Below are 288,358 nucleotides of genomic sequence, written 5' to 3'. Positions count from 1 at the left end.
TGAAACTTTATGGCAAAGTTATGTGAGCATTCTAGCTCAGTCTAAAAGGGGATGTTAATGGATAGAATACATCTACACTTGGAAAATAAACTAGGCATTTTAGTGATTATGATGTGGTTTCATACAGAGAACCTGTGTTAAATCTATTCTTTTTTGTTTAGTCCTAATTGTATAGATTTTCGCATTTTGAGTATTAGAAAAATATGTCGTACAGGTCTGAAATCTGACACACTAAAATTCGTATATGTTACTAATTACTGTAATAAAGAACAGGGTAGGAAGACAAATCAAAAAGCAAAATGTTTTTTAGTACCACTAACATTGCCTACATTCTTTTTAAATTCTTAGTTCTACACTTTCTGTGTTTTGCACCAATTTTATGAAATTGTAATTATAGTTATTCCTCTAAAAATAGGAAAGATAGGAAAAAGCTAAATTAAGGACACATTTTGGTAATACATTTTTTTTTTGGGAGTGTTAAAAAATTTCAGAAACGATTTAATTCTGTAAAAATGGATAAATATAATTCCATTTGCAAATTATTCATATTAAAAATCGAATTTAGTCTTTTTTTGTTTTAGGTACAGTTGGCTGCCCAAACACTTAGTGCTAGTGTAGCTGACGCACTTGAATTTTTTCGTAAGGATTTACAGTTGGATGAATTTAGGGATGTCATGCCCACAGTTTTATTTTTAAGAAAAATTAATTACTTATTCGATATACATACTAAACTCTAGAAATCCCTTTGGGCGGGGCATGAATACTCCAATGAGAGTTGAAAATGAACATTATTGGAAGACTAAGATTTTAGAGATTATCGAATACCTTAAACAACTTAAAACCATAGGAGTATTTATCTACCAGACAAAAAAGAGAGTTCCTATTTTAGGACTTATTATATCAATAAAGTCATTGTTGTATATAAAGTCATTGTTGTAACATATAAGTTCAGCCAAGACCACTTACAACTATTTTTTAATGGTATTTAGTAAGAAATATTTTTTAGGCATTTATGAATTTCCTTTTTTTGTGGCTTTTAGATTAAGAAATGGACCTAATAACAACCCTAGTTGTTTAGAGTTTCATCATATATATAGAAGAATGCCCATGCATATTAACATAAAACATGATACTGGAAACTGTTTGATACTAGATAATACAAACATCTTACCTGTATCGTCAGAGAATACAAAGGAGATCAGTGAAGTGTTTGTTGAGAGAAACAGAGATGAAAGAGTCTACAATATAATTAATGAGTTATTAATACAATACAATAAGTTATTAATGTTGTTGCATACGTATCAGGATTTGTTGTTGTTAAAAAAAATAATCACTTGCTTAAATTGTATTAATGCTCTGGTTTCATGTGAAGATGAGCAAAACACCTATTTTAACTTTATTTCCAGGAAAACTAGAGGTGGACTTTCTTACGCTTTTAATAGTGTTTTATATATTTGCAGAAGGATTGAAAGAAAGATTCAAAATGTGATGAAAATTACTGGAAGGCTTTTACCAAAGGATATTTTAATTTTATTAATAAAGAAATCGCCAAACTTTTTATTAAATATAAATTTATTTCCAACTTTGGCAGACCATGTATTTGATCATGCAGTATACGAAAATTGTCATGAAAAAAAAATTATTAATTCTATTATTAAAACTTGTAGTTCTATAAGAATTAACAGTATTGCGAATCATATCAATGAAACAATTTCGGGAGATAAAATCAGAAAGAGATTGTCAAAATTCTATGAATTTTAATTATGAATAAAAGAGACAAAAGATATATTACACAAATACTAAATATTAACAGTATTTATTTGTGTAAACTACTTTGTAATAGAAGAATTTTTTAGGTATATTTTTGTCCAGGCAGAAAAAGGTTTTAACTTATTATTTCCTTATCAGCGGCTAAGCTTTTATTTTTACCAAAATACACTTCTTAAAAACGTGTATTAATTTTAAAAAGCCTTAATTTTATATCTTTAACATATGACTTTGCAAGACAGTTGAGTGTTTACTCTAAAGAGTATAATATTCATTAGGTCGCGAAACTAGTTGCCATGTAGATAAAATTGCCAAATAGAAATTTTGAAACATCTACATTATTTTTATACCTCTCCCCTATCCCTTCTAGTTATTTAAAACATTTACCTATAGAGCTTCTCTGTCACGATCTCCTAAATTACTAATTTTTCCTTTTAAAATTTCATTCAAATAGTAAAACTTATTTTATATTGTAATATATTTTGTTTTGATATTGAAACAAGAAAGTGCATTCTTTTTAGTTACATCATTTTATATCTTATTCATCACCTGATCATCTTCATTGCATTGTTATAAACCATATTCTAAATTAAAGCATGTGCCAAAGATTAGAATTGTTGAAATGGATATAAGAAAAACCAAATAATGGGTTTTCAATAAGCTGTGTTTTCTACTAAGTTTATTAATTAAACAAGCAAACATTTAAATGAAAACTACCATTTCCATGGTATTAGGATAAGTAAGATTAAAGAGAACAATAAAAAACATTTTAAAGTGCATGCATGTAGTCCATTGGAACATATATGTATGTAGTTACATTTGTTAACATATTATATCAAATTATTGTTTTGCTCTCTTGTGTACCCAGACATGTGTTCATGTGTTTGGCGCCCCCATTTCAACATAATATAAGGCTGTAGATGACATTAAGTTGTTGAGCTGTAGCCCTAGTTGACGGGAAGGATTAATATTCATGCACCATCTCTATTTGATATATTTTTAATTCTTAGCTTTATAAAAATTTTATAATCGACTTGACCCATAGATTAATAAAATAAATAAATATTTTTCAGATGAATGAATGACAAAATATGAACATTACATTACAATTTTTTTTGTAATAAGTACATAGTAAAATAATATAGGTATATGCTAACTACTTGGAAAATAATGAATATTTAAAAAAAATTAATACTCCCTTTAAGGATATATTTGACCACAATAATAAGTAAATTCATTCATCCTAGACTTTACTAATTTAACGGAATTACTTTACTTAAAACAACTCATTTAAGGTGACGAATACTTTCCATCACAATTTAAAGAATTTCTTAAACAAATAAAAGAACTATCTTAAATTCTTTCGCAACTTTTTATTTTGTTTGTGTAAACATAACCTCGCAAAAACTTTAATTGTTTTGTTTTTCTACAATTGGCACCACTAAAATTTATCAGGGTGACCAACATCAAAAAGACACAATCACACATAGTGGCGGCCACCTAGTAGTGGTCATTTACTTTCCATTATATTGGCAGTCCAGGTATATTTATAAGTTGGTGAGCATAATATATATAAAACATATCAATGAAGGCCACAAAAGGAATAAACTTTTTGTAGAGTATGGTGGGGAGCAGACCCACATACAATGCAAACAGCTTATGCTGGACTTGTCAGATCACACATCGACTTTGGAGGATTCCTGTTAAATCCACTGACGAAGAACAACAAGGAAAAGCTTAACAAGATACAATATCAAGCGCTAAGGGTAATACTTGTCACAATGAAATCAACCCCCCACAAATATCCTACTCTCAGAAGCTGAACAGTCAATAGAATACAGAAGTAGATGGCTAGTTACAAAAATTATTAACAAGATCATAACAATAAAATCACCAACGTGGCAACGATAACTACCCTCTTCTTACCATTCTTAAAGAAATTAAAAGCTACCAAATACGCTATTTCATGGACTATATCATACAAACAATGCCTATCAAAACTCTAAACCTATATATAAAAAAGGAGACACAGATGCAAAGCAAAATTTTCAAAAAAGCAAAGATCAATTAGAACTAAAGTACACTTACATATGAGGAGTGTCTTTTCAAAAGGGGATATTCATATTTTTGGGTTTTGTTTTACTAAGTCTTGAATCTGTTTATCTGTGCTAAAATTCATATTTTGACCATCATAAACCGAAACAAAACGTGATATATCCTTAGTATTGAAAAAATTGTATTCTTTTCAAAAGGGGATTTACTATTTTGATTTTTCTCAAAAGGTGATATCTACTATTTACATAAATTAATATTTACATTTAATTTTTTACATGTTTGGTTTAAATTTTATTATACTTTGAACTAATTATGTAAAAAAGAACAGATTATATTTAATAAGGGGCTTATAGGTCCTACGTTCTAGGCAGTGCGGTCTTGCATTCCAACTGTCATTTACGTATCTATAATGTTGCAGTCAGAGGCACGATACTGTGCTCTTAGCCACTCTGTAAATTAATAATAAAGTGAGAATGTGAGGTTATAGTTAGTGTGATAATGTTTTCATTGTTTTTTGGTTAGTTTGCTTATAAAATCAATAATATTGAAGACAAAATATTGACAGAAAATGGAAGATAAAACGGTAGAGGCTTTAAATAGTGGTGGTAGAAAGCAGAGGACTATAAAGAAACTTCGAAAAAGGAAATTGAAGGTGTATAAAATAGTTCGCGTTTTGATTTGTTTTTTGTCTGTTTTGTTTACAGTACTAGTGATATATTTTTTTGTAGATATGTTGATAAAGATCCTCTGTGTACGGATTTCAAGAAAACTTGTTTACATCGTTCTGGTAAAACTAAATTTAAGTGTGCTACTATTCCTTTGTCATTAGTGATGAAAAATAAAAAAAAGGTGTACGAACGGGAAATGAAGGTAGAGCCAGATATATTTTCATCCCGATTAATAACCTTCGTTTATTTTTAAATATAATGACGGCACAAGAAAGTCATTATGGCCGACAAAAGTCAAAAAGGATTTACTTGTCATCACAATTAAATGCAAAGAAATTATGGCAACTTTATAATAGTTCTGTGACGGATGATTTGAAATTTAAAAAAAGAATGTTTTATAACATTTTTATAGGAGAATTTAATATCGGATTTGCATCTCCAGCTACGGATGCTTGCAATGTCTGCGTGTTGTGGCGTAATAAAATTAAAAATGAGAAAGATAAGGCAAAAAAGCAACAGTTAATAACAGAACAGAGGATACCTAAACTCCGTGCAAATGCATTTTACGACTATCTGAGAAAAAAAGAGGACAACAGTCATTCTGTATGTTTTGACCTACAACAGGTTCAATGTTTGCCTAGAACCGCCATACAAGATGCCTTTTATGCCAGACAGCTCAGTTTATACAATTTTTGTCTTGTACCTTTAGATTCAAAAGATCCTGTTTTTTACTCATGGGATGAGTCACAATCAGCAAGAGGTTCTACCGAAGTGAAATCTGCTGTGTATGACTATTTAAAGAAATTAACACTAGAAGCTGATGTATTTCACCTAAGACTATTTTGCGATGGTGGCGAAGGGCAAAACAAGAATAGCCAAATAAACATGTAAAAATACACATGCTCCTGTTCTACCTTTTGAATGACTGCCCAAGACAGCTTTAGGACATTTTTCCAGTACGAGGCCACAGTTTTCTACCAGCAGACCGGGTTTTCGGTCGACTGGAGAAAGAAATTAGAAAGCATGTTGTAATAACCACCAAATAGGAATATAATGACATTTTTAAAAAATTTGGCACACTAAGATTATTGGGGCACGATTGTATTCTAAAAGATGTAAAAAGCTTGGCGGAATATTATAAAAAAGTGGATGGTATCCAGAAATTTAAACGAATGATTTTGACTAAAAAAAAGGTTCGAGGTCATTACACCGTTGATTTAAAATGCTATGAGAACTATAGATTTGAGAATACATTGGAAAAATCTGTAACAATTCTTAAAAAGGGAAAGACACCCTTTGTCATGAAATAATTTGAATTTGGGGTTACGTTCATTAAGCGAGAACAAAAAAAAGGACATAAAAAAGCTTGCTGAACAAACAGTTTGGTGATGAGTGGTTTAATTTGGAAGAACTACAGTGGTATAAAAAATTAATAATTGATGCTCCAAATAGTGCTTCCGAGGTACAATCAAACCCCGAAATGGAAAATATGTGCGATTGTCTTACAGATAATATAGGTGAAATAAAAGTAACAATTTTTCGACTTCTGATCACTAATATTTTGTTGCTTTGACCTAGAATTTGTGTTTTGTTTATTTTTGATAGCGTCTAAATATTTGTAATAAAAAATATTAAAGATCTGCTTTATTTTTTATTATCCTGATAAAATGTAGTTAAAACAAAAACTCATACTTCTTACTAATAATAAACAAAATAAAAGGGGATATTTACAATTAGTTCAAGACAAAAGGAGATTAATTGAAATGGATTTTTCAAAAGAGGATATTCTACATGTTTGGAAATTTCTAACATTAAAATTAAAAGGCATGACTTTTTTCTGAACATTGTGTTTTAATAGTAGGTTATGTACTTTCTAAACAGTAAAATCACTTATCCGCAAATATTTTCGTATTTGTTCTAACAGTTTTTTTGATTTCCTGAAAAAAAAGATAAGATGTAGATATCCCCATTTGAAAAGACACTCCTCATATATACAGATGGATCAAGAAAAGTCATTGCAATACAGGAGGCAATAGAATTTGCAGCCAAAAAAGAAAATAAATTATGCCATCATATGTTCAGACTCGAGAAGTGCAATGAGTAGAATTAATAAAACTGGAATAAACACAGATAACCAAGCAATAATATTAAAAACCAAAGAAAGATTTACCCAACTCAGCAGTACTATGCTTATCATAAAAATTGCATGGATACCAGGACATGCTAACATAGATCAAAGCAAAAAAGCAAACCAACTCGCTCATATTGGTAGAATCCTTAATAACCAGGGAATGTAAATTTAGAAAATAGACATATTCTACCAATATTGAACAAGGCTTAGAACAGGACAGTGTCTCTAAACACCTAAATAGAATTGGAATAAAGGAGTCACCTAACTACGAATGTGGACTAACTGCGAAAATACAGGGTGTCTCATGACGAATAGACGCGATCGATATTTCGGAAACTAATTTTTCAAAAATTTTGAAAATTTGGCAACATGGCACAGTCAATGGGGGCTACACAACTAAAATATTTTGACAGTTGTGACGTTTCCGGTTATACCGGAAGTAAGTGTCAACTTCGTTATTTTAAATAGAACACCATGTATATTTTTACATTTTTAGCGCCCACATGAAAAAATCATTAAAAGTCTATTTTTTTAAATGAAAACCCATTTTTATATTTTTTTCATAAAGATAATTAAAAATAAGGTCAACTTTATATAAGGTTATCTAGTCCAAAAATTGATAGTTTCCGAAATATTGGCAGTTTAAATTTGACCTAATATTAAAAGCCGCATAGTAACACGGCTCAAGGATTGTTGATTAGCCGGCCATGACGGTTGTCATAGTAACCGCTAGAAGCAACAGTAAGACAATTGATTATAACGGAAATGTCATTGCTTGTCATTTCATAATTTTTTAAAAACTAATATGCCGGGGCGATTAAATTATACAAACGAAGATTATTTAAATTTATTTATTATCTATGGAGAATGTAACAAAGTTTTATCGAGAACATGCCAGATATTTGCAGATAGATTCCCAGAAAAAAGAAACCATCATGTTGCGCTGTTAGGCGAATAGAAAATTTTATAAATTTTGGTAGAGTAAGAAGTTATATAAGCAAATGTTCAAAATTTCCTCCTTGAACTTCTAAGCATTTTTCACATCTGCGAATTAGCTCGTCATGGGTTGCCGCTCTAATTGACTCTGCAGATACACTTTCAAATGTTTGTCTAACCCTTTCCATACAATCCTGCTGTGTTGTTAATGGATTGAAATAAACAATATTCTTTATTTATTTATTTATTTATAATACGGGAAAACCCCATTAACTGTAAATTTTACAAAGCAATAATATTTACATAAACAACTGTCATAATCTAAACCTACTTAAAAAATTAATACCAAAGTAAAAAACACCTATACTACATATACTAGAAACAACCTTAATAATTTATATGCAAGAATGTAAATACAAAATTTTATGCACAATTATGAAGTAAGTGACCTCTTTAGATGCATTAAGGAACTTATGTTAAACACATCAATATTCGAATTGTTTAACAAATTCATATACCTATCCATAGGATTATTAATTCCATAGGATGTTCTGTGGAATGGAATGTTAAAGGTTACATTATGGCGCAACCCGTGATGAGGAACATTAAATCGTATGCGACCCAACAGATCAGGGCAATCAATAAGCCTATTAACGATCTTATATATAAAACTAGCACCAGAAATATTACGGCGTTGCGACAGTGTCGGAATAGATAATTGACTTTCAATATAAGAATAGTCATGGTTCTCAATAACAGTTAAATTTCTATGAGCACAATATCTCAGGAATTTATGTTGAACTCTTTCTAAAGCATCAATATGAATCTGTTGGTATGGAGACCAAACTACAGAGCAGTACTCCAATATAGTTCTTACTAGGGAGCAATAAACCCTTCTTGTTGAAGAGACTGAGAAATATGAACAGTTTCTCATAACAAACCCTAGCAATTTTGATGCTTTTACAGAAATTGAATTAATATGATCAATAAATGTGAGTTTCTCATCAAAAATAACTCCCAAATCCCTAATAGATGCAACATAATTCAGTGGCTCATTATTAATGAAGTAATTGGATTGAAACCGGTTGATCCTGCGAGTGAAACTAATAACACAACATTTCTTAACATTTAAATGAAGATTGTTTTGTTCACACCAATTATTTAAGCGATCCATATCTGCTTGTAGTAATTCTTGATCCACAATACTACCAACCACCCTCCAAAATTTTAAGTCGTCTGCAAACATCAAACACTGACCATACAGGAAACAGTTAACTATATTATTAATAAATAAATTAAATAATAAGGGTGATGTATGCCCTCCCTGAGGGAGACCTGATGTTACGCTGATAGGATCAGAAAGATGTCCACCTACCCTGACCCTTTGAATACGGCCAGTTAAAGAATTTTTAATCCAACTCACAAAATCAACATGAAACCCTACGGAGATCAGTTTTGACAGAAGAATTTGATGATCAATACGATCAAACGCCTTACTAAAATCGGTGTATATAGAATCAATTTGTTTATGATCCTCTAATTTACTCATAAGATCAGATTGGTAACAGATCAAGTTAGTGGTAGTAGACTTATTCTTGCAAAACCCATGCTGTGAATCTGATATTAAGCCTTTGCATAACCAAGAAAGTTGATTAGCTATAAGGCTATCAAAAAGTTTAGGTATTGAAGATTGAATGCAAATACTTCTATAATTATCTATGACATCCCGACGGCCAGCTTTAAACAATGGCACAATAAAACTTTCCCACCAGGCAATTGGAAATGTGGATGTTTGTAAGGAAGCATTAAATAACAAAGATAAAGGAATGGCAAGAGTACATACACATTTCCTCAAGAGAAAATTCGGAATCCCATCTGGGCCTGCAGTAATCTTGTTAGGGAGTGAGCTAATACCTTCAAATATATCATATGTTAAGATCTTAGTAATGTTTAAATTCAAACCATTAGCGGGACCATTTTGCAGCTGATTATTATCAATACCAGGAGAATAAACAGTTTGGAAAAATTCTTTAAACATGTTTGCAATATCCAAACCACTGGACGCTTGCTTGTCACCATAAAAGAGGGTATTGGGAAGGGTATAATTGGACCTCTTATCATTGATATATTTCCAAAATGATTTAGGGTCATTCTGTAAGCCGGAATCTATCCCTTCAATATATTGTCGGAAGCACAAATCAGACATACATTTGCATTCAGACCTAAGGCAAGAAAATTTTATATAGTTTTCGTCTGTATTATCTCTCATATATAATGAATGAGCACTCCTTTTGTTCCTAGTAAACTTTCTAAGTTCAGGGGAGAACCACTTAGGAAATGAGGAAGTTCTATATTTCTTTAAAGGAATAAAATATGCAATCCCATAGAAAGATATTCATAAAAAACGCTGATTGATAAGTTAAGATCACTGTGAGATAAACACTGGTTCCAATTAATTGAGGATAGAAAGATATTAGGCATTAGAAAAAACCAGATCTAAAAATACATTTCTATCATTAGGAATCAAGTTACATTGATAAAATTTTAAATAACCAAATCTTTGTGCAACATCTAAAGCTGGGTCACCTCTTGGGCATTGAACCAGGAGACCATGCTTGTCATTCCCCATGCAGCCCTTGGTAGGTTGTAATCTCCAAACGGATATACATTTAGGTTGGCATATTGAGTAGTAACACACTCCATGGTTTGACAATGCCAGATATAAGTATACCGAGGTGATTGTGGAGGTATATAAACACCACCAATAATGAACTTAGTCCCATTACACCGGCATAGAATCAGAATTTGCTCAATACGGTCCTCTTGAATAGAAATGCACTGTGATTGTATACTATCACTGACAAATATCAGAATACCACCTCCACTCAACTTACTGCTAGTTCGATAGCTTCTGTCACATCTGAAGACCCTGAAACCCTTGCACGTCAGTTCAGCATCTACAATACTGTCATTCAAATTGCTCTCCACCAATATAATTATATCATAAGACCAGGACATAATACTACTGAGTAATGGTTGAATCTTCGTACGAAGACCTCCAACATTTTGGTAAAACACAGTTAATGGGGTTGAAGCAAGTTTTTTTGTTTGGACTCTACAACCACTGGAACACCTCTACGATACTGAATAATCAGGTTTTCCTCACCAGCAGATTTTCTATCTAATAAAGACTTCTTAGATTCCTTATATGCATCCTGTTTATTGTTCCCCAAATAAAATAATCTAGGGCAGTTAAATCCGGAGAACGAGGAGGCCACAAAATAGGTCCGTTATTGGCAATCCACTTGTCATTAAATGATGCGTCTAAGAATCTCATTACAGACACAGAATTAAAAATTTTAACGTAATATGCATTCAATTTATAAGTGACTTGCCATTTAAGTTTTCTTTGTAAAAGTGCAATTTAATGTTCTGTTCATTTCTGATAGCACAAAAAATATTAAACTGCCAGACTTCTTGATAATTTTGTGATCTCACAGCATGAGGATTTGAATCACTCTAAACATAGGAATTATGTCTGTTAAACCATTTTTTGAAAATTTTGCCTCATCAGTTCAAATTATGTCATCCAAAAACTGAGGATTTTCCTGTACCATTGTTAAGATAAATTCACAAAACTGGATTCTTTTGGGCAAATCTGTTTTTCTAAGATGCTGAACCAAAGATATTAAATAAGGGTGGAAGTTATGTTTCAACAAAATCCTATGTATTGTGTCTTTGGAGAATCTAGTTTGTGAAGCTACTTGTCTGAAGGACGTCATAGGATACACTGCAAAATATCCCAAAATTGCAATTTCAATATTTTCATTGTTAACAAGTGGTTTCTTTTTTTGCGCTTTCGCCTTAACAGTGCCAAAATTTTTAAAATTTTCTATTATTCGCCTAACAGTGCAACATGATGGTTTATATTTTTCTGGGAATCTATCTGCAAATATTTGGCATGTTCTCGATAAAATTTTGTTAAATTCTCCATAGATCATAAACAAATTTAAATAATCTTCGTGTGTATAATTTAATGGCCCCGGCATATTAGTTTTTAAAAAATTATGAAATGACAAGCAATGACATTTCTGTTATAATCCATTAGCTTACTGTCACTTCTAGCGGTTACTATGACAACCGTCATGGCCAGCTAATCAACAATCCTTGAGCCGTGTTACTATGCGGCTTTTAATATTAGGCCAAATTTAAACTGCCAATATTTCGGAAACTATCCATTTTTGGACTAGATAACCTTATAAAAAGTTAACCTTATTTTTAATTATCTTTATGAAAATATAATAATAATAGGGGGTTTCCATTTAAAAAAATTGACTTTTAATGATTTTTTCATTTTAATTTTTAATGCTAGTTTTTGACCCCCCTGTATCTTTTTTTTAGCCAAATATTAAAATAGTCTTTTAAAGTGGTCCTTCATTAAAACAAAACCAAAACTAACCAATAAATAAAGGCTACTAAAAGGGAGTAATTGGTAATTATGTAAGGGCTTATAAACATAATTTTTTACATGAAATTAAAAATATGTCAAAAACGGTTAAACTTAGTTATAGGACATTATACACAAAATATGCCTAGAATTTCATGTGGAATTCAAAAATGTAAAAATATAGAGGGTGTTCCATTTAAAGTAACAAAGTTGACACCTACTTCTGGTATAACCGGAAACATTACAACTGTCAAAATATTTTAGTTCTATGGCCCCCATCGACTGTGCTATGTTGCCAAATTTTCAAAATTTTTGAAAGATTAGTTTTTGAGATATCGATCGCGTCTATTCGTCGTGAGACACCCTGTATAAGTTAAGGACCTCAACCATATATTTTTCTAATGCCCCATAAATCAATTGCAAGATATAAACATATATCAACTAATTATATAGCATTATTACACTGGTGGTGTAATATAACAAAATAATTATATCATAATTAAAAAACAAATGTGAAAATTAGAGAAGGAAAAAAAAATTGCTAAAGGATGTTTGATAAAACCAAAATAAATTTTATATTTAATTTTTAGATAGGATTTAGGACTCAAATTAAGATGAATTATATTAGGCTTATTAGTGCTATACAAATTAATGATCTTATTTATTTATGTTAACCAACATATATTATGTATCACAAATTATCACTTATACTTAAAGCACAAATAATTTTATAATACACCTACACTATCGGACAAAAGTAGAGAAACTTTTTAAATTTGCGTTTTATTTGAATACTTCAAAACTAATGCAGTTCTACACATAATGAAAATCAACAATAATTGTTAAGACTTAATTTGTATAAAGTAAAATAAATTGTAGAAGAAAATCCTAAGATTTAATTTAATTAAACAAAATATTTATGAGACAAAAGTAGAGAAACTAAATTTTATTCCAAAAGTACAAGTTATTTCTTGTTTCTATCTTAGAAAAATTAATAGTAAGTAGAGTATCCCTTATTGGCAATCACCTCGCGGCATCGATTTGGCATGGATTCCAACAGTTTCATAATGGTTTCCTCTCCAATAGAATTCCAGGAATCTTGTAAAACTTTTATAAGATCATTTTTATTACTGATCTGATGTTGCCTTACACGCCGGTCTAGTTCCTCGGGTTAAGATCGGGACTTTGCGCAGGAAAGTCCATAACCCTAATATTTTCCGATAAAAACCAATCTTTGACAACCTTTGATTTATGTTTGGGGTCGTTATCTTGTAGGAATATCCAAGTCAAAGGTAAATTATCCTCAGCAAAGGGTAGCATTACATTTTCTAGGATGTCTAAATACACAAATCGATCCATGATACCCTCAATGATGTGTAATGGTCCTGTACCGAACCCAGAGAAGCAACCCCATACCATGCAGGAGCCACCACCATGCTTTACCGTAGGCTGTGTATATCTTGGATCGAATCTTTTGCCTTGTGGTCGATGTACCCATGAGATTCCATCGGACCCAAACAAATTGAACTTACTTTCATCAGTAAAAAGAACTTTTTTCCAGTCGTTGGTTGTCCAATGCAAATATTTTTGTGCAAAGTTGAGTCGGGCCTTCTGATTCTTCTTGCTAATAAACGGCTTTTTAGCGGCTCTTCTACTAAATAATCCTCCTTCCCTCAGTCGTCTTTGTATGGTCTTAGAACTAACATTAACACCAGGTAATTCACTTAAAATTTTATGCTGATTTGTGAGGATCAGACTGGGCAATTCTTTTTATCATCATTTCCATGTGTTTGGTTGTTTTTCTTGGGCGGCCACTTTTTTTAATGCTTTTTGTTGAATTTCGTGTGTTTTAAAATTAGAAATTGTCTTGCTAACAACGGACTTATGCAAATTAAGTGTTTTACTAATGTCCACTTGTCGTATACCACTCTTGTGTGCATCAACTATTTTTCTACGAAGGTCTTCAGACAAATATCTTCCGCGAGGCATGTTGATTAAAAAAACTATGCAAAACTATCAACAGAACTCACGTAAAGCGAACTAAATACTAAATTTGGACGATTGATATTTAGGTTTCTCTACTTATGTCCATCCGAAAATATTTGAATTCTTTTATTGTAAATAAACAACTGATAAGAGGCATGTAAAATGCGGTAAAAAAACGCAGTTGTTGAGAACTACATTATTTGTAGTAAATATTTAATTTAAATACATGGTTTCCGTAAATCAAAGAATTTTTAGAAGTTTCTCTACTTTTGTCCGATAGTGTATATCGAAACCGCTACTAATCCACTTATATTCTTACTCCTCTCTCCAATGACTAGACTTCTTTGTCCCTCTTAAAATGTATATGTATGTTGGAGATAACACAGAAATGAAGGAGACAAAACAAGGGACCAGTATTCCAGAATGTGTCAAACAAGAGAGCAATATTGCACATCTTGCAATTAGATATTGAAAAGTCAGTCAGTAATCGGGTCTGGAAAGGAAACTGTGATTTTGAAACTCAATCAAGACCAGAAATCTCAGATTTCATATTAAGGAATGTTGTCGATTTTATTGAGTTATAAGTGTTAGTTATTCAAAATCATTATTAAATGCTCCACAAAAAAAAATCTAATTCTCTCTGAAGACAAGTGGCATCCAACACAGTCCTAATCTCTATAAAAAATGTTACATCAACTGCAAATATCAATCAAACTGAATAAAATAGCAAAGGCCACAAAGAGAACCACCTACTCTAACTATAATGTTATACCTATATAAAATGAAAGAAAAAGATCCATGATACAGAACACATCAAGTAAGTATCACAATAGGTATTACATGATGGACCTGGTTAATAAAATTCCCTTTTCCACACAGTCCAATTCATAAATTGTCCATGACAAGTCATTTGCAAAACGACTCATTACTCTCTGAAGCTTCCAAAATGGATATAGTTCATCTAATTGCTGCTTTCCGTAATTCAAATTCCAGAGTTCTGAACAAAATAAGTTGGCAAAGAAAGACATACAGATCTTCTAGTTAATCAAAATTGTATTTTTGGTATAGGGTTATACTTGGTATATTCAGAGCCAGATACAATTAACTATTCCCTTGTTTAACCCTTGAGAAGTTATTTATTTAAACTTACATATAATATAACATAAAATAGAACAAGAAATTAATACAGTAAATAATAGTAAGTATATAGTAATAGTAGTATAGTAAAAGTATTAATATAGTAAACAAGTAAATAATATACTCTCAAAAATTACATAAAATGGTAAATTTTCAAATTGAGAACCAGACAGGGAAATAAATTTTTTTAAGGGGAAGTAACCGCTGCCTTACAAGATTTCTTAAGCAGTTGTCATATTGTAACTTACATTTCTCAAATACCTACATGGCTCCCATACATACATCTTGCAGGAGTCTCTTGCACCATTGTATGCTGCCTTTGTAATTATTGAAGAGAGTTATGTTCTCAACTATGGGGGCCATGCACGCCATTTCCTATCTTGCCGTCTTACAATTTTCACATGTGCATACACGATAAACTGGAGGTGTAAGAGGGTCTTTTGGATCCACCAATACTTGTTTTCAGCTCATTGCCCACTAGGTAAAAGAATTAAGAAAGTAAGAAAGAGGATAAAAGTAAGGAATAAGTATTATCAGTCTTGCCGCCTTATCACATTTTACATTTTTTGACAGCTGACAATGACAAATGTCAATAAAAACAGTGTCAAAAGGAAGAAAAACTAATGCATTATTCAGACGGTAAAAATATTAGTATATAAAAAAAATTATATAAAAAAATATTAATTTATAAATGTTAGTATCGAATTCAGTATTTGTATATGTCGCAGCCAGATTATAAAATTCCTCGTTTCATGATATTAAGTCTTATCTATTATTTTAATTGTTCTTTATATTTACGTCAAACCTACCTACATATATTTAACATTTGTCTCACATTTTTTTTATATTAGTTTTTAGTAAATTAAGTGCAAAGTAAATTTTATTTAAAAACTTGACACACTTGACCACAGAATGGGAAAAACATCATGTTTGTTGTTGGGATTAAAACTTTTATTAAACTTTGTTGGTAATTTTGTAGAAAATAGCTTTTTATATATTTTTTTAAATTTATTAATTTTCGTTTCAATAACAAATTTTAATTTTAATTTTAAGTAATTAATAATTTTTTTTATAAAATTTAATTTGTAAGAAATGTCAGTACGCCTCCACCCTTAAGTACATCACTTAAAAACGTAGTTGGCAGCATCACCCTTGTCTTAACACAGCCGCAGCGGAGATTCCAGCGTCGTTAAAAACCTAACTCAAAGATGAATAGTTTCTGGATTTGCCGCTTCGGCAGCACCGAGTAAACGAAACTGAACGGCAATAGTCGACTGGGTATATTTTAAAACAGAGGATTGCGTATCTTCCCAAATATTCAATCAACGATAGCGTTTTTAGCTGATAGCAGTTTACTTATGTAGACATTGACGCGTTTGGCACGCTACCTTTGCCATCTGCAATTTTCAAAAATCTTTGTGAGAAAATGCAAAATGAAACCTATACGAAATTCTACGCATATCAATTTGTTGAAAATATGCTACGAACCTATGATGGCAAGCTGATCTGAGCTATAAAAAAAAAGTTTTTAACTATCGGTTATCGAGCGCTAGAAGATACATTGAATGTTGCTTTGGAATCTTAGCTAGTAAGTGGAGAATATTTTAAACAGTGGCGGCTCGTGAGTTTTTGGAAAGGGGAGGCTAAAGGATAAGTGCAGATAGAAAGCCCGCCGAAGGCGAAAAATTTTGCATGCCACGCCCACTTTTTACCCAATTCTCGTTAAAAGTTAGTCTTAAAAATCGTTTTACAAGTCGTGTTCGATTTTACTTTTAATATTGCCTATTTTAGGTATCCTAATGTAATAATAATTATATATACATAATTAATATTGTTAAATATTTAATTATTAGGTACTTTTTATATATTATTTTTGAAATATTTTTTTAAAAAACAAGAAATATAATAAACTCTTCTCAGTCAACAATTCATACTTTTTTTGGGTCATACAAAATTAGCAGATTTCAAAAAAATAGTTATATTTAATATTGGACCTAAAAGTATATTTTATTGTCCAGCAAGAACCAGCGCGGAGGTGAGAGTTAAGTCTTGCCAGGATATGGTTTATGAAATAAATAAAAATAAGGTATACATTATATGGGACTAGAAAAATAGGATAATAAATAAAACGAAGAATTCTATCATCAACTGAAACCATATAATAGTTTTATCCACAAAAATAAAACAAAACGTATGTACGTTATAAACGTATTATATAACAAAAGCGTAAAAATATTTTCCTTGTTAAAAACTTTGGTTAAGTAGCTTATAATGTAAATAGTATAAATAAGCTTTAAAATAATATATTATATACATACATACATACATACATATTTATGTACAAAAAATATTTCATAAATAAAAAACTCTGTTCTAGCCAAAACCATGTTATAGTTTTATATTCTGAATAGAACAAAAGAAAAACATATTTTCTTTGGAAAAAACTTTGGTTATTATTGCTTTATATCACAAACAAATACTTAGTAGGAATAGGTTTTAAAACTCTAAAATAAAAATATAATATACATGTTTATGTCCAAGCGAATAAGATAATACTTTATTATGTACAATGTACATAAATATATTTATACATTATAGTCATTATACATCATTAATTTTTTTGTTGTTTTTTTTTTAAATTTTTCTGTGGACTCTACTCTGGTTTGAAAATTAAGGGAATTCTTCGGTTTTTCATATTAGCAAAGAAGCAACTGACAAAAAATGACAAATTCTATAACTTCGTCATAAAATTTGTCATTTTTTGTCATTTCTTTTATATAGTCTTTTTCGATTGAAACAAGAGATATATTACTTAGTCGCATTTGGGTCATGGAATTACGGCTATAACTTTTAATTCTTTTGAGTGCTGAAAAATTTCTTTCTACAGATGCCGATGTTATGGGTATAGTCACAGCAATGTTAATAAATTTATACAGCTCTAAATTTTCAAACATAAAACTTAATAATACAGATGGAGACTTACAACTCTGAAACATCTGAGGGTCACTGTAGGTTACAATTAATTAATTTTTTAATTGAATGGGATCAAAAAACGGATACTGGTTTACTAAATTATCCAGTAATTTTTGGGGAAAATCTTTGGAGTAGGATGGAAATTTTTCGAACATTAATAGATCAAAGTAATTTAATTTACTTAGATCGCTGAATCTAACCTTAATTTGTTCAGTTATTGTGTCCATTATTTCAATATAGATTTGTCTATAATTTTGTCGCAAATCGGGTAAGTCAAAATTAGATTTTCGTTTTTTTACTGGCGGCTCAACATTTACATCAAGTTTTTCAAAAATGCTATTAAAATACTGCTCATCATTTTTAAACTTTTGCAAAATTTCAGTCAAATTATTTAATCGATTTTTTGAAAAATTAATGTCTGAAGATTTATTTTGAAGAATTGAGAAAACCACGTCAGTTTGCTCAAAAACTAGTTTAAATGTTTCAAGTAAAAAAGAAAATTTATGGTCTGTTAAAATATACTTGAAACCCTTTGCCTCCCTGATACTTCGGTCGTCATTTTTAAAATCCTCACTGTTTAGAATAAAATCAAAAACATCTATTAATTTTTCCTTATGTGTATGCACTGAAAACACAGATCTTGATGTAGAATTCCACCGTGTAGCAGCAAAAGTAGGCATTCGGCTGCCGCAAATTTCATTTAGGATGTGACTTCTCTTGGTGCACATGGAGAAAAAGGCAGAAAATCCTGACAAGTTGGAGAAAAAAATACTACAGTCTTTAATATTATTGCATGCCTTGCTTAAAACTAAGTTTAGTGCATGGGCATGGCAATGCGTAAAAAGTGCATAGGGCGCTATCGATTTAATTTTAGCTTGCAAGCCATTTAAATGTCCCGTCATGACTGCCGCCCCATCATATGTTTGCACAATTAGCTTACGCCTGAAATCAAATTTGTCGCATTTATTAACCAGGAGATTAAATAAATCGTCTGCAGTCCACCCAGATGAAACATCATGAAACCTTATAAACCCTTCTACTACCTCTCCGTCTCTGACATACCTAAAAACAATCGAAAGTTGGGAATTACAAGTAATATCCGTAGTCTCGTCTATTTCCCATGCAAAAAAAGGGACTGCTTGAATTTCTTGGAAAATATGCTCATCGACGACATGTGACAAGCTTTCAATGATTTCATTTTGAATCGTTTTTGATGTGCCCGAAAAAACATTACGTTTTAAAAATTCGTCAAATTTTGAATCGTATTTATCCCACAACGTCAAAAGTTCTTTATAGTGACTCTTCGGTCTCATCATGTCTGCGAAAAGCTAGTTCTTGTGAAGCGAAATAAAGAGTAATGTCAACAAGCCGCTTTAAATTTGACCGGTTTTCACGTACTTTATTGTTAAAAGAAATAATGGCTTCTTTTGAGCATTATCTAAAGCAGAAGCAATATTTTGTTTTGTAATTTACAAGACGAAGAAATGTGCTCCTTTGATTTTAAATGTCTTTCAATGGACCGAGGCAAATTTTTTAAATCAGAATATCCAGTTTTTGACCACGTAGAATATTCAGTTTGGACAGAAAATAACAGACAAGCCCAGCAAAAAAGCTTTTCTCTTTTAACCGATCCGGTCAACTAATCATATTTGCTGTACCAAGTCAAATTAAACCCGCGATTTTGTCGATTGTCTGCAGATCGCAATGAAATTAAATGGGGCTGAGGCCTGCCCAAAGTCTTAATAACATAATATTTGGCATCAAAGCTTAATGAACTAAAATTGTTTAATAGCAGCCAGTCTATTAAATCTTCAGCTTGTTTGATTTCATTTAATTTGTCCATCTTTCAGCAAACAAACATATCATCATATCATTTCTATGATATGATGATAAATAAAAGACGCCATTAAATAAAAATATCTTACCTTGCATCACTCAAATACACATAATAATAAATTATTAAACACGATAAATACCTTAAATCAAGTACCAAACACTAACATAGAGGGAAATCCGGCCGCACAATTAAATCGATGAATCGACAAAATCAAAACTAATCAATAAAACCGTTAGCCAAAACCACCTACCTTGTCAAAATTCGCGGGCAAAAGACACGACAATCACCGAAATCAAAACGACTGAAAACTGCTGAAAATTCAAAACAAAACAAAAATCAGGTTAATCAGATGATCGGAGACTAGCCTCCCTTGGCGCCTTATTTCGCGCGATAAAAACGGCGTTTGTCGGCACCAAATCGAGTGCACGGCATGTTAGATTTTGACCGCTGGAGGAGGCTTGCCTCCCTTGCTACGTATGGCTCTTCTTATTTCGTAATGTTTCGCGTTCTCGCACACATTCAATCAATCAATCAATCAATCAATGCTTTATTATCATAAAATTTATAATTTTGTCGACAAAGCTATTATTTAAATAAATCATACAAACAAAATATATACAAAGAAAAAACAAAAAATACAAATATATAAAAATAAAAAATACAACAAAACATACAAAAAACTTAACAATTTTATAAATTTTTTAAGGTCACATTGCCTTAAAATCTATAAAATATATATACATTCACTTGCATACAAAGTCGGCAAAAAAAGCAGGCACCTGTTTACAAAAACATTATTAGCAATAGCGTATAGCTCTCTTTTGTAGCTTAAATATGCGCTCAAATTGAGTCGCACCACACGTACCTCAAAACGGAAGGGCATATCGGAGGTGCGACTCAAACAGGGCATAATAAACTGTTATAGCCGTTGCCAAACTTAATTCCCTGGATACTGATCTCAGAGCAAAACATGCAGAACTTAATTTTTTGGATAAGGATCGATGTGGATATCCCATTTTTAAGAGTTGTCTACCATCAGTCCCAAGAACTTTACGGAATCAAGGACCTCCATTCTGTTGTTATTAATTACAAAAGGTTGCAACGCACCGCTAAATGTATAAACTCTCAAAAACTAATACTTTAGTTTTTGAGACGTTAAGGCACAAGAGATTTGAATCGCACCACGATTTAATGGTGACTAGGTCACGATGGTTCTACGAAGAGCCACCATATTTAAGTTGCTCCAAGAAAAACTAGTATAGTCCGCAAAGAGACAAATTTTACCATTTATGTCCAGATTAGCAATATCATTTATAAATAGAAGAAACAAAATAGGGCCTAGAACTAAGCCCTGAGGTACCCCGCATTCTATTGGCTTGCACGAAGACGTCATCGAACCAACCCTAACAAACTGATTCCTGTTGTTCAGGTATGACTTGAACCACTCGAGAGGTGTTCCTCTAATTCCAGAGTGCTGCAATTTATTAATTAGGATATTATGGTTTACACAGTCGAAAGCTTTAGAGAAATCACAGAAAATTGTTGCTATAGAGAGATGGCTGTTTAGGCTGGAGTATGTATTATTAAAGAGGGACAACATAGCGTCATTGGTGCACTTGTTACTCAAGAATCCGAACTGATGCGGGGTTATAATTTTATATTTAAACAAAAAGGATAAAAGTCGTTTCTTTACCAGTCTTTCAATAATCTTCGATAATGTTGGGAGAAGTGCAATTGGGCGGTAGTTCGAACATTGATCCTTCTCGCCCCCTTTATGTAAAGGAATAATAATTGCCGTGTTAAGGCAGCTTAGAAAGATTCCAATTTGAAGAGACATATTAATCAAGTTGGTAAGATGGTTTAAAGTGACATCCGGGAGATTTTGAGCGTTAGACCATCAGCCCCAGATGAAGATTTGTTTTTAATGTCTTTTATTGTGCTACGTAGTTCTTCTAATGCTATGGGTGTAAGAAAGAAATTATGTAAATTCTCATTAGCGAGATATGAGAGAGGATCGTGGGAAGGAGTTACGGTATTCATGAGATTTTTGGCTACATTTGTAAAGTAGTTATTAAGGTTATCCGGTGAAGTAAGGATTGTGATAGATGGAGAAGCCTTATCCCTTAATTCATTAACAATAGACCAAGTCTCCTTACCAACATTTCCAGAATTAGAAATCCTTTTATTGTAATAGAGGCCCTTGGCTGCCTTTATTGTTTTATGGTAAATTTGTTTGTGCAACCTTACGTAATCGTGGAAGAGCACACTGTCTGGGAATTTTTTTAAGTGTGATAAGGAGCGTATATTTTTAGAAGACAAGCGTAAGCCTTTAATAGACCATGTTTTTTTTTGTTTAATTTTGATGGGTCTAAGAGGAAATGAGTTGGATGCCAAATCAGACAGTGACTTTATACGAGAAAACTCAGTGTTAACATCATCAGATAGGAAGTCCGTTCTTAGACATAGATTTTTGAAATTTAGGAAATTTTTTTCCCCGAAGATACGGCACATTTTGCGCGGGATTCTTTTATTTTTGTGATTTAGAGAAAATTTAGTTAACACTGCTTCATGATTGGCGAAACCTCAGTTAAAGACAGTTGAATCAATGAGTTCCGGATCAAAGGTTGATACGACGTTGATACGAGCTAGTTTTGGTTATTCTGGTTGAGGAGTTAATATGCATAACCATCCCAAATGAATCAAATATGGACTGAAGGGATTCCTTAGCAGTATACACACTGGAAAAGTCAATATTAAGATCGCCACACAAAATTAATTTGCTTATTAAGGGCAGAGATTTCAGCGAGCTTAATAATTTTTGGCAGAAAATTTGCACGTCCGCGTCAGGTGTTTTGTAAATACAAACTATATAAAGGTCAAAGGTATTATGATAGACGATGGAAAATTCGAATACTTTTTCAGATAATAAATTATCAAATTTTGTGACCGCGGAAAAATCGTTGTTAGTGGACATTATCGTAGTACCTTCATGAGATAAATTACTTCTATTATATCTAGCTAAAGTGGTATAGTTTTTAATTAATATAGGCTCATCAGTCTTTAACCAATGTTCTGTTATGGCAACAATATGTGGAAAGTTTAGCTCTTCCAATAAAAGATGTAATTCGTCTGTTTTATGTCTTAAGGACTAAATGTTAATAAGGAATATATTAAGTTTGCTAACGTCCATTTTCTGAGTCCATTTAGGAGTCTTTCTGAAGAGAAGAAGGATCCAAAGGCGGAGAGGTCTGCTTCAATTTCAGCCGAACCAATACCATAGGCATTATGCAACCGACAGTATAATTTTCTCATGGAGTCTATGTCAGTGGGAAGTCCTTCTGCGGCAAGCATTAGTTTAATGCTAGTTTTCGGGTGCCCTTCAAAGCATGTACTCGCCGGCAGGTCGTGGAGGTATACCAGGTAGAGCCTAAGTGATTTTAAAATTGAAGGGTCCCTCAGCCTGGCCAATAGCTAACGGCTATTCTCAGGATCAGAATTTTGGGACAGCCTCACTATTGGCGGAGTCAACGGATCCATGAAATGTCGGATCCATGATCGTTTTTTTTTTCAATTATTATTTTAGAGGGTTTCCGTGCAAAGGACTTACTCGCAACGATTGCTTCCTTGTCTGAAGTAATTCTTAAAGATCTTTCTGGCGTAGCAGTCGCTTCTGATGGTGGCTGAATCTTGGATGTTGGTGAATCTGGATGGGTTGAAGCATTCAATTTGTAGCCATCTACAATTGTACCTGCTGGTCACATAGTTGGGTCATTTAAAGTTTTTAGGTGCTCCTTTTTTTGCACGTCAACTTTGAAGTCTGAGTCTGGACAGTCCTTGTTCTTCAGCATAGGAAAGCATCTAACAAAGTCCGTGGTTTTAAGTTTCTCCTTGACGTAGTGTGCAAGTTGATTTACTACGTATTTCCAGTCCTCTTTTACAAAAGATTTAGAAGGTGGAGGAGTGGTTTTGTTTATGGGAGTCTTCACATCTATAGGGTTTTCCAAATGCTTGGTCTGCGTTGAACTAGATTTTTTTGGTTTCAGGAGGCTACTTCCACTACACGTGTTTCCCTTAGAAGTTAAATTGTCGATGGAAAGTGCCATTTAGTCAACACTTTTTCGAAGATCACCCATTTCCTTTGCGAGCTCTTCCCTTGATGAGTCATGTATCTGGACCTTAACAGAATCTCCATGATTATCCAGGAGAATAGACGAGAGATTAAAAATGCCTTGCTTCATTTCCCTGATGGAATGGAATAAGGTTTCTTTTCCGTTTTCAGGAGTTCTCGTATAGAGGCTACAAACTTCATCTATTTTATCGTATAAGGTCTTCCATTTCGAGTCATGGTAGCTCAGAATGTCGTAGATCTCAGATAATACAGGGAACAGTTCGTTGTTCTTTTTTAGGCACGTTCCCAATGCTTCAACAATTTCAAGGGGGATCTAACTTTTTTGTAGATGAGAGACTTTGTCGTGCAAGTATTTGAGTGTCGGAGAGTCACAGACATTGCAAAAATATCTTACATTGTGGCACTTCTGCTGATAAAGCGCTTTTGTCATTGTCTTGTCCGGCGACACTCTCCGCTGCAACGAAGTTTATATTTATCCTTAACGGGTACGGTTTTTTGACACGAATCACACTTGAACTCAGCCATTTTTTATTAGGGTGAAAAAAAAATAAACGTAGTCGCTCTCCTTACTATTATATAGTATCTAAACAAGATTAATCCGAAGGTGCGACCCGCCTGACTCACCAATTAAAATAAAAATGCAGGGCTGACACCCAATTTACGAGCCCCAGGAAGACACAATGATATTTGTCTTCCGAAATTTGGAGCATCTAAAGGCGCGTTTAGACGGTTCAATTTGGGTGATCATTTCGGATGAATCATCCAAAGTGATTTTGACAACAATGAAGAAGAATTATTCAGTTCACTAAAAAATGGCGCTAAATGAAGTTGCACGTACAGGCATTGTGATAATCAGTGAATATCTTTTAAGTAAATTAAGAAAAATAAAACGTAGAAAAATAAGAAGATGGTGGATACGGCCATGGATAAATCGACGAAATATAATAGGTGCGTCAACTTGTTTATTACAAGAATGGATTGCCGAAGATCAACCAATGTTTAATAATCATTTAAGAATATCTGCAGCTCAATTTGAACGGCTGCTACCTGAAAAAGTGGCGCCACTAATTCAAAAAGAAAATACAAATATGAGAGAAAGCCTTTGCCCCAGGCTAAAACTGCACATTGTACTTAGATATCTTGCAGCAGGCGATTGCTTTGCAACACTAGAAGCATTATACCGTGTACCAAAATGTTCTATCTCTCAGTTTTTACCAGAAGTATTGGACGCTATTTACAAAGTTCTTAAAGTATATTTAAAGGTAAGTAGTAGTTAGCTATAATATGGTTATTTTACACTAAAATAATAAGGCACATACTTTTAATATAATCTCTGAATATAATAAATATTTATTTACTGGTAATCAATAGTAGACAAGGCTTGTGACAATATATCCTGGGATGTTCTGGGTTTGTTTCGTTTTGGACAGCACTTTCTACAAATTTCGGCAGGTTAGGCGACTGTAACTGGCTCAGGAGAAGTTCTTCTCGACAAAACCCATAATTTAATGCAGAATTCATTGACACTGAACTATGGGAGCAAGGCAAGATTTTACCTGGAAATTGGCGGCAGGTTACACATGATGGTCTTAGAGATATTAAACTCACGATAAGTAACAACTCTAAGAGATCTGCTACAGACTTGCGTGATGATTACGCAAAACAGTTTTGTTCCACAGAAAATGATTTAAACATTTCTTTACGATTTACGTTGCTAATATAATTATTTAAGAATGAATGGTAGAGATTTTATTGGAAATCTTCGATAATCACACCTCTTATTTTGGAAATATTGAGTAGATAAAATATCATACTTACTTTAGTTGCCGTGCTATTCCTTGGTACACATACTGCATTTAAAAGAGAATCTGCTAGTTTATACCAAAAAAGTTTTGGTACGTAAATATCATCTGACCCAACTCCACTCTTTGTAGACTGATTTACTTTAGCCAGCTCGGATGAATATCTTCTACGGATTGTTTTTATTTTTAATTTAACATCTTCAACTGTGACCTCTTTGATATTTAACTCGTCGACGATGTCCTTTCAAGCTCTTTCTTGGGCAGTTTTACTTTTATACTCTTCTATTTTCGTATTCCACAAGAACTGTCGGTCTTTAAGTAAGTTCAAAATTAATGGAATATGATCTTCCTTCCACTTAAAAACCATGTTTAATAATTTTACGTTGTAGAACGCTGATAAAAATGCTATAAACAACTATCCGCAGTAAATAACATGCTAGATTTTCAACCATTCACTAATCGCTGTACGCCGCGTCGCGCCGCCGGGAATGTTTACATGGTTTACTTTTGATGATTTATCCGCGATGAATCACCGAAAGTGAAACAAAGTAGAGCGGGTTCAATTTTATTTCATCTTTATCTTGGATGATCACTTTCGATGAATACTAGTTTAGACGATTCACTTCTATTTCACTTTGGATGATTCACCCAAAATTAACCGTCTAAACGCACCTTAATCAAAACACATACGCATCAAGAAAGTGACAGAAGTCCGGCCGCATATTCAGTTGTACCAAAAAGTTGGTTTTAGTTTCAAATTACTTTTTAATATAAACATATATCACATACATAGTATATATTTGTTGGTCTCTTATAATTCTAACAACATATCTTAATTTGTTTAATTTTTCTTAAGGAAACCGATACAAGTACATATTAAATAAGGATAATTCATCCTCTATTGAATCTGTGTTAATAAAATGAGGATATTATTAACCTAATAAGAATGCCTTTAGATGTATGATGAGAAAATAGCACAAAAATGTTGACAACCTTTTCTAATTTGTTTAAAATTAGGGTAAGTACTAACATAATACTTTAAACCTTTTTAGATTAATTCTAATTTATATAATGTCTATTATAATAAATTATTGTATATTAGGTATATCATTTTAAGTAATTTTTTATTCAGGAAAATTACATTATAAATGTATTAAAGAAAAACATTGTTTTATTTTCATTTGTCCAATTGGTGATTGTCGTACACTATTGTTAGTACACTGTCGTAGATTATTGCAGTAAATTAGATATGTAATATAAAGCTGAAAAGTATTATTTTTGTTCAGATCAATATCTGATGCTAACACCTAATCAAAAAGGCCCTTTTCTAAATGAGTAACCTTTTTGAGTAGGCGTTTGCTTTAGATATTAAGATTAAATGATAACATTGTCAGATTAAATAAAATTTCATTTCTCGCCGGCGTTTTGGCCACGCCTTTCACCATTTTGATTGGTCCAATTGGCACGTCAAAGTGTCAAGTTAGTTACAACAGTTGCCGTTGCCAAGCGAGAGGACGCTAGCTGATTTGTCAGAAGAATTTCTATCAGTTTGTATGCAACCACCACTTCTCTATATATTTGTGTTCTATGAATCTGCATTTGGCATTTGGTGCCGATGTGTGCTATAGTAATTTAATAATTAGTATTTTTATTTTTGGGTGTATAAGAAAAGGTTTTTTAGTGGATATTTTAGTGGTTATTTATGAACGACTGTTCGATATTGGCAATTGTATTTTAGTTGTGTTTTTATTTGTCTTTAATTGATTTTAAAATAATGGATATTATGGATTTATAAGTTATGGTTATACCTATGTTGTGTTTTTTTGAAAGTAGTATTTATTTTTATCTATCTATCTCTTTATGCTAGTAGTAAATATTTTTTTCTTTTTTTATATCACTACATAATTTTTCTCTTTCAGTTAATATTTCATGTGCTTTCATTCTCTATCTCACTAAACTGAATAATATTGAGTACACATTTTTTTCTAATTAACGATTTTTATTGATTGTCTACCCGAAAAAACAGTTCACGCTTCGCCACTGCTAATAAGGGATTTAATATTACATTATAAAAAATAAATTACAATAAAATAAATAAATCAAACATTGTGGGAGGCTTAAGTTTAGATTTTCAGCTGGCATTTGATAGACTAAATCATAGCTACATTTGGCAAATTATATATAAAATTGGATTTAACCCTGGAGTGCTACACTTATTTTTACAGCGTAATAGGCTACAATGGGGTACAGTTGTACCCCAAATAAAAAAGGGCCTAAAGGAAAATATCTATGCATATATGTAAGTAAAACAACGTTAAAAAAGCATTCAAAACATTTATTTATTTTTACAAAAATTAGTTTTATTTTTTATTCTGCACAAGTGAGGCATATTTTCTTTCGGTGCTGTAAACAAATAAATTTTTTGCATACGTTGCAACTAACCCTAGATTTTCGATCGTCGCTTCTTAAACAAAATGCACATCGACCTACAGTAGGCCCTGGTTTTGTTGGTGCTTCCACTACATCTTTTTTTAGTACATTGCAAATAGTTTAGCGGAGTTCGCGCCTCAAAGTTGGAGTTTCCAAACGACGTTCCATTTGAAGTTTTATTAGATCAAGTGTTTTTTCAAGAAAGCTCTTCTCTTGGTTACAATTTCTTTTTCAGGAGCACTAGAACCTCTTAAAAGGATCATCGAGTTATACCCCACAGTATTTAACAAATTATAAAATAGACATAAGGCCCAACGACGAGTCTTTCTGTTAGTTGAATATGTGTGACACAATTGGTCCAAGGTATCTACGCCCCCCTTGGTTGAATTATAAAATTTAATTATTTCCAGAATATCAGTTGAAAGTTGCTCATCTGCTTTTTCGTGCATTGTGGATAGCATTAAAACAATTTTTTTTTAATTCTTCGGGGGACAAAAAGATAAAAGTGTTAATTCGTCACTATAGCAAAACATTGCTGTATTTATTTCCCTACCTTTAAGGTCCAAAAATAATCCTGGAATTTCTTTTTTGTTCTTCCTTAATGTACCAACAATAGTAAGCTTTTTATCTAAAAGCATTTTTGCTGTATCTATAGAGATGAACCAATTGTCCATAGTCAAATTTCTATTCGTTCCTTGAAAGGAAGAGGTAAGTTTGTCGCATTAATACTGGGCAACAGGAACATCCCGTGGTGTGGAGTCCTTACCTACGTAAACTTCAGCATCAAGTACAAAAGCTGTTTTAGTATCACAGCACATCATAAGCTTAATACCATATTTGTCTGGTTTCGAAGGAATGGACATCGTCCTCGAAATCCAATCAATTGTTCGTCGATCGTGGTATATTCGGATGGTACATATAAATTCTTTTAGGATCTTTCAAAGACCTCCCGAAATGCTGCAAGTTTGTCAGTTTCTCTTCTTTGAGTTCGAGTATCTTTATCGTCAAATCGCAGGCAATTTACCAAGAATCTAAAACGTGCTTCTGGCATTGTGGCTCAAAATATTCGTATACCACTATCTTTATCAAAAAGTTCGTTGGTATTTACACCATTCATTTTCATAACTCCTGCATAATAAAATAAACTAAAGATGGCTTGAATATCAATATTGTCGGTGTTTTTGGTAAATGAAGCAGCCGTCGAGACAGCCGTGTTAGGATCTTCGGCCTGATTATTGAGTTTCTTTTTCCCATAATTTAATCTTTCAAGTTCTATTTCTTTGTTAGTATATTCTGTAATTTGAATTAAATTTTCCATGGTAAAACATAACTTCCAAGCTTCTAGCCCTGACTGTAGATTCCTTGACTTGTTTTTGTTTCCAGGTAAATGTAGAACAAGATTTCTTTTTGGTGTACGGCGAACTGATTTTCCTTTCACTCCTGACCACTTATACTGATTTTTTCCTTGTAGTTTAGTAGGAACCCGTAACATTTTAACTTTGGTTTTATACGTGCGTTTTAACTGAGCCAACGGTATATCGTCATCGGATTCATCTTCAAAATCGTAGCAAACTGAAGTGGATGGAATGGCCTCGACATTTTCGGAGGTCTCGTTTTCCTCTGGATCGGCTCTAAAGTCAGGAATAATTAGGTCTTCCTCGTCGCTATCACTCGGAGAGTCGTCTAACTCAGAATCATAGAGGATACGATGTATTTCGTCGATATCATTCGGATTTGTCAAATCGAAACACTTTTGTTGAGAAGCCATTTTGTGTCTTCTAAAAAGAAAATAGATATAACTAATTAAAATATATATTTTACAATTTTATTTTATAAATTTCAGTAACTTATCAAAAGTATATATACTTACATGCAAACGCAAAAAACTATAATAATCTGCTTCACTGGGGTACACCTGTACCCCTGCTACTAAATATCTCAAGAATAAAAAAAGCACTGCGCGACACTAATACCACACATGAACTGACTGCTCATAGAAAGAAACTACTTAAAAGGCCACACCTGCAACGCTACCTATTTTTAATAGGTCGTACTTTGAAACTTCACTGGGCTACAACTGTACCCCAAATAGCATTCCAGGGTTAATAAAAATTTTATATATACAATAAAAATCTATCTTATATAACTTCAGATTCAAAAATGTTACTTAATGGCTACATCTCAGATTCTTTTGAGTGTTCTGTACAAAAAGAGAGGGCAGCCTTAGAATAGGCCATAGAAAATGTTCAAATAATATTTAAACAAAATAAGTTCATTCATTTAAAAGATGTATATATGTATAAATAATGTCAAAACAAAATGTAAAACCAGAAATTGAAACAAAAAATCCACACATACACTGAAGAAAATCATATGGTCACTAATATATAACAAAAATATAGCAACTAAATGGCATAGCTATGTCTATCTGGCAATAATAATGCATTTCCAGTATTATTAATAGAGAAATTATAAAGACATGGTATGTCAAGCAGAGGAAATTGTCGCAACTGTTATATACTTGCAATCTTATGGCATAAAATCAGATATTGTATAAAGTATAATTGAGTGATGAGACTTGAGTCGAGTGATAATCTAATGTATGATGGTCCGGAATTGGGTCAGCAATATACTATTAATTAAATTTTGAAAAAAATGCCAGAATATGTTATTATACAGTGTGGCCCAAATTGGGTGTACATGTATGGGTATCTTGGAAACTATAAGAGATAGAAAATTGGTTAAATGGGGAAAGTTGTAGGGCATTTAGTTACCAATTAAGTGCCGCTTTCAGAACGATTTTATCTTTTTCCGATTTTGAAATATTTGGAAAAAATCAAAAGGTTGCATTTTTGAAAAAAGGCTGTATTTTTTTTATTTCAACTTATTTTTAAAATCTGTAAAAACATTATTAGGACAACTTTTTAAGGACAACGCATACCTGAATTCAGTTTTTGTTTTCGACGTTTCGGTTCTGAGATTTCATCCTCAATTTTTTTTTCTTATGGCGGCCATTTTGTTTTGTGGCTAAATTAAAAAGATCTTTTTTTTCCGTTTAAAATGATGTATAACACTTTATAAAAATATTTCATTCTTATGTCAAAAAGTTCATTTTTCGCGGAGTTAGCCATGACTACGGAGGCGATTTGTCATTTATTATTGCTTAATGATTTAGCGTCATTTACTGACAGTTTTGCAAAATATTATTTATTTGATTTAACTTTTTATCTTGTTTAGTAGTTCTTATCTTGTTAATGTTTTGTTCTTGTTCTTGTTAGTGTTAAATAGTTTTTTCGTATCTAGTTGTTTTCGTTTGTCTTTAGTGAGTTTTGTTTAAATTTTTAATTTCCGAAAATAGCCATGTGATATACCAGTGAAGAAAAATTTGACATATTCGCATGACATTACTATTCGCTAGGCTTGTCATGAACCTTAGAACTCATGGAAGTTTTGAAATACCGACGCCAAAAAATTATCAAAAGGACAATGAAGCTCGCGATGAAAACATTTTAGATCATTTTAATGCCAACCCGAAAACATCGACCCGAAAAGCTGCAACTGATATGAATATACCAAGGACTACCATTCAAAGAGTCCTTAACAAAAATAAATATCATCCATATAAGCCTACTATTGTTCAAGGTTTAAGGGATACAGACTACCCAAGACGATTAGAATTTTCAAACTGGTTTATAAGGCAATGTCAAGAAATACCTAATTTCAGCAGGAAAATTATTTGGACCGACGAAACGTTTTTTAGCAACTGCGGAGTATTTAACAGGCATAATCGTCACTTTTGGGCTACTGAGAATCCTCATGAAGTAGCTGAACGTATACTACAAGTAAGATTTGGATTTAATGTATGGTGTGGTATGTACGGTAAGTTAATTACCCACTCCACAAAATAATTTTCAAGTAAAATGCTATAATTGTTTTTAGATAATCACCTTATTGGGCCCTTTATTTATAACCAAACACTGACGGGTCATAATATTTAAATCTTTTGGAAGAGCAGATATTACCTGCCGTGAGAGCTATAATACCTGAAGAACAAATATGGAGTGATGTGTGGTTTCAACAGGACGGGTGTCCCGCACATAATACTCGGGACGTTCAAAACTTGTTAACGCAAGTATTTAATAATAAACTTATCGCGAACCGCGGTGCTGTAAATTGGCCAGCTAGGTCTCCAGATATTACACCCCTGGATTTTTATCTTTGGGGATATGTTAAAAATGAAGTTTACGAATTTGAACCTCCTGCGACACTCGAACAACTAGAGGATAGGGTTCGGAATGTCTTAAATAATATAAATAGAAACACCCTGCGCAAGGTAACTAGAAGTGTTTTAAAGAAATGTGAAAAATGTTTTAACAAAAATGGCCGTCATTTTGAATAGTTTAATGTAATATTATTGTTACAAGTAGTTAATTGTTTTAGTTAGAAATTACGTAAAAGTATAAGTTAGTAAGTTAATAAAAATTGTGTGTATGACAAAATGCCAATAAAAGTCATGGCCAACTCAGCGAAAAATAAACTATCTAATTTTTTGACTTAAACACAAAATATTTTCATAAAGTGTTATACATCATTTTAAAGGGAAGAAAAAGATCTTTTTAATTCAGCAAAAAAACAAAATGGCCGCCATAAGAAAAAAAGAAGTTGAGGATGGAAACTCAGAACCGAAACGTCGAAAACAAAAACTGAATTCAGGTATGCGTTGTCCTTAAAAAGTTGTCCTAATAATGTTTTTACAGATTTTAAAAATACGTTGAAATAAAAAAAATACAGCCCTTTTTCCATAATGCAACTTTTTGATTTTTTCCAAATATTTCAAAATCGGAAAAAGATAAAATCGTTCTGAAAGCGGCACTTAATTGGTAACTAAATGGCCTACAACTTTCCCTATTTAACCAATTTTCTATCTCTTATAGTTTCCAAGATACCCATACATGTACACCCAATTTGGGCCACACTGTATATTTAGCTTTTAGTGTATTATTGTTTAATATAATTCATAATTGCATATGTAATAATAATTGTGTAAAAATGTAAGAAAATATATTTATTTTAGTTACATATATTTTTAAAAATGTAAAAAAAAACTTTTAAAATTATAATATCTAACTATAGTTTTTGCCTATTGTATGTTAAAATTATCAAAAAAAAGTGAATTTTTGTTGTTTTTTGTTTTATTTCACTGGTTAATCCAATATTTTTATTATTTTATTTTTTTTGTTAGTTTTTTCAAATGTTTTTTATGTTATTTGATTAAATCTTTATATGTCCTACATTGCTTTAACTTAAGTTTACTCTTTATTATTTTATATCCAACTTAAAAGTAAAAGAATAATACATGTGCTTTGTGTATTGACTAACTTAGAAATTAAGATCGATTAAGAATTAAGAGATAAGGCTTTGTATACCACATTATTTCGTTAGTTACAAATAAAGCTACTTTTTGACTTTGAATTTTTTATGACTAGATTTATTTTCAATATTTACATGTTTAAAATATGGAGAAAACCATTTAGGAAAGTTAGACCTTTTAATGATATACTAACAATAAATTGATTAAAGACAATATCTAGAGTTTCATAAAATATTTGTACAGCAGAATCAATATCTAATCTACAAAATAAGTTGTACCAGTCAATAATACCCCCCAAACAATCATTTATTATTATATAGTTGAGAAACTTTTCTGAAGTTAAAATTCTTCTTATGTTAAGTTAATTTTAATAGTACATAAAAGATCAAATATGTAAACTACATGATTGTTATATAAAGGCATTAGATGGTCTACAGCTAACTATATACCATTATCATTTGGCTGTAATGTTTAAAAAAAAAATATATATAAAAAAATATTTACAGACTACCATTGCATTTGAGTTCTTAGGACAATCCACACAAATTCTTAGTTCATTGTTATACCATATCGCCTTAGGTAATATTATATGAGTTCTACCATTTACAACAGAATGTGCATGTAAAAACATTGAGTATATTTTGCTATAAATCGATCTATAATAAATTACTGCATTTTTACCTGGGCTGCAGCTTGTCACTATGTGGTAAAGTTAAATAAATAAATAAATAAATATGCCTTTATATTATGGAAATAAAAAATTACAATAACAATTATAAATGCGACGAGATCTAGCCTATGGCTACTCTATCTAACCGCACACTTAAAAATAGTACTTCAATATAATATATAAGTTCAAACTATTTAGTTAAGTTAGTCGAGACTCAGAAATATATACTAAAAAAAAATTATATACAGGGAAAACAAATAAAGATTTTTGTTCAATTAGTTTACAGTATAACATTCAAATGACCAGGTCTGGATAATCTTTTGAATTATTATATCCTGAATATGTAATAGTATAGTGTACAGGTAAATATCTTATAATGTATAGTAGTTAAAATATGTAGTTGGGTAAATATCCAGTGGCTCTATTGTGTACTTACTACACTAAAATTATAATTTGTAAAATATTATTGTAAAGTAATGAAAACTGAAGGACTCGGCAGTCAATTATTAAATAAATTATTACAGAAAAAAAATTATGTTTGAAAAGAAAAGTATTATGTAAAAATTATTGACTATAAATTGGATCGTATTTTTATAATGTTATAAATTGATACATTGACAAAAAGGAGATCTACTTTAGACATATTATACTTGTTTTACAAAGTATTGAATTGTCAATTATCAGTCAGCTCGAGAGAGGGTAATGTGCTCCACAAAGAATTTGATAATACCAATTATGTCAATGACAATGGATGTATTATAGATGTAAATAATTTTTTTTCTTTATTTCCCAGCATTAATTTTTTTTCATTTAATCTATCAATATGTATATTAATTTAACTAATTTTATGTCCTTATATATTAAACTGTTTGTGGGACATAATAATAATATAACATAATTAAAAAACAAAATATAAATGTTAGAAAAGGAAAAAAAAGGAATTGCTACAGGATATTTGATAAAACCAAAACTAAATTTTACATTTAATTTTTTAGATAATATTTAGGACCCAAATTAGGATGAATTATATTAGTGTTATCAGTACCATACAATATTGATATTATTTATTCATGATAAATAACAGATAATATATATCACAAATTATCACTTATACTTAAAGCACAAATATTTGTATAATGTATATCTAAACTGCTCCTAATCCACCCATATTCATGCTCTCTCTAACGACTAGACTTCTTTGCCACACTTAAAATTTATAATTTTAAATCTTTCTTGAAATTTGATTTTTTATCTCAATCTGCTGGATGTAGAGGAGACAACATAGAAATAAAGGAGACAAAACAAGGGGCCAGTATTCCAGAATGTATCGAATAAGACAGCAATGCTGCCATTCTTAGTTAAAACGTGCAAACTACAAAATTCTCTTTTTTTGGCTAATTATATTTTATTAACCTATCAAATGGTATCTATCTCGTTGGCTAATTACATTTTTAATATACATCCTGACAGCAGATATTCCTCGCGCCATAAAACAATTATTTGCCAACAAAGAGAACGTGAACGTACTTCAAATTTGTTAGTTAAAGGTGTTCAAGTTTTATAACATTTATTTTTTTTGGTGAAAAAGTGATTCAGGCGGAAGTGCTATCTCAAGAGATATTAAATATTTTCAGGATTTGTTGAGCCTCTGAATTTTAGCTTTTTTAGGCAGCATCCAATTTATAGCATATAATTTGCATGACTAAAATAATTTTTCAAATAGGTATATTATTATATGTATTGATTTTCATGAAAATGTTGTTGATAAACGGTAAGGAAGAGGACGGCAACACGGGGACGGTCGGTTGAGGGAGGCGAAAAATGTTTTGGGAGGGACGGCCGAATGATCGCAGATAGCGGCGCGGGACCGACGGGACGGTCTAAAATCGTGTAAGGGTGTAACTGGAGTCCTTTTAGTGCCTTAAAATAAATAACCGGAACTAGTAGCGGAAGTAGTCAAGGCAGTAATTTGGAAAATGAAGAGTTATTGCCAGTACAAACACCAATTCAACATGGTAGTAACCCAAATTTTATTATAAATGATTTACCTGTGATTGATAGAAAACACATAATAATATGTCAAAATAGTGGAAGTGAAATAGAAAATAATGCCTATGAAAATGAAATTAAATCAGTTTTGTTAGACATTGTAGATAAGGTAACAGAGAACTTAAGAAACTAAAAATAATATGTTTACAAAGAAGGGTAGCATTCGAAAACGAAGGGTTTATGAAACATCTCTTATTGAAAGGAAAAAACGTAAAATGCAGGAAAAAAGTAAATCTCATGGCCTTAAGCCGCCATGTGGTAATAGACGTAAGCTAAAATGTTAAAAAAATTGTATTTAGAACAGCAACAACAAATTAACAGTTAATTCTGGCATCTAACTAACATAAAACAAAGGTCATTTTTGTTAAGCTGGATAAAAAAATATGATAAGCAAAGGAAAACAACTAAGGGCTACTCGAGGAGGGAAAACTCTGTTTCTGTTTGCTACTCTGGGATTTGAATATTCTTACTATAGCATCAATAGCACCAAAAAAAGACATGCGTGGTAACCATCCCAATGCATCCAAGATTCATAGAACGGTTTTCGTAAAACATATCAAGTCTTCTAATCTAGTTATATCTCACTACAGGCGGAAACATGCTTTCAATAGATTATTCCTTTCTAGCGACATTTCTGCAACACTTATGTACAAACATTTTATTAAAAAATATCCAAGTATTAAAGTTTTTTATGAGTTATATAGAAAGGAAGTGGCTTATATGAATATTTCGTTTGGGAAACTGGGAAATGAAAGTGTTTCGATTATGAAAAGTTTGATTTAAACTCAAGCGTTTCTGAACATACCAAAGAAGTTCTCGTACCAGACTGTGAGGAGTGTGACCTATGGAAATATCGTGAAATAAAATACTATGCTTCTAGAGAAGAATATAAAAGGGATGGCAAAGAGAAAATCACCGAGAAGTTAGTAGTATCAGCTGATTTACAAAAGGTAAAATTGTATTAAATAAAAGTTTAAGGGCAAAACAACAAAATGAGGGTTTCTTTAATTTTTTAGGTCATTATGCTGCCGCGAGCCGGTATGTTCAAGGAAGTAATTTTCTAGAGTGATTGCATTTCACCAGTCATTTATGCCAATAGGAGCATATTCAAAAAGTGATAAGCCAGTGGCAATAATATGACACGAAGGGGTTGTGGGTCGAAATAAGGAAGTTTTAATTAATTAATTTATTTATTTACGAAATACATTTACAAAAGTGTTACATAGCATACTTTCTATAAGTCAATGAAAGGTGTAGATGAGTTAATTAATTAAAAACCCTTTGAAATAATATTCTTTAACTGCCCCTTAAAAGATGTAGTTCTAGAGTTAAAAAAAGCTTATCTGTCTTGACAGGCTATTAGCACTTCGAGCCATTGGTGTAACGGGCTCATTAATACCATAATTGGTATGGTGGAATGGGACTGAAAATATTTCTGATTGCCTATTCAATCTGAAAGGCATTTAAGTTTAAAAAGAGATAATAACTCGGGACAATCTATAGTAGCATTTAAAACCTTATGCATAACACTTAAGTCAAATGTTTTATGCATAATTTCAACTTTTTTGAATTTTTTTTTATATAACAGAGACATGCGTAATATTACAATTTGACTTGATAACTGTGCAGCTCAAAACAAAAATTGGGCCATATTTTGTTTTTTGTTTCATTTTCTACCGAGACTGAACTGAAGAATTTGGAAATAAAATACTTTCAATTTGGTCAAACTTTTATATCCACGGACTCGTTCCATCACCAGGTAGAACAATCATTGAAAAGGCATGGTAAGGTATTGATTTTAATTATAGTTTAATTTAGGTATTCGATTCCCAAACGAAAATGTGTTGTACTACAAAAATGCCTTTTCGGAAGAATTTAAGCACTTGAACTTTTTAGGTGCTAAATATTATAAGGATGGGTTACCAAAACCTTTTTGCCGAACAAAATGTAGAGGTATAAAACTAGAAAGAAAACAAAATTTGATTTCTCAGCTACGTCCTATTACTCTGGCGAACCGAATGATATTCTGGGAGGAGTTAGCCATTTCCCAAAATAATGATACTGACAATAAAGAAAACTTAGATTTCCAGTAAGAGTAAAGCACTTTTTGAGTAACTGATTTCCATTCATAATGATTTACTTTCATACTGTTTTTAATGTTCAAATGTTTATTAGTTAGTAATTTAGTTATAATGTTAATTTGAAATGTAACTCCTGAGTCTTTAATAAAAATCGGTCCAAAAATATATATATTTTTTATTATAATTACTTTACTGAGTTAAAGAGTCCTATCTATCTTTTTTTTCTAAAATTTCACCAAATTTTGAATCTAGTCCTTTTCTATTAAAGTTTACCCACAAATGTAAAAAACAAATTTCTAAGGATACATTAAAAAGAATCAGGTAATTGTTTTAAAATATGAGGACTGCATATTAATCTCAATTTTCTCAGCTTTATCGATTTGCGAGTTAGGATGTTTTAACTAAAGATGGCATAATATTGCACATCTTGCAAGTTGATATTGAAAATCAGTGATCAGGTCAATCTTATTATTGTGACTGGATTGGAAAATGTTCAGAACAAAAAACCAATTCCTCGGAATTCAGCGAAAAATATATCGGATCTCAATGGTGATTCAGCATTCTGGCTTCGCATGACCGGCGGCGGCTCGATAAGGTATTTCTTATCGGATGATTTCTTATACGGCCTTCCTGGCAAGGGCGACGTTCTCGACGCCTTCTTCACCTGAACACAAATCTGTAATGTGAAAAAAATATCGCTCAAGTTGCAATATTTAATTTTTCAAGTTCAATTAACTCATTCAGTATGCATTAAATCCCGAAAAGACCTCGGCCATTCCCTGACTCTATCACTAACCGAATAGAGACCAAAATCAAATTTTATTGAAAACATGTGAAGACCTCAGCCTTTACCTGGCTCTATCACTATCGGAGTAGAGACCAAAAACAAATTTTTATTTTAAACATGGCTCTATCACTACCGGAGTAGAGACCAAAAACAAATTTTTATTTAAAACATGTAAAGACCCCAGCCTTTACCTGGCTCTATCACTACCGGAGTAGAGACCAAGAATAAATTTTTATTTAAAGCATGTAAAGACCTCAGCCTTCACCTGGCTCTATCACTACCGGAGTAGAGACCAAAAACAAAACTTTTTTTTTCTCTTTCTTTTCTTCTTGACAGTGACAGTGACGAAGTTTACTCACCATCATTTACCTCTGAGTCACAATCTGACTCTAAAAACTCCAATACACGTCGAAGATTATGAAAACCCGCCTCTGGAGTTGCACTAGAGATCAAAATGTCGTCAAGATAAACTAATGCAATTGAATCCTTTGGATTCCCAAGAGCAAGATTAACTGCTCTTTGAAATACGGCCGGTGCATTGGCAAGACCGAACGGCATCCTCAAGTATTTAAAGTGACCATCCGGGGTAATGAATGCGGTCTTGTGTATGGATTCTTCGTCAATCAGTATCTGGTGGAATCCAGAAGCCATATCCAAAGACGTAACAGTAACATCCCTTTCCCAATCTGTCCAATTGATCATCGATGAGTGGTAAGTTCACGAAAATCTACGCACATTCGAAAGGAACCATCTTTTTTCTTACAAGCAGCACAGGACTGGCAAATGGCGATTCACTTGGCCTTATTATGTTATTGCTGATCAACTCTTCTGTTATTTCTCGAACGACTTCCCTTTTATTAACAGCCAGGCGATAGGGAGAATGGTTGACAATAATGTCTTTTTTTAGTCGTATTTTTAATGTTATATTATTGACAGCTTCTACTTTATTTCCAGTTGTAATCATACCAGCAAAATTTCGAAGAATTACTTGCAGATCATTGCGGAACTCGACAGGAACGTCGACTTCAGATATCGCCGAACCAAATCCCTCAGAAATTCTATTAATACCTGGTAACTCGCGACGTATGATACGGGACCCTGTATAATCTGTTCAGGTCATAAGGCTTTGATTTTCGAAGATATTGCGTCCAATTAAAATATCGTGATCAAGAAAATTATCAGCAATAAAAACATAACTTACTGGAAAATAAATATCAGAAATATTTGTATGGCCTGTGAATTTTTTTGTAGCTTCAATGGTGACATTTGTGAGACCTTTCAAAATTATGTTACATGGAATAACTTTACTTTCAAATAAATGTAAAAATTTATCAGAAATCAGCGATAAATCAGCTCCAGTATCCACTAAAGCCTAAAACTAATGACCGTCAATAAAAACTTGCGTTAAACCTGAAGGTTTCTGTACAGTTGTACAAAGATTAATACTGCGCCGTTTTTCAATTGCTTATTTGGTAAAACAATTTGACACATTGTGGCCATTTTTGGCGCAAAAACTACAGGTTTCAGAATTTTGAGATGTACTCGGCACTTCATGTTGACTGGCAGAGAAACTTCGGTTGTCAGATGATGGTTTTGAATTTTTGACACAACAATTTGCCTTCACATGGCCCATTTTGCCACATTGATAACATCTTTTTGGAACTTTAACAGATGTTTGTTTGTCAGGAAAAAGGTATTTTCTCTTAAGGGAAAAAGTGTCACATCCAGCATTTTTTTCTTGCTCTTCGTTGCTACGAGGAGGTTTTACAAAAGAAGAAAAAAATACTAATAGCTCAGAAATAGTACGACAGTTAGCATTCATAGCAGCATTGCGTATTTCTAGTTCAGATATTCCGTGAACGATTAATTCTACCAAGTCATTCTCACACCATTTTGCACGCACACTTTTTAACATTGCTGACTTTTCATGCACATAAGACTCATAGGTGTTTACAAAAGCGCTTGAAAACTTAACTGCATCTTCCAGCATGCGACCAAGGTTCCTTTTTGGTGAAACGGCTTCAATAAAATCGATACAAAAAGTCGCCCAGTCTCTGTTATCAGGGTCCCAACGTTCAAACCATCCTTTTGCTTCATTTAGTAAAAATCGACCAATTCTTGATAGTATTTGAACATCGGACAATTACCCATTTACTAGATTCATTATTTTCTGGCCTAAAATAGGGCAAATCTACCTGTTCACCAGATCGCTGTGACGTAATAGCTTTAACTAATTCGGCCAGAAGCGTTTGAGTCGCATTTCCTCCGTAGACGCCATTTCCGCACACTAACTTGCGAAAAGTAAAAGAAAAAGAACAACCCCAGTCTGTTTGTTTACATAACAGACCGTATGACTTTTGTCCAATGTCTAATCGCAATACAATAAAATTCACGAGTTCATTGTGAGGGTTAGGCACAATCGCACTTCTGATGTTAGAAATTAAACGATAAAAACTTTTAATTCATACTTTATAATCCGTCTCACGTAAATGAAACCAAATACAATTATTTTATATTATAAACACGAGCGGCTTCTATATCCGAGCACGGAGAAGCTCAGAATCAAGATAAGGTATTTCTTATCGGATGATTTCTTATAATATATACTAAAAGAGTTTGTCCTGACTGACTTACTTATCATCGCAGAGCCCAAACTACAATAGCTAGAAACGTGAAATTTTACCAACAAGTTCCTTTTATAATGTAGGCACCGGATAAGAATGGATTTTTCGAAATTCTATCGATAAGGGGTAAAAAATGGAAAAATTGTTACCCGTGATCTAGAGAACTAAGGGGGCGTGGCTTCGGAGTTTGAACGGAGACTACCCGCACCAACGAGTCGCAGGCATCAACTTAAGAAAAAAAAATTAACTGCAACAATGTTTTTTTATAATGTAGGTCCCGGATACAAACGAACATTTTGAAATTCCACTGATAAGGAGTGTTAACGATATGATAAATATCGCATAGCGACATAAAACTGATTAATAAATGGGATTGAAAAAGTGCCTTTGTATTATTTATATTTTGGTAGACATAACAACAAGGCGGGTCCATGCGAGACTGATACCCGAGAGGTGAGGTGACTGGACTCAGTCTTACCGCTCGCTCTGCATCTATTTTTAAGAATATTTGTGTCTTCGTTTTATAATAATTATATTATATAATTCGCGCCCCTTGACCTCAAGAAAAACGGCGTGGCAATTGTGGGTTGCATGTACTATCAATGAGGCGAGGCTTCGGATTTTATTTTTGTGTATTGTGGGTTGCATTTTTTTTTTTTTTTTTTTTTTTTTTTGTTGTGTGTTACAATAAATAAATAAGACATAGTGTTACAATAAATAAATAAGACAATGCAAGTCCGACAAGATGTTTTCATTATTGGATGCCTTCTTCGACTTTTCTTTTATTTTCACGCAAGCAACGCCGTGGGCATTCAGCTAGTATAATATAAAGGAGGATTGTTTGGCGCGGAGAATTTATTGATCAAGCAACTTACCGCAAAATTTACTCACACTGCGCTCAGTATTTTTTATTTTATGTTCGCTTGTCTTGTTGTTCGTAGTGGTTGTAAAATCTTGTATTTCGTGCGTCAAGATACTATTTGTCATAAAATTGCCCAAATCAAATTAGTGTTAAAGAAGAATGGAGCGCTGGCTTAAAGGTGTTGCAAAAAAAGTGGTTCGCTTGAATGATGCGTCAAATTCAAATCAAGATGATATGACGGCGTCAAGTCCTAGTTTTATGGTTTTAAGTTCAAGTAGTAAAACATCTAATGACATACTGAAGGTGAAAAAATGAAAGTATGACGAATCATACATTAATCTCGAATTTGTTGATTCCAACGGCTCACCTCTAAGTATGTTGTGCAGGAAACTCGTTCCTAATAGTTCGATGGTACCTGCTAAGATGCGCCGACATTTAAAAACTGTACATCCATAAATTTTTTCTACGTAAAAAAGAACAATTATTAAGAAGCCAAAAAACTATGATGTATGCGACTCAGACTGTGAATGAAATGGCCACGGATGCATCGTATTTGGTTAGTTACCGCATTGCCCAAGCAGGAGAAGCGCGCACTATCGCTGAAAAGCTAATAAAACCATGTGTGGTAGACATAACAAAATGTATCCTCGACGAAAAATCTGTAAAGGATCTTTCTACAATGCCGCTTTCGAACTATACAGTTACGCGCCGAATTAGGAATATTGCAGCAAACATATGCTGATGTTGCTGAACTGGCCATCTTGCTAGTACTTGTGCGATATCCATATAAACTTTCACTCGAAGAAGACTTGCTTATGTGCTCATTGCTGCCTACTAACACAACCGGAGAAGAAATTTTTAACATGATTTATATTTGTACCGATGGAGCCAAGGCAATGATAGGTAGACAAATCACTCGTTGTTAAGAAAATACTACCAAATCTAAAATTGGTTCCTGATGAGTCAGTAAAAATAATTAATTTTGTCAAGTCACGTCTACTACAATCCCAATTGTTCTCAATATTATGTAAAGATTATGGTAGCGATCATAAAACACTATTGCTCCATACTGAAGTGAGATGGTTGTCTCGGGGTAAAACTTTGACAAGGCTTTTTGAACTAAGAACAGAATTAGAAGCTTTTCTTACAGATGTTTCTTTTAATTTAAAAGACCGTTTGTCCGATAAAAGCTGGACTTTTAGACTAGCATTTTTAGCAGACATGTTTGGAAAACTTAACTAATTAAACCTGTCACTACAAGGAAAACAGACAACAGTTTTCAATGCTAACAACAAAATAACTGTCTTTAAAAGAAAATTAGATTTTTGGATTACTTAAAAGCTTTTCATTGCTAAGTGAGTTCCCTAGTCACCATAGTCTTAGTGATACAGAAATATTTCAAAATGAAATATTTGTTGAATTGGTGCAATATCTCAATGATCTGCAAGGGACTTCTGAATCTTACTCTTCTGAAGAACAGAATACAAAACTAAAAATAGACTCATGGATTCAAAACCCTTTTTCATCTAAATTGCAGAAGCCTGAAAATATATCAAATAAGATCTATGAATCATTTCTAGAAATGACATCGGATACAAGCATGGAATCATTGTTCAAAACAATTTCACTAAATGATTTTTGGTGCAGGGTTCGTGATGAATATCGACAACTTGCCACAGAACCTTTGAATGTTCTTCTGCCGTTCCCAATAACGTATTTGTGTGAAACGGAATTTTCAGCATATATAGCTACAAAAACAAAATACCGCAATAGACTGGATGCCGAACCAGACATGAGAATTCAACTTTCTTTTATCAAGCCTGACATTACCCAGTTGACGAGGAATAAAAAACAATTACACGCCCCGCATTAAATGAACTTAGTGTTATCATTTGCTTACTATTTCACTAATTACTGTATCTATCTTTTTTTGTATGATTATTAATAAACAATTCACATATAACTGCTTTTGCTTTTAGTTTAGAGTTTAGGGTTCCTTTAAAAATTTAGTTTTGTAAAAGGGTTCCGTCACGAAAAAAGTTTGAGTAACACTGTTCTAGTGAATGAAAAGTTTATTTTTGATATATGGTTTACATATACTTGGTATATTTGGAACCAGATACAGTTATTTCCTGGTTTAACTCTTGAGAAGTTATTTATTTAATCTAACACATAGAATATAACATAGAATAGGACAAGAAAAAAGTAAATATACTCTAAAAAATTATATAAAATATATTTTAAATTTTCAAATTGAGAACCGGGCAGGGATATACATTTTTTTGAGGGGTAAGTAACCGCTGCCTCAACGGATTTCTTCAGCAGGCGCCAAACTTTAAGTCAGAAATATTTTAACTTATATTTTTCAAATACATGGCTCCCTTCTTGCAGGGGCCCCTTTTACCATTGCTGCCTTTGTTATTCAGGAAGAGAGTTATATTCTTATCTACCAGCATTATCCACGCGACTTTCTATCTTGCCGTCTTACAATTTTCACATGTGCATATGTTACGCCGGATTTGTGTAATACGTGAAGTCGGCACATATATGTTTGCCGAATACGTGAAATTGGCAACCAACAAAACTAAACGCAAGTATTACAAATCTAAGGTTATGTTTGCTGATCAATAATATTGATAATTAGTTTTTTTTGGTCAACTTAATAATATAGTGTTTTCTTTAATGCTAAAAGTTTTAAAACGGATGAAACATAATAAAATAAAATGTAATAAAAACGTTACAAAAAATAAGCACTAACGAAGCAGTGAATAAAAATCGACAGTTCTATTATATTAAAAGTTCCTTTAAATTAGCGAACTTAGCTGGAGTAACAAAGGTTTGTAGAATTAAAGACAATAAAATAATGACTACCAAAAGGAATGCGCGGAATGTAATTTGAGATTTACATACAGCTTTTAACACTTTTTTAACAGCGAACAGTAACAATTGTCAATAAAAATAATGTCAAAAGCAAGAAAACAAACTAATGCTTCATTCACATGTTAAAAATATTAAGACTTTTTTTCAGCGTTGAATTGGTAAGAATTGCGGTTACTCTTTTGGTTGACAACTTTGACAGGTAAGTGTGACGTATTGCTCCCCCACCATTTAAAAGTTCTGATTAAAAAAACAGTCGCTGAAATCAATTGGTTATTAGGAATTAAAGAGTTTATGTTTTTCTTTTCTCTTTGATTAAAAAATGAAGTCGATTTTTTTGATTTTTCAGAGCCTAAGCCAATCTTTTCTTTCGAATAAAAATGCTTTTATTGGATCTAAAATAAATTATGTATAATGGTCATGTAAATTTGCATGGGTAAAGCCATAAACACCTTATTGCCGGAATTAATTTTACAGTTTCTCTCCTTTAACTTTTTTTTACCAAGTAAAAATTCGTCGTCCTATTAGGCTAGACAGTTTATAAAACGAGATACTCGGCCAGATTATCAAACGCATAATTCAGAAAAACAACTTAAGGAGGCCATATCGAGCTGTCTGCTAGATGGGACGAGCATATCCTGAATTAATTTTGTGCTGTACTATTCGTTTTCCCGTTCCTCCTTAAAGTATCAAAAACACCACGAAAATAATGGAATCAAATGCCTCAGACTCCTTCTTTGATCTGACCTTAGACCGATGCACGACAGCAACACCAGTTATTCTAATTCTTTCAGAATGACTTGCCGTTTAATGTCTACAGCCGAAACTTATCGTAAGTATTAAAAATTACTGAAACTGCAAAGCAGTGTCCTAACTCCGTGCCCTTCTTTAACAAAACAGGATAATAATTTACATTAATTCCCAACTTTTTAATAATTCTCGACTAACAGCCTCATCATGCATTGCAGATTCGAACATTATTTTTTCACCGTCCGCGATCTTGCTATCAACGCAGCTCTCCAGAACGATCTCGCTTCGGTCTGGAATCAAAGTTTCCTGCAGAAGTAGGATTCGACCACCCTGTAATACCTTTCATGATGCGAACCAACTTCCTCAACGTCTTTAATTTTAAATTTAAAATACGACGTTCTGTCTTTAGAGAGCCATCATCAACTTTGTTTTTCCTTGTCGGCGCTATATTGGCCATTTGCAGTTTTAAATAGCCCTTTCAATTACCTTTTCAATGGTATCTTGTACTTCGAAGGAGGATTTAGGTATTATACCTATATTATATATTATTATTATTATTATTGTTATTATTATTATTATTATTATTATTATTATTATTATTATTATTATTATTATTATTATTATTATTATTATTATTATTATTATTATATCTATATTATATACCTAGCTTTCTTTCGTTCACGGAGCTATTACCAAAATTACGTGTTGGAAATGCAAGTGTGATACACTGTCGAAAAGGTAAATAAAACGCCCGTTTAAAATTTTAAAATTCCAATACGGCGCCCATGAGAAAAACCAACCATTATAACCAGTGTGTATAGGGTGACCCCTTTAAACATGCTGAGATACACCCCTAAAATCTTAAATAGATAAAAATATACATGGTTAAATAATACATCATCTTGAAGCTCTTGAAAGATGCTTTCCAATGATACTATAGAAAGCCACATTTTAGAAAATTTTTCTCTCTTTATCAAGGAAACCATATTTTTTATTATTATTTAATTAAATCTTTAAAAGGAATCAAATATTTATTATATGTAATATATAATATACAGTAAAAGCTCTTTATTCCCGCGAATAAAACCGTGAATATGGAATGGTAAAGTCCAGTTCAACGATACATTAGAATGGTCACCCGTCAAAACACCAGCATTCCACCTGCCAAACAATGTCATCCACCTTCTATTTACATTGTTTGAGACATTAATTGGTAATTTATATGGGATTATAGAGGATACGTTCCTAGGTTGCAAAATAACAAACAAGTACATACATATATATATATATATATATATATATACTGTATATACTGTATATATATATATATATATATATATATATATATATATATACAGTGTGTCCCACTTAAGGGTTAGCCACCCCTCTAAAATTTTTGTTTCTTGACCAATTTTCAAAAACTTTTTTTTGTTGGATAGATGATCAAAAATGGCACTTATGAGCCAAGTTCGACATTTAGAGAAAACAGGTCATGGCCTACTGTATTCAAGTTTGAAGTGCGAAAAATCAAGAAGTAGTATTAGCGATATTTATTTTTGAAAAATGGTACTGGATTATTGTTCAGGACCACTACAAAATATAAGTGCACCAAATTTGGTTATGATAGTATACAGGGTGTTGAAATAAATTGGAGTCAAATTTTTAAAAGGCGCAATAACATTCTTAATCAAATACGAATATTTTTTAAATTTTTGGCTAATTAGCATGCGTCTTGAGAACATAAAGGTTGGAAATATCCTTCAATAAACAACAATCGATCATATTATTATACTATTTTGGGCTTCACAATAATACAACTTAATTTATACATTTTTTAGTATTATTTCATTGTTAAGTTGCAATTCATACTTCACTAGTTACTTAATAATGTAATGTAGGCTAAGCAGCAAAAACTGAAAATAATTACCTTAAAGAATTACCTAACACCAAAGATAATAATACTACTAGTATTTTATCTTTGCTAACACTCACATTTAAAAATTAATGCCACAAAACTAAATATTAGTTCCTTCAATATGTCCTCCATTAATTCTTATACATTTTTCTATGCGTCTTCTGTTGTTTACTACCACCCTTCTTAACTGTACCATGCTTATTTCATTACACTCTTGCCTAATGCGCTCACAAAGATCATGTAGAGTTTGCGGTCTTGATTTGTACACTTTGTTTTGAAGGGTTCCCCAAAGAAAAAAATCTAAGGGAGAAAGGTCGGGGGAACGTGCTGGCCACTGAATTAATGGACTGTTTCGTCCTATCCATCGATTCGGATAATTCTGATTTAGCCAATTCCGCACTACCACTGCATTTTGGATAGGCGCACCGTCAAATTGTATGTGTAAGTTTCTTGTTTCGGCTAACGGCAAATCATAGATTACGTCACTAAAATCACCTTCCATGAATCGAAGAAAATTAAGTCCATTTAGATTTTCATTAAAGAAAAACGGCCCGATTATACGTTCGTTCAAGATACCGCACCATACGTTAATTTTCTGCGAATACTGCCTTTTAGATTGTATCACCCAATGGGAATTTACGTTACTCCACATTCTAATATTTTGAGATGACACAATGCCGTTTGTAGTAAATGTTGCCTCAGCGGTGTATAAGATATTTTTCAAAAATGTAGGGTTAGCCAAATACTCGCCTTGTAACCACAAACAATATTCTATCCTGCGTTCTTCATCCCCGTGTTCCAAAGTGTGAAGGAATATAGGCTTGAAAGGCTTCTTATTATTTTTCTTTAAACACCTCCATATGCAATTTTTGGAAATATTTAAGTTGGCACTAGCAACTCTAATGCTAGATTGCGGATTAGCGTTAAAGTATTCAAGAATTTTTTGGTTATTATTATTTGCTCGAGTACGATGTAAATGAGGACGTACTCCGCCTACTGAACCAGGCTGATCAAACCCGTAGTTTATTCTGGCTATTGTTGAATGGTGGATGTTTTTACCAGGATGTCTCCTGTTAAATTTCGCCGCAGCTTCGCGAAATGTTCTAACTCCATCGCCAACTAGCCGCACTACTTCAACTCTTTCGTTTAAATTATGATCACCCATAATTGTTCGACAAGTCAAAATGAACTAAATACATGAAAACTTTGACAAACTGTCAGGAACATTTTCTTTCATAGCATACTTGGGTAAAATTCCCACAAAATAATTTTTAACCAGACGCAATCATATCTTTGGAATTTAACAAACAAACTCATAAAAAAACAAACAAATTGAGCCCAAAATAGTATGATAATATGATCGATTGTTGTTTATTGAAGGATATTTCCAGCCTTTGTGTTCTCAAGACGCATGCCAATTAGCCAAAAATTTAAAAAATATTCGTATTTGATTAAGAATGTTATTGCGCCTTTTAAAAATTTGACTCCAATTTATGTCAACACCCTGTATACTATCATAACCAAATTTGGTGCACTTATGTTTTAAGTGGTCCTGAACAATAATCCAGTACCATTTTTCAAAAATAAATATCGCTAATACTACTTCTCGATTTTTCGCACTTCAAACTTGAATACAGTAGGCCATGACCTGCTTTCTCTAAATGTTAAACTTGGCTCATAAGTGCCATTTTTGACCATCTATCCAACATATATATATATATACAGTGTGTCCCACTTAAGGGTTAGCCACCTCTCTAAAATTTTTGTTTCTTGACCAATTTTCAAAAACTTTTTTTTGTAAATAAATAAATATATAAATGAATTTAATTGAAGTTTTTGATCATATTAATTAATTATTATCTTCAGGCTTCGGCAATGGCTTAAAGAAATTTGTAATTTTTTCTTGCTTGGCATTTTTTTAAAGCTCTTTTAACTCACACTGATATTCAGCAGTGGCATTAGCAATTTGCCTCTTAAAAATCTACCATAGATGGATCAATTTTGATAAAAAATCAAAGTTCATTTGCTATTCTTAAACTTTCGCTAAGCTTTTTTGAATTAAATGTCACGTTTCCAGTGCTTGTTGAAGCCTCTTCTTCAATAGGCTGCCAATTTAACATTTCCTCAAAGTCCGTTTCTGTCAAATCTTCATCTTGCGATTCAAGCAACGTCTGAATGTCACTTGATTCTATCTGTTCGAACCCATCTCGTCCTATTTCATTCGCAATTTCGGCAGTCAAATGTTTGTATGTTTGCAGTCAAAGTTTGAATTTGCGCAGATTCTTCGTCATTTCCTGTAATCACAGCGGCCTGTGTCAAAGAAAGCAATACGGCGGCGATATCATTTAAAAATATACTTTGAGTATAGTTGTAATAAAATCAATTTTACTTTTTTATTAGTCCATTTGACGATGCGTTTATTCGACATACGACGTACTGATTCGATCTGCGAATAAAGAAGTTTTTAGCCGCGAATATAGATATCATGGGGATCTATATTTCTATTTTCTCATATCAATCACGAAAAAATAGTTTTCATTGCATTTTATAACTTAAATTACACAACTATTTAAAATGTCCAAAGCAGTAATTTTGGCATTACTTCAGTTCTTTAAATAAATGAATTTAAAAATAAAGGAATTTAATTAGTTGAAATAGCATAGAAAGCTTTGACTTCTTGACTAAGAGACTGCGTTTCGACGCGTTCTTGAAGTATTTTTCAATTGACATAATGCATGACATCTTGTCAAGTTCAATTATTATTTATCATTCAAATAAATTTGTCACAGTTTTTTGAAAGAATTTTTGTATTTACCGATATTTGAAATGTTTACGGACTGTATTTCTGAAAAAAAAGAAAAAGTTCAATGCATTTATGGCATCTTGTTTCAAAATTAAAAAAAAATATAATTATAAACCAAAAAGGAGCAAATGCGGTATCATTATTCTCAGAATGTATTAGTTCCTATTAAAATACGTATACTATATGTATTTATATAGATTCACTTCCTTTTAATCCGAATGTAACAAAAAATAACAGAATATGTCAAAAGATGCTTGTTGTGACCAGCACAACTTTAGTAACAAGGACAATAATAGAAAAATGCTTAAAAACAATTATAGTGACGCCATCTAACTTTGGACTTAAATAATGTAACTGTGACGTATTAATAACGCGCGTCGCCGTCCGTCATCCCCCCCCCCCAAATCAATCAATGAATAGGCAGTATGAAGCACAGTAAACAGCTTCTCAGAGAAGCTGTTTACTGTGGTATGAAGTCGTCGATCGACCAAGTAAAAGGTAGGTCGCGTTCGCCCTTCGCACGGTCGGTCTCCGTCTTGAACTTTGCTTCCGATTTTGGCGAGCAATAGCCGGTCGGTATCTTTTATGTGCTATTTATAGCTCGCGGCGGTACTTCCCCGGTATGTTTCAACTAAGCCTTTAGATGTTTAGTTAAGTTTTTAGTAGTGATTTGTACAACGTATAGTTTTGTAGACTATATTTTGGACCATTTTATGAATTAATCGGGTTTAATAAAGTTGCGTTAAACCAAAAGGTGCTTGATTTATTTCCCAAAGTAAGGCAAACCCTTGGGCAAACCAGTGATTGGAAATATAATAAAAATCCCTCAAGAAATTAGGAGGGTCTCTGCTCCGTGCAGTAGAGCGCTAAAATTAATGTGGAATGTAACCGCCACAATGCTCTTATGACTATTCTATCGATTTACCAGTTTCATTTGTTTATCTTAAAGAGTAAAAAAATTATGTATTGCAAATGATTGCCATTATCAGAGGATCGTTAAAAGGTTGGTCTTGTTCATCCTTAACAACCAATGTATTACTTGCCTCCACCGATTATATTATTTATTATTTTATATACTTTTTTCATATCATTCTTGTTACTATTTATTTTGTTTTTGTAAAATGTATACTTTGTTATAATTATTCATTTATTTAAATGATTTTTATAGGCTTTGTAAGTGTTTTGAAATTCATGATCGTAATGTTTTTGTAGGTTCTTCAGCGCAGTCTATCCATGTGTTTAATTGAGGCAATCACTCCTGTTTTTATCCATTCCTTTACACTCTTTATAGTGTTTTTAAACAATTCTATTCTTTCAGCCTTCATAATTTTATGAAGTTTCTTAACAAAAATAATTGTTGCGTCTTCAGAGTCCTGAATTTGAGTTACCTCCAGTCATAGTTTACAAAGTTTATTGTTAATAATTCAAGGCTATTAATTTGTCTTTTTGTATATTTATCTTGTTTATTTGTTTAAAGAGAATTTTGAGTGTTGTGCTGCGATATATTGACCATAATTGGATAGTAATCTGTGACACAAGTATGTAATATGTAGGATTTTGTTTTGTTGTTGTGCTAGTGTTGATAAAAAAAAATGGTCTAAGGAGTTTAGTTGTAAATTATTTATTATTATTAATATAGGGCAAAAAACCATAACTTGACATGAGAGAGAGATATTTATTTACTGTACTGCTTTTTACGTCCTTCAAGGTCAAAGTTTATATCCCTTGTAATTATTTCTTTATTATTTTGCAATTTGTCATCAAAAAACGCATGTAAATCCTCAACTAATAAATTAATATTTGAGTTTGGAGATCTATCCAGTATATTTATCCCCTAGTTTTGTTTTAATATTGTAACGAAGTTACAAGATTTTGTCTTTATTTTATAGTAATAAGGGTTAGCTCAAGAGATTTTATAAGAAATGATGAAATGAATGATTTTATAAGAAAACTTAGATAATTTTGCTCCGATAAGATTTAACCTCTAATTTTATGATTTACATCACAAAAAGCTACATTTTAAGCTTTACCTGTGAGTCACGAGGGGCTTGAAATCGTAAATCTACATAAAGAAACCAACTTAAAGAGGTTTCTAGCCGGATATTACTATGCAAAGATTTGATTTCTTATAGGTTATACCTAGTTCTCTGTTGACTATGTTGTAATCCCTGGCCTTCATTGTTTTCAGCCTTGGTTGTTCTTAGAACAGTAAACAACCACAAATGCCTATAACTGAGAGGTTTTTTATCACTGTTTCCAGTTATTTTCATTAATTTTCCTTTTATGCTGTTGCATTGTTTACATTTTCTATTATGCAAGTTTCAAGGTTTACCTACCTTGGGAAGCTCTGTTAAATGAAGGGTCATGCCTTTTGTGGCAAAATATAATATAAATTATGATTCGGTTTTCCGCGGTTTTCCTGAAAAGCCGGTTTTCTTGTACACAAATGATCATTTTTTGTTTCGCTGTTTTCACCTAAAAATACCCGGATTTGAGAGCCGAAACTAAGTTTGTTTACCATATAAGTTGGCTTCCAAATTCCTGCGATGGGTATAAAAAGGTTCCAGGTCCACCAAGGTGACACATTCGGCGCAGTAAGGTCGTTCGATACCTTTCGAGCGAAGTACCAGTAACTTTTCCGTATTTGAATACCGTTAAATTTTCAATATTTTTATTAAAACTTTGTTTCGACGTTGACAGTGTGAATTGGGTTAGGTAAGAGCCACCTGTTAACAGTTGACCGGCCGCTTCCAAGCTCGCGTATTGATTCTAAATAAAATTTTCAGTCGTGAGTATCTTGCGGATCGCCTAGTTTTTAACGATTTGTCGACGACACACTTGGGTATATCGTATACACTAGACGATATAGCTTCTTCCTTTTTTAATACGTGCATAATGTGACAGCATCCTTTTTTAAACGTATTTGTTTTATTTATTGTTTACCAATAGTCATACCAGGTTTTTATTATTATATCTAATAGATTTAATTCGACCCTATTTTTCACAACCTTCTGTTAATAATAGGCAGAGGAAGTAGAGTTACCATTGAATGGTTTTAGTATGTCAAGATGTGGTGCCTGAACACTATCTTTCTTCGTGTTTTGTAGGGCAGGTAGTAAACGGGTAATTAAAATAATGTTTCATTAATTCCGTTCGCGAAAAGTTATATTCTTGTTTGGAACCAGAGAAACACTCACTGCATTTTGTATTTAATTGATAACTTTTATTGTTGATTTTTTATTTTCTGCTCTGTCCGCGGACGTATCATTCCGCTTAATTTTTTTATTGCTAGAAAGTACTGCTCAAACACTATCTTTCTTCGTGTTTTGTAAGGCAGGCAGTAGCCGCATTTATTAATTGGCTTTCTCAAAGTGGTGAGGGACAAGTAATAACCGAGTCCGTGATATCATAATTACTATCCGTATATCAACAGAGTAGAGGTAAATGTAGACCGATTGATTGAGATTGCTTCGCTGTTTTTGACAGATGATCAGTTTTTTCTTACGGAACACCCTGTATATGACTTCATAGTTAAAAAGAGTCAAATTTTCTGATTTCAAATATATATAGTTTAACTATGTTTTATTAAACCGTTTCGGAAATATCGGGCTCCAAACTTTAAAAAATTATATATTGAAGATCTTGGTAGGTGCTGCATTGTTATTGTTTGACATTTATTAAAAAACAAATCATTCAGATGACATTGTCATTTCTTGTTTGTTGACCCATAAATGTTAAAAAATGCCGTACAGTGATGAAGAAAAATGTGACATCGTCCGTATATTTTATAAAAATAATAATAACGCAAATGCCGCCAAAGAGGAATATCGTCGAACATTTCCTTTACGTGCTATTCCGGCAAAAAATACGTTTAAAAATATAGAACGAGCATTTTGCAGGAAAACTCTACGAAGAAAACGTCGGACAGTTCTTGTCGATCCAGAAGAAGAATTATATTTCGAAGGTAGGTAAGTTTTTACTAATTTTTGAATACATTTAGATCTACGCTATCATGTTCGGGCCTTTGTCTCCCTCAAATTGCCCATCAAAAATGTTGAATTTCTTTTTTAGAACACCCAAATCATTCCATAGAAGATGCCAGAATTTGCTTTGATCGGTCGGCCAAAAAAATTTATTCAACTTTAAAAAAGTATAAATATTTTGCTTATCGAATATTACCTGTCCAAACTTTAAGTGTAGAGCAAAGAAATAAACGGGTGGAATTTTGTCAAGAGATGCTAGTGCTAAAAGAAGAAGATAATAACTTTTTTAAAAAAATTTTGTGGACCGACGAGTGCACCTTTACAACCGCGGGCATTTACAATCGAAAAAATGTTCGCTTTTGGTCAAGAACAAACCCTCGAATAACAAGGGAAATTAAGTTTCAAGGGCGGCAATCTCTACATGTATGGTGTGGAATTTTAAATGACCAGGTCATAGGACCTATTTTTTATAACGGCAACTTGACGGGAGAGAGATACCTAGAGATACTTACTTATCAAATTGGAGCTAAACTTGAAGATCTACCCATAAGACAATACGAGCAAATAGTTTGGCATCAAGATGGTGTCCCACCGCATAATGTGTTACCTGTTTTGAGATTTTTAAATGAAAGATATAACCTGTGGATTGGACGAACTGGGCTAATTCGTTGGCCACCAAACAGTCCAGGCCTGACACCTCTTGATTCATTTCTGTGGGGTTACCTGCAAAATAAAGTTTACGAACAAAGAACTGAAAATGTCGAGGAGCTCCGCAGAAAAATTATTACCGCGATAGATGATATCAATCAAAATCATAGACAATTTATAAGGAATACACAAAATTGAGCAGGATTATATAAACTGTATTGATAATGGTGGTGGTCATATAGAGCAGTTATAGTTATAATTACGTCTAAATTAAAGTTTAACAATTGTTAAAATAATGTATCCTTGTCAACAAAAAGATGCTAAATATCACCTTAGTAATAATAAATCTTCTGTTTTTATTGTTTCTACTCAATTTATTTATCTTAAAAAAAACGCCAAACAATAACAATGCAGCGCTTACCAAGATCTTCAATATATTATTTTTTTAAAGTTTGGAGCCCGATATTTCCTAAACAGTTTAATAAAACATAGTTAAACTATATATATTTGAAATCAGAAAATTCGGCTCTTTTTAACTATGAAGTCATATACAGAGTGTTCCATAAATAAAAAACTAATCATATGTCAAAATTTGACGTTTCTAAACGAAAAAAAAAATTTCGACATCGGATTCAAAAATTTAAAGTAAAACCCCAAAAGTTTTGTATTAAATTTTTCGCATTACTCCTGTAGGGGGGGGTCAATATATGGGGAAAGACCCTGTACAAAACATCGTAACCCCGTCCCTTAAATCATACTATTTTGCGTCATTAATAGAGTGTTGAATTTTCCGGTACATTTTCCCAAATAACTGCCTGTGCTTAATCATAGAAATTGGTAATGGAGAATGTTAGATTTTAAGGACACTTTTGTTCATTTAGTTTTATGCAACCAAACCTGTTACTTACTTACTAGTATTTGTAATAATAAAGATTAAGAGTAATAAGATTTTGCTACAACCGGACAGTCTCTACCTGGTTTCTCCACTGTTTAAAGGCTTACCCGAGAGGCTAGAGGGGAGTCTAAGCTCCTTTAATTACTTAGAGTGGCGCCCGAGGCATTTTGTCAACTTTTCTCCTATAACTGTACAAGGAAATAGTGAGGGAGGTTGGCAGGTACCTTGGGACGTCGAAGGTTGGAGGGTGGACAGTGTGTATAACTTATAAGTTGAGCACGTCGTAATCTGTATGGCAAAAGTCCTGGGTTGGGTTGGGTTGGGTTGGGTTGGGTGGATCTATCTATGTTGTTACCTGTGTTAATGTAATCTTATCTTCATTTGCGCACACGGTCGCGGTTGCTAAGAAGCTGAAAGAAAATTATGTGCTTTAGTCAAAGCTATAAGTATTTCTAAGGGGACGTTTGAAATTATTTATTGAATTTTACCGTGGCCTGATGTGGTTATTGTTTTTCTGTTTTCATTTATTGTCTTAATATTACAAGGTTTTATAAATTTATCGAATAATTTTTGCCTTTGGTATTTTTTTATATAAATTTTCTGATTAGGCATAAACATTTCAGGTTTATCGCGGTTTTCGTTAATTTTATTAATTAACTTTATGCTCAATAAGATTTTTATTCAGATTTCAATATAAAAATCTAGCTTTTTCCTTATGGGAATTTACTTAGTCAGATAAAATAATTTAATCTAATTTTATGTCAAATGGATCACTCGGTGAAATGTTTCCGCTGATTATATCTATAGGCTTCAGTTAGAACAAAAATAAATTGAATTTTATGCAATTTAAACAGTTCTGTAAATATCGTATTTTTAAATTCTGTACCATTATCTACTATTATTGGCTTTGATACGCCGTGATGAAAAAAGAATAAAAGTAATTTGTGAACGATTTCTGTAGCAATTAAAGATGAAAGAGGATACGCTTGACCGTATTTTGAAAGAGCTACATTTTTAGTTTGGATTGTCTCTTTCGTATGAATTTCTATTCTCGATCGAGCATTCACATTCGTGATAAGTTTACCTTTTTTATAAATTATATTATAATCGAATTCATCTAGCTTAATACGCCAACGCATTAATTTAGAATTAGGACTTTTGAAAGAGAACAACCACTGAAGGGGTTTGTGTTTATTATTTTTTTTCCAAATATCTAGGGGCAGAAGTACATGGTTGCCCATACGATAGCTAACAACTCTTTTTCTGTTGTAGAGTAGTTTCTCTCAGAATCATTACGCGTTCTCGACTCATATGAGATGGGTAGGTCATGACCAATAGTGCCTTGCAATAGTGTTTCTCCAAGGGCTACGTTGCTTGCGTGTCCGTGGTGAGCTTAAAAGTTTTACTGAAATCTGGGTATTGTAAAATCGGTTCATTGCTTGGCAAATTTTTGCAAAGTTTAAACCATTGTAAAAATTCATCGTTGTGTTCAATTTTTGCACTTGGTTAAGGAATTCCGATTTAATTTTTAGATATAATTTGATTAACATTAAATGATTTTTAAAAATATTTTGATGTATTGTATTTAAAAAAAATGGTCATTACTCACTCAATTACGGTTATCTATTATTCAAATTTATTTTAAAATTAATATTTAGGTTATTGTATTGTATCTTTGCGAAATCCTTTATAAACTTCCTGTAATACTCTAAAAGTCCTAAGAATCCTTTAATATCCTTCGTTGTTTTAGGAATTGGGATTTTCTTATGGCTTTTATTTTATCCGGATTTGGTTTGACACCGTCTGCTGTTACGATATGTCCAAGGTAAACAACTTCTTTGCGTAAAAATTCGTACTAATCCAATTGCATTTTGAAGTTAGATTCCCTAAGTCATTCGAATACACTTTTAAGTAATTCTAAATGTTCTTGTAATGATGTAGAAAACACAATAATGTCATCCAAATATACAAGACATTTTTCATTCTGTATTCCTTTAAGGATATTATCTATGACTTGCTGAAATGTCGCCGGTGCGTTTTTTAACCCAAAGGGCATGCGCATGAATTCATGATGCCCTTGTTCTGTGATTTGTAAATTTAGTATTAAAAGTTGTTTTTTTGATGTCATCTTCATGCATGTGGATCTGATGAAATCCGCTTTCCAGGTCTAGGGTGGGAAAATACTGGCATTTGCCTAGTTTGTCCAAAAGATCGGTAATGTTGGTCAACGGATATTTATCATCCAGGGTTTTGGCATTTAGTCCTCGGAAATCTATGACAACTCGCCACTTTTGAGTGCTCGATGCATCTTGCTTCTTGGGGACAACCCAAATTGGGGAGCTCCATGGTGAGCTACTGGGGCGAATAATTTTTTGTCCTAGCATTTTATCAATTTGCTTTGCTACTTTGACTTTGTGAATCTGAGGATAACGATATCTTTTGGTATATACGGTAATTTCGTCTGATGTTCGAATTCGGTGCTTAATTTTGCTAGTAAAAGTTAAGGAATCATTTTCATTGTAAAAAATGTCACTGTATTCTTTTATGGAATTTAATATTTTATATTTTTCTTCTTCATTAAGATGATTCGTTTGGAATTTAGAAAAATCTAACCAAAGTTAGATTTTTCTAAATTCCAAACGAATTCAAAATTCAAAAATTTTGCAAACGAATACTTTCATCATTTACTTCGATCATTTCGAAAGTATTTTTATGAAATTTTTCAACTTTAATCTCATGAAAAAAATCTAAAGTTACGGGATCTATATGGTTATTTAATATTGTTGTTAAAGCAAGTCCGTTTCTAGCAACTGATAAGCATTCTGGAATTTTACAGTTATGAAACTTTTGATGTGGAACTATATTCTCACCATTTTTAACAGACGTTTTAACTTTTATAACTTGCTCGACTCGCGGTGTAATTGTTATGCAATTTAAGTCGTATTTGGTTTCTTGAAATTTAAGTTTTATGTTAGAGTAAGGCGTTACTAAGTAACCTTTATCTAAACCGAGTTTTGCTTGCAATGTTTTAAGATTATCAAGCCTTATTAAACCATTAAAAATTCTATGAAATTTAAAAAGATAAAATTTTAAATGTTTAGACTTAGGTAAATTAACAATTTTTGAAGCAGGAATTAATGAACTGAATTGATGTGCTGATTTTTGGAAAACAGTTGAAACTATAAAAGGATCATGAAAAATTTTATCGGAATAAAATCTTTCTGAAATATTGTTGAATCTGAGTTTATTAATATTTTTATATTACCTTCAGGGAAAACAATATATGATAACTCGCTCAAATTTAATGTTTTAAACGAAATTATTTGGGATTATCACGTATTGGGGTTCTCTTGGGAAAATTGTTGAAATTTTTTTCATTGGGTTCATGAACTTCAAAACTTTCATGACTTTGAGTCTCAGATGACTCATTACTTTCATAGATTGGGGAAATATTGTTCCCATCATTATATTCACAAGCTTTATTTTGGTAATATTTTAATCATGTAACCTGCTTACGGGATCATTAATATTATTTGTATTAGTTGATTCCGTACTATATAACTGCTCGATTTTAAATTTTGAGGGGTTGTACTTAGAAGTACCTGAATTATTTGCAAAAGGTTTAAGTTGTGTAGATTCTACTCCTGACATACGTTTGTCTGAGGTTTAGGTCGACCAAAAACTTGTGAGTTAGTGAAAAATTGCTGGGGTTGGCTATTAGGGTTTGGTCTAATATTTACTGGTTGTGAAGGAAATGGTGTTCTATATGATTAAGAAGTCTATATTGTGTTATATAAGTTTGATTAGGGTTAAACGGTTTAATTATATTTTGCTGAGGTTTTGGTACATTAAATGCATTAGCCAAATAAAATTTGGAATATTATCTTATAAATAGTGAACATTATGTTTTTAAGTTATGAACTGCAATGCTTGCATAAGGCTAGTAGGTCTCATGCACCTAAAGAGTATGTAAAATAAAAAAATATTTTGAAAATAATTAGCATTATTTCTATTTATAAAAGCATCAATTACTGATTGACAAGTAACTAAATAACGATTAAGATCATTTAGGTTATCATCAAAAACAGGAATAAAAATTAAAGAATTCCGGTTTAAATTGAACCATAATTAAATGAATTAAATTACTACAATCTAAATTATTACGATTAAATATTTCCGTAGAGGCAACAAAGTCAACTGAGGGTTCAGTTATAATATTTAAAATCGATAAATCGTTAATTATATCTTTAATATCTGACATCAAATAATATATTCAATTAATGGTAAAAACTATCAATAGCACTTACATTACTAGAAGTTCAATCTTGGTCATGTCGATATATAAGGGTGAGGTTCTGGTTGAGCAATGTAGTCCCTTCCAAAATCCAAATCCTTGCGAAGATAGACAATCTTGGTTCTATCCCCCGATGTTAAGCCAGATAGATGTATTTTACAGTTCTTTTTTCCTTTCTTTATTCTGCAGTTTTTACTGTGAGGAAGTGTGTTTTTTTATTTGTGTTTGTGGATTTTTTTGATATTATACCTAAAGACCTTAAAATGCTTCGACCCTGGCAAAATAGGCAGAAAAATTTGGCAAATGACGAGGAAAGTGTTTGTGCGGGCTTATGGAGACTGTGGGTGCACAAGAAAAACAATAACATTTGTTATGAAAATAATAAGAGTGATCTGGACAGTGGTTTAGACTCAGGTAGTTCTAATAGTTAATTTTTTAGTCTTGAAGAGCAGAGGAAGAAGCGAGGGAAGTAGAAGCTACAGGGGAACATCAAGCAGTTTTGGGAAATGCTTGATTTTCCCTTTGGCAGGATATTGTCAAATTGCTAAGGGAAGTTGTGTATTTTAAATACAAAATATGTCCATACCATAGAGTTGGTTAAGGACACCCTATTCGCAAGGGACAAACATTTCTCAGTCTCAACCTTGCAAAGATAACTGATGGAAATTGGATTTAAGTTTAGGATGTTTAACAAAAGGGCTGCTGTAATGGAAAGTACTCGAATTGTCAGGTGGCGTATAGAATATTTGGAGAAAATGAAAAAAATTCGGGAGGAAGAAAGGTGCATATATTATTTAGACGAAACATGGTCTGATACACATGACACGGCAAAAAAAGACTGGACTGATAGTTCTAACAAATGTGTCCTAAAAGATGTTCCACCAAACAGGGGATCTCGGATGATCATTATTCATTGTGGTTTAAGTGGAGGTTGGGTGAAAGATGATATAAAAAATATGAAGATCTGTGGCTAAACTAGTTATTATTTTTTATGGTAAGTTAATTTTAATAATGAAACACGTTTAGAATTTTGTTTTTTACAGCTTACTGCCCCTGTTGTCCTTCAGCGATACAATAAAGACTGCTTCTTTCTCCATTCTCTGGAAAAAAGTCTCTTTTTTGCCGTAGTAAGAAAACCATTTTATATTAATTAAACAAGTTTAAAATTTTGTATTTTATAGCTTACTATCCCTGTTTATCCTTCAGCGACACAATTATTATGGCGGACCACTTTTTTGCGATCGACGCAGAATTACTTATCGATATCGCAAATTAATATGAGGTAGGGGTTTAAATACTGCACTGTTTTAAGTTAACAACTTATTATTGAATGAGTGGGCTGTATGAGGTTATAATATTCAAAGGATTAAAATTAAAATTAGCCCGTTCGGTAGCACAAATTAAAGACAAGCTCAAAAACTAATCTCAACCCCGAGTAAAAAAATATAAAATACATATTATTGCTTATGCACCACAACAAACAAACCATCGGTAAATCCCCGTCGTAACCGTTTTTAGCTCCACCAGCGGGCACACAGGCGACACTCGTCCGACGATTGGCCGGTTGACGCGAGAAATAGATCATCCACCGCGTATGACCATATATGGTTATACCGGGTGGTGCGTCGCCGAGCGGAACATAGGAAATTCCATCTAAATTTTAAGGAGGTCAATTATTGGCTTCCCTGTACAGTTTATAGAAAAAATGTAGGATAACTTTCTGAAGAGACCAATCTGGCAAACCCTCGTGCAAAGTTTCAAAAAATTTTAATAAGCGAATCTTGAATTATTCAATTAAATGTAATTGCAAAATTACCAAATTCTCGGTTAACGTAAAACCAGACACCAGCAAACAATTTGTTATAAGGCTTTGTCAAATCTGACGTACAGCCGAATACAAGAAATATTTTTTTTTTCATTTTATCAATCTCGTAACCATATATTCAAAGTAAGACACGTTAACATTACTTTTTTATCTAAACTTTTATTTAATATAACGATGAAGTTAAACAGTGCATCCCAAAAGTTATGTCTAAATTCATTTAAAATTCAGGTGTGTTTGAAAAAAAAAATCGCTCGGACCCGTCGATTTTTATTTCAAGTTGCGCATTTTTGTACGTGAAGTTTGTATATACAGGGTTGCTCAAAAATAAATTACGACTATCAACTTAATTTTTTCAAATAAAAGCACCTTTTTTATTTCATTATTGAATTTCGCGTGGAATTCTACGTATGTTTCATGCATCATGTCCTATACCTAAAGTCAATAGTTATTGAAAAAAAGATGACCAAACATTATTATTGAAGTTCACCTTACGAGTCACCTTATCTCTGAGAATTTTTATACAGAGCAAAATTCCATTCATTCGTGTTTTTTTATTGTTGGCTGGTGAACAGATATTGTCAAGTGTGAAGTGTATAAGCAAAGTTGCGGTTTTCACAATGGTAAAGTTAACGGAACGAGAAAAAATAGATATTCTGTGCATGGTTAGATTTGGTGATAGAACACATACTCAAAGAGAAGCTGCTCAATTATTCAATGAAATGCATCCTGATCGTCCTCCGATATGTAAAAAGGTGGTGAGTAGACTAGAGGCTAAATTTAGAGAATTCGGTCATGTTAGAGATCTGCCGAAATCTGGTCGTCCTGCTCGAGATGAAAATGAACAACTTGACGTTTTGCTTTCTTTGGAAGAAAATCCATGCACTTCTCTGTCGCAGATTGAGGCAAATTTACACATGGCAAACTCTATAGTTCACCGAATAGTTAAAAAGCATAAATATCACCCCTACAAAGTTATTCCTGTGCAAGAGTTATTTGATGATGATTTCGATAGGCGAAATGAGTTTTGTGAATGCTTACAAAACACGTGCAATCTAAATAATAATTTAGTAACAAATATTATTTTTTCCGATGAAGCCATTCTATTTGAATGGTAGCGTGAACAGACAAAATTGTCGATATTGGGCAACAGAAAATCCGCATTGGATGATGGAGGTAAACACCCAGTACCCTCAAAAACTAAATGTGTATTTTTGTGGTGTGGAATAGTGCGCGGAAGAGTAATAGGTCCCTTTTTCTTTGAACAGACTTTAACGGGATAAGTGTATCTCGATTTTCTCTAATTTGCATTAGTTCCAGCATTACTAGCTTTATTTCCAAATCCATTGGACCCAGATATCCTGAGGAAGAACTAATTTTCCAGCAAGATGGTGCTCCTCCGCACTATGCCTACATTTTTGGATGAAACCTTTCCCAATCGGTGGATTGGAAGGAGAGGACCCATCGAATGGCCTGCTAGGTCGCCTGACATAACACCAATGGACTTTTTTTTTGTGGGGATACCTCAAGTCGAAGGTATTTGTTAATACGCCAAATAATCTAGACGACTTAAAAGAGAGAATTCGCAGAGAAGTGCGCGCCATAACTCCGGAAATGATTGAAAATGTGCAACGAGACTTTATTGATCGTCTTGGAGAATGGCAATCATTTTGAATACTTAACTTAATTTTTGTTCTTTTTTTATTTGTTACACGAATCGCCTTTTTTCGATAACTGTTGACTTTAGGTATAGGACATGATGCATGAAACATACGTATAATTCCAATTTATTTTTGAGCAACCCTATATATACAAACTTCACGTACAAAAATGCGCAACTTGAAATAAAAATCGACGGGTCCGAGCGTTTTTTTTCGAACACACCCCTGAATTTTAAATGAATTTAGACATAACTGTTGGGATGCACTGTATAGATATTTATATCTATTTTTTCGTCGATTGAATAATTCATACTTGTTTTTAAATATCGACTGTCACTGATTTATTGACACTTTTCCTCACGTCAGTGACAATATTCATTTTACTGGTTCCCGTTTGGTTTTACTTGAACCGAAAATTTGCTAATTTTGCAATTACATTTAATTGAATAATTCAAGATTCGCTTGTTAAAATTTTTTGAAACTTTGCACAAGGGTTTGCCAGGTCCCTTCAAAAAGTTATCTTACATTTTTTCTATAAAATGTACAGGGAAGCCAATAATTGACACCCTTAAAATTTACACGGGTTTATTATCTGGTAGGTGGTTCTAGGTATTATCTGGAAAAAAGTTCCTATTTTGCCATAGTAAGAAAACCCTATTTTTATTAATTCAACAAGTTTAAAGTTTTGTTTTTTTCAGCTTACTGCCCCTGTTTGTCCTTCAGCGACACAATAAAGTCTGCCGCTCCCTCCATTCTCTGGGAAAAAACCCTTTTTTGCTATGGTAAGAAAAACACTGTTTTATTAGGAAAACAAGTTTAACATGTTGTTTTTTGTCTTGTCCAAAACTTGTCCATGATTTGTCTTGAAGAGACACTATAAAACCAGTTTAATTTTTTTACAGTTACTGCCACAATTGTTCTGTCCCAGAGAGGCAAGATTACTTCTTTCATAATTCACTGGAAGAAAAAAGGCTATTTTACATCTGAGGTGTAATTATTTTAAAAAAATTAAATTTAAAAATTATTTCTGCTACTCATGTACACTTTTTAAATCTCTTTTAGTACCCATATGCTCCAGTGAGAGATGAAGTTGGAATCCATAGCAGTAACAGAGAAACTGTTTCCTTCGTTAATGGGAGAAACTGCTTAAGAAAAAAGGCAAAAAAACCGAGTTTGAAAAATTGTATTAACTCTTTAGGCCAGATTTAAATGAGTGTTTAAATTTATAAAAGTACTAGCTAAATGCCCGCGGCGTTACTCGCGTAAAAATAAAAGAAAAGTCGAAGAAGGCCTCCAATAATAGTAAATGCAACCCACAATACACAAAAATAAAATCCGAAGCCACGGCTCAATAATTGTACATGCAACTCACAATACACAAAAATAAAATCCGAAGCCTCGCCTCATTGATAGTACATGCAACCCACAATTGCCACGCCGTTTTTCTTGAGTTCAAGGGGCCGGGCGCGATTAATGTAATATAATTATTATAAAAGCAAGACACAAATAATCTTAAAAATGATTCGTTAGATGCAGAGCGAGCGGTAAGACTCACCTAAGAGTCGAGTCACCTCTCAGGTATTAGTCTCGCATGGACCCGCCTTGTTGTTATGTCTACCAAAATATAAATAATACAGAGGCACTTTTTCAATCGTATTTATTAATCAGTTTTATGCGGCTATGCGATATTTATCATATCGCTAACACCCCTTATCTTGTGGAATTTCAAAAAGTTCGTTCGTATCCGGGGCCTACATTATAAAAAAACATTGTTGCAGTAAATTTTTTTTTTCTTAAGTTGATGCCTGCGACTCGTTGGTGCGGGCAGTCTCCGTTCAAACTCCGAAGCCACGCCCCCTTAGTTCTCGAGGTCACGGGTAACAATTTTCCCATTTTTTACCCCTTATTGGTGGAATTTCGAAAAATCCGTTCTTATCCGGTGCCTACATTATAAAAGGAACCCGTTGGCAAAATTCACGTTTTTAGCTATTGTAGTTTAGGCTCTGCGAAGATGAGTCAGTCAGTCAGGACAAACTCTTTTATATATATAGATTTAGTATCCTCACTGTAATTTTAGGATCATTATATTTAAAATATAGTGTTTTGTATAAGATTTTTAGTTTCTAGTATAAGCATTTATTTATGTTAATTTTCATCTAATCTCTTAAAATAGATATGCATAATAGGTTATGCACAATAACTAAATATGAGGCAAACAAATTAATAAATATTTCATTCATGATGCAAAGTGTGTTTTTTTTTTAAGTAAAACTTGTGTCTTTTACACGCATAAGATAGAGACAGCTAGATGGTTTTTAATGTAAAATGTATTTTTTATTTAAAAAAATATACTTCCACTTTTCTGACCACATAATTACTTTTTATCAAAAGATGTTGGTACTAAATATAGAGATGAATTTTTCATAAGTAACTTAATATAATAATAAAAATATAAATAAAAAAAAACAACAATAAAGGACTTAGAATGTCGTAGCCAAATTCCTCGTTAATAATAACCACCAAATAAAAATAAATCTCAATACCCACATAAAGGAAATATATAAAATTTGAAGACAACACAAAACATTTTACCCTTTTGTGTCCAAAAGTAAATCTTTAATGCCTTAATCTACAGAATAAATGGGTCTGAGTAATTTGTACCACCTATTCTCTCATCATTTATTATAAAGACCCCACTGATGGCGCTAAGATTTTACGTGCTTAAATCGGATTTATTATTAATTACATAAAAAAGTTTCATCCGAATCCTTTGGGAGTTTTGGAAGTTCTAGTCATTTATATTTTTTAACATCTAAGAATTCCATAATTTTTTACCAAAAAACACTCGTTTGTAGAGATCGGCTAAGATATTTATTATCTATTATCGAAAAAAGTTTTATCCAAATCCTTTGGGAATTTTGGGAGTTTTTTTCATTTTTTTAACATTTGACTTTTTAGTTAAATTTCACAACGAAACCTTAGTTTGTAGTGGTTTGAGGCCACTTAATTCGATTTAAAAAATTTTAAAAATTCTTTGGGAATTTCAGGACATTCGGGCATTATTTTGATTACATAACATAATTAAGGAGCGCGGACCATTGGTCGCTGGAAACCGACATATGCTGCATTCTCGATTTTGGTTGCTGGATACGATCGGACGCTAGCTTAACACACATTCATTCTTATCCCCTTTAACATATCTTTCAAGCTACCTATATATTTTTGTTCTGTGCTTTCAAGGAGATTGGATATATGTTCCTGTAGCTCCTTGATATCTTGGAGTGGACCATCTATAGATCTATGGATCTATAGATTATCTATGGATAACTTACCTACTATCATAAAATATTTGCGCAATTACTCGATTAGCAAATTGCGAGGCGCCAGTTATACACCCTTCACCCTATATATATATTATATATTGATAACTATGCACTTTATTTTAGCTTTGTAATCACTTTTGCTTCGCCTTATATTTTAATTATTGTTTTATTCGAGTCAGTCAGAGTTAGTAAGAGTTAAGATAAACTTCGCTTAAGCTTTTGTATTTTTATATTTTTATATACGTAAACTTACATGTTGGCTGTATGCCTAATAAATTGTTTTTTAAAAACAGAAAATCGAATACCCGGTTTTTAATTGGCGCAGTCGGTAGGATTGCCAAGGATCAGTATAATCGCTATATTGATTTTTCGTTTCGTCGATTTATTGGCAATCGAATCGGTCGAGAGTGTTTCGAATGGACATCGATATACTCGCTTTAGACCAAAGTTAAGTGCGAGCGGTTTGACTGAGGACATCGCGACCTGTGTTTGAACTATTTCGCATAAATCGGAGATTGGTACCACATAGACCAGTTTCGCGAGGAGTTGGACCTTGGAATTGGAGAACATACCCACCCTAGAGTCTTTCCCTTCATAGTATGGCAGTAACAGTCATCGCATTCATGTAAGTCAATTTTTGTTTAGTGCAACTTTTGTTTTTGCTAATGTCTATTAATGAATTAAGCAACGCACTTGAGAATTTATCGATTGAACCTTTAACTAGCTCTGATTCCGCTTCTTCAAATCACGAAGTGTTAAATATTAATTTAGGTATTAGTAAAGAAGAAAGTACTCTAAATATTGATATAGATTTATTCAAAGAAAACTTTTCAAATATAAGTGAAATTCAAAAATTGATTTTTAAAGATTTAGAATACAAAGATTCAACTAAATCTTGTTTAGAAAAAAATGGCACAATTTAAGCCTGAATATTTAAATTGCGTTGTTGCAATTTGCAAATCTATTATAGATACTTTTTATGACGCTAATAATGCCGCTAATTTTCAAAATATTTATATTTTAAATAGTTTATTAGGTAAGCTTTCAGGAAATGCTAGACTTACGAGAACCTCTAGGCAACACAATACGTTGTATGCGGCCTGTCGATTTGGCCGAAGCGATTCAACTTGTTTTACAAGAAAGTAACACGAAATACTTTCAAAATAACCATAATAATTTTTCACAAATACAACATAAACAAAAATTTCAAAACCCACAGAAATTTAACCCTCAACATCACAGAGATGTAAACCCTAACAGACATCACTATCAAAATAATAATTCTAATAATAAACCTTTTCCTACTGGCCCTGTAGATATAAGGCCAAACCCATTTTACAAACAACCACGTTTACCCTCAAACTCTGAAGTTTTTGGTAAGCAACAAAATGTATTTAAACCCAATCCAAATAGGCATTTACCTAAGCCTACACCTATGTCAATTTGTACTAACAATACAAATCGCCCTTTTACTTCGAATAATTTTGGAAACAATAGCTACCAAAACTATCAACAAAATAGACCCAAACCTATATCAGAAGAAGTGTATAACACACAACTTGACCCCACAGATAATGGGGATGTAACCCATTCATACAATAATGAAGAGTATTATGAAACTCAGTACGAAACTGAACCCCAAAATGAACACTACCAAACTTATGACGAATCAAAAGACTATGACCCAAATTTTCAGGATGCCGATTCCGACAATTCCGAAACTTAGCCCCACCAGTTTTGTCATTTAATACTAACAGCGTAAGTGAATTACCATATATCACTTTCCCTGAACATAATATAAAAATACTTATTGATTCTGGATCGACCAAATCTTTTATAGATCCACAACTTGCTTTTCATTTTTACCCTGATTGTATCATAGATGACCCATTCATTGTGGGCACTGTTTTCCAAAAATCAGCTCATAAATTTAGTGCCCTTTTACCGGCATCAACAATTTTTAATTTACCGCAACAAGAAGGCTTGAAATTTTATTTATTTAAATTTCACAACACTTTTAACGGACTTTTAGGTCTAGACAATCTAAAATCTTTAGAAGCTAATCTAGATTTTAAACAAGGATATCTAGTCACCCTTTACTCAAAAATTAAACTTAAGTACCACCAAACGAAACAACAACTTAACTGTATAACAGTTAAACCTCGTTCTGAGCAAGTAATAAAAATAAAAACCACTTAAACCATTAAAAATGGCGAAATTATCATTCCGCATCAAAAATTTCATAATTGTGAAATTCCAGAATATCTTACTATTGCAAAAAATGGTTTAGCAATGACCACCATCTTAAACAATACTTGCAACCATGTAACACTCGACTTTTCTCAACCAATCGATGTAGAGAAATTTTACAGAAAATTTATTGAAACCATAGACCTTAACAACTTTGACGAGACTCCTAAAACAAAGTTAGACCTCACTAAACTTAGAATCGATCATCTGAATTCAGAAGAACGGAATTCAATTTTAACCCTATGTAAAGAATTCTCAGATATATTTTATCAAGAGAATACGCCCTTGACTTTCACCAGTAAAATCAAGCATAACATCAGAACAACAGATGAGATCCCCGTTTACACAAAAACGTACAGGTACCCATTTATTCATAAAAAAGAAGTTCAATCCCAAATAAAAAAGATGTTAAATCAAAAAATAATTAGACCCTCAAATTCTCCTTGGTCTGCACCCATTTGGGTAGTACCGAAAAAACTAGACGCTTCAAACACACAAAAATGGCGTGTAGTTGTCGATTTTAGGAAACTAAACGAGAAAACTATTGACGATAAATATCCCTTGCCCAATATATCCGATTTATTAGATAAATTAGGCAAATGTCAATACTTCACGACATTAGACTTAGCCTCAGGTTTTCACCAGATTGAGATGAGTAAAGACGATATTCCTAAAACTGCTTTCAGTACCGAAAACGGTCATTTTGAGTTTACCCGTATGCCCTTTGGACTGAAAAATGCCCCGGCAACCTTTCAAAGAGTCATGGATTCCATATTACGAGGAATTCAAAATGAAAAATGTCTGGTATATCTCGATGATATCATTATTTTCTTGACTTCACTCCAAGAACACATCCAAAGCCTAAAATCGGTTTTCAAAAGACTCAGAGATTCCAATTTTAAAATCCAAATGGACAAAAGTGAATTTTTAAGACGTGAAGTCGCTTATCTAGGACATCTCGTGACCCCCGAAGGTGTTAAACCAAACCCTGATAAAATCATAGCCATAAAAAAATTCCCTATACCGAAAACTACGAAACAAATAAAAGGTTTCTTAGGACTTTTAGGTTATTATAGGCGATTTATTAATAATTTTGCCAAATTAACCAAACCCCTAACGAAATGTTTGAAAAAAGGCGCGAAGATTGAACATAATGAGGAATTCAAAACATGCTTCGAGACCTGCAAAAATCTTCTAATCAAAGAGCCCATTTTACAATACCCTGACTTTTCTAAGCCGTTTAATTTAACCACAGATGCGAGTAACGTCGCTCTTGGTGCTGTTCTTTCTCAAGGACCCATTGGTCAAGATTTACCCATAGCGTACGCCTCACGAACCCCTTAACGATTCTGAGCAAAACTACTCCACTATTGAAAAAGAATGTCTTTGCCTCGTATGGGCAACTAAATATTTTAGACCTTATCTCTTCGGTCGTAAATTTAATATCATTACAGATCACAAACCATTACAGTGGTTATTCTCGTTAAAAGATCCTTCTTCAAAGCTTTTACGCTGGCGGATCAAACTAGAGGAATTCGATTATACCATCATTTATAAAAAAGGCAAACTCAATACGAATGCAGACGCCCTATCAAGAATCGAAATCCACACGAAAGAAACCCCTGGACTAACGAACTTGAAAAACTATATGGAAGAATTTAATAAACATTTAGGTCAAGAACAGTCTGGTTCTTCCAGCCAAAACAATGAAAATAATACCGTAAACCTTGACCTAGATCAAGCATCCATTATCGCACAACCAGACGACGAATTACCCATATTCCCAGACAACGCGACGATTCACACGAACGGTGACCAAGATCCTATAGTCGGAATCCCCATTATTGAATCAGCAGTTAATTACAAAGCTAACCAAATATTTATCAAAGTGTTTTGCATTCACCTGCCAAACCAATAATCAAAATACTGTTCAATAAAAAACGAAGAATATTAGTTCAAATTTCAAATAATAACTTCGAAGAAGATATTCTCAGTTTTATGAAAGAACTAATTGTCCCTGATAAGCAATATCATCTCTATTTTATTGACCCAGATATGTATGAACCCTTTTCTGAAGTAATACGAAAACACTTTAGATGGCCCTCGATCAAATTTAAACGTTGTTTAACAAAACTAGTCGACGTCACAGATAAAAATGACATCAAAGAAATAATAAAGAACTACCACGAAAGATACGATTGTCACCAAACTACTTACATTACATAAAGTAAAAGTACATTTTTGTTTGCCACATCATCCTCAATCAAATGGCACTATTGAACGTCTACATTCAACACTATCGGAACCCTGATTAGTCAAAAGATGATTTATGCAATATTCGCATATAATCACACCATCTATTCTGTCACAAAATTTAAGCCTATTGAAGTAATCAAAGGTCACATTACAACAAACGATGTTTTTGACATAAAATTAGACCAAATACTTTTAAGTGAGTATGTAAACAATCACAAAGAGCGAAGTAAACTACTTTACTCCCAAATAAACAACAAATTAATAAGTCAAAAAGAAAATCTTGCCGAAAAAATTAATGTAAATAAAGACAATCCCGAGATTTTCCAAGAAAACCAACTTATTTATCCTAAAAAACACATACGGCAAAAAATCGCAAACAAATTTGACCCACCTACTAAAATAATTAGTACCAATTATGAAAAGAAAACAGCTACAACCAATAACTAAGAGAAAATACATTTGTCAAACATCAAAAGTCCTTTATACACTATTACACTATTATGGCTTATACACTATTATGACATTAACCCAATTATAACGGAAGTACACAAACTCCATATTAAGGTGAATAACATTTCAACAACCATTAACCTTAATGTCGACCACCAAAAAGAAGTCGCTGACTATTTAAAAATCTTAACTATAACACAGGACAGAGTCGAAACAAAAATAAAAGAAATTGTTCCACACCCACGCAGATTGAAGCGCGGATTAATTAATGACATAGGCTCAATCTTTAAAAGTATTACAGGTAATTTAGACGCCTCAGATGGGGAACGTTATGAAAGACTAATTAAACAATTACAAGACAATCAAAATGCTTTATCAGCCAATATTTTAAAAGAAAACTCGATTTCCCTTAGCTTACTTAAGAAGTTTAATTCAACTATTCAAAAAATAAATCACAATGAACATTTACTAGAAGAAAAATTACATCTAGTAGAGCTGGCTGTACAAACAACGAACTTTCTACAAAGTTTAAATTATATAAAACATACGCTTAATCAAATAATTAATTTATATGAGATTATTGACTCAATTTTGCAGGACATAGAAAATGCATTGACAATTTCGAAATTAAAAATATTGCATCCTAGTATAATCAAAACTGAAGATTTGTATTCTGAATTAAAATCAATTCAAAAGATTGTAGGTGCAAAGCCCATGCCGTTAGAAGTTACTTTAGAAAATACTTGGTTATATGAACAAATCACAGCGTTAGAAAGTTTTATTTTAAATAATAAAATAACATTTTTATTACGCATTCCAATAACATATCAGAAAGAATTTAATTATTTTCACCTTTATTCAATACCAATAAGAAAGCAGAGCTTGTTCAAGGTTATAATACCAAAAAGTAAATATCTATTGAAAAATGAATTGCACTACCGGGCTTCTGAATGCCACGAGATATATGGAAAGCTCTACTTCTGCGACAAAATGGACCTACAAGAGACCACAACAAGTAGTCCCTGTGCTGTCCAGCTGTTGGAAGGCCAAGGCCAACCATCCACTTGCAACCAAGTTAAGGTTAAAATCTCAAAGCCTATCTACAACCAAGTGGACTCCTCCGCTAAGTACGCAGTCATTCTTCCTGACGAAATAATACTTCATTTGGAATACCAACCTCAAGAGGAATTCGTAAAACTTCAAGGTTCATTTCTCTTCAATCTACCAATCAATTGCCAGGTAACACATAACCAGGAAGTTGTTATCACCAATCGACAATCAACAGGAACCAATGATCAGCCGATCTTGTTTCCGGATTTAAAGTCAAACCACGTTGTCCTGCCCACGCTAAACTTAACTGCGCATATCGACGATCTCAAACTAGATGGACTAGACAAAACCAATATTATACGAAATGGTCCGCTACCCCAGCGTATGGACTACCCTTATATACGGAAGTTTAGTAGTTGCCATTAGCTACTACGTATACCAGAAAGTATTGAAGCCAAGATGTTTCCCTGCCGAGACCACTACCCCTGGAAGAAGCCAACCCGATGATGACCTACCAATTCAACTACCCCGCCAAACCGTGGAGTTGAATCTTTGAGGGGAGGAGTTATACACCCTTCACCCTATATATATATATTATATATTGATAACCATACACTTTATTTTAGCTTTGTAATCACTTTTGCTTCGCCTTATATTTTAATTATTGTTTTATTCGAGTCAGTCAGAGTTAGTAAGAGTTAAGATAAACTTCGCTTAAGCTTTTGTATTTTTATATTTTTATATACGTAAACTTACATGTTGGCTGTATGCCTAATAAATTGTTTTTTAAAAACAGAAAATCGAATACCCGGTTTTTAATTCGCCCAATCGTGAATTTTATTCATGTTCACAGGTTGTATTCACCGTGAGTAAAAAATCGCTTATCGGTCTTACCTGTAAATTGAATTCACAACTTAGCTCAACCCTAGGGAAAATCCAATATCTCGTTTGACAGTTTTGACTTTGACATTTTCATTAAAAAAAAGTATATTTGATTTGTTTAGATCCATTCAACATCTCGTAGGAAAACACAAAATTATTAGTGAAAAATGGCACAAAACCAAAGGGACCCAGAAAAATTTGATATTAAAGTGGTCCATGATAAATTTGAAGCATCACTACAAGAGGACGACGATGTGGATTTGGAACTTTACTTGGAGAGCTTTGAGGAACTGAACAAGTAGGTTTTTTAATAAACAGTAATGGAATAGATATTTAGTATAAAGTTTAAAACAAAGGAATAGAAAAATAATTTGCCACAAATTATCCTTTTTTTTGTAGAAAATTTAATGAAAAAAAAAAGACTCCCTGGTGTACAAATTGTAAAAACTAAAAAGAGTATTTTATCTAATTTAGCTAGTTGGTCTTTCCTTCAAATCCATAACTTGTACAATGAGCTTGCTCATGGAAGAGAGCTCTTTGGGATGTGACTCTAACTGGTATTTTAGCTGAAATTTGATCCAAAAGATTAAGTATCTTATATGGTACTATTTAATTATTAGAACCAAAAAATAAGATTGTGACATTGTTTCTTTTATTTTTCTGAGTTTGGAAACTAATTAGCTGACATTTAACATCATAACTGTCTTGTCAGAAAACTATTTTTGTGAGGCAAAAAGTTACTGCCATTGTTTCAAAAAGCACCTTTAACAATTTAAGTGCAAAATAGAATAGTGGTGGAGGCCAATTACATCACTTATGTTATCCGAATGTCTTCTAATAAAGTGCAGCATTCTAAAATCTTTACACCTTTATATTTTTTAACATTATGGTATAAAAAGTTGTACTCTTGAATAAAATTATTTAATTCTAGTTGCGTTAAGAAACAGTTTTCACCATAATGGTTCTTTACAAGAATATTAAATAAGGATATAATATAAGTGTTTCTAAAGGAGCTCAATTTTTCAACACAGATTTAGATTAGACTAGCTTCATTAAAATACAAGAAAGATAAAAGTGGCTAGAGTGTGATCCCAGAAGTCCTTGAATTGTTTTTGTTGTTTTTATTAATTCATTGTGCTCCTATTATCAATCTATTATCTATATCCATTATCAAAAGCCTTTTATAAATATGTATAAATGTCATCAATGCTTTTAAATAAAAGCATTTTTTAATTTTTTTGCTTAAAAAATCTTGACATTTTACAAGATTAGTTGTTGACTCTTCTTTATAAAATCCATATTGTAGCAGCTGAATAGCTGCTGTGCTGCACTAATATTGGCATTTATTTTTGCTGCTGGATATGATCATTCTTGATATGTGAGATATTATTTATAGATCTAAATGACATTATTTAGCTTTTTGAATATTTTTTAAAATTTCTATTGTTTGCATTTGTATTTCTGTATTTGATTAAAAATTTTCAAATTTGTTAAGGCACCCAGTTGTCTAGAATTGCATAGAGAGATGCATAGAAAATATTCCAAGAGATATTTAAATCAGATAAATCATAGACTAATTCTTGTGAAGCAGCTCTTAATATGAACAATTAGAGTTTACCCTTTTATCATTGTGTAGGGACTGTTTTTTGTTTTAAGGCAAGAAATGAACCCCTTATCGTTTCCACTTTTTGGCTGAGAGACTAAAAGCATCTTTATCTTGTCTTTGTTGAAGCTGGGCTTTGTAGTGCTACTATCTTATTGTTCCCATATACAAATGCTTTATATTAAATCTATTAATGACCATTATTAGACAATTACGGCACGAAAATTATTTAATAACTGGCGGTCAATTTTTTAAAAACTGTAGACTCATTTCTGCTACTAGTGCTTGCTTCCAAATTTGGCAATATATTTGCCCTGCATTGTGCAAAGTCAGCAAGGTTACAAACCCGCAAAACAATGTATGTATTTTTGTAGACATTATATTGAAAATAAAACTATTTAATTATTATTAAAAAACATCTCTGATTTCTTAGATTAGATTTTTCAAAAAAAAAAAAAAAACATTTAAGTTTAAATAATCTTGAATTAATATTCAACAGCTATATAGCAGGTTTTTGTTCACTGCAATACTTTTCCTTTCCTGTGAGAGTTTTCTTGTAACAGACATGTTGATAACAAGTGTGGGGGGTTTGGCTTCCTATTGCTTATAAGATCAATAAATAATGCTTGTGTTGCTTAAAAATAAATTAATGCCATGAGTTAAAAAAACTTACTGGTTCTTCTTTGCATGATGAACTTAGTTTATCAAAGAATAAAAAATCATTAGAGGATTCAGATTTTTTAACTAAGAAGGTGTTGGTGTTGTGTGATGATAATGGTAAGCATAAAATATTGAGTTTATCTTAGCATCAAACCTGCTGCTTCATTGAAGGAAATCATCAATAGTATATTTAAAGAAACTACAATATATACAGGCTATACAAGTAAAGATGTTGTTATTTTATGTTAAATGTAAGAAACTTTAACACTACAATTTTACGAAAAATTTAATCTGTCGGTAAATATACTAATTTAATGTGTTAAGTTTCAGCTGAAAAAAGCTAATTATTTTATATCAAATTTTGTACATGGGAGTCTAGATGCATCTGTCAGAATTATTGGTAATGTTTATGTTAAAGGGAGGCTTAGACTGAGTAATTGGTCTATTCACAAACTATTATTTAGATATGTGATAACACCATGTTTTAAGTCTCATTTTAACAACCTTAGGCATGAGTCAATTCTAACTAATAAATGTAATATAGATAGTAATTCAAGGCAAAAATTCTCCAGTAATAAATCTAATGAAGTTTTGAATGTAACTGATTCAAATTTTACAAATAATAAGCCAGTAAATTGCTAAAATGATTGTATATTACTGAGGTTATAGAATCCTTCATTAGGGGACGTTTCTAATAGCAATAAGCTTAATCATAATATAAGTAGTGCCTCGATTCTCTTATCAAATATTCAATGTTTGAGGAATAAATGTGATCTTTGTATTTATTTTTGGGTAGTTTAGGATTGCCATATTTAGTTTTAATTACTGAACATTGGTTTAAGCCTGGTGAATGCTTTCTCTATCCCTAGGGCTAGTATCTGTTAGTTGTAGGAAAAACTTTATTCACGGTGGCAGCCTTATTTAATTAAAAAGTGATACTGCCTTCGGTGGTGTATTTATGCCATGGTGTATGAAGGCAAGTTTGAGGGAATAGAAGACTTTTGAAATATCAATATGTTTTGGAAGCACCTTAACCTATGTATATATTTTAGGTGTCTATCATTCTCATTTATCAGGTTTTGTCTCAAATATTTCTTATTCTTCTAAGAGTGTTTTGGTGGGAGATTTTAATATTAATTTTATAATACTAATCTGATTGAAAATTGCATTAATACTAATACTACTTGTTATGCATATTGATACACTTAAATTGACTATTTCTGTACAAATTTTGACAACATAACACATTCAGTTTTAAATGCAGGTATCTGACCATAAGGCTGTGAGTTGCAACATCATTTATAGCAAAGTTTGTAAACAATCCTCCCGGCGTAGTAGGCGTAGAGTGTTCAATGCTCCTAGCTTACATAGATTTCATTCTTCATGTTGCTGATGCAGATTGGAAAAACCACAATTGTACCTTGGACTACTTTTGCAATGTAATACAATACATTTTGTTGTAGTATGGCTTCTAATCTTACCAAAAATTTAACAGCTGTGACGGAACCTATATCATATTTTTGAAATGTTTTATACACAGGGTCGTTTTCCTATTTTGAAACGGCCAGAGATGAAATTGAGAACGTAATTTCTCACATTAAATATAAGAGGTCTAGTGGACTAGACGAAATATCGACGGAGGTTCTTCTGCACCTACCTAACAGAGCTTTGGATCCTCTTTCCGATTCCATTAATGAATCATGGTCGAGAGGTTTGTTTTCTCCTTACGGGATACTGCTCGGCAGCGGTGTTCTGTGATCTATCCAAGGCATTTGATTGTGTGGATCATGGACTACTGCTATTGAAGCTTGAGACATATGGCTTCCGGAGTTTATCTTATGCTTGGCTCAAATCAAACTTCCTAAGGTTAAAATGACCTCTAGGCCGTTTTTAGGCTGTATCCATCTCGGGAAAAAAATCATTTTTGACAGCCATTAGGTGCGGGTTCCATAGGGCTCTGTTTTGGGAACGCTATTATTCCTCCTCTATATAAAGTTCACCTCAACATCAATGGGAATTATACTCTTTTTGCAGATGACCTCAAACTTATGAAGGATCTTGCAATGCCAATCGCCTCTCTCTAAACTTTAGTATAACACATGTTGTCAGCTTAAAAGGTGTGATGTCAAATATTTACCTTTAAACTGTCGTCAGCATGTTTTGCGGTAAGAGCAATTAGAGAGGAATTGGGTCCTAAACTGGCAAGAACAGTTTATTTTTATCTTTTTTAGTCATATCTCAGATATGGCATTTCATTTTGGGGAGTAGCCAGTCAGAGTCTTTTAAATATGATTTTCATTCTGCAGAAAAAAGCAATTAGATTTCTTATGAACATCAACCAAAGAGAAAGCTGAAGACCACATCTTGTGACTCCAAGAATTCCCTTAACATTTCTCGTTATTTTGGAAACATTGTCATTGTCACACTTTTAGATTTAGTGGACTGAATTATTATTTTTCAGATGATATGGTTCTCCTTTTTTTTCAACTGTGCAAGATCAGTAAGGTTACAAGCCCACAAAACAATGTGCGTATTTTCGCCAAAAATATATTTTAAATAAAATGATTAATTATTAAAGAACCATCCTATAATTTCCCAATTTAAACTCAAAATAATTTTAAAAAATAAAATAATATTACATATTAAATAATCTTGGATTGATATGCAACAAAGATGTTTTATAATTTTCAAGAAGCGCGTTGAGCTTTAGGATTCTATCAGAACTTTAATCTGCCTTTGCCATTGCCTAAAACAAAGCTTGTTAGGAGGTTTGCCAACTGGCCTCAGAAACATTACAAATCTTGAGACCTTTCGCCAATTACTAAAAAGGGAACTTTTAAATAAAGCATACTATTGCATTGAGGAAGTCGATTGGGATGACTTTGTTATTGTTGATAGATAGTGATTATAGTTCAAATCTTGTGTACAAGCATCCTAAAAACTAAAAAATTCCAAATTCACTTTAAATTTCAAACAAACATAACTTCTAAAACACTTTACCAAAAAATTTACACACATTACCAAAATTAATCATAACAAAACAGATTGAGAAAAAAAAGCATCTTTTTGATAAATTTCATTAAAAAATAAGTAAAGCTGTCAATAAAACAGAATTTAGAAGAAGTAAATTACATTATTTAACAGGAAACAAAACTAAAACACTAAAATGATGTCAGAGCACAGGTTAAAGGTATCATTAAAAAAATCGTCAAGGCTATAATATAATAATACTGTATAATAAAAGTGATTTTAATTCCTTTTTGAATCTCTTAACTTCTAAAATTTGTCTGATACATAGAGGAACATGGTTGTAAATTTTTTTGCTGAGGTATATAAGTGAGTTCTTCGTGAGGGAGGATGTAGGGATTGGTAAGGGAAAATCGTTAACCTGGCGAGTCATATGACCAGTGTTAGAGGGAGGTTTAGGACATTTATGAATAAGAGTAGCTGTTTCTAAGATAAAAAGAGAAAAAAGAGTTAGGATTTTTTGAGATATAAAGAGAGGTTTACAAGAATCTCTTAACCCAGCGGAACATAGGTATCTAACTGCCTTTTTTTGAATCACAAAAATTATGTTTAATAATCCCTTGTTGCTTAAACCCCAAAAAGGCAAGCCATAACGAAGGTGGGACTCAATAAGAGAAAAGTACACTGAACGTGCAACTACCCCTCCCAGCTCATGCCCCGCCATTCTTACTGCAAAGCATCCAGAGGATAATTTTGATGCAAGATTTAGGATATGATCTTCGAAGCGAAGGCGACCATCAATGGTAATACCAAGGAACTTACAGCTTTCTTTGTTTTGCAAGGGGGAGTTTTCACTAAACATAAGGCCCTGAACGTCACATTTAAATCCCATAATAAAGGTTTTGCCCACATTAAATACAAGCCTGTTTGCAGCACACCACTCCGATAAAATCTTAAGATCCTTAAAAACCTGGGCTCTAACATTATCAGAATCTCTATGATTCCATAAAATGGTGGTATCATCAGCAAACTGAACCACTTTGCCCTGCAGTTTTAATGAACCCAAATCATTTACATAGAGCAAAAATAATAGTGGTCCTAACACTGAACCCTGAGGTACTCCAGTTTTAAGGGATCTGGAATCGGATAAACATCCAGATACTGTAACTCTTTGGGTACGATTAGACAGATAGGATTCCAGCCATTGCAATGCCACACCTCTAAAGCCATAATTATTGAGCTTAGACAGCAGTATTCCATGATCTACACAATCAAATGCCTTGGATAAATCGCAAAACACTGCCGCCGCGGACTCTCCAGAATTTAAGGACACATAGACACTCTCCAAAAAGCCGAAAACAGCGTCATGAGTCCCTTTTCCCGTTTGAAATCCAAACTGATTTGCAGATAAAATGCAATTATGTTGCAAAAAAGATAAAATTCTGATTTTTGCAAGTTTTTCAACTATCTTGGAGAGGGTAGATAATATAGAAATTGGACGAAAATTACAAGGCTCACTCACATCTCCACCCTTATAAAGAGGGATAACCACTGCCTCCTTCAAACATGCTGGAAAGATGCCATTATGAAAGGAATTGTTTATGGCAGAAGCTAAGGCATTCAATGCTGAGTCAGGCAAAAGGAGTAGTAATTTTGATGATATTCCATCAGCTCCAGCTGATTTATGGTTTTTTAAGCTTTTAATTGCATCTCTAACATCAGTAAGGCTAACAGGATAAAAGAAAAAAGAATTTTGAACTGACACTTGTTGAATATAATGCAAAGGATCAATATTAGTATTCACATCCTTGAGCAATAAATGAGGAATATTACAGTAATAATCATTTAAACTATTTGGTCTTACTTCTGGTTCTGAAACTTTCTTGTGAGAATGCCTGAAGTCATTTATAATTGACCAACATTCTCTCTGCCTATTTGAGGATATATTCAAGCGGTCACTATAATATTTAACCTTAGCTGCTTTTATCGTCTTTCTATATAGACTGCGATATTTCTGATGATAAAGAATAATGTTTGCATTAGTTGTAAACTTGCACAGCTTAGCCAAAAAACGGAGGTTTTTAGCTGAAGTTCTGAGGCCTGCTGTGACCCATGGTTTTCTATTTTTCATTTTAAGCCTCTTTTTAGGAAAACACTGATTGATCTTGCCACATAGCACATGAAATAACAAAGTAAACGGGTCAGGAGCCATTTCAACTGCATTCCAATTAACCAAAGCTGCAGTAGAAGAAAAAGCATTAAAATTTGCTCTGCTGAAAATTCTTCCTATATAATGAGATGAAGGAAATACAGTGTTGCATGGAATCCTAGTGAGAATGGCTTCATGGTCAGAAATACCAGATGAGAGTACTCTACATGACACATCATTTAAATTTGTACACAAATAATCAATAGTAGTTGCAGATGAGGATGTTATACGTGTGGGTGAAAGAACATGCATCTTCAAGTCATAAGATTCCAATATACTTAAAAGGGATGTATGATATGATGGCAAGCTTACATCAGTGAAGTTAATATTAAAGTCACCAGCCAATATAACTATGGAGTGTAGAGACAATTGGGATAATAGAGAATCAAGTTTGTTCAGGAACATACCAATATCTCCTGTGGGTGGTCTATAAACACAAAGAACATATAAATTAAATCGCTTACAAAAACAAAGGGAGAATTCAAAAACCTTCTCCAACAGAAAGCTATCATACTTATTAATTTTACAGAAAAAAGCTTCAATTGTTTGTTTAACTAAAATAGCTGTTCCTCCATGTATGGAGTGTTGCCGACAAAAAATTGATATAGGAATATAATCAGATATTAACAAACATTCGTTAGGCTTTAACCAGTGCTCAGTTAGTAATACAATATCAGGAAAATCACATGAATCAAGTAAAAGATGAAGCTCGTCCATTTTATTTCTTAGAGACTGTATATTTAAAATAAAACTACTGAAACTTTTCGCATGCTTATTTTTAATGTTATTTATAGAATGTGAGTGAGCTTCATCTTCTGTGTATTTATCTATAAAAAAGAATCCCTATCACAGTCAGTATCTAGAAGTCCAGATTGTTTACTTGGTTTTATTGTGGACACATTTTTTGATGAAATGCTACTTTTGAAATGTTTTAAAATGTGGGTATACAGTAATGATGCCAAATCTGATCCAAAGTTGCTGGCATAATTAGACTCTAAAATTCTATTTAGATTAATATTATTTGCGTGAAATATTCTATAGAGAGCCTTATTGCTATTATAAATTACATTATGGTTTGGATACATGTAAGGGCTTGTCATCACTAAACTATTGCTGTGTAAATGTATAATTTTTTTTTTTTTAAATATCGAATGATGAGCAAATACCATTTTTTTAATTTTATTTTAATGTTATTTTAATGTTAAAATCAACATATCATTTTCTGTAAATTCCTTAACCATAGATGATGCTAGATTTTTATTGACTTATTCCTTAACCATAGATATAGATATTGGTATTATATTATGATCTGCCTGTGTAGAAGAATACAAAATATTGGTCAGTTTCGTACAAATACCAGAACTTTCTTCCCAGTGATTTGCATGTATTGTGTCTATTAAACACTCTCAACCTTTGTCCAAACAATAAAATCAGGTTTGATTTGTTGCCGAATTATACCTTGAGACATAAATTGAAAGCGACTTTCTTTCTGGGCAACTGTTAAATGCTGAACTATGCAAAAAGACCTAAATTTCCAAAATTTTAAATTTCTGGAAAGTTCTGCAAAACTGGAAGAAACACCTAACTAAAACAAAATTATGTCAGGTTGGAAGAAAAGAGTTCGGAAAACAATGCCAATTTGAAAAAGGAATTAAAAGAAGAAATTCTGGCAAAATCTTGTTCACTGGAAAAGCGGATTCTTTTATTGGTGGAGGGTTTTTTATTGCGGGAAGTTCAAAACAGAATCGCGTCAACACTATCGATGAGCAGTAGTAGACCTTCAGCAGTGGACAACAAAAAGGAAGTTCGTGGCAATAGGGAACTTGTTGGGCTGAGGCGCCTCAAACCGCCTCAATTTGATACTATTCATGGTGGAATATTTATCAACGTCAGTTTAAAGCGGCAGCACAAGCAAACGATTGGTCACCCAGGGAGAGGAGATGTTGCTGCCATCATGTAAAGAATGTCCCCTGAACAGCAAGAAGTCTACCACCACCTGGTTAAACATTTGGAGATGGGCTATGGCGAGTCACATGGGAACACTACAATATTATATTATGTATATTCTATTATATTATTATATTATTATACTATATTCTTTAACAATCAGTTCTAATTTTTTTTATTTTTTCACTATAAGTCTAGATGAGAACATATAAGTGCACGTCCACATCTTGTGCACGCCTGCTTTCTTATTTAAATTTTAAAATCTTAATGAAATGCCATAGAGGAAAAATATAAATGCGTTATAAATGTCATTTTGGTATAATTTTCTTGCCTTGTTTTAACTTCTTATGTTGTTTTCAAAATATACACTACTACCTTAAAATTTATATACTTAGCTGTTTGAGTTTTTGATAAGTAATTTTGGAATTAAGATTGGAAACATGTTGGTTGTTAAAATATGTTTTAAAAACAGATATAGCTTAATTATTTTCATTTTTATTATTGGTATTTTTTAAATTAATTCATATTGGCCTTAGTTTTTCCTATATTACGTTTGAAAAATGTATGTATCAAATATGTATTTAAAAGGGAGGATTGAAAATGAAAACTATATTTTAATCTATATTCAACATATTGAAATCTGTACTAAGATAATTCTACTATAGTGGGTGGCACATTAGTTCTTAGGACATTTTTATATATATTTCTCTATATTTCTTACTTTTAAAGATATTAATTATTTTCTTTTGTTTTTTTTTTAAACATAGAGGTAAAAAGATTTTAGAGCGCATTGACAATTTAATTGTAAATATCTCGAATAGGGTTAATCTTAGCAACATTTTTGAAGTATACCTTTTTAGACAAAACTGTTTTCGCAATGCATATTTTAAATATAAAATAAAATTAAATTATGCCAAAGCTAAAAAGATACGGAATTAAAAAAATTAAAATGTTGATCTATGACATAATTTAAAAAAAATATTAAGTCAATTTAAATCTCACAAGATAGTTTGTAGTAGTAGTAAGTTGTAGTAGATTCTCACAAGTAGCACGGAAATTTTAATGACAAAAGGATAGGTTTTTTAGGATAATCATTAACTCATTTAACCTATATTTAGTGTAATTCAAATCTTCAGATCGTTTTTTATTATAGTTTTAATCAAAAAGTATGCATTTAGTTTCAGACTTATGTTATACTTATTTACTATATTTTATGTTATATTGATTTACTTATATTCTTTTTGAGAAATGATTTTTTAATAAAATCTAGATGATTTTCCCATGGGACTTTTTTAACACTTGTAAGAATGTAAAAATTGTAAATAATTTATAATTGGAAAATTAATGCATTTTCCCCTTAAACTGAAATTAACACAAAACAACAAAATTGAACTTGTCTTGCTTATAAAGTAAAAAGTTCTAGTGTTCCCCTAATGATAATACTATATTTACTTTATTATAGTAATACTATAATTCATTATTTTAAATTGGAAAAGCAGGACAGATAATTCTTGATATAAAAACATTTTAAGCTTATTATTAGATTATTATTATTTTTAAAATAGAAGCATTTTCTTCAGAAACATTCTGTAATCAAATTATTGCAGCTTTAATATCTCGATTGAATATTTGGGAAAATGCGCAACCTTAGCGGCAAAAATGTCGCTTTAAGTACATTCAAGTTTCTTTAATTTCCCAGGGTGTAAATCAAATATTCCTTTTTAGTAAATTCAGAACTGTGGAAATATGGATATTTTTTGATAGGGAAAACACCGCCAAAAAATAAATGGATATGCGAAAATAATTTTTAAGAACATACAAAAGAAAACTACTAGGAAGAAATGTGGTACCGTTTATTGGAAAGTTTTATATGTAATATTTATATATTTTTTTTACTATATAGAGGTTCCTTTAATATAGAATTTTGAAATAAAAAATATAAGTAATAAATATTGAATTCTATTTAATCTATTTTTTCAATTGTTCTTTTAGATATTTTAGCCTGTACAGAGCAGTGGCATTTATTTAATTAATTTAAAAAAAGAGTTTTAAAAATCGTAATATAAAGTTAGGTATTATTTTTTAGGTAGCATGTTCCTGAGATAATTTGATTAAAAAAAAAATAGGTTTACAAAGACAAGTTTAAAACTAATTAATTATTAGATCAATCCTCGAAGGTAACTTTATAAAGAATGTATTATACTTCAAAGGAATTAATGTATTTAAGGAAATATTTGATATATTGTTTAAAATAATTAAAATTTAAGTTATCAAATTATACTTAATTCTTTTAAAATTTGATCTTAATTATCTCAGCTGAGGTGAATTATTTGAAAATAATGAAAAAAGAAATTATGTTCACTGCCTTAACCGACTTATTTCAGCCCTCATTTCAGTCCTTGTTTTACTTGAATATTTGACAAACTCCTTTGATTGTGAATATATTTTAATTAACCATATTAATTAAGATCCCCTAGACTAGAGAATTTATTACCTGTAATAAGAAATAGGTGTAGATACAATTAGGGGCGTCTCTAAGCACTTGTGATTGGGGGGGGCAGTTAAGTTAAAAAACCCAACTAAATTAAAAAAACATTTTTTTTTATGCAGATACTTTATTTCTATTGGGAAATTTGTAATACTCGAATAAAAATTATACATATGTGATGTATAATAAATAATTATTTAATGATAATCGAGGTATTATAACTAAAAGTTAATTAAAAAGTAGGTACCCCACAAGTAAATAAAACTAAAATTATCTATTTCTGATTTAATTATTTTAATTTTTCTGTTTTTTAATTTGCTCCATTGCACAGCAAGATCTTTAATATTAATTAGGTCACAAATGTCTTTCTCACTAGACAAACTCATTAAGTAGTCAAGACGCTCGTTACCCATAGTTAAACGACCAATACTTTTAATGTGTTTTAAGAGACTAAATTTTCGTTCTTTAGTGGCCACTGAATATCCAGCTGTTAAAATTAGTTGACATAAACGGTATGCAACTTTCAAAGCAGGTTTATATTTTTCAGCTATTTCCATTACTTTTTGCATAGTATCTACCTCGTTTTTAATGCATAGGCAGCATAGGTCCAAGCAACACTTCCAACTCGATTTCAGCGATAATGGAACTAGCTTCAACACAGTGTTCAAGGGCGGTATTGGTACGATGGGCTTGACAAGGAATATACGGTATATTGTAGCCAATTAAATCAGATAGTTTCTGCTGAGTGCCTTTAAATTTACCTGACATCGAAGACGCAAAATCATAGGATTGAAAAGATAATTTTGATACATCTATACTACAACTTGTCAAGCACTTGAAAATATCGTTTGCCGTACCTTCACCACTTTTATCTTCTGCTTCTAGAATCGACAGCAAACGCTCTTGAGGGCTACCATTATTGTCAACGTACCTTATGACTATAGATAATATATCTTTATTAGATGAGTCCGGAGTGTGATCTGCCATAACAGTAAAAAATGGGGCATTATCAACTTCCTGTACAATTTGTTTTTGAATTTCCTTTCCTAACAGCCGCAATTTTGACTCATCTAACCACTTTTTAAGTAGTGGATTATGGCGAGATATAAGTTTAATGATTTGTACAAAGTTTCCACTTTTATTATCATGTCCGCGGAAAGCTATCCCTTGCTTTGCCATAGTCCTGCAAGTATCCAGCATAATTTCGATGACCTTTGAATTCTGGTTGAGTATGCGTTGTTCCTTGATAATGAGATTCCTTTTTTTACAATCAAGCAAAATATTAACATGCTGATATGTTTTTAAAAAAGTACAATAATCCAATAAAGCCGACTTGTGAGCTATCGAATTAAAATGCTGCTGAAGATTGCCGGCTTTATTTACTCCAGCACTTTTAATTTTTCTCCAGTTTCGAACGCCACCTTTTACCCATGAAGATTCTGACTTATCCCGTCCAGGACCATTGGGGAAAAGGGAACAAATAAAGCAATAAGCCGAATCGTTTGCAATACTATACTCAAGATATTCAAAATCACTATACCAATGTGGATTAAATCTGTTGTGGCCATCACTAGGGAAAAAATGTAAATGCGGTTGGTGTGGTCCTAGTTGAATAAGGTAATTTCTTTCTTCCGTAAATTTTACTAGTCCAGGATCATGCTCTAAACGTACATTTTCTTTTATTTTATCGTCAATTTTTAGGCTAGAATTTGATTCTTTAAAATTTTGGAAATATGTTTAGCAGTGATTTCTTAAGTTTTTGGTGCCCTCCAGTATTTGATCAGCCGCTTCAATCATTTCTATGACGGAAAAGTATTCTTCAACAATTTCCTTATTTTTGGTTTTATCTAAAATTTTTGCTGCTTCGTTAAGATTTTCTGCCAAGAAGCCAATGAAAGTTTGACAGTTGAAATATCATCTTCTTCAAGTGTGACTTTGGTTTCTGGCATATCGTCTTGAACCTCTACAAAAAATTATATATGTAAATTTACAGGATGTTGTATGGATGTTGGAGTTAAAGTTATGGACTTGGCATTTGATTAGCAGCATTCGTCAATAGTTGTCGAATTAGGTTCTTTAACTGAACAACCTATAAATTATTAAATAAGCCAACATTTTTAATTTTAAAATTCCTTTAGTCAAGAAGATAATTAAATATAAAAACAATACATCAATACAATACTTTTTTACCTTTTTTGAGCGATTTCAAACCAACATCTTTGTCCGAGTCCTTCTCTCTTAAGCAAGTTTTTGTTTTTTTTTGCTGCAATCACAAAAGGATTGTCCAGCGCTCCGACATTTTTAATTTGCACTGTATCCCCATTATGCATTTTTTGTTCATGGGTCTTTTTATAGTCCCTGTTAAAAGTTGCTCCACATCTCACACATTTCACCTGTACCCGACCGGGGCGTATTTTTTTGTCCATTGTTCAATTAATATTTAAAGCTAATTTCAATAAAAACAAAGTGTAGGTATAACAAAAAGGCGAAATACAAATACAGAAATTAAACAAATACAAATAGCCAAAAATTGTCTTTAAAACACTGTAAGAAACTAAGCCGTTTTCCTGCTTTGTTTCATTAATATGTAATTCAAGGTTTAGAACGGGGGATTCCCCGAGTAATCATCATAACAATGTCAGTTGCTTTTACAGGTCGTTAATGAAACTGCTACCCTGTATTGCTGGTTGCCTAGCATATTTGTTTAAATGTATCTAATGGTAAGGTAACATGAAACTTCGTAATAGTACCTACTATGAAATTAATGAATAAGTAAGTAGATGCAATTATACATTTTATTGTGTTTACTTAATCCGGTGGAAATTAAAAAATATTCGAATATGTTATTTAAAAAATATACGTTTTTTACCAGAGGTAAACCAACTCGGCCAATTATTGGGGGGGGGGGGGCGCTGCCCCCCCTCGCCCCCCCCTCTAAAGGCGCCCCTGGATACAATGCAAAGTCAAGTGTTCAGCAGCTTACAGGGTCGAGCAACAGCGTCGGTCTTAAAAAAAGGGTTAACAATTTCTAACCTCTTAAAAATTCTTTGTGCCATCCAAGTGCCATTCTTTTTATTTCATTTTGGGGACCACCTTAGGCTACTTAGTATATGCGCTAAATATGACTTTTTTGTCATGCGCAGTTTGACTTTCGACGAATTCTTTTTTTACAAAAGAAATTAAAAAGTCACTACCTTATTTAATTTCATCTTGACATCAAAAATGTTAATTTAGTGCAAATATTAGGTTGAATTCGGACTCTAAAAGGATAGAGGATTCCTTTGACTTAAACGGTTTCTTTCTGTCATATACAGGGTGTTCCTAGATAGCATTCAAATTTTATTAATTTCAAAGCTTTATTTCTCAATTTTTCCAAATAGATATAACCACCCTGTATGATTTTTATGCCTTTAATGAAGAACTAATAAATGAACATTTATTATGTAAACTAAACATATTAGTTATCTTTAGTCATTTTAAAAATATTCACGATAATTATCTGTAGATATAAAATTCTTAAATAAGAACAAGGAAATTTACATTGTAAGCAAAATAGATGTTTGAAAAGTATTTTTTGTTGCCAAGCAAAATATTTCAACTGTTATTTTTCATAAATTTTTGACATTTTTGATGACAATACCATTTTTGTGTGTTTATTATCAACTAAGTATTCAGTTTTACGTAAGTTTTGTTCAAAAGATTTCTATCTTCTTTGTTAGGTGAATATGAAAAGAATTGCCTTTTAGCCTCTCGAATGTATGACATCAGAATGCGCCCTTATTCTGATGTCAAGATTAAATTAAACGATGTAGTTTTTAATTTTTTTTTAAATTATTGCAGTCAAACTGCGCATGATAAAGTTTTCAGACTTAGCGCATATACTAGGTAACCTAAGGTTTAAATCGCCACACTGTTTTGAAGCACCCTGTATATTTTAACATATTTTCCAGGCTTAATGTCTATCAACGGTACTATAACTTTTTAGAGTAAATAATTTTTTGCAAAAAGTAGCCCGTTTGTCTTGTGATTTTTTATATACGAGTTAGAACTATACTTAAAACTAGAAAAAGTTAATAACAAAAACGGATGTCCAAAATAAAGAGGAGCAGTATGGGGATCTTGAAAATGGTAGGAGATAAGAGTTGGTTTAATTAGAAGAAACTTGCGCAATATAATGATTGCGCAGCAACATAATTGCAAAACGAAAATGAATAAATGCAATCTAGAAACTTGAAAAACACCAAATATTTTCTAAATTTTAGGAAAAAAAACTGAAATTTCGCAAAATAGTTTTTAAAATTTTCTGGCGTTATTTGAAAAATCTATAATAAAATAATGTATTAAATTACATATATTTAATTACATATATAATAAAATAATGTATTTAATTAATAATGTAATAACTAATTCGCAAAATAGTTTTTAAAATTTTCTGGCGTTATTTGAAAAATGTATAATAAAATATAATAAAGTCCATTATTGTGATCACTTTTTCTCCTTTACAAGATGACACCTTTAAATTTAAAATCCGACTTTCCGTCTTTAGAGAGCCATCACCAACTTTGTTTTTCCTTGTCAGCGCCATATTGGCCATTTGCAGTTTTGAATAGCTCTTTTAATTACCTTTTTGACCAGGTATCTTGTATGTCCAAGGAGCAACACATCTCTTTCGTTCATAAAACTCCTAAATACATTTTGGAACTGTAAGTCTTGAAAAAGAAAAGCTATGTAAAATTGAAAAACTTCAATATGGCTCCATTAAGAAAAAAAAATTGATGATGGTCCTCTAAAAACAAAATATGGTATCTTAATTTTGCAGACGCCATTTTGTCGAAAAGAAAAAGTGGCCATTATAATCTGTCAAATCTGTTAAATCATTATAACTATCAAACGAACTTACCTTAAGTGAAGTTTGATCGTAATTATATAAAGCGTCCAGTCCGACTGTATTCTTATAATTTACCACGAAGTCTCTGCCTACCTGTCGTGCATAATACTTTCAGGCAAAAACAAAAAATTAATAATACCTGTGATATCCGCCGCGCGTCTTAACTCATTCTTTTAGAAACCCAATATGAGTTAGGTCCCTCACAGAATATAAAGTGTTCATCCCTGCTTCAATTGCAGGGTTTATTTTGGGAGGCATAAGCAGTTTGCAATTTTTCGAGATTTCGTTTTTTTTTTACAAAACTCATCAGCCTCTTCTTTAGTCAAGCCAAGCTTCAACGGCTGAATGCAATTTAAAACTAGGTTTTTTCGTGCTAGTTTGTAAAAAATTATTGAAATCAAACTGGGCATGACAAAATAGCCATATTTAGCGCATATACTAAGTAGCCTAAGGTGGTCCCCAAAATAAAACAAATAAGAATAAGAATGGCTCTCAAGCAAGACATGCGCTATCACGTCCCAAAAAATTTTTAAGAGGTTAGAAATTGTTAACTCTTTTTTTTTAGGCTTTATCGAAGACCGACGCTGTTGCTGGACCCTGTATATTAAAATGTGTCCCACATATTTTTTGTATATTAGTTTTTAGTGCAACAGGCTTTTTATTTAAGAACTTTGACATTCTTGAACATAGATTCTAAATCATCTTAGGCTTATGGAGTTGTTTAAAATAGTAATATGAGAAAATGTATAAAGATTTAGTTAACTCCATAATAAAAATGGCCCAATTGGGTTAAAAAGATTAGTCTAAAGATTATTAAATAAAACTGTTATTGCAGTACTGATTTTCGTCGCTGAAAAAGAAGTTTTGGGCTTTTACAAAAAAATGGTCAAAGATAAATAAAAATAAGTCCTTTGTTTGATTCGAAAACATCAAAACTTGTACTAAATTTTAAACAAGGCAATACCTAATTTCAATTAAATCGGTCCAATGGCGGTTATACAACTAAATTTGGGAGTATATAGATATATTTTTATTTTTATTTAAGATGAATCGTCTAATTGCCACCACTAAAAAGTTGTTAAAAAAAGGAAGATTTTTGAATCGGACCATCTTGGAAAAAGTTTCGTTATTATTTGCTCTATATGATTCATACAAATTTCGGCTGTATGGCATTTAAAAGGCAAAAAATTAAGCTTTTTTTCTAATATAATTTTTTTTTAATTAGGAACTATTTAGAGTTTAAGTTTAAACGAAATTTTGCAGAACTCGAATAATAATTTTTTTTCTGAAAAAAAACTCCACATATGTTGCTTTTCTCATAAAATGAACTGTTTTTATTAAAGCACTTTTTTATTTAGCCCACCATTTATCCTCTGGAGCAATTTGATTTTTTTTTAACTTATGCAATGACTCTCTCTGTAGCAATCTGCTCAAAAAAGTATCCAGAAATTGACCCCCCTATAGGCTTTTAAGCGTGAAGATTTTCAGCCGTATGAAAGCTTTAAAATTAAGTTAAACTTTCAAATATCACCGTTTCGCCACCAATACAGCCAAAGATATGAATATTCATTTTTCAAAAATGAAGAAATTTAGTAGCGCGTATAATATCGTTGTCGACTATAACAAGTTTAATTGTTTCGCTTCTATGCTTCTGGTCTGTGAAACCTCCGTGCTTTAAATAAATTCTTAGGAAATACTACAAATTATAGTAGGTAGTTAGAGTTAAAGTGAAAGGGTTAAAGTTTAATGCGAAGGAAAATGAAGATGAGTTCTTGGGATATCATACTTCAAAGAACCGATGTATTATATAGTCGCTCAAAGTATGTTAAGTAGCCAGAATAACTGGTTAAGTACCCAAAAATTCAATATTTTATTCAACACTCTTATCAAATATGTCGTCTATATGCATACAATATAAAAAGAAAAAAATATATATTACATGCATTGCAAATAAAAATTTGTTTATACAAGTGAGTTTATAAAAGAGAAGACACAGAAAAAAAATTCAAACACAAATTTGTCAACAGTTGCCTACCTAAATCTTAATTGCAAAAGGGAGGACGAGGATTGTAAAAACGCCTTTTAATTATGGAAATTTATGTATTATATGAAATTTATATATTATACAGTACATTCACGTTCAAAGGAACAAATTCATTTAAAATTTATGTGTTTTTTCTTTTATTTTTCGGACACGTCGCTTAGCATTGTAAATCTTCTGTACTGGGTACCTCAAGTAGAAACTATGGCATCAAAAAAAAATTTTTTTGGAACACCCTGTATATTATGACTTTTCTTCTATTTTATTCTATGATATATTCTGTATAGCATGCCATATGCCTAAACTCAGAGTTTTATCAAATTTAACGTAATAGACTAATCAAACATATGACATTAAAAAATTAAAAATTTATACAATATTTATTGCAACTGATGTTTAATTTATTGTCCAATTATTTCAATGCATTTTTGACGTTAGTATATCACTTGACCAATTACACATTTTCAATCACTTGCGAATCGATTGGTCTAATTTCTTGTCGAATTTTTTTCTTTAAATCATCAACATTATTTGGTCTATTTAAATAAACTTTGGGCTTCGAATCGCCCCATGAGAAAATATCTAATGGAGTTATATCTGGTAACCTTTGTGACCACTCAATATTGTTGAAACCATATCTCGTTAATAGCCGTAGATAATAACTCGTAGATATGTCAGCCTCTTGTGGATCAGGGAATAATAGAACAAAAGCACGGATAAGTTTAAACTGTAGAAAGTCCAAGTGGCGCCTTTGTTGTGTACACAAAAAAATGTAAGTAGTTTATTTTTTCAGGTTCTCCTTTATTAAGTACTCGTATATTTTTGAACAAAAAAATCTTCTAACGTAAAACAAAATAAATTAAAAACTAACTTGGTTGCGAAACTTTCACCTTGAGATGTGCAGGGTTGAGGTTCTTGCAGACAATGTTCGTTGCTAATAGACATTATCAGATTGTTCAATAGCTAGTCCTGAGTAAAAATGCTCTGCCTCTCGCATGCCCAATGCGATTTTGGCAAACTCAATCCCATCTTTTATAGTAACATGGGGCGACATCTTAAAGCTCATGTTTACCTTTTTTTTCAAACACATAGATGCTTACAGTACTTTTCATTTTTACCAGCGCAGCAGGCTATATCTTCTAAGACTGTATACAAAACCTGATCATTTTGGGTAGATTTAACTCTATATTCATTGTCAGATATCTGGTAAGACCCTTTAATAACAGAAGATTTTTCTAAAAATTTTGAGTCCTGAAGGGCTTTACTCCTACGCGAATTTGCAAATTCTAGTAAACACAATTTGTGGTAATTTTTAAATTTACCGCATATAAATTCTACTAAGGCGCAACTATTAAAAACTTTTGATCTCTGCAAAACGACATCTTTAAACACACGTATTGATGCTTCCATATAATTGTTGGTATTATTGCCTCTTGTTAATACATTTTTATTTAATGCAATACACCATTCTTGGCGCCTATGCCATAGCTTTTTCATGTAAGACTGCAATGAAAAATTAGAAGTCACTGTGACACTACAAATGATTTTTTTGTAATACTGTTCAGCTTGCTCTCAATTTTCGGCATATAATATATGACGTCTCGCTTTTATGACGTCTTGCCTATTAAATTTGGATACATTATTTCCTATTTGTCATAACCAGCGCCACATTGCTTGACAAATGTAAAAGCTACATAGTAAAAGTGTTGAGTTAGGAAAAATACAACGTAAGGCATTTCTTTCGGGCGAGAAATCGTCCGTCATTAAAACTAAAGGTACAAATTTCTTTTCAGTTCCCTCTTCCAAAGCTTCTTTTGCCGCTAAATATGATGCTGCGAAGTTGGCTTCAGTTTCTTTTGTATGTAAAATGCTAGCTAATAGTGCAGCACCAATCTTGTGAGATGTAAAAATAAATGTAACTTGTGTACTGGTTTGATCGCATGATCCACTCACCACATATATTGAATCCACATATATTATTTCATCACCATTTAAAAATAGTCGTCATTATGGGTGTAATAATTACTAGTGGAATAAAATCGCCTTAAAATTATGACTTTTCGTGATACCAAAGTATAACTTAATGAAACTCATATCATATTGTAGCGGACCTTCTGGAGCATCGAAAATGGGAAAGTACAACTTTTTTTAGTAGGGCCGAACTTTCAAAATGGCCCTTAAACGTGTCCTTTGTGAAATGTGAAAGGGTTTTTTGTTTTTAAGTTAGGAATATGAAATTTTCAAAATGGGGCATCCAAAACTTCACCCTGCGGTGAGCTATGTGAAATATTGAAAATGTTTATACATATATATCGAATTAAATGTAGCCAGAACATGTGAAAAGTGAAAAACAAAAATTAAGTTGCTAACATAAACTGTTACAAAGATATGAATTTTTATATAACGGCCATTGGACGCGCGCTGATGCTGGCAGCGGCTACCCGGGCTACCAGTCTAAATATGACCAAGGTTTGCAGTGCAAACTTTTTTTTTGCATCTAGAAATTAAAAAAAAAAAACATAAGGAGTAAGATGTAAAAAAGTTTTGTATGAGATTCACCCTAAATATTTTCCTCTTCGTCATCATCATATACGTCAGGGATGTCATGGTTCTGACAATTTTTGCAGGAACAATCGCTGCAGCATTTTAACCCTTCTTTTAGGCATACACATTTATTATCAGAGCACTGTTTATCCTTGCAGAAGAGCTCCAATATTTGTCTTATATCCCCAGGTATGGGATCAGCAGTCATTAGAACGGGCTCCAGAATATGGTTAATTTTGGTCCAACCAAAATTAAGGGTCAAGGGTAGGCATAATAGGTAAATGACTGGAAGTCCATATACGCAGTTGCAATATGCACGCAATGTGAGTTGGTACCTCAGTGCATTAAGTGTGGTAATGTCCTTGTTTTTATTTTTATATAAAGCCAGTGCAAAATTCGTGGCAATAACAACTGCTTCAGTTATAGGCACGGAGTGTAGATTTGAAAGGGTTTTATATGTTTGTATATTTTTTGAAAATACGTCATAGGCTGTTTTTTTTAAACATTGCGTTTGTTGTGTCACATCCTGTTAACACATGCAGGGCTGGTAAACACTGGCAAATTTGATATCCTAGTTTATTTACTATTTCGGATATCGAAATAATCCTTTTTTTGTTGCCTTGACCTAATTCGATGAAAAGGTCTTTTTTTTCCGAATTAGCTTTTATATATTCAGAATAGTAAAAAATTAGTAATATGACAACGTCGGTATCTACAGACTTTACTAACACCTTTTTCTTGAAGCATTTGATATTCATATAAAACATGAAGTATAATTCGTGTATCAGCCTCATCATGATTTGATGTCAGATCTTTTAATTCGGTAACACCATTCTTGTCAACTAAAAAACATGAGTCTGGATTCTTAAAACCACCAGCAATGAGCAGAGTCTCTTCTGTTTGCAAAAGGTCAGGTGAATTTTTTAGAAGATAAGCGGTCAGAAATTTTAGTAGAGATCGTTTATCTCCACACGCCGTGTACGAGCGCCCTTTTATAGTATACGCACGCCGGCGCCGCGCCTGCAGTTCATTTGAATTTATAGAGCGCATTTTTAGGCTTCTATTAGAAAAATCATATTTCTCTAAGCGTTCAAGTTAGCAACTTAATTTTTTTTTAAACTTTCCACATGTTATGGCTACATTTCATTCGATATATATGTATAAAAATTTTCAATATTTCGCATAGCTCACCGCAGGGTGAAGTTTTAGATATCCCATTTTGAAAATATGATATTCCTAATTTAAAAACAAAAAGCCTTTTTATATTTTTAAAATTCCTTTCACCAGATGCGCTTATGTTTAAGCTATATCTGCAAAAATTCAGATTTCTATGTCACATATTAATGTAAATACAACGGTTTATGTTTAGAAAAACGCAGTTTTTCTAATTTGCGCTTAGACACGGTTAAGGGCCATTTGCAAAGTTCGGCCCTACTAAAAAAAGTTGTACTTTATCATTTTGGATGCCCCAGATGGTCCTCTACATGATGATATAAGTTTCATTTAGTTATACTTTTGTATCACGCACCCTTAGAAATAAGCGACTTTTAGGAGCGATTTTATTCCACTATACCACGCTTATTGGATTTTCTTTTATAAAAAGTTTGCACCCTTTTTTTGATAGAATGTTGGCTTTTTCTTTAAGTATATATACAACATTGCTTTACCATAGTTATCTTTCCACCATAAGGTCATAAATATATCATATTTGCCGCATGGTAGGATTTATTTCAGCGTTGGCAAGATTTATTGCAGACTCTGATCCTTCTAATTCAATCATATTCAACTCGTGAAATTGTTTAGCGACTGCTGGTGTCAAACCTTGTTCAAAATATTCTATAAATGCATTTTTTGTTTCATAATCACATCGTAATAAACTAAACGCAGAAGCAACCTTAATTCTATGAGTATGCTGAAAAGTTAAATTATATATAACGTTTAAGCCATTTTTAGTAATTTATCGTTTTTTATAGTGTTTTTGTTTATTTTTTTATTTTAAAATTGATTCTACCTCAGCATTTCATATCTTTCAATTTTTCACTATTTTCTTCTTATTTTTTATGACTCTTATGTAATAAAGCATGCTGACAGATATATAACTTACGACATTCAAGTCGTTGAGCAGGTGGTCTTGACTGGACTATTCATTAGTAGAGGAAATAAATGAAAACTTTTGCATAAAAATTCGACGCTCAGCCTGTCGCGTTTCCCAAGGTGGTAGTTTACACTGAACTTTCGCACAAAATGTTTCCTCAGTGATGTTTATGTATTCTATAACACGGAAATCCTCGCACATCGACTTCAAAAAAAAAGTCTTAATATCATACATTCTTAAAGTCGATTTATAACATTTTAGTCATATGTCAAAAAAAAAAAATAGTTTTCCACATGCCATTGTTTCACAGGTGACTAAAATGTTAGCAATAAGACTTCTACATTCACAATTTTTATCAAGAAATCAAGATAAACCATAACATATTTCCAAACCATATTTCGACTCAGAGTTAAATGTATGAGTTTATCTCTGAAGTTATGTTGTTTGGCAGTACGCCACCCGGTCTCAAAAAACCAATCATGAGTATTTCAATTCGTTATTTCCCAGAAACTGTTCGAAAATAATAAGGTTCATTAGGGACGTCGAGTACCAACCGTGGTCAGTTTTGTCTTGCGGGTGGGAGCGATTTAAAACTTTTTTTTCAAGATACGTTTTCTCTGCCCCTTGGTATAACACACACTGACCGAGGACTCCAACGATACCAAGAAGCGTATCCTAACCTATTGTTCTTTTTGCACAACATTGGACAAGTAGGTCATAGAACTTGTTCCAACCTACTCCAGAAGGTAGAACAGGTGTACTTATAATTCCAGAGAGACATAATCGTTTGGTCGCCATAGCAGTATATGCTGCGGATGTTTCAAGTCCCTCAATTGTTGAATAACTATCCGAGTGTCCTAATCGTGATATATTCCTAATGGCAATTAACGATTTCCGACTAAATCTCAACCATTGATGAACATTACATTCATCTTTACTCAAGTTATCGGAATCCAACAAATCCGGTAACTCGTTTCTTTTTATTTTCATTATACGTTGTCTGATTTCTACAATTACATTTACTTACGTGAATTTCAGCACCAAGGTCGTTGGAGCTTAAATGTGTGATGTGGTATACAGGGAGGCAGAATTATTGGGCCTTATTTTTTCAAGCAATCCCTAAATGGCAACGTCTGTCTTTAACTTTTTGACCAATCAGTTTCCGTTGTTGCTGGAAGACGGCACACTTTGCTGTTGGTTGACGAAAGGTGAAGAGTATTATTATTAAACTTATTTATGTCATTTTCTATTAGTTTGGTATGTTCTTTTACTCTATTCTCCTTCCGCTTTGCCCAATGTAGTACTATTACAGTCAGGATGAGAACATTTGAATCTGTAGACCCCTGATCTGTGCGTTGCAGGAATGTTATCTTTGGTGTTAACCAGGTGCTTAGATAAATTATTCGAAGTATGATAGCACACACATAATTGACTAAGTGCCTCAAAAAACTTTTGGCAACTTGGCTGGATAACTTATATAAATAGATTATTATATTACTTACTTACCAAGTATTACTCCGTTTATAGAAGTATTACTTATTTATATAAATAAGTAATAAGTAAATAAGGATTTATATAAATAAATAATACTTTTATAAACGGAGGCTTTATTATCTTTACATGCGAGTTTTTTATTTAGCGATTTATTGAGGTGTTTAAAATAAATTTTATTAATGACATTGTCAGGATATCCGTTGTTTTTGGAAATGTGAAATATGGTTTTTAATTCTTTTTGCAAGTCATTTGAAGAAAGAGGAATATTAAAAAGTCTGTGAAGAAGTGAATTAAATACCCTACAACAGAGAAAAAAATCTGGACTATTGGACTAATCCGTTGGTAACCACCATTACATTGGGTTATTTAGTGGAACCACAAAAGGCCCATAGTTAAACTAAGTCCCTTACCCAATCAAAACCATAATTATCCTAACTTTAGTCTATTAATGAATTTGTTGTGCGATGTCCTAAATTATATCTGCTAATTTTCTAAATTAAACTATAAATGTTCGTTTTAGTGGGCAGAAAAATGTATAAACCATTTGTTTAATTTGCAATCAAAAACCATACATCTACATCTGGTACGTAATTTCATTGCGCAGGAGCATTGCATTATGCAGAGAGTACCTTGTGCTATTGGAGAGGAAGGGAACAAACCTATCTCTTCCGTTTTTTATGATACCGCACGTTCATCAAACCTAAATTATCCAAAATTAGTAAGTCTATCTAAATCGTGTGTGCTGTTCCCAGAGAGTGTTAAGAGCCCCTTTATTATCCCACAAACTAAGTACCAGTCCAAGCAATATCCGGTATGTGCCATTAAAATGTATAATGTATGGTTCGGTCGAAAATTATCATTTTAACAATATTAAAGCCTATGGTCCTTCACAGTCTACTCCAATAATCAATTTTTAATTCTATTTAAATTTCATCTAAAAATACAAGCAGAAACATTCAGAATGAACATGTGTGAACTTTAATGATGTTATTAAGTCATTCAGGATGGTAAACTATAAATTATGACCGAGAAAGTATAAACTATGCAACAAATAATACAGCAAAAATCTAGTTTATACCGATATAATCATTCATCAATCATCCTCGCCTATAGGAAATAGTCTATAAGCGTAAGCGAGAGGAGACATATAGAGTCCACATGAGACAGACAGAGGGCACAATACATGCCATTTCCAAATTAATACGTTTGGCAACACTGATATTTCTGCCGCACGGCTTTCCGCTCGTTCATCGAAAAACAAGACAATTCTTATCCCCACCACACTGCACCGCCAATATGAGATGCATTTTAAACGTTTAACGTTATTTTTATCCCTAGCTTCCTGCTTAATCAGCAAAGATTAAATTTAAAACCGCTCGCTATTTTCTTGTTAAAATGTGTTCTCTTGAGGAAAAAAAGCAAATTATTAAGTGGTATTATGCTGGCAGTTCTGTCGATGAAATATCAGGCAGATTTGCATTCATGTTCGAGAATCGGCCCATTCCCGTACGCAGCACAATTTTTGCAATTATCCATAGGTTTGAGACCTTTGGGTGCTTGCAAAATTGCAAGCTTCGAAGGGAGCTTCGAGAGGTTAATGTTTGTGCTGTTGCTGAAATGAACTTTCCTTGCAACAGTACAACCATTGCCAAAAAAACGGGTATTGAGCCTTTAAGGGTTAGAAGAATTTTAAAAAGAAATAAGTACAAGTGCTACAAGTTGCAAAAAACCCAAGAAATTTTCCCACAGGACCATGAGAGACGGACGGAATTTTGCCATGAAGTATTGGAAAGGGCAAATCGGGACGAAATGTTTATTAGTAACATTTTGTTTTCAGATGAGTCCTCTTTCTCTATTTGTGGTAAATATAATCCGTCCATTACAGTGGGTTATTCGAGGGAAAATAAGCACATAAGCATACCAACACGTACACAATACCCTCAAAAGGTTAATGTATGGGCTGGCATTTTAGGTGATTCAATTATAGGCCCTTTTTTTATCGATGGAAACCTTAATCTTTTGAAGGATGAAGTTCTTCCTGCTATTCGAGGGCTCAATATCAATTTAGAACAAGTTTGGTTTCAACAGGATGGTTGTCTCGCTCATAACGCATTAGTGGTACGTCAATTTCTCGAAACGTCTTTCCCTGATCGAACAATCAGTGGAAACGGTACTATTAAATGGCCCGCCAGAAGCCCCGATTTAGCCCCCAATGATTTTTTTCTTTGGGGATACCTAAAAGAACAAATTTATAGACACGAAAATCAACGGGCTACTAATTTAGAAGAGCTTTGTGTTAAAATTAGGCAAGCATTTAATAGTATCTCCATTGAAATGTTGTCGAATACGAGAAGGTCGTTTTATGATCGATTGACGTACTGCACTGCTAAACAGGGTGGCCTTTTTGAGCCTGACATAAGATAATTTTAATTTTTATTTAATATTATCAAATTAACTTAATTTTTTGCTTTATTTTGAATTATTTTTTTTTATTTCCTGTCCAATATTTAGTTAATTTATGTTTACAACATTATTGCAGTCGATTTTTAGTTTATTTTTTGCTGTTAGGACAGGCAGCAGCAAAGACTCAAACGAAACAAAAAGTTTTCTTTTAAGTTGCCACAGAGCAGTGCATTCCCGCTCGAACGCCCTAAGAGTACTGAAAGCATAGAGTAATTAAAAGTATGAGAGGGTTCAATCCCATAGTGACAAGTGAGCACCATCTTTACCCTAAACTCGATTGCAGTGTACGGTTGCGGTCTAACCGAACTAAAATAATTGACATTTGTCACAGTCGGTAAAATAGTCTACTGTAATACCGATTCATAGAAATGAAAGGCAGGCTATTCAAAATTTTAGAATGGCGCGAAATTTAAAATTATTGACCCATTAAATCAATTTTTAACAGCGTAAAGGCTGTGAATCTCGATCACAAACTCTAAAAAATTTTTATGAAATAGTGCAAGTGTCTTAATTTAATTTTTGAAGAGGCTAAAAGTGATAATGTTTGTAGTTTAAGTTTATTTTATACATTTTTTAATTGAATTCGTTCTTTGACATTTTTTAATTGGATTCGTGTTTTGACATTAAATTCATCAAATTTGCTTTTAAGCTGTTAAGTTAATGCATTTAGGCCCTTCAAAAAAATAAATTGTTAATTGCACTTTTTCATTGATTTTTAGAGAATGTGAAAGAGATTTTACAGCCCAATACGCTATCAAAAAAAGATTTAATACGTCAATTATGTAAGACAATATTTTAGAGATTAAGTATAATATATTTAGTCCTATTTTGAGAATTAAATGCTCGATACTAGCAATGTTAATTTCACTGTTATCAACAAATTAACAAGGGTAGGGGTAGAATTTAAGTCAATTGTAAAGTAAGTTTATAATTTATTGTCTTAAAAGGGATCCTGATACAATTTGTTTTTGTGCTGCTTTAGCACAACACTGTCCATGGTATGTATTTTGCTTTTTACATTTTACATTTTGAGGATATGATACAAAAATTACAATATATCAAATTTATAAATTAATTATTTATAGACATAAGAACTATATTTCTCAAAAATATGCCCTAAAAATTTTATGTTTACTACCTACTTTTTTGTACAGAGGGTCCCCAAAAATGTTAGGGGCGTGGTAATATATAAAAATTAACCCTGTAATTAAAATATTCTTTATGGAGAGTATGATATTAAAAATTAGTTGACACTGATGTATACCCTAAATTTTAGATGTCATCGGTCCTTTTTTTTAAATATTCAAAGAGAATCCCTGGATCTTACTCCCATCTTATCGAGGTGAGGTACCTCCTTGAGTAGTGACCTGGTAGAATGGAAGTTGTTTCACTTATTGAGCTTTTGGTACTTCCTAGCAGCAAAGCACTGATGATACCTTTCGTCAGACCTAGTAAAAAGTGGTCTAGCATAATTATGTTCATTCTGAACTTTATATTGAGATTGCTGGATTATGATAGCAGGTAATAAAGTCAATGTATCTTCCCAAGGTACTTGTGCCTCAACCAGTACTGGGGCATTTTGAATAATACTTGGGCCAGCAATTGGGAAAGCACACTTTCTTAAATGAGTATGTATAGTACTAGTAAATGAAATATCATCAAAATGGTCTTGACATAAATAACACCTTGTTGAGGTTGGGCTTAAACCAAGTATTTTAAACCATTCGGACCTCCTAATAATGTCACTTTCAGGAAATTTAAAGAAAATTTTATTTTTGTATGAATCTTCAATAGGACAATAGTATGTATTAGAACAAGTGGGTGCCTTGCATTTAAAAATTAATTTTCCTGGTGATGACATTATTAGGGCAGTTTTAAAATGGTAAACAACAATTTTAGGTGACCTAAAAAAAAATTGCACTTACCCCATCCTAGGGATCTGAAACCACACAATAAAACAACAAAAAAGCTTCTACCTATATGATGAAATTACACTTTAATGACTTTAAGCTACATTTTTAACTATTTTTTGTTGAGAAAAAAACAAAAGAACACATCCAATGGACGCTCAAATAAAAAGGAATAAGCAATGGCGACGATCGATGATGCGAAGGTGGGTGATGGCAAGGAACGAAAGAAAATCGATAATCTAATGACAATTATGACAGAAGTCGGCCCTCGATGCCGTCTAACCGAACTAAATTTCTTAGGTTAAGTTTTAAAACTTGATGATCAAATTAGGCTACCTTTCAAACACTCTTTTAATATTCATTTCCCTATGACTGAAAGGTTTCGGTTTCGGGCTTCAGCGGGGTCCGCTGCTTCGAGTATGTTGTCACAACGTTGCCAGACCTACCGCGATATATAATTCCTATAGGCGAAGTTAGAATGATTATATCCGTATATTAGTAGAAGTAATTATTTTTAATAGATATTTGTGTAACAAGTTTGTGAAATTATCCTTTTTTTATGAATGGGAAATGTGTCACGGCAATTCCCAAGAATAAAAAAGGGAGGATTTTATATGGAGATTTGTTTGGTAAATGGAATTTGCTCAAAAAAAAATTGTTTGTAAACGGCTGAAATGTTCCGCGAATTCTCTATTTTGTGGTGGAAATCTTATTTTTAAATTTTTTTATTATAATTAAAAATACAGAGTGACATGATGTACTTAGACTACAAGTATAAAGAATGAGCTTAAAAACTACGATTACATATATTTATAATATATAAAAGTTGATCTAGCAAAATAAAGGTGACTGTTGAATAATTGTATATATTGGGTGTTTTTGTCTATAACTCCTCCGTCCTTAAAAAGCAAACCTAACGGAGTGGCTGGTTTGACTTGAAGATCTTGAAGTTCTTCTCCAGAAGGGGTGGTTTCAATAGATATCATCTTATTGCTTCGGAGTTTTAATAAGGATGGCATCTTGGATTTGTAGAACAATAGTAGAATCATGATAATGATGCAAATTATAATAGTTATTATGAAAATAACTTCATTTATTGGATTTAATTGGCTAGCAAGATCCTTAAATCCATGGTTGCACAGACTTATTAAGACTAGGGACCACTTGAGCAAATCATGAACTGATGATGGGCCGGCCGCCAGAAGTACAGGTAAATAAAGACAATAAAGAATTGATAATGATTTATTAAAATTGAAAAAGAATTTCTTAATTTGAAGCGTGGCACTGCATAGTGCTTACAATCATTTTTACATTTGGCTCAAATTTACTTGTAGCAACACGTAAAACTGCTTCCAAACTTTCATTTGAAAAGCGGTTTCGATTTTTTGTTTTATTATTATTTAGTATTGAAAAAGTTTGTTCACATATATAGGTAGAACCAAATAAGCTGGCACATTTCAGAGCGTTTATGCGCAACTCTTTGTACATATTTTTATCAATGCAGCGGTAAAAAGTTCAGCAAGTCTCCTTCGTTGAATTTGTTGCGTAAATGTTGGTCGTCGCTTTCGATGTCTTGGTGTATAATGCAGTGAAACTGCATGAGATCTTCAGCGTTTATTTTTTTTCTTGGAGATGCTTTTTCAGCAAAGTAACTAGCCCGGAACTGACACCAATCATCGAAGGAGCACCGTCAGTCGCAACTCCCGATAATTTTGATCCAAATCAAGTTTTGAACACTCATCCAAAAGTACTGGGTGTACAACTAAGAGAGGTCGTCGGCCATATCTCAGTAACTAGTCATCCCACAGCATAGGGAAAAAAATATTTCTTATAAAAGCGGCAAAGAGAAATCGTTAGAAATTATTTATAAGTTCGTACGATGACCGCTAGGGGGCGCAATACAACATTGAAATAGAAAAAATTGGTTTTATTGAAAATATTCAAAGTGAATCCTAGAGAAGAATGATGCCATTTTAAAGCATGATAAATTCTAAACATTTTTTATTTCAAACTTTTTTTTCTAATCTGTCAAATAATAGGTGGGGGAAGGGTTGAATATTTATATCTAAAATTCTTAATAACTTTGGATTGGTCTAACGAATTTCAACGAGCTTACTTTTGTTTGCAAGAATAATTATCAGGCTTTTATGTGGTATAATTACTTAGCCGTTTTAGTTGTTTTGTTGAGCGCTAGAGGGCGGTTTGTGTTATTTTGGACTTTTTCAGCGATTTTCTGGCAAATATTAAATACAGCGATATAATTTTTTTTACTTAAGCTAAAAGAGCATGAAAAAAACATAAAAACTGGGGCAAACCGCAACTCGATATCTTATTTTATTCCAAAATTATTAATTAAACTGTTTTTGGACAATAAAAATAAAACTCCAGAACTCAAATTTTTGTAATAAATAAATTGTTTTATATTTTTAATGGTGTCTTAGATGCTCAAACTGTTTTTCTTCATTTTCAATACACAGTCGAAGTCGTTGCGTCGTTGACGGAACCGCTGTCTGGATTTATGCTGTGGGTAAGGAATTTATTGCATTGCGTATTTGGTCCTGCATGTCGTGTGTTTTGGGTGGGGTGACAAAAACTAAATCTTTAATCCTTCCCCACAGATAAAAATCTAGAACAGTCAGATCTGGGGATCAAGCAGGCCAAGGAAAAATACTTCCTCTTCCTATCCACAAACGATATTATAATTGATAAGTATTGACGAACTTGAACGGCAAAATGTGCAGGGCAACCATCATGTTGGAAAATTATTTGCCCTCTTGTTTCCAAATCAACATCCTCCAGTAACCGGGAGATCATTTTGCAAATAAATTAAATACACATTTCCAGAAAGTGTTTGATTGAAAAAGAAAGGACCAATAATTTTTCCGCCAATAATTCCGCACCACACATTTACAGTCCATCTGCCTTGGTGTTGAGTCTCGCAAATCCAACAGGGATTTTGTTCTGCCCAATAATGCAAATTATGCAGGTTTACACCACCATCACTGCTAAATAATGCCCTGTCCGTCCATAATATCTTCGAGATAAATCGGGTATCTTCTCTAACCATGTTCAACAGCCAATAACAGAAATTGTGACTGTTATCAAAGCCTTTTTCGAGAAGCGCCTGGTGCAGAACCACGTGATATGGATAAAGTTTAAGTAAAAAACAAATAATATAATCTAATAGGATGCTTATTAGTGTTGTAACAAATAAAAATAGGTACCTGTGCTCTTTTAGAATATTTTCTACTGGGTCGAGGGACACTCCCAATTCCCTACAAATATTTCGGATGCTTAGTTGAGGGTTTATTTCAATATATGCCTAAATATTTATAACGTTTGCCTCTATGCGCCCTCGTCTTCGATGAATATTGCCGCGAATAATTTCAGTATTTCTTAGCCTGGTAGCTAAACCGGTAAAGACTCTATGATTATTGTGTCTTCTGTCAGGATATCTTTGGGCATATATACGGGTTGCAATGCGTGCATTTTCCATTAACTCAAAATACACTGCTAGCTACGTTTGGCATTTTTAAAAACTTGATGATTTCAAAATCTGTCTTCGATGTTACATTTGACATCGATCATAAACGTTTTATCATGGCCCCGAAAATATTTATCAAATTTATTTGTTTCCAAAGTTTACTATTGACTATGTCACGCAATAATGCCAGCGCGGCGACAGATTTCATTGTTCAAAAACATTTTAATTTATAATTTCGGAATAAAATAAGATATCGACTTGCGGTTTGCGCCAGTTTTTGTTTTTTCATGCACTTTTAGCTCTTTAAGTAAAAAAAATTATATCGTTGTATTTAATATTTGCCAGAAAATCGCTGAAAAAGTACAAATTAAAATAAACCGCCCTCTAGCGCTCAACGAAACAACTAAAACGGCGTAGTTATTTAAGTAATTATACCACATAAAAGCCTAATAATTATCCTTTAAAACAAAAGTAAGCTCGTTGAAATTCGTTAGACCAGTCCAAAGTTATCAAGAATTTTAGATATAAATATTCAACCCTTTCCCCACCTATTATTTGACAGATTAGAAAAAAAAGTTTGAAATAAAAAATGTTTAGAATTTATAATTCTTTTAAATGGCAGCATTCTTTTCTAGGATTTACTTCGAATATTTTCAATAAAACCAATTTTTTCTATTTCAATGTTGTATTACGTCCCCTAGCGGTTATCGTACGAACTTGTAAGTAATTTTCAGCAATTTCTCTTTACCGCTTTTATTAAAAATATTTTTTTCCCTACGCTGTGCGATGAGTAGTTACTCAGATATGGCCGGCGACCTCTCTTAGTTGTACACCCGGTACATTGACTATATCAACTCCTTCGGTTTGACCTTTCAATGAACACATTCCTAATAACTCTTCTAAGACTTCAAAATCTTGAGTAATACCTCGTATGAATATGAGAAATTGAGCTGTGGAACTAATATCAGTGGATTCGTCGAGTGCTAATGAAAAAAAATCAATGATCTTAGTTTTTTCAATTAATTGTTTCGCAATATTACCTGACAAAGACATAATTCGTCTTTGGATAGTCATACGATTTAGTTGAATCTTCTCGAACTTTTTTGCGGCTTCTGGACACATTTTCTTAGCGGCAATTTCTAAGCATTCTTTTACAAAATAGCCATCATTTAAGGGGCGACTTCGCTTTGCTATCATTCGAGAAATTTCATAACTAACTTCTGTAGCTGTTTCTGAACTTAAATGGATTTTGTAAACATAGCTTGCTGAGCAATAAGCTCCCGTTTTAAAGACAACATTTTTTGCTTTCTTAATTCGCCTGTAAACTTGGTAAAAGAAGGATGCTGCGTTTCATAGTGCCATTTTACAATTTATATATTCCTTTGCAATCGCAACAGAATTCTCGCACATTAAACAAGCGACTTTGTTTTTCAATCATACAAAAAAGTATTTCTCAGTCCAAATTTCTAAAGATGAAAACTGCTGATTTTCATCTTTAACCTTACGTTTTTTACTAGGTCCTGACTTCTCTATGTTGCGTTCTAATTTTGGGGCGTTTAACACACCACCTAAAAACAATTACTGTACCTAATTAATTTATCCATCCTTTTTTAACTTATCAAAAATAATTGATTAAATAGTATTCTATATTAAATAGTATAGAATAGTATATATTAAATAGTATAGAAATTTTAATATTTTAATACAGATTTATATCTGAAATAATGACGTAGTTATTACAGTTAGAGAAATTCTGAAAAAAAATAGTTATTTATTTGTTTTATTTTAATATTTGGCTAACATTAAAGCTAAATTTGATTAAAATCGATCAAATAGGTAGAGAAACACTTATTAATAACAGAGTTTTACTTACGATTTCACAATTCAATTATACACGGCACTTGACGGGTTAACACTGCAACAGGAAATCTACGTTGATTGTGGATCAAAATATACACCGGCTAGTCGAGGTAAAATCTACACTAGAAGCATTGCATCCCCAAAACACTATTAAACTGCACTTATTCTCAATCACTTATTACTTCGCTTTGTATTTTCGCGCTTATTTCTTTCTGTTGACACCTCACTCAAATTAAAACCGAACTGTCGGTCGCTGCGGTTATCGTGGCTTTTATACCGCGCATACGACTCTGGAAGCTTCGTGTATCTACCTACGCGAGCAATCGGAAATTCGGGACTATTGCTATCTCGCTTGCTCACATCGCGTTAGAAAATTTTTGATTTCTCTACTATTTTGAACTTTGTATAAAGGCGGCAAGCGATGTTACTTGACTTAAAATTTTTGAGCGCTAGATACAAATAGCGTGCGCGCGAGATTCAAATTACTTTTCGAACACATTTTTTTGTTGTTTTGTCTGGGATAGAATTCAATATTTTTCGATTATACGAGAGTATTATTTTTGCTGTCGGCGGGACACCAGTATTCGACCGGCGGGCTGCGGTCTGTGCATCCATGATCTAGACCCTTACGTTGTAAACTACAACTCCTTGACCGGAAACGAGGTAACCCAGATACTGGACAGAATTTTTATATTTGCGTACCAAATGCCTCAGTCTCCTTCTTTGATCTAGCTTTAGGCTGGTGCCTGAGAACGATACCACCTCTTCGAATTCTTTTGGAAAGGCTTCTCGGTTAGTTTAGAAATCCGCCAATTGTCGAAATATTGCTAAAATTGTAGAAGAGTGCCCTATCTCTGTGTGCCTTAATAACACAGGATAATTATTGATATGCATTAACCTCACAGAAATATTCCTTTCAGCACATAGAAGGAAGGGTCTTTTTATGTGACCTGCTTTGCTACAATTCTAACACTCTTGGTCATTCCCTTTTGGAATTGGTTGCCGGACACGAGCCTGGTCCTTGTTCGTGTTGGAAGCCTCGAATTCAAGAGCTCGTATTAATGTATCTACTAGCTTAGGTGGATAGGCTAGGTAGTAAGACCTGTCTTATACCACCATTGCGAAGTTCATCCAGGATTGTTTGAAGTGCCAAACGTTCCATGACCCTTGCCTGGACATCTGGATATGCCAATCGAACGAAACGTGTAATATTAGCTTCAAATTCTTGCAAGGACTTGATTTGTGGCACTGATTTTTTAACTGCGTGCCTGAAAAAGTGTTAAGTTGGGATTTCTTTTGTTCCGATATTAAATCATTCCTCGATTTGTCAGCTATTTGTGTACTATAATTATTGAATCACGCCTTTCCCACTAATTTTAAGGGCATGGTATAGTAGAGCGAAATTCAAATTTGGCGCCATAATCAAATTTTAAATTGTCTGCTTTTATGACGCCATAAACCCATTTTCACTTCCGATTACTATTATTCCTCGACATTCAGAGGGCGCCACAGTCAATCGACGTTCAGTGTTCTATTGGCTCTTATGGGCCTTTCCTATCTGAGACGTATTAATCTATTAAGTATTATGATTAATGGCAAAAAAGCAAATTCTCCAAGTGGCCAGGCCCGATGAGATATTCCATTTTTTTAAGAACTAGACCTTGGTACTCGATTCATAGCAGAGGGTAACTTATTTAAAATTTTTAAAATTAAATTTTAATAATTTCACCTTCAGAAATACTGACTGGAATTTTCCTTATAAGTTTTTCATATGGGTTGATTGATAAGGAAAAACTGACGTCTTCTATTTGGCGATAATAAAATGAAATATTCATAGATTGGTTTAATAAAACTTGATTAATAAGGTCAATATTTAAATTCAATTTTAGTAAATCTGAAAGTCCAATAATACCGTCATAAAAATCGTGAAAATCAAATAAACTAAAATCTATTTCATTATGAATACCATATTCTTTAAAAATTGGTATTGTAGCTTGGAAGTGAGTTTCTTGGCTACCTAAGGCTGTTTTAATAGTATTTTTACTATTATATATACAATCAAGAAAAAAAAGTTCAGCAAAGCAGTGTCAGAAATTGATGGTTTTAAAATTGATTTATAACTACCTGTATCAATAAGAAGTTTTAATTTAAAAAAAAAATCATTTTAATATGGAAGAGATTTGTTTGATGAAATATTTATTTCGGTCAGCTTGATTGGTCTTGAGTGGCTTCTTTTATAGAATTTTCTGGTTTAGAATTATTCTTATTTATGATTTGAGAATCTTCGTTATCCTGATGAATGGCGTGATCATTATCAGTATGATAATCATAATTATTATAACATTCTTCTTCTTGAAAATTCTGATAATGCTAAGATAATTTATCATTTTCATCATAATCTTGATTATAAACTTCTTCTAGAATATAGTGAGGTTTTTGTTGATTTCGATATTGTGTGAAATGATTTTTAAATTCATTTAGGTTAGATGGAAGAACAGGTATTTAGATATCTGAATCTTTGTGCACTGAATCTTGCCTTTAAACTATTAATTAGAACTTATTATTTGGATTTCTAGAATTATACTTTGAACTTTGAATTGTTGGGTTTCTAGATGTTGTCGACATGGGTATTGGTTTTGGTAATTGATGAACTGGAATTTGATTGGGTCTGAACACATTTTTGGATTTACCAAAAACTTGTTCACTAGTAATATTTGAGGTGGTAGACTTTTAGGTCTAAAATCAATAGGTTGACAAGGCCATTGTGGATTTGGTGAGAATTGTTTATTTTGGAAATTGGATTAAAATTATTATTGTTTGGGTAATGATTCTGATTACTATAAAATGGTTCATTATTATTATAATATGGTCTATCAACAATGAAATTTCTATTTTTATTAGAATGATTATTCGTATTAATAATATTACCAACAGTACAACCAACAATAAAAGTATTCAATGCTGTTTTATCATGAAGTTTAATTTGATAGGCCCTTTCTTAAGTTTTCATTTTTGAAGGGTCTTGGTCTGGTTAATTCTTGAAATAAACAGTCAAGATCGCGTCTATCTGAGGAGCATTGTATTATAGAGGTTTTTAAATCTTCCCAGGTTAATATTTCTGTTCTGTTGCCTACTAAAACTTCAGCTCTGCCACATAATTTTCCTTGGAAAGATTCAAAGATGTGTTTCATTAATTCATCATCATTTAAAGGAAGATAACTATTATAAACACTATCGCATCTGGAAATAAAATTGTTTAGGGTATTAACATCACCGTCATATGTTAATATGATTGATGTACATCTATGGTTGAATCTAATTTTAATTTGAATAAATCCCAGTTTACTTTGGGTTTTTCTAAGGCCACTTGAGTTGTCATTTTACAATTTTTAAATGAATTAATTAAATTTAATATATCGTTATCGAGTCAGTGTCTGACATAAATTTATTTAAATCTTAAAAACGTAATTGTGATCAATTCACTTGATTCAACTTAAAATTAATGCGACCAATTCGCAGCAGAATAGTTATTTGTGCTATACAAATACTAATCAATTTACTTTTTTAAAAAAGACTTCGGGAACGCCCCTGATATTTCCAATATTTTTAATTAATGAATTCTAAAACTACTGATTAAGTTTAAAAAAGCATTAATATAATTATGCATTTTACCACCAAATTAAAAAAAAATAAAGAAAAAGCAAAATTATTTTACAAATATGTATATATTCATATCAACGATGGAACTTGCGGACAAATTCACTTGATCAATTCACTTAAAAAAGAAAAATATTTCACCTATTTATCTTCGAAAATATTCAATAATGAAAATAAGATATATCAAATAATAATTTGGTTTAAGTGTTAGTTTAGAAGCACACTTCAACAGTACCTAATTATTCTTTTTATGATTTGATTTTTTAAGCCGTTTTTGAAAAAACGTTAGGGGTAATATGGATAATAATTTAGAAGGTAAGTAGATTACAATGCTTTACTCAAATATAAATATAACAATTTTTGAAATTTATTTTTTATTTTATTATTCTGATTTCTTGTATTTATTTTGTTTTTATTTAATTTTTTACAATTATTCATTTCTTATAGAATGTTGTATGAACAATGGAGAACTTTTTCCAAAAAAGAAAGAGTTCTCATGACAGTAAATGTGGTGAAAGAACATTTACATTTACAAAATTGTTCTGAGGAGACGGAAAAGAAGTTGTTAAAAGTTAGCAGCTTATTTTCGATGGATCTGAAGCGGATGTGGAACAACTGTAATAGATTCGGATGCTTTTGAAAATAAGCATAATTTATGGCTACAGGGCAGTGTAAGATTTTGTTAGTATAAATCTGATGAAGATGTGCCCATGGAGGTTGATTCCCAACCCGGACCCAGTCGCAGAAGACCACGCGTAAGTTTTTTAGAAGCTTCGACTAAAACAAAGTTACGCAAGATTGCGGAACTATTGGCCAATTATACATTCGAAGAATTAAGTTTTGCTGCAGAAAGAGCTAATTCGTAAGCATCTCAGCAGGTTCCATCGGAACAAAAATTGTCTACTGATAAGGCTTTGGCTATGTATTGTGATTTAAATCTTTCTGTAGAGAAGCATAATCTATTGCGGTCAGTAATAAATTCGATGCTTAAAGACTGTTTTCCGAGCTATTATACCCTGTTATAAGCCAAAAATAATGATTTCTGAGACTCCTTCTTTTCTCTGCTCCAGGAGCTTTTAAATAAAACTGCCGAAAGTATTTTAAAAATTTGTAATATATCTTTAGTCACACACACCAATTTAAACCTTACTTGCAAATGGGGATTTGATGGTAGGATTGTATATGTATCTCAGGACACAGTCTTTATAAACAAACATTTGAAGATACTTCGGTCACAGATGAATATATGCATTAGTTCCCTTAAGAATAGCAGATGTGGAAAAAAATTTTTTTTCGTCAAATCCACGTACTTCTTCTACATTTTATTGTCGTCCCATAGTCTTTCAATTTATAAAACAAAATCCAGATGTGATTCGAAACGTTGAACATGAAACCCAATATTTAATATCAAATCTTCAAAATTTTAGTTTCAAAATTTCTAAAAGGAATGTAAACATTATTTGAAATGTTACTTACAATGTTTGGTGGGAGTGTAGCTAGGATTTTGTCAGATACATGTTCAACGGCTAGATGCATCATTTGTGGAGCCACACCAAAGGAAAAGAACACCAAAACATTATGTCAAAAAATATACATATATTTCGAACTTCACCCTGTATATTGTGTATATTTATTTATTCTTAATGCTGTCTAGTTCTTGACAAAAGTGTATGAGTTTTGATAAAAGTCATTTAAAAATTAAAATAAATATAGGCTTAAGGCAATGAATTTTGTCCTCATTTCCCTATAAGACAAAATACAGTACGTCATTTCCTCATCTATCAGTCAATTTGAAAGATCCTGCCTCTTGTTGCAATCCACAGGGAAAAAAATTGGGAGGGCTGCGTTTTATCTACTTCGACGGGACCTTCCTATAATAAAGATAAAATTTAGAAGATTAAACTTTGTAGATCTTTAAAGAAAATTGCAACAAGAATGAATTTAAACATTTTTTTTTCATCAAACTAAATATTTGAAATAAGCAAATAAGGCAACATAAGTGTATACCACGTTCTTATAAATAAGGTATGAAACGGTTTAAAACGTATATTTATAACGTAAAAACCACCCTTGCAAACGAGCTCTCAAAAGCAAGCGGTCCATTATAAAATCCATTATTATTAGTGTCAATACTACTAGACGTCAAAATACACTTCAGCTATCGCATTAAAGTTTTGATAAAAATTTGCCCTATGATAAGGTTTTTTGAAGGTTATAAATAAGTACTGGCAAGACCTTCTTCTTAACGCACGAGTTCTTTCCAAATAAGCAATTATCTTTCTAGCCACATAAATGCCTAGGTCGTTGTCAAAAAATGGGATAACAAGTATAGGCTGAAGTCTTCTATAACACGAAGTCAGGTCTCGTTCAGATAAGTAGGGATCTTAATATTGATATGCCTGTCCAAGATCTCAATGTTCAAAATCTCAATATTATATAAAGTCTGAATGCGTTGGCCGGTAGCCAGCGCTAATAAAATACAACATTTTTGGGAAAGTAATTCTAATGAAATTGAGCTGTTCTCTAACTTACGGACAAACTAATAATTGTAACACCTGTGCAGGATCTTATGAAAATTTGTATTTTGGGGAGTGCCAGCCTAAGAACAAAAACGCCTATAAAAAATCTTTTTGAAAAAAAATTTGCGCAATAGCCGATCTGTAAGTATTTAAAAGTCTATAAGAAGCTCCCTTACTGAACTGCTCCCAAAAATATTAAAACGGTGGCTACATTTACAACATAAGATTTTTGGAGAGTGGGTGAGGAATTCTGTTGAAAGAAATTAAGTCATCAATTGGAAGGCTTAAAAATTAAAGGCTTTCCAACTAATAACGACAAAAACAAAAGGTACCAAGGATGAGAGAGTGGTGCCACACCAATACCTTCCGCTTGGTCATAACCAATTTTCTGCAGAACCTTTAGCAGTAAAGAAGAAGGCGGAAAAGCATAAAACCTTAAGCTACTCCAGCAATGGTAAAGGCATCAACAGAATATGCCTCTAGATCTCTCAACCAAGACAAATATCTTTTAAATTTTTTATTTAACCTACTAGCAAACAGATCAATTGCTGGAAAACCAAGTCTATACAATTTTTTGAAATGCATAATTAGAGAGGGTTCACTCCATTTCTATTTTAAGTTGTCGAGACGCAATGTCTGCTTCCACATTATCAACAGATGGAATGCAGGTGGCACGAACAAAAATATTTCTATGCTCGCATCATCAGATTTGCCTAGCTAGGGTATTTAAATTGGGATGCTAAATACTACCCATGCGATTAACATAGGCCATAGCTGTGATGTTATCCACTCTGCATAAAATATAACAATTTTTCAGATTTCCCGCAGAACATTCAACCCTAAAAATAATGCCAACACTTCCAAATAGTTAATGTGAGAGTGGACTTCAAAACTCTCTGGCCAAAAACCATAACTGCAACTAATATCCATTCGATATATACTCCAGCCTGTCAAAGACGCGTCTTCAAATTCCCGTATTTTACAAGATTTCTTATTTGAGAACTTATAAACCGAGTCAATTAAACATTTACGTTTTTTTTTCAGTAGGGCCCAAAAGGGTAGGAACCTCAACCATAGGTAAATCCTAAGTGCGTGCAGCGCTGAGAGGGAGTTAAACAATACTTTTTATAATTTATAATAAATCCAAGAAATTCTGATAAGCCAATGGTCGCTTGAACATTTCTGCTAATCATCTAAGTACATTGATCCCTGTACCAGTTTTTCATAAATAGCAAATAAAAGAGAATTTAGTAGATAAACAAGTTTTAATCCACATTTTCCATAACAATTCATCTGACGTGAATTGTTATGTAAACAATTTTCTAACATTTTCGAAGATGAAAAAATTTACGAATTGCAAAATAAATTAGATAAATGCCAACATGAACAAAACAAACTAAAGCTAATCCCACCATGATAGAATTTGTATGTGGCGCCGTCCCTCAAAAACTGCTTGAACATATAAAATGCAGGCTCAACCTAAAAAAACCTTACATTAGATTTGTCGGAAATTTGACACACAGATTCTCACATATATTTCGATCACACCTCCTATTTTGTTTTTCGATCTGGTTATCCTTAATTTTAATAAACAGTAAATATTAACCACGAGCAAAATCGACAACCACCTGACAGTCCCTGACCATGATAGAAGCCAGTTTGAACAGCTGACGAGGGAAGCAAAATAATAATAAACCATAAAACGTAAATTGTTATGAATCGCGAAACAAACTACGACGCGTGAGCGGAATCAAATAATAAATACTTTGACCAATTTTCACCTCATTCTGATGTAAGGTTTTTTTCTTGTATTTTCCTAGGATTCGAAGAGTAACCAATAACGAGGGCAGGTTAGGCGCTGGAAATTTGGCCACCAGACACGCCCTTTTAAGAAGAGATAATATTTAATTCAAATAAATTTAGGATCTAATCTTCTTTATTTATTTAGAAGCTGATAAGGTCATTCAAAGTCATAACTGAAAACATAGAAATTTGTTATCTACAACTGTGTAAATTTATATGTAAGATTAACATATAAACAAAGTTTTTTGATCACTGGTGTAATGAAATAATGGCAGCTTTCTTTCATATTTTGAAACCCTACATAGATACAACCAAAAATTTTGCCTGTAACGGGCATTCATCTAAATTAATTTTATTTGTACGCATGGTAAATTTTAAATAAAGACCAGATTTATTTATTTAAATTAATTAAAAGACAAAACACAAGTTATTTCTTTGGTACATGGGGATGTAAAGTAAAATGTAAAGTCACATCAACATACACGACACATAAATGAATTCTTGCGGGCAACGTTTTTAAAATTTGTATACACAAAAACCTTAACTTTAACCATACGAAATGCATTAATACATTTTTAATTGAATGCTTTTAATACGTTTTAATTAGGAAATATGTAGGAGAATTAGACTGCATATTTTTATTTTTCTCGCGGAATGTATGTTAAATCTTAATCTATTTATTCTGCAAGATATATTTTATCTAAGATACTTGGATTGAAAGAATAGTGCTAAACATCTTTACAGATTCTTCAACTTGATGGGAACAGTATTTGGGTTTGTCAGCAAAGATCTCAGGCAGAAAATGGACTATTTAAACAATCTTGTTATTGACAATGATACAAATCAACAATACAAGACAGTGAAGAGGATGATTGAGCATGAAAAGGAGAATGAATTGCTTCACAAGAAAGGGTACATCTCGGGTAGTCGAACTTTACTAAGGATACATAGAGGCCTTGGTAATACCATAAAATTGAACATGAGAGAATGTATCGTAGTAAAAACTCAATTTTAGATTTTATACAGCTTTTTTTAAAGAAGATAGGAGATTTGGAAAATCATGAATCAACAGTAGTAGCTTGCCGTGATGCTTATGAGCAAACACTTGCTAAGCACCACTCTTTTTTAGTTAAAAATGGGGCCAAGGTTGCTATGTACACCTTACCTACAAGAGAACAACTTTTAAAGAAAGTAAGTATAAGCTCGGACTACTAATAAGAGAAATAATGCAATACTTGATCCCAGTTGCATGATAATTTATGAAATCGGAGGAATAATTTATACAGGGTGTTACTTAAAGGTATGTCATAATTTAAAAGGGACATTCCTGGACCGATTTTAAGTCAAAAAGTTCATATAAACATGGGTCCTAAAATGATTAGTTTTTAAGATACAGGGTGTTAAAGTTTTATTTTTTTTTCGTTTTTAATAAATTTTTCAAAAACGGTTTAAAATATTGAACTCAATTTTGGCACATGATATTATGGCATAAAAACACATTTTTTAAATGTTCACCTACTTTTTTTAGCAACCAGTGGCGTAGCTATGATGAATTTTTAATACAATTTTACAAAAAAAATACTACGCCATTGACTTACGAAAAAAATTATGATTTTATCTTATTTATCAATCAATTATAAACAAAAAATTAATCTTACCATTTGGGTCTAATCGTTAATTAAAAAAACGTCTTTTATGCATAAAATGCATCTTTAAAAATTATGGAAATAAATCAAGTTAGCTTTGCTCGTTGCCAGCAACTGTTTTTTTGTTGTTGTAAACATTATGACACTGACATTAATGATTATTTTTGATTGTGTAAAGTTTGATTTTATTTTCAGTTTTTATTAGGTACATTTTTCAAATATTTATTTTCAAGCTATTTTTTACAAACTGGTGAACAAAAAGCAACAACAATTAAATACAATACATACATACATAATTTACAACAAATGTTGGAAATGACCACCTCTTGCCTCTATGCGGGCTTCTGCTCTTCTTCTCATAGAATCACGAACTCTTTCGAAAATTCCAGGCGTGTTTCGTATAGTTTCATATCCGTCAATAATTCTATTTCTTAGTTCTTCTAATGTCGCAATTGGTGTACGATAAACCAATGTTTTTAGGTGTCCCCACAAAAAAAATCTAGGCTTTTTAAGTCAGGTGATCTAGGTGGCCAAAACTGTGGTCCTCCACGGCCTATCCATTTATTTCGGTAGACTCTATTTAAATGCTCACGAGCCAATATGCTAAAGTGGGCTGGAGCACCATCATGCATAAACCAAAGTTGTTCCCGTAACTGAAGAGGAACATCTTCGAGAAGCAAAGGCAAATCATTTTGGAGAAAATTACAATAATTCTGTCCGTTAAGGCGTCCTGGTAAAAAAGATTCAATTAAATGGTCCAATTTAATGATCGGATACGATATCGATCCAAACGTTTATTGAAAATTGTTCCTGAAAATGTGTCTCTGTAATCGCATGAGGGTTTTCTTGAGCCCAGTAATGATTGTTATGGAAATTGATTATTGCATTTCTGGAGAAATTAGCTTCGTCCGTAAACAAGATGTTCGCACCAAATTGAGGATTTTGTGTTACTTTTGGAGATACCATCTACAAAATTGCGTACGCGGTTCATAATCTCTAAGAAGCCTGAAGCCTGAACCCTTTGTATGTGAAAAGCATATAACAAAGAATCCCTTAAAATTTTCCATACCGTCTTGTAGCAGATGTTCAATACCATATCAATTTTTCGTGTACTTGTGATCGGATCCTCTTCGACTGCATGTAGGACAGCCTCTTCAACTGCCGGTATCCTAACTGTACAGGGCATTCCCTCGGCAGAATTAGCCTTAAAACTCCCAGATTCAGTTAGACGACGATGAATGTTTATAAATATTCTTCTATCTGGGACAGCGCGATTAGGATACCTTTCTTGATACAAACGCCGCGCCTCCATAGCATTACCATTGGCAAGTCCATAAAGAAAATGCGCATTTGCGTCATTGCCAAATTAGAATAATCTACCATTTTTTAACTAGTACAATTCACGTTTTAAGATCCAAAGGGTACTAAAAACAAACTGTCAAGAATAATCACTAACGCAAGTGTCATAATGTTTAAAACAACAAAAAACAATTTCTGGCAACGAGCAAAGCTAACTTGATTTCTTTCCATAATTTTTAAAGATGCATTTTATGCATAAAAGACGTTTTTCTAATTAACGATTACACCCAAACGGTAAGATTTACGGCAAAAGTCATGGAGGTCATGGACGTCATGGTCATTTTTTGTTTATAATTGATTGATAATTAAGATAAAATCATAATTTTTTTCAGAAGTCAATGGTGTAGTATTTTTTTTGTAAAATTGTATTAAAAATTCATCATAGCTACGCCACTGGTTGCAAAAAAAAGTAGGTGCACATCTAAAAAATGTGTTTTTATGCCATATTATCCTGTGCCAAAATTCAGTTCAATATTTTAAACCATATTTGAAAAATTTATCAAAAACGAAAAAAAAAAATAAAACATTAACACCCTGTATCTTAAAAACTAAGCATTTTAGGACCCATGTTTATATGAACTTTTCGACTTAAAATCGGTCCAGGAATGTCCCTTTTAAATTATGACATACCTTTAAGTAACACCCTGTATATTGTTTTTATCTATGTCCTTTTTGACAACACTTTTTAAATAATTTTTAAACCAAAATACAAATTTTGCCTTTCTTTTCAAATTCTTTAAACGCTTCTCTAAAGTTTTCGCGATTTTATCTAGTAATTAATCGTAATCTTGGTAACCCTTTATTTATGACATCACAATAATAAAATGAGTTTAAAAAAAAAACTCTATTGCTGACAGGTTATCAAAAAATATGGATTGCATTTTGTGATGCCGATGTTTGCATAGTAAAACATTAGGAACACTCTTATCTAGAATACAGTTAGGACAGGAATACACTTTTATTTCAGGAACACTAATTAAGTTCTAAAATAGTGCTTTATTTAAAACACGCATTGCAGAATAATCTGCTTTCCATTTGAAGTCAATAAAACTGCATTATATTAAAACAAATTAAGAAATTTAGGTTAACATTTTTAAAACAAGACATTTTTTTTGTATTTGGCACCTCACCTTATACATTTTACTCTTAAATAACTCATCATAATAATATATACACATATGTTAATAATTAAATAACAGATCATACTATTTAAATAATGCATTAAAAGTATAGTAAAATAAAATTATGATCTAGTTTTACAATTTAATATCGTAAATTTCATTTTATAATCATAACTTTCTTTTGAAAGAAATATTTTTATGATAAGAATATTGTAACGATCTAATCGTCTTTAATATACTGGCTGTTCTTCAGATTCCCAGAAATTTTCTCGAATGCCAGTTCCTGAACGTCAATTTTCCCGAACGATCAATTTCCTGTATCTTTTTATCGCGATCTGTCGTGCTTCCGAACAACATTTTCTTGAGTCACTGTTATTCCGAAGATAATTTTTCATGAAGCACCATTTTCCGAAAAAAATGTCACCCGAACTTTAAAATTACTCGGGTTACTAGAAATAAGCATTTTTCTTTAAATAAAAATCGTTGGATTGAGCATATAAATGCGAATAAATTTTATTATTGAATAAAATACTATTACTCGAAAAAAATAGTTGTTCAGTAAAATGGTTTCGAGAAAACAGTATTCAGGAAAATGATCGTTCGAGAAATTGATTCTTCGGGTAATGAACATTTAGGAAAAAGGCTGCGGGCCTTAGAACATTGAATACTCTAGAACAAATTCCATCTACACAGGGAGCAGACGGCATATTTTGTTTACACACATGCTTAGTATTTGACGTTGCCAGTGATTACTCAATTTTAACAAAATAAAAAAAAATGTGATAAAATATTGTTATTTGGATAAATTGACATTATTTATTATAATACAAGAGAAAGAGTAAATATCGTTTAATGCCGAAAACTATTTTATACTATAATTATGCTCATGGCTAATAATAATTAATATTTGTAATTGCGCTTCTTTAAATTGCCAAATTTCCGCACATAACGGCAACGTCCTAATTTTTCCCGGAGATCTCAGAGTCTCTCGATAAACTTTCGTATAGTATAGTATTAAAAGGATATTTTAAGAGATTTCAGTGCGTTTTTTATTAATAATATAATTAAAAACTTCCCTTTTACTGAAAAATGATAAAGTGAGATAAGTGTGAACTAAATCACATATAATAGGAAAAGGGAAAATCAAATCGTTCCGTTCCAAGGTTAGAGTCATCTTTATTGATTATAATATTATAAAAAACAAACAAAATATTTGTGTAATAGCTCTTTACTATTATTAGAAATTAAGTTTCTTTAGAACAATTTTAATCTAAATATACAATTAAGTATATTATTATAATCTGGCAAAAATTTTGGTTATTTGAACCAGTAATCGACCCAAATACTGAATTATACTACTGGAACAGCAGTGTCTGAAAATAAAGTGGCAAATTTTTGACCAAAATAAGTCAACAAAGAGAACCCTTATGAGTGTGCGAAGTGGCTCTTTACCTAAATTAACAACAAGCAGCGAAGACAAAGCCGTAATAAAGTATATTTGGGAATTTAATTTCTTAATACATGCTATTTGTTCTAAAAATTGCTCTTTATTTTAAACCCTCGAATAAAAATGATGATTTGTTTTATTTTTTGTAATAATGTCTATCTTTTTTTAATAATCTTTTCGAGACATACATGGAGTTAGATTTTATTGTTTTCCGGTTTACTTCACATTTGAATATCTCTAAAATAACTATGGTTAACCAAAATTAAATTTAGTAGACATGTATTGCAAATACTGAAAGAAAAGCAAGCATAACATTAATGATATTTTAATAACAATAAATAAATGTATTTAAATTAAATATTCTTGTTTTTCATCACAATAATACAAATTTATATTATTGTTTTTCCGTTACAACCTTCTTCAGTGGCTAAATATTTATTTTATTTTGAATAGCGTCTGTATTTCAATTATGTTGTTGTGTTGTTTTTTTTTGTATTGAGGCTTATTTTTTCTCAATACTTTAGTTTTTATTATTTGATAATGTTTGTTTGTATCATAAAATTACAAAAAGTCGAATATGCAATGTATGTAATATGAGTATATAATATGAAATTTTTAATTAAATATCTAAATAAACTATACCGGGTGGTGCGTCGCCGAGCGGAACATAGGAAACCCCATGTAAATTTTAAGGGGGTCAATTATAAGCTTCCCTGTATATTTTACAGAAAAAAATTTAAGATAACTTTTTGAAGAGACCAATTTGGCAAACCCTCGTGCAAAGTTTCAACAAATTTTAATAAGCGAATCTTAAATTATTCAATTAAATGTAATTGCAAAATTACCAAATTTTTGGTTCAGGTAAAACCAGACACCAGCCACCAGCAAACAATTTGTTATAAGGCTTTGTCAAATCTGACGTACAGCCGAATACAAGAAATGTTTTTTTTTTCGTTTTATCAATCTCACAACCATACATTCAAAGTAAGACACGTTAACATTACTTTTTAATCTAAACTTTTATTTATTATAACGATGAAGTTAAACCAATAACTATTATTATTATCGATTAATAAAAAAATAATTTTATCATACTTAGAATTTAATTAAACCAATAGCAGTATCTGAAATATTTTCAATTTATTTTCCCATCAAGCCTATCTGGTCCATTTCAATCATTAAACCTATTGTTAGTAAATTCAAGTCCAAAGACATTGCAATAAATATTTGTAAATGTTTAACTCAGAAAATCGAAAATAGATCCGAAAAAAGAGAGAACAGAACTCTTAATATTTTACTAAGTGTGGAAAAATAAAATAAAATACAATAACTTTTTTAAAAATAATAGAGAATTACCTAAAAACATCAATTAATCAAATGTTCAAACAACCCCCCCCATTAACAGCTAAACAATATCCTAACCGATCATAAAATTAATTTCTTACGTTACTAAGTTGATATTGGGAAATTTTATTACATGCTAACGAAATAGCGTTTAGTAACTGGTTTAGATTCTCAAATTTTACACTTTTATAAATGACACTTTTTAAATGACCTCACAAAAAGAAGTCATTCGGTGAAAGATCAGGTGACCTGGCTGGCCAAAGTATCCGGTACCGTGGACCAATAATATGGCCGTTAAAAGCATTTTCTAAGCACTCTAACCATACGGGCATTATGGGCCAAGCAATTATCCATTTGGTACCAGACCATTTGATCTTCCTGAACAACTTCTCCAAGGCGGGTCCAATTTGATTTTGAAATAAGTCCAAATAGATTTCAGCTGTTAGGTTATAGTCCATAAAAAGGGGTCCAATGAGATGGTGTCCGATAATTCCCACGAATACATTTGTTTTTTGGGGATATTGTGTCGGAGTATGAACAAAGCGATGTTCATTTTCTTGGCTCCAATACCAGCAATCTTGAACATTTGATTCATTGTTGAGGGTAAATGTACATTCATCGGTAAAACAAATATTTCTTAAAAAATTCCTATCATTATTTGCTCTTTCCATAATTTCAAAACAAGATGCAATTCTTCGCTCTTCATCTCCTTCCTGCAGCTCTTGATGTTTTTGGAATTTATACGAATTTTATTTGTATTTTTTTGAAGTGCGCAATACCGTTGTATGATGTTTATTTACCTCTTGTCCAAGAACCCTCGCACTAACCATCTTGTTTTCCTCCACACTCAGTAGAATATTAAGATCTCTGTTCTCTCTTTCTTCGGCTCTATTTCCGATATGCTGAGTTGAACATTTACAATTATTTATTACGGTACCTTTGGACTCGAACTTATTGACAATACGTTTAATAGTTGAAATGGACGGAATGGGCTTGGTGGGGAAATAAACTGAAAACATTTCAGATACTGCTCTAAAACTGTTTCCCGCATAATGCCACTTAATAATGGCTATTTTTTCGTCGATTGAATAATTCATTAAGTTTTCAAATATCGACTGTCACTGATTTATTGGCACTTTTCCCCACGTCAGTGACAATATTCATTTTACTGGTGGCCGTTTGGTTTTACCTAAATCGAAAATTTGGTAATTTTGCATTTACATTTAATTAAATAATTCAAGATTCGCTTATTAAAATTTTTTGAAACTTTGCACAGGGGTTTGCCAGATTGGTCTCTTCAAAAAGTTATCTTACATTTTTTCTATAAAATGTACAGGGAAGCCAATAATTGACCCCCTTAAAATTTACACATTTACATTTTTACGTCGCCGAGCGGAACAGGAAATCCTGTTCCGCTCGGCGACGCACCATCCGGTATTCTTTTGCACTGCAAAAACAGGGCTGAAATGAGTAATATACTGAAGAAATATAAAATACTTGACTGATTTGACTAATCAATCATTTTTTTTCACAAATATGCGCCTGAATTGTACCTGACTAGTATGATTTATATGACAATTTTAATCCCTGTGATGAAGGAAAACGTAACGTTTAGATTAAGGAATAAAACGCATTTTAATAAAACAATCTTTGGCCCAAAAATAAAATAATTTTAGATAGTTTTTTTCTTTTCCGGTCTCCTTTAATTTTTTCCATTTATTTTTTAGCAAAACTATATAACCCTATTTTAGTATAATGAAGTAGCACTATAGTGATTTTAATTATAGAATTATCCATTTTGACGTGTTTAAAAATGTGGTCATCGAGACCCCTACAAACTTGCTTATTTTGCAAAATGTGGAAACTCATTTCACTAATGAATATTTGAAAAAAAAAAAGATTTTTTTCACTACGCATTTTTTGTCCACTCACATTATGGATCTTTCTCGGTTTTTTTCGACTGCCAGACACAGATAACTGACGGAGAAGGGCGCGTCAAAGCATCGCCTGTAGATAAATGATCTTGCTCCAAAACAAGTTTACATGTCTTGCAAAAGATTCTTTGTTTTAACCATACATCCAGCTATGTATGTAACAATATTCTCAGATAAATTTTCAGATTAATATTGATGAATGAAAGTTGAAATCCCAAAATTGGAATCATAGCCTGCATCCAGTTCGCATATCTATTCCTAGTTAATCTAAAAGTTATTTTTCTGCTTCCGTGTATAAAATACTTTACACACTTCCCAGATTTCTAGAGTTCCACTTTTTACGCACTTGTACGTAAAAAACTGTCTGTTAGGAAAAAGGATGTTTTTTCATTAACTTTATTGTTAAGAATATGTTATAATTCTGTTTTATAAAACAAAAATAATTTTTAATATATTTTAAATTTTGTTGATTCGTATCAAATTATATATTATTAGATAGCAAATACAACGCACTAAAAAACATTCAGTGAATTAAGAAAAACATATATTGTAGGAAAATCGGAAAGTCGATTTGACATCACTGTCTAAGAGTCTGAGAGATCGTGATCTCAAACACCTAGCTAGGCTTACTCTTGAATAGGCACTGATTAATTATAATAAAATTAATTACTTATAAAGGTCTAAAAGCATATCACCATTTCAAGAAATTTTAAAAATTGAATAAAAATTATAAAAAATCATCGTCGGTAGTCCATTCAGCGCAATTTATTATCATGCCTCATTACCTAAACGCGTGTCAGTCAGTTGTACTTGAATTCTTTCACTTTTCTTTGTAACAATCTAATAATTTATTAAAAAAGTACAAATAAATATATAAGAGTATTATACTCGTTAATAATATGAAAGAAATGTACATGTTTGACCTTACTTAATACTACTAACTACTTAATATTTTATTGTAAGTATCTCAATTTAAAAAACAACAAAGTTTTATTAGTATCTGGAAAACAAGAAATAAGTAATATCGGAGTATGTTTTAAAGGCATAGGAGAAGGGCCAGCATAAATATTTTCTTTTTTTTCAGCTTTGTTGGTAGGGTTGTGGTAGTAGATTCCCAAGTGAACTCATAACAATGTATAGGATTTGTCAATAAAAAAACTACAATGTAAAAATAGCCTAAAATTACAAAAATAATAAAAGAACAAAAGAAAGTAAATCTAGTAAATAAATTTATAGATAAAGAACTCTGTCAGCGAGTAAAAAGGACAGTCAGCTAGCATGGTCCTAAGAGTTTTCTTAAAAACTGGAGTCTGAGCACTCTTGATTCTACATGGGAGATGATTAATATTTTCGAGAGAGGTAATTTCTAAACCATCCTGTACCTGTGATAAAGGGATGTATAATTTAACCATTTTGGGTTTTATATTTTATAAAAATTAAGATCTCCCGATCTCATGTGATTGGAAAGATTTTTATGTGACATGAGCACTGCAAGATATAGATGTTAATTATAGTTAGGATTTTTCTTTTACCGCGGCAAGTTTCTCTGAAGGAAAATCTAAACATCGTACGTATAATGCGCTTTTGAATTATTAGCACTCTCTCAATACTGAAGGAATTACCTTTAGCTAACTAGGAATAGGATAGAGGGAAATACAATGAAGCATAATGGAAACTTTTAAGTGTATCTGCATTCCGGAAGTCTCGAATCTCTAAGCTGGCATAATTGCTGCGTGACAATCTATTGCACACATATTCCACCTGAGGATCCCATGATTATCCATGATTATATATTATTTATTGACCAATTATAACTGCCAAGAACTGGGCAGAGTCTTCTTGGATGAGGGTGCTTAATGACTCCTCTCTAAGAAAGAAGCTCCTGTACTGAATAGCTCTAACCGGGATGAAAATAATTAAATTTATTTTTAAACTTTTCAGGCCATTTTTCTGACACCAGCCACCAATATCAGCTATACACTTGGTGGCTTTGGAGTGGAGAGACTTCTAGTCAATACCCCATACAACTGCTGATGTATCGTCCACAACAAGTGTTATATAGCTCTCATTAACCAGGAGGCGCAAGTCATTAATAAAAAGTAGAAATAAAATGATATAATAATATAAACACTTCCCTGTGGAACACCAGTAACAACAGTTGCCCAATCAGATATGGTCACCTAACTACTAAGTTTTAATTTAACAACCTGGGTTCTGCCTGTCAAATATGATTCAAGCCATTTCCGAGCTGGACATCTTATACCATAATGAATGTTACTTATTTAGTAGGAAAGCAAGAATAATGGTATCAAATGCTTTAGTAAAATCAAATAGAAAATGAGATGGATGCAGTTGTTTGTGTAAAACCTCTCATACCTGAACATGGTTTATTCGCAACGAGTGCGCTACAGCTTTGGTACTTATGGAAGTAGATTTATCAATTTGCGCTAAGGTTTCCTCTTCAATGCCTGATACACGACTCGACTGTGCGTGGTCTTCCCCCTGCATTATGAGGCTTCTGCAAATTAAATTTAAACAATCCACAGGAATAACACTTGATTGACAAATATTACCCGTAATGATCATGTCTCTCCCAATCTTGAACGCAAACGAGCAAATAGTCCCTGATTGGTAAGCCACGGTGCGGAAAGCGTTGTTGGTAAATCATAACGCGCGTCTTCCTTTACTATCAGCAGCAGCATAAGCTAGGTGTAGGCCGGCTATTCAGCGCATATAAAATTCACCATTTTAAACTTTTAAATGGTCACACTATAATTCAGATTAAGTTAGGGTTTCCACATTGCCACGACGCAATAATAAATGAGTAGCCTACGCAATGCGAGATTGGTCTCGAACGTCAAAACCGGTAGAGCTAGGCCCTCAAAATCGCTATTATTTGCTTATGTACATAATATGTTAAACTTGTTCCTTGTGAAACCTATTAGTACCAAAATAAGGCGCATGCTCCTATGGGTTAAAAAGTAAAAAACCTTTGTTTTGGCGAGATTTACCCACTCTTACTTTTTGGCTCAATAGTTTCGGCACACTCTGTATAAACATGTTCTTAAACTTGAAGCATGTAGTACCTCAACCAAAACATAGAGGGGAAATAAACCCAATGAAGGGTGTGAGCAGGAAAAATTAACTATACTCCACCAAAAAGTTCAATCAATAAGAAATAAAATAAATGGCTAAAACATTAGAGGAATTCATTGCAGATAAAGAGATAGATATGCCTCAGTAAACAATGGCTGAAGGAGTATGAGATCACAACTGTCTAATTAGAATAGTACCATCTGGCAGCAAGATCTGAGACAACTGGAAGAGGAACATGTATCCTTACTAAGCAATCGATTAATGTAAATATAAATTTTAATATTCAAAAATGTCTGGAATCCGCAGCCCCTCTGGTTGGTTTGACGCCTTTTTGGCCTCTTGAAGGTATGCTGAACACAATGGATACTACAAGGTAAACTACCATAGCTCGATTTTAATATTAATTCTCTTTCAAACCACAATAATGTTCACTAGCTGCGGGACACTTAATGAAACCCATAATTATGGCACCAGATTCAATACACGTATGAAAACGTATGAAATTACTGGAGGTTGAAGAGGTGCCTTTGTCAGACAACCAGTTTGACAAAAAGACTTAGGAAATACTGCAGGATAACGCATTTTATTTTGTTTTAAGAATTTTTAAACTAGAATTGTATGTAGTATTTTCATTGTTAATCTACATCTATTTGTTTTTTGTATCACATATAGTCTTGGGTCACATATTCTATGAGTATTTTAAGTAAGTTTGACTTGATTACTATGTCTTACCATGAATGTTTTTGATTTAGTCTTAGTCACTATTTTGGAGTGATTACTAATATTTAAATCTACTTGAATATATGACCTATCTTATTTGACATGTGTTGGAACCAAATTAGGAACACATTTTTTTTCGCGACTTGAGAAGTTGGAGATGGAGTTAATAATTTCCCATGAGCCTCAAGATTTATCGCTTTTTAACATTTGTGATATTTTCTCAATGAACCTTTAATATTTTTTTAAAGGATGATAGTATCTTATGGTTGTGAATGGATTTTAGAGGAGTAACAAAGCAGTCTTATCTGTCTGCCGTCATTAATTATCAGGGCTAATCTACTGATTAGACTTCCTGCAGTATGACTTGCGTTTAGTTATATAAGGAAAACTCATACTAAACAAACTGGAAAAGTGCCAAAGAAGTAAGAAAATGTACTTTTGAAAATCCAGTGTCTCAGTGTTGACAGCCAATATTCTTTGGAGAACAAGTGTATGTTTTAATCAAAAAAGGATCTAGAATTCATTAAAGAAAATTTGTCTAAATCGGGGCTGATTGAGTTTCCCAAGTCAAAACTCAGAATTTGAGCACAATGATCACAAATTAAAGGTTCCAGTTGAAAACAACGTTAGTAAATGTATTATTATTTAAGGCAAAGGCGAGCCTTGAGTTCTAGAAGGTCCGGAAAAAACTTATTTAGGACTATCTGAGCTGAATGCGTCCACAATATGAACTGCTTTCCTACATCTGGAACTGAAATTATAATTAAAATCACCACGAACACACATTAATATTTCGATTTAGATATAAAAGATTTCACAATATTTAAAGTATTCACTAAATGTTTTAAAATCGGGCTATATATGCAATACTATGAAGGTGATACATACAGCCAGATTCTTAACATTATTCATAGCATGGAGAAGAGACGAGCAGCAGCACATTCGAAATTGTCAGATAATGAAAAGTCTTTATTTTTTACATGTTTATAAGTACTGAAGTTAGATCTGACAAATATTGCTACACCACCACCCAGGGATGGATCTAGAGCGAGACTGAGGAGTCTCGGACCCCTCTCCTTCCTTGAAGTATCGGCCTCCCAAATAATTTTTAAACTAATGTTTCGAACTAAAGCATACACATAAAGAAACAACCATAAAGAACCAATACACTTACGATTAAATTCTCAATCCTCATAACTTATTATGTAGTCGACCTCTAAGACTACATGTTACAATGTTTAACATTGCTTACTGAGTTTAAGGTTGTGTTATTTGATAATTTATTTATTTATTTGATGATCATATAGGGATACAACAGGCTACAAAACTCAAAAAGGTATCCACAATATTATGTTAACTAACTTAAATATACTATTTTATTAATAATAGATGGTTGATGAAGACTAAATGGTTATTTTTACATTATCCTTATGTTAAATTTCTACATTATCCTTAAAAACTTTCAAAGACAATATTTCGTTTTAAAGTATTTTTAACTATATTAAGTGACATGTTTAAAACATATAATAAACGGCAGTACAAATTATATTTTTTTGTTATTTTACATATATACAATATACAGTGCTTTCATTTCAAAACAATACACCCTTAATAACTTTCTTAAAAAAAAAAAAAAAAAACAAAACAAAAAAAAAAACACGTCAAATTAGATATACAAGGGGACGTTTAATTATGCATTTACTGAAGTTCTGTCAATCACCTCCTTACCTCCAGCTAACCTCACTTTAATATGTCAAACGGGAACTCCCATCGTGTGATACATCATAGTAAGGAGCGTAAAATTCTCTATTCAACGGTACCAAAAAAAAATAAAATCGGTAAATGTGTAAGCAAATAGTTAGCGAAAAAGTCTAGAAATAATGAATATTTTATTTACGCCATACTTTGGTATGTCAAATGGCTACCCCATGGTGTGATACATTATTTTAAAGGGCATTCATTATGCTATCAATGGTTGTAAAAAAAAATAAAATTGAATAACCAAGAAGCAATTAAAGTGTAGGGTAGAAAAACAAATTTAATTAGTTTAACAAATTTATTTTATTAAATGTTCAAAATGCGCGCCGTTATTAGCAAGACAATAAAAAAGCCTATTTTCAAACTCCTTACAAACATTGGCAAGGGTCTGCCCGCTAATTTCTCTGCATTCTTGAAATATTCTATTTTTCAAATTCTCAATACTCTCAGGTGGGGTTTTATAAACTTTGCTTTTAAGATAGCCCCGAAGAAAAAAGTCTAGTGGGGTTAGGTCCGGAGACCGCGCAGGCCATTCGATTGCACCACGTCTGCCAATCCACTTTTCTCGAAAATTTTCATCAAGCCACTTGCGAACTACCAAAGAGTAGTGCGCGGGAGCTCCATCCTGCTAAAAATGTATAATTTTATTTTCATTCAATAATATAGCACCATGTTGATCTACTTGATTTTCCATAGATTGGTTGATGGAAGGGTATATTGCATTTTCTAAAAGGTTTAAATAAATTTCGCCAGTCAAATTTTTTTCCAAAAAAATGGCCCGATTATTTCATTCCCATAAATTCCTGCCCAAACATTAATTTTTTGGGGATATTGGGTATGGCCTTCCCGAAAAACATGCGGATTTTCATTATCCCAGTATCTACAGTTATGTCTGTTCACCAAACCATTTAAAAAAAGGTCGATTCGTCACTGAAGCAAATGTTCTTCAATAAATGGGGATCGTCGTCAATTCGCTGGCACATCACTTCACAAAATTGAATTCTCCTATCAAAATCATCTTCTCCGAGTTTATGAAGAATATGAATTTTATAAGGAAAGAACTTTTTTTTTTTTAACTTTATGTACGGAGCCAGTGGAAATATTTTTTAGTTTTGCGGCCTTTGGTATAGACAAAGTTGGATCCATAGCAAATTGTCCTATTACTTCAACTTGGCATGCTTCATCGACAACTCTATTTTCATATTTTTTCTTATTGCAAATCGATCCCGTCTCTTCAAATTTTCGTATCAATTCTAATACGTATTTATGGCTCACGTTTTTATCTTGATACCTTTCATTAAATGCTCTCGCGGTTCTGCGAGCACACCGATGTTGCTCCATAAAGGAAAATTATTTCTATTCTTTCGGCTAGCGTATACACCATTTTATTAACTCACTGTTTTAACTAAAATTGAAAAATTGCACGCGTCAAACTGACAGTTTTAACAATAATAAATCGCCTGCTTTTTAAACGCCTTAAAAATTTAAGGTATTGCAGTGTTTTTTTGTACCTATTACGTAGGTTTCGCAAAAAATACAAGTGAAATAACTACACATAGAAAGTTATAAGACTGCAAAGATTTATTCAAAAAATTTGAAGACACTCTTTTTTCTCGCAAATAACGGTACATATTCTTTACTTAAAAAAATAAATAATTTGCTTGAACTAAATGTACTGTTTGTTACCACACATTTTAACTTCTAAATTGCTTGTATTTTTTTTTGATGATCTATTATAAAAAATATAAGAATTTTAAAAGGATGTAGGTACCACACTAAAAGTATTCATTTAAATTACCAAAGTTTGGCGTAAATAAAATATTCATTATTTCTAGACATTTTCGCTAACTATTTGCTTACACATTTACCGATTTCATTTTTTTTTGGTACCGTTGAATAGAGAATTTTAGGCTGCTTACTATGATGTATCACACGATGGGGGTTCCCATTTGACATATTAAAGTGAGGTTAGCTGGAGGTAAGGAGGTGATTGACAGAACTTCAGTAAATGCATAATTCAACGTCCCCCTGTATATCTAATTTGACGTGTTTTTTTTTTTTTTTTTAAGAAAGTTATGAAGGGTGGATCGTTTTGAAATAAAAGCACTGTATGTAAAATAGATAATATGATGAAATATTACAATAGGGAGTTCTGACCATAATTTAATTTCCTAAATGGAATAACAAATATTTCGCAGGATCTAATGTTGACTTGAGGAATGTTAAATTTAAAAAGTGACAAAATAGGAGGAGTGTAAAACTGACAATTCATTATTTTACTTTATGAATGAATGTATATGAATCTAATATGTTTATACACAAAGTTATTCTTTATCGACGAATACAGGAAGGTGTAATTGTAGCTTGGCTCAAAATTACTCGGGTATACATTATTTTACGAAGATTGATTCGCATAAAATATTGTGTCGATGGACCCGCCCACTTGCCTTTAATGAAAACATTGAACAACAGTTTTAATTGATCATACAGAGAAAAAAAAATAAATATAGTAATTAATTATTTCCAAGTAATCAAATATGTTTTACAATTTATTGTGCTAGTAAATTTAATTGACGAGGTCATTGTGAAATTTAAGGGTTTGCTTTGATTGTAACACTTACAACACCGTTATTTATAAAAACAGTCGTGCAATATCGGCTATAAAGCAAACCTTATGCAGCCTAGAATTCCATAAAACAATCTCAATGTCTGAGTGCAGTTTCGGCCCGACACAAAGAGCATCGTTAAGCGACAAATCGTTAGAAGGTTTCATGCTTGTATCGAATACGGCCTCAATCTAGTTCAAATGGAATCCTTGATCACACAATGGTGACGAATGTAATATTTTCTTATTAGAAACCATGTCCCCTATGGTCAAGATAAGTCTCCAGAGTCAAGATAAGTATTCATACATTTCTTATAGGAATTAAAAAAAAAGGGGGTTGGGTAGGTTAATTTCCCAGCGAATAAAGCGTACGTATGCCAACTTCCTAGATTCACCGAAATTTGAATTTGTTGTTTTAAGAGGTAAGGTGTTTTAACATATATCAATGAGTTGGAGAAAGTTGTGTCCCTCGAAAAAAATTTCGCAAAACTCCACTTCAGGAGATAATATGAACTTATTAGGTATATTCTCGATTTCCCAAAAAATTCTTTATTATCAAAAGATTCGAAGGTCGAACAATCAAGTATTGGAAAACACGAATTATTTTGCAGCGAATTACGACGGTTACGTTTTTCCATGGTTAATCCAAAAACAATTTCGAAAGTCATGGCTTGACCAGTTTAAAATAGCGTTACTGGGTTTAAAAATTAATGCGAATATTTTCAGCCCCGACAAAAGATCAAGTCTTCCGAGCTTCCAGAAACCTTTATTAGCAAGGACACTTCACGCAAATGTGAGTTTTCAATTTCAACAACAACTGATTTAAGAAGAACTGATTTTTGAAGAACGAAAACTATAGAAATCTGTGGCGCAAGTTTAAGGGTTGTGTTTATTAAACAGTCAGCTATACCTTTCAAGAAGGCGTTAAAACTATTACCTATACCTGCAATATTTGTATTGCAGTTACTACATAAACCCAACCAGCAAATACAATTCTCTGTTATGAATTTTGCTGCAGCCTCCGACTCAATGAGTGCTCTAACTGAAACAAAATTTCCCTTACAGTCTCTAATCTCTACTCTGGCAGAGATCTACTGAGGTCGAGAATTCATGCACTCTTAACAGCTGGACCTACATTAAAAGTATTAAACAAGAGGTTTACAAAAGCCAATTCAAAACTATTTAATAGACTATTAGATCAATATCTCATCAGAGAAAATTTTATAAAAAATGTATTATAACTGAAGTCACCTAATGTATTTAAGTATTTACTGATTGCTTAAAATATTAAAATTTAATTTCTTATTTTTTTAAAATTCGGTCTTAATTATTTTAGGTCAATAAAAAATAATAAAAAAATAAATAGAATTCACTGCATTCACGCATTTATTTGTACCCTTAATTCAGTAATTGTTTTACTCAAATATTTCACAAACTCCTTGGATTGGGAATATGTTTCAACTAGGCACCTTAATAAAGATCCCCTAGAGAATTTGTTTTCTGTAATCAGACAGGTGTGGATACAATGCAAAGTTGTATTGCAGCAGTTTCGAATTACTTGCCGATGCAACATCACTATTTGCATTAATAGAGAAAACAAAGTATGAAAACAATTGTGAATATTTTTTGATAAAGAGTAAATCAGAAATAAGCGATAAAAAATTAATATGTTTTAATTATAAAGCTTTGGTAAACCAAATAATGTTATAATCTTCTCTAATAAACCCAACAGACTTAGATTAGCTTTCATCTTGGTTAGGAATGTTAAATGGTAACCAAATTTACGACTTACAGTTTATTAAATTTAACAATAATTAGATTGAATATCAACAATCTCAACTTGACCTTCATATCTACTATCAGAATATCAAATGACTACGTACGAAAACAAATTCTTTTTATCATATGGTTTTGAACTGAAATTTTTATATTATTGCCTTGACTGAAAGGCTAAACGATAGCATTTCTGGTTCATAACTTTTCTCACAGGAGTATTCTGGGTACAGATGTGATAAAAAATACGCAGAAAGATGCCACAATCGCGGAGGGTGTGTAATGCTCATTTAAAGCAGACCTTTGCAATCTAATTTAAAAATAAGTCTTTCTCAGTTTACTTATAATGTCGTTGACATCATAGGCATAACGATATCTGGCACTAGCAGCGTGAATCATCTCTGAAGTCATCCTCTCACCCCCTAACACCTTTTTTTATTAAATGTTGAAAATGATCATCGTTGACCGTGTCATACGTCAAATACCAACTTCCCAATTAAGGCCTATTCTGAGTATAATTCAATTATCTAGTTACCTGGGTATAATAAACAATTACCCTTTTGTTTTTCGTCTTGTCACTTGCAGAAATATGTTAGTTGAAAGTTGATGTTCGTGGAGACTATTTCATTGTGATTCAAAAGTGCCTGTAAAAAGTAGTAATTTAAATTTAGTTTTTCGGCAAAGTGTGGGTGAAAATTTTGTAAAGCAGCAATGGAGCCTATTGCTAGTGGTAAGTAGAATATTAAAAATTATATTAATTAAAAATATTTCTTTACTTTTTTTTATTACTGATTTTTTGAAAAGTTAACAGTTAATTTTTTTTTTAAATTTTAATTTCTGATCTTCTGCTAAACTAAAAGTATGATTTCGCGTAATTTCCCGAATTTAAATTAGTTTTAAATTATTGCTTAATAAGTCCTTTGTAAGATCCAATCTTAAGTTGCTGCGATAATTTGCGATCTTGACGAAAAAATATTTTTAAAGATTTGTAGTCCGGGTCCAAATTCGTATAAAATGCTATTGTAGGTCCAAAACGCAAGAAATAATTTTCTGCTACTAACTTGAAGAATAAATTAATTTTTATAAAATAAAACATCATTTAATAGAAATATTAATATAGAAATAAAAAAATTGCCATATGGGTTTAAAATTCAATATGGCAACCAATTTTAAATGGCAAAATCTTATGAAAAATAATTAACAAAATTACTTATTATTTCAGGGACAGCAACAAAATCTGCTTGGTTTAAAACAAGCCAACTTGTCAGTTGGTTAGGAATTTGTCAGTCCAAGAAAAGAATGGAGCAGTGCCGTTATTTGGCAGAAAAAGTGACCTCTACCATGCGAGTTGAACGCTTGTCAAAAGAGTCTTCAAAAGTCATATGATATAAATTCATCGAGAAATATGACACAAAATGGTCATCAGCATCAAGAAATAAAACTGCATTTGAAAATAAAAATCGAGATTGGTTAAATATTGAGTTGGAATTTTCTTCTGCAATGAATGAAGCTCAACCAGCCGAAATGCAGGATACAACTCTATCGAGTAGAGGGAGGCCATTCACTGGATTTTTAGATTTAAGTGACCGATCAAAAAGAAGAAGAACTGAACAGATGCGAGCAGATCGAAGCCCTGAAGAACTAACATTTGCTGCTCAAATGAAGTTTAGGTCCGAAGGTAAACTGGATGAAGCAGATGTGTAAAAAATGTTGCATTCTCATCACCAACCCGTGCATCAAAATATAAAAAATCTCTTGAAAAAGAATGTGAAATACCATTTTCAGCGGACGAAGCCTTATCGCTTTTTGTAGAGGCTAAATTGACAAAATTTCAATACAATCTTATAAGAAATTCGGCAAAAAGCCATAGGTCAACTCTTTATTCTAATTATGAGTCAGTAACTGCCGCAAAAAAAAAGGTGCTACCCAGAAAACCTAAACATTTCTGAGGATGTTGCTAAAGTGCCTCTTCAAAGTTTGCTGGATCATACATCTTTAAGGTTATTTGAGTCCCTAAAAGAAGTTTTAAATTCTTTAAACCAAGAAAAATATAATAATTTAAATTTAATTTGCAAATGGGGGTGTGACGAGAGTTCTGGGATGAGTCAATACAAACAGCAGTTTGCAGAGTCCAATATTTCAGATGCTAATATCTTTTTAACATCAATGATACCAATTCAGCTCATTAACGGTGATCCGAAATCAAAAGATAAGTTTGTAATCTGAAAAAATCCCAGAACTTCCTCCACACGATTCTGTAGACCTCTTAGAGACTAGTTTAGGCATGACACAACAGAGTTATCAGTGAGAGAAAAGCAATATTTTGACCAACAAATTTTAGATTTGCAACCAACAAAGCTTGATATTCAAGGAAACAATGTATTTTTAAAACACATTTTATATTTTACAATGATAGATGGCAAATTATGTAATGCTGTTACTGAAAATACTTCAACTCAGAGATGCTATTTGTGTAATCTAACATCCAAAGACTTTATACAAAACAATATCGATAAGGTTTTAAAACAGAAAATTGCTGACGAATCTAGATTTTAATTTGGTTTGTCATCTTTACATGCTTGGATTCGTTTTTTTGAGTGTTTGCTGCATCTATCTTATAAGATGGAATTTAAGCAATGGCAAGCGCGAGGCCAGGAAAACAAAGAAAAACTTGCAAATGCCAAAAAACGAATCCAAGACTTATTTTTTAAAGAAATGGGACTATTGGTTGACCGACCAAAACCTGGTTTTAGAAGTACTAATGACGGCAACACTGCTCGCCGTTTTTTTGAGAATGCTGCTAAAGCTTCGGAAATTACAGGCATTAATCAAGATTTGATATTTAGATTCAGAGTAATTTTATTAACAATTTCTAGTGGTTTTCATATTAAAATCGATAGTTTTAAGGATTACTGTCATGATACGGCCAGAAAATTTGTAGAATTGTATCCGTGGTACAATATGCCAACTTCCGTGCAAAAAATCTTAATGCTTCTTTAAAGATATTAAAAGATTCAGAGAATTTCATGCACGGAAGTTTTCAAGAACACAAAACATGGAAGATATATTTTGTAATCTCTTAATATCTTCTGATCCTTTAATCTCCAATATGAAAAAATCATCTGCTAAAAAGCTTAAACAGTACCCTTTAGAAGTTTTGGCATTTTTTGATGAACCAACAATTTCTGCTGATGAAACTGATAGTGAAGATATTGATAGATTTTAATTATTATTAAGATAGGTTAGGCTTTACTATTATTACAAAGTTATTGTTAAGTAAGCTCTGTATATACTTTACATACTTAAATATATTACTCTTAACATGTATTTTAATTGCTTATTTTTACACACAAAGCAAAGGTTACTTATAAAAGTAAATAGCACAAAAACAAACAAATCACAACTTTATTTAGTAATTTATAATAAGAAATTTTATTAAACTCAGGTACTTATATTATCAAAAGTCTCAACATTTTGAATTTTATTTCAAAAATTTTCCGTATTATGAATTTTAAACTCTTAACTGAAAAATTGTTGAAATAATAACATTCTGAAATTTTTTTAAGGAAATGCGTACTTACGCAGCGCCTATGTAATGCAATAAATCAACCCAAGGGGGGCCGGGGGGATTTAAAAAAATGTTTAAAATGAACGTGTTATCTTAGTTTTAACATTTTCTTATGATTAAATATGTTTGTGGTTCATATCAGCACTACTACTATTTATGGCCGGCTTTTCCCCGATTTTAGCCTGTGTGCGTCGTTCAAAAAATGATAAACGTCAACAGCATAATGTGGTCGTGCCCCATCTTGTTGAAACATCAGTTAATTTTCTAGAAGGTTATCATCTTATTTAAATATCTCAGTTATTCTGGGATTGAGGGCGTCCTGCAGAAGTTCCAAGCAATTTTAAGCATTAATATTTGTATTAATAAAAAAGGTGCAACAATATGATCTCGCAGGATATCATTAACTAATTGTTGTGGCCTATACATTAAGTTTTTGAGTTCGCTGAGTATGTGTTTCTCGAAATTAGTGAGGATTGTTTTATATGAGTTATATGTTACTGAGGGTATATTATATCAAATGCGGTAGCAATTTTTCGAGCAGATGTATTAGGTTCCATCGCAAACATGACCCAACACTGCAATTTCTACAACTGCAATAAAAGCAGGACTCTAGGACATAATATTAAAATTGTTAAATTAAATTATAAATTATAAGTAGGTTGTTCAGTTATAAAAGTATACAAATGTATAGGATTTGGCGGCATACTGCTCACCCTCCTACCCTTTTTTTCGATATTCAATCTGATTATCTTTAAATTGCTTAAACTGTAGAGTAGTTACCGGCGGTAAATCTAGCTATTTTTTTTTACCTTTTGACAGTCCTGACCAAGATAAAACGACCGTAAAGTTACCGTTGAGACGCCAAATATTTTTAACGCCGTAAGTATTGGTTTCTAGAATAAGCCTGATGATTTCAAGTGTGTAAATAGACTAGCTGTTTGAAAAATCAATAATTTTTTTTCTTCTTTAATATTATAAAACGTAGAAGCCAATTATTAAAATATTTGAATATAACTTTTCTTTCTGAATCGATCAAATTTCAAACGTTGATATACAGGTTAAGGAATTGGAGATTACGCAATATCCTCTCGTCGATGAGCGGCCGAGTCCGGTCGTCTGATAGGTATTTGCTATTTTTATTTTTTACAGAATAAAGGCTGATTCTCTCATAACTAGCATTGAGCGAAACGACAAGACGCGGCGCGGCGCAGCTTTATATCGTATAGGCTATTCACACTTAAGCGGATTTTGGGAACACCAGAAACCACTTCTAGAATATAGTTTTCGTTTGAGTATATTTATTGGATATGAAAATGAGTTTGGAGATGTTAAATGATAATGAACTGCACTATGCCATGAACATGAACAGAAAAGAAAGAAAAAGAAGCGACAATATTGGGTTCTTATATAATAAGAATGGGATATAATTATTAAGGACGATGGGGATATAATTCGAGCAAGGCTAGAGAAAGGCCAATTTCACACACTATTTAGGCGACTTCAGCTGGATGAACATAAATTTTACCTACATTATAGAATGTCTTCAGGAAAATTAAATAAAATGTCATGTAATTTTACTCATTTCACTAACGAAGAAACATACCAAATTTTGTGAAAGCATCATCACTTAAAAGATTAACTGTTTTTATAAGGTAAGTTGCCAAAATAAACTAGTTTTAATTAGTAAATTTATTAGCCTATAATACAGTAGTTGAGAACAGAATAGGTTGCATTATAAGTATCATTTTTTTTTTTAATATATTTACATTAAAAAAATTTACATTAAGTGTTTCAGGCGTATCCATGTCTTATATAGTTGGTGCTAGCACTCCTTTCACTATCAGATAAATTAGCTGCAAATGTTGAATAAGATTCTGATGGAGCACCTTGTGATAAGGGTAGGGTTCCTTTATAGAAAAGTGAAGAAAAGGGCGGTACTGGCAGAAGACTGAGTCTGCATTATCATTAATGCAATGGTGTGCATGTGCAATGTGATTGTTGATTGGATCGTTATGAACATCTTGTATGCGTAGTTGTTATTGGCATTTCGTAAAGAGTGGTGGGGTCGGTATGACTGAAGAGGTTTTTAAAAGTGTTAATTCGTAGGAATTAACCATTTGAAATACACTATTTTTAACTTTAGCCTGCCAAAAATGGGGGAAAAGGGCAGTGGTTTTTGCCATGCTTGTGAAAAATTCTAATAGTGCGATAATTTGAACATCTGCTGCTTGTGTTGCAACTGCTGACGCTTCTTTTTCTAAACGTGTGCATTTCTGAATATTTTTTCATTATGTCTGGTAAGGCTGCAGATTTCTTCTTCTTGGTTGCCGTCTTTGTTTTCTTTGAAAGATACGCTTTCAAACTTTTTGTACTTGAAGCACGAGGATGGACTTGAAAGTTTTTTAAAAGGTTTATCTTCAACAGTAATTTCTTTTTGTTTTTTTCATCTTTTCAAATTTTTATGATAAACATAGGTCTGTGTTCTGAAATAAATAAATTAAAAACAAGTTTTTTTTTCATAAATTTTTCTAATAATTTTTAAAAAATCCAATAAACTTGTTAATGTAATGTTAAAATGTTAATGCTTACTCCCTTACTAATAAAGATTATTATTTGATTTCTACCTTCCAGGTTTTTGGCTACAGGGACCGACTGTCAAACGCTGTCATTTAACTTTAGAATAGGTCACTCCACCATACAAAATATTGTCTCCACCAACTAGCAACGTACTTTGGGAAATATAAAGGGATGATGTCATGCCACAACCGACAACGGAACTTCTTCATGGGTGTGCAAAAAAAATTAAGGACCTCTAGAATTATCCTAATTGTGTCTGATGGCCAACATATTACTTTACAAGCACCTCCGTGGAAGTGGATCACTATTTTACTTTAATTACCAAGAAACAAGTTCGCCATAGTGTTACTGGTAATAATAGGTGGAATATTTAAAGAATCTAGTAAGGGAGCATTTTTAAAAAAGAAGACTTTTGGAATGCCCGAGGATCGCCCTATTATAAAAAATTATGAACCTTTACCATACGTAACAGTTGGAGATAGATGAAAGTTTCCTTTGCAAAACCTACCTTATGCGTCCTTATTCAGAGACCGAACTACCAAGAGTGAAAAGCGTTTTTAATACCGCCTTACTACATCGCAGAGTATCTGAAAATACTTTCGGAATCCTCTGAAGAAATCTGAAAAGTTTAGATCTTTTTTAGATAAACATCACATTTATGCGAAAAATGCAGACGAACTTGTTTGGGCTGCTTTGTGTCTTCATAATTTTATTAGAAATGACAATGCTTTGTTAAGTGTATTAGATGAAGAAAAAAGGAAAATGTGTAGAAAAAGTGCCAATTTTTTCATCTCTAGTCAGTGCACTAAGGGACAGGATTAAAATAGTTATAATATTTAAATGTGTAAAATGATCCTTTTTTTATGAATGGAAAATTTGACAATTCCCATGAATAAAAGAAAATTTTTCATATGTCTAACAAACAAAAGTTTTTATAGTACCGAAGAATATTTTCTTTGGTACTATAAAAACTTATATCAAAAATACCAAATTATTTTACGCACTAGTGCGTAAAAAGAAAAAATGTATAAGCCCTGGGGAGTATGTAAATTTACGAACGGTAGAGCCGTGAGAGTATGAACCGTGTCTTGTCGCATGAGCTGTGGGCGAATAGGACAATTCAAATTAATAAAAAAAAGGGATTTTATACACGTGTACCATACAAAATTTTTTCGACTACCGAAGAAAATATAAAAAAGATCAAAAATAACAAATAAATTAACGCACTAATGCGTAAAAAAGTAAAAAAAAATTGACAAATTATGAATTAAATGTCAAATTAACATCAAATTACGCTTTACGCACTAGTGTGTAACTTACACACAATAGTAAAAAAAATACTTATCTCTCCCGCAGGAGCACTTCCTTGGCATGAAGATACAGTTAATGCCAGAATATTATAAATAAATTGTTTTTTTTTTGTTAAATTCAACTGTGTTTATAATACTGTTTAGAATATTTATGCATTACAATATGGTTAATTATGCAAGTTATTTAATCAAGTTATTTAATAATTCTTCATATTTTTCGTTTATTTTTTTTGTGTGTACATTTTAAGAATGTATGAATTAGTTAGTACAGAAATAAAAACTAAAAAACAATTTAACGATTAACGATTGTAGTAATATTGTCATAAAAATCTTATGTTGCCACAGGAATTTAAAAATAATTTGACTTCTACATGTGCAAACCTTTATTTATAGTTTCTACTTAAGACGTAAATGCAGTAGATACTTACCACCTTCATTAATGTTTTTCCCAAGTTCTGACCATATGACCTCTCGCCTATTTTGATTGCTATAATTTTTATTTGCCATGTCGTATAGTTCGTGCCTTCGTATTCGCAAACAAGTAATATCATTTTGTCGATTTTTTCTTTGTCCATATTTACATTTTCTATATGCAGCCGCTAGGTGAGGAGGGTATCATTTAATTATAATTATGCTTACAATTTTATTGTAACCGTCGTTTTGAAGCGCCTAGATTTGGTGTGTACACGCTGCACTGTTGAATTTTAAAGCGCTATTATTTTTTTCTTAGCTCATTACGGTGGGTTACTAAGGCCCTAGATGTACAGGTATTCTCAGACGCCATATTGGTCCCTGCGAGGTGTGGAGCGTTTAACAACAACACGGTCGTCGATGACCAACCAGGTATTTTTTCATTTATTGACAAAATGCAAAATACAGATGCAACTAACTGAGGTTATATATCTGCAATTCGAAAAGCACACTGTTAGACCCTCGAATACATTTACAATAAACAATTTCCTTCAAAAAATCTGCGAAATTTGCAGAGCGGTTTCTCCCACCACAGACCGGAAGAGTTCAAATTATGAAATAGTTTTATGGAAGCAATTCGCAGGTCCACAAAAAAGAACGACTGCAGAAAATGGATTGTAGTGCCCTAAAAATCGATTCAACACGATCAAGGAGAAATGTTAGAAAAGAACTGGGTGTGGTTTTATGCCAGTATATGTTATAATTGATAGGAAAGAAGTGTTGCCGATGTCCAAAATTTGTCTTTTTTTTGTTTCTGTTTTTTTGTTTAGTAAATATTACTACCATTGTATAAATTTTTAATTTTTGATATACTGATATAAATTAGGCATCCTAAAAGAAGGTTAGACGAAACTTACAGCCGTACCTAATAACCAACATGATATTTTAACTCACCAAAACCTCATCTATCTAAAAATCTCTAAAGATTTTTTTATTGGCAGGTCTGTTGGGTTGGGGTCTATTAATTCAGGCAATAAACACTTGAAATAAAATTCTCTTATATAAGAGATTTTTGCATTCAATTTTTTGAATAAAGTCATTTTCATAAGGCTTATGTAATAATAATTTCTTATAAACACTGCCATCACCAATCATTTTGGTATATTTAAAATTATGATTATTACACATAATTCGTTCGCTAAAAAACCTTCTACAATAATGTCACTTTCCATAAAAGTTGACGTAACTAACCAATTTTTAAAACAAATATGTTTTGGAATTCTCATCATTTTTATTCTTTGCTCTAACTCAAACTAAATAAGTACTGCACTTATTTCTAATACCAAGATGTAAAATCTTTCCAGTTTTAAATCTCCTATTATACATCCCTTAAAGATGATAACAAAAAAATTAATTATTTCTTCTGACTTATTAACATTTATTATTTTTTATAAATGAATAGACATCTATAAACCTACCACTCCAGAAAGAGCATCATAGTTTACGTTATACGACCGTTAAGACCAAGCTCCATCGACTACCACCGTGATACAAGGTATTCCCGACTTTACAACAGTTCCCGACTTTACAACAGTTCCTTCCTTTCCAGCAATTCTAATCTATCGACTTCCATGCAGCGTCGTAAATCACGACGAAATTTGAAGAAATCGTATGTATTTTCACACATCATGCGTTTATTAATTGTTGCACCGATTTCTGCCAGCTGAATATGTCCTATTCCAGATGAAACCACTCCCAGTGTAATGGCACAATTGATAGGAATACTTTCTGGAACAGGCCTTTTCTCCGTAGGTAACTCTTGTTTCAAGCTGCACATTCTACGTTTTAACATAAAAAAGCTTACTAATCCATTTCGTCGTTCTTTTACAAACTCCATATATGCAATAAAAAGGTTTATTTCCAAATATCTAGGAAAACAAGTCAACGTCAAATATTCGTTTTCCTTCTAAAACGTTCTCTATTTCTGGTTTAGTCAGAGAGCTAAAAAGAATTTTTATTTATCTATTTAAGCCCATATTAAAAAGTTATAAAATTAAAAAGAGAAGCTTAGGATAGCGAAATATTAGTAAAAATATTAAAAATATAGCGGATAGGAAAATTCTTTTCTGGATTATTCCTGTATCGTAGCTGGTTTCTTATAAGCCTACGGTACCAATACCATACCAATGGAATGTAAGAAAATTTCCAGAATAATCATTATGTAATTAAAAAGGAAAAAAATCGACATACATTACTTGTGCGATTTTGAATAAAATATCCAAAAAGTATAAACTTACCTTCGCAACTCTGAATTGGAGCTCGCAGGTTCAATAAAATTTGTTTCCTCGGTTTGAATGTTCATTGAACTGCTAGAAATATTTTTTTATATTGAATATTTACTAGAATATTTTACTTATGTCAGTGTTAAAAAAAACGGTGCTATGCCTACTGTGTTTAGTAAATATATTCGATTTTTTTAAAATAAAATAACATCGTCTTTTATTGCAAATTAAGGATAATGCTGTCTCTTATTTTCTTTCAAATGTATCTTCCGCTTAATCTTGTTTCTTAATAAATCTATTAAATTTGTTTAATTACTATTTTAAATTTGCTTTTAACAAATATAATTTTAACTTTTCAAAAATATTTAGGAAGGGTAAAAGTAACTTTTAAACTAACTTATTTAACATTACTTACCTTAATTGAGCTTTAATTCTATTTCGCCTTTTATAAGATGCATATTTATGTTTTTGCTTATCGTCACGTTCGCAATATTTTCCCACTGTAACAATAAATGTTTATAAAATGTAAACGCTCACACTAAACTTAATAATTTAACAAAACTCTTAACTAAAAAACGAATATTAGAGCGAATATACTATATTATAAAACTAATCAGAAGTCGATCAACTAAAAATTGTCTGTAAAACACACAAAATAATTCTTTATTTTGCACTTGTCTGCAAGCCACGTATAAGAATAGAGAAATCGGAACTAACCATACATCCATATAATAATATTGTCAATAATTTAAGTCAAGTGGCAAGAAATTAAATCAGAAATATCTAAATTGGGGAAAACACCAAGGCGCTCGGCAACAGCATGAAATTCGGACGCTCGCCACTGCCTTGAAGGGGACGAGACCCGGCCGGTACGAAAAGGATGCATAATTATTTAGAGAAAATATTGCAAAATTGTATTTTTCGTTTTAAGAAAAAAAAATTAAATATTGGGGAAAGTCTTTAATTTTTGTTTTCTCTTAAAATAAAAATTAAAGTTAAATATAAAAATAAATTAATCGTAAAAATGTTGACTTTTTCCAATTCTTTAATCAATTTGAAGAAACTTTTCAAAATCAACCCATATTTCCAATTCATTAATAAACCTTTTAAACGAAAAATCTTTTTTCAATCGTATAAAGTCCTCTTAAGTTAGCGTGCTTAGAGTTTACCACTATTCTGAAATAAGTTTAACCATTAAATTTTTCATTAGATTATTCAACTATTTTATCAGATTTGTTTTAGAGGGGTTATAAGGGTTTTATTGATTCCCAATACTTGTGACTCAAAATTTCTCTCTGGCTCTAAATCTATTTCTTTGCACCAAATGAAACAGCACTTGAGTCACTGTGGTTCCTTCATGATTTAGAATTGGTGTGTCCAATTGTTACTCAGGTCAATTTGTTACTTCTCTACATGTGGCTCTTGTTAGAGCATATCGATTTCCGGAGCTGCTGGTAAAAAAGTGCTACATGCTCATTTAGAGTCATGTCACAAGGATTTCAAATAAATTCAATCTATAAGTTAAACTTAAATTTAAACTTTTATAAGTAGGTAATATTTGCTAATTTTTCGTGAAGGTTTATCTTAAGTAAAATCGGTATTGTTGTGACGAACTCATAAGTTTATTCATAATTCATGCTATATTGCCAAACGAATATTTTCTAAAAAACTCAAAATCAAAAAACTCGGAAATGACTTGTAGTATGTTTAAATACCGGTCTGCTGTTAGCATCCCTTCAAACATTCTGAAAACAAGTTGCCCACCCAGAATAAAACATGCAACGCTTAACCCGAACCTTCTCTGCTGTTGACGTTTAATAGTAATATGAGGATTTTCTTGGTGCCAATGTTTGCTGTTATGCTTATTGAAGATTCCATCTAATTAAAAATAGGCTTCATCGCTCCATTTTACAAACCGGCCAAAGTTGATGTTCAATTGTGTAGAAAGTGTTGATTAATTTCTTCCTTGTAAGGATAAAATGTGTGTGTTTTTTTATCAAATTGGCCTTGCTTTTCCTAACCTTGACCAAAGTTTACTGAATAAAATACAAGTTTCTTCACTCGGCGAAAAACCTTTTATATTTCGATCTCAAAGGCAGGCCGCCGAGCTCCTCGCCGACTGGGAACTAGCAAAAAATGTAAAGGGGAATTCGGGTAAAAAATAGCTATCATTTTACGAGTTTCGTCTAATTCGAACTGTAGGGGAAGACGGAGCACGATTTTATAATAACTTTATTATCTGGCATAAAATTATTATTTAATGTACCTACTTGGGAAAAATATGTCAATTGATAATACTATAAATTATTTGTTTTTATAGCCACCAAACTAAATAAATTTTACATTATCAAAGTTTACGTAATTCAAGAACTAAATGGTAATTTTTTTTTTGTTGGTTGTTTAAAGGTTGTTTTGGTACGACTGGTTTCATTAGGATTTATTTTTAAATCAAAGTCAAAAGTTTGTGTAAAAAAATGCATATATTACTATTACTAAACTTAACAACTAAAGATAGACATAACTACTAAGTAATGACATGTTTGAATTCACTTTTTGACGTTTTTGTTATTTTGTCAGACTAATAATAGCATTACCAAAGACATTATAAGTAATAAACGTAATGTTTCATTCATAACCAGCCCAAAAATGGGGAATTTTATTGTTTTAAAATTAGTAGTGAGAGAGAAAAAGATGGAGAAAGTGTTGTTACTTGGCAACAATGCATATTTTCAATTAATTTTTGTTTGGTTTGTTGCCAGTGGGGTAGAGCTGATGCACTAGTGCGAATAATATTATAACAATCGACAAATTTGTAATTTTCATTTTCCTTCCCTTACAAATCGGGTTAGGATTGTGTACTGTACAAATAATTTTCTATATCTATACGTGTTTTTTTCGTCGCTCTTGTGCAATTTTAAATAGCGGCAAAAAATGTCATTACATAATTAATTAACCTTAATATTTTTCATGTGACGACGCTGATGGTAAAAATACAAAAGTATTTTGCTGTTTAAACGTAAACAAATAAACTTACCGATGAAACGTTAAATTTGGATTTTAATGCTCTACTCTCTTTACTACACAAGAATGCACCATGATCGTTTATTTTGGCATTAATTTTCTCTAAAAAAGTACGAAAACAACAAAAAACTGATAAAACACACTCTAAACACAAAATACGCCCTTAGACTCAATAATTTAAAGCGTTTATTTGTTTTAATTCCTTGGCAACATCACTCGGGATTCATTCATTCATAATTTTTGGCAGAACTCGAAAAATAGTAAAACGTGCGTAAGACTGTAGCGCAACGTTGCCGAAGTGACTAAATTTTTTAATGCTCCAAGATATTTTTGTTTTGACTGCTGCTTTTATCAATATTTTTGCTTTTAAATTAAGTCGATTTTTCTATGAATTTTATTAATTTTCGATTAGTTTTTCTTCATTATAAGCTCAGTTATGTTTCAGACTTAAATAACCTAAAAGGTATTACATTTTTTAATACTCAAAAAGCGGATAAATAGCTCTGGCAAAAGTGCAATATTGTAAAAGAAGGACAAAAGATTGAGAGGAAAATATATTTTGCCATTTTAAAATGTAAACAATGTAGTCTCTTAAGCTGGATTTATACAGGCAGGCAAATAAAGTAAAATAAGAAATAAAATAAAAATAAAATAAGAGTTAAATGTACAAAAGTTCCATAACGCACTTATATAGCAAAATAATATAAGAATAAAATAAGAAGTTGACCAAAATCCAACTTTCATATTTTATTTTATGTAAAAACGAAACTGCGCACGTTATTTTGGTCACAACACACCCTCTCGAGACAGAGAGGTACTATACCTGGCATGTAAAACAACTGTCTACCGAACAATAAAGTCGACATTTTAATATAATAGATTATAATAATTTGCCAGTCCACTGAGTCCACCCGGTACAACTAGTAAAAAAAAGCTCGCACATCAAAACGATTTAAACTCTACTCACTGTGTAACCCAACAGATTCGATTGTTGGAGCGTCGCCCGGCAAATGAAGTGAGGGGCGGTGAATAGGTAATTCGGCGCGTGGAGCCCAGTGAAGCAACTTGTATTTTATTCAGTAAACTTTGCCTTGACTTCAGACTCAATGATTCTACAAAGCGTAGATAGATTTGCAACTACGCATGTCCAAACATTTTATCCAATCAACTCTTTGATATTTTTTTAATCTTTCGAAAAGGCTCCATAATTAGCTATTTTTTATGATATATTTTTTACTTTTAGATTTAAAAACTTGTCGGGAAAAGGTTGTCTTGTCTTAGGATAAGTACAAGAGATAATGCTACCCATTCATAAGTAGGTATATAATGGATAAACAAATCTAAAAATTCCATTTAGAAAAACAAAAGTTTATTTTTTATTTCACAATGCTAAATTATTACAACATAACAGATACATTCGTGATCATTTTTAATTTTTTTCAATATGTTGAATAATAACATACCGGGTGGTGCGTCGCCGAGCGGAACATAGGAAATCCATGTAATTTTGACCAGATTGGTCTCTTCAAAAAGTGATCTTACATTTTTTCTATAAAATATACAGAGAAGCCAATTGACCCCCTTATAATTTACATGGGTTTTCCTATGTTCCGCTCGACGACGCACCACCCGGTATATAATGTAGGATATACAAGGGAAGTCCCAAAATTTTCAAAATCACTCTGTAGATTAAAAACTATGACAGCTGTCACATTTTTGACAATGACATATTTCGTTTCATCGCAAGACTTTATCTCCTATATCAACCGAGATAACCTACAAAAGTGTCCTAATTTGGACACCCGGTACAGTTTGTGTGCAGCACACTCCAGAATATTTTCTAAATCTTATCGTACTAAAATTTCATAAATTATTTATAGGCAAGCTAATTTAGAGTACCGGTAATTTTTGTTATATTAAATACACGTCAATTTACCAAAAAACCTGTTAAAAGTGCCTTTTTAGGAATAGTTTAACCACTATCTAATGGATGAAACCAAGGAGATGCTGAGGGGCGATTTAGGGTGGCGTATAAGGGATTATATTGTATGTTTAAAAATGAGGGGATGTACTGCAGCCACCCTATTAACTGCCTGTCTTGATAGGGTATTGTTTAAATTGTAATAAATAGTAAACAGGTTGCCGAATAGAAGGCTGCACATAGTAGGCATAAATGGCAACAACGCTTCTCGCTTACTTTCTGGTTTATAAGCGGCGCGGCGGATTCCGATCGTCTGATTTGCTATTTTCGGCACAGCACAATCAGTATTCAGCAGGCCTCATTTTGCTGTGTGATTGCATACTAAACTGTTAAATAAATATTAAAGCGCTACTTTATTTTTTTTAATATCTATTATTATGGCTGCTGATGATCCTTCCTAAAAAGTTCAATTAATTAAATGGTTTTATGGAGACAATTCGGCAGTACTATGCAGAAATTATTCGCAGTAAATTTTGAAAATAGACCGATTTCTTATGCTAAAACTATTTTAAATATCGCGTCAAATTTTGAGACATCTTTTTGCATCCAAGAATGTAGAAATTATCACATCAAAGCTCAAGAACCACCTATTGAAAGGGTCCAAGCGATATAACGGCGGGGCTGGCAATATTAAATGGCCTTCAAGATCTCCCGATTTGTCACCAAATAACTTTTATTTGTGGGGTTATCTTAGGGAGACTATTTATAAATAATATAATAGTAGGCTAACGAATTTAAAGAAGTTGAAAAACAAAATTGTTGAATCTGCCAATTCTATTTTACCTCAAATTCTTTTGGAAGTAAGAAACAGCTTTTACAATACCATAATCTTTTATTTAATTAAAGAAGGAGGTCTTTTTGAGCCTTTTATTTAAAAAATTATTTGTTAGATTTATTATTTAGAGTTTTATTTTTGTTTTTTAAAAATGTTTTAATTCTATTAGAGTTTATTTGAATAAGAACAACCCTTTAATTTTCAATATGCAATACACAGCATAGGAAAATTGTAATTACGAACTATGTGGGTTTTACACAAGTAATTCCTGCATTACAAAACTATTATACCAAAGCCTACCACCAACGTCAGACGCTCACTAAAATAAAATTTAAATGTAATAATCGAACTCGAACACCAGCACACTGTCGCCGCGGCGTTGCAACATCGCGTCTTAAAAACTTTATATGTGTAGATCCATTCGCCAATCGGTATAGGGTAATTATATATCTCTGACTCTCATTTATCTTAGACTCATTATCCTTATCCAAACCTAAGGGGCAATAATTAATGTGTCAATATATATACAGGGTGATTCTAAGAAGAATTAAACGGTAAATTCAAAGAGATTTTTTTTTAACAGAGCTGGCTCTGATATGCGGCTTTACTATATATATTTATTTGCATGGTTCTGGCATAATTTCCGGGTGTAAATATATATTATTGTATGGCGGAAACTTGAATAAATACCTTATTCAGAATAAAACTCCATGTAAAATTACAGGAAAAACTCTTTTATTAGTTTAATTTATTGAAAATTTACATTTTGACAAATAAATAAATGTTGATCAATAAAAGCTAAATACACTAATTGGGTCTGTATTTATATAAATACAGACCATATGGTCAATCTATATGCAGATTTCAAAAAATAAAAATTATTAACTAACAAAACAAGGATTTAAAATGAATCATTTAAAGAACGTTTAATATTATTTTTAATATATAAACTTCATTCGCCTATTTTTTTTGCTAACAAATTTTTCTATAACTTTTACATTGACATTTTCAACAGAATGAATTAGCTCTTTTTCTACTGAAAGCATTGCCAGAGCATTAAGGCGGTCTTGTGACATAATGTTTCGCAGAAATGTTTTTATCCGCTTCAAAGTTAAGAAGCAACGTTCTGCTTCTGCAGTGGATATTGGTGTTATAACTATTATCAAAACTAAGGTCATTACTTCACTAAATGAATCATCTAAGTTGTTATCATAAATAAAATTTAATAGTGAGAGGAGACTTGAAAACTGTCTAAAATCTGGTCTTTCATAAATAACCATTAGTTCGGTTTTAAGTTTATTTTTGTTTAAACATGAATAACGATTCACTGTCGATACAAGTTTTGCTTCTGGAAAGGTTTTTTCATAATTTTCAAAATTATTACAATTTAACAGTTCCGCTATATCTATGTAGTCCGTATTTTTAAATCTATCCTTTGCTTGTGTAGATAAAATATCACATACCTCTTTTCCAACACGAATTTTTGAGTCTTCGTTTCTCCTTCTCGTTGTACAACACACACTTAAATCGTCCGAAACTTCTTGCAAAATATTTTCTATTTCACCTCGCACTTTCTCGATGATGCCCAGGAAGATGTCAACATTTTTTTTATGGAGGAACCACATGCATTTCGCGATTGGAAGTGATTAAATAAAACATCAATGTGTGGCATTAAACGTTAGAAAAAATGTAACCAGAAGTTGAAGTCGAAATCGTCCAAAAGTCGCAGACAACCCCACTGGTTTTTCTTATAGTTTCGACAGAAGGAGAATGTTGAAACTTCAAACTCCTCAAAGCACTCAATTAATTTTTGGCGATTTTGGAAAACAACGTTAACTGCTCTGGATTGATAATTCCATCTAGTTGAACAGATGGTATTCTATGGGCTGCTGATTGATCTAATGCTGATAATCGAGCAGGTGAATTTGAAAAGTAAGCTGGTATAGCGGACAAATTTGCAAAAAATACTTTAGCAGATTTGTTACTTGCTGCGCTTTAAGCCATAATTAGGTTAACCTGATGTGCGTATGCATTATGGTACGCATTCACATATTTATTTTTGATTTTCGCTTGAACACCATTATTTTTTCCAGACATTATAGCTGCTCCATCGTAGCTTTGGGAAATAACTTTCTGTACATTATTTTTCACCATTCAATTCAGTGCTTCCATAATGACAGTCGAAATAGCATCTGCGTCTTGTCCACTTGGATTGACAAATGACCAGAATCTTTCATATATCTTCCCTTTGTATTCATACCTAACTACAAGACAGGTCTGCGTTTTTCCAGAAATGTCGGTGGTATCATCGGCTATAATGGCAATAAACTTGAACATATCAATTTGCGCTAGTATTTCATCTTGGCACACCTCTAACATAAAATCTAAAAGTTCATTTTGTATTGTCTTGGAATGTCCTTTGAAAGCACTACCACTGCTAAAATGATCTTTTATTGCGGAGTCCACACTGCCCATTAGATCCAAGAGACCTCTGAAAACTCCTGGGTTTGAAGAGTCATCTTTTTCATCGTGTCCCCGTAGAGCTAATTCGAAAGCACCACAGAACTTGATACAGTCAATAATTTTGCCTAAAATGTGTCTGTTTTTTTCAACATTTTTGTTGTGTTTTTAATTGACATTCGATAAACACTGTCGAGTTGGGTAGCAATGTTCACTCGGCCTATATTTGCTAAATTTAAAACGTTAATTGAGTTTTGTTTTGTGAATGTCTTTTAATCAGATTACTTAAATGTCCCAAATCCGTTACTCCTGACCTGGTCCAAGAACTTTCACCGCTAAATAACAGACACGGGAAACAAAACAATGCATTTCTAGAGTCACATCCACAAAGCCACTTATTTTCATCATATTATATTTGTATGAAATTGGCGCTTATAAGTGGAACTCTTACTTTTTGCCTCCTGTGTTATTTTAATGTTTGGTGTAGGCCTACCGAGTTCCTTAATTCTAATTTTTTCTTCCAAAGAAAGCCGGGAAAATGGATTTATTGGACACAGAATTTATATTGCATGAAAACAATAACTCACGTAGAACAGAAACTCATTCGCAGTGTTACGACGACCTACACTTCAACGTTCAACTAACTAAAAACTAAACCTAATTCCCAAAACCGATTTGTTATGTATTTAGGTCACGTAAACATAAGACGTTGCCAATAATTGTAATTTTGTACCCCGTAATTAATTATCCAATAGTAAACTATTTGAAACAAAATGCCTACATATCACAGAGGTTCATAGGTATACATTAATTACTTCATAATTTATATCAGTAAAACATATTAAAAAGCGGCAACGTGCGTAATCCTTGAAAATTTCAAGTCGGCGCTATCGTTTAGTCAGCACCAGCGTGCATTAAAATCATACCAGAGACAACCAAAGAGACGTGCAACTAGATATAAATTTTTATCCTATTGTTGTTGCTCTCTTTAATCTCTATATACTGTATTTCGTTGTCTCTCCCTTCCCTCATCGAAGGCGAGCTAAGGTGACGTCACAATACTAATCTTTCGCAATGCTATATGTATTTAATTATCAGAGCACTCAAGAGAAAACATTCTTCCATCTCCGTCTAAATGAATGCAAAAATACGGGATAGCTTGTATCCGATTCTCTAGTATTCTAAAATTATAAGTACGGCAACAGTGCAATCCTTGCTCAACATGAACACGTGAATTTCAATATAACTGAATAGTTGTTTTTGCTGATTAATTTTGTTTTGTTTTACATCATTAGTGGAGATTTTGGATGAGTGCTTAAATTTTACGTATTTTATTACCCACCGGATTTAGATGAACTTGATAACAGTAGTTTGTAGTTGTAGTTTTTTGTAGGATACAGGTTTTAGTGTTTTGACTTGTGTTAGGGACAGAAATATGTTCATTAAGTTAATTGTTAAGGCTGTAGTTAAAATAGGTATTCCATGGTGGTTCAAAAGGAAAAATTAAGAGATTTGCAAAAAAAAAACATTTAAAAAAATTAAAATAAACTAACATAAATAGTCAAATGAATTTAATTGTAATAATATAACTTAATATAATTACAAGAATAACATTTGTTCGGACTATCTGTGCTGACTATTTGCTGCTATTTTTTATTTAGCTGTAATCTTTCTGTTTTATTCTTTTAATTAATTTTTATTGATTAAAAAAATACTGCATCATAAATGGTGAAACATGTGTATGTATATATATTTCATACACATACAAATTTAACAGTATATTCATTATAATAGAATAGAACAGATTTATCTATTCTTTACCAATTAGTAGAAAAACAGTTTTACCACTTCATTAAATCAATTTTATTTATTCTGGATGCCTGTTTGGCTAACGATTAACGATATTAGCATCTTCAGCAAAAGATTAAACTTTTTTGTTTTAAGTGTTACACTAAAGGATATATTTTTTTAAGTTATTATAGGACCGTGATAATTAAAATCTTTCTGAATTTTAATTGCATTTTGTATATGCATGTTACTGTTACCGTCTTAAATTATAAATTATGAAAATAATTAATAAAATGCATGTGCATATTATAGTTATACCATATACTGAAAATACAATACAAAACGTTTCAGAAATATATTTAGTTCCCCATTAAATTACATTGTTTTAATTAAAGTCTGCCATCGTTCTGAGTAATTAAAAACATATCAATAACTTTTTGTTTGTTAAAATAAATGATTAAATGCTTAATAGCCGAGGTTTGAATTATGGCGGCAAACGCTGTTTGCGCCATCTACGTTCACCTTTCACGAAGAGAGACAAAGATGGAAAATAATTGGATATTTTATTAGCGCACAGTTGCGCGTCTCTTTGGTTGTCTCTGATCATACGTTAAAACAAGAGAAATAAGCGGGAAAGAAAACCACGCCGCAAAGGTCTGCGTTGGCTGAGGGGCGCTGGAATAAATATCGCACACGAGAGCCGAATCGAACGTTGGCTCTCGCATTAGCGTTGGTTGAATTTACGGCGGAGATAATCGCACGCGGCAAAATATCATTTTCTTCGTAGGTAGCATTTTAGATAATAATTTAAATAAATAAAATGAAAAAATATTTATACACGAAATATTATTATATATTTTGTAATTTGACTATGTGCTGCAGCTCCTCAGCACTTATACACCAGCCGCCACTGCCTTACTCTCACCTATTGACTGATGAGCGAGCATTTATATTAGGCTGATCGCATCCTTTTTAATTATCCTCTGGTGCCTTTGGTCTTGGAAATATTTTAGCATTATTTTGTATTATTTACTTTTAATTAATTATGGTCATAAATGTCCACAACAAAAGGTGTTTCAACAATGCACTAACAAGTACTGTATAGTTTTCCCTCTGGGCCGAATTCTTGGGTCCTTGGGCGACGCGCGTACCTTGTCCTATCCATATCATGCACAGCTTCTAATTGAAGATTTGTCAGAAATATCTTTCCATTCTGGGTATTTTTATTCTTTAGTATTCCTGAAGACTTCAGTTTATAAATAATGATAAATAGTGGGTGATTATACTGATTCTGAATTATATTAGTTGCGTCTCACTCTTCAGTTCGTTAATCCCCGGATTTCCTCACTAGCAATTACCACTGACATTTTTTTTTGCAAATAAGCCAGCTTATATCAAATTAAGCCCAATTAGACAGTTTGAGGTTATCAAAATTAAATATTAAAAACTAACCGTAAATATGCGTTCAAACTATGAAATAATAAATATGCAATGTGAATAATTGAATATTAATAAATGAAAGGACAACACAATTCTAATCATTAAATCAGTAACCACATTAAGAAAATCCTGAAAATATATATTTCATTACAAAATACATACAGAAAAAAATTAAATAAGATAAGTGGCTATGAAATAATAATTGAAAATTAAATGTGGGTAAATGGGTACTATTTTAAATTAAAATATTAACCTAAACGATCCTTAGATAGGATACTTAGATGCATAGCCGACACATTTCTTTATCCAATCTTTACCCTCTCAGACTCAACCAAATCCAAGGTCTAGCAATATTCGAAGCAAAGACGGTGAAAATTAATCTAGACCGCCTATCCACAAAACCAGAAATGGGAATTCTTTAGTGAGGACATGTAGATTCTAGGAGGCTCCAGGCTTCTCCTCTAAAGAAATGAGAGCTTCCGTTTATAAGAAACTAGCAATTCCCATAAAAAAAAAATAATTGTTGCTTACCTCTATACCAGAGAGTAAAAAACCAAAAATATTAGGTTGCCAGTGAGTGACGCTCTTTCGCCGATGTTACCGGGCACGTGTAAAGTTTTAAGGGTTAGAAATCGCCATAAAAAACAGTAAAAACCAAAAAACTAAATCAACGGCCTAACGCCCCAATAAATGTTTACTGAAACCACTTTAGCCCGTTATATTCCCTCTTAGGTTTAAATTTAAAGGCACAAAAGAGACTGTGCAACCACTTCCCAGACTCCAACTCATCTCGCGATCCTCCTAGCTGTTTTCGGGCTCCGATTCGCTTAAGAGTTCGAGACTGCTAGAAAAATAATTACCTACGAGAGGGTGAAATGGGCAATCAAGACATTCCCTCCCTTCAAATCTCCGGGCACGGATGGATTATATCCATGCCTCTTGGAAAACGGGTTAGAAGTACTAACCCCACACATAGTGAGACTATTCAGGTCGTTCCTTGCTCAGGGCTACGTCCCAAAGTTATGGCGTCAAGTGAAAGTCGTCTTCATTCCGAAACCCGGAAAAAGTGATTTTACAGATCCCAATCATACCGACCTATCAGCCTTACCCTTACCAGCTTTATGCTGAAGGCGATGGAGAGGCTGGTTGATCGATATCTTAAGGAAAGCATCCTGGTCAACAAACCACTGCATGTGCACCAATACGCCTATCAGGCGGACAAATCCACGGACCTGGCCCTACACCATCTCGTTAGGAAGGTGGAGGGTGCTCTGGGTAGTGGCAAGGCCTGTCTGGGTGCGTTTCTAGATATTGAAGGGGCGTTCGACAACACTTCTTTTGCATTAATCTGCCAAGCACTCGAGAGCCGCGGCTCAGAACCCTGTTTGGTTAGCTGGATAGAGACCATGCATGTTGGATCCCAAACTCTCCTGGCACGATCATGCAGACACCAGAATAAAGAAGGCCACCTGCGCGCTATGGGCCTGCAGGCGGGCTTTTGGCAATACCTGGGGTCTGTCTCCTAAGATCCTACACTGGATCTACTCGCGCATTGTGAGACCTCTTCTCATATACGGGGCTATCGTTTGGTGGTCATGTACGGAGATAGCGAAAATTCGTGCTCAACTGGACAGGGTCCAACGTCTTGCATGTCTCAGCATAACGGGTTCCATGCGGACGGCGCCAACTAGAGCGCTTGAGACTCTGCTGAGCCTTCCGCCTCTGAGGCAATGAGATCTGCGTACAGGCTATACGTCCTCGGCGAACTACGTGCTGGCGAGACCGGTCACGCAAAAATTTGGTCACAGGCCATACAGGAATACCCTCTCCTTCTGATGGGCAGTGACAGCATGGCTCCAGTGACTGTGGACTGCGAGGGATTCGTGACGCACATTGCAGGCAGAGAGGAGTGGCAGCATTCCAACAGACCTGCATCGCTTAATAGGGGGACAATCTGGTACACAGATGGCTCCAGAATGAATAACAGAGCTGGATCAGGGCTTATTGGTGGGACCCCACATACCAGTAGGGCATACTCGCTGGGGGAGCACGCCACTGTCTTCCAGGCCGAAGTATTCGCTGTATTAAAATGCGGACAGAAAATCCTAAGCAGCGGACACCGCAATACAGTTGTATCAATATGCTCGGACAGCAGAGCTGCCATTAAGGCTATCACGGCCGCAAAGGTAAGCTGCAAGTTTGTACTAGACTGCATAAAAGTCCTGAAAAAACTGGTACAGGTTGGATGCAGGGTACAGCTCGTCTGGATACCTGGCCATGCAGGTAATGAGGAAGCGGACTCTCTCGCCAGACTGGGATCCGCGAATGTGCCGATGGGGCCGGAACCCATAGTTGGTATCGCTAAATGCGTTGCGGTCGCGTCAATGAAGGGTCTGCTGGACACGTGGACCCACCGAAGATGGACTGAGTCCCCTGGTATGAGACAGGCCAAAGCGCACATAGGTGGGCCCTCTGCCTGTCTCACCAAAAATCTACTACGCCTAAAAAGACGCTAAATTCGGCTAGTGACAGGTCTTTTAACCGGTCACTGGCACTTAAGGGGCCATCTCCATACTATCGGTATTGCGGACAACCCGGAATGCCGATGGTGCTGTGAGGTGGATAAAACCGTTGACCATGTAGTCGGGGAGTGCCCAGCACTCACGCGCGCCAGGTTCAAATACTTGGGTAACACTTTCAGTGTACTGAGCGACTTTAAGTCCTTCAGATCAGAGAGCCTTATCGGTTTCTCTAAGGCCGTTGGGCTCTGGTAACCCCCGGTGGGGCATGACGGGTCCATCAGGAGACCTATATGCACAACTGCCTTGGCAGCCCACTGTTTTGTCAATTCAATTCAATTGATGTGCAAGCCTAACCAAATCTAAAATCATCACATTTACCATTCTGCATTTTTCTAACGAGTTTTTTAACGAAGATTTTGTACATACCAGATGATTACTTAAAAACATTATTCAAAAAAAACAGCATTTACACAGTTGGCCAGACTGATGAACATAATTCGTTTCATTCTTTACATTCTCTAACTACTTCAGCTCAACATGCCCACAATAAGAGTGACGAAGACAGTCAACTAATTAACTAATTCAAGGTAGACCACAACATACGACATACTAATACTTATTTTCTAGGAAGGATCTTAATTTGTGAGTTATACTAAAAATAGTACAAATGAAATTTCAGAAATAGATTACAGCAGTCACAACAAAACAATTCTAAAATTAGGTTATATCTATAGAAAATATCTAAAAATTGAACAAACTTTACTAAAACTAATTTAATAACCTTCAAAATTACGGAAATCGGAAAACGTAAGTGGTCCCGATCTAGTTCTAGGATCCGGATTTTAATAAATCACTTAACAATCACTTAACAATTTGTACTAACAATTTTTTTCCCAAAAAGAACAATTACCTAAGACCTTGAGATTTTGCAAAAGAAGGAAAACTGTGAGTTGTAGTACTAAACTAGGTTCTTAAAAAATGTTAATTTGTTAATGGTTTAAAGAAGTGCGATACTAATACGTATTTACAGATTATTACATTTAGGTGAAGGTTAAAATTAAATGGTGTTCATCTATATCTATCTATCAAACATCTATTGATTTTTAGATGAAAAATTTATTAAAGTATTTTTTTTGCCATTTTTAAACTGTAACAAGTTAAACCAAACATCAATGACCTTTGTTTCAAATTCAACAAATGTTTTAAATTGTTGAGCTATAATCAAGCCTAATATAACGTTATCCACAATTTCTGTCACCAGTTCTTGCTGCTGGAATGTTGTTAAGTCAGTGGTAAATTTATATTCATGTCGTCCAATGATCGGGATCCTTTTTGTTTTCGGTACTACTACGCTACCTCCAGAACGTGGCAGATGGTTTACTCTTTTATGTGGCAAAAATCCAGCAGGCTTACGTTCCATATAGTAAAAGTTTTCTTGGTTAGTTCTCCGGTTTGCCAAAACAGCTTCTGAGCTGACACAAAGAAGCCTTTGAGCGTGGGGCATTGCGATTTATGGTGTCTCTCTTCATTGCAAATAAGTCTTCGGTCCAAAAACGTTTTGTTCTTGGTTGTTGGGATCACTCTCCAAAGTGCCTTTTCTTCGTTATCTCATCGGTTTCCCCTGGCAGCCGCCTTTAACTGATTTAGGAAGCTCTATATAAGCATACTTCTTTGCGTTCGAACTGTTGGTTTGAAATTTGTCGTTAAGTGTTTTTGTTTCGGCTCAAGATTTGCGCTATGTTGTACAATCTTGCTAAATCTCGTTCTTCTTATTTTCGGTCTCGTTTTTTATTCTATGGTTTCTTATACTGCTCCTGAATAAACTTTGTCAACATGATGAATTCCTTATGACTTTAGTTTTTTTTTATAAAATTTTATGGTTGTCTGTCAGCTCCCCCACATAGTTATTTATTGTCTTTATTTACTTTTTCTTTCCACCAACCCGCACTACTTGCCCCTGGAGTTCCGCCTTATAGCCGTGAAAAATTTGTAAAAGGATATGGTAATTGCTCACGGAACCAAAAAAATATGAACAGACCAGACTTCAGACAAATATATTAACTTATAAACCAAATTTATTTTAAGTCTTCAAAAGTGGAACTTTTTTTACATTTATTAGCCTATCCTGTCAATTATCATAATATGCATTACGAAACATAACTTACTGATGGAAATTAATGTGTTTAATTAATGTATGTGATAATGTATTTGATTATTGTATTCATATCAAAAACTTATAATTTATTCTATTATATTGTAACGAAATTCGGGAACACACTTTTATTGGCAACGTCAAAAACACTAACCTAACTAATTGCCTTGACTGTCGTTTAATTGTTTCCAAGGTAAAAACCGACTAAACAATTAAAACTGAATAAAATGTCTCGAAACGCGTCCTTTTTAAACCCGATGGATCAGTTTCGAAATATTTAGAATTTCTTCATTGTTTTTGCCGATAATTTTAGGAGAATACTGACAAGCAAGCAAGTATACAAATTCTAGAAGAATAATTTACGTATTTACTTTTTCATAATAACATTTTAAAGCTAACATGTTTTTTTGTTTCTGTATAGAAATTAAAGAGCTAAACAATCTCATTTTTTCAATCTAGGTGTGTGGTGAAGAACAAGAAATCCAAAGAGCACTAACCTTATTGCCAAAAACCCTTACAGCAACCACAGTGGTTTTCACAAGAATAGAAACTCTCTACACTCTTCACGACTTGCATAATTTACCATAAATCCATTAATGGACATATCTTTGCAAAAGTAAGTGTAAAAAAACATAATTCTAAAAGGTTATTATGAAAGTGCGAAGTTTCTCTTTGTTATCAAATAATCTATATACTATGTGCATTAAAGGAGTTTCACACAGAGATTCTGAGGTAAATTTATCTTAGATGTTTCAATTTTTAACATTCCTATGCGTAAAAACCAGGAACAAGGTTTTTCGATCAGTATTTCCTGTTTATTCGCCCCTATGCGTGTAAGCTTAAATGTGAAAACGCCTATTTGAATGTGTCTTGTTTTACTTGTATTTTAAGGCCTAATTCTTTTTTATTTAGATGTTTTGGGGGGATTTTTATAATTAATATACTTTTTATAATTAATAATGTGTTATTGTTTGTTAACAATTTGTAACAAGTTTGTAAACAATTGCTTACTTTTGATAAATTTTATCACAAAACAGTTTTATCACTAACCAAAACCGTTTATTTTATTCTGGAAACGTGTTTCGCATCTTCGGTAGAAAATTAAAACTGTTTTTTATTGAGCTTTAATCTTCTCCCGAAGATGCTAACTTCATTAGCGAAACACGTGTCGAGAATAAAATAAAGAATTTTGGTTTGTGTAAAATTATTTTGTAATTTGAGTGTCACACCAAAGGTTCCACCGATAGGACGTTCATTTATGTTTATTTTGCAATAATTATTGTACTATATAATATCTAAATGTAAAATAAAGTAAATGTTTTCAAAAATATTGGGTTGTTTTAAAATTAGACAAATATAGTAAGCTTATATAATACTAATTTATTAAAAATGTAGTAATAATACACAATTTTGTTTGATAAACGGCATACATATCACAGATTTTTTTTTGTTAGTCAGGTAAAAGACATCATTGGTATAAAATTTAGGAAATGTTTGGGCAAAATGTTTATATTTTCTAAGCTTTATGAAAGATCATACAATAATATAAAACACTTACTATGTCTAAGGATATTAAAAAATATATAAAAAATACAGTACAACTAATTTGAAAATAAACTTTAAGTATTTTGAGGTTAAACGTCAATTTTTCCAAACACTTAGATTAAGACCTATTAAAGTGTAGTAGATGTCACAGTACTAACACCATGAACAAAAATGGTTGGAGGTAAATTACGTGATATTACTTCTAAATTATTATAATAAAGTACTGCATGGTCGTCATCCTGAGGAGGGGCTGGGAGATAGATGAACGTCACAGCTGTTTCGGTAGATCGGTCGAGGATAAGAGAGTTTACACTACAAAATTATGATTAGAGAATAGTCACCAAGTTAGACATAATAATAACAGCTTCAAAGCGTTCGATTATAAGTTAATCGAACTGGTTTGTGTTTAACGAAAATAACATTATAAAGAATAAATTGATATAATTAACCTTCATTTAAAGGAAGTTTGCGTACTAAAATTTCATTATGAGTTAGTACTATGTATCTTAGCGTAAAAAAGTGTTTAGCGACACCGAGGATAGTCCAGGATAAAAAAAACTATTTTACATTTAATATAACGTCTATTTTAATATTATATTCTCAATATAATATTATAGGTTCCTGGAGGGATATGGTAGATCAAACTTGTGAGGTCAAAAATAAATAAATTCATCTAGAGGTTATGAAGATATCCAAAGTGGTGTAAATTTGTAAATAATAGTAACCCTTTTGAATAAGCGTATTTCTTCTATTTGTATAAAGCCAATTTGAATATTGTGCCTAATACAGTAAATGCCACCATTAAAATAATAAAATGTATATATCTGTACAATGTGCAGCCGATTTACGCCACGGATCCCGTGATGATGTGACTTAAGAGCACCGCTGCTGAATTGTAATGAAAGTATTAAACAATTTGGTAGTGGCCAAAGTGGAATTTCGGCTACGGCCATCTTAGGGTGACCTAGTATTAAGGAAATTTGACATGAGCGACACTGTTGATATTGTCCTGTGAATATATGATGTGACATTGATGATGAATTTCTCTTTTTTTATTTCAGGAATAGCCAAAAATTCTTAGTAAAATAAATACATTTACAAGTTGTTAATCATAATATAATTATTCAGTGCATTCACGATGAAAGGAACAAATTCATTTAAAATTCAGGTATTTTTTTCTTTTATTTATATTTTACTCTAGACATATCTATTAGTATTGTCACTTGCGCGTTTTTTTGAAATAAAAAACTTCTATACCTTGCCTTAATGCCTTAAGTAGAAACTATGGCGCCAACATTCATTTAAAAACAAAAACATTCTGTATGTGATGACATTTTACAATAATTGTATGAAATATTCCGAATATTTTTTTTATGGCAAACCATATGCCTAAAGTCAATGGTTCGTCAAATACTTTACGTCAAAACTTTTTGAAGAGACCAATCTGGCAAATCCTCGTGCAAACTTTCAAAAAATGTTAATAAGCGAATCTTGAATTATTCAATTAAATGTAATTGCAAAATTACCAAATTTTCGGTTCAGGTAAAATCAGACACCAGCCACCAGCAAACAATTTGTTATAAGGCTTTGTCAAATCTGACGTACAGCCGAATACAAAAAATGTTTTTTTTTTCGTTTTATCAATCTCACAACCATACATTCAAAGTAAGACACGTTACCATTACTTTTTAATCTAAACTTTTATTTAATATAACGATGAAGTTAAACCAATAGCAGTATCTGAAATATTTTCAATTTATTTTCCCATCAAGCCTACCTGGTCCATTTTAACCATTAAACCTATTGTTAGTAAAGTGTGGAAAAATAAAATACAATAACTTTTTTAAAAATAATAGAGGATTACATAAAAACATCGATTAATCAAATGTTCAAACAACCCCTCATTAACAGCTAAACAATATCCTAACCGATCATAAAATTCATTTCTAACGTTACTAAGTTGATATTGGGAAATTTTATTACATTCTAACGAAATAGCGTTTTGTAACTGGTTTAGATTGTCAAATTTTACACTTTTTAAATGACCCCACAAAAAGAAGTAATTCGGTGAAAGATCAGGTGACCTGACTGGCCAAAGTATCCGGTACCGTGGACCAATAAAATTGACGTTAAAAGTATTTTCCAAGCACTCTCTAACCATACGGGGTATTATGGGCCGGGCAACCATCCATTTGGTACCAGATTATTTGATCTTCCTGAACAACTTCTTCCAAGGCGGGTCCAATTTGATTTGGAAATAAGTCCAAATAGGTTTCAGCTGTTAGGTTATAGTCCATAAAAAGGGTCCAATGCTATGGGTGGCAAAGTTTACTGAATAAAATACAAGTTAATAATTAGGTACTTAGGTATCTTATTAAAGGTTATTTTGGTCCGACTGGTTTCATTAGGATTTATTTTTAAATCAAAGTCAAAAGTTTGTGTGAAAAAATGCATATATTACTGTTACTAAATGTAACAACTAAAGATAGACATAACTACTAACTAATGACATGTTTGAATTTTCAATGATGAAAAGTGTAGTAATCACTTTTTGACATTTTTGTTATTTTGTCAGACTAATAATAGCATTACCAAAGACATAAGTAATAAACGTAATTTTTCATTCATAATCAGCCTAAAAATGTGGAATTTTATTGTTTTAAAATTAGTAGTGAGAGAGAAAAGTGTTGTTAGTACTCCTTGGCAACAATGCATATTTTCAATTAATTTTTGTTTGGTTTGTTGCCAGTGGGGTAGAGCTTATGCACTAGTGCGAATAATATTATAATAATCGACAAATTTGTAATTTTCATTTTCCCTCCCTTACAAATCGGGTTAGGATTGTGTACTGTACAAATAATTTTCTATATCTATACGTGTTGTTTTCGTCGCTCTTGTGCAATTTTAAATAGCGGTGAAAAATGTCATTACATAATTAATTAACCTTAATATTTTTCATGTGACGACGCTGGTGGTATAAATACAAAAGTATTTTGCTGTTTAAACGTAAACAAATAAACTTACCGATGAAACGTTAAATTTGGATTTTAATGCTCTACTCTCTTTACTACACAAGAATGCACCATGATCGTTTATTTTGGCATTAATTTTCTCCAAAAAAGTACGAAAACAACAAAAAACTGATAAAACACACTCTAAACACAAAACACGCCCTTAAACTCAATAATTTAAAGCGTTTATTTGTTTTAATTCCTTGACAACATCGCTCGGGATTCATTCATTCATAATTTTTGACAGAACTCGAAAAATAGTAAAACGTGCGTGAGACTATAGCGCAACGTTGCCGAAGTGACTAAATTTTTTAATGCTCCAAGATATTTTTGTTTTGCTGCCTTTATTAATATTTTTGCTTTTAAATTAAGGTTTTTCTATGAATTTTATTAATTTTCGATTAGTTTTTTTTATTATAAGCTCAGTTATGTTTTTCGACTCAAATAACCTTTAAAAGGTATTACATCTTTTAATACTCAAAAAGCGGATAAATAGCTCTGGCAAAAGTGCAATATTGTAAAAGAACGACAAAAGATGGAGAGGAAAATATATTTTGCCATTTTAAAATGTAAATAATGTAGTCTCTTAAGCTGGATTTATACAGACAAATAAAGTAAAATAAAAATAAAATAAGAGTTAAATATACAAAAGTTCCATAACGCATTTATATAGCAAAATAATATAAGAATAAAATAAGAAGTTGACCAAAATCCAACTTTCATATTTTATCTTATGTGAAAACTAAACTGCGCACGTTATTTTGGTCACAACACACCCTCTCAAGACAGAGAGGTACTATAACCTGGCATGTAATTGGTTACCCTTATTTCTTATTTGTTATGTTCTTATATATATAAAATATATATTTATATATATATTTTTATTTTTCGGACATTTAAAAAACATTAAACCTCTCTCAAATTATAATAATTTGCCAGTCCACTGAGTCCACCCAGTACAACTAGTAATAAAACGCTCGCACATCAAAACGAATTAAACTCTACTCACTGTGTCCAACAGATTCGATTGTAGGAGCGTCGCCCGGCAAATGAAGTGAGGGGCAGTGAATAGGTAATTCGGCGCGTGGAGCCCAGTGAAGCAACTTGTATTTTATTCAGTAAACTTTGGCTATGGTGTCCGATAATTCCCACGAATACATTTGTTTTTTGGGGATATTGTGTCCGAGTATGAACAAAGCGATGTTCAGTTTCTTGGCTCCAATACCGTCAATTCTGAACATTTGGTTCATTGTTGAGGGTAAATGTACATTCATCTTAAAAAATTCCTATCATTATTTGCTCTTTCCATCATTTCAAAACAAAATGCCATTCTTCGCTCTTCATCTCCTTCCTGCAGCTCTTGATGTTTTTCGAATTTATACGAATAATATTTGTGTTTTTTTAAAGTGCGCAATTTCGTTGGATGATGTTTATTTACCTCTTGCCCAAGAACCCTCGTACTAATCATCTTGTTTTCCTCCACACTTAGTAAAATATTAAGATCTTCTCTGTTCTCTCTTTCTTCTGTTCTATTATTGATATCCTGAGTTGAACATTTACAATTATTTATTACGGTACCTTTGGACTCGAACTTATTGACAATACGTTTAATAGTTGAAATGGACGGAATGGCCTTGGTGGGGAAATAAACTGAAAACATTTCAGATACTGCTCTAAAACTGTTTCCCGCATAATGCCACTTAATTATGGCTATTTTTTCGTCGATCGAATAATTCATACTTGTTTTGAAATATCGACTGTCACTGATTTATTGACACTTTTCCTCACGTCAGTGATAATATTCATTTTACTGGTGCCCGTTTGATTTTACCTGAACCGAAAATTTGATAATTTTGCAATTACATTTAATTGAATAATTCAAGATTCGTTTATTAAAATTTTTTGAAACTTTGCACGAGGGTTTGCCAGATTGGTCTCTTCAAAAAGTTATCTCACATTTTTTCTATAAAATGTACAGGGAAGCCAATAATTGACCCCCTTAAAATTTACATGGATTTTCCTATGTTCCGCTCGGCGACGCACCACCCGGTATGTAATTTAAAAGTTTAATATTAAATAGTTTTAAGACATTTCATACAGGGCCTCCTAAATTTGGTTCTTAGGATGTCAACTGTTCTTCTTAAAATTACCTAAAGATTAATACCCTTAAGGATTAGCAGCTTATTTTGTAACACCCTCCCTATATATCATATTACAAATATTTTCTACGCTGCCAAGTTTAATTACAAAGCAATTAGGTTGGGCAAGAAGTAAGTTTAATTTCAAATTCAATGTTGTACAATCATAAAAATAAAGAAAACTTAAAAATACCTTCCTTGATCATATCACATCACACAAGCATATAATGATAGATTTGCCAGATATGGCCGGGATTCGTGTACTTCCCATAAGAACTTATGAAAGGAAGAAATGTGCTCTCCTTGTAAATGAGATTCTTTTCCTCTCATATAATTCTAATAGAAAGTATTCCACACAAGATAAGTGGCTCCTCGAGAGTATACTGGACTCACTTATCTGATGTGCACATCAAGTGTGTTACATTGCTCAAAAGGGAATTCATAGAAAATTATTTTTTATTTAAAAATTCTAAAAGACTACAATAAAACAGATACATAAATAACAAAACATATCCGTGTTCTATGGAAAAACCCCAATAAAAACTGTTTTTTAGTTTTTCAAAATTACTGTAAATTAAAAACTATCACAGCTTTCAGGTTTTTAACAACGGCATACTTTGGATTATAAAAAGTAGCACCGCAAACGACAAGACTCATCTCCCATAGCAATCGAGATAACATACAAGTGTTATAATTTGGATAGCCTTTACAATGTACATCATATTGTACTTCATGATGGATTGCTATAATAATATTTGAATTTTAAAATAGCAAAAAAGGCTGAAACAAGGTCCAAAAAATGATATAATATAAGAACAAAATCTATTTAGCTTTTCAAATAAAAAAATAATGAAATTTTTTTTAAATTCTATAAAATAATTAATTTCATTTTACATCAAAAAACATTTTAAGTATTTATTTATTTGACCAAATCTTAATTTTTTCGCAAAAAAGAATTAATTATTAAAAAAAATATGTAAAAAATATTTAATTTTTTCTTTTTTAAGGTTTTATATAGGTTTGTTGCCTATACATACATATATATTTTGCTATATATTTAATTAACTAATATTTTATAATGCATTTAAATAAATTCGAATTTTCTCTCGCACGTCTCATGCGTCGTTCAGGACTATTCCCTGCGCGAACTGTAGTGTGATCATGGCCAATCGGTTAACTGGAGAAAGCAATTTATAAGTGCTTAATTAAATTTAATTTTGCCGCGGGGTTTGAGGACACTTTTGATGACACTGACTCCCCTCTCCCACGATGTATTGCAAAATACATAACTTTTTTTATTGATCCGGCTTTAGTGTTCCCTGAAATGATTTTCGTGTAATATTATCTTGTGTAATGAAAGTTTGATATTGAATTTTTTTCTTCATTTGATATATTTTTATTTTTGGTAGCGCACCGAAAACTTTACACTCCGAATTTCTCCAAATTTGCGTAAAAAATGAAAAAAACACTCCTATACACCGATTTTTGATTTTTAGGGTGAAAAAATAACCTCGCATAACTACCCTTAAAATTTCAGAAGGGAACAGGGGTCGGGTGATACATATTAAAGGTCTTTTCATGTGGTTTACATTGGGGAAGTTTTAACTTGCTGTTTTCAGATTCTGTGATATTACAGCTTGTCAACATTAAAAAAAAAGGATTTGTTTTTATTTACCAATTTATTACCCACAAGAGCAAGCCGTTTCGAGCTACAGTAATAAATAATACTCAAAAGCCCTTTCAAATATATTTAGAAATTAATGATTATTAGTTCAGTTACTCATTCAGAAATATAAATTTTTTAAAAGGGCCAGTCTAATGCAAAAAATTTTTAATTAAGTAATTACAGAAAAATAGTTTTCATTGCATTTTATGACTTAAATCTTTTACACGTCCATTTAAAATGTTCAAACCATTATTTTGGCATTTACTGTATTTTTTTAAATAGCACATTATTGGGAACAACCACTTTTCAAATGCGATTTCTTTTTCACTATAATTTGATATGATTATTTTTTAAATCGGTTGATAAATAAGCCCATAAGAAAAAAAAACTAAATCACATAAATATATCCATCACATTAATAAAAATAGCATAGAAGGCTTTGATTGCTTGATTAGAATGCTTTTTGACACGTTCTTTAATTATTTTTCAATTGACATAATACGTGACCATCTTGTCAAGCGCAATTACTATTTGTTATTTACATAAATTTGACGAAGTTTTTTGAAAAAATTTTAGTGTTTACTAATATTTGAAATATTTACCAATGAAGAAAAATGTATATATGTTATATTACCGCGCATACGTACTTTCGTTAGACATGGTGGTTATTTTAAGCAATACATGTAAAAAGTTTCATATTAGAATAATTTATAGACCTAATATTTTTTCTGTTTATTTACCGTTTGTGTGTACTTACGTTATGTTAGGTAAATGTTAAATAAAATATGTAGTATTAAGATGAGTTTATTTATTAACCGATTTAAAAAATAAGCATATAAAATTGTTGTGAATAAATCTGCATTACAAAAGCGGTGTTACCAACAACGTGCTATTGAAAAAAACAATGTAAAGGCCAAAAATACTGGTTTGGAATTTTTAAATAGGCGTAGAAAAGATTTAAGTAATAAAATACAATGAATATTATTTTTCCGTGATTACTTGATTAAAAATTAATCGCTATCATTATACTCAGGATATTATTTTCTATCAAAATACGTAATAATATACCATTTGAAATAAAAAAGTTATTGTCATTTCCTGTTACCCGATATACTACTTGTTTAATGAATTTACGTATTTTACCAAAAAAAAAGCAGCATGTGCCTGCGAGAACGTTGAAATTTAAAACTTTGCGTTACGTAACGCAGGTTGAAGGACACAATAGGACTGCTTCTTAGCAGACCGCAGTGTAGGGAGCCACAAGGCACTTGAGTTTTAGTGGGTATAGGACGAAACAGACTCGACACTGAGTCCCACACACTACTGGGGGCGGCGCCGCGCAACCAGTGTTCATAAAGAATTTCTCCACCGACCCAAAAAAAAAAAAAAAAAAAAAAAAAAACGCAGGTTGATACCCTGGCAAAAGAAAATTATATTTATAATATAGTTTTCTATACAAATATTTAAAAAGTGACAGGAAACAACTCTATAAAATACTTAACGATTTGATGAATTTTGTTTAGTTGACATTTTAGATGGTTAACATTAATCTTAACATCCTCATACAGTTTATTAGTAGTTTGTGTCATTTCAAAAATATTGATAGATGATAGGATTCAATAGATGGCCGATACGCATTTTTTTAAATGATTTGTCTAAAGACAGTTGGTTAGTGGCTGTTCAAAATATCCCCTAAGATTTTTCCTTAGACAAGTTCAACGTCGTCTTCATGAACATTAATCGATTTACCGGAATTTTACATTAACCGGAATTTAGATAAAAATGGAAATGTTTTATTTTATTTTAACTTTCCCGACAATCAATTACAGGGTCCAACTGACAAAGTCTATTACCCTATATAAAGCACAACTAAAATTTCATCGCATTCCATTTAAATCAAGTTGCAAAATTGAAAATCGAACGTTGTATCATCAAGGATGAATGCGGGAGGATATAAAAATAGTGTGAAATCTCGTGACAACGAGAAAATTATTATCTCTCTGTCAAAACCTGACGGGCGTAATTGAATTAATGGCCTCAAAATATAATTCAGATAATTAATTTATTTGATGCATTATTCGAGAAAACGTGCTATTTCCGTAAAGCTATACTAGATACTAACTCTGGTGGATAGCAAACTAGATTGGTATCCATTTGTTGAATCGAGATTTCATTCCATCAAAATTATTGGAGAAAAATTGAATTTTACATTTCAAATTTTTTTCAAATAATTACCGTGTCATCTTATCCATAGCATCTTATCAGCGAAAAAAATTTAATAAATAAGCATAGCACACTATAAGGAAGTATAATTTTGGCTAGCGAAAGACGAAATGTTGGATGAGAAATGTTATCGTTAAATAGAGAAATCACAATACTTTTCAAAATCACAATACTAAGGAAAAACGGTCAAAAATTTATTATATTTGTTCAGTTAAAAAAATGTGTTTTTGACTCTAGGAATAATTTAAAACGGTAGATCTTTTGTTTTTAGTTTAGAGAAACAGCTATTGGAGAATCAAATTATTCGTTATAAACGCCTTTTCATTTTATTGTCCTATGTAAGAATAAACCATCTTGCCATAGCAATACTATAACCATAGAGTTTATAGTATTGCTAATTAAATATTAATTAAATGAAGCTCTGTATAATATTGGAAATTAGGATGTATTTTTTTAAATAAGCATTTTTTATATGTGTTAATAACCCTTAATTAAAAAATAGATATAGTTTTCTATTAAAACAAGAAAGTTGTATTATTTCCCAATAACAGAAAATGCCACATCATTATATAGCGACCCTGCCTGCGAATGAAATTACAACTTATAAAAATTAACACAATGAAACACAGAGCAAAGAGGAAATTATAATAGCTGAAACAGGAAATAGCGGTCGATAAGCCACTACACATGGTTTTGGCACTCACATCTTATGATTACTACGAAAAATGAATCGGTAGGAATTGAAATTGAAACAAACGGAATATAACAATTAGGCACAAAAATAATAATAATAGTAGAGGGACATGTTTTTCCTTTAATAATAACAATAATAATAATAATTTTCCACGAAGACGACAAGCTAGTTATAAAACTCGTAAACGAAATTATTACCCCCAACATAATAGTGAAACATTTTTTTCGACTAAACTGATTGAACTGATTAAAAATAGATTTCTGTGATTCATTCATAATTAAATTACAAATAAAATTATGTCTATTAGCATTAACAATGGACTAAATTTTATATATGTTAAATATAAAAACAAACATTTCAAATATTTACTTGATGCGGGAAAAAATTAATTGATCAAAAAAATAATGAACGGGGTCTTCGGGGCAATATTTTCACAAGATTCAGTAAATTTAATGCGTGTTTCGGTTAATAATGTCGATTTTGTTTGGAGATGGCTTTACAGTATATTAGTAGCTACAACTACTTCATTTCAATAAACCGACTGCTGAGTTATCGATTGTTGGTTGAAACATATCGTAAATATGCCAACCCAAAAAACTTGTGAACGATGTCGATGTGAACCGACTTCAAAAGATCGCTTAAGTCAGCCAAAAAAAATTAAGATGCAGATTTGCTGCTTTATATATATGCTTGTAGTATTATTGGATGAAGACGCTACTCAAACATTGAAGCAGTTAGCAGAAGTATTAAATGTTGCCCAATCGATTTGGGTAAGATTAAAAAAAAGGAAAATGTGTTCCTTATGAATTAAAGGATAGAGACATGGAAAACAACCAAATTGTAAAATTTTGCTCGCCAGACAAAAAATTATCATAGGTAGATTCACTAATGTCACAATGTCACAACCTGTATGCAATATACACGGAAAAAAGGTTAGGCTTTGTATCTGGTGGGGCAGTAAGCGTGCTGTTGGTGGAACAATTACCGGTGAACAATATTATCAGTTGATCAAATTGAATCGACCATTGAAGGAAAAAAATGTCGAGAGAACGCCCAAAGACACGACAATTTTATATTTCAATATGGCCATGCTCGACCTCATGTTGCAAATGTGTTTGTCATGTGCAAAAAAATATTTAGAAAACATCAACGTGCTTGTCTATCCGGCGTATTCTTCAGACTTTCCTCCTTTTGACTATCACTTATTTTGATCAATGCAGCATGAACTTTCAGAACAACATTTCCAATCTTTCAAACATCTGAAAATTTGGATTGATGGATTGTTTGGCTTTCAAAAACGAATGCTTGGCAGAAAGATGGGAACGATGGCCAATACTTTGATTATTAAAATGTTCTTTTTCTGTATGATAATAAATGTTTGAATCAGACAAAAAAATCTACATTACCCGAAGCGCCCATTATGTTTAGATATAAATGGTCCAAATGCGTGTTTAAATTTTGAGGACGATACAATATTTTGCAAAATTAGGTTTCAGAAATTTTTATTTATCGTGAATAATCCGAGAATAATTACGTCTATTCAGTCGAAATATGAAAACTAAACTTGCATTCCGGGTAAACATGAAATAGTGAAATATTTTAATATCGACTCAAATGAAGATGTGTGTTTTTACAAGATCGAATTTATAGGTTTCTTTTTGTTGCAGAAATGTAGGTAAAATCAATTTCTAATCGTAGTCCTGTACGATTTTTTAATATACGATAAGTCAGGTTGTAAACATAAAAAACATTTCTTCAAAAATTTTATCATTATACAATCATAATATTTGTAAGCTTGACACCCTTCCTAAAATCGTGACTAGGATACGATAATTGAAGATGCCAGTTCTTCATGGTCTTCTCTAATTTTGTTAGTACCCAAAAAAAAAGATGAGCAAGGAAATAAAAAGTGGACAATGGTACTCGATTATAGACAAATCTTCAATACCGTGTTTATTTCCAACATTTTAGGTTCTTTGTTTATAGCTATATACTTTTCGCACCTATATTGATATCAAGGATATTATCAAATTAAGCTAGAAAAAGAATGTAGGTCTTTACAACATTAGTAACTGACCAAGGACTGTTCTAGATGACGAGGCTGCCAATGGGACTTGAAATAAATAAGTCCTAATTGTTTTTCTAGAGCAATATTTATTGCTTTATCAGGTTTAACTTATAAGTCATGTTTGCTTTATTTGGATGGCCTAATCATTTTTAGGAACAAAAAATTCATATGACTAACCTTATAATAGATTCTTATAATAACCTTATAAAAGTAAAGTTTACAAGATCAACAGATCTTGAATTAAAAATTCTTCGTTTCTTTTTTACCCTATACCGAAAGATGAAAAAGAAGTGAAGAGAGGTTTGCAGCAATTGCAAATATTATTTCTTCATTAAATTATCTAACTCGTAAACATGCAAAATTTCAGTGGATCTCAGAACAGGCCTTTGATTCCTAAAGCAAACACTAATTAAAATATCGCTTTTGTAGTGACCACCAATAAAACTTTAAGAGCTACCTCTTTTAAACAAAGATGGTTTCAGAGTTTCTAAGTTGAGTTTCAACAGTTTCTAAGTTCAGTTTCATCAAGAATTAAAAACCGATTATATTATCTAATTAATCTGTTAAAGAACTATTATATTATCGAAAAGGGACTTTAAGGAATTTGAACAAATTATATGTGCTATCTAGAATTGAAATTGCGTCTGATGAACTTAAACGAATGGCAAACAGCGTGTGAAACAGTATGCTTGTTCTGACAAGACAGCAAGCTGCGCAAGAGATATACCGGGTAGTGCATCGCCAAACTGGCCGGAATCCCACATATTATGATACTTGCTTAAATATTTGCTGCCCTCTATATTTTAAAGAAACTAAAATTCACAGTCTAAACTGTATTAGAGCTTTTTAAAGGAGTAAGATAAACGACCATACCAAATTTCATTACTTTTTATTAAGTGATTTTATAAATAACTGCAACTAGTTACAAACAACAAATAAACAAGAAACCAAAATAAATAAAAAAGAATTAGAAATAAATAAAAAATAATTCTTTAAACAAATACATTAAGTTGTCTTAATCAAATGCTCAAACAAACCTCCATTTACCGCCAAACAATATTTTAATCGTTTGTAAAGTTCGGTTCTTACGTTACCAAGCTGATATGCAATTATTTTATTACAGGCCGTTAAAATTGCTATCTCTAGAAATCTTCTCTTCTAGAAATTTGATAACGCACATCTTTATAAATAACAGTATTATGTGACCCCACAGAAAAAAGTCATTTGGTGAAAGATACGGAGACCTGGTTGGTCAATTAATGGTTTAATTTAGCCCAATGACGCGTTCATTAAATACGTTTTGAAAATATTCCCTGTCTTGCTGTGAATTGTGCGCAGGACAGCCATCCATTTAAAATCAAACCCCATGTTCAATGGTTCAATTTTTGTAAAAGATCCAAAAATGCGTCTCCTAAATATTTTTTCAAAAACAAGGTCATGATTTTATCACCAAAAATATCCGCCCAAACATTTGAGGGTACTGGGTCCTTGTTAGAACATATCTGTGTTCGTTTTCTTTACTTCAGTAACGAAAATTTTGAACATTTAGCTCATTATTTAGGGTAAAGATGCATTCATCCGTAAAACAAACATTTTGTAAAAAATCCCTATTGCTATTTCATAACTTCAAAACAGAAATCTGCTTTTCGGATTTCATCGCCTTCCCTTAGTTCCTGATGTTTTTGATATTTAAAAGAATGGTTTTTGTATTGTGTTAGTGTGCTATGATCTTTTCCTACAACTTCTCCAAGAGTTCTGCTGCTATTTCCGTTATTTTGTTCAACATGAAGCAACATTTCAAAATCTGAATAATTTTTTTCCAGCTCTGCGATCATTTTCGCTTTAAACATTTGCATTTACTAATTACTGTACCTTTAGTCTTAAAGTTATTTAAAATATTCTGCACTGTTGTTATACTTGGAAAATGCCTATCGGGGAAATTCACAGAGAACATTTCGAAGACTTTTTGAAAAGTATTTCCCATATAGTACCACTTAATCAGAGTTATTTTCTCTTGACTAATGTAATAATTATTTATACTAACCACTAAATAAATAGATGACCACACTTTGACATAACATTTTGATAATTTGGCTGGTGGTTTCATATTTTACTTTTTTTTCAAATAAATTCTAGATCGCTTATTAGTAAGTAATGAAATTTGGTATGGTGGCTTATTTCACTCACACCTTTGAAAAAGTCTAATATAGTTTTTCTGTAAAATATACAGGGATTATCTATATCTGGGATCGGCCAGCTTGATGATGCACCACCCAGTATAGGCAGAGTTTCGATAGTTCCTTACAAAACTTGATCACCCTAGAGAAACCTGGAAGAACTTTTGAGGCCACCGAAAAACTCTTTTGAATTTCAGACTTAGACTCAGAGTATTTACATAAAATTAAAATGAGTAACAATTTAAAAACTTAAAATGGCTATATATTAGGAACGAAAAACTGAATACAAAAAACGCTCAAAATAGTTTCTAGAAAACGAAAGGGGAAGAAAAACAAGCATATATCTCACCCTTGTCTGCAACCCTTTGGACTGGATGAGATAAACCCCTAAAATATTAAATAAAAAGGAAGAATCGTAATACATCATCTCGAAGCTCAAAAAATGCTTTCCAATGATACCATAGAAAGCCACGTTTCAGAAAATTATTTTCTGGTTATCAAGAAAAACAATAAATGAAAACCCATTCTTGATTTTTTTATTACTATTTAATTAAATGTTCAAAACAATGGCTAACGATATATTGGCATGTCTCTTAAGAATTCTAAACACGTCAAGGCCCTAGTCATTTCGTATTGGTTTATTTATTATGGTTCTTTTGCCTACAAAAAGCATTGTTTCAAAATATACGCATTTTATTATCACAGAACTTACGTTAAAAGTAAATTTTAATGTAAATTCTGTGACTATATAATAACTAGTATTATTATTTTAAGAACAGTTGACTTTCAGTTCAGGTTAAACAAAAAGCTGCACTTTTTATGAAAAGCAGCACTTCTTACGCGTACACTCCGTGGGGACCAGTATACATTTTCTTAGTTTTGTTACAATTCACAAAAAAAAATATCAAAGGTTATTGGAAAGATGCCCTGGCAACTTTATTATATTCAGGAATAAAGTTTATTTAAATATTAATTATTTCTGGGTGTCATGCTTCTGAGCACCATGGTGTTATAATACGCGCCGCTCTCAAGCTATTCTCATAATTATAGCAAATAATCAATGATTAGCATCTAGCTTTAAAAAAACCACAAATATAGCGATTGTAATATCTATGAGGTGTGGTTTCACAGCAAAAGCAGTTGGATATCATAATTATATGACGTAACTATTACTAGGACTATAAAACAGAAAACCTGTAGGCTACCGAATTTAAAAATCAAATCTTACTATTGCAATATAGGAGGAAATAAGTAATTAACCAAAAATGTTTTTATTTACTGTTTAAAAAGGATTCACTAGGATCACTAGTTTCCTGTTCACTTAATTAACCACTAATCACTAACACTGAACAGAAAATACTCTGAGAACGTGTAAATGCACGAACGGCTGGTTTAAAAATTTACAAAAAATTGTCTAAAAACGGCCGAACCACCCGGAATTTGAATAACGAAGAGAACTGATCAACTGAACTGTCAACTATTCAATAAAATTTAAAATTTGGCATCAAACATAGATTCAGAATACTGAAGCTGGAAAGGTAAACCTTTCTATTGAAAAGGATATACAGTCTGGTGACTTTAACTGGAATAGAATAAAGTCAGTTAAAACTAATAAAAATTTATCTCGCAAAATTTCTGAGAACCGTCGATTTTTGTTTATTTTTTTTCACATTTCTAGATAGTTTTTGTATTTTTTCACCTTAAGGGGGGGGGGGTCCAAATTAACCCCAACTTTTTTTTTTCAAATGGAAAGCCACTTTTTCTTGATTAAATTGCCCTAGTTACTTTTGTGATTATCTAAAGGAGAAATACGAAAAATAAAAAAAACCATTAAATTATTAAAAGTTGCGTTTAATGTATAAGATGCTCAAAATGAGCACCATTTACTTGTTGGCAAAGACGATAATAAAACTCGTTTCTAACATTTCTGGAGATATTTGTCGGATTTCTTGCCTAATACGTTCTTTGAGTTCGTCTAGGTTTCCTGGTTTGCTGATATAAATTTGACTTTTCAAATCTCCCCACAGAAAAAAATCAAGTGGGGTGAGATCGGGAGAACGTGCCGGCCACTCGATTGCACCCCTTCTCCCAATCCATCTGTTTGGAAAATTGTCATCTAAATACTGGCGTACATTACGGGCATAATGTGAGGGAGCACCATCTTGTTGCATCCAGATTCTTTCATCATACAAATCTGGATCGAAAGACTGGAACTAGTTCATGTTCAAGAAATTCTAGATATCTTTCCCCAGTTAAAGTCTCATTGAAGAATATGGGCCCTATAACTTGCCTGTCAATTATGCCAGCCCAAACATTAGTTTTCTGGGGATATTGTGTATTAGTTTCCCTTACCCAGTGTGGGTTCTCGTCAGACCAGTAGCGACAGTTCTGCTTATTAACATGGCCATTTAGGGTGAATGTAGCCTTATCAGAAAAAAGGATCCACTCCGAGGATATGCGATTTTCGTCAATGGCGTTCATCATTAATTCACAGAACTGAACTCTGCGATCTGGATCGTCTTCCAATAACTCTTGAACGGGTTGCATTTTATAAGGTCGTTTGTTTGCACTTTTTAAAATTTTTAGCACAGATTTATGATGAATAGAGTTTTCGCGAGCTACTCTTCTGGCTGCAGTTACCGGATTTTCTTCCATCGCAAAAAAAAAAAAGTTTGGGTTAATTTGGACCCCCCCTGTAGGTGAAAAAATACAAAAACTATCTTGAAATGTGAAAAAAAAATAAACAAAAATCGACGGGTCTCAGGAATTTTGCGAGATAAAATTTGATTAGTTATAACTGAATTTATTCCAGTTAAAGTCACCACACTGTATAAGATGGAGGGAGAAATCATATGATAAAAATATTGATTTGGATTCTCCAGCGACATCTAGGGTAAATATACTGAAACAGACTTCCCATCAATTATTTCACTGTAGTACCGCATAACGTTAGTGATTATGGCGTTTTCACCATAATATGCAGATAATTGCTGCTTTCAAAGTAATTCTATTAAGGTTTCAAAATATGCTCTAAATTCAAGTTTTTTTTTTGCTTAAAGGCCATTCAAGAACTAGAAAAAGCTTAATAACAAAATTTTCCACAATCTATTGGATAACCACAATATTAAGAGAAAATATCAGTTCCCCTAAGAGTGTTCGTCTATTCGGCCAAACAGGTTTTTTTGGTCGATTTTTATTTTTCATTTTTATTTTGAAAGGCAATTTTAATAAAATAAGTAAATGATTTGGAGAAAAAAATAACGATGAAAAGAAATGCTCCAAATTCAAAATTTCTTTTTGCTGCTTAAAGACCATTAAAAATTTGTGAAAAAGTTTAATGACAAAATTTTTCACGATTGATAGGAGTGCTACAATGTAAAGGGAAATGAATAAGTCCCATAAGAGCCTATGTATTGGGATAGGACAACCTGGTTTTTATTCGGGGATAAGGGTCAATTTTTTTTTTAATTTTCCATTTTTATTTTAAAAGGCAATTGTGAAAAAATATGAAGAGAATTAACAGGAAAAGAATAAGGAATAAAAGAAACCATCAACGAATTGAATCGAAGCTATAGAAGCCAAGATATTACTAAAATGTGGAAAAAACAAAAGAAATATGAAGTTGAAGAACTAGTCCGTATGTTTTTTCCCACGGTTCAATTTTTTCCCCTAAATTGGTTATTAGCAAATTTTAATGTAACCACTAAACTGATCATCCTCACTGAAAAAACCCAACAAAAAAAATTTTTTTTGGTCGAAAATCGAACCACGATTTTCCACAATTTATAGGAGTGCCATAAAATAAAGAGAAAGATTAGGTTCCATAAGTCTGTAGGGGGGATGGGACAGAAGGGTTTTTACGTTGATTTATTTTATTTTCCACTTTCATTTTGAAAGGCAATTATAATAAAATATAAAAAGAATTAACAAAAAAAATAAGGAATAAGAGAAACCATCAACGAATTAATTCGAAGCTATAGAAACCGAAATAGTTAAAAATGAGGAAAAAACAGAAGAAAACTAGTTTTTTTCCACGGTACTTTTTTTCTGCTAAATTATTTATTACCAAATTTTTATGTAAGCCCTAATGACAATCCCTACTAAAAAAAACCAAAGAAAAAAAATAGTTTTGGTCCAAAATCGAAAGAAGCCTCACAAAAAATTTAGAAAAAATGTTTTTTTTTTTTTTAAACAAACTGTAACTCTAACAATTTTTTGTTTAATATAAAAGTTATGAGGAATATTACGAGGTATCCGTACGTCAAAACGAATCGATTCCAGCTAGCATTGAATTGGAGAAAATAGCAAAAACCGTTAATCATAAATATCGAATTATCAAGGACCTTATGAACAAATTAAAATTTTGTGTTATTCTATTAAGTTCTACATCAACGTACCTAAACGTACCTAAAATAAGCATTTTTTCAAAATATGCTCCAAATTAAAAAAAAATCTGCTTAAAGACCATTTAAAAAATAGTAAAAAAGCTTAATGACAAAATTTTCAACGATTCATCCGAGTGCCATAATATAAAGAAAAACGATAAGGTTCCATAAGAGTATAAAAGGAATTTAGAGGAAAAGAGTAAGGTTTTTGAAGCAGTGTTTTTTTTTCTAAATTGTTTATAAATATGAACATAAATTATAAACTGGGTTCACATGTCTATTATACTTAACAACTTCTAAAATAAAATTATTAATGGTATTTTCTTTACAAATAATTACAAACATTAAAACATCCTATATATTATGATTGCTACTTATAAATACTAAATACATCAAATATCATATTTCAATCAAATCGGACCAATAGAAAAAAAGCTTTGACAGTCACGTGACCTTTAAGCTTAATTTTTTAAAAATTTGTAAAAAATCAATAATTGTTTTACAAATAAACTTCGAACAAATCTGACTAATAGGAAGAAAGTTTTGATAATCACGTGACATTAACCTAAATCTTAACAAGATCCTGTATACTATAAATACATGTTTATTAATATTTATATTTATTTTAATTATCCTAGTAATTTCTTAAAAAGTCATTTAAACCCACAATATTAATAAATAATTAATAATATAATTAATATCCCGTATTAGTGATATCACGAGTTCATGCTAAAAACAGAACGCAATGCTCCAGGCATCACCTCCCTTTTCCCACACTACCATCCTACTCCCACTCATACTCATTGTACAAAATTAACCTGATTCGTTTTCATGCTCCATTCGTATTCATAATTATATAGTTGTCCTTTTTCCACCAATTGCCCTTGAAAATGTGAATCTGTAAAACGTCATCACGGCGAATTTCCCGCCATAATAAAGACCATTCGATAAAAGATATGCACATTTAATACCAGGTTCTGATCGTTTCGACGGTTCTTTAAGCCTCTAATTCTCGAAATTACAAAGTCGATTTCAATCCAATTTACCACGTGGTGTTGAGGATATGATTGGTTGATTATAGCCGCTATTTTTTGGGGTTTCTCGTAGAATTTTTTGTTTTAAATAAAAACGTCTTTTAGTGGATTATAGCCAGATAAATTCCGGATGTCTAAGGGAAAAAATAGTTTTCGTAGGTGTCATAGGTATGCCAGTGTTAAGCGTCAAAGTCAAGAAAAGGTTTAGAGCCAAACTACTCTACGTAGGCTATTTTTCGGCTGGTATACTGGAAGATGGTATTATCAGCCCAATATTTAAAACAGGAAATTTAAATGTATACTAAAATGCTACAGAACCAAAAATGCAAAAAGGAAATTTATCGCTTACTACAATTCCAACAGGATGGAGCACCTCCTCATTGGATGATTATTATTCTAAATGTGAATTGAAAGAAGAGGTCCTATTAAATGACCATCTTGATTTTCGGACCTGTTAACATCTCTTGACTTCTTTTTGTGTAATCTAAAATCTGTGGTTTTTAAAACGCAACCTAAGTCACTAGAGCAACTCTAGTATAGAATAGTTTAGGAATGTCGTGTTACATCCGAAGAAATATTTGTAAATGTACGTGAAAATTTTGAAAGTAGGCTTTATTATTGTCATCAAATAATGGAAGTCTTTTTCAACATTTAATTCAATAATAATAAAAATTTTAAAATAGTGTTTTTATTTATTGCTTTCCGTGATAAATAGAAAAGAATTATCTGAAATGTGACTTTCCATGGTATAATTGGAAAGCGTTTCTTAAGAGCTTCAAGATGATGTTCATTCAACCCCTTTTCTATTTAAAATTTTAGAGGTGGATCTCATCCTGTCCAAGGGGGTTGCAGGTAAGGGTGAGATAATATGTTTGTTTTTGTTCCTCCTTCGTTTGATGGAAATTGGTTTTAGCCCTTTTTTTATTTCGTTCCTAATATATAGCCATTTCAAGTTTTTAAACTGTTACCCTTTATATACTAGAAAATCAAAATAATGCGTAATTCATAAATATTATAGGTAGGGATCATCCAGACTTAAAAATGGCTAAAATAAAATTTTCAATTATAGAAGATATACAAAAAATTATCGTTAAAAATGTTGCTTCTTATAGATTTTGAGCCGATTTTTAAAGTTGTGCATTCGCAAAATCTTTATAAAAGAAAAGAAGAAAAGTGTTATTGAATTTCAACATTTGCTATTTTCCACTATTTTTCAATATGCGCGACCTTTTGTCCTTCCTTCAACTTACAACTACTCCTATACGTCTCGTGTGCTTAATGCTTTCGGGTTCGAGAAATCATGCGACCATTTTACGGCCGTCCTGTAACACTTTTCTATGGACGATGAGTTTCTTCGTGCGGTATTTTACAGCGATACATTACAGTGCGAATTATTTGTAAAAGGTTACCTTACCAAAAAAAAAGAAGCAGAATTAGTTGCAACATCTTTTGTCGAGAATTTAATATACATTTTATTTTAAGGTATGGGATACTTGCCACAATCGTATCAGATTAAGGAACAGAATTAATAGCTACATTTTAAAGGTGTATAAACTTCTTATCATCATCAAACAATAGGCTTGGAAAATATTCATAAAAAATTAGAAGCATATTTACAAATACAAGAAAAAGACAATCTGACAATTGGAGCACATGGGTTCAAAGTATACTCCATACAAACTTTTTTGTAAGCAATTACCTCAAAGCACTCCCTTCAAACATTAAATCAGGTTTTTAACCATTATACAAGTTTGGTAATTACCTACTGGAACTAAAATATAGATTACAGAAAGCCTGAGATGATGCCAAAAATAATCTAATTGAGTCAAAAATATGACGTACAAAAATCGACAATACAAAAGTTTCAATCATTCAAAAGATTATAAAAAAGGCAACTAGTAGCGGGACTTCGTGCTATCAATATTTATTGGCGACAATCGCGTGCGTTTGTACTCTGTGTCACAGTCGACAGTCGTTGGCATATATTCGGATATTCGACAAGGAATTTCGTAATTTCTAGGGAAATTTCAGTTTTATTTTGGTAATCTTACTAGTATCATACCAAACAATTAAAAATTATTTATTTACCTTCGTGTTTACATTCAAATATGTTTAAAATTTCCGGGAATTATATTTTTAGTTTCCAACTGTTTTTTTTTTTTAACTGTTAATTTATTATTATTGGCTATACTATCTGTCGTAATTAATTTAGACTCCTCCGGATCGTATACTTTGGGTAGGTATACCTTATTAGTAATCAGTTATTACTATAGTTTATTATTTTGATAATTGTTTTTGCTTGTATACAGAGAAAACCTTGCTTGTATATTATTGGCAGTGCTTATTTTTATATTCTATTTTTTGCCAGTTTTTGCGGCTTTGGCATATTTTATGAAAATTTTTTATCCCAATTTTTATGAAATGGTATTTTGCCCTACATCAAATAAGTAAATAACTTTGTGGCAATTTTAAGTCACATAAAATTTTTTTGAGCAGTAACTTTTTATGCCACAGGAACCTACCAGAGGGTTTTAGATCGAAGCTATGATAAATATTTCGAATTCATTTTATTTCCATTAGTCTTTAACAACATGTACCTAACCTAAAACCAAACGTCTCGACTTATCCCTTTAAAGCGATTAAACGAGTCGTGTTTTGGCGACATTTTTCGAGCATAGAATTCGGGACCTGTGGAATCGAATCAATCAGTTGAATTCCACACGACACAGAGTCCCGCTGCATGTGTTAATAAAAATCGAGACTTGTAATAAACTCGAACAGAGTTTTAATGGTCCACTTGTAGAGGTCATAGAAGAAAAGTTACCAAATATTGTTAATTTAATATTTAATAAAATTAAAGAGTTTCATAAAATTAGGGTTTAAGTGGATATTAATTAGAGATGTAAAATCAAAAAGTAGTGAATGATATAGTAGAGTTATTATTATACAGGGTGGCCATTTGAAAACGAAACAGAGCCTATTTTGGATCCCTCAGGACATTTGCGAAAAAATCCTCGGACCCGTCAATTTTTTATTCAAGGGGGAACCATTTTTCTGCTAGTTTCGCCCCCCTGAGGGCAAAGCTTTAGCGGGGGTGACAAGGGCCCCAAAAATTTTAAATGGAACGGGGGGTCGAGTGATACCTTATTTTGAAGGTATTTTTATGAGGATTATAACCCTAAAGTTTTAAATCGTTACTATTTGCCTAGTCGATACAGGGGCTAATAAGAGTTACAAAAACATGTCAAAATTTTTTATGAAAAAAAAATGCTTGTAAATTTAGCAGTTAAATAAATACGATAAATAAAAGTACTTTCTGTTGTTTTTTTTTTTTAATACCCGTAGGTATCTATGCCAATTCTGCAAGGGAACTCTTGGTTATTGTTGAGACTGTTATTATAGCAACATTTTGAAGTTTAATAGTGGTTGTCAATTACTGCTGTCAGATCATAGTGTGTCAAACAAATAGCTCTTTAAAGTTAGTTAGTTACAACATTAAGTGTGATAATGGTTTATTCACTTGCTGAAAGAGTTGAAATAATTTCTCTTTTCTTTGCGAACAATGAAAATGCTAATAGAACTGCCCAGGTCTTTAACACACTACAACACCCTAATCGACAGGTCCATCGCAAGTACATTTTGGAATTGGTTCAAAAATTTAGGGAAACTGGGTCTGTGGCTAAGAAAAAGCGCGAAATGGATAATCCAGTGGTGAATGAAGCTTCAGAAGTAGCTATTTTAGGCCATATTGTGCAAGATCCTACACTGAGCACAAGGAAGTTATCAACCGTGTCTGGTATTAAAAAACAAGTTTCATCCGTACAAAATGCATCTCGTACAAGAACTAAACGAAGACGATTTTGATAGGCGAATGCAATTTTGTGAAACTATATCTGAACAAGCCGCCAATGATCCACACTTTCTATTTAATGTATGTTTTTCTGACGAATGCTCCTTTTTCCTAAACGGTACTGTGAATCGTCACAACTGTCGCTATTGGGCTGATTCAAATCCCAGAATATTTCGTGAGGTGCATACACAACATCCTGAAAAAATAAATGTTCGGGCTGGCATTTTTGGTAAACATATCGTAGGCCCCTTTTTTTTACCTGGCAATTTAACAGGAAAGATGTACCTGGAGTTATTAGAAAATACAATTCATCCAGCATTAGTGGAGATACTAGAAAATTACAACGAGTACTTGGAAAATCGTCTAGTATTTCAGCAAGATGGGGCGCCACCCCACTATGCTGCAAGGGTTCGTCAATATTTGGACCAAACGTTTCCAGGACAATGGATTGGAAGAAGAGGAGCTATTGAATGGCCTCCTCGTTCCCCGGACTCAAGCCCGTTAGATTTTTTTTATGGGGCTATTTAAAAACTAAAATGTATGCTAGTCAGCCAACATCGCTAGACCATTTGCGACAAAGAATAATTGATGAATGTCGTCAAATCACCCCAGAAATTTTGCAAAATGTACGGGAAAGGTTTGAACAAAACCTGTATTATTGTATGGAAGTCGAAGGCCAACATTTTGAACATTTACTTGATTGATTTTATCTTTAAGCCCTTAATTTAAAATTATACTTTTTAACATTTTTTTGTAACTTTTATTAGCCCCTGTATCGACTAGGCAAATAGTAACGATATAAAACTTTAGGGTTATAATCCACATAAAAATACCTTCAAAATAAGGTATCACTCGACCCCCCGTTCCATTTAAAATTTTGGGGGCCCTTGTCACCCCCGCTAGGACTTTGCCCTCAGGGGGGCGAAACTAGCAAAAAAATGGTCCCCCTTGAATCAAAAATTGACGGGTCCGAGGATTTTTTCGCAAATGTCCTGAGGGATCCAAAATAGGCTCTGTTCCGTTTTCAAATGGCCACCCTGTATATACATACTATTATTATAGATACCCGATACAGTAAACTTTTTTTTAACCCCTTTTGTCCTAATTTAGTGTAGGACGGTAGTGTAGTGTAATACCGGTTGTATAATACCGATGTTATATATAGTTCACACAATACCGTTGATCTTTTGACCGCAATAAAACCCTCATTCTCTGTTGGGTTATAAAAAGACCCAAAATTATCATAATTGTGGTCAGAGCCGGATTAGAAATTTAATATTAACTTGCTTTGCAAAACATTAAGTAAGTACGCTTAATGGCAAAAAATGTGAATAAGTGTAATATTTATACCTTATCACTTTTTAAAACGTTGAGCCTTGCACAATGGGGCTTAATGGTTTATAATTAATTTATGATAGTAGGAGTCAACGATAAACAGGGTGATTGATGGTTGATGGTACCTTAGACGTTTACGGAGAACGGAAAATATTTTTTTTTTGAAAATTTGGCAACATGGGTTTTAGCTGATGATCTAACGATTAAAAATATTTTTAGCGATGCACCGTTGCCGCTTATACCAAAAAGTAGTAGCAACTTTGTTATTTTAAATGGAATACCCTGTATATTTTTTTTATTTTCCGATCCGCTATCACTTTATGATTGGTTTTGTATAAGGTATTCCTATACCTATCTTTAGTGGTTTTCGAGAAATTAATTATTTTCTTTATTTTTTGACCAAAACATAGCTCCAAATAAATTTGTATTACTACGGCACTGGAACGCGCAGAACCTTGAAATTATAAACGTAATGTATATACAGGGTTGCTCAAAATTAGTGATTTTACCGCTAGATACAAAAATGGTAAAAAGTGCATTTTTTTAAAATGGAACACCCTGTATACTATAACATATTCTAAAAGGAAATTAAAAGCCCTGTCTAAAGAGGTATTATGTTCCTTTATCGAAGTAGTTCGGTTTCGGAAATAAAAGCAATTTTCTGTAAAAATCGGAATATTTTGACATATTTGCTTTAGTTGGCCATGAAACGTCATGATGAAACAATGCTATGCTATTGATGTTTGACAGTGACATTTAGTTGATTAATAGTAAATACGCTTGGGTGTTTTTTTAAAATAGTGACCTAAAAATTCATTAAAATGGAAATAAATAGTTATTCAAATGAAGTTTTGGACAGTTTTGTTTTTTTTTCATGGACAATGTGACAAAATTGTAGCAAGAACATGCAGAAAGTTCAAAGAAATGTACCCGAATTTACAAAAAATGGATAAAAGAAAATTTGGGCGAATATAAAATAACTTTACACAATTTGGTTCACAACTTAAAAATGATACGAGTTTGCCCAAGCCTGTAACGTCTGATGAGGACAACATCGTGAATGTTCATCGTGAATGCTCAACATCCTAACTTAAAACAATTTATCCCAATCCAACCCAACCTAACCCAACCCATCCATCTCATCTCATCTCATCTCATCTCATCTCATCTCATCTCATCTCATCTCATCTCATCCCATCCCAACCCAACACACAAAAAACACGGGGGGCTTACGCCACTATTTTTTTATTTTATTTCATGCTCGTGTCGTACCACTTCCTGTGTTCACTGAGACGAGACATAGGTATAGAGACTAAGGGAACTGAGCACCCGGAATGGATCAGAATGCCTGCTTTTCTTACAACTTGTGTTTTTTAAAAGTTTTTTATTTTATGTAAACATCTGTCCTTGAATTAAGGTTTTATTAATATTATAGCTCGAAGATATGTTGTTAGTAATATAAGAGACCAGCAAATATATACAGATATAATCATTCAAACCTCGCCTATAGGAAATAGTCTATGAGCGTAAGCGATAGGGGACATATGGAGTCCGCATGAGACAGACACAGGGCACATTACATGCCGTTTTCAAATTAATACGTTTAGCTGTAGCCGATCGATAGTTCTAGCCCGGACACTTATCCCCGCTTCCATCGATACCTCACAACAGAAGCCGAAATCATGCGAGGCGACGACCGCATCGCGATGGCAAAAATTCTGCGCTGGGGCACATATTTTGCGTTGATTCGAAATAATATTTTACTGCAGTTATTATTGTAGTTTATAGTAAGATTACGTATTTAAAATTTTAAACTACCAAACTATTTTGATACTCGCTTTGGGTTTTAAAAAGAATAAAAATTCGGTATTTAAATTAGGTGGGTAAATTAACAATTTTATTTTAACTTACATTTTACAATCTTAATTTTATTTAGAATAATGTCTACCTCTTGCTGCATTCCTGTTCAAGCTCAGAAAAAATTAAAATGGATTTTAAATTTTTTCTTTGGTTTTTTTCTTCGGAATCATTCAAATTTTCGATTTTTTAAATAAGCAACAAAAATTTGGCGTAGGTACCTACCTAATTTTGTTTTCGGCATTGCAAAAACTTTCCCATAGCAACCAAGATAACCCACAAAAGTGTCAAGAATAAGTTTTTGAAAATTTGTTTTTTTTTTCAATAATCTTCAAAACCACATAAAATATAATATATATATATATTTTTATATGGCATATTCTTATACAAGTAAATAATGTGCAACTTTGGGGTAAATTATCCATTTTCGTATTTTGAAGGTAGACGAATTTGAAATACCGTTTATGTATATTTTTCCAATAAAATAAATAATAAAAAATATTTAAAACATTTATCATATACCTAAAAATACGTAATAATAAATAAAATATATTATCCTGTAAAATGTAAAATATTAGGTCCCGCGGTATCTCCACTTAGTCGTTCCACTGTACGGCGTGCGCCACCAAATCTCGGCTTCAATTTTGACGCCACGAAACCAGTGTCACGGCTAGAACTATCGATCGGCTACGGTTTAGCAACACTGATATTTCCGCCGCACGGCTCTCCGCTCGTTCATCGAAAAACGAGACAATTCTTATCCCCACCACACTGCACCGCCAATATGAGATTGCATTTTAAACGTTTAACGTTATTTTTATTCCTCGCTTCCTGCTTAATCAGCAAAGATTAAATTTAAAACCGCTCGCTATTTTCTTGTTAAAATGTGTTCTCTTGAGGAAAAAAAGCAAATTATCAAGTTGTATTATGCCGGCAGTTCTGTCGATGAAATATTAATCAGAATTGCAATCACGTTCGAAAATCGGCCCATTCCCGTATGCAGCACAATTTTTGCAATTATCCATAGGTTTGAGACCTTTGGGTGCTTGCAAAATTGCAGGAAATGCTACGCAAATGAGCAACCACCTGTTGTTAGACCGCTAGGTGAAGAAAGGGAGCTTCGTGAGGTTAATGTTGCTATTGCTGAAACGAACTTTCCTTGCAATAGTACAACCATTGCCAAAGAAATGGGTATTGAGGCTTTAAGGGTTAGAAGAATTTTAGAAAGAAATAAGTACAAGTGCTATAAGTTGCAAAAAACCCAAGAAATTTTCCCACAGGACCATGAGAGACGGATGGAATTTTGCCATGAAGTATTATTGGAAAGGGCAAATCGAGACGAAATGTTTATTAGTAACATTTTGATTTCAGATGAGTCCTCTTTCTCTATTTGTGGTAAACTTAATCCGTCCATTACAGTGGGTTATTCGAGGGAAAATAAGCACATAAGCATACCAACACGTACACAATACCCTCAAAAGGTTAATGTATGGGCTGGCATTTTAGGTGATTCAATTATAGGCCCTTTTCTTATCGATGGAAACCTTAATGCCAACAAATACCTTAATCTTTTGAGGGATGAAGTTCTTCCTGCAATTCGAGGGCTCAATATCAATTTAGAACAAGTTTGGTTTCAACAGGATGGTTTCCCGCTCATAACGCATTAGTGGTACGTCAATTTCTCGAACAATCAGTGGAAACGGTACTATTAAATGGCCCGTCAGAAGCCCCGATTTAGCCCCCAATGATTTTTTTTTTGGTGATAGCTTAAAGAATAAATTTATAGGCACGAAAATGAACGGACTACTAATTTAGAAGAGCTTTGTTTTAAAGTTAGGCAAGCATTTAATAGTATCTCCATTGAAATGTTGTCGAACATGAGAAGGTCGTTTTATGATCGATTGACGTACTGCACTGCTAAATAGGGTAGACTTTTTAAACCTGACATAAGATATTTTTAATTTTTATTTAATATTATCAAATTAACTTAATTTTTTGCTTTATTTTGAATTAATTTTTGTATTTCATATTCAATATTTAGTTAATTTATGTTTACATTATTGCACTCCGGGTTTTAGTTAATTTTTTGCTGTTAGGACAGGCAGCAGCAAACGAAACAATATTTTTATTTTATTTGCCACAGAGCAGTGCATGAACCGCTCTGTGGCTCCCGCTTGAACTCCTTAAGAAAACTGAAAGGTTCCGGTATGTATAATACTATGTAAGTGATATATGTTTATACTAAAACGTTGTTTCATTTTCAAAGAGTTTATTTTGTTTTGTAGATGGATATATTATTTCTTTAGATAATACTCTGCTATAGAATTTTTAATTAATTTTTAAAATTTGTTTACAAGTACAAGTACAGGGTGGCCAAATAAGAATGCGAGGTACTGTATCTGGGAAACTATTCATCGTAGAAACTTGTGATGACAAAAATTATTACTAAAATGGCCAAGAGAAAGACCTGGAAAATATTTTCAAGTTTCTAAAATGGCCGCTAGGAGGCGCTACTGCAATCTTGAATCTAGAAAACTGATGTTTCTGTAAATTTTGCTGAATTAACCTAACAAAAAAATAGCTGATTATTAAAGTAGAGACTAATCCGAACCTTTTTTATTTGAATAGTTTTGCTGTATCTCTAAAAATAAAGTGGTGGGGGGTGTTCAAAAGTTGGCTTAAAACACACCCTGTATACTAAAAACGCCTTAGCCGATTTTATCAAACTTGGGCTAGTTGAAAAGAGCTATTATTAAGCTACGAATATTATTATATTTCATGTTTTTTTTTTAGTTTTACATCTCGCCGCTAGAGGGCTTTTTTCGGCTTTCTGACACAAATGACTAATTTTCTCAAAAAACTTAAATGCGTTGATATGATTTTTTTTTTCATAGAAAAATAGCAAAATGATGTCTAAATAATCTTGCGAAAACCGCAACTCGATATCTTGTTCCTAACCTAAAATATAGGCCAAAGAATATTTTATACCCTTAAATTTTAATTTTTTTATACTAATTATTTTGGAATTTTTTTAAATTCACTACTTTTGAAAACAAAATTTACCATTTTTGAAAATATTACCTAATATCACTAAAAGGTAAGTATTAATAATGCTTATATCAAAAATCAGACCTATTTTATGTTATATATTCACTATGGATATAATACGAAAAAAATAATTATTAGAAAGCAGGCCATGGAATGCAACAAAACAAATGTCTACTCAAATTATAAACATTCCTCAAATTGTCAATAGTAAGTTGTCAAAAGTTTTACGTTACTTGAGCATTTTTTGTTTTTGCAAAATGCGTTTTACGAACGATGAAGCTGTTGATATGCTTGCAGTTTATTTTGAATGTCTTCAAAATGCTGCAGTAGCAAAAAGAGTTTATGCTCCAATCTCGATATCCAAATCGAAGTCCTTGCGATATTAGATTTTTTCCCCGATTAGTGGCGAACTTACGAGCCAATGGTAGTTTTCGGCCTAGGTTTCAACGGCCAAGAATTAGAAGAAGTGTGGACAATATTAACAGCGTACTGGGATATATTGAAGGAAATCCTCATGTTAGCACAAAAGCATTATCCCTTGAATTAGGCATATCAAGAACAACGATTCAAAATATTTTGAAGGACAATAGGTAAATTCTAATAGCCATCGCCATATATGGATTTATTTAAGTTCAGCTTTTTTTTTAATATATTTATAGAATGCACCCATATCATGTTAATTTACATCAGGCATTGGAAGAAGCAGAATTTGACCGTAGGTTGGACTATTGCCATTGGATATTAGGCATGATACGCGAGGACAGAGATTTTTTATTTAAAATTCTTTGGACCGATGAAGCCACATTTAATAGTGACGGTAGAGTCAACCTGCATAACATGCATTATTGGTCTGCAGAAAATCCGCATTGGTTGCGTGAAGTTCAGCACCAAGGGCTCTGGAGTTTAAATGTGTGGTGTGGTATACTTGGAGGCGACATTATTGGACCATATTTTTCTGAGCAATCTCTAAATGACAATGTTTTTTTCGACTTTTTGGTAAATCAATTACCGTTGTTGCTGGAAGATGTGCCACTGGAAGTCCGGCAAAATTCGTTTTTGCAGTTGGATGGTTGTCCAGCACATTTTGCTAGGAATGTGCGAGAGCATATTAATAACATTTTTCAACAGCGGTGGATTGGAAGAGGAAGCCTGTTTCCATGGCCTCCGCGATCCCCAGACTTAACCTGTCTTGATTTCTATTTATGGGGGCGGTTAGAGGACATTGTATTTCAGACTTAGCCTACGACTAGAGAAGATATGAAAAACCGCATTCGTAATGCAATACATACCATACCGAGAGCCGAAATTGAAGCTGCAGTTCTATCTACCCATGAGAGGCTTCAGCAATGCATAGAGCGTGATGGTCAGCATTTCGAGCATTTACGGGGGCATTAAAACCCTTTCTTTTTAAAATCGGTCCTTTATAGGGGCACAACTTACATTATAAAAGAAATTCGAAATAAATTATTTTGTAGTTTTTATAAATATTAAGGGATTTCCATATAAAATTTTCTTTGGCCTAAATTTTAGGTTAGGATAAAGATATTAAGATGCGGTTTTCGCAAGCATATTTAGGCGTCATTACGCTATTTTTTTGTATAAAAAAATTTATACCATTGCATTTAAGTTTTTTGAGAAAATTAGTCATTTGTGTCAGAAAGGCGAAAAAAGCCCTCTAGCGGCGAGATGTAAAACTAAAAAAACATGAAATATAATAATATTCGTAGCTTAATAATAGCTCTTTTCAACTAGCCCAAGTTTGATAAAATCGGCTAAGGCGTTTTTAGTATACAGGGTGTGTTTTAAGCCAACTTTTGAACACCCCCCACCACTATATTTTTAGAGATACAGCAAAACTATTCAAATAAAAAAGGTTCGGATTAGTCTCTCTATTAATAATAAGTTAATAAGGAATCTGTCTAGTCTGCTAAACAACTTGAAATTAACTGCATAGTTAGATTTATGATGATTTTGATTGACGTGTAAAAAAAACAGGGTTTTTAAAATTACAGATTCATGAACTAAGAATATTATACCAGCCATAATAATCAGCTATTTTTTTGTTAGGTTAATTCAACAAAATTTACAGAAACATCAGTTTTCTAGATTCAAGATTACAGTTGCGCCCCCTAGCGGCCATTTTAGAAACTTGAAAATATTTTCCAGGCCATTCTCTTGGCCATTTTAGTAATAAATTTTTTTATCGCAAGCTTCTACGATGAATAGTTTCCCAGATACAGTACCTCGCATTCTTATTTGGCCACCCTGTACATATTAGATAAGGATAGTTCATCCTCTATTGAAATGTGTAAATAAAATGAGGATATTATTAACCTAATGGGAATGCCTTTAGATGTATGACGAGAAAATAGCACAAAAATGTTGGCAATCTTTTCTAATCTGTTTAAAATTAGGGTAGTTCAGTGCTAACAAAATACTTTAAAACATTTTTAGATTAATTCTAATTTATATAATGTCTGTTATAATAAATTATTGTATATTATGTATATCATTTTAAGTATTTTTTCAGGAAAATTAAATAGTGAATTTATTAAAGAAAAACATCGTTTTATTTTCATTTGTCCAATTGGTGATATGTCGTACACTATTGTTAACTGATTATTGCAGTAAATTAACTCATTTAGATATGTAAAATAAAGCTGAAAAGTTTAATTTTTATTCAGATCAATATCTGATACTACACCTAATCAAAAAGGTTATTTTCACAATGAGTAACCTTTTTGATTAAGCGTTTGCTTTAGATATTACGATTAAATGAAATTTGATTTCCCGCCTTAATTTGGCCACCCCTTTCTACCATTTTGATCGGTTCAATTAGGCACGTCAAACTGTTCCGTGGCCAAGCGAGAGGACGCTAGCTGACTTGTCAGAAGAATAGCTATAATATTATACGTATATATTAATATATATATATATATATATATATATATATATATATATATATATATATATATATATATATATATGTGTAGGATAAATTAGTTTTAGGTTCGTAGTTATTTAATATATACGTATAATATTATTTTTCTTTCGAAATCCATTTCAATAAACAATGATCTCATTCAGGCTCCGTGAACGCTCCTTGTCGATGTGTTATGATTAGGTGGCAGTTTTTACTTTAACGGTGACATCGGCGATGACGAAAGGGGACATCAGGGGAACAGTCTTCTTGAAGGTTTCGAAATGAGATACGGGAAAGAGACGCGTTTTCGGGAAAATCCTAAAAGACGTAGGGCGTGTCCCTAACATTAAGACGGAAAGACGTATACAAGACGTAAAGACGGGTTAAGGTCAGGATCAGTAAGACGTGGCTGCATCCTTTTCCTTTTCTATTATAAGACGTGAGACGAGTTATAAGTGTTTTAAAGCCGCTCGACATAGGGAATGTGAACGCGATTTACCATATCAGTTAACAGTTAAAGTCTACTCCAAACTCTTTTGTGCAATAGTTTTCTTAATTATTTTATTAAATACTTTGAAAATCCCGCACCGGACTTTTCATTACCATCAACAAACCCTAGACAACATGGAAAACCCTACATTTGTGGGGGCCTGTCCGGGATACAAAACGTAAAAGGGTTACGTGGAGTAAATTTGGTGAGCGTGAGCTTAAGATACAATTTAGCTTTTACGAAGGTACTGTACTAGATTTTAAGTTAAACAATTGCCCCATTGTTGAATGTTGTAGAGCTATTTGTCCGCCAAGCATTTTTGTCCTGTTGACGAGGGAGTGTCACTCACGACAGTTTTGAGAGTTTGAGGCGACGACGTGCAGTACCAAAGATCCCCAAGCAGATGGCGCAATCTTGTTGATTCCAGGCGACAATCGTAGATAGCAGTTTCCATTTATGTTTCGTGCATGATTGCCAATCTAAGCAGAGCAGCAGTTTGATGATGGAGATGACGTGATTTTCGAGTCATTGGCAACATGGGATGTATTGCAGGTACTTTTTCCAGTGTTCGGTGAATGGTGTCTGTTCGAATTTCGTGGCAAGGTGGGATGCATGAATCATTTTAATTTCTTGCGGCGCGATTGTTTACATTTAGTTAAATCGGAGGATTTCTTTTCAAAACAAAACATTTGTATAAACAGTATTTTGTTTTTGATGTTTATACACAAATAAATGAAATGCGTTTTTATTTTGTGTTATGATAAAATCAGATTTAATTACTTAAATGCTTATGTTTAGAAGTTGATATTGATTTATTTTTAATTTTATTAGGTTATAAGATTATAAATGCAGTTTCGGTTAGTTATTAAGGGATTATAAACACTGATGAGTGATTTGGTTTTATTTAATTTTTTTTTAATGTTATTTTATTTAAGCGAGTTATTTTACCAATTTATTTTATTTACGTTAAGTGAAGTTTTTTTTTACATATTTTTCTTATTATTTAAAGGGTATTTATTTTGTTTATATTTTCATAGCGTTATTTTATGTCGATATTAGGTATAGCATATTTTTACTCACGCTTAAGAGGAAAGTAAGAGGATAGAGCTTTACGCAAGTCGTTTTCTATTTTATTTATTTTTCTTCATTTCGTTTTTTAATTTTTTTTATTTAAAAAAAAATGGCGACATTAGGAAGTATTGAGAAAATTTGCCAAAATATAAGTAATGCTAAATTGAAGACGATTCAAGCTTTATACATCATAGCATTCGGTAAGGAGGGTCAAGCGCGAGTTGCCAGAAAGAGTGTTCGTAAATTTACCGGATTTAATTTAGAAGAAACTTCTAAAGAATTTAGTGAAAAAGTGGATAGTGTAATGAATAGTGTGCCGTTTAATGACATTATAGGTGTGTGTCATATTTTAAATTTAGATTATGCAGGAAGTCAAGACGCAATAGTGAGACGCGTGTGTGTATTTTTAAATAATTTATCATGTAAAAATGACGAGGACGAGCTTGAAAAAGACGAAGACGATGAGGAAGACGAGTCAGAAGAAGACGAGGACGATGAAGACGAAAACCTTGAAGACGATAATGAGCCACTGGCAGAGGTTAGAAATCGCCTCCAAAGGACTTCACTTCAGCCAAAGAAAAATTGTGGATCATTTTCCTTAACTTTTCGTGACGTGGAAGATAGCATTAAACCTTTTAATGGCAAGGACGATTACCCTATTGAGAAATTGATTTCAGATTTCGAAGAAATTGCTGAAATTACCAACTGGAATGACTTACAGAAGTTAATATTTGCAAAAAAGTCATTGACTGGGTTAGCTAAGTTATTCGTACAATCCGAAAAAGGAATCAAGTCTTGGAAGACGTTAAAGAAGAAATTAACAGCTGAATTTGAAGTAAAAGTTAGCAGTGTTCAAATTCATAAATTATTGATGGCGAGGAAAAAAGGATTCTCGGAATCGATACAAGAGTATACATTAGTTATGAGAGAAATAGGAAGTCGAGCATATTTAGAAGCTGAAATAGTGATTCAATACATTATAGATGGGATTCAAGATGACTCAGCCAACAAAATTGTTTTGTACGGTGCAAAAAATTTTTCCGAATTCAAAGAGAAGATAAAGTTATACGAACAAATAAAATCTAAAAGACAAATACATGAAGATAAGCCGAGATATCAGGACAAGAATAAATACGGAAGAAATGATTATAGGAAACATGTACGTCAAGAAGTAAAGAAGGAAGATAGGGCTGACAAGAATAGTAGCCCTCGTTGTTTTAATTGTGGAGATAAAGGGCAAAGTCTAAAGATTGCCCGAGCAAAATGAAAGGAGTAAAATATTTTAAATGCAATGATTATGGACATTTAGCATCTCAGTGTCCTGGCAAAGACACTAGGAAAATGGCGCATCAAAATGTTAGTATTATCGATATTTTACCAAAGAACTTGATAACAGTGAATTTTGAAGAAGTTAGTATAAACTCATTGCTTGATACTGGAAGTGATATAAGTGCAATCAGAGAAGATATATATCACAAATACTTTGAAAATAATGTGTTATCCCATGATACAATTACTGTGAAGGGACTAGGTGAACATAAAATGAAGACTTTAGGATCAATTCAGAAGAAAGTTAAAATTAATGAAGATCATTTTAAAATTTTATTTCACATTTTACCAAAGGAAGTTACTAGTTTTCCGGTAATTATAGGAAATAACCTACTCAAGCAAGCTGAGGTTTTTATAGGAGAAGACGGAATAACGGTTTTCCGAAAGGAAAAAGATAACTTTTTAATGAAGATCACTGTTGATAAAGACGAAGACCTAACAACTGACATAGAGGTAACTCATACTGAAATTCCAGAATATAAGGAACAAGTGACCAATTTGATTAAAAATTACAAGCCGGAAAAGACCCAGAGGACTGACATAAAAATGAAGATCATACTGAAGAATGATGAACCTATTTATCAAAGGCCAAGGCGATTAGCTGTAACGGAACAATTAGAGGTAGACAGACAAATTGAGGAATGGTTAAAGGATGGCATAATAAGGGAAAGTACATCCGATTTTGCAAGTCCTATAGTATTAGTTAGTAAAAAAGATGGAACTACCAGGATTTGTTGTGACTTTCGTAAGATCAATAAAAATATTATAAAAGACAGATTTCCGCTGCCTCTAATAGAAGATGTTTTGGACAAGTTGGAAAACGCAAAAATCTTCACTACGATAGATTTGAAGAATGGCTTTTTCCATGTTGACGTTGAAGAAGAAAGTATTAAGTATACCTCTTTCGTTACACCTTCTGGGCAATATGAGTTTCTAAAGTGTCCATTTGGACTGTAATAGCCCAGCGGTGTTTCAACGTTTTATAAGCCATATTTTTCGACCGTTAACTTCAAAGAATGTTGTCATATATTACATGGATGATCTTATTATACCTAGTGAGACATATAAAGAAGGGATAGAGAGATTAAAACAAGTTTTAGAGTTAGCGCGAATACATGGGTTAGAAATTAAGAAGAAAAAATGTCAGTTCCTAAAGAGAAGAGTTCAATTTTTAGGATACACTATCGAAGACGGGAAAATACAGCCATCTGAAGAAAAGACTGAGGCTATTAAATATTTTAGTGAACCAACTACCACTAAGCAGTTACAGTCATATCTAGGATTAACGGGATATTTCCGAAAGTTTATTCCTTCATACGCCAAAATAGCAAAGCCGTTAAGCGATATGCTAAAAAAAACGTACTTTTCAAGTTTGAAGACAAAGAGAGACAAGCTTTTTTACAGTTGAAAGATTTACTTACGAGATATCCTGTTCTACAAATTTATCAAAGAGGACTTCCAATAGAGCTTCACACGGATGCGAGCAAACATGGCTATGGAGCTTGTTTATTACAAAAATCGAATATTGACTCTAAGTTGCATCCTGTGTACTTCCTTAGTAAAAAGACAACACCGGTAGAAGAAAAATATACATCTTACGAACTGGAAGTTTTAGCTATTATCAACGCTGTTAAAAGATTTAGAGTATACTTGTTGGGTATTAGAGTATACTATGGGTGGGCTCTTTTGCTAGAAGAATACGACTATGAGATAGAGCATAGAAGCGGAAGTCGTTTGCCTCATGTAGATGCTCTAAGTCGATATCCACAAGTGTTTACAATGTTTGTAGAAGACGGGATCACACAAAGATTGAAGTTGGCACAAGAACAAGATGAGCAAATTGTGGCTATTAAAAAGCTTTTAGAACTGAAAGAAGACCATGAAGGTTATTTTTTGAAGCATGGATTATTGTATAAATACGAGAATGGTGAAGAACTGTTAGTAGCGCCAAAGAGGATGCAAAACGAGATAATAAGAAAAGCTCACGAGGATGGACACTTTGCTGTGAAGAAGACAGAAGAAGTACTGAAAAAAGAATTTTTTATACCTAGGTTAAAGGAAAAAATTCAAATTGTTATTTCTAATTGCATTCCTTGTATATTAGGTAATAGAAAAGAAGGGAAGAAAGAAGGACTATATCATCCTATACCTAAGCAAGAAGGTCCTTTACATACCTATCATCTCGATCATGTAGGGCCAATTGCTTCTACAAACAAGAATTATCAATACATTCTTGCTATAATTGACGACTTTACCAAATTTACATGGCTGTACCCTACGAAGTCGACTACAGCTAAGGAGACAGTAAATTGTTTAATGAAATTGCAAAAGACGTTTGGCAATCCAAAAAGAGTCATTACAGATAAAGGTACCGCTTTTACAGCACATGAATTTAATGAATACTGCAAAGAGGAAGGTATAGAACACGTGACCATTACAACCGGCGTCGCTAGGGGTAATGGACAAGCGGAAAGAATTCACAGAACCGTTTTACCAGTTATAACTAAGCTTAGTCTAAATGATCCAACAAAGTGGTATAAATATGTCGACAGAGTTCAACGAGCCCTTCATTCAACGTATCAACGAAGTGTTGACTCAACACCTTTTGAAATTCTCATAGGAATAAAAATGAGGAAAAAAGAAGATATCATGATTAGAGATCTAATAGAACAAGAAGCGAAACAGCAATTTGCAGAAAGCAGGGAAGAACTACGTCAACAGTGTAAGGAACAAATAGTTAGAGTACAAGAAGAAAATAGAAAAGGGTATAACCTAAGAAGGAAAAAAGCTAAGCTTTATAAAGAAGGTGATCTGATAGCTATCAAAAGAACGCAGTTTGGATCTGGATTAAAAGTGCATAAGAAGTTTCTTGGGCCGGATGAAGTTATAAAGGTGAAAGATAATGAGAGGTACGATGTCGTAAAAGTAGGAATTCATGATGGACCCATCCGAACTTCAACATGTGCAGAGTTTATGAAACCGTGGGTTTCGTATGAAGATGAGTCCGAGTCGGACTCATAGTCAGGCTGGCCGAGTGTAGGATAAATTAGTTTTAGGTTCGTAGTTATTTAATATATACGTATAATATTATTTTTCTTTCAAAATCCATTTCAATAAACAATGATCTCATTCAGGCTCCGTGAACGCTCCTTATCGATGTGTTATGATTAGGTGGCAGTTTTTACTTTAACGGTGACATCGGCGATGACGAAATGGGACATCAGGGGAACAGTCTTCTTGAAGGTTTCGAAATGAGATACGGGAAAGAGACGCGTTTTCGGGAAAATCTTAAAAGACGTAGGGCGTGTCCCTAACATTAAGACGGAAAGACGTATACAAGACGTAAAGAAGGGTTAAGGTCAGGATCAGTAAGACGTGGCTGCATCCTTTTCCTTTTCTATTATAAGACGTGAGACGAGTTATAAGTGTTTTAAAGCCGCTCGACATAGGGATGTGAACGCGATTTACCATATCAGTTAACAGTTAAAGTCTACTCCACACTCTTTTGTGCAATAGTTTTCTTAATTATTTTATTAAATTTGAAAATCCCGCACCGGACTTTTCATTACCATCAACAAACCCTAGACAACATGGAAAACCCTACATACAGGGTGTCCGGAAGCTAGAAGCAATCCTTTAAGGGGGTGATAGCTGACTTAATTTCAAACATTTTAAGCTAAATATGTGTAGGTCGAAATTTGTTTATAAATTCTTTATGGCAATTTTTGCATTTTTCTCAAGAAATACCAAAATTTCACACTTAAACGATAATAGAGCGCATGTTACAATTAGTATCGGAGTTTCAAAGTTTATTTTGTTTTGTCTAATGTGTATTAATAAAAATATGATCAATTTCAAGCTTCTGTGTAAACTTATTAGAAAAAATAGAGATATTGAAACGTAAAAAATAAATATAGAGTTAAAATAAAAATGCTTTGTTTTATGTTTAAATAATTGTTATGAAAATACTTTCGTCGTTCAAACCTCTTTAAAATTATGCCTAGCTTCTGCCCTTTATTTTAAGATGTCACTCATGCCGATGCCTGGCCAATTCTTAGAATTATGGCCTCTTTTGTGCGGTAGGTCATGTAAACAAAACTTACTGGATTAGTTTTCTATTATGGGACAGTTCAGGTAAATATTCAGGTAAATAAAAAATAATAAAAACAAAATTAAGCAGAGGTACCTAATAGTAGATACAGTAGGGTAAGGGGTACCTAGTAGGTACTTTGGGGTGGGGGTTAGAAGTTAGGTACTCGCTTAATAAATAAAAACGTGTGATTTTAGCCTCTTGTTGTTTAGTTTCACTCTCGCCTCTAATTTTGTAAGATTATCAACTTCGTACTGACTGCATCCACTGTTTTTTAAATCGAGTTTCTGCCCGTTTTATTAAACAGTATTGTAAAATGGAATTTACCAACCAAGAGTACGCTGACATTGTCTTCACATATGGACGCGCTAACGGTAATGGAGCTTTGGCACGACGCTTGTACCAGGAACGTTATCCAGATCGGAGGTTACCAAACTTCAGGGTGTTTCAAAACACCTTTCGCCGTCTTACTGAAGTTGGCATTGGGAATAATCCGGCACGTAGAGTCAACCCTGGCCATAATAATGTAGAGATTGAGGAGCAAATACTGGAAGCTTTTACCGCAGACCCTACTGCAAGCGTCAGAAAAGTAGCTGAAGACCTTGGCCTTTCTATATGGAAGGACGACCATGAAGAAAGGGGGTACAGGGCTTACAAGAAGAAGACCCTGCAAGACGAATTCAGTTCTGCCGCTTTTTATTGAACATGGACATCGAGGATCCGTTATTCTTAAAAAGTATCTCGTGGACAGTCGAGTCCAATTTTTCCAGGAAGGGTATTACCAACTTCCACAACCTCTGAAAGATGCAAATCCGCACTGGAACAAACAAAAATCATTTCAACAGATTTTCGGTCAATGTGTGGGCCGGAGTAATAGGCAGGACTATTACTGGGCCACATTTTCTACCAGAGAATTTAAATGGTGCCAACTATTTAGATTTTCTACAAAATGATATCCCCGTTCTTCTAGACGAAGCTGGATTATTGGAACGAGAAAGACCAATAATCTTTCAGCAAGATGGTTGTCCAGCGCATTGGTCCTTGGCTGTCAGGAATTACTTAGACGACTGTTTTCCGGACGGTTGGATCGGTAGAGGCGGATCCTTTCCTTGGCCTCCTCGATCGCCTGACCTAACTCCGTTGGATTTTTTCATATGGGGCCGGGCAAAGGAGCTTGTATACACCACCGAAATAAGAACAAGAGAAGAGTTGATTCGCAAAATAAATGAAGCATTTGACAGGATGAAAGAAGATATGACCATAAGAGTAACCACCACCGAAGTAACGAAAAGGGCTCGTGCCTGTATTAGAAATAATGGATTGCATTTTGAACATGAACAATAAATAGTTTAAACAAAATTGTGTTTTATTTAACATTAAAATCTAAAATAACCCCACAACCAGAGCTCTAATGCTTAGTAGGCTTATGAGAGGTCTCAGTCTAATAATTTTTGTTTACATGACCTGCCGCACAAAAGAGGCCATAATTCTGAGAATTGGCCAGGCATGAGTGATATCTAAAAATAAAGGGCGTTTTAATGTCTCTATTTTTTCTATTTTTAACAAATTTCGACCTACACATATTTAGCTTAAAATGTTTGAAATTAAGTCAGCTATCACCCCCTTAAAGGATTGCATCTAGCTTCCGGACACCCGGTATATATATATATATAAACCGTTGTAAACCAAAAACCAATTGCTCGGAAATCGGATGATTTCTACAAATTGATTATGAGATGTATGCAACTATGAGAAATTCTTCTGATATAGAGATTCTTCTATACAGTGCTTTCATTTCAAAACTCCAAACGATCAACCCTAAATAACTTAAAAAAAAAAAAAAAAAAAAAATCATCAAACATCAAATTAGATATAGAGGGGGACGTTTAATTATGCATTTACTGAAGTTCTTTCAATCACCTCCTCACCTCCAGCTAACCTGACTTTAATATGTCAAATGAAAACCCCCATCGTGTGATACATTCATAATAAGCAGCGTAACATTCTCTATTCAACGGTACCAAAAAAAATGAAATCGGTAAATGTGTAAGCAAATAGCGAAAATGTCTAGAAATAATAAATATTTTATTTACGCCAAACTTTGGTATTTTAAATGAATACTTTTAGTGTGGTACCTACATCATTTTAAAATTCTTACATTTTTTAGATAATAGATCATCAAAAAAAAAATACAAGCAATTTAGAAGTTAAAATGTGTGGTAACAAACAGTACATTTAGTTCAACCAAATTATTTATTTTTTTAAGTAAAGAATTTGTACCGTTATTTGCGAGAAAAAAAATGTCTTCAAATTTTTTGCAAAAATCTTTGCAGTCTTATAACTTTGTATGTGTATTTATTTCACTTATATTTTTTGCGAAACGTACGTAATAGGTACAAAAAAACACTGCAATACCTTACATTTTTAAGGCGTTTAAAAAGCAGGCAATTTATTATTGTTAAAACTGTCAGTTTGACGCGTGCAATTTTTCAATTTTACTTAAAACAGTGAGTTAATAAAATGGTGTATACGCTAGCCGAAAGCATAGAAATAATTTTCCTTTATGGAGCTCAAGATCGGTGTGCTCGCAGAACCGCGAGAGCATTTAATAAAAGGTATCAAGATAAAAACGTGAGCCATAAATACGTATTAGAATTGATACGAAAATTTGAAGAGACGGGATCGATTTGCAATAAGAAAAAATATGAAAATAGAGTTGTCGATGAAGCATGCCAAGTTGAAGTACTAGAAAAATTTGCTATGGATCCAACTTTGTCTATACCAAAGGCCGCAAAACTAACAAATATTTCCACTGGTTCCGTGCATAAAGTTTAAAAAAAATAAGTTCTTTCCTTATAAAATTCATATTCTTCATGAACTCGGAGAAGATGATTTTGATAGGAGAATTCAATTTTGTGAAGTGATGTGCCAGCGAATTGACAACGATCCCCATTTATTGAAGAACATTTGCTTCAGTGACGAATCGACCTTTTTTTAAATGGCCTGGTGAACAGACATAACTGTAGATACTGGGATAATGAAAATCCGCATGTTTTTCGGGAAGACCATACCCAATATCCCCAAAAAATTAATGTTTGGGCAGGAATTTATGGGAATGAAATAATCGGGCCATTTTTTTGGAAGAAAATTTGGCGAAATTTATTTAAACCTTTTAGAAAATGCAATATACCCTTCCATCATCAAATCTATGGAAAATCAAGTAGATAAACATGGTGCTATATTATTGAATGAAAATAATATACATTTTCAGCAGGATGGAGCTCCCGCGCACTACACTTTGGTAGTTTGAAAGTGGCTTGATGAAAATTTTCAAGAAAAGTGGATTGGCAGACGTGGTGCAATCGAATGGCCTGCGCGGTCTCCGGACCTAACCCCACTAGACTTTTTTCTTTGGGGTTACTTAAAAAGCAAAGTTAAATATAAAACCCCACCTGAGAGTATTGAGAATTTAAAAAATAGAATATTTCAAAAATGTAGAGAAATTAGCGGCAGACCCTTGCCAATGTTCGTAAGGAGTTTGAAAATAGGCTTTTTTATTGTCTTGCTAATAACGGCGCGCATTTTGAACATTTAATAAAATAAATTTGTTAAACTAATTAAATTTGTTTTTCTACCCTACCGATTTACACTTTAATTGCTTCTTGGTCAATCAATTTTTTTTTTTTTACAACCATTGATAGCATAATGAATGCCCTTTAAAGTAATGTATCACACCATGGGGTAGCCATTTGACATACCAAAGTTTGGCGTAAATAAAATATTCATTATTTCTAGATATTTTCGCTAACTATTTGCTTACACATTTACCGATTTCATTTTTTTGGGTACCGTTGAATAGAGAATTTTACGCTGCTTACTATGATGTATCGCACGATGGAGGTTTCCATTTGACATATTAAAGTGAGGTTAGCTGGAGGTGAAGAGGTGATTGACAGAACTTCAGTAAATGCATAATTAAACGTCCCCCTCTATATCTAATTTGCCGTGTTTTTTTTTTTCAAGAAAGTTATTAAGGGTGGATCGTTTTGAAATGAAAGCACTGTATATATATATTAAAGATACATGCAGATCAACATATGTGTGTATGATTTTGTTTTCTATAAAAATGTCGAGTCTATTCTTGGTTATAAGTCTATGCTTGTATAATTTTCCAATGGAAGAAAATCCAACATCATTACACTGTGGATAAACTCAATGTAGATCGAAACGCTGATAACAATAAAGAGTTTGTGGTTTTTTAGGTCAAAAAATTTTATTGACCTAAAAAACAACAAATATACGACTATGTTCACGATTAATTAATCTACCGGAATCCATTGAATACAAGTTAGTAACACAAAAAAAAACACAAATACCTTGATACATACGTTGTCATATTAGATCCATGGCTCTCAATAACACTGCCCCACTGAGTAACAAGAAATATCTCGGCATCAATTCTTAACTTTTTCAGCATCGTTTCCAACTTATTGATATGGCTTTGCCCCGCTGAGTTTATATGAAATAAACCGACCCTCGTCTCATCACAAAAGCATATTCTTAGTTTTAGCCTGCTCCATAGCGGTACCATATTCACTATACATGCTAATTGCATCGTAAAAAGTGAGGTTATGTCGAAAGCGTCCCGTTCTCCTGGATTTAAAAAGTTTACGGGCCACACGTCAATGTACAACTTTGATTTGACACTAAAATAATTGCGATCCTCAAACCGTCTAATCGAGCAAATGTTTACAAACATGTTCTTACATTTGTTGATCTTTATTTAGTTTGGCAAAGTTCCTGCAGAGACACAAATTTTTATTCATCCGCAAAACATCTCTCATCATCTGGACATACTCCAGAGGTTCCACACTATTAACCTCCGTGAGCGGGAAGACATTATTGTCAAAATCGAGGTTTTGATAAGATGAATCTGGCCTGAAAATATCATGTCAATAATAGCACCTTTTAATAATTAAATAAAAAAAAATACTGAATAAGGAAATCTGAAGTTTCTTGATCGTCCAAAAACCCAAAAATAACAGTATTAGGCTTCATGGCCCCCATACCGCTCAACCTCATAAGGTGAAGTAGACCTTCTCTTACTGTTTTAGCGACAGTGAGTTCTATGAAGGCCTTGACTTTTAAATGGTCAACCAAATTAAGCCAATGGGGTACCATGTCTATGGTAGGGTCCGGACCTAAATAAATTATCCAACTTATGCATTTGAAATAAATAAATTAAGGTTATAAATAAATAAATAAGTAGAAAATTTATAACCTTCATGGGACTCTTCTCTAACAACATGTCCTAAAACGTAGAGGCCGCCTTTTTTCAGATCGTTGACGAAGTCAATAAGAGGACAAGCGGATCGAGGGCTATTTACAAGAAGTAATATCTGGGGACGCCAAAATTTTACATGATCTTTGCGGGAGTCTAGTAGAAGTAGATATTTTCGAACCTGAAAATAAGTTAAAAGATTAAATTTCAAATCAATATTTTCAAAATTCTAATTTTATGGCAACACGTAATTTATTTTTAGCGAAATAAGATTGAATAAAAGCAGACTTTAAGGACGATAAAAAAAATATTTGTAATATATAGAGTCAAAATATAAAACATCGCATTGAAATAAGCAATTCATTTTTAGCAGTAAAGTCGAATGAAATAAACAAAAGGCTGGTCGATTATTAAATGCTTAATAATTTACAACCGAATTAACCAGATTTTTTTAATGTTTTAACTAGAACTTAAAATGTACATTAACAAACATTGTTTTAAATTTACATACTTATGAAAAATATTTTATTAATTCACTAAAAAAATATAAGTAGAAATTAAATACTAATGTAGAAGTAATTTAAAGTGAATTTGTTAAAATTACATTCATATAAAATTATATGAATGTTATGTATATAAAATACGTTTCTTATTGATATCATCTTAACCCTTTCAGGGCGAACATAGTTCAAATTAAAAACGTTTATTTTCCAATATCAAAAATTACAAAACAAACGTGTGCATGAGGTAAGCGAAATTAGCATCTCGATTATAAGCACCGTTTTTCAAAAATATCTCAGCAAGAGATAAATAAGAAACAAAAAAATAAACAGAATAAAAACAAAGCAAACAAAAATAGATCTTCGTAAAAGCATTTATTAAAAAATCGTTATATATGTAACCTTTAGTAAGTGCGTAAAATGATCCTTTTTTGATGAATGGGAAACTTGTCAACAATTGGGAACTTTGTCGACAATTCCCATGAATAAAAAAAGGGGATTTTACACACGTGTAACATACAAAATTTTTTTTAACAACCGAAGAAAACATCAAAAATATTAAATTACTTTACGCACTTAAACGTCTTTACGGTAAAAAACCGTCAAAACATTTGTTGACAAACTATAAATTAAATATCAAATAAAGATCAAATTACTTTATACGCACTAGTGCATAAAAAGTGAAACTTTACACACCCTGAGAAGTGTGTAAAAAGAGACTTTACGCACGGTAGTAGAAAAAATACTTTTTGATTTATGAAAGCTTGAACAAAATTTTAAAAATAGATACCTATACATATAGAAAATATAGATTTGCGTAAATTAGAAACTTGCGTGAATAAACATCGATTTCGGTACCATCGGTCATCAAAGTCTGTATTATGGTGCAAAATACTTAAAACTTTATAGCGGAAAAGAAAACATAGCACTTAACAGGCACACATCACATTAAAATAAATGTATGGTAAAGAATTTTTATTGGCATAAACTCAAGTTTTGAGTATATATATCTAACGGTTTTCGAGAAAAAAAAAATTTGCGTGTTTTTTGTTAAAAACCAAGGCACAACTAATATCTTTCATTTACTAAAATAGCAAAAAGTCATTTTTTTTAAGTAGGAATACCTATATTTTATTTTATATTCTAATGTACAGTTAAAATATCTTTAATTTAATATATCAAATTCCTATACCTAAGTAGTTTAACATTTTTATTTTGTAAATTACTTAGTTAACCATGAAAATGGCACAATGGTTTAATAAATGACAGTGACATATTAAATTAAAATATTAACATGTGTTTTATTATCAACTTAATCAAAAATTCTAAAATAGAAGATATTAACTACTCAAATGAGGTTTTGATAAGACTATTTATTTTCCATGGTTAATGTGATCAAATAATCTACCATCATTAAATTGACGAAAGTTTCAAAGTAATTTTTACAAAATAATTTTGTTTATTATGACTTTAAATTAATACCTGAATTAAATAAAACAAATAACACAGTTACCAATGAAGAAGATAATATTATGAATGTACTAGCATATTTTACTGCATATCCGTAAGCTTCAATTAGATGTGTTAAGGATGATTTAGGTTTGTTTTATTATTCGATTGAAAAAATATTAGCCAATCTTAAAATGCATTCAAGTTCAAGAAAGTGCAGGCTTTGAAAAGGGTAGAATTCTGTGAAAACATTTTGATCCTTATTGATGAAGATGCTGACTTTCTAAGAAAAATAATTTGGACCGACAAAGCAAAATTGTTTTCACATGTTTGATGATAGATGGTTTAGGAGTATGTGACCATGGGATTAGCCGGCGAGATCGCCATCTGATACCCTTTTGATTTTTTTCTGGGATAATATAAAGAAAAGAATATACGCAACACTAGTAAACAGTAAAGAAGAGCTATGTTAGCGAGTTATTACCTGTTTTGATAAGCTAGATGAAAGCGAAATTAGAAGAGCGACAAATGTATCCACCAGAAAACGATTTTATAAAAAAAGTTTAGAGTATAATGGTAGTCATTTCGAAAATTTCCTATACTAATATTTTTTTCTTTTGCTACTGTTGGGCATAGCTAACGAAGTATTTTTTAGTATAAATAAGATTTCTTTGTTTATTGGTTGTAAATCTAGAATGTTCCTTTTTTTCAAATTAAGTTATATACCGGGTGGTGCGTCGCCGAGCGGAATATAGGAAATCCCATGTAAATTTTAAGGGGGTCAATTATTGGCTTCCCTATACATTTTACAGAAAAAATGTAAGATAACTTTTTGAAAAGACCAATCTAGCAAATTCTCGCGCAGTTTCAAAAAATTTTAATAAGCGAATCTTGAATTATTCAATTAAATGTAATTGCAAAATTACCAAATTTTCGGTTCAGGTAAAACCAGACACCAGCCACCAGCAAACAATCAAACAATTTGTTATAAGGCTTTGTCAAATCTGACGTACAGCCGAAGACAAGAAATATATTTTTTATAACTTTTATTTAATATAACGATGAAGTTAAACCAATAACAATTATTATCGATTATAAAAAAAATATTTTATCATACTTAGAATTTAATTAAACCAATACAGTATCTGAAATATTTTCAATTTATTTTCCCATCAAGTCTATCTGGTCCATTTCAACCATTAAACCTATTGTTAGTAAATTCGAGTCCAAAGACGAATCCAAAAATAGATCCGAAAAAAGAGAGAACAGAACTCTTAATATTTTACTAAGTGTGGAAAAATAAAATAAAATAAAATACAATAACTTTTTTTTAAATAATAGAGAATTACATAAAAACATCAATTAATCAAATGTTCAAACAACCCCCCCATTAACACCTAACAATATCCTAACCGATCATAAAATTCATTTCTAACGTTACTAAGTTGATATTGGGAAATTTTATTACATTCTAGCGAAATAGCGTTTTGTAACTGGTTTAGGTTCTCAAATTTTACACTTTTATAAATTACACTTTTTAAATGACCCCACAAAAAGAAGTAATTCGGTGAAAGATCAGGTGGACCAATAATATTGCCGTTAAAAGCATTTTCCAAGCACTCTCTAACCATACGGGCATTATGGGCCGGGCAACTATCCATTTGGTACCAGATCATTTGATCTTCCTGAACAACTTCTTCCAAGGCGGGTCCAATTTGATTTTGAAATAAGTCCAAATAGATTTCAGCTGTTAGGTTATAGTCCATAAAAAAGGGTCCAATGATATGGTGTCCGATAATTCCCACGAATACATTTGTTTTTTGGAGATATTGTGTCCGAGTATGAACAAAGCGATGTTCATTTTCTTGGCTCCAATACCGGTAATTCTGAAAATTTGGTTCATTGTTTAGGGTAAATGTACAGGGTGGCCAAATAAGAATGCGAGGTACTGTATCTGGGAAACTATTCATCGTAGAAGCTTGCGATAAAAAAATTTATTACTAAAATGGCCAAGAGAATGACCTGGAAAATATTTTCAAGTTTCTAAAATGGCCGCTAGGGGGCGCAACTGCAATCTTGAATCTAGAAAACTGATGTTTCTGTAAATTTTGCTGAATTAACCTAACAAAAAAATAGCTGATTATTAAAGTAGAGACTAATCCGAACCTTTTTTATTTGAATAGTTTTGCTGTATCTCTAAAAATAAAGTGGTGGAGGGTGTTCAAAAGTTGGCTTAAAACACACCCTGTATACTAAAAACACCTTAGCCGATTTTATCAAACTTGGTCTAGTTGAAAAGAGCTATTATTAAGCTACGAATATTATTATATTTCATGTTTTTTTTAGTTTTACATCTCGCCGCTAGAGGGCTTTTTTCGGCTTTCTGACACAAATTACTAATTTTCTCAAAACACTTAAATGCAATGGTATAAATTTTTTTATACAAAAAAATAGCTTAATGACGCCTAAATATGCTTGCGAAAACCGCATCTTAATATCATCATCCTAACCTAAAATTTAGGCCAAAGAAAATTTTATATGGAAATCCCTTAATATAAGTACAAAATAATTTATTTCGAATTTCTTTTATAATGTAAGTTGTGGCCCTATAAAGGACCGATTTTAAAAAGAAAGGGTTTTAATGCCCCCGTAAATGCTCGAAATGCTGACCATCACGCTCTATGCATTGCTGAAGCCTCTCATGGGTAGATAGAACTGCAGCTTCATTTTCGGCTCTCGGTATGGTATGTATTGGATTAAGAATGCGGTTTTTCATATCTTCTCTAGTCGTAGGCTGATTCTGAAATACAATGTCCTTTAACCGCCCCCCATAAATAGAAATCAAAACAGGTTAAGTCTGGGGATCGCGGAGGCCATGGAAACAGGCTTCCTCTTCCAATCCACCGCTGTTGAAAAATGTTATTAATATGCTCTCGCACATTCCTAGCAAAATGTGCTGGACAACCATCCAACTGCAAAAACGAATTTTGCCGGACTTCCAGTGGCACATCTTCCAGCAACAACGGTAATTGATTTACCAAAAAGTCGAAAAAAACATTGCCATTTAGAGATTGCTCAAAAAAATATGGTCCAATAATGTTGCCTCCAAGTATACCACACCACACATTTAAACTCCAGCGCCCTTGGTGCTGAACTTCACGCAACCAATGCGGATTTCCTGCAGACCAATAATGCATGTTATACAGGTTGACTCTACCGTCACTATTAAATGTGGCTTCATCGGTCCAAAGAATTTTAAATAAAAAATCTCTGTCCTCGCGTATCATGCCTAATATCCAATGGCAGTAGTTCAACCTACGGTCAAAGTCTGCTTCTTCCAATGCCTGATGTAAATTAACATGATATGGGTGCATTCTATAAATATATTTAAAAAAAAGCTGAACTTAAATAAATCCATATATGGCGATGGCTATTAGAATTTACCTATTGTCCTTCAAAATATTTTGAATCGTTGTTCTTGATATGCCTAATTCAAGGGATAATGCTCTTGTGCTAACGTGAGGATTTCCTTCAATATATCCCAGTACGCTGTTAATATTGTCCACATTTCTTCTAATTCTTGGCCGTTGAAACCTAGGCCGAAAACTACCATTGGCTCGTAAGTTCGCCACTAATCGGGGGAAAATGTAATATCGCAAGGACTTCGATTTGGATATCGAGCAGCATAAACTCTTTTTGCTACTGCAGCATTTTGAAGACATTCAAAATAAACCGCAAGCGTATCAACAGCTTCATCGTTCGTAAAACGCATTTTGCAAAAACAAAAAATGCTCAAGTAACGTAAAACTTTTGACAACTTACTATTGACAATTTGAGGAATGTTTATAATTTGAGTAGACATTTGTTTTGTTGCATTCCATGGCCTGCTTTCTAATAATTATTTTTTTCGTATTATATCCATAGTGAATATATAACATAAAATAGGTCTGATTTTTGATATAAGCATTATTAATACTTACCTTTTAGTGACATTAGGTAATATTTTCAAAAATGGTAAATTTTGTTTTCAAAAGTAGTGAATTTTAAAAAATTCCAAAATAATTAGTATAAAAAAATTAAAATTTAAGGGTATAAAATATTCTTTGGCCTATATTTTAGGTTAGGAACAAGATATCGAGTTGCGGTTTTCGCAAGATTATTTAGACATCATTTAGCTATTTTTCTATGAAAAAAAATCATATCAACGCATTTAAGTTTTTTGAGAAAATTAGTCATTTGTGTCAGAAAGCCTCTAGCGGCGAGATGTTAAACTAAAAAAACATGAAATATAATAATATTCGTAGCTTAATAATAGCTCTTTTCAACTAGCCCAAGTTTGATAAAATCGGCTAAGGCGTTTTTAGTATACAGGGTGTGTTTTAGGCCAACTTTTGAACACCCCCCACCACTTTATTTTTAGAGATACAGCAAAACTATTCAAATAAAAAAGGTTCGGATTAGTCTCTACTTTAATAATCAGCTATTTTTTTGTTAGGTTAATTCAGCAAAATTTACAGAAACATCAGTTTTCTAGATTCAAGATTGCAGTTGCGCCCCCCTAGCGGCCATTTTAGAAACTTGAAAATATTTTCCAGGTCATTCTCTTGGCCATTTTAGTAATAAATTTTTTTATCGCAAGCTTCTACGATGAATAGTTTTCCAGATACAATACCTCGCATTCTTATTTGGCCACCCTGTACATTCATCGGTAAAACAAATATTTCTTAAAAAATTCCTATCATTATTTGCTCTTTCCATCATTTCAAAACAAAATGCCATTCTTCGCTCTTCATCTCCTTCCTGCAGCTCTTGGATGTTTTTCGAATTTATATGAATAGTATTTGTGTTTTTTTTAAAGTGCGCAATACCGTTGTATGATGTTTATTTACCTCTTGCCCGAGAACCATCGTACTAACCATCTTGTTTTCTTCCACGCTTAGTAGAATATTGAGATCTCTGTTCTCTCTTTCTTCGGCTCTATTTTCGATATCATGAGTTGAACATTTACAATTATTTATTACGGTATCTTTGGACTCGAACTTATTGACAATACGTTTAATAGTTGAAATGGACGGAATGGGCTTGGTAGGGAAATAAACTGAAAACATTTCAGATACTGCTCTAAAACTGTTTCCCGCATAATGCCACTTAATTATGGCTATTTTTTCGTCGATTGAATAATTCATACTTGTTTTCAAATATCGCCTGTCACTGATTTATTGACACTTTTCCTCACGTCAGTGACAATATTCATTTTACTGGTGCCCGTTTGGTTTTACCTGAACCGAAAATTTGCTAATTTTGCAATTACCTACATTTAATTGAATAATTCAAGATTCGCTTGTTAAAATTTTTTGAAACTTTGCACAAGGGTTTGCCAGATTGGTCTCTTCAAAAAATTATCTTACATATTTTCTATATAATGTACAGGGAAGCCAATAATTGACCTTCTTAAAATTTACATGGATTTTCCTATGTTCCGCTCGGCGACGCACCACCCGGTATAACTTTATTATTGTAAACAGAACATCCCACTTATTAATACATTTTTAAATTCTATGATAAATTCGGGTTGCACTCTCCTAGCTTAGTTTTTCATAAGCAGTCGTTTAACAATTGCTTTAGATTTAACCGAAACTTAAAAAAAACAAAAAAAAACAAATTTCTAGTTTCAAAATGTTAAGCAAATAACGCCCTTTTTATTTTGTAATACAAACTTTGGTACAAAACAAAACTATTTAATTAAATGTTCAAAATACTTTCCTTGCGCTTCCTGACAATACGCAAGGTTGAAATAAGATTTGTTAATAACATTTCGAATCATTTCTTATGTAATTTGGCCAGCTTTATTTGTTATGTGTTGTTTTAAGACCTCTACATTTTCAGGTTTAGTGGCAAATACTCTTAAGAAATTTGAAAAGTTTCAAATGGCCCAAAAAAAGTAATCTGAAGGGGAGAGGTCTGGGGACCTAGCTGGTCATTCTATGGTACCCCCTCGCCTATCCACCTATTTGAACAAGTAAAATTTAAGTAATCACGCACTCTCGATATGACATTGCGGTTTCAAAGCATTTCTAAATACTTTACGGAAGGTTTCCGTCAATAAAGTATGGCCCAATTACGCGGATTCCAAATATCGCAGTCGACACATTAACTTTTTGGGGATATTGTGTACGCACTTCCTCCATTCAATATGGATTTCCGTTGGTCCAGTACCTACACTTTTCGCTGTTTAAAATCGCATGTAGCTGAAAAGTAGCTTTATCCGAAAACATAGTGTTATTTATTAAGTTCTGATCTTGACCTAGTTTTGCCATGATTGTTTGATAAAATTCTACCCTCCTGTGAAAATCATCTGCCAAACATTTTTGCACCAAGTGAATTTTATAAGGACTTTTGCGATAAGTTAAGGATTTTGGCCGACTAGATCTAGTCCTTTCGTTAATGCTGCTAATTTCATCCAATCTCTTTACTATTTTCAGCTGATAAAGTAATTGAATTTCGGCCAATATTGAACTTAGCCAAGACGTCAAATTTATTAAACAAAGTCGATGTGTCCCACCTGCCACCTGTGACACAAAAAAGGATCCAGAGTTAAATAATTTAGGTTTTAAAGCCTGATGAATTTTTAAAAAATTTTGATTTTCAATTGTTGATATTTCGAGAACAGTTCAAGACTGATATAGGGTGTTGTATATTAATTGTGTTTGGAATTTATGATAAAATCCCAAAATGCGTTAATAAATGCGATCTTCTATTTAAAATAATAAAATTGACAACGGCCCAGTCTTCTTGACGCATCCTGTATATTTAACAGTATTCATCGGGTTTTTACATCTTTTGAATTTAACAGGACTTTAAATCATCAATTCAAGGACTTTTTTATTATTCAAATACAGCTCTACAGATACTAAACACATGCAAGAAGACCCAGAAAAAAAAATGATTGGAGAAAATGGTCAAAGTGTGACAAACTAGCTAAAAAATCTTCATCAATCTCTTCAATAGAAAATCACATCACATCGTTAAGTCATACAATTGTGTAGTTGCATTTAAATAATATTGTAGTACGAATAAGGGCGTTGTAAATTTTACATATTTATATCATTTAATTTGAAGTAATGTTCAAAGGAATTTGATCAAGATTAAAGAATTTGATGCTTAACATACGAAAGCGAAAAGAAAGAGGAAAGTCCAAATCTTATTTCCACCGTGCACTTAGCAAAAAAATTAATACCGTGTTTCATGTCGACTTACATTAAAAATTAAAAAAAAAAAAACAGTTAAAAATATGCTATAATATACACACCACGTACTGACAATTTTTTAAATGTATATCACAACAAAAAGTCGTTATTTCAACAAAAGTCCCTTGAAATATTTCTGATTCATTGCTATTGTCCCAATCCCTCTTATACTGGATTACACATTGAAAAAGTTTAACGTTTTCTGAGCCGCAAAATATGTATCTCGCGAATAGTAATTCTTGCAATAAATAAGTTTTTACTCTATTTGGAACGATTTTCATTTTATATTAACCGCAAATATTAATGTAAATACGAAAAAAATTTGCTACTAGAGAAAAAAGTCTTGAAATATAGCAAATAACTAATTTCCTGTTAAAAAAAAACATGACAAGCATGTAAAAGTATTGACATATGTGAAAGTGCAGTTTATTATCAAATCTTTAAGAATTATTGTTTAACAGTCGAGTTTTCGACGAAAAGTGTATGTATAAAGTTCATTCGGGTTCATTACTTCCAAAAAAAAATTCAATTCAGATTTATATCATTCACAGCCTCATCGTCTTCAGGTTAAATGAACGTTTCAAACCATACGTAGAAATTGGTCTACTTTAAACCACAACAATTTAAATTCCTCTGCTTTCCTCTTATCATACTTTATAGGAGAACTTTTAAGTTTTTCAGAAAAATAAGTCCTCTACATATATGTAATATACTCTGAATGCCACAATTTAGAAGACTTGCAGGGGGTCAGAGACGACGCATCAGAATCGTCAACCTTTTTAAAAATTTATCATCAATATTGCGTTCTTGATATTTTTTTTGTAAACATTAGAAGTCGGGTTTCATTTACTAAATCTTTTTTTTTCGCCTAAAAGCCTACATACAAATTGCTAAATAATAGCGAAAACTCAGGCAAAAGTATTAGTAGAGTAAATATCCTGATTATCTACCTACTTTTTTAAAATAGAAAACATACTGCAAATGGTCAAGTTCCCGCAAACCATGAAATTTGGCCGATGTTTTTGTGACTTCAAAAATTAATTGCAAAAAACTGTCACCGATTTGGGTTTACAACAAACGGGTTTCGTATTCAGATAGTAAAACCCTATCGCTTTTTTTCACTCTCCACACATGACGAAGTCATATGTCTCACGGGATCCCGGACCACTGACCGTTCGAAATTTCCTGCTTCTCTCTTGTGGAGGTTCATTTTTTCAAAAAAGGTTCATATATTTTTATCACAAAATTAATTTTTTTGTGATAAAAATTTGGCTATATTTTAGAGATCCTATTTTCCAATTCCAATTCTCTGTTTACATAAATTCGTGGTCCTTTGCTACCTCAGAAACCCTGGAATACTTATAAAGCTGCCCGCCACCAAATTTCTGGATACCAAGAACAAACTTATAGACTTCTCGTCTTGGATCCTCTGTTGGTAAACTGGTATTATTTTCGATATGGCTTGAAAAAGGAAAAAAATCCGAAATCTGCTTCTCTTGTTATGAGACCAGATCAAACAATCACATTGCTAAGCAATCATTTTTCACAAGTTTTAATAATTACATAAATATGAATTAAGACATCTGTTTAATTCACTAATCACAAAACAAAATAAGGGAACGTCTGTGAAGAAATCGGAAAAGTAAAATAAAAGAGCTTATGAGGTAAAAATATTTTAAAAAAGGAAATATACCACAACTACAACTTATAATAATTAATCTAGGGGCCCTCCTTTTATTTTGTTTGCAAAGAAAACCAAATGAACACTAAATTTACGAAGTTTGGCTCTAAATAGTAGCTTTTTTATATAACAAAGAAGATGTTTCATGATGATACTATTAACTTTATAGAGACTTCATTATTAGAGACGCAAAGACTTTTATGTATTTAAACACAAAACCTGTATCTTGAAATATTTTAATTATAGCCTTAGTTTATAATATAACACCGATTAATATTTTGAACTGCATCAACTTCACTTATTTATTGTGAATTAAATGTATATCAAGAAAACTGGAAATATAATTAATACTTTTTTAACCAGCCCACACGAGCTTCCAACTGGATATGGAAGACCGGCCTAAAAGTAAGTAAAGTAACTAAAGACTTACCTGGTGAAATATCAAAGCCTGAGATATACTTCCCCAATCTGCACCTTTTGAAGGAGAAAACAGATGCAAACATATCACCAAAAACATACATGCAGCTATGCTACAAGCAGCATAAATGGCGTTTATAACAAACATCATCACTAGAGTTCCGATAAGTCCTATAAGGGCAGTATGCCACGTAAAATAGGCAAAGGAAGGTCTAAAACAATATATTACATCGCTGTACAATTAAATATAAAAAGTGTTGCTTCAAATTACCTAAAATTAGGTGCTCCAGCAAGTTCAAGCCCTAAACATGCCAAATTTGTAGCCAAATAACTCAATAAAAATAACACAGCGTTCAGTTGGGCAATTAAGTTAAGAGAACCAATCAGAAGTACAAGTTGTACAAGAAACGCCGACACTAATACTGCAGCTACAGGATTCCCTTTCCATGTTCCTTTCGTTATAAAATCCAGGACATAACCTAAAGAAAATTTCCTATAGGCTTTATTCAATAAAGTCAAATTAATATTAACCTACCAAAAATTCTATCTTTGGCCAGAGCTTCTAAAACACGTGATCCGCCAATAACATTACTTAGCGCAGCTGACCATGTTGCAGTAAAAAGACCAATGGCTACACTTGCAGGAAATACACTAAATTTAATAATAATAATAATATTAGTAATAATAATATGATTATTGATCGATGATAATAATATTAGTAATAATAATTATGGGAAATCATTACCTGACTTTTTCCAAATATAGGTAGTTATTTCTCATCAAGTCACTGGTCGCAGTAGATGCAGTTAGTAAAGACATTGTTAGATAAACACACAAAGTAAATGTAACCGCTGATAAAGTCCCTTTGGGGATAGATTTTCCTGGACTTTTTAATTCTCCTATAACGGAATTATTTTTTAAATGTATAATATAAACAGATTTTATTTTTACCGCTCATGTTTGCTCCAGCCATAATGCCTGTAACTCCAGAAAAAAGAACTCCAAAAACTGTAGCGAAGGTAACAGTTTCACCATTGGGTGTAGTGTAGTCCCTACCATAATGGGAGAACAGATTGTCGTGTAATGTGGTTGTATTAAGTCCTGTATACGTGAAATTAGTTATATTTGGACACAAAGTATTTATTGATGGAATGGGAACCTAAAAACCGATATATTATTATAGTAAAGTATACAGGATTAAACATAATTTGTACCTCCTGGGTTGGTTGATAAAAGAAACTAAAAAAAGTTATAGCTAAGCATATGCAAACTATTGCTAATACAAAAACCGTTGTCTTGGCAAACATGGAAGCTCCTATTAGACAAATTATGAGATTTGCTATGTTAAGAATTGAGCAGTATAGAAACTCCCACCACCGACTTCCTTGTACAATATTTTTGCTAAAGTATCCTAGTAAAAGAATAAAGTTAGAAATTTATATTTTAACAAAAACTTCTTACCTGAGGGTCCTAAATTGGCTACTAAGCCCTCTATACACCCTGATATACAAAGAGCACTGCTAACAATATTTGCCAAGAAAAATAGGGTTCCTATTGACCCACCAAATTCTGGTCCTAAGGTTCTACTTATCATAACTAGAGATTTTGTTAAGATATTATTACAGAGTAAATTTTATATAATACTTTTTGGACCTTTAACTTAATTACTTAACTAATCCCAGTAAAACATAACTATGGTAAAGGATACAATATGCCCCTCCTCCTTCCACAGCCCCATTAGTGGATATGGCGCATACAGAACTAACAGTAAAATAAAGAATTGCATAAGCTATTACAAGTTGTAATAAAGTTACTAAAAGACCTGCATTTCCCACAAGATATCCTAAAAAAAATTAATAGTTGATTTTAAATAAAACTATTCTATTGTAATAACAATTTCATACTAAGAAATGCAATAACTGCGATAAACTAGTCGATATTGATCAAATATTTGCTGTGATTTGTGATATTTTTAATTTGATGAATAACATTAAAATTAAATGAACTAACAAAAGGAAAGTGCAATATAATTGAACATTATTATTCCGATTTATTTAATGAATTTTTCCGATATTGGAAAAAACGCCTAACAATACTGGAGAAATCGTCTGAATAACCAACACTAATTACAAAATTTAAAACTGGTTTCGACTCTCGAAATATTTTAAACTTAATCGAAGAAAAAATAAACCTTAAAGTATTAAAATAAACCTTATGTAGTGTTAAAAGTGATAATTATTCTTCTGAAATGTGGTTCAGAAGAATAACCACATGAGATGCCTGCTCGGTGTGCCGTGTATAAAGGTATTTCGTGCTATAAATAATTTTAGATGCTATTAATATCAAGAATATTTTCATAAAAGCAATGCTTGTACTAAAAACACTGATTGAATCCGTGCAGATGAAACAAAAATATGTAATAGTACTTATAAGAAATATTAAAACTGTACCTGAGTAAATAAAAAATGCTATTTAAAACACCTCAACAAGCTATTTAAAACAACATTGGTTGCCCATCAATAAGATATTTCCTTGAAATATATGTTAATTTAATAAAGGAGATTGGATAGATAAGATGTTATTATCTATATTTTATCTTTTTTTATTTATATATATATATTTTTTTTTCTTAAGATTGTTCTGTAAGAATTGTTCATCACTAATATGCGTTACCCTATTTTTCATAGCGATTACTGTGTTGTATTTCTGGTTCTTAGGATGATATGACCAATAATTAATAAATCTGCCTGAAGCTGTACTTTTTTGATACCAGTCCAAAATAATTGTATTATCATCAGTCCGGATAACTTTTGTGTCAAGAGAAGGTAAGATACAATCTTTTTCTGTTTCTGTAATTGTGAACTGTAATTTTCGATTAAAAGAATTAAACAAATTCAATGTGGTTTCAATTTGATCAGGAGGAACAGCACAAATTGAATCATCTACATATCCAAAACAATAGAAGCAAAAATAGGACTTATGGGTGAACCTATTGGGGTACCAAAAATGTCTTTATAAAAATTGTCGTTAAAACTAAAGTAAGTATTATTAAAAGTAAAATTGATTAGTCTTAAAAAAATATTTTTCGATAATGAAGTGTGAGGTGCTACAAGATCCCATTTTTCTTTTAATATTTATGTGATAAGATCCAGCGGAATGTTTGTAAATAATAAAACCATGTCAAGGGAGATTAAAATGTGATCATTGGGTAACTGAAAACCGTTAATAGCATTTACAAATGTGAAAATATCTAATTTTTAACATAATTAACCTTATATAATGTTATACCAAGTGTTACGGTTTTCGAGATATCATCATTTTTCCGAATTTTACCGAATTTGGTGATAGATTCATAAAAGATATAATAAAATTTTTGTTAATTATTTTATCTGATTATTTTTTTATTGTAAATTTGAATGTGTGTTTCAATGATATAAAATACATACTGAATTGTACATATGATAAAAAAATATGACTTAGTTCAATGTACAAAACGAATTTCCGAAGTATCTACCTTCGAGCTTATACGCGAATACCTTTTATTTATCTTTGTTTTTTTATTTTTATATCACATTCTAACAGAAAATGTTGATTCTCTTTTACTGAGATTAGTTGAAAGATCTGGTTCTGTGTTTAAAATTTTATTTTTGTTATTGATGTTGCTGCTTAGTAGGTTTGTTTTGCCCGTTGCCCCGCGACGGACAAACTTACCTTTTAGAATTTGATTAGTTATCAACAGTTGTCATCTTCAGTATTTCATACCACTTATTTTGTAATATTTTTGTTAAATATTTTGATATAATGGCTGCTTCTTCGAATCATGAATATGATGATTTAAAATGAAAATGCAAATTTTAAATAAAACTGATCCCTGAAACTGAAAAAACTGAAGAGATCCCACCACTAGCACCAGGAAAATAGCGCAACAGCTGTAGAAAAGTGTGGACAGTTCTGCATTTTGAGAAAATGCACCAATTTCATTATAGCCCCGTGCAAGGGCTTGAGGAAGGTGACCCTGTTCGAAAAATCACTTTCTGCCAAATCATTTTAAATGCCAACATAGTAGATAACACATTTTTACAGAAAATTTTATGGACGGATGAATTCAATTTTGCTCGCGAAGGGATTATTAATTTCCACAACCTACATTATTGGACAGACGAAAATTCTCATATGAAGAAACAAATTTCATACCAACGAAAATTTAATGTAAATGTGGGGGTATATTTCAAATGGTGAAAATTATCTAAAATTTTTGAGAAATAACTTACCTGATATTTTGGATGAAGTTCCTCTGGATATAAGATCAAATCATATACCAAAACGATAGATATCCCGCCCATTATCGGATAACTGTAAGAGATTTTCTTAACAATCATTTTCGTAATAGGTGGATAGGCCAAAATTAACCAATATTGTGGCCAGCTAGATCTCTCGATTTGACCCTCCTCGACTACCATGTTTGGGGAAGAATGAAAGACCTGGTGTAAAATGAAGGAAATCCTAAATCTAAAACACCTTACCCAAAAAATTAACGCAGCAGCAGATAATGAAGGCGAAACTAAGGGTAAGCGTATCCACTACAGAGATGCGACCAAGATGTCGACGTTGTATTAAAAAGAGTGGTTCTCATTTCGAGCATGAGAGTAATTAATTCTTGTAAATACATGTAAATAATTTTTTTTTGTGCATTTTGGTAATCCGTCATATGTATTTTTTGTAAAGAGAACATTCGCGTTTTTTAATTAACCTACTTTAATATTTACAATTTGTATTTCACATTCCGTATTTTCCTGCATATTTTTTAGTTTGTTTAAAACTACTCGGTGCTAAGTAATCTTCGGTTATATCTTTAAACACTAATTACAAAACTTACTACAATCCATATAAACGCTTTTTCCTTTATTTAAAAAAAATATAATATTATACAAATTATTAAATATTAAAAATTTAATATTTAATAATTTGTTTCATTTACTTATAGGTAAAAGTCATAAAAGACGAGTTTGTCCGTTACATTTGTCCAAGGCAACGCAAAGCTGCTAAGGAGCAACAACAACAAAAATAAAATTTAAAAAACTGAACCACATCTCTAAACAGCTGTCAATAAAAAAGAAGCAGCATTTTCTGTTGGAATGTAATATAACAATAAAAAGAATAAAGATAAAGGAAGTTTTTGAAAATATTTGAATGAATATCTTATTTCCACCCTTCAGGTTATTCGCTTATAAACTCCAAGTTAGATATTTCGGAAACTCATCATCAATTGCCTACATTCCATTGTTCAACAATTTTTTTAAATCAAATGTAGATCCCAGTACGTGTTTTATATCTATGAAATATACATTCGGGTTTATAATAAAAAAATAATATTTATAATAAAATCATTAATTAGATAAAATAATTAACAAAAGTGTTATTATAATATTTATGGATCCATCAACAAATTCAGTACAATTCGGAAAAAATGATATCTCAAAAACCGTAACACATGGTATAACACTACATAGGGTTAAATATGTTCTAAATGATCTCACCTATCCCCCCTTTCTTATATGTATACGTCGTTGAACCAAGCATCCTGTATATAGATATAGAGTGTCTCTAAAAGGTCTGTACAAAATCCTAGGATATATACCTGAGGTCAAAATAAGCCGATTTAAAGCAACTTACCTTAGTCTAAAAATGCTTCGTTTCCTAGTTATACGGTGTTAAATTTAAAAAATAGATTCTAAAAAAAGGAATCTGCCGTTCCATTATTTATGGGACACCCTGTATATAAATATGATATTAACCTGGATACATATTCTTAAAATGTAAAAATATTCCTCATTTGGAATTAAAATCGTTTGTTCTAGAGAGCTATGTAACAGATCATTTTCCAGTAATGATAAATATTGGTTTAAAAGATACTCATACCACCAAAGCTTTTAAGAAAAAATCGATTACCATAAATAATTATAGATCGATTCGCTTAATAACTTGGCATAATAATTTTTGAATAAAGTCTTAAAACAAATTTAATCAAACCAGATGTATTCAGAGAAATTTTATTTTAAAAGCAGAGCGCTTTCGGCTTATGAGCCATCATCAGTGCTAACTGTCAGTTAAGCCCAGAAGTTTACCATAGTGAGAACACATTTGATATTACTAAAATTATACATAACTTGATAAGTATAGCAAAATGCGTGTCGAGAGTTAAATAATAGCTATTTATGTATCAAGGGCATTGTAAGGACGATAATGCCCGAAAGGTGGAAATAGTTTCCGCCTGATGGGCATTAGAGTCTAACAATGCCCGTGGTGCATACAATGCTTTATGTTTTACCTAAAAATTGATTATTATGAACAAAAATAATTTTAATATTAATTAAAAAATAGGGTCTACCTGTACAGGTAGGTATACGTAGTACATACCTACCTACAGAAATTTATCAAATGACTTGCAGTTATTATTTAAGTTTGACTTTGATGTTTCTGTCAGTTAGTCAGTTGGGATTTTTTGTTTAAATATTTGCTTAAAATGGAAGAAATTCCACAAAATAAAAGAGAAAAGGTCATAAAAGCGACCGAAAATCTTTTGCCAGTTTAATCAAGGCAACAGTATGATCGGGAGTATGGCATATTTGGTATTTGGAAAGATGCCAACGCAATTGTTCAAATAACCGAAACCGTTCTAATGGCATATTTTCAAGAACTGAAAGTTATTGATTTTATTTTAATAGGTACATATGTTTAACACATTTTAATATTTTTAGTCGGAAAAATACAGTCCGAACTCTCTCTGGACCAAATATTCTACCCTAAGTTCTACGTTAATGGTCTATAAAAATATAAACATGTCGCAATACCATCGTCTCATATCTTTTTTAAAAGTTAGGTCGAAAGGATATGTCCCGAATTTAGGCGCTTTAAATTTAATAAGTACGCAGCATTAAGACCAGCTGGAATAAAGGAGCGAAGATTCTTTATTACCTATAGAAAGAGTCGCTGTACAGTACAACCTGCTGGAAAATTCGAAAAAATCGCGAATTTTTTAAAACCGGATAATGCAGAAGCTTGTACCGGCCACTGTTTGCGTCGCACATCGTCAACTTTACTTGTTGAGGCAGGTGCTTCGTTTGAAATGCTAAAACAACATAGGAAATGGAAAAGCTCTTCAGTAGCTGAAGGATATATAGAAGAAAGTATTTCATCCAAAAATAAAGTAGCCAAAATGATTGCCAATTCAGTTAATTTCGAGGTTAATTCCGTATCGACTATTGAAAATTCTTTAATGGACAATTTACAAACTATACAAAATAGTGTTAGTGCTACCACCTCTACCATCACAAAAAACACCGACCATTCTATAGTGGGATCAGCTACATTTTCCGGGACATTTCAAAATTGTAATTTTTATTTTGGAAATAAAGTTTAATTTTTAGTATTTAAAGAGACATTATTTTTTGTATAAAATGGATGCTTATTCTTTATTATGAGAAATAAAATTGGATAAGCAATATCATTTCCGGGCATTATCATAATGCGCGCTTATAATGCCCTAGGTGTGATAGCAGGTATTATTGCTACCATAACATATTCCGTTTCTAAGGTATTATAAATCAATAATAGATAGGTAAAACAAAGATTTTTAGTTGTTTCGTTATTTAAATGTCAAAGGTTCCAACCATAGGACTAGATTAGTATGTGTTTATAAAAACTGGCCCGCCCAACCTGCAGCGAACAACACTAACAGGTACGTTATTAACACCGTAAATTTGATAATTTATTAATTTTCCTTTTTGTGTCTAAATACACAGTGGCCCTTCAAAAGCCTATTATAGTGTTTCTAAACAGAATAAAAAAATATGGAATTTCATTTACAAAATAAAAATAATGGAGTCATTATTTCATATTCAGACCACACAGGTGACTTCATTTATTACTAAAAAATGTGTCAAAAGATAAGATCTTCGTCCTACGTACAGTTCATTGCGGTTACATGGGCTCGGCTCTATGAGGTCTCGCATTCACCAAACAATTACTATTTCCCTTCGACCATTGCCTAAAGCTAATCCCACCTTTCACATTGATGCGTTTGACCTGCCCAAAATTTGTGAAAAATTACCAAGAGATCGATCTCATATTGAAAATTGCCCATATATTTTTAATATTCGAATGGATGATGAACGATTTCATTGCCCTGATGCTGCGAATATTCTTCTAGGTGCTGATGTATTTTCTAAGCTGCTACTAGATAAGCGCATTCGTGATGAATCAGATCAGCCTGATGCTGTAATTACTGTTTTTGGTTATATATTAATGGGACCCATTTGAAATTCCTCAATAACATCATTTATCGTCAGACCAGATTTCGTGTGAAAATATATTTTTAGATTCATACCAACGATCTAACTCTGGTAGATTCATTGTCAAATTGCCTTTTAAGGAGGAAAATCCTACACTTGGTAATATGCATGTATTAGCTTTCCATAGGTTTTATTCTTTATAGCGCAGATTCATAAATATATCGTCAAACCTATAATTTATAGGTTAATTGTAATATAAGGAATTTATTCAGGAATTTCTTGACTCAGATCATATCCAGTAACTCCTTCGTTATCCAATTGGCTTTTATATTCCCCGTCATTGCGTAGTTAGGCCTGAGACCTTAACTACCAAATTACGAGTAATTTTTAATGGATCTGCTTATTTTTCCAACCTCCACACGCTAAATGAGATGTCTTATTGTGTGTCCAAAACTTAACATCGCTTAGTATTTATTTTGCTGCATTTTCGTTCCCATAAATTTGTTCTTACTGTTGATATTTCTAAAAGAAGGGCAGATTGTTGTTGCTTCTGATTATCAGGACTATCAACGCATTCTATCGCGATTCTCCCAGGCAAACCTGTCCAAGACTTCCGCATCCAAAGACTGGTTTATGGTTTAACTTGATCCCGATATATTGCTATAAGACATTATTAAAATTGTCCGATAACGAAGAAGCTATCTTCTATCCATTGGCAGCTGAAACTATTCGCACTAGCATGTACGTGGATGAATACGCCGGAGGAACGTCGTCGCTTGAATCTGCGCTGTCCCTTAAAACCGAACTTACAGCTTTGTTGGTAAAAGGCGGGTTTTAACTTTAAAAATGGTCTTCGAATTGCCCGGAACTTCTAAATGATTTATTTCCTCATCGGCCTATTGTAATATAAATGAAGCGCCTTTAGGTCCTAGGATTGCAATAGAATGCTGTAATCGATAGTTTTGAGTTTAAAGTCAACATTGTCAATTTTTGATTTATCCTTTAAGTATTTTGTCCCCGGTTACGTTTTTTTTTCTTAAACATATAATTCAACGAATCTGAACATTAAAACTTGATTGGGATCAGGAACCGCCTGCTGACATCCTTAGGCTTTGGGATGAATTTGCTACCGATCTTTCTAGTTTAAACAATTTTAGTCTTTCTCGTTTTATGGTTTTACCACAATTTTCTCGATGTGAGCTTCATTGTTTTTGCGACGCGGGTGAAAAGGGATTCTGTAGTGCTGTTTCATTGTTTTTCACCTGCTAATCAAATTTTTATTTATTTTGTTTCTTTAAAGTCCAAAATTGCTCCATTACAGAAAATCTTATTACCGCGACTTGAACTTTATGCCGCAGTTTTAACCGCTCAGCTTTCAGCCTTTGTTTAATAGTTTTTTTCTGGAAAACTTGACATTTCTCAAGTATTTTGCTATACAGATTCCACTATAGCTCCGAAATCGATTAAATTTTTTTACCCCCACAAATGGCAAAATTTTGTAAGTAATCGAGTTGCTCTTATACAAGAAAACATGGATGTTTGTGCTTGGTTTTATGTTCCGTCTGCAGACAATTCTGATGACATGGGTTCCCGAGGAATGCTGCCTTCCCGACTAATAAATTGTTCTTTATGGTGTTCGTAGTATGGTCTTTACCGCTCCTATTTTGCAAAATTCTGAATTTCCTTTTCACAATCATGTTGATACTACGTTACCTTCTGCTGATACCCTTTCTGAGCAACGCCGCTCTGTCAAAATTTTCTTGACAGTCTTTTTGACCTACATTCATCTTTTTCTATATCTGTACGCATTTTGGCCAATATTCGTCGGTTTTATTATAATTGCAAAAATTCATTACAAAGGCGATTGGAAATGCTTTTTTCTAATGAGCTATACCTCTCTAGCCTTTGTTTTGTTAAACGCAGTCAGCACTTTCCTGTGCCAATGAGATTCATTTCCTTCAAATTGGTCAAATCTAAAAACATCTTCAAATTATCACCTTTTCTTGATTACGGTTACGCATAAGGTTACGCATCAATTGAGTAGGACCGAAAGTTTCCTGCCCTCCTGCCTCGTAAATTTCGTTTAAGAGATTTAATTATTAAATTTATTTATGTTCAATATCTCCATGCTGGAGTCCAAATTCTTGTTTTTTTAGTGCTTCAAAAGGTTTGGATTTTATCTGCTAAACGAACGATCCGACGAATATTATCGCACTGCATTACTTCTTGCAAAACCAAATGGGTAATTTACCGCGTCTCCGCATAATTCAATTTAAACTCTTTGATTACGCTGGCCCTTTCACTATCACTATTATCAAGTTTATACGGGAAATTAAACCACTTTAGCAGCTAAACTGGTTTAGAGATAATTCAGTTTGGCTAATGTTTACATAAGAGGATAAAGAAAGTGTTTACACCTTAGGATTAAACAGCTGTTTACCATTGCCAACCTAGGAATTAAAAAAAATTGGTTGAGCTGACTAGTTAGTTTATTACTTGAACACTTAATTAGTTTAACAAGTGATAACAAAATGATTTGGCAAACAATTTACATCTAGCCTTAAAATATATGTTTATTTATTTTTTAAAAGTATTTGCAGATTTGTGTTGGTAGTACTGAGAGTTAAATCGGTTGAGTGGTGACAGCTGTTTATCCGCTTATTTAAATCGATTTAAGCTAAACCGGTGTAAGAGTATTTATGCGAATTATGTTATACCGATTTCCACTAAACCACTTTACGGTTTTTTCGGTTCATTTGCTTGTGATACAGCCGATAATCGCTAGATTAGTTGACATTTCAATCCACCCTGTTTATCTCATTTTGAAGGTTTGTGGAAGGCTAATATTAAATCAATTAAAATTAATGTAATTCCAGTTATCGGAGATCATATTCTGACTTATGAAGAGCTTTATACTGCCTTTACCCAAGTTGAAGCTTTAATGAATTCTAGACCGCTAACTCCTGTAAGTTATGACCCTAATGATTTAACCGCTCTTACCTCCAGTCATTTGCAGCTGTTGGAACCTGTAACAGCGCCTCTTTGAAACTTTGAAACCAAGTTTGAAAAATAATCCTATTAATCGGTTATCTCGTTGACTTTAGTTATTAGCCCGCTTTCAAAACAAACTGTATGGTCTAGATTGTCTCACCAATCTCTTCATCCTCTTCACTAGCGCACAAAATGGCTCCAGTCTTCCACATCTTTAAAATCTAAGTTATTTGTTATAAAACAATCTCAAACCCCGCCACTTCATTGGCTTCACTGAATTTTGGAGATTTACCTGGGTAATGATGGAGTTGTAAAAGTAGCTAAAGTTAAAACGTCTACTAACAAACTTTCTCCTCTGTCAGTATAATAAAGTTGCCCTTTGGTAGGGCGGAAATGGCACATTTAATTTATGAATACTTGTCCAAATAGTTTGTGTTTTTTTTAATTTGTAGTATTTATTTGTTTTCTCCCGAAATTCAAAAAAAAACACTTTATTGATATGAAAATGAATGTATGTCAATGAATTTCTCTCTTTTATTACAATCAATTTAATTTACATTTTTCTAAGTCTTTTAACAACAAGAAATCTGCGCGTGTGCACAGCTTTTAAGGGTTTAAATTCTTTTGGTTCGTGCTAAACGCAGTCCAGAGAACGCGGTTAGAGAAAGATGTAACTGAGTTAATTCTAAGATATAGAATTTTAGTAAGTTTATAAACACTGTCAATTTTGCCATATTCATTATTCTGATAATATACAAAAAAAATTTACACTAGTGTTGAAAAAATTATCTTATTATGCAAGTATGTGTATATTCAATGAGGTTTTTAAAATATAGGTGTAAAATATAATGTTATTTATCACTATAGGTTAAGGCGACTAAGTCGGCGTCCATACTAGACTTCCAGCTTAAAATTTTTTTTTCCGACAGATGGCACAACTAACATGTAATTTTTAAATCGTTAGCTTCATAGAAGACTGTTAGTTGGCGGCTAGCGCCACGGGTGGAAATACGGGCTCGCGAGCAGAGGGAAGGCTGAGGCGGGTAGCCAGACGGGAAGCGAATTGGATTTATTTTATTAAATGCCTTTATTTTTAATTTCTAGAGAACGCAGTGTTCTGATGTGGTAAATAGACAAGCTGTTTGAAAAATTAAAATATTTTCGTCTTTGCTTTAATATTAGCATTAGCAGAAGTCAATTACAAAAATATTTTAATATCGTTTTATTCTGAATCCAAAAATTATGAAAGTTCTATATATTCTATACAAAGTACTATTAAAATTGTGTGGTTATTATTTTTGAAAACAATATTGAATTATGAATGTTTTATAAAAGATGTTGGGATTTTCATAAAATATTTGTGAATGTTTTATATTCTTTAAAATTTGTTACATTTTGATGTTCCCGAATCATATAAACTTTTTATTTATTTGTCCTTGATCATTTTTTGTAAAAGCCTCAAATTTTTTTTTGGTGACAGAAATCGGTACAAAAGCAATAAAAATTTTATTTAGTAAAAGTATTATATTTTTTACTGTTTTATTTACACACTACTGGGCCATTTTTAATATGGAGTTAAGTAAACTACATTTTTGTATATGATATAAAAATTAGTTGCAATTGCGCTATATTTGTGAGTTGTTTCCAATATTTCTTCACATACCTATTTAGCTTAAATTAACACTAAAAATTCCTAATTCCTTAGATGATTTAAATTGAAATAAAATTCCTCTAATATGAAATAAAATTAAATTGATTAAAATTCCTCAGTGTGGTCGCAATTTCGAGGGTGACCATTGGGATCTGGCAAACCGGAGAAGATATAGGTTTAATTCAATTAAGGCAAAGTTGCTTAATTTGATTCTTATTCAAATGGAGTTTAAGAATTTTAAAATTTCGAAATATTACGGGTGAAATTCTTTTTTCATTCGTGTTTTTTTTTTTAATTTTTTTCTGGCCTTATTAATACCCTTAGAGCAACATAAATAACACATCTTTCATGGACACTTTTTCGCTCTAGATGATAAAAAAGTTTAATTTATTTTCCCAATTTTAATTAACATAAAACTGTGCCACTTTGCTATAATTTAATTTGAGATACTGGAGAAGCGGTAATATGATGTAAAATGCTGGTACGTATTAAAAAAAAAAACTTTAGTAAATTTTTAGCAAAAGAATTAAATTTCGTATGTACACAGATGCGGAAAATCTAGACATTAATTTATTTTAATTACAAAGTGGTTTTAATTATTATCAATATTATTATGAAATTATTGCAATATTATGAAATTTATTATTATCAATACTTAATTTCAAATATAATTTTTGTTGTAATTATATAATTTTTGAATCCAAGCTAGTCAGTTGATTTTGCAGTTCCCTCGATTTATGGGTTGGCATCTCCAAGGCCTTCGGCTTACTAGATTACCTTCTCTCAACCTTCTGTACGATGTTATGTCTTGAAACAGTCACATTATGAGCACCGCGCAGAAGACTTATTAATTGTGGTGCTGTTACTGTGTCATTTCTTTGGGCTTCTAACTGAACATATTGATCAATATGAGGAGCTCTCCGCCTTGGTCAACCCAAATGCCATTCGCGTGTGGTTCTAGCCTCCTGATAACGGCTCCAGAGGCAATAGATAACGCTTTGAGTAGGCATCACTCATAGCATTGGCCACACATCAATTTGACGCATTCCACCCTCAATCATTTCCACAGCCCTTAACATCTCATTATCTGCTAAATCGCGTCTAGGCATATTTAAACAATTTAAAAAACACCTTTGCAGTACCTACTGCAAGGTGTGTGACTTGACAAAGAACGAATAATATTCTACATTATCGATATTGTGTATTTTAGGCATCTTAAAAAAAAACTGTTTTTTGTGAACAAAATATTTGCAGATCAATGTAAGTCATATATTTACATCAATAAATATTGCTAGAACCTATGAGACTGCTCAACATAGTTTAAGGAAAGAAAGAAATAGTTATCAAAAAATTAATAGTTAAAGTTTTAAATATCTCTAGATTTTGATCATGTGTGTACGTATTGTTATGAAAATGTAAATACGTTAATTATTCTCGTAGTTTTTACTCTATTATATTTTGTAGTTAAAGTTGATTAGAAGCTTTTATTTAGAGTTCTACTTACGTTTACTTTAATATTACGTTTACTTTAATATAATAATACTTTTAATATTTTTAAGGAGTTTCATCTTTTTTGAGGGCTGCATTTTGGTTCCAATTTAGGTTAGATTATTGTAAATCCTTGTATTTTAATTTTTTTAGAATTTGTATACTTGCTTGCTTTGACTGTCAGTATTCTCTTCAAATTAATGGTCTCTTTCAGCAAAAACAATGAAAAAAATTCTTCACTAAATTCTAATTTCATGGGTCTGAAGGTCAAATGGTCAAAAGGACGCGTTTCGTGACATTTTATTCAGTTTTAATTGTTTAGTCAGTTTTTACCTTGGAAACGGCAGGCAACGCGAGTCAGGTTGGAGTTTTTGAGCATGAAGCAAGACTTACTGAATTTAAAAGATCTTAAAAAAGGCCAGGAGAAACAAGACAGAAAACAAGAGAAAAGAGATTTACAACTTCAAGAGACAACCTGGAGATAAACCAATAAAAAATTAATGACTAACTTCGAAGCAACAGTGGAAGAAGAACTGGGGCAAGTACAAAACAAGATCCAAGAACTAGAGATGAAAGTAAAGCGTGTCCCTCTTCATCCCAATCCTGGAATGCAAACAATGATGACAATGAAACCACTTGAATCCGCAAACTGATTTAAGTGGATCGCTACTGAAATCGCTGGGATAACGAAGAAAGGGCAATCAATCTTAAGCTATTAATTAAGAGGAGAAGCTACAGAAATACTAAGAATGGTGCCATCTGAGGATCAGCTCAAGTTTGACGTACTGGCGCGTCCTTAGAAATGAGGTACGGTGAAGCCCATCGGACCAGTAGCAAAAATTTACGGCAGTCACGTGACCTAAAACTCAAACGTCAATTATCAGTCAAAATTCATTAATTGCATCCTAGTTTTGCAAAATGAGCTAGGGACCAAAAAGTAGTATTTATATGCTAATGATGGTTGCCAAATTTCAAATTTTTATATAAACGCATTAAAAAAATAAAAAGGGGGGAGGAAGGACACTGTATGGAAACAAGTGTACTCAAGTGAAATCTAGGTGACAACAACCCGGACTCCAACACTTTGAGGCCGATGTTGCTCGATTAGGAAATCTGACTTATCCTTCAGCCCCAACAGAGTTCCGAGAATAAATTTCTATAAACTGTTTTATTATTTATTAAGACTGAGTAATTTTTAGCTAGAAAGCCTAAAAGGCCATTCCAATGTTGGAATTGTAATGAGGAGGGGCACCTTAAACATCAATGCCCCAAGCCATTAAAAGACCCAAGGAACCAGAAAAACTTCAGCTCCATAAACCAGAAAACCTTTATGGGGCGCAAGTTGACTGGGTACTACCAAAGCCTACGTATAAGACTAAACCGGCTGCCACGTCCTGGACTGAGCTTGGTAGTACCCCGGGAAAAATATGCGGCCGTGAATGTCAGATGGTGGTGGATATAGGATCAAGTCATACTATCGTGAAGCGGAACATAGTAGCTCACTGTAGGATTTCAGTATCACTAAATTTCATTCTGTCCGGGGATGGAAAAAGCTTTCGAGCCTAGAAAAAGACGTAAATAAACGTCGACATGTAAGTTTTTGATTTCTTGGTTCTAAACCTGCCAACTCCATCTACGCTACTAACTAAGGACGTTACTTTTAGTGAATATATTACAGAAGATTTGTAAGAAATTTTGCTAACCTTGTAAAACTAGTTGGCGAGCAAACTGTGAAGAACCATTTCAATGCCTAAAAAGAGTACTGTGCACATCTCCAATTTTAACGAATCCGATCCCGAATGTTGGAATTGGAGCCATGACGGCTCCACCACAGAAATAGAAATAGCATTGGAGCCATCACAGAAATATGAAGACTGCGAGCGAGTAATAGCTTACTTCAGTAAACGCTATCCAAACGATATTTACTTGTCATCGTATTAGCATTATTAGTTCTGAAGAGTTGGACGCAGCTAGTTTAATAACGGATTTTATTGAAGCTGTCCATGGTGGTGTTGGCGGAGAATATTTTGGAGTTAGTAAGACCTTGGCAAAAGTGAGAGAACGATTTTACAGTCTGAACAGTCATGAATATGTTGAACGCTGGTGCCGACAGTGTGAACAATATTCGTCAAGCAAGGGTCAAAGGACCCGGACTGGAGAAAAATTATGTAGTATCTTGTTGGTGTACCTTTTGAACGAATTGCCACCAAAGACGTAGATAAGGCCCTTTTCCTACTAGTAGTTCCGGAAATCGATGTACTCTTGTTGCTATGGATTACTCGCAAGTGGCCTGAGGTTTATTACCATTCCAAACCAAGAAGCAACCACAGTAGCTGAAATGCAGTTCCAGAACTGGATATGCCGATTTGGTATCGCCAGAGAGATACATTTAGTATATACATTATACATACACTAAGGCAGTCAAATATTCCAACAAGTATCTCAGTCTGATGGAATGGTTAAAAGATTTAATCGCATATTGGAAACCTATTTGAGAATTGTGGTAAACTCTAAGCAAACGAACTGGAATACCTGTCTAACAATTCCTATTATCATATTGTTCTTCTATCCACAAGTCAACTGGGAAAAGCCCGGCAAAAATTTTGTTCGGTGATGAACTTCATTTACCTTTGGACATTATTACTGGGAGACCCCATAAGTCTAAAACCCATGAGGAGTACGCCGACCATCTACAAGAATGTTTGCTAATGGTCCATGAACAAGCACAGGCTAAACTTCACCTAGAAAGTAACAGAATGAAATCACGTTATGACATAAAGACAAATTCTACCGGTTTTAATCCTGGGGATAGAGTCTGGCTATACAATCCACGGAGGACAAAGACACCAAAGCTCCGAGAGGATTGGGAAAATCGATTCCATGTGGTTACCAAAATTAACGACGTGGTGTACCGGATCCCGCGACGTCGGACAACAAAGATGAACATCGTAAACATCCTCCGGTTAGCGCCTTATCATGATTCAGGTGGCCCCATCTTTGACCCTGGAGGTGTTGCTTAATCGAGACGATCAAACTTGATAATGAACGAAGCCAAAGTCTGCCATCGAAGTACTCGGCTCGGGGTTCGGATCCGCGCGTCAATTCAAAATAGGCAGCGAGCGTCAGGCCCCTGGTATTAGGCAACGAACCAAACTTTAAATGTTTTGTATAGCTTAAAATTTTAAAGCTTTTTAGTTCCATATAACTTTTTTATTTATTCGTGTTTATATTTTACTTATGGTATTTTTCCTAGCTATACAAAATATAATAGTTAAAAATATAATGAAATTTTAATATAATTAATTTGTTGCTTTATTTATTTATTTATTTAAGTACAACCCGAGGGCCAATTACAGGCACCAATATACGCATATAAAGGAAAATATGTACATTCAAATGCAACAAAAATAATTAAACCTAACACTAAATAATATAATGGTAAATTTATTTAAATCTGAAAAGTCCAAATCACAGGCATAAATATTAAAATGATTGCATATTTTGTAAATGGGTGAGTTTTTAAGTATTAGTTCAAATCAAATCTGTTGAAGGAATTTCAGGGAAATCAATTTTGTTGGTTAAAATTTGAAAGAAATATATATATATATATATATATATTTCTTTCAAATATTGTCAATTTGAAAACTTCCCACCCCTATTATCTCGAAACGGGTTAGGTTTTTATAAAATCGCTAGGACACGTCGATTTTATTATCGAGGGGGGACAATTTTTATGCAGAAATCACTTCGCCTCTTTCAACCCCCTACCCCCCAGAACCTCCCTCTCAAAAATCTTAAATGGCAATAGGGGTTGAGTGATACCTCATTTGAAAGAACTTTTTATTCTCTACATTTTGGCACCTTATTTTTTAAATTTGAGTGCTGCGTTGCCAAGTTAGGGTTATTTAAACATTGTTAAATTACTTATTAATAAACATTATTCCTGTAAGTGTTTTAATTACGTTAAAGCTATGATTTGCATTGAAACATGTTATTTAGGTTAATATTATTTTTACTAAACATTTGCATAGCCGTTACAATTATGGTCTTTACAAAAGCACGCCTAAAATTTATTTTATTAACACATCTACTTTAAGAGGTGTTCAAAGTGTTCTCCATTGTTCTCCAAACAAAAATAAAGTCTATTCTCAAATTCTTCCCGAACATTCTGAAATACCTCTTCTGGAATAGCCCTACTTGCCTCTGTAATTCTTCTTTTTAAATCTTCGATATCATCAGGCTGAGTTTTGTAAACAACCGATTTTATGTGCCCCCATAAAAAAAAATCTAACGGCGTTAAGTCTGGTAACCTAGCAGGCCATTCTATCGATCCCCTTCTACCAATCCATTGGTTAGGGAATCTGTTATTCAACCACTCCCGCACTGGCCGAAAATAATGCGGCGTAGTTCCATCTTGCTGAAAGTGTAGTTCGTTTTCTTGCAAAATGTTACCAACTTGATTTTCCAGTTCAGTTGTTATCAAAGGATCAATTACATCTTCAAGTAGGTGTAAGTAGAGCTCTCCAGTTAAGTTTTGTTCAATAAACAACGGTCCTATAACAGCATTTCCAAGAATACCGGCCCAAACATTAATTTTATATAATAATAAATTTTATATAAATAATTTTTTGTGGCCGCTGTGTAGCACCCTCTCTGAAAATGTGGGGATTGTCCTCACTCCAGTATCGACAATTCTGTCTATTGACATGGCCGTTTAGGAAAAAGGTACATTCATCACTGAAGCAAATGTTGCTTACCACAATTGCACGAGTGTTTATTAAGTTGGACATAATTTCGCAAAACTCTATTCTCCTATCAAAATCGTCCTCATGAAGTTCCTGTAAAATTTGCATCTTGTACGGATGATATTTATGTAACTGTAATGCTCGTCGTACAGTTTCATGTGACATTCCAGTTAGACGTGCTACTCTACGGAGAGAATTGGTGGGTTCTGCAACGAATGTTCCCAAAATCTCTACTTGAGCATCTTCGTTTAAAACACGCCGACTTGCCCTTTTTTTGTTTCCAACTGAACCCGTTTCATTAAATTTAGCTACTACGTCCAAAATGTATCTGTGACTTACATTACAATTAGGATTTCTATTATTAAAAACTTCTGCCGTTCTTCTTGCGCATCTTCCTTGCTCGCCATAAATAAAAATCATTTCAATTCTTTGCCTAAGCGTGTATACCATAGTAACTAACAATAACACACAAATTATCGAAATAAATTTTAACTGATTTAAATACCTAGTGACATTGACTGGTAGGAAAGTTCACTAAATACTATTTTAAAATCCGGATCATATCATCGAACTGTATTGAGACGAATTCCATTGCAAACGAAAATAAACAAAAAAGAAAAAAAATTAAATGTTTATCTTTCATGACCAAAAGAATTTGTTGGATTGATAAACACTTTCAGTGAGAAATGCACCGGTTCGCTTTATGGTCAAACACGTTCCAATAGAAATTATAGCTTCAACGTATTTAAAACACTTACAGGAATAATGTTTAATAATAAGTAATTTAACAATGTTTAAATAACCCTAACTTGGCAACGCAGCACTCAAATTTAAAAAATAAGGTGCCAAAATGTAGAGAATAAAAAGTTCTTTCAAATGAGGTATCACTTACCCCTATTGCCATTTAAGATTTTTGAGCGGGAGGTTCTGGGGGGTAGGGGGTTGAAAGAGGCGAAGTGATTTCTGCATAAAAATTGTTCCCCCTCGATAATAAAATCGACGTGTCCTAGCGATTTTATAAAAACCTAACCCGTTTCGAAATAATAGGGGTGGGAAGTTTTCAAATTGACACCCTGTATATATATATATATATATATATATATATATATATATATATATATATATATCCCGATTACAAGCTGAGATCCATTTTGTATCGGATCTCGGGTTGTTGATCGTATAACAAAAATGGATCTCAGCTTGTAATCGGGATATATATATATATATAAGACCAGATCTGATGGGCGAATTTTTCAAAGTCAATCTTTGAATATTCCGTAAAAGTAAATAGATCAATCACGATTCAGGATTATAGACATAGTCGAACATTTTTTGTTATTAAAGAAGTGTGCATGTGTACTACACCAGTCTACAATATTATCAAAGTTTATCTGCAGAGATGAGCAAGTCCTCCACAGACCCAATCCCCATGGATAACTTAAAATAATCAGCAAAAAGCAAAGCTTCAGACTTACTCCTTGCAGTCCAAAGGTTATTAATCCCGATCAAAAAAATAAAAGTCACAAATTGGAGCCCTGGGGAACTCCAGAAGTACTACTGTAGACATCAGACCTGTAGACTTCAACAAATTGTTGCCGATTTGACAAATATGATTGAAACATAAAAATTAATAGAGACGTTGTTTTCATAGAGATTTTATTATATTGCTGCTTTTTACCATTATCAAATGCCTCTCCATATCAGTACATATAACCTCTGTTCATTCTTTTTATTTAGGGCAATGTGAACAAACTGACAAAACCCTATAAGATTGGTCAATGTAGCCTAGTTAGATAAAAAGGTAGGTCTCCTTTTATTCTAAGGCAAATTATAATTTAAATAATAATTTCCTAATTTTCACTGGTTTACAACAGGTAGTACCTACGTGATAGTTACTGATAATTTTTTATCTTCTTGCTAGTATAAAAATATGTTTTCTTCACAAATTTCTGTTTATCGTCTGTCAAAAGACAAACGTAATTTCATAAAATATTTTGCTACTTACTATAATAATTTAACGATACTTTAGTATTATTCATATTTAGCCTACACATAACACACTACACATTTAATAGTTCAATTATATTGTTAATACTAAATAAATTTAAAAGCCATAACCAACAGACAGTAACTGTCCACAGCTTCAACGCTCGCGCCAGAACTGTTTTAAAGCGATGGTCTACCCGAGAGCCGCTAAACTTTAACGGTATAATCTATAACGGCAGACTTCCGCGTCATCCTTCATCCAGTCAACCCGAGGGAGTTCTTTATTCTTTCCAATTCCTCGTATCCCTCTCCTACACCCTGTCGTTAGTGCCTGAATCTATTCACGCCGGTAGCCAGCCCGGATGATGCCGGATGCATCGTGGGAGAGGCGTCAATGAGCATTCGAGCGTATTAAACTTTTATGAGAAAAGTGAAAAGAATTATTCGATTCCGGGAACATGGTACATACCTAAAGGTTTTCCCGAATCACCACGTGACGCTGGCTACTTTTCCTAGTTGGAAAGGCCATAAAAAAAGAAAGAGATAGAGTCTATACCGGCATACGCGGTAACACGTTTTTGCTTTCAGGGAATTCTCAAGACTTTTAAAACGCAAATGCACTTATTCAGATAAAATTTTTCGGTAATACCCCTCTTTTAAGAAAAGAAAAACAACAATTTAATATCAATTGCTTATAAAGGCAAGCTTGATATTAACACCCATATAGAGAAGCATATATAGAAAGCACAAACAAATGTTAAGGGCTCAAGCGGGCACTTCTTCAACATTTTATCGTAATCTCTGGAGAAAGCAAGTCAATAAAAGCAGCTGAAGCAACATCAGTTTGCCACATGGTCTCAGCAAGCAATTTTAACGCACTAAAAATTTTTCCAAAGCTGATACAGTATTTTGATTATAAAAATTGAAAATGTTCAAACTAAACTGTTAGACATTTGGAGTGCTGCAAACAGAACAGCAAAAACAATTGGTCATTTAATTTTAGATACTCTAAAAAAATAATTTAGAAAAAAAATTGTTGCATTCATGCAATCGTAAAAATAATATGTTTAATAAAAATAGATATAAAATCTTAAGTTAATAAAAGTTTGGTTAGTGTAGATTGTCGCTCTCAATAATGTCGTAATCCATAATGCAGTGCATTATAGTTATGACAAACGAAAAGTTGATATGGAAACCATAATACTTATGTAAATAAAATATTCAACTATCTTAATATTTACACTATACGAGTTGAATCACTGAAAAAATTTTGTGAATATGTGGGCACAGAATATTAATCTCTTTTATATCACTCCAAAACTAAATCCCCATCTTTATTTCCGGCTCTTGAATGGGTTCTAAAAATGTTTTACGATCTCAAAGCATATTTCTTGTCTCAAGATGTTCCTCATATGCTTACATAATTTTTTAAAAACGATTCTCATCAAACATTCTTTGACGTCTGTTTTCCATACAAAATATAGAAAAGTTTGAATGTCAAAATAATTCTGTGGTGAAAAACAATAGCAATTTTAGAAAATGTTATTTCTACTTTAGAAGAAAGTTTATACCTTCAAAAGTTAGAGAGAATTTTTAAATAAGGCAATAAAAATGATTTAAAACATGAACATGACCAAATAGTATTATTCACTAATACTAAAAAAAAACTTTTAGATACAAGGTACCATTTTAATTTTCCTTTATACTCCTTAAGAGGCAACATTTTAGCGTAAAGTGGCAATTTATTCTAGAACAGTCGCCCATAAAAAGAAGAAACATATTAAAATGTATTGTAAAATACATTCTAAATATATCTCTAATATTAAATTATTTGTCATAAAAACAGTTCTTTACAAAAAAAAGAAAATTCTGCACATCGCAAATTATGTTATTAGATCCTAAAAAACGACGGAAAAATTAAAATGCTAGTTAAGCAATTCTTTAAAGATAATCTATATAAATCAGCAAATAATATTGTAAGTAAGTTACTTGGTGTTTAAAGTTGCCATCTCTGGGATGGCTAAGAAGGCAAAAGTTTTGATTCCCGGCAAATCAACTCCAAGCATATAACTTCAAGTACCTACAATATTGTTTTTTATGCTATTAATTTTTTAATAGCATAAAAAATGCTATTAATTTTTTTCGAGATATGGTCGAACGTCATCAAAGATGGCTTCAAGCGGATGGTTGCATTTAAGCTCCGATCTTGAAGCGAACGGAAAAGTTAATAAACATGTGTGTTTTCACTGCAAAAAATCAGTAGTGAAGTAAGTGTTTAAAGTGTAATGAGCTATTTCACCCCTCATGCTTGAGAGAGGCAGCTACGAGAAAATCTGCCGTATGTGTTCACACGACAGATAATAATGGCGATAATGGTGCTGACACAGAAATCGAGAAAAACTTGGAAATTTCCTACCTCAAGAAGCTAGCAGAGGAACTGGAAGACAAAAATCGTTTGCTAAAAGAAAACAACATGCTACGGAGGGAAAAGGCTAGTTTTCTGGAAAATCAAATAAAAACAAACAGCAACAGTGAGGTTATGGAAAAAGGTAAACAAAACCAAATTCCAACCTCTTCTTGGGCGCAGAAACCTACACCGCAGCATGCAGGAACAAGGGTCAACGGAGGGACAACAGCCGTCATCTCACTACTAGATGGCGCTGAAGGCGGTAATGATAACGATAACAAGATTCCTACAATCTTAGCTGGTTCATCCCAAAAATCACAAAAGCGCTCGCTAGATAGAACTTGTGAACCATTTTTGGAACCTACAGCACCGACCCCTGGCCAGAACTTAAAGAAAAAGCAGAAAAATTAGAAGCACGTGACATACATGTATTGCACATAAATACCTGCTCAGTACGGAACAAAATAGAACTACTTGAGACTTTTTTGGAGGGAAAAAACTACAGCATTGTATGCATGTCAGAGCATTGGCTTTCTCCAGAAGAGAGGCCACAGCACTAAAGCATGTTGGTTCATACAAGCAAGCCTCTATCTACTCAAGGCCAACCTATAAGGGCGGAGGTGTATGTATACAGTGCTTTCATTTCAAAACGATCCACCCTTAATAACTTAAAAAAAAAAACACGTCAAATTAGATATACAGGGGGACGTTTAATTATGCATTTACTGAAGTTCTGTCAATCACCTCCTCACCTCCAGCTATTTAAACATTTTCGCTAACTATTTGCTTACACATTTACCTATTTCATTTTTTTTGGTACCGTTGAATAGAGAATTTTACGCTCCTTACTATAATGTATCACACGATGGGGATTCCCATTTGACATATTAAAGTGAGGTTAGCTGGAGGTGAGGAGGTGATTGATAGAACTTCAGTAAATGCATAATTAAACGTCCCCCTGTATAGCTAATTTGACGTGTTTTTTTTTTTTTTTTTTTTTTTTTTTTTAAGAAAAAAAGTTAAAAGTGTGGATCGTTTTGAAATGAAAGCACTGTATATGTAAAACGATGTGTTTAATGTTTCAACTTATGATGTTAGTGTGTTTTGTAAAGAAAAATGTCTTGAATGTTGTGCTGTACATCTTACTGATTTTAACTTGTATGTTTTAGCATTATATAGGTCACCATCGGGAAGTTTTCAGTCATTTTTGGAATTGTTAGAAACGCTGTTAACTAAGATTAATAGTAATAATAAAAAAAATATTATGGTAGGGGACTTCAACGTTCACTTTAACACAAACCAGCCAGAAGCTCTAAGCCTCTCTGACACCCTGGAAAGCTATGGGTTCAAGAAAACAATTATTAGCAACACAAGGTCTGGCACTTGTCTCGACAATATCTTTATTAACTTTGGGATAAATTCTTTTGTATCAAACGTTGTTGATATTGGAATATCTGATCATCTTGGTCAGGAAATCCACCTACCATCCATCAGTGGCATCCATCAGTGCCAATATCAATAGTAAAAGTCTCCAAAATAACACTTTTCCAGAAATACTAGTCAGCCAAAATAATACCTATTTTTAAAAGAGGGGACCGTAACAAATAGGAAAACAGTGTGAGCAATGTTTGTTAAGCAAGGGCCCAAGAACCCGTACCAGAGGAAAAATTATGCAGCATCTTGTTGGTGCACCCTTTGAACGAAATGCCGTAGACGTAGTAACCATCCGACGAAATGCCATCCTCCTAGTAGCTCCGGAAACCGATATGTTTTTAGAATATTATTTTCTATCGAAATACGTAATAATATACCAATTGTGCCATTTAAAATAAGAAAGTTAGTGTCACTTCCTGTTAAACCGGAAGTGGTCGACAACAATCAAAAGATCATCTTCTAACTATTCTATCGATTGTTTATTTCATTTGTTTATCTTGAAAAGTAAAAAAGTTATTCCCTTTTTTCTGTGTCCCTGGTATATAATATAATTATACAATACTTTCATTTCAAAACTAACTACCCTTAATGATTTCTCAAAAAACCTTACTTGATATGTCAAATAGGAACCTCCATCGTGTGATACATCATTGTAAGCAGTATTAAAATGTCTATTCAATAGGGCCCAAAAACTGTTGTCATTGAAAACATTGAGTCCAAATTTTTTTTAAATATGCATCTAATATTTGCGAGAAAATAACTAATGCTATTTTGAAATCCTTGCCAAACTTATATGATATTATATGTATAATATTTGGCGTATTTATTTTATTAGCATTTTTTGCAGTACCTAGGTACCAAAATAACACTGCAGTAACTAGCATTTTTAATACGTTTAAAAAGAAGTTGATTATTATTGTTAAAATTGTCATTCTGACGCTCAGTTAAACATTCAGAAGTGTGAATAATTTAAAATGGTGTAGCGTGTACACCATTTTAAATAAGCAGAAAGATTAAAAATTATTTTTCTTTATGGCGCTGAAGGTCGGTGCGCTCGTAGAACCGCGAGGGCATTTAATGACAGACATCCAGACAAGAAAATAGGCCATAAGTATGTATTAGAATTGGTAAGGAAGTTTGCGAAAATGGTATCTATTTGCAATAAAAAGTGTACTGAGGAAAGTGTCGTTAATGAAGTATGCCAAATTGAGGTACTAGGACAATTCTTAATTGATCCCACAGTATCTATCCCCAAAGTCGCAAGGTTAACTAATATTTCAACAGGTTCTGTACACGAAATTTCGAAAAAAAAATTGAGTTTTTCCCTACAAAATTTAAATCCTTTAACAACGACGAGAAGACCATTTTTATAGGGAATTGAATTTTGCGAATTGATGTGCAAGCGAATTGACGAGAATCCCCATTTAGTAAAGAATATCTGCTTCAGTGATGAGTCAACATTTTTTCAAAATGGACTGGTAAACCGGCATAACTGTAAATACTGGGATAATGAAAATCCACAGCTCATACTCAGTATTCTGAAAATATTATTTTATGGGCAGGAATTTATGGTAACGACATCAGCGAGCCATTTTCTTTGGAACAAAATTTAACTGGATAAATTTATCGACCTTCTTCAAATTTATAGTTCGTTCTCAAAAATACAATGTATCCTTCAATCATCCGATCTTTGAAAAACACCATCTGCTTTCCCAAGACAAGACATCAGGTACTCAATAAAGTGCAAATAAATTAACAAGAGCATTTATTTTTTTAGTGTCCCAGATATGGGGTAAGTTGGCAGGGTTAAAGTGGGCTTCACCTTAATATTCGCGTGTGGCGCCCTTAAAACCATCTTTTTTTAAAGCACATTCTGCCGACACAACCTCGGACATATGGATATCGGTCCTAATTCCACAACCCAAATCTGTATTTCAACAGGTTCCCATCCTAATTAAACTAGTGGGTGAGCTTCGTCTTGAAGTTGAAGCAATCAAGAAAGCATCTCTTCAACCCCCTCCAGCTTTAAAAAAGTTTCTAAATGAACATTTCCTAAGTGGTTTAATCCCAAACTGCAAAAGCTTACTATAGCAAAAAAGTGTCACATGATTTTAAAGATACTGGTTGGCATTTGGATTACTTACATTTTTGTAGGCTCTGAAATGATTGTAAAACCTTATCGAAACATTGTTACAGATAATATGCTACTCGTTGTGAGTCTTCCTTGTTAATTAACGGAAACATCCCACAGTTTTTGAAGTTTGTGAATTCCAAACTTAGGGCTGAAAGCTTTCCATCTGTTATGTTCTATGGCAACAATCACTGTACTTTGGGTCCTGAGCTGCCGGACCTTTCTGCAGAATATTTTAGGTCTGTTTATAGTATTGATACTGCCTTGAATAGACCTGAAGATTTATCTTTTGGCAAAGTTTCTTTTACCGATCTAAAAATTCCGATTTTTTCTATATATGAAGAGATCATAAAGTAAAAAATATATAAGGGCGCTGGTCCTGATGTACCCCCAGCTTTATTAGAGTGTTGCAGTTAATCTCTTGACCTTTAGACATCATTTTCAACAAATCATTGTCGACTGGAATATTTCTCCAGTATGTGACATTAGCACCATTCCGAAGTTATTTAAAAAAATTATCACTGTATCTTTATCGAACTTATTATCTTGCACTATCATGGAGGAATAATATGGGTTCCTCAAAGGAAAATCTACTGATCTTAATTTGTTAACATATGTTGATTATCTGTTGGAGATTTTGGATTGCTCCATTGAGGCAATATATATGACTTCTCTAATGCATTCGACAGGGTCAATCATATTATTTTAATTCAGAAATTGGAAGCTGCTGGTATTGGCGTTGGCAGCATGTGGATTCAGAGTTACCTTAAAGATCGCACTCAAATAGGAAGGGTACACAATTTCAAATCTAAAGAAATCACTGTGCCTTCAGGTGTTGCTTAGGTGTCCCATTTGGGTCCCCTTTTGTTTAATATCTTTATTAACGAAATTTCTAAGTGTTTCTTTTATTCAAGATTTTTTTGTATTGCTGATGACCTGAAGTATTTTAGGTCTGTGTCATCGCTTCATGACTGCCGCCGACTGCAGGCTGATTTGAAAAGGCTGGAGCTGTGGTGTCAATGTAATGGCATGAAACTGAATATGCCAAATTGAATAGTGCCATTTTCCCTGTTTCTCAAAGAAGAAAATCAATTTGATTTCTTAGTATAAAATCAACAACTTCTCATTGAGTGCAGTGCCCTTGGAAGTTACAAATGATCGCTCACTATCTTTTGTAGAACACATTGATAAAATGATATCCAGCAGATAAACGCAGGCAATAAAGTCAAACCAAAATATAAAACATAAAAATGCACACCTGGATATAGCCACATCAACGATAATCCAGACTTAAAGACTTAAAAGGGTAATTTAACGCAACAAGAACAATTTTCAGAATCATCAGTCAAAGAAAATTTAAATTCTTCAAAAGAATAAAAAGCACCATTTACCCAATATAATTTAATTTCCCTAGAAAATATCTTGGCTTTAAGATTTCTAATAACATTAAAGAACTGGACATAATAGTAGGCAGAGCCTCGCCTGGTTTATTCTAGAGAGCATGTGATAATAATAATAATAATAATAATTTATTTAAATAATAATATTTTTATTTAATAGTAAAGGATTTTTCAATTTCTTTTAATGAAACAAAAATTAACACACAAGTCAAACTGTAAAAAAATTAGAGAAACAAAAACATTTAACCAAGATGCAACAGGTTGCCTATAAAGCTGCTCGAGTAGATCTTAGGTGACAAAAGAATGAAGGTGAAGAGGATCTTATAATTAAATATTAAATACATGGAAGGTATCCCTACCATACCAAAGAAAAAAATTATATCAGAGAGTTCAGGAAAACTAGAGAGCACCCCATTTCTGGTTTATTATCAAAATGTGGGAGGACTTCGTACTAAGCTAGAATCTTTAAAATTGGTATTAGTACTGGTATTGGTGGTTGCTGATTACAATTTGTTTCGTGCTGACAGGTCTTGCTTAATTAGTAGGAAATCAAGGGGGAGAGGTATTCTTATGTATATATGTAAATCTATATTATTGGTAAAAATTCACATAAGACAGGATAATGTTGAACAACTATTTATCTCATGTAACTATAAGGGTTTAAAAATCTTAATTACTGGGCTTTACAATCCACCCCAGATTCCAGAATTATTTTATAGAATACATTGTGAATGAATCAGTGAATAATATACTGCATAGGTATCCTTTACAAAATATCTATATCTTTGGTGACTATAATTTGCCAGAAGCTTATTGGAGTAATGATGAATATGGCTTACAGATTGAGTGTCCCAGAATGTCTAATGCAGTCTTATTAGCGCATTTTGGATTTTTATAGCTATTTCAGTTAAACAGTTTACTTAATGAGAGAAATGTTTTTCTTGATCTTGTTTTCTCAAATAACATTAGTGCAAATGTCATTATCCATGGATCCAATTTTGACTGTCAGTATACATCATTATGCTTATGAATGCTCAGTAAATGTGTTATTTAAAAGAAAAAGTTCTGACACTCTCATTTTATGATTTTAAACATGCAAACTATAATGTAGGTCTAATTTGAATTGTTTTTATGAGATATTGGGAATTGGAATTGCTGTCTTGGTCCCCCTCAAATGTTTCAAAGTAGTACCGTAACAGGTTTTCTTCTGAATTGAGATACTTGTCTTTCAAAAAGAGAAGGTTACATAAAAAATACATTAGATGTTGGTCACAAAAGTAAAAGAAAGAGAGAAATTTGCTAGTCCCAATTTATATTTTGGGAATATGTTTGAGACTTAAAATCTACTCAGATTCTTCTTCACTCATTATTTTATAATGAAGAATCTGCAGTACAATCCATTGTTAACTTGTTTAAAAGTTACTTTGAAGCTGTCTATGTAAGCACCATCAATGGGAAGTTTGGAATGAATGTCAATGCATCAAGAAATAATCTTCCTCAAAATCTAAATTTTGCAGCAATTTCAGGACATTTTCAATGGGATTTGTTGCTTGTAGTTTTGTAATCTCTGTTTTTCAGAATGGGGAAAGGAGTGAGGTTAGAAACTGCAGAGGTGTCTGCATTCAATCCTCAACTCATTCCCAAACTCTTTGAAAGCTTTGTAAGTGATCAATTGAGGTGGATGTGCCGAAATTTAGTGAATAGGCATCAGCATGGCTTTTTTTCGGATCAATCAGTCAGAAATTTGTTGTTATATCAAAATAGACTAATTAAAGCTCGACTAAGCAAAGACTAATCTTGGAGAATTTTAAACAGATTGACTCAATTTATACAGATTTTTCTTTAATTCCTATCTTATTGATGGGGAACAGTTAAAATGTGTAACCAAAGTGAGAGATTTGGGGGTCATTTTTCAAGAGAATCTATCTTTCAATGAACATCTGAACGAAATTACAGTTAAATCATCAAAAATGCTTATAGCTGTTCTCAGGCATTGTAAGTTTTTTCTTACAATGCCTGAGATAATATTTCATTGGATACTATAAAGAGTGTCTATGGCTCACTGGTTTACTCTAAACTCGATTATGCCTTCATAGTTAGGTCACCTTATCAGCAAGAACTTCACTGTGGAAAGAGTTCTGCTGAATTTTTAAGATTTTGAGCATTTAGGATGGGTTTGTTTATTGCTAATCATTATTATGCATTAATTGAGAGTAGCTTACATCTTCTTATGTTGGAATGTAGGCAGATGATGTGGTTAATGGTTACATAGATTGTGGCAGCTTGTTGGAGTGCATAAACTAAGTTTTTACTAGCTAGGATTAGAAGGGGTGCCTTTCAATCTTTTCAGATTCCATTTGACTGTACCAACTATGGTTAAAATTCTCCCATAGATCATTATTGTAGACTCATAAATAGTTGCAACATTTATTTATTTATTCATAAAGGTATCAACAGCTAATGCCAATTACAGACATCTATGTTTGAACCTTTTTAAGTTTATATCTCACTTTATATATTACATATTTTTGTAATTTGATTTGTTTATGTTATAGTACAGAGGATTAGTTTTGGGTTTTCACTTACTACTTATGATGCTTATCATGGATAATTTTAAGTTAGCTTGTAGAATGCTGTTATTATATTGTTAACTTATGTAATAGGGTATCCTGTAATTAATAAATAAATAAAATTTACTTCTACTTTTAATCACTGCTGACTCATTAAAGTTACCACCATTTTCCTACAAAAAGCACCCATGGATGGCAACAAATACCTATATGATTCCATTGAATTGCAAAGCAATATTTTACAAAAAAGATTGTTTAAAAAGCTGCATTTTGTCCCTGGGAATATTGATAGTGTTCCTTCATAAGTTTAAATTGTGTTTATCAGTTCTAAAACTAATTTTGTTATACATATTGAGGTCTATGTATCCACAGATATGTATGTGGTTTTTAATATTTTTTAAAAAGAACATTAATGAATGGAGGTATCTTTGTGCCAATGCCAAAGATAAGGCCTATACATGAGTTTTGGAGCTTTTGAAGTCTGCCCTTATCTTCATTATCCAAGTACCAATCATACACTACATCACAATAATTTCATTGAGAAAAAACTAATGAGTCACACAGTAGCTTTTTAATATCTGGATCTAAATAATGTCTATGGTATTTTATTTGTTTGGCTTTTTATATTTCACTCAAATATAATTTTTATGAATTGTTGTTTTTTATTTATGAATTTCTTTTACAATTGTTTTTTATTATTTTTTAATTTTAATTCTTATGACTTACCCATACGTAAAAATATCAAAGCTGAAAACATAGACAGAGTAACTGGTGCAAAAACACCAGCAAATGAACCCAATGTTCTGGTATTTGACTCATCTGTAAAACTGTTAAATCGAACATAGCTGGATCCTGAGGCACTCGTCGAAGACTGTTGGTTCTTATGGAATATTCCAGAAATTTTTCGAATCATGGAAGAACCAGGGCCGCCTACCAGAGGTGCTTTGTCTACATTGTTAACCGAACTTTCTTCTGGGGCCAACATTTTTCGACTTATATTATTAACCACAACTTAGTCACAGACCCAGCCTTGATTATCTACATAGTGAATGCTATAGTGGTTTACTTAATTACTTTATAACTCTACTTACTGATTACAATTACAAAGAAAATTTTTAATATTTAATAACAAAAGAAAGGATCAGCTGCTTTTGACATTTGAACCTTAATTAGGCAAAAACTTAGGCTACATTTCCATTCAATTTCAGCACGAATTAAGGTATGTTTTCACGATTATGTATCCGTTTTGCTGATGCGTCGTGCGGTCATCTGTTTTAATATGCGGCTTTGCATAGTTTAGTCAAGAGATGGCAGGAATCTAAAAATTAATTAACATACAGGGTGTTATGTTTAAACTAAGCAAGTTGGTATTGGCCACCGTTATCTGATACTCCCTGTATAAAAAGTTTTTATGAAAAAAAATGCGCAACTATAAAAACCAATCGACGTGTTCGAGCGTTTTTTCCAACACGCTCCCGTCTATTTATTAGCTAATTTATTCCATTTGCTGACACACACTGTATAACAAACGCATTAGCGATAAAAACTTGACATTCTTCAAAATTTGAATTCAACATTACTTTTCTTTCTCAGCAAAAACCGATGACTACTTTTTTGTGTCAATTAAAGTACCACTGCTATACCATTAAGTACCAAAAAACATTATGATATTGTAAGTGAATACAATATTAATAATTCCACATGCAACTTTAAAAAATAAATGAATATGACATAACTTACAAAATCAATAAAAAAATTATTAATGACAAAATCAGATCTTACAAGAAATAAAGATTGATAATTATATAAGTTACCTACTGAAATTGAATAGTAAAAACTTTGAATTGAATATAGACACTGGCGACATTACATTTTCTTAAATAGGTATTGCAATATACTTTTTTTGTAAAAAGGGCGAGTGCAAATATAAATGACAAAAATGATAAATGGATTCTGAGAAGAAGAAGCTGCTGCGTTAAATCTGTGGACAGCAAAAGACAGATGCTTCCTGGTTTTATTAATTATGAACATCAGTTCTTCACTTCCGATCATATAGAGAAGCAGTCGACAATAGAATGTGCATCAAGTACCAAGCTGATGTCATTAAATACCTTGGAAAATAATAAAATGAAAGTTAAAAACTGCTCCCAGGTCTTTAGTAATACAGAAGGATTATACATATAATTTTTTTTAATTGATTATAAGAATTAATAGTTCAAAATATGCTTTCTATTTCTAGACATCGGAGACTAAAATAAATTACCCAATGAAGCCAAACTCATCATATTTTTGAAAAGACTTTTTGGCAGCCTCAATGTTAAAACTTACTCTTAAGCTGACTCCAACCCTAAGGAACAGCAGTTTTAATTAATTCACGACCAATTTTGGAGAGATTCTTGAAGTCTATAAAATTTTCAAATGGAAAAATCGCATAACGCTTTTAAATGTTACTTTTAACATTTTTACTTATTTCCTTTTTCATTGCCGATTTATTAATAGTTATTTAATTTATAATATTTACCTATAAATATTACTGGTTAATTGAGTAGAAACCAATTCATGGGTGATTTTATTAAATTTTGATGTCACTGACATAAGAACACAACAGGTACTATCCTCCAATACTAGAAAAGCTGCACGCGATATCTTTGCTCTGTGTATTTGGTTCTCGGCTGAAGCGACGTCGCAAAATTGGCAACCGAGAGCGGTCGCTGTCGGGCCGACGCGGCGTGGCGGTCGGCGTGTGTTAATTTTATTATAATATTTCATTTTGGACTGTGAATTCAGACAGGAAAATAATAGCACCTGGCTTTATTTTTCAATTATTCTATGAAAATGTCTCCTCCAGATGCCGCTAAATGTTAATGTGTTAATTGCGGCATTTGAAGACGGTGTCCACAAATTAGACTGTTTATCTTCCTGTAAAAAGGACAGAAGTTTGTAAAAAATAGGTTTTGAAGTGTGGTAAGTTAAAACAGGTCTAAAATGAAAGTTGTTATTCTTTAAAATAAATACTATGGCTTATTTGGCATTTACGTATATTCTAATTTAATTTAATTTAATTATTAATAATTTAGATTGTGCTAAAGACAAAAAATGTGGACTTTAGCATGAATTGTCCAAAACAATGTCTACTAAATACCAAGCTAACTAAATTAGACAAAAATGATCTTTATTCTCATTATTAAGATATCAATTTTATATATTTATTCAGATTGTTTATTATAATAATTATTGTATATATTTTATCATTTTAAAAATTAACAATATCTATTTCATTTCATTCATTACCCTTCATTATCAAAAAATTTATATATTCTGCAAGTTGAATTCTAAGTGAAATGCTATAAATGTATAGAAAATATACAGGTTAAATTAATTATCGGACTTAAAGTAATAGGTTTACAATAAAACTAATGTCTAAAACTCAATTTTTCCTTAAAAAACAATTGAATATCAGCTTCTCTGGTTTTACTGAAAACAGATCTTAGTCCATAATTTTAAGCTACGTCCTAAATATTTTATTATGCCATTTGATATTTTTCTTTCATATTACAAATATGCCTTTATTTTTAAAACACGGTACAGAAGCCATTCTTTTCAAAATGTTTGTTAAATAACTTAAGATAATTACAAATAAATCAAATACTAATTAGTTTTTAAAAATGCAAAATCTTTTATTTATCGTCAATATTTGCCAGTATACCACATAATCATGAACTTTATGAAAAATTAACAGACCAACGACAATCCTCTTTAGATAAAGTAAATAAAGACCGAAATGTAGTAGACATCGACCCTAACAAACCACTTTTTGCGAAAACGTTTCCACAGAAATCAAAAGTTAAAGAATCAGATAAATATAAAAAAGTAACCAAACCTGTTACACAAAAAACTAACGCCGTAGCCACCCAAAATAGACAAATACATAAAAACTTATTAAAACCACAATGTAACCTTGTTTCAGATGAGACAAATCATCCCATTCCTGCTCCTCCTTCCCATAGTTACGAACTTAGAAGTAAAAAGAATTAGAAATCGCATATTACCAATGGCCATAGGAAAAACCTATATATCAGTTACGAAATATACATCCACTTTTCACATAAACCTCACAGAAATCGAAATTCCCCTATATAACATAAAAAACATACTAACTCAGGCAAATAAAACTGTTTTCAGTACAAATCAAAATGAAAGCTTCTCAATTCTTACATCCTATAAATTTAATCAAACCTATGAATATTTTCAGACAATTTTAAGAAATACTAAGATTTTTCACAAACCTAATCGATCAAAAAGAGGATTACGTAACGTAGTAGGTAACGCTGAAAAATGGCTCTTCGGTACCCTTGACTCAGACGATGAAACCCGCTATAATAATTATTTCGATATGCTAACAAAAAATCAAGAAATTCTAAATAACAACTTTAATAAAGAACAATCAATTCTATCCTCTATCACACAAGAATTTACTAAAAATTTAGAAAAAATAAATACCAATCAAGCAATTATATTGGAAAAACTAAATTTACTTGAGAAAAATCAGTTAGATTTATCTAATGCCCTATATATGTCTTTAATATTAGACAATATAATGTTGCAATTAAACACTTTAAATTCGGTAATAAATAACATCGAAAACGCAATCTCATTCGCTCATGTAAATAAAATGCACAACTCTATACTCAATCCTAACCAACTTTTAAATTTAATAGAAAATATGTCAAAATATTCCGATTTTTACAGAAAATTGCTTTTATTTCCGAAACCGAACTACTTCGATATAGGAACATAATACCTCTTTAGACAGGGATTTTAATTTCCTTTTAGAATATGTTATAATATACAGGGTGTTTCATTTAAAAAAATGCACTTTTTACCATTTTTGTATCTAGCGGTAAAATCACTAATTTTGAGCAACCCTGTATAACGTAGAACAAATTTTCATAGTGAAAAATAATGTAGTTTTCAGTTTTCGTCAAAAAATAAAGAAAATAATTAATTTCTCGAAAACCACTAAAGATAGGTATAGGAACACCTTATACAGAACCAATCATAAAGTGATAGCGGATCGGAAAATAAAAAAATATACAGGGTATTCCATTTAAAATAACAAAGTTGCTACTACTTTTTGGTATAAGCGGCAACGCTGCATCGCTAAAAATATTTTTAATCGTTAGATCAGCTAAAACCCATGTTGCCAAATTTTCAAAAAAAAATATATTTTCCGTTCTCCGTAAACGTCTAAGGTACCATCAACCATCAATCACCCTGTATAGCTGAAAATTGCCTCTTTTGAAAATGCGTGTAAACTTGACAACAGAGAATCGATAAATATGTTTGTAAACAAAATACTCCCCATGCCCCTGTGTACATGTTCACTCAAGCAAAGTTGTTGTTTACTAATTCTAGCCTTTCAATGTTCTAAGGGCCATATATTCTTTGTAGAACTTTCAATAATAATTTAGAATTATTGCATGAGATTGACCTTATTCCAAAGGCTTTAGTTTGTGATCAAGAGTTTCCTAACCGAGCAGCTTTTAGGTTGCTAAAAATCACTAGAGATAATTCTTATTTTCATTTGAATGGTTCTAAGATTTTTGCACTATATGACATTCCCCATTTTTTCAAAAGTATTAGAATTAATTTGCTTTTAGGAGCTTTTAAATTAGGTGCGACTTCAGTCAGCCAAGGGGGTCCATGAAACCATAAAGTCGAATTTAACAAGCTGGGGAAAGCAAAGGTGGAATTCCTTTAGTTAGTAGATCAGCTGAATTGTCTGCGGTTCTAATATATCTCCATTCATCAATATTAGTCATGGATTGAATTTGAGCATTCGATTAGCAATAAATGTCTTTAGACGATGAGGAGATGATCTAATCCAGGCGAGTACTATTGTGGAGTCACACCAGTAGTACTTAGAATCCAAAAGAGAGGGTATTAAAGCTAACACAGTTTTAGCTAGTTCTGCTAAGAGTAATACTGCAGAAAGCTCGAGCCTAGGAATAGTCAATTCTTTAATTGGAGAGACTCTAGTTTTTGCACAGAGTAGCTTAGACGACAAATTGCCTAACGAATCCTTTGAACAAAGGTACACGCAGGCACCATAACTTGGCTCCGCAGCATCAGAGAAGCCATGTAATTGCAGCTGAATAGGATTACCGCAATTCCACAAGTTGTGTCCTGTAAGATGACCAGATTGTGAAAAGGTCCATTGGAATCGATTCATCCTATGATCTTAAGCTTCCACAGCTGTTGCAAGATGATGTTTGCCGAGATTGTGATAGGAGAAAGTAGACCAAGAGAGTCAGAAATCTGGGCAATTGATGATAAATTGTACGCTTTGTTGCGCGATTGCTAGATTCAGTAGGATCTATTTTATAGTCTAGCGTGTCAGAAATGTGATTCCGTAAAAGGGCCAAGGTTTTAGAAAGAATATCTGTATCAAAAGAAATCGAATGTATTGAGGAATCAGAAGTTGAGGTTGGCTCATTTGAAGCCCACTTTCTAAGTGGAAATCCATACTTCATAAGAAGATCATGGATGTCTTTTTAATTTTTCTAACTTTATCGACTGCTTGTGCGCCGGTTAAAAGGTCATCAACGTAAAAATCACGCTGTATTAAGTTAGAAATCTTTGGACAGTCTTTAGCATGTATTTTACCTACTTCCTGCAAATATCTAGTATTCAGAAATGCAGCAGAGGCTGTACCGTATGTAACGGTGGAAAAATCGTAAGTTAAAATCGGCTCATTAATATTATCACGCCAAAGAATTCTCTGAAGCTTACCATATTCAGGGACTACATAGACCTGTCGATACATTTTTTCAATGTCACCACTAAGAACTACAGGATGTATACAATACCGTAAGAACATTGAGAAAAGACTGTTTTGGACATTAGGTCCGACCATAAGTTAATCATTTAAAGAAAAACCTGAGTTAGATTTACAGGAAGCATCGAAAACGACCCGTAGTTGTATTCGACGTTGTTGTATTAGTTGTAGTAGAGCTTAATTTAAACACATAGTGGTGCGGTAAAAAATACAAAGTATTATTTTGATTCTCAGATAGGGTCATGTGACCCTATCTGTTTATCTGTATTTCATATTCGGTTATAAAGTCTTGATAAGTACGTTTTAAATCAGGGTTTTTATTCAGTTTCTCTTCAAGATTTAAAAAACAACTTGTAGCTGTCAAATTCGAGTCCCCAAGACGATCAATGGAGTCCTTAAGTGGAAGATGTACAAATTTACCATCAGGGGCTCTGGAAGTGTGCTGAGAGAAATGTTCCTCGCAAAAGGTTTCCTCTAGTAATAAGTATTTAGTTTTAGGAAATTCCTCTACCTCACAAAACTTAGTTAGCTGATTGTCAATTGAAGTGGTAAAAAAGCACTGTATCTTTGAGCAAAGGCTTAAACTAAGATGAGTTTGTAAAGGAGCAGAAATAATTCATCCAAAATGTGACTTTTGCAAAATTGGAAATCCTCGACCCAATTTTATTTGACCAATATGGATCAGTTTCCAAAAAATGTCTGCTCCGAGCAGTAAGCCAATAGGTTTTGCAGAGCTGAAGTCGGGGTCAACCAATGCAATATTTTTGGGAATATGCAATATAATGGAGTCAAAGGAAATAGCTGGAATATTTCCAGTTATAGATTTAAGTACAAGACACGATATGTTGGCCTTAAAGTTAGAAAAATTGGATTGGACTTTAGCAAAAACTCTTGAATTTATGGTTTCAATTTTCTGACTGATACCAGTGATAAAATGTTTCATATTTTCAATAGGAAGTTGTAACAAGTTGCAAAGTCTTTCTGAAATAAAATTGGATTGGCTTTCACTGTCTGGGAGTACTCTACACAAGTGTGACTTATCTGTAGTGTCAAAAACTTTGATGATAGCAGTGGATACTAATACAGTGTTTGAATTAAGTTTTTCATTTACCACTAAACTACAAGGTAAGTATATAAGAGCAGTGTGCATCACATGTGTAGACAAAGAGGTTGTGGCTACGTCTTTCAAGTCAGTCTTAGTGCTGTTGGAATGAGAAGAGGTAGATGTGTCATTATTATTGGTTTGTACAGTCCCAGAATTGGTTCTGTTAAAATATAGAAGGGTATGGTGGAATTTTCCACATTTTCTGCATGGTAATTGGAAGAAATGTCCTAAATACTTGTAAAGCCATGAAATACGTTTAATAATCAAGAGGGCAAAGGCTTTGTCTTTATGGACATTAGATATTGCTTTTCAATTTTTTAACAATAATTTCTTACTTACGAGTTAAATAAAATAACAACTAATAAAAAAAATCAACAAAAAATGTTTTCGTAAAAACTCAAAAATTACAATAAAAAACAAATACCACAAAGGACTAAACGGAGGCAAAAAACGGAATGAAGTTTGAATTAACCAACTTCTATCCGTGTTTTCCTCCACGTGGGTTCGTGAAACCTTTCGGTCCTCTCATTGGCTGATAGCAAATGGCTTGCTGCCAAAGTCATATTTTAAGGAGATAAATTTAAGAGAGTTTAAAAGTAAGGTATCTTCGTTATGTTTGAACTATGATTTTTATATAATATTTAATATTTTTATCTAATATATAACATGTTTTCATTATTTATGAGTAAAGAACAAAACTCAACTTCATTACCTTTATTTAATATATTTTTCGGTACCACTGAAAATGTTTAGAGCATCGATTATTTTTCATCATGGTGGCCATTTGCATTACCAGTCCAGGTGTATAATGTATTTATAGGTTCGTGATATTAACTCAAAGCGGCAATAAGACGGTGTCGCTCTTCTATTGTCGAATACATTTGATGGTACATTTTCGTCCATAAGGTTGCGCGTCGTCCCAAATATTTAACCAATGTGTAAATATACATTTTTTAAGCCTACCTTGTAATTATGAATCTTGTCTTGTCTGGGTTATCAGCTCCTGCTTCCAATTGGTGCGATTTGCTAACTTATTCGGGTGATTTGGGAAAACCGTCGGGTATGTACCCTGTTCCCCGCATCGAAACTTTCATAATAGTAAATTTTTTAGTGCACGTTGTCGCCTCCCCCGATGCATCTGCAAGGGCGTACCCAGGATTTCAGCTGGGGGAGGGGCAGCTCATACCTGTTTCGAGAAGATGGTCGGTCGGATATATTAAAACAAAAAGTCATGAAAATTGACTTTTATTAATTCATTCGACTGACACAAAACAAAATATTATATATATAATTATCATGATATATGTATTAGTATATTAATTTAACAGTAATGTTCTCGGATTAGCCGAAAATTTGTCTATGATAGTCTTTTCAATAAACTCACTGTTTTCTTTTAAAAAATTGCGATGTATGCTCATCAGACATAAACTTGTAAGCCTTTTTTCACCCATGGAGTGCTTCTAAGTCACGTTTGAACTCTTTACAGCGAACTGAAGGACCGTTCTACGGTCGCTGTGGTGCATGGGATAGTATCTAAAATAATCAATGCCTTTCTGACAGCAGAGTAAAAAATGTTGGCTTCGGTGAACAGATCAACTACTTCTATGTCCCTTAATTGATCATCTGATAAAGCCTTCTTCACCCATAAATTATATCAAATGTTTAGTTCTCTGGTGATAGATATCCAAGTTGCTGATTTTGGTCTTGGTCATATACAAGGGATGTAGCTTACTTAAAGCAAATGCCGGAGTATTTTCTTGGGAGAATCGAATATTCAATGATGGAATGAGTGAATCAATGTATGTTATCATTGTCTGATGGCGGATTACCTCTATGTGTTTGCTTCTGAGCAAAAAAGACGTGGAACCAAAATTTCTATGTTCAAATCCATTGCAACAGCTCGCGCTTTTTGAAGCATTTCATTACTTATTCTATCAGGAAACTCGCCGTCATTTCTAAGAATCTCCTTGATATTTTTGATGTGTTCCCCCACCGAGAACATATCGATCGATTTAGCTTGCAGTGCGCTACTACGAACTACTGGTTCTAAAACTGCTGAATATTTGGCAATTATTTGTAGGGCAATACTAAACACTGGTTTTGTAACGGCTGAATGGAACTGATATGCAGATTTTCTGGTAGCATGTTTTCCTTTACGGATATTGTTTCTAGAGATTTCACAAGCTCTGAGAAATTTTGAGAAAACTTTCTGATTGATTTATATTTTTCGAGCCATCTCGTCCCACGCAATCGTAATAGGTTTGGAACGTAGTATCGACGTGTAGTCGATTCTCTAAAAACCTTATAACAATTAACCTTTATAGTCACCTAGTTACCAGTTACCTTATAACAACAATCCTTTACAGTGGCGACAGTATTTCTACTTTCTGGCACTGCGTTCGCATTATTCACAACAATGTTGAGGTTGTGACTTGAACAATGAAAATATAAAGCACAAGGATATTTTTTTCTCAAAATGCCTTACGCCAGCCCCTTTCTCTACCCTTGTAGAACAGCCATCGATTCCAAACCCTACGCAATCTTCGGTTGGGAGGTTAGAACTAATAAAGAAATTGTCAATTGCTTCGGCAATTCTGAAGTATTTTGTGCTTTTAATTCAACGAACCCTACAAATTCTTCTTTGATTTTCCTTTTGCTTTCATCGTAGAATCGCACGCCTATTGACAGCTGTTCTTTTCCAGCTACGTCTGCTCTTTCATCAGCTAAGACTGCGTAAGCCATGAACCTCACTTATTATATTCTCCTTAATAACTTCGCCACATAAATTTATCAATTCGTTTTGTATTTTTAGTGATGTGTAAATTGCATTGCGACGGCACTTTTCCAGGTGACTCTTTAATTTGTCGTCCCCTGAATTGATTCTCAACTTCCATAAATGTAATAAAACACCCTCATCTGTTTGTTTTCCTCTAAGAGGCATATCATGTGTACCGCAAAAGACTATACACGAAATAATTGATGACAATATTTGTCTGTTTTCATCGATTGCTTTTTGGTGTCCACTTTGAATGTCTACACTCTACAGGAACATTTTTTGCAAGATTTTTCGCTCTCAGGTGAAGGTTGGTCGTTGCGTGCTTTCGGCAGTTTTCATGCATATTTTTGAACTTTATATATGGCCTGACTATAAATGATTTCAAAATTCTCTCACAGTGCCGATGGGTGGAGGTAACAAAACACAATGCTTACAAAAAATAACTTTTAGTCGCTTGGAATATACTAGCCATGGTGCATATTGATCCAACCAAGCATGATTAAATTTTCTTTTCAAATGGCTTGCATCACTTTCAAAATCGTAATTTCTGGGCGGGATTTAAGGATTTTGAACAACTCCCTCTTCTTTTTCGTCGACAGCTGGGTAGTCAACCTAACATAACGACCCAGATCATTTTCATGATAGCTATCGTCCACTATAATTTCAGGATCGACGTTGATGTCATAAGTTTGTTGGGACGTCGATGGAGAAGAATAATCGGCAACAGATATATTTATTTACAGGTTCTGCTGGAGAATGTGAATCTTGTCATTACATGAGTAGTTTTATCATGGTTGTCATTTTCATCGCTTCCGCTTCCACTGCTACTTTTCCGATCTTTTATTGTTTTTTCAAGTGTCGTCCCTAAAAAATTGATACACAAAATTACGAAAATACGGAAAATAAAGAATAGGATCCTATAAAAACATCACATCACATCAAATATCATTTACTTCGGACTTCCTGTCAGTAAAAGTAAAATTGCGATAGTCAAAGTTTGCTAACTTTGTGGTTTGAACAAAGAAATCATATAATCATATTTTTTTTTTTTTGACTCACATCTTTCAAAGAATTTCCTAATATCCATCTGACAGATTAATATTCGCTTGTATTAAACTTCGAACTGAATTGAATTGTATTCGTTGTTTCGTCGACCTGGATTGCCTTGCTCTGTCTCACGATGTCGCTTATATATTCAAATATTCCTGCTCCCGAAATACGTAGAAAATACTCGACTCTTGACTCTATTTCCGTCCTTGTCTCATACTTGCTATCACTGCCTTTCCTTTACGACTAGAACGTTATTCATGGTATTGCTATTCAATAGAACATGGTTGCACAGACTTATTAAGACTAGGGGCCACTCGTGCAAATCATGAATTGATGGCGGGCCGGCCGCCAGAAGTACAGGTAAATAAAAACAATAAAGAATTGATAACAATTTATTAAAATTGAAAAAGAGTTTCTTAATTTGAAGCGTGGCACTGCATAGTGCTTACAATCTTTTTTATATTTGGCTCAATTTACTTGTAGCAACACATAAAACTGCTTCCAAACTTTAATTTGCAAGGCGGTTTCGATTTTTTGTTTTATTATTATTTAGTATTGAAAGAGTTTTTTCACATATATGGGTAGAACCAAATAAGCTGGCACATTTCAGAGCGTTTCTGCGCAACTCTTTGTACATATTTTTATCAATGCAGCGGTAAAAGTTCAGCAAATCTCCTTCATTGAATTTGTTACGTAAATCTTGGTCGTTTTGAATGTCGATAATTTTTAACTATTTTTTACATAACTAAAATTAATCGCAGTTTTGTTGAATTTTTCAGCTATTTTCTTATAATTCGGAAAATCATTGTAATTTCCAGAATTCAATTGTGATCTGAAAAGTGTCAGCTTGCATTGAAAGGACATGAGCGTAGAGCTGGGATATCAGTTGATTTTTACCTTGAATCCGTGTGTTCAAGACATTCAAATGATTTGTAATGTCAACTAAAAAAGCCAAATCACATAACTAATCAGGATATTTAAGTTCCGGAACATCCCTTTGCTCTTCCGCCAGAAATATTCCAATTTCTTCTATTAAATTTAGAAATCGTTCCAATGTCAGTCCACCACTTAGCCACCTTACTTCTGTATAATGCAGTAAATCTTCGTATTCGCTTTCGATGTCATCAAGGAATTGTTTGAATTGTCTGTGATTGAGTCCTCGTGATTTTATGAAATTTACAGTCGAAACTACCACTTTCCTGACATTTTGAAATTCATTTTTTTTAGAACAGAGGGCTTCTTGGTGTATAATGCAGTGAAGCTGCATGAGATCTTCAGCGTTTGCTTTCTTCTTGCAGATGCTTTTTCAGAAAAGTAACTAGCCCGGAGTTGACACCAATCATCGAAGGAGCACCGTCAGTCGCAACTCCCGATAATTTTGATAGGTCCAAATCAGTTTAACACTCATATAAAAGTACATTAAGTATATCAACACCTTTGGTTAGACCTTTCAATGAACACATTCCTAATAACTCTTCTAAGACTTCAAAATCTTAAGTAACACCTCGTATGATTATGAGAAGTTGAGCTGTGGAACTAATATCAGTGGATTCGTCGAGTGCTAATGAAAAAAATTCAATGACCTTAGTTTTTTCAATTAATTGTTCCGCAATATTACGTAAGAAAGGCATAATTCGTCTTTGGATAGTCTCTTTCTCAACTTTTTTGCTGCTGGACACATTTTCTTAGCAGCAATTTCTAAGCATTCTTTTACAAAATCGCCTTTTACAAAATCATTGTGGCGACTTCGCTTTGCTATCTATCATTCGAGAAATTTCATAACTAACTTCTGTAGCTATTTCTGAATCTTAAATGGGTTTTGTAAACATAGCTTGCTGACCAATAAGCTCCCGTTATAAAGACAACATTTTTTGCTTTCTTAATTCGCCTGTTCACAGTGCCTTTTTACATTAAATTCCTTTGCGATCGCAACAGAATTATTGCAAATTAAACAAGCGACTTTGTTATTCGACCATACAAAAAAGTATTTCTCAGTCCAAATTTCTTGAAACTGCCGATTTTCATCTTTAACCTTACGATTTTAATTAGTTAATTAATTATTTTACACAGCACCTAAAAACAATTACAGTACCTACTTAAGTTACCCATCCTTTATTAATTTATCAAAAATAATTAATTAAATAGTATTCCTGAGAAATTTTAATATTTTAATATAGATTTTATAATATCTGAAATAATGACGTAGTTATTACAGTTAGAGAAATTCTGAAAAAAAATAGTAATTTATTTGTTTTAGTTTAATATTTGGCCAGCATTAAAGCTAAATTTGATTAAAATCTATTAAATTCTACCTATTTAATAGATTAAACACTTATTAATAACAGAGTTTTACTTACGATGTCACAATTCAATTATACACGGCACTTGACGGGTTAACATTGCAACAGGAAACCTAAGTTGGTTGTGGATTCGCGGTCTGTGCATCCATGAAATAGAAGATGTCACTCTCTCTCACGAACTTATAAATAATATAATATGTATATTTATAAGTTCGTGCTCTCTCATTGACCGTATAAATTGATGCTATTTCAGATTTCTATTATTCTCTTTACTGCAAAAAGTACTTTCGTCCGTAACTATTTGGCGCTAGATGTTGTTTTCTCCCATTAATATTCAGCTTTAATCCTAGATGGCTCTGCTTGTCTCGTCGGGAGCGGAAACTACGAGATGCGACGATTTTGCGGGAGATTTAAATTATATTGAGTCGCTAATATTATACCGTTGATTGAATATTCAATCAACGATTATACTAAATCGAATGTTGTACAATATTTAATTATAGATAAAAAAATATTAAATGAAAATATCTGACTAAAAAGATATTTTGTTTTTTTATTTGCGCAGAGTAGGTAACACGTTTTTAATTCCCACATGCCAGGAAAATGGACATTTATTTTATCTTCTGTATCTGCCCTTACCTGGGTACGCCCCTGTGCATCTGGATGGAATAAGTTAAATAACGTAAATAAGTAAATAAGTTCAGCCAAGAAAGTGAAGGGGTAGGAAAGGATACGAGGAATTGGAAACGACAAAGAACTTCCACCTTTTGACTGGGTGAAGGTTGACGCGGAAGTGAAATTATAAATCAAATAAATAAACAATAAAACTAATATAAGGTTAAAGTCGTACTTTCCAAACACAAACCTTACTGGCGTAATACGGGTTGCCGCACTTCGGGATCATGGCCTTCGATACAGGCACAGAATAAACGATCTCACAGAAGCGAAGGCTAGCCGTTTTTACACTAGCGTCTGCCGCCTAGAAATCACTGTGCCTCTGCAGTCAGATGTGTGGTGCTACGTTGCCGCTATTCATATTAAAATACCGGCTGCATATGTTGCGCGCCGCGCCGGCAGCTCTGAGAGATATTTTTTAAGGTGGTAGTTGGTTAAAAATAAAAAAGCTTTGTATTCGAAAAGCCTCCATTGTTCTAAATGGAGGATTCTTTTATTAATTATTTTTTTAAAGGTTATATCGCTACCTACAGGGTACAGTAATAGGACATTATGTATCTATTTAAGTACCTATACCTAATTTATATGGATTTTTCAGTTTTGGTTATTAATGTTAAATAGTTGTCCTTCCTTATATACTAAAATGGGTGACATTTAACATTAGTGCAATCGGAATCACATTACAAAATTAATTAATATGATGAGAATAACCTAATTAGGAATTTTAATTTTTTATTATAATATTAATGATTTTTATCTGGAACTATTTTCCGACGCGTAGTAATAATGTCAGTGTGTTGAGATTTTCTTTTGGTTATAGTGACATTAGTGACAAGCGAAGCGCAAAAATGTTTTGTTCATTATAACGGGTTTGAATGAACAAAATTCGAAAGGGCGCGCCTGGGTTGAAGTGAGACTTGATTTTAGAGTTGAATTTGGTCAAAACGGATATCGACCGTGGGTTGGAGCCTCCCATCGGTTGGGTTAGTGTCTTTTGAGCCGCGTACCGGGAATATTAACTTTATATATTACTTTTTTTTTGTTTTCACGCAAAAAACTTAATTTTTTCGCATTTTTTTCCTTAAAAAAATAAAAATACTATGCAATGCCTAAATTTTCTTCAAAAAACGTTTACTCTTGATTGCACTAATATTAAATAGACCCCTAAAATGAGTTAAGAATTGATAAAGGTACCTACTACGATTTCAATGAACTCATAATGTAATAAAATCACATGCCATTATTTTATTCAACCATTCATGAGATAAATGTGTTGAAAATTGTGCTTGCTATGACTAGGAAAATGTGCAGGATTCTAAAGATGGTAAAAACATATTGCACTTTTCTGAATGTAACCATTAACCTTTGAAATGCTAATTTTTAGGATTCATAAACATTTTGATATTTTATTCAATAAATACCTAGGTATTTTTTTATATGGGTAAAAAACGTAAGATAAGAAAATGCGATTTGTTTATTGTTTATCTGCAAATAGATAATAGATTTAGCTGCATATTACAGACTGAAGAGCATAAACGCATTAAAATAGTTGTTTCGGGCCTGTTTATAATATATGTTTAATTACTTAAATCAAGGTTATTTCGATCTTAATTATTTATCAAGTTATCAAGGCTGTAAAGACTTAAGGCTGTAAAGAAATAGGGACGCTGCTCCAGTCACACTGAAATAAGGTGATCCCTCTGTTTTCGACGCACACCCTTAGTGATTATGTAATGAGCGAAATAAAATAGAAACAAAATAAGAAGAGACACAATTTAACGTAAAAGGAAAAAGAATGACTCGACTTACCCTAGTAATAAATGAAGTAAAGGATGTTGATATAAGGAACACCCCAATCAGCTTTCATTAAATCGACAAAGACGTGATGCGCTTCGGAATTATCTCGCATGAGATTTAGGTACCGATTCAATAATTGCCGTAGTACTACTGCTTTCCGGTATCGCACACCTGTTCCGTATTTTGGCGGATGACCTCGGTCAAATAGCTTACTCCTCTCGCCCCGAGGGGACCATAAGGTAAAGTAGGATAAAAGAGCAAGGCTTTATGGAAGGAACATTGGAGTAAGAGAGTAAGGAAATGTAAGATAGGTCGAGTTTAAATATTAACAATTTACTAAGAAACGCGTGTGTTATACCGGGTGAACTTTTATATGCAAAATCAATGTAAATAAACCAAAATAAACAAAGTATTACCGAACTAATTATTAAATATCTTAAACTTTAAAGAAAACTTATGTTAACTAAAAATAAGTAAAATTAGCAAAAAGTAATAAAAGAAGAGAGAACGAAACATTCTCCCCAACCCTGAAAATACCCAGTTAAAGGTATTTTAAGAAGATATTGGTAAAGGGCATAATTTGACGAGAGGGCGTTTAAGCAAACCCGTAGGAGTTTTAACTACAGCCACCCTTGGAAATGCCCGGGGGTGAGTACAGATAGATCATTAGGATCTGTAGTAACAGGACATAGAGGGCGTGAATTAAGCACACTTTCTATTTGTACCACAAAAGTATTTAATTCTTCGTAGGTAAGAATTTGGTTACCGACGATTCGAGTTAAATGCGATTTAACGGATTTGATATTGGATTCGTATATGCCTCCAAAATGAGGACTTGCACTAGGTAAAAAATGCCAAACAATACCTTCCTTCGCAGCACAATCTTTAAAAATATCTTTCAAATAATTAGAACCGCCCACAAAGTTTGTACCGTTGTCCGAGTAAATATCAGTGACTTTTCCTCGCCGCGCGATAAATCGTCTGAGAGCCGCCAAAAATGCTTCTGTACTCAATTCAGATACTAGTTCAATATGCACAGCTTTAACCGCACAACATATGAACAAGGCTATGTATGCTTTGGTGGTCTTTGCACCACGAAGTTTGCCCATGGTTACAGAAAACGGACCACAGAAATCTATACCAATATGCGAAAACACACGATGTTGGCTCACGCGGTATTTTGGCAAGTCGCCCATAGGGGGTTGATAAGGAATAGGTTTGGTTTTCCAGCAAGTAAGGCATTTTGAAAGTACGCTATGAATAGCTTTTCGAGCATTAAGAATCCAAAAATTTTGTAAAAGCAAGTAATGAGTAGTATGTATACCACAATGTAAATTTGACACATGTATATGCTTAATAAGTAAATCGGTGAATTTACTTTTTCTTGGTATCAACAGGGGAAATTTTACATCAAATGCTAGCTCAGCATGACAAATGCGACCTCCCACTCTAAGAAATCCCTGACTATCTAAGAAAGGTTTTAATTTTCTTAAAGATTTTGGTAATGCAACTTCACTTTTCAGTTTAGCTATTTCGGCAGCAAAATGTTCCAGTTGGATACATTTAGTAAGGCAAAGTAGAGCATTTTGTAATTCAGGAATAGTGATATATTCAAATGGCACAATTTCCTTTTTTTGAAATCGGTGACATATTCGAACAACATAAGCAACAATTCTTTGTATTTTAGATAAAGAGTTAAATTTTTCCAGTAACGATTGAAATATGCAGTTTGTCTCTACCGCTAAAAAAGTTTTACTTTTCGCTTCTGAAAAAACTATGTCACATTCTGGAAGGGATGCATTAAAAATATTCAATGTTTCGAACGAGTATTTTAAAAATTCAGGTCCATTCCACCACAAATTGCAATTTAGAAGATCGAATGGGAACATTCCTCGAGTGCCGCAATCACTAGGATTATTTATGCCGGGGATGTGATACCAACAATCGGAGGAAATTCTTTTTTGTATATATGAAACACGATTAGCTACAAACTGTTTCCAAGAATGAGCAGAACCTTTGATCCAATGTAATGCGACGGTACTGTCAGAAAAGCAAAATATTTGATCAAAAGAATACCTTTGAGAGAGACTATGAGTAGTAAATTGGATTAGTTTTGTAAGAAGTACCATAGACAATAACTCTAGTCTAGGTATACCAATAGTTTGTAAAGGAGCAACCTTACTTTTACCGCAAAGCAAATAGTTTTGAATATTATTATTTTTATATAAGACACGAACGTAAAGTACGGCACAATAGGCCTTCTCTTAAATCTTCGAAAAAATCTTACACAAATCAGAAAGTAATTTTCTTTTAGTAAGAGGCTCTATTACAGAGCAATCAAAGTGATAAAGAAATGCATCTGAAACCGGGCTCCATTTTAAGCCAAGGATTTTTAAAAAATTACGGTTTTCAGGGTCAAAAGAAAGTGATTCTGTCTGAATGTGATCTTCTGGTATGCCTTCTAATACTTTAGGGTTATTGGTAGCCCATTTTCGAACTAAAAAACCTGCTCGCATCAAAAGAGTAATAAGTTGATCTTTCATAAGTAGCAAAGTGTCCAAAGAGTCATGGGACCCATGTATATCATCAATATAAGATGAATGAATAATTAAATCACTAGCTAATGGCAAATCAGAATGATCATTAGCTAATTTTAGCAAGGTACGTATTGCAAGAAAGGGTGAGCAAGTTACCCCAAAAACAACAACATTAATCTCATAATCCGAGATTGGTTGGTCCGGTGAAAAACGCCATAAAATTCTTTGGAATTTTCGGTCCAAAGGATTTACTTGTATCATCCTATACATTGCTTTAATGTCGCAAGTGAAGACGTATTTACTAAAACGAAAATTCAATAGTATCTCTATCAAATCCTTTTGCAATTTAGGCCCCGTATAGAGCGCTTTATTTAAGGAAATCTTGTTAGGTGCGCATGCACTAGCATCGTAAACAATTCTTACAGGCGTAGTAGAAGATTCCTTAAATATAGCATGATGTGGAATGTAGAAGAAATTATTAATTTCAGTAAATGCAGGCTGGGAAACGGCGTTCATATGTCCACAATCTAAATAATCACGCATTATTTCCGAGTATGCACTGTAGAAATGTTTATTTTGTAGCAAACGACGTTCGAGCGCATAAAAACGCTTTAAAGCCATCGTTCGTGTGTCTCCAAAATCAGGTGAAACAACTCGAAATGGCAACGAAACTACATAGCGACCTTGAGGCGAAAGTGTAGTTGTTTCTTCAAAATATTTATGGCAATATTCTTCCTCCGGGCTAATACAGACAACTTCTGGAACCTTTTCAACTTCCCAGAATTTTTCCATAGTTAAATCAAGATTAGAACCAGATGTTTTTGTAAAAAATGTCTTTTGCTTCTGCAAAATTGGAGAATTATTAGAAGTTTTCCCAACAATTGTCCAACCAAAAAACGTATTTAAACAAACAGGATTATCGAAACCCATGCAAATTTTACCATCTCGCAAAATATAAGGAACAACGTCGTTACCTAAGAGTAAATGAATTGGTCCGGGCTTATTAAAATCTGGATCAGAAAGAGTAAGATTTTCTATTTGAGGACATTTAGTCAAAGAAATAGTGGTAGTAGGGATTTGATCGCAGATTTTATCCATAATAATAGCATTTACATCGAAAGTTTCAGTAGAATTACAATGAGATCCAATAGTAAGGGAGACTCCTGATTTCGCAGAGGTACACATTTTATCTAGCCCCTCGAGAGTCATAGCAATATTAAATGTATGTAAACCAAGTTTGTTAACGCATGCTTTAGAAATAAAAGTATTTTGAGCACCAGTGTCTAGAATAGCTCTGAAAGACTTCCAATTTTGGAAAATATCTTTTATTTTTACTATTACTGTACCCAGTAAAATTTCTTGATTATTAATCATCATCCCGACTTTACTGACTTGTGAATCTGAGGACGTAGAGGCAAGGATGTCAGAAGTAGAAGGTATTTGATTTTCTTCAATTTGATTATTATCTTGAAAATGTAAGAGACTGTGATGACCATGGTTACAATAGCGACACCGTTTTTTAGAAGTACACTGTGTCACAGTGTGTGCGGTTGCTAAGCAATTTATGCAAGCACGCTGCTTCTTAATAATATCATATCGTTCACCAAGAATTTTACTTAAAAATGTCGAACATTGATAAATAATATGCTTGCCTTTGCATAAAAAACAAGTAGGTGAAGACTGACTATGCACATGAAATGTTTTATTTCTGGTATTGGTATTTACATTACGAGGGTTATTCGAAAAATTAGATTTGGTAGCAGGCAAAATATTTGGTAATCCCTTTCTAGCAGGAACAGAAGAGAAAGCATTAGTAGCACATTCTAGTGCTGTACATTGTTTTAAGACAAAAGTTTTAACCGACTCATACTTGGGAATTTCATTAGTGCCCTGAGACTGCTCATATGCACGTCTAGTGTTAGAATCCAATCTATCAAGCATCATATAACACAAAATGAAATCCCACTCATTAGTTGGCAATTTCATAACCTTTAATGCAGCTATATGTTTGGTAAATGTATCAACCAGATTACGCAGAGTTTCTGCATTTTCTGTGGTAACTTTAGGAGAATTTTCAATAGCTTTCCAGTGGTTATAAGCTCTTAATCGAGGATTTTGATATCGCTCTATTATAGTAGTGTAGGCATTAAGATAATTTTCATGAAGTATAGGTATATCTGAAATTAAATCATGTGGTGGGCCGCTTAGACAAGAGAGAAGTAAATTAAATTTCTCGATAGTAGATACGGCTCTATTATTATGTACCATAGTATTAAAACTTTGTTGAAAGGTAGGAAAACCTGATATATCTCCGGAAAAGGTAGGTAATTTCATTTTAGGAATTAATGAATGATCTGACGCAATATTAGTTATAGCAGCAGGAGCAAAAGTGCTATTAAAAGGTGACATCGAGTCTTCTAATGGGGCTTCAAAAATGTCGAAAAACATAGTTTCAACCTCTTGAGATTTTACAAAAAAATTAGTTTGAATCTGATTTTCAATAGATAATTGACGTTCGTCTTCAGCTATCAAGGCTAGAAGAGAATTGTGGTGCCTTTCAAAATCTTTATTGATTTTTTTTATATTACGAAAACTAACTTTAAATTGATTTTGGAATGAAGCGTCAGCCTTAGCTTCCAGAGCAATTTGATGTATATGATTTAATTGATTTAAAGAGGTTTGTCTAAGAGCTTTGGCTCTGGCAATTTTTGTATCTGAATTAATCGGAGCCATTTCAACAAAGTAATAAATTAGGTAAAATCCACTCGATTAAACTTTAAAATAAAAAATACAAAAAAAGCAAGATATATTAAATATTATTTCGGCAATAGCAGTAAATTAAATTGACTAAATAAGTCAGCAATTGACTAAAATTAGTAGCAAAGTAAGTAGTAATAAGTAAATATATTAAAGTAGCAGTAAGTATAGTAGAAAGATGATTTAAGTAGTAAAATGAGTAAGCAATTTCAACCTAAAATCGCAATCAAAAAGTTTGCATATAAAAGTAAAAAATCACTAAAAATGTGAATCTTTCACAAAAAAAATCTCCCCAAATCAGTTGTGCCTTTGCAGAATCCGGCTCGAAGGACCAAATGTTTCGGGCCTGTTTATAATATATGTTTAATTACTTAAATCAAGGTTATTTCGATCTTAATTATTTATCAAGTTATCAAGGCCAGACTGTAAAGAAATAGGGACGCTGCTCCAGTCACACTGAAATAAGGTGATCCCTCTGTTTTCGACGCACACCCTTAGTGATTATGTAATGAGCGAAATAAAATAGAAACAAAATAAGAAGAGACACAATTTAACGTAAAAGGAAAAAGAATGACTCGACTTACCCTAGTAATAAATGAAGTAAAGGATGTTGATATAAGGAACACCCCAATCAGCTTTCATTAAATCGACAAAGACGTGATGCGCTTCGGAATTATCTCGCATGAGATTTAGGTACCGATTCAATAATTGCCGTAGTACTACTGCTTTCCGGTATCGCACACCTGTTCCGTATTTTGGCGGATGACCTCGGTCAAATAGCTTACTCCTCTCGCCCCGAGGGGACCATAAGGTAAAGTAGGATAAAAGAGCAAGGCTTTATGGAAGGAACATTGGAGTAAGAGAGTAAGGAAATGTAAGATAGGTCGAGTTTAAATATTAACAATTTACTAAGAAACGCGTGTGTTATACCGGGTGAACTTTTATATGCAAAATCAATGTAAATAAACCAAAATAAACAAAGTATTACCGAACTAATTATTAAATATCTTAAACTTTAAAGAAAACTTATGTTAACTAAGAATAAGTAAAATTAGCAAAAAGTAATAAAAGAAGAGAGAACGAAACAATAGTAATAAAGTAGGATTTGGAATTTTTAAAATATCGCTTTTAAAAAATATGTTTAAATTAGCAATTATTTCAAAAATATTCCAAATTTAGAAAGAAAATAATTTTCTAATGATCTAAACACCATCAATAGAAGGAATAAAGGCACCAAGGTAACTAAATTTTATTAATAAAAAACAAAGAAAATGATAAACTTATTTATGTAGCGAAGGGTTACCAGAAGTAGGACCCAATAAGGAAATGAAACCAATTTCTTACAAAAAAATGCCGACGTTTCGACCTTATCCTTATATTTGGATCATCTTCGAATGTGGCTGGAAATAACACAATACATGCATAATGTAAATGGATATACATGTAAACCAATCACTTAGCTAATGATATTTGTTTATATCAAAATAAACAAGTAAATACAAAATTGCTAAACATTGAGCCTGCGAGACTGCGAGCGAGCACATAACGGCTCACCCAGAATGCGTTTTAATAATAAAATATGATATCTTTGATGAAAGCGGCAACATTGACTATGCTCTGCCGCGAGAGCGAGCGCCGGCGGCACAAGGAACGGTGGTTCCGCAGACGCTAGTGTTTTTACCGAACCGGTTTTTCGTTCAGGCTCCTCCCATTTACCCCCATTCTAACGGGTACAACTGTCATCGCCCACGTGGTGTATCGGGTCATAATTAGTGTATTAGTACGAGCGTTAGTGTGTATATTTGCGATGTTTTGTAATTTGCCGTTTTTTATTTTCATTAAAGTAGGTATACAAAAGTTACATTATTATGTATTATTCATTATTATTATGGTTGTTTAAAAGCTTTGAAAAGTTCAGAATATTCCCTAATTAATTTGTCGTGCCATGCAAATAAATACAGAATAAAAATTATTTAATTTAATAAACATATATGTATATGCCTAAACCATATGTATCTATGTATGTGTACATACGTGCAGGTACAGAACATTGTACATAGATAAAAATATTAAGGTTGATTTAGGTATACAGTATTTTTATGTGATAAAGAATAATGACTTTAATTTTCAATTATCTGTCTTTTTATGGACTGGTTTACCCATGCAAGTGCATAATATAGTAGTAGTAAAACCCTTAAAAATCTTATATTTTGTTCCAGACTATCATAATGGGCGGCGACTATACAACGTATAATACCTTTATAAAATATGGACGTATGTGTGGCACCTACATATATATATAATAATACATACATATATCTTTTTATATATAAATATATAAAAGCCGATGATACCTACTCTTAAATGTGTTGTGTTTAAAACATACGAGAAAACATACCTGCGTATAAACCTTCCAGCTAAAATTTAATTTAAAAATACCTACCTATGTACATATATATATGTATATTTTTAACATATTAACATCACACAAATAGCAGACTTTTTCTCAGCTAGTGCCTTACTAAAGGCAAATATTATTTACCATTATAATAAAACAACTTTCCACAAAAAAACACAAAAATTCCATTCCAAAACAAATTAAAAGTATACTAACCTACACCTCTATCGTGTATCAAAACTGTCAAATAACAATTTTTATAAAAATAATAATTATTATAATTATTCTAAAAAGCAAGGACCAATATAAGCCTTAACAAAAAAAAATCCTATTTGAAATGTAACTAAATTTTGTAGTTTGCTCCCGTATTATATGGATATAACCATTTCGATTTTAAAAATAAAAGCACTTCGTTCGGTGTATGCGTTTACTACAACTTTACGAGATATCTCAGTGTATTTGCGCCGGGTGCATCTATCAGTTGGGCTTATAAAAAACTGGTTCACGGATATCAAAGGAGCCGACGCAAGCCTTCGCTTCTGTGAGATCGTTTATTCTGTGATACAGGTGCTACACGTATGTCTTGCATTTGGCAACACAGCAAAGGTTACAGTGTATATTGTCATAAGTGGCTCCTGTCAAAATTGCCAACGATAAAGGTAAACAAACAATTGGCTAAAGCAGCTGGTTGTGTGTTGTGAAAAAAAGCTAAAACTAAACTAACTAAAAATGAAGGGTTATTTTTAAATTTCCTTATTCAGTTATCTGTTTTTGACACAAAAAAAAGAAATAATATAGATTTTCAACTAAAAAAAAGTTCTTAAGCATGACTGACGAAGCCGACTCTGATGGAATTACAGACTCCCCAAGAAAAGGTTGGCCTCTTGAGTATTTTTTCTTAATTGATATGCACTTCCAATCAATATTTAATTTTAGGCCCCACATTATCTACTTCCACTTCAAGTTTTGAAGCCCTAGACCCCCACGACCCAAACTTAAGTAGACTAGCAAACACGCTTTTTAGTAAAACTTCAGATTATCTTTATGGAGAGCTAACTTCCACCTTGGATGACTATAAGCTATTAGAAAATATGAATAGGACCACCATTACAAAATACTCCGATATGAAGCACATTGCTTCTAATGTTAGTAAAAGTATGGCCGAGTTGATTGAAAATTGTGAGTACCTATTATACCTTATATTTTAAATACTGGGTTATAATTTTTTTTGTCTTATTAAAGATGAAACTTTGTTACCTCTTCTACAGCAAATAGAACAGATTGAAGACAGCATAGGCAAATTGGAACAAGCTGCATATAAATTGGATGCTTATTCAAAAAGGTTGGAGGCAAAATTTAAAAATTTAGAGAAGAGGTAGAGTTTTATTGGTGTTAAAAGCATTTATAATATAAGTTAATATTTTGTTGTGTATATTTTGAATTGTATTATACATTTTTTATTAACAAGGAATAGTATTGGTATTATCTTCATCAGTCTTTAAAAACTGTTCCACAATTTCCTGTTCCTCTCTTCTTAGTTCCTTCTGTTCTGCTGCTATTTTGTCCTTTATGATGTTAATTCTAAAAGTATCAATACAGTCAATATATTTGTCCATTTGTGATTTACATTTAATTGAACAACATCCATGTTTGTTCAGGCAATTAATGACCTACAATAGATAAATTTATTTATTGGGAAGTAGTTCAATTATATAATACCCTACATCTTGAGGATTGCAAATGTTAGGCCTAATTGGTTCAATTTTGCTTTCAACCTCATCAGCTAATTTGTAAAATGCTTGAGAAGTTAAACCATATTCAGCAGAGTGGGCATCATCTAAACATTTTAATTTTAAGATCCATTCTTTTTCAGTAAGGTCAACTGGTATATTTAGTTCTTCTCCAGGATATTTTATTCCAGCTAAATAGTTTTATATATGTATATAAATATATATATATGTTTTGTAGGTATAAACTTATTTTTACCCGGGTAATTGAAAACTCTTTTTTTTACTTACATTCTTTTTCTTCTTTGGTGAGTCTTTCTATGCAACTTTGTGATATATTTATGATACCATCCGGCTTTTTCTTATTATTAGCAGATCCACAAGGAAAAAGAATGTTACCCATAGTCTGTGATTTAAAATTGTAATCAGTAAAAAAGCATTTTTGAAAAAAATTTGCAGTAAGTCATTAATTCAAATAAAATTAAATTTGACATTATTAATTTTGACAATGGTAAAGAGAGTTTGTTAAGTAATAATCTGGTGGGAATGTCTTGTTAAATAAATGTAATTTAATAATTTCATCAGCTTTATTAACTTTTTTATTAATATTTCTAATATAAAGTTAAATTATATCTGGCACTAAATATTGGCTTTCTGTTAACATCTCCTTCGTATTCTCTTACTTTTTAGCAATAAAATATCGGGAATCACTTTTTCCACCTCCATTTTCCAACTGTCTCTCAAAACGTTGCTTGTTTTGTTCATAAACATTTCTCAAATCCCCATCTTTTCCCACATTTAGAGCCCTACCTTTATCTTGGGTGATAATTCCCACAGGGTAATCAAATTTGTAAAAGAATCCTTTTGGAGGTCCAGTACTTTCTTCTGATTCTTCTGGCACATATTTTCCTTCATCTTCTTTAAAGTTGTCTTCATTGTTTTGCTGTTGTGGTTGAGCAAAAATTTTTTGCTGAGCAGATGCAGCTAAAAGAAAATGAATTCTAAATTTAAATTAAAAATAACATAACGACGAATTACTATGATAATTCATTGAAAGTCACTAACGAGAGTACTAAAAGGACTAAAAAGACCATATTTCTATAATAAACTAGTGGTTAGTACTATATGTTATTACATAAGTATAATATAATAATGAATCTCTCTGGACATAAAACAAAAGTTCATTGGACAAATTCAATTTATAATTCAATATCTTCAAGAAAATTAGCCTCTGTAGAATATTCATAAAAAAATTTTGAGACAATGTGTAGGGCCTATGTGATACTGACCTCCTTGAAATTGTTGACCAAACAATTGTGTCGTCTGCTGTTCTTGGATAGTCAGAGGTCCGCTAACGTATTGCCCTTTACCGTTAAATGGACTCCTGTAAATAAATTTCATTTAAAATTAAATAAATTTTACTCTCAGTTTTTTTTTTATAAATAAAAAAAACATATAATTTTTATTTTGTGTCAAGCTTTTCATCTAGCAACGTTTTAAAGCTTGTTGTGCATCATGAGGCTAAAATATATAATATAAATAAACATTATCTTGAATTGATCAGAAAATGTAAATAATGATGGTTAATATCCTTTATCAATATAAAATGTTTAATTTGTAACAGTAAATTTTTTTGTGTAATATTTGTTCAAGACGCTTGAGTTATTTTCAGGTTTTGGAGTATTTAAAGAAAACTATTATTACTTAAACAGATATGTAAATTTTAGAAGAAGGTTATATTATTTTTAATGGATAAGTTGAAGCATTAGCAAGGCAAAAATGCTTGTACAATTATCTTAATATTATAAATAATATTAGAATCTGATAACATGCCATCTTTAGGACTGCAAATGACGCGTGCGAGTTTTTATATAATTTTACAATTAAATCAATAAATATACAAATTAATTAAGTGAAGAACACTATACAAACAGGCTCTCTTATTTTTTATAATTATGGAAAAAAAAGGGAAAGAAACAAAAAGGAGATATATTTTAATCCCAAATATGATAGGCATTTTATTAGAGGCCTATAGATCTTCTCTTAAATTACAGAGTATTAACAATAATTAAGGCAAAATGACTTTTAGCTTCAAGCCAAGTTTTATTCTATTACGTTTTTTTACTATACATATGGTGTTTTATTTTTAGTGACGGATACCAGTATTATTAATATAAATGAGATATACTATACAGGGTGACACAGAAAAAACGGAACACTAAATAACTTTCTTACTTTTCAAGATAAATAAATGAAATTTGGTATATCGATAGAATAGTTTTAAGAGCATCTTTTCAAATATTCTATTTTTTTCCACCACTTCCGGTTTAACAGGAAATGACACTAACTTTCTTATTTTAAATGGAACAAATACAGAAGTGGGGTTTTTGGACTATGCGCAGACCAAAGCAAAGGTCCTCCACGGCCAATCCAACCTTCGGGATATTGTTCATCAAGGAAATTGTGTACCTGTCGAGAAAAATGCGCGGGCGCCCCATCTTGCATAAAATACATGTTCTGCCTAACATTTAATGATATATCTTCTAAAAGACCTTCAAGTTCATTTCATAAGAAATTTAAGTACGAATCTCGGTCCAAATTAGGTGGTATAGTTCATGGGAGCCTATTATATCGTTTCCAATAATACCACACCAAATGTTAACTTTAAATTCATGCTGGAAATGACGACTGACAACTGAATGGGGGGTTTCAGTATCCCACATATCAGCATTTCTAAAGTTAAATACGCGGCGTCTAGTACATGTCGCCTCGTACATACGAGTCGTATTGACATGAATAGCATTCTGCTAGTAAGCATTGGATCTGCGTTTTGCATATTTTTAAACTGACGACAAAACTGCATTCTGGCTGGCAAATCTGGTGGGATCAAACACTGAACTGGTGTAAAGTGGTATGGATAGAGGCCTTCTTTCTGAAGTACTTTACCAACACATGATTTGTTTACACCCGTAGTTGCCGCTTATCGCCTAGTACTTAACCCAATATTTTCTGCTACGCGGACTAAAATTTCTTCTTCCTGTTCTTGGAAAATATTATTTGGGCGGCCCAAAACAGGCATTTTTGGCCGAAATGATCCAGTTTCTCCTAGTCGGCTTTTATAGCCGATATATTCTTTGGAATAATTTATGGTTTGGTTGTTGTCTATCTGGAAATATTTCCTGATACCTGCGTCTTGCATGCCGTCCATTAAAATTTACTTACGCGTAAACACAAAGCATATCACGAATCTCCAAATTGGTAAACAAATTATGCCTAGGCATTACTTAAAATATAGATTACAAAATGGGGAAGTCTTTATCTCCAAGAAAAAATGCATGTAGGTCATTTAGTTAAATGTATTATGCATTTCGGCTGTGTAAACAGCCTTCATCAGATACTAAAATAAAATACAGGTAATTTAAGACAATTTTAAAAGGAGCTTATTCGCTATAACAATACATGTTTAGAATTTACCAGAACATCACAAAAAACATATACGTTCAACAAATAAAACTCAAAAACTACCCGTTATTGGGAACAAAATTAACAATAAATAAAAGAATTAAAACTAAAAACATTGTACAATAAGGACATAAACGATTCAAAATATAAAATTTAGATAAAAGAGTTAAAAACAATAAAGGTAAAAGTTATTTTCTAGGGCTAATTGAATTAAAAAAACGTCAACTGTAGAACTAGAAAGTAGTTAACTTAGTTAGTAACTTAGTAAACTAGTAACTTAGTCTGGGGAGTTTATGGCACTATTTATTTCAAATGCCTCTAACAAGTCCAATTGTAACCCTTTCTCACAAACATGCAGAACCTCAGTGTTAGGTCCCAGAACAAAATTATGGCCAGGCTCTAATATGTGGAGTTCGCAAAAGGAGAATTGGTATTGCTAATAAAAATATTTTTATCTCGGGTGATAAGTCTTAAATGTTCGTCGACTTCAATTTTCCTTCGCTTTGGCCGACATAACAGATATCACGTAATGGGTGGGAACAAGTTAACTTGTAAGCTCCAGATCGGTGCGTTATCGGTATTTTATCTTTAGTGTTTACTAAATGTTTTGCCAAGTTGTTTTTGGTTTTAAAACAAACATCAGGTTTAGTGACAAATTCATTGGACTTAAAACACTGTGCAACACTAGAAGAGACGTTGACAAAGTAAGTAATAGATCGATAAGATCCGAGGGTGTTGGGTTCACCGAGCAATGGTTTACTAAGTTTTTTGAGAAAATGTTTGTTCTATAGCTTCTTAATAATATTTATAGGATATACATTGTTTCGAGCGATTTGTAAAATTATATATTAAAAGCGGCAAATTTTTGGCTAAAGGGATGATTAGAAGTAAAGTGTATTACTGTATCAATGGCTGTAGGTTTACGATATATTTGAAATTCAAAATGATTATTGTGATTAGTGATTAAAAGGTCTGAAAATGGTAAATTTGATTCTTTCTTTAACTCATAGGTAAACTGTATGTTGGGATGAACAGAATTAATGAAATCAACAAAGTTTTCTCACTATTTTTCTATATATATATAGTCAATCAAAGTTTTCTATATACATAGTTTCTTTTTTAAATTTTATTAAAAAAATGCAAACGGTAACGTGCCATTTCCAGCCCTGAACATCACCTAAATAAAATACAGCCGATACAACGGCACTTCCTGTGGAACAAAATCACTTTTAATGAAGGGCCTAACCCTTATAGATTTCAATTCTAATTTAAAAAATTATGTTTTTTTATCAACTTACTCAATTGGATGACTATTTCTCTCAGCTTCCTCTTGCCATCTCTTCAAAAAAGCATCCTTGGCAGCTTTTACTTCAGGAGATTCCTCAATCTGTTGTGGCAAGATTTGCGGAATGTTGTCGCTTTGATGAAAACCGTTACCATTATCCCAATATTCAACCTAAAATGTATATATTTTAGCACCAAATATATGATTAACGGAAACCCTTATGCCACACCTTGATTTCTTGTCCAGCTCCGTTTATATAATTGTAAGAACCTTTAAGGTCTCCACTAGCCTTTTTCCTTTCATTCTTTGATATGTCTGGTATTTGGTAGCCGTAGAGGTATCCCCCCAAACCATCTTGACCATGGTATTGCTTAGCTAAATAAATATCTTCGAGGACTTCATGGGGCACTTGACCTATTAATCGGACAGCAGGCACATTAGATTCGATTTTTGGTGCATAATTGAGAGTTTGGTCTTGTTGTTCTATGATGTTTTCCGCTTCGTTGGGTTCCAGGTCTAGAAGCCTCACCTCTTCTGCTGCGGAAAGATTGAGGTAGCATATGGTGGCTGTCTATAAAGATATATTTATATTTTTTTACATTGTGAATATTTAGAGATGCCTATGTAGTAGGCAAACACTTTTAGAAAATTGTTAAAATTTCGTACTTTTTAGTCAGAGGAACTGAAATTTTTGGAAAATAAAAGAGACAAATATTTTGGAAAAATATAAATATGTAGTTGACTTTATTTTTTTGAATACAGTAGAGTCTTTTGTTTAGGTTGATAGGTCTATTGATGGCAGCAATGTACTATGGAAAAAAAATTAAATTTTATGAAATAATATTATTGTTATGAAATTCAGAAACACACTTTTATTGGCGACGTCAGACACTCTAACCGAACTCGCGTTGACTATCTTTTAACTAAGTATTTCCAAGATCAAAAGTGACTAAAAAATTAAAACTGAATAAAATCTCACGAAACGCGTCTTTTTTAAAGCCCCATGGAACAATTTAGAAATATTTAGAATTTTCTTCATTATTTTTAACGAGAGAGACTAATAATTTGAAGAGAATACTGACAGTCAAAGCAAGCAAGTATACAAATTCTAGAAAATGTAAAATACAGGGATTTACAACAGTATAACCTAAATAACCTAATTTGGGGCTCAAACAAGATAAACTACTTAAAAACTAGACGCTATAAAAGCAAATATTAAGCTAAATGTAAGTAGAACCTTAAAATAACACTACTAATCAACTTTTAACTACAAAATACGAATAAAATTTTAAACATATTCAAAATCTGAGGTACAATTACAAAGATGGCTTTTGCCTAAAAAACCGAATAATAATAATAGTACAAGGGACAAAAGTAGTAAAATTAAATTGAAATATGAAAAAAAGGCTATAAAACTTCTTAATTTAAAGAAAAGTGATTATATAATCCCTATTGTCTATAACTTCGCATGACAAATTTTAATATGATATATTAAGTTGAGATCAGGACTATGGACAGGAAAGTTCAAAATGCTATTATTTTTTCACAAGAACCATTTCAATGGCACTTTTGATTTGTATGTAAAATCTAACTATATTATGCCTTTCTTATCTAAAATTGAGTTCACAGCCAACCCATCCAACTAAAAAGTGTTCCAGGCAAAATCAAAAAATACTAATGGGGACATAGTGAAGCCACTCCCATTTTTGTCAATAAGGTTGTTATTTTATTTTTCGTGTGTGTAAATTACAAAATATGTAATTATAGGGGTATAAAGCGATAAAAAAAATCCTATATATTTATAATTTTAGCCCCCAAAAAGTTCCAAAATTTCCCCAATATATATAATTTTTAATTAAAGCAAAATTAAGAGCTAAAAAAACCTTGTGCAAGCCGGCAACATTTTTTTCATATTTAACGTATGTAGAAAAGTCTTCATAATTTACAAAGTTTTGTATTTTTTCCAATCATCCTCACTTTTTAATCAATATTTTGATCACACTCAACATTCTATGTAAAAATTAAAAAAAAGATCGGTTTTTAGACGTTCTTTTAACTTTACTGGACCCGCCTTTCAAGCTTAGGTTCGACCAGAGTTTCCACATATTTTAAATGTGACTACTGTGGGTCTTTAATCAATAGTCAGTGCTAAAATCATTTTGACCACCAAAGTTTCTAAGTATATATGGAGGAGAAGGAGAACCAGGGTTGTACCTTTGAGTTTTGCACCAATGAGGACAATATTTTAACTTTAGTGGCCAAAAACATAGCAAATTAGATGGCGCAATATTGATTTCATTAATTTATCCTAAAAAACCTTTAAGGGATCCGAGAGATAACCCCTTTACAATCAAGGCATAAAAATAAATTAAAGCAATTGTGGGAGGTTAAAACTGTAAACACCAAAAACTCAAGTAACAATATAACGTCATTTTATGGATACGCATGTCTCTGGTGGTGGATGGACTAAAAGTCATGGATAGCATTGACAGCCTCACGTATCCGTAATTACGTACCAATGTGGATTTAGGCTGACGGTATCCTTCGTGTGGATGGACGATACCGTTGCGGCGTTGCCAAGAAGACAGTCAAGTCAGGAGAGGCAACCCTCTATATCGAGTCATATGAACTAATGAAGCCAATCTTATTCGAAGGGAAGGTGGCACGTTCTGAGGACAATGCGCGTAGAGCTTCTGTGCTTAGTAATACGCAGTTAAAAATCATTCTTTTGCGCCGTGTACTTTGATGGACGACTTTGGCATTATTCATTCTCAAGAAGCAGGGTCTTGACAGATCGGGTGACCAAGAGAACACCGAAACAGCTTCTATTGCTCGACATATAGACGTCAGTAAAAAAACTACTGCCTCGGGATTGTCAAGCATCTGATATGTCATTTAAAATGCGACCATTCTTCCTAGCTTTTTATCTTCTAGAATTTTGCGAAAGCTTTCTGTTTACTCCTTCTTCGAGAGGTTCTACTCCTGTAAAGTGCAGGCCTCCTAGCTGACCAGAAACCTCACTGGGATATTTTCGGCCGGTATAAATCAACAATGACCTACTTAAAGTAACTTCCCGACCTTCTGAGTCTTTTAGACACAGACAGGTGTGATAGACCAGGCTGTTCATACCACTAACACTAAAAGGCATTTTGGTCATACCGTTTAGGCGCTACCTGGTTAATACTAAATGGGTTTTTTACATTCAGTTTTCCCCTAGTAATTAAAGGAATATGTTATAGATTTCTCCTTATTCCGTCCACTATTAGTTGTGGACGACACTGCAATCGCTGGAATTCTAAAGGCAAACCAATGCCTGCCTCTGCCCGAAGGTTCTCTTGCGCCCGATCTTTCACCAGAAATTCAAAAGTGCACACATGTTATCTTTTTCATAGAATTAGCTATATTGTACATATGTCCTGATTGAATTGTTAAATAATTTGTTATTCTATACTAGTCTGTTTACTTCTGCCGAAATTCGTTTTTTTTATACCCAAACTAGTGTTGCAGTAGGTAGGGAGAAGCTTTAGTAATATAGTAAAATTCTACATGGACAATGTAGCAAAATGAGGTAATAATATTTACTAAAAACTGATTTTATAAATGTATACTTGATGAATTTATTGACACATCTATGATTGGATATATTGTTAAATTTATTTTGAAAAACAGAAACATAAATTGTTGTTGACATTTGCAAAACCGCCCTCTTAACTGATAAAGATCTTATGCCTGAGTATAAGAAAGCAATTAACGAAGATTTTATTAATGCTCGGAAATATAAAAATAGTTATTTAACCAAGGGATTATACATCATGAATAATTAAAATGTCATCATTATTATCACTATCGTTATAACATTGTTTTCTGCAGAAAAGTATTGAAATATTTACTGATTTAGAATATATACATTTGGGAATTATGCATGAATCAAAATGAATTTTGTTGGCATATGTGTACCCTTTTGACAAAATTTTCAATAACATTATTGTACACATGTGGTGATATTTCATTGACAAAGCGTCTTATTTCGGCTTTCAATGCTTCGATGGTTGCAGGCTTATTGGCATTAACCTTTCACTCTTTGACTTCAGATTACCCCACAGCCAGAAGTCTAAAGATGTTTAATCGTAAGATAGAGGCAAATTTTAATTACCAAATAGGGAAATAATATGAGCAGGACCAAACTCCTGGCACCGTCCCGCTGATGCCACATGTCAGAATTAATAGCTTTCAAATGAGGCACAAAAAACATATTATCGTAGCGCCACAACGTTTGCCATTTACCGTTACTGCATTACTTTCTTTGCTTTTAAAGGAAAATGGTCAAATTATTCCTCGAAACCGTAATGCACACCATAGAGCGACACGTTATGAATGCATGTCAATTTTCCCAGAAAGTCCCAAATGCAAAAGTCTGGCTATTAACGAAGCCACGAAGATGAAGATGGGCCTCGTCACTGAAAATGATATTATTTACAAAATCAGCAGGGTTGTCAAGGATCCAATTGGTGAATTTTTGTGGCTGTTTATGGTCTGCTGCCAGAAGTTGTTGAGTAATTATGCCAGCATCCAGCCTCACTCAGTCTTTGAAATTCAATACTTAAATGGTCAAAATGTCAAATGGTCATTCGATCGAACTACATTCTTCGACAATTCTTGCTTAACCAGTCTGTTAGGCTCTGCGTCCACCATATTCGACCTCTTCGGATTCTTCTTTTCAATATTCTACCTAACTTAATTTTTCTAGCTATGACATAAATGGTCAACTATTTTATTAAAAAAAAAATCCTGATTCGAACTAACGGTTCGATAGTCCAATCTCCTATCGTTATCAAGATATAGACAATGAAATTAAAAAACAATAACGAAGAACAAAGAAGAAACGAGCTCAGAGGTCAAAAAATAAAATCTTTTCTGCTGGCTCTAGGTATATCAAAAAATTTCTTATACCTTAAGTAAATTTTGTATTTTTTCTTTTTCGACTAAGATTGTATTAAATATAACCACATATCCTATTAAATCTAGGATATAGCGAACAATATCGTTATAACTTTATAATTTTTCTAAATACGTGAGTAAGTCTATTTTCCTAATTATTAAGCATATGAGACAGTATTTGTTAAATTTGATATTTAAATAAATCGTAACCTAATACCCAATAAAATAGGTATGTAACTAATTATGAATTTATCACAACACCATTGATTTTATTTTTATTTTGTATTTTATTTTTAATTGTACCTAATACTACCTAAGTTAAGCCGCGAAATTGCGGGTAAATTCTTTATAATTAATAGGCAGAAAAAATATCCCTCTGTATTAGACGCGAGACCACTCAATTTGTCCTCTTTCAATGAAGATCATAGAGTTTGCACATAACCAAAACATCTCAACATGTTTCAGATATGCATGTAAATTGACTTACTAAAAAGCGATTTATTTTGATCTTGAACGCAAGTAAGATTAAAATAAATCGCTAACAAGTAATGCAATTTGCGATTATTTAAAACTAATTAAAATCAATTTTAAGCTCCTCGTCTTCAAATTTCTTTACCACATAATTACTAATAAATCTTTATTACCTTAGCATTAATTACTGAATAACCATAATACTATTATTTATGTACACCATAGTTAGTATTGTTTTATTTAAAAAAATATATATTCAAATTTACTTACCAAATTTAATAGCCACTTCATATCTTCAACTTTTTTCTGATAATTAAATACAAGTCGCTATTGTCAACACAAAATATCACCTTCAGACATACAAATATAACAAAAATGATGTTTTTTTTTCTATTTATAAACATAGGAGAATATGTAATATGTCGATTTCCTAATCGTCATACCATTTATATATGAAACCCAGCATCTCTACCCCACTATTTTCTATCTCGATGAAGATGCTGCTGTATAGAGTGAATCACTGTCAAATATTGTGTCTACTGTTTACTTTTCTCGTTATTTTTTGTGTCTTTGCATTAGTGGCACTGCTATGATTGACGTACCTGATCCAGTTTCAAGGAAAAAATCTTAAATTACCGTAGCGCAAATAGGGATACGTTATATAAACAGGTTATATTACAACAAAAAGCTTCACAAAGAAATTTCAAGATATATATTAGAGAAATCTTCTGTTAGAGGAGCAAAATAATCCAAAAAAAATTGGGTAAATACTAAAAGACTGTACTACTAATTACTTACAAATAAATAAACATACTCTCCATTTTAAAAATTATAAATGATCGGGGTACAGTTGAAACTTACAAATTACAATTATAAGTAAGTATGTGAAATATTTAATGACTACAATGTAATAATGGCTAAAAATGTGGAAAAGTAAATTCAACTCTTGTTTTTAATAATATAAAAAATTGCATAGACGAAGATCTTATTCTAATACTTTTCACGCGATTAATTAGCATATCTAATAACTAGCAATTATATTTACTAAGGGTGTATGTTCGAAAAATTTTAAAACTGCTATTGTAAATTCTATTTTTAAAATGGGATATAAACATTATTGATAATATTTGTTTCCCTTTTTAAAAATTGCCTTTATTATACCAGTTTTAAGCTATTGTCTAATAAGCGTAGTATCTATATAGCTAAAAATATTAAAAAACACTCAAAAATAGATTGACAATGAATGAAAAATAGTGTTTTAGTTAAAACGACAGTTATATCATCATTTCAATTTATAATCTAATAAAATTTAAAAT

General features: G+C 32.5%; 5 protein-coding genes and 3 long non-coding RNA genes across 19 annotated transcripts; 4 read left to right on the top strand and 4 right to left on the bottom strand.

Annotated features, from left to right (window-relative positions):
* Nucleotides 1-74,685: 74,685 nt before the first annotated feature.
* On the top strand, nucleotides 74,686-222,585 carry LOC126743951 (ceramide-1-phosphate transfer protein). Of its 7 annotated transcripts, XR_007663026.1 has the most exons (5): nucleotides 74,687-74,899; nucleotides 117,978-118,192; nucleotides 118,249-118,424; nucleotides 144,222-144,334; nucleotides 144,478-144,749. XR_007663026.1 is itself a non-coding variant. In XM_050451240.1 (4 exons), exons 1-4 carry the CDS (start codon nucleotides 74,769-74,771, stop codon nucleotides 142,275-142,277), a joined length of 564 nt encoding a protein of 187 aa, XP_050307197.1. In that variant the 5' UTR covers nucleotides 74,686-74,768; the 3' UTR covers nucleotides 142,278-143,132. The 7 variants fall into 7 exon arrangements, 6 of the variants coding, with proteins under 6 accessions (XP_050307197.1, XP_050307198.1, XP_050307201.1 ...); XM_050451240.1 differs by lacking the exons at nucleotides 144,222-144,334; nucleotides 144,478-144,749 and adding an exon at nucleotides 142,236-143,132 and having other exon boundaries at nucleotides 74,686-74,899; XM_050451241.1 differs by lacking the exons at nucleotides 144,222-144,334; nucleotides 144,478-144,749 and adding an exon at nucleotides 135,329-135,376 and having other exon boundaries at nucleotides 74,686-74,899.
* LOC126743949 (solute carrier family 12 member 9) lies at nucleotides 114,541-252,117 on the bottom strand. 5 transcript variants are annotated; one of them, XM_050451234.1, is made up of 15 exons: nucleotides 252,018-252,117; nucleotides 251,653-251,964; nucleotides 221,541-221,675; nucleotides 221,294-221,428; nucleotides 221,047-221,243; nucleotides 220,784-220,991; nucleotides 220,578-220,731; nucleotides 220,368-220,483; nucleotides 220,104-220,311; nucleotides 219,846-220,044; nucleotides 208,539-208,719; nucleotides 208,251-208,458; nucleotides 208,025-208,195; nucleotides 207,634-207,963; nucleotides 163,815-164,180 (listed from the first exon to the last, which is right to left on the bottom strand). In XM_050451234.1, exons 2-15 carry the CDS (start codon nucleotides 251,909-251,911, stop codon nucleotides 163,997-163,999), a joined length of 2,685 nt encoding a protein of 894 aa, XP_050307191.1. In that variant the 5' UTR covers nucleotides 251,912-251,964; nucleotides 252,018-252,117; the 3' UTR covers nucleotides 163,815-163,996. The 5 variants fall into 5 exon arrangements, with proteins under 5 accessions (XP_050307193.1, XP_050307195.1, XP_050307191.1 ...); XM_050451236.1 differs by lacking the exons at nucleotides 163,815-164,180; nucleotides 252,018-252,117 and adding an exon at nucleotides 114,541-114,782 and having other exon boundaries at nucleotides 251,653-252,011; XM_050451238.1 differs by lacking the exons at nucleotides 163,815-164,180; nucleotides 252,018-252,117 and adding an exon at nucleotides 114,542-114,782 and having other exon boundaries at nucleotides 207,646-207,963; nucleotides 251,653-252,011.
* Nucleotides 145,770-146,663, bottom strand: LOC126743953 (uncharacterized). Its single transcript, XR_007663028.1, has 3 exons — nucleotides 146,600-146,663; nucleotides 146,200-146,271; nucleotides 145,770-145,903 (listed from the first exon to the last, which is right to left on the bottom strand). It is a non-coding gene; the product is annotated as an uncharacterized LOC126743953 (long non-coding RNA).
* On the top strand, nucleotides 227,457-232,283 carry LOC126743952 (uncharacterized). Its single transcript, XR_007663027.1, has 2 exons — nucleotides 227,457-227,570; nucleotides 232,044-232,283. It is a non-coding gene; the product is annotated as an uncharacterized LOC126743952 (long non-coding RNA).
* LOC126743954 (uncharacterized) lies at nucleotides 234,224-237,556 on the top strand. The gene is made up of 2 exons (XR_007663029.1): nucleotides 234,224-235,845; nucleotides 235,918-237,556. It is a non-coding gene; the product is annotated as an uncharacterized LOC126743954 (long non-coding RNA).
* Nucleotides 252,118-275,792: 23,675 nt separating the features above from the next.
* Nucleotides 275,793-276,630, top strand: LOC126743892 (biogenesis of lysosome-related organelles complex 1 subunit 2). The gene is made up of 3 exons (XM_050451145.1): nucleotides 275,793-276,034; nucleotides 276,096-276,338; nucleotides 276,402-276,630. Exons 1-3 carry the CDS (start codon nucleotides 275,986-275,988, stop codon nucleotides 276,536-276,538), a joined length of 429 nt encoding a protein of 142 aa, XP_050307102.1. The 5' UTR covers nucleotides 275,793-275,985; the 3' UTR covers nucleotides 276,539-276,630.
* On the bottom strand, nucleotides 276,529-277,438 carry LOC126743891 (uncharacterized). Its single transcript, XM_050451144.1, has 3 exons — nucleotides 277,178-277,438; nucleotides 276,884-277,080; nucleotides 276,529-276,829 (listed from the first exon to the last, which is right to left on the bottom strand). Exons 1-3 carry the CDS (start codon nucleotides 277,287-277,289, stop codon nucleotides 276,620-276,622), a joined length of 519 nt encoding a protein of 172 aa, XP_050307101.1. The 5' UTR covers nucleotides 277,290-277,438; the 3' UTR covers nucleotides 276,529-276,619.
* A 16-nt stretch (nucleotides 277,439-277,454) lies between these two features.
* Nucleotides 277,455-287,478, bottom strand: LOC126743890 (uncharacterized). 2 transcript variants are annotated; one of them, XM_050451142.1, is made up of 5 exons: nucleotides 287,313-287,478; nucleotides 281,863-282,204; nucleotides 281,647-281,804; nucleotides 278,176-278,270; nucleotides 277,455-277,870 (listed from the first exon to the last, which is right to left on the bottom strand). In XM_050451142.1, exons 1-5 carry the CDS (start codon nucleotides 287,331-287,333, stop codon nucleotides 277,566-277,568), a joined length of 921 nt encoding a protein of 306 aa, XP_050307099.1. In that variant the 5' UTR covers nucleotides 287,334-287,478; the 3' UTR covers nucleotides 277,455-277,565. The 2 variants fall into 2 exon arrangements, with proteins under 2 accessions (XP_050307099.1, XP_050307100.1); XM_050451143.1 differs by having other exon boundaries at nucleotides 278,176-278,267.
* Nucleotides 287,479-288,358: the final 880 nt, after the last annotated feature.

The sequence above is a fragment of the Anthonomus grandis genome, chromosome 13 (genome assembly GCF_022605725.1).
Source record: "Anthonomus grandis grandis chromosome 13, icAntGran1.3, whole genome shotgun sequence".
In the NCBI taxonomy this organism is placed as follows: domain Eukaryota; kingdom Metazoa; phylum Arthropoda; class Insecta; order Coleoptera; family Curculionidae; genus Anthonomus; species Anthonomus grandis.
The sequence above is the reverse complement of the archived record's forward strand: the minus strand, read 5'-3'. Positions and strand labels throughout refer to the sequence as shown.

What these genes read in the sequence shown, in the direction of transcription:
- LOC126743951 (XM_050451239.1), top strand. Translation starts at nt 74,769, where the DNA reads ATGGCACAAAACCAAAGGGACCCAGAAAAATTTGATATTAAAGTGGTC. An exon ending in AAGGATACATAGAGGCCTTG is followed by an intron (nt 118,193 to 118,248) that starts GTAATACCATAA and finishes ACTCAATTTTAG; the next exon opens with ATTTTATACAGCTTTTTTTA. An exon ending in GAGAACAACTTTTAAAGAAA is followed by an intron (nt 118,425 to 162,782) that starts GTAAGTATAAGC and finishes TTTTCAATCTAG; the next exon opens with GTGTGTGGTGAAGAACAAGA.
- LOC126743891 (XM_050451144.1), bottom strand. Translation starts at nt 277,289, where the DNA reads ATGGGTAACATTCTTTTTCCTTGTGGATCTGCTAATAATAAGAAAAAG. An exon ending in CACCAAAGAAGAAAAAGAAT is followed by an intron (nt 277,081 to 277,177) that starts GTAAGTAAAAAA and finishes AAAACTATTTAG; the next exon opens with CTGGAATAAAATATCCTGGA. An exon ending in ACATTTGCAATCCTCAAGAT is followed by an intron (nt 276,830 to 276,883) that starts GTAGGGTATTAT and finishes TATCTATTGTAG; the next exon opens with GTCATTAATTGCCTGAACAA.
- LOC126743892 (XM_050451145.1), top strand. Translation starts at nt 275,986, where the DNA reads ATGACTGACGAAGCCGACTCTGATGGAATTACAGACTCCCCAAGAAAA. An exon ending in TACAGACTCCCCAAGAAAAG is followed by an intron (nt 276,035 to 276,095) that starts GTTGGCCTCTTG and finishes ATTTAATTTTAG; the next exon opens with GCCCCACATTATCTACTTCC. An exon ending in GGCCGAGTTGATTGAAAATT is followed by an intron (nt 276,339 to 276,401) that starts GTGAGTACCTAT and finishes GTCTTATTAAAG; the next exon opens with ATGAAACTTTGTTACCTCTT.
- LOC126743890 (XM_050451142.1), bottom strand. Translation starts at nt 287,333, where the DNA reads ATGAAGTGGCTATTAAATTTG. An exon ending in GAGCTGGACAAGAAATCAAG is followed by an intron (nt 281,805 to 281,862) that starts GTGTGGCATAAG and finishes TATACATTTTAG; the next exon opens with GTTGAATATTGGGATAATGG. An exon ending in AGAAATAGTCATCCAATTGA is followed by an intron (nt 278,271 to 281,646) that starts GTAAGTTGATAA and finishes ATTTATTTACAG; the next exon opens with GAGTCCATTTAACGGTAAAG.
- LOC126743949 (XM_050451234.1), bottom strand. Translation starts at nt 251,911, where the DNA reads ATGTTGGCCCCAGAAGAAAGTTCGGTTAACAATGTAGACAAAGCACCT. An exon ending in GGCCAAAGATAGAATTTTTG is followed by an intron (nt 220,312 to 220,367) that starts GTAGGTTAATAT and finishes AATTTTCTTTAG; the next exon opens with GTTATGTCCTGGATTTTATA. An exon ending in ACTTCAGATTTCCTTATTCA is followed by an intron (nt 208,196 to 208,250) that starts GTATTTTTTTTT and finishes TGATATTTTCAG; the next exon opens with GCCAGATTCATCTTATCAAA.